Here is a 288,358-nt window from a genome sequence, read left to right as displayed (position 1 = left end):
CAGCCACAGAAAAATCAAACCATTTAGTCTTTAGCTTTTTCCACTGCCATGAGTAAAGTTGTACCAATGTGCATCTCATCATCCATCTAAAATTGCTGTAAAAATGACATTTTATCTCTTTGTGATGAATCTACACACCTACAGGACATCCCTTTAAAGCTTATAGATGCAGAGATTTCAAATTTGATTTTTATCTAGTCCATGAATCATAAATTATAGTTAAACAAATAAGGGAATAATTGTAAAGGGTGAGTTTCTTCTAAAATAATTGATCTTAATATTTAGAGTCATTTATAAAGTATGAAAATACAAATACTCTGCACATACCAGCCCACCCTCACCTTGTTGAGTCATAGGAGAGATTGTTGAGCAGTTTCTGATCAGAGTATTGACATTAGTACAAATTTGAAATGCTTGATTTCACTGAATAGTGTTTTAGCTAAAGCAATTGTACTCAAATGCTCATGGGTATTATGATACACAGTTAAGAATTATTTCACTCCCAAGTAGTAGAGAACTGGATGAATAGGCATACATAGTGAGGACATTTATTATCTCATATAACAAGAGGTCCAGAGGCAGATGCCTCAGAGCAGGCTGGTTCCCTGGCTTCATGCCCTGGAGTCTTCCTCTCTGCTCTGGCCTCAGTGTGTTGGGAGGGGTTGGGCATCTCCCCTCACTGTCTCAAAGCATCATTTCCAGACACAAAATTATCCTGTGGAAGAATATGACTGTTTTCTCTTATTTGTGTTTTTTGAGAGGGTGGAAAATTTTTCCGGAAGTCCCCGGAAGACTTGCCCTCACATCTCATTGGCCAGATCCAGTCCATGTACCCATGCCTAAATGAATCACTGACCAGGGAAGTAATATGACCATTGTGGGTTTAGACTAATCAGGGTTTACACTCTGAATTACATGGGGGATGAACAAGCAGACGAAATTGGGGTTATACCAGCAAGAAGGAAGGAAGAGCCTGTTGACTGGACAACCAGCATTAGAAAGTAATTTCCCATATACCACACATGCAGGATAATCAAGGAATAATGGCATTTTCAATCAGTTTTAAATATTTTAATATTGACTGAAATAAAAAGGGAAAGCTACTAAAATTACACGTTTCTGATGTGCCGTTAAAATTTGTATTTATTTGGGAGCTCACAGAGACCTTACATCTTGAAATTTTAAGTTCCTAATCTAGGTGTATCTTTGAGAAATTATATTTTTTTGCTAAGTAAATTAAGGTAGAGTGTATACAAGTGCATTTTTAACAATACAAAGAACACCCCCAGACCTTAGAAGTGCCATTAGTCCATCGTGGTTGACTGGTTCTCCTTCTAAACACAAATTGGCCCAGTGGGAATGAAACCTCTTACAAACTATTGCTTCCTCAATTGCTAAACTCACTGTGCTCTTTTTCTTGCCATGAAACAATTTTCCACTCATGGTACTGTGGAAACACTCATCTGGAAGAAACCTGCGTTTGTCCCTTTGAGAGGTGCTGGTCTCGAGTTCAAACCAATTCCCATCAACCTAATTGCTCCTGCCCCATGGCCTCAGGAGTAAAGAATTTTCCCTTTGTTTGCAACCTGATGGAGGGGCAGGGCTCCCAAGATGTATTGCTTGCAAGAGAAGAGAGAAATATGACTATACATGACATCCTCCTCTTGGTTTTGTTGCTTTTCTGGCACTGCTTGGTTCTACATTTGGATGTTGCTGCATTTTACAAAACATATTTCTTTTCAAATGGGAGCAGCCCATGCTCACTCCTGAGCCTCAGCTTTTGAGCCATTGACATGATCTCAACCAGACACACGTCAGATTTTCCTGTTGTAAGACTTGGCCTTCAAAGTTAAAAGTCTGCCCGTGCACAGGCCCAGAAGTCTCCTCGATTTGCAGAGGGAGGTGTCATGGGAGAAATGAGCCTGCACAGGCTCAACTGTGGAAGGCTAGGCTGTACTCAGGGTTTCATCTGTGAGTCAGACTGTCCCACCTTTTAGTCCTTTTGCATTTCCACATTTCCTCCCGTTGCAGTTTTCCTATCTTTCATCCTTTTTAAAAAATCCCTTTCATTCTATCCAAATGTAATCTCAGAAAAGGAATCCAATAAACTCAGTAACATACAAAGTAAATGCTACAAGGTTAGGGACACATTTGCATTCATCCTTCCCTTGAATTTTCAATTGAGACAAACCTTTAAGTCAAAGGATACATTTCCAATTGTGACATTTTTGTCTTAAAAAAAAAGGCAGTAAGAAAGCTTTTCTTTCTTTCCTGTTTTCTTGTTTTTCTTATTTGAGGGGTTGGAATTTTTCTTGGGCACCCTGAAATCCTCCCATATACTGAGGTGTCTTCCTAGTATGAGAGAGGGTGCTGTGAGGAAGTGAAAACAGACTGGGAAAGAAATGATTGTTAAGATGATGTAAAGGTTCAGAGTCCAATCCTCAGATCAATGAAACTGCTCTATGGCAACCCAGCTCACCACCCTCCCCACCTGTGAGGCTCTGACAAATGAGGGCCATGAGAGCATTTTACTGCCACGTTGGGACTCATGGGCTTATAACTTTGGGTGATCCTTTGACTTTATTAGCAAACTAGACTATTGGGGATAAAGTTTAGATTAGGAATATCTTAGAATATCCTAAACACTGTATTTATGTCCTACCTACAGCCAAAGTAGAGTGGTGGCAGCTTACATTAAAGAAGATGTGGTACATATATACAATGGAATATTACTCAGCCCTAAAGAAGTATGAAATAATGCCATTTGCAGCAATGTGGATGGACTTAGAGATTATCATACTAAGTGAAGTAAGCCAGACAGAGAAAGGAAAATACCATATGATATCACTTATATGTGGAATCTAAAGTATGACACAAATGAACTTATTTACAAAACAGAAATAAACTCACAGACATAGAAAACAAACTTATGGTTACCAAAGGGGAAGGAGAGGGGAGTGATAAGTTGGAAGTTTGGGATTAAAATATACACACTACTATATATAAAATAGATAACCAACAAGGACCTACTGTATAGCACAGGGAACTATACTCAATATCTTGTAATAACCTATAATGGAAGAGAATGTAAAAAAGAATAAATATATTTGTATATATATGTATAACTGAATCACTTTGCTGTACACCTGAAACTAACACAACATTGTAAATCAACTATATTTCAACAAAAATTTTTTAAAAATCTCAAGCAATAAAATAGCAAAACCATTAAAACAAGGGGAAAAAAAAGATCCAAGAAGAAGAAGTTAGGGCCTCCCTGGTGGCACAGTGGTTGGGAGTCCGCCTGCCGATGCAGGGGATACGGGTTCGTGCCCCGGTCTGGGAGGATCCCACATGCCGCGGAGCGGCTGGGCCCGTGAGCCATGGCCGCTGGGCCTGCGCATCCGGAGCCTGTGCTCCGCAACGGGAGAGGCCACAACAGTGAGAGGCCCGCATACCGCAAAAAGAAAAAAAAAAAAAAAAGAAAAAAAAAAAAGAAGAAGAAGTTAAAGCGTAAGCGTTGTTTTATACCAGAAAATTATTTATATTAAACTATTCTTTGGAGCATAAAACTTACTGCTGACCTTAGAATCAAGAAGCAGGTAAGGGGTATACAGTTCTCATGATCTTCCTTGATAATCCATCAAGAGAAAAAAAGAAAACCTAGCTTTCAACTCAGGAAGGAATCTATCATGTAGGATTTTATAGGGGAACTGAACATACAGAAGAAAAGATGATTTACTCCTGGAGAGTCATGTTTGTCAAATGTGGATAGCTATTTAAAATATTAAGAGATTTGAGAAGTTTGGGGACAAAGAGGTTTATGGTGAGCTGTAATCCGTTTTTCCTGATAGATTTGACTCCTGATTGTTTAGGATTCCTGAGATTAAAGGAGGTAACGGAATCTATTTTAAGAACCTCAAAAAATGTTTTCTGGAATGTTGCCCAGGAACAAGGTTCTGGAGAGATGCCCCGAGCACCCCGGCATCCTCTTTTGGGGAAAGGATTTTACACAATCCCATGGGGCTGTTCGAGTATTCAATTTGCCAGCGACTCAGAAACAAAAATGGAATCAAATACTTTTTTTTTTTTTTTTTTTGCCTCTCCCGTTGCGGAGCACAGGCTCCGGACGCGCAGGCTCAGCAGCCATGGCTCACGGGCCCCAGCCGCTCTCGGCGGCATGTGGGATCTTCCCAGACCGGGGCACGAACCCGTGTTCCCTGCATCGTCAGGCAGACTCTCAACCACTGCGCCACCAGGGAAGCCCTCAAGTACTTTCTTGAAACTTATATAGTCCCTCTCGTATAAGCCTGAAAAGGTGCCCAATAATAGCTATGGTAAACAATTGCACCCTCGGCATGAGAGAACAGACAGCTTGAATTTCTGAATCTTTTTTTTCTGGGCTCTTTAAAGAGAGAGATAACGTCTAGGAAATTGGGTAGAGTAAGTTCAGAGCTGCTTTTGCTGTGTAGTCTTTACTCAGGGAAAAGCAAATTGTAGCCCCAAAGACATCCAAGAGAAACTGAGAGGCACCCAGCTCAACTATCTGAGAACCGGGCAAGGCTTGTGATGGGAAAGCAGTGCAGCACAAAGCCCTTTCACCTGCCACCCTGTGATGCAGATGGTTTGCTATGGACGGAGATAAATTGGATTTATGGGAGGGGTCTCCCCAAAGGGTTTGGCATACAATCCCCTCTCCTGGTCAAACAGGAAAGTCATTCATCCATAAACAACATCCAGGAGAAAATGGCCCTTGAAGATGGTATCTGGGCAAAAGCATTGTGTGCTGGTGAAAGAAACTCCTTGTTTCCATAGAGGTGGAGGAATCATTGAGGCTTCTAATTCTTGTCTGCCTCTTTTCTGAAAGGTCACTGCCTAGATTTTCTCATTTACAGCACCTGACACGGCTACTTCTGCCAGGATTCATTAGTACCATCTCGATGGTTCCCTTTGCCAATTAGAAAGAATTTCACCTTAATGAAGATCTGGGACACTGAAAGACTCAACATCGCCAACTCAAGTGACAACTGGGAGATACATGCACATTGTCAAAGACATAGATGTTTGTTTTTTCCAATCTAATGGAATCATACAGCCTCATTATGCTCATAATGCATTTATCTTGGCAGCCAACCAAGGGAATACTTGTTGATTACATCAGCCATCAACTCAGATGTTCAATACAAGCTCCGAGTTAGGCCAGGTCAGTACAGTTCAAAAGATCTGCACTGGCCAGTAATTACCTTCCTTTTGATCTAATTACTGTTCTGACTTGTCAACTACTAGGATATGGGCATTGCTTTTAAATCAGAGATTCTCAGATTCTTGCTATAGTTCTCATCCTGGGAGGGCATAGCCCCCCCCCCACCGCCACCCCCAGGGTGTCCAGAGATGTGTGTGGGGGGTGCATTTTGGATTGTTCCAATCAGATTTTAGTAGACAGGGATCAAGGATGCTAACAACCCTGAAACATGTAGGACAGACCCATCCAAGGAAGGACTGCATCACCCAAAATGTCTCAGGTGAGAAATATTGCCTGACATCTACCTCTCAGACTTAGGTTGGGTCCTCTTAGGGTCCACTTATGTTCATGTGAAGCAAATCTCCTGAAATACACAACCAACTGGTAATGGCACAGGTGACCAAACTCAAAACATCTCTCACAGTGAACTATGGTACAACAGAAGTCACCTTGTATAAAGCCACAAAGACACATATTTAAGTCTCTAATATTTGCCAGTGGTGTGACTTCTGCCAAATGTCTTAACAGCTGCAAGCCTTGGTTTCTAGTTCAGTAAAATGAAGGTATAAAAACCTACCTCACATGGCTGTGAGCATTAAAATAGATGATGAGTGTGTGATCACATGATATCTATCATGTCTATATGGCCTGAGGCTTCTGCTTTCTGGGACACTGACTTAGAAAAAAGAGACCTCAGCCTGGTCCCCAGAAGGTCAAGGGTCTCACAAAGCACACATTCATTCATTAGTTTGGGGAGACAATCTGTCCCCCCATTCAGGGCTGCACATAACAGGGGTCACCATTCATATCTCATGAAAGGATTCTCCAAGAAGTTACCACCAGGGCTAGTCTCCTCTGGCCTTTGGTCATGCCTGGCCCTGGTAGAGATTCAGGGCAGAGACGTTTCAAAGGAACAGGGAGAGAGGCAGAGCTGTAACAAGCCCTAAGGACTCAAGGGCAATGCAGGGCAGAGGCGTTTCAAAGGAACAGGGAGAGAGGCAGAGCTGTAACAAGCCCTAAGGACTCAAGGGCAATGCAGGGCAGGTGATTTCTGATAGGCACTGATCTGGCATCTTTGTCCAAACATACAGACATCCAGGGTCTTGCATGACCACAAGAGAAGGGCTGGGACTGAGGGGTGGATCCACTCAGATCAAGTCTAAAAGCGGCAATCGAGGGCCGGCCCCCAACGGAAAGAAGAGAAAAGTGTCTCATGGGGGGTGAATAGGAGGAGGAACGGTTCCTTCAAGGAAAGGCCCCCATGGGCTGCAATAGAGTGGACTCCAAACCTGGCCACCATTAAACACAGGGCCGTTGCTACCTTGAATAGATTTAGTAACAATCCCAATGTTTTAAACCATTCAGTTCTTTACAGATCTGTTACTTATGTTGGTCTATTTATACCAAAGGGGAAAGCTGGGGAGGAGGGATAAATTAGGAATTCGGGAGTAACATATACACACTACTGTATATAAAATAATCAACAAGGACCTACTATATAGCACGGGTAACTCTACTCAATATTTTGTAATAACCTATATGGGAAAAGAATCTGAAAAAGAATATATATATATATATATATATATATATATGTATATATGTATGTATAACTGAATCACTTTCCTGTATACCTGAAACTAACACAACATGGCAAGTCAACTACACTTCAGTGAAAAATAAATAAATAAAAATAAGTAAATAATTGTAGAATTCTAAATGGTTAGAACAAAATAACATTATTTTATTTAAAATTACAAAACAGTACTTATTTATTGTAGAAAGTTTAGAAAACAGTGAAGCAAAAGTAAGAACATTTAAAGCACTTAAAGTCCCATGGAGAGAGAACCATGATGAACATTTCAGTGAATTTCCTTCAGGTGTTATTACTGACATAGAAATAATAAAAGAAAAAGAATAACGTCACACTTTAGATGCTTTCTTCTTTTTTCACTTGCAAGACCGAATCTTTCTAGTTGGGCTGGTCATCTGGTGAGTTCAGAGGGTGCTTCTGTGTGGTGTGAGATGGTGGACGGGTCAGGGGGGTGGGGTGGGAGAGGGTTTCCAGGGGAAAGTGCTCATTGTGTGCCATTGACCCGGAGACCTGATTCACATCCGCCTGGTGACCAAGAGGCGGCTGTTCTTGATGGGAGGCCAAATGGCCAGGGAGCCAAATGAAAAGGTTACGTCTGCTTGAAAACAACACTCAGGGCCCTCCTGGATGAACCCTGGCCTCCAGCTTTGCTTCCTGGTTTGGGCTTCAGTAGAGCTGGGACTTTCAGAGGCTTCAAAAAGATATCAGTTTTTCTGTGTGTTTTTTATGTTGGGGCAAAGCACATACCCCCCACCCCCACCCCCGCCCCAAGCAGCTTCTTTTTCTCCCTGTAACAACCTTGTATGAACATTTTCCCCAAACATTGGGAGTTCTACATCATTTTAAATGGATGCCTGGTCGTCCACTGAATGTATTAGAATAAGGGAAAATAATTTCCTATTGTCGAGCATTTAGCTTGTTTCCAACTTTCGACTTGTTTTCAAATAGTGTTTGTCATGTTAAAACACAGTTTAACATGTTTGTCATGTTAAAAATAGAGTTAAGCAAATAATTGTGTAACCTGAGAACAAAATTGTGATTAATAAACACCCTGGTTACTCATGTATGAGACAGAGCACAAACTAGAAGAAACACCAGAGATGGACACGCCCCTGGCTGTGCTTTTGAAGGATGTAGTTTAATCTCTTTTTGTTTACACTGTAGGAAATTGAGAGGTAGCAGAGCTAAACTACTTGTTCCAATTACATGACAAGCGAATGAAAACTACAGGTTTCTGACGTTCTGTCTTGTATCCTTTATCTGGTTAATGTTTAAATTTAATCGTGTTAGATATAAAAATTAAATAAGTAAGAAAAGAAGAAGATGAGAGTTGCTGCTAATAATTCCAGCATTAGGGACTTCCCTGGTGGTGCAGTGGTTAAGAATCCACCTGTCAATGCAGGGGACACGGGTTCGAGCCCTGGTCCGGGGAGATCCCACATGCCACGGAGCAACTAAGCCTGTGCGCCACAACTACTGAGCCTGCACTCTAGAGCCTACGAGCCACAACTACTGAGCCCCCATGCCACAACTACTGAAGCCCTTGCACCTAGAGCCTGTGCTCTGCAACAAGAGAAGCCACTGCAAGGAGAAGCCAGCACACTGCAGTGAAGAGTAGCCCCTGCTCGTGACAACTAGAGAAAGCCCACGTGCAGCAACGAAGACCCAGCACAGCCAAAAAAAAAAAAATTTTTTTTAAAAAGGTTTAAAAAAAATTCCAGCATTCTATCTACCGGAGGCCTATAGAAATATGTTTTTTGTTATTCAAATATATTTCCATTTATTTCCAAGGAATGGTGCCCTGAAAATGTACCATGGGTATTTGTTCTCTTCAACCTACACCATTTTTTAAATTAAATAAATAAATAAATAAATAATTCTAGCAACTTTATTGGAATAAAATTGCTTTACAATGTTGTGTTTGTTCCTGCTGTATAACAAAGTGAATCAGCTATATGTATGCGTATATCCCCATATCCCCTCCCTCTTGCATCTCCCTCCCACCCTCCCTATCCCACCCCTCTAGGTGGTCACACAGCACTGAGCTGATCTCCCTGTGGACCCACACCATTTTAATTTTAAACCTTTTCAATGCCTTTTATATTCATGCAGCCAACTTTTTGCCAAGACAGTTTCACCTGTCCCGTTTCCTGGTCCTGTCTCCTGTGATTTAATTTTGTTTCTGTGAACTCTGGCTGCCAGGTCACTTAGGTTAGTGTTCAGGTTCAGAGCACTTACTGTGTCAGGGATTTCTTTTTTAATTTAATAAAAGGGGCTTTTTCACGTCTTTCATCAGGTTTGCAATAATCTCAGGCACATCCCTAAAGGTACAGCCTCTGTTCTCCCTTACATTGTGGTTTGAATCTCACTGTTGTGACACCAAAGTAGTCCAGGCACATTCCTAAAGTTACAGCCTCTGTTCTCCCTTACATTGTGGCTTGAATCCCACCGTTGTGACACCAGAGTAGTCCAGGCATCTCCCTGTGTGACCCGGAAGGATAATGGGCCCGATGCACGAAGCATTCTCCCCACTCCCTGCCCTCTGTGCCCATCACTGGTGTCTGTGAGGACCTCCAATTCCAGGAGGATGACCTAGAATCCTATCAAAAAATCAGAGCTGCAATACCCCTTCCTGTCATTCTTTAAAGGATTACTGATAGACATTCTTTTATTTGTGATGATTTATTTGCAACAAAAATAAAATAATTATTCAGTGGTGTCTGGGCACATCACATCTCGCTAGTTTTTTGTTGGTCAGTTTGCAGTGATGTTATACTCAGAGAGAACCACGGATTAGATTAAGGAAGAGTTCTGTTTCCCTTGATGTGGGACTCAGATGGGACTTCAGAGGTGCTGGCAGTTCTTTGTCTTGCTTCTCAGACTCACATAATGGAACGTAGATCTTAGAAAGGATCCCTCTGCCCAAATCACCCGGTTTAATTTAATAGCCTGCTTGATTAGGACTGGGAGACTTTATCTTCCATCCTACATTAACACGTCCATTCCAAGCAGTATGGATAAATAGGGCATGACTCAGGAAGAAAAATTTGAGGATGTGCTCAGACATAGCTTTTAGAAAAATCAATGACACATGCTCTAATGCATCATATTTTCAGGGTTTACAGAAAAAACAAACACCCTGATTCCGTGAGCTCAGTTGATGAACCAAGAGCAGAAGTATTATGAGGCTCTTTGCTGCCCTCTGGCGGTTGATCATCTCCATAACACAGACCTGGCTCTGGCTATTTGAACTAGCTTTCAGAAACCTATCAGGGAAATTCTTCTACAGAGTAATTTTGATGTGGAATAAGTTGGTACATTCTATAATAACTTTTGGCAGAAAATTATACTTCGGAATTGATAATCAATTAAACTTCTTATTAAATTCTATGAAAGTTGTAATAAAAATTATTTAGTATATTATAGGTAGAAACAATATTGAAAGACTATAAAATGTGGTTTGCTTTAGGTAAACATCTGTTAAATAGAATTCTTCTGACATTCATAAGGGAAAATACTCCATATTGCACTGTTTGTATAAAATAGAGGCTCCACACATATTTCCATTTGGCCATAACAGGTATTTTCCATTGGCCATAACAGGTATACAATTTAAAATATTATTAATAAAAATCACTTCTTTTCCCAGAATATTTGGAGATATCTTCTTTTCTTCTTTAATTTATATTCTTTGAATATCTTTCCTGACATGGGGCCATGTTTGGGAGAATTTCATACTCTGATGGTGCTCCTTTCTTCCAAAATCCTTTAAATTTCAGTGAGATGATATCAAAAGTGCTAGAATCTTAATGACATACCAGGCTGAGTTATGGGCATGTAAGCCAGTGGGTTAGAGCTGTTTTGCTTTCTAGTTCTCTTGTCTTGCCTCCTAATGCTGTTGGGCTCCCTACGACATAGACCTGATAACCTGGGAGAGAGGGTAAGGAAGGATGTGGTTCAAATCACACTTTGGGGTCATCATTATTCTAGGGTTCAAATTCACAAATGAAATCAATAACTTTAAAAGGACATTGATGTGTAAGTTATAATCTAGCACCATCTGTCCCACACTTGATTTGGGGGATTTTTTACATAATAAATTTACACATGATCTTTGAATGTTGCCTCTTGATTCAACCAGATGTGACAGCCATAAAGTCCTAACAACAACTTCTACAGTTTGTTGAGAACCAACTAAGTTCTGAGGTACTCTCGTGGCCTCCTCTGTACTTTATTCCCTCAAATCAAAAACAAAGATGACATACACCATCATTCTGTGTATCACCAAGGAAGGAAAAAATGTGCAATTAAAGTATTACTAAACACGTTATTATCATATAGAGTTTTTGTTGTGTAAATGTTGAAAGAGTTGTTTTGGACTTAACTAAATGGTGGTTTACTTCATCACATATCGCTCTTGTGCTTATCTAAGAAGGAAAATACAAGCAAATTCAATGGGTTAAAGAATCCTAAAAGTTTTGTTTTCTTTGATTTTTGCGTTCAGAGTTTATTGAATCACTTCTCACTAAGAGCTGTCGAGGTTCTTGCTTCTCTAACCATTATAGTCTTCTGTACCTTTGAGAATGTAGGTGACACAGCATCTCTTCCAAGTTGCTTCCTTATGACCCCTGGGATTTCCTTCCCCAATGCTGACACCTTTTCCGCTAGGTTTGGTTTGGTGTTTTCTTATGTGTCAGCAGAAGGTTTTCCGGCAACAACCAGGACCCACACTCCTTCCTTGAACAATTCTGCAATGGTCTTTTGACTGGAAGTTAAGTTGCCAGTCATGCGAGGAGGGTTAACAGCAAGTTTGTGCGTGGACAGACCATGACATCAGGATTGTGACTGCTCCCTTTCTGATGGTGACCTAAGATGCTGTAGATTGAGATGCATTCCCATTCTGGAGGTGCTCAGATGTGGGGGAAACATGCTTTTCCAAATCAGTGAAGTGTGGTGTGGTACCCTTTAATCCTGATTATAAACCTGTGAGGTAGGGATTGTTTTCTCTGACTTACAGATGATTCTGTGAAGCTATAGCCCTGAAGGAAGATTCCAGAATACAGAGAACAGACTCTATAAGAGGGATGGTTGCCTTGAAGTAACTAGAAGAAACAAAAAGTGGTTGGACCAGTTCATGTCACCTGACATCAGGTACCCTGTTTTCAAAGAAACATGTTTATTATGAATGATGTATTCAGAGGGCCCAGAAAAAATTTTCACATGATACTGCAGAATTTGCAAAAGCTCTGATAAAATGTAAATGGCCTTTGATTATGATTTCTGAAAAGCAAATAAAGAGATGTTCTATAACATTTTTGCATTGTATCCTGAAACAAAATCATTGAAGCTGCAGTGACTGCTTCAGGATCATGAGACTGGGCTGTTGATGTTATATTTGTAAATGGGCAGCAAGGCTGCTCCCTGGAGAAATTTTAATCATCTTCAGCAAAGATACAAAAGCCTTTTCAGAAGTGTACAATAAATGCTGGAGAGGGTGTAGAGAAAAGGGAACCCTCTTATACTGTTGGTGGGAATGTAAATTGGTACTGGCACTGTGGAAAACAGTATGGAGGTTCCTCAAAAAACTAAAAATAAGGTTGCCATATGATCCAGCAATCCCACTCCTGGGCATATATCCAGACAATAATTTGAAAAGATATGTGCGCCCCTATATTCATAGCAGCACTATTCACAATAGCTAAGACATGGAAAAAACCTAAATGTCCATGACAGATGAATGGATAAAGAAGATGTGGTACATATATACAATGGAATAAATACTACTCAGCTATAAAAAAGAATGAAATAGTGCCATTTGCAGCAACATGGATGAACCAAGAGATGATCATACTAAGTGAAGTAAGTCAAAAAGAGAAAGACAAATACCATATGATATCACTCATATGTGGAATCTAAAACATGACACAAATGAACATATCTGTGAAACAGAAACAGACTCACAGACACAGAGAGCAGACGTGTGGTTGCCAAGGGGGAAGGGGGCTGTGGGAGGGGTGGAGTGGGAGTTTGGGATTAGCAGATGCAAATTATTATGTATAGAATGGATAAACAACAAGGTCCTACTGTATAGCACAGGGAACTATATTCAATATCCTGTGATAAATCATAATGGAAAAGAATATGAAAAAGAATATATATATATATATATACATACACATATAAATGAATCACTTTGCTGTACAGCAGAAATGAACACAACATTAAAAACCATCTATACGTCAATAAAATTTTTTAAAAAAGAAAAAGAAAGTGGTTCATAGCAGGACTTGGTGGCTAAGGAAACCATCCTATCGAAACAAGAATGTGTCAGCAAATTTCCCGAGGTGGCTCCAAGGCACTGCTTGAGGAATGTAAGCTGCTAGCAAGCTGTCAACATTTGGCCTCAGAAGATATCTTTTATGAAGAAATCATGTCGTTACTCCACAGGGCAGTCGTTGTTTTAAGTGGGCCACTCTCCATGCAGCTCAGCCCTTTCTCGTTATTGTGAAGACATTGTGTAGAAGTGATATCTTTTTATACCCTGGGGGACATTCGGTAGTGTCTATGGGCAATTTTGACTTTCACATCTGGTGGTGGTGCCGGTGGTGCTATTGACATCTAGTGGGTGGAGAACAGGGAGGCTGCTGACTATCCTACTGTAACCGAGCAGGACCCTATGGGGCCTTCCCAGGATAGACTGCTCTCCCTATGTCCTCTGACTGCCTCTGGTTTGTAGAAAAGCTGTCGTCTCCCAGGCTTCCTCTGAGTCACAAAAGACTGCTCAAGAACTAATGATTGAAAGGATGTGAACAGGTAGCGACAAATTAGCAGTTGGGCCAGGAGAACTGGGAAGAATTTAAATAGTAAGTCAGTCATATGGCAGTCACAGAATCTTTAGTTCCTCCCTGAATTACCTAGTATGGGATGCACATTTCCTGAGTTGCTCTACAGAGGCTAAAACCCCCACCAGATGGAAGCTAACTACTTGATGATCATGAGCACATAGCCCCCAGACCTACTGGAGCTTGAGGATTGATGATGTTAACACCTGTGACATGGTCCTGTGACCTCACCATCAACCAATCAGAGAATTGTGCATGAGCTGATCACACACCCTGTGACTCCCCTCCCTCACCCGGCCTTTAAAAATGTTTATATAAAGCCCATTGGGGCGGGGCTTCCCTGGTGGCACAGTGGTTAAGAATCCACCTGTCAATGCAGGGAACACGGGTTTGAGCTCTGGTCCAGGAAGATACCACATGCCGTGGAGCAACTAAGCCCGTGTGCCACAACTGCTGAGTCCGTGTGCAGCAACTACTGAAGCCCGAATGCCTAGAGCCCGTGCACTGCAACAAGGGAAGCCACCGCAATGAGAAGTCCGCGCATGGCAATGAAGAGTAGCCCCCACTCGCCGCAACTAGAGAAAGCCTGCGGTAGCAATGAAGACCCAACACAGTCAAAAATAAAAATAAATAAAATAAATTTATATATATAAAAAAATAACCATGGGGGAGTTCGGGTCCATAGAGCATGAGTTGCCCCATTATCCTTGACGGGCCCTGAAACAAACCTTCTCTGCTCACTGTGTGTTGGGCACATGAACTTGTGTTGGACAACACTGCAAGTCACAAGACAGCCTCACAACACAGAATTATCAGGCCCCAAATGTCAATGATGCCGAGGCTGAGACTCTCTGGTCAGGCCCCTAATTGTCCGTCAGCTCCCACAATTAGCATCCCTTCTGGAAAGCCCATCTGGGTGTCTCTCCTGTGAGCTGTTAGCACACTGTGCTCAGTATCTTCACACAGCTAACACAGTTCTAAAATCAACTACATTTCTTTACCTCTCTTCACCTTATTCTTTAAGTTCCTTGAGGACAGGACTGTGATTTGGTCACTATTGTGTCCTCAGACACTGGTACTATGCCTGAGTGTATTAAATTGTTACTAATCCATGACAGAAATCCAATTAGAGCTCTCTTAGGCAAAATAAAGAATCTCAGGAAATGAAAAACCCATCCTCAGCCAGGTCAGGGATATAGCTGGAGTACAGGATGTGGACTGAAAAAAAATGCACAACCTCAAAGTTGAGAATTATGTTTTATTTGGGGACCTTACTGAGGACTATAGCCCGGGATATAGCCTCTTGGATATCTGTGAGGGGTTGGTCTAAAGAGGTAAGGGAGGACCCAAGATATATAGGGATTTTTGCTGGAAAAAAACCCCTATATAGTCAAACATCAAAGATTACTGCTAATCACAAAAAAACCCCACAAGAGTCTGGGCTCACTGAAATTATTCCTTAGATATGTATCTTAACTATCCAGGGCAAGTATCTTGTTTTTCTCCAACCCAAATCAAAGGAGCTGTGTCGGCTCATGTGCAGAATGAGAGGGTCCCTCCCTCAGATTTCAGCCACATCCTCGTGTCCCCAGCTCCCCACTGACTGGTTATTCTGTCGAGAAAGATGAGATTTTCTCAGAGTTTTATCCTTCTGTGGGTTATGCAGTTACTAGTGACATGGCCGGCCCTTAGGAGAGGCTGCAAGAGACAAGAGGAAGGGAAAAAATAATGTGAATTTCCCGCACCCTCTTTTCACAATATTTTTTTTTTTTTTTTTTTTTTTGCGGTACGCGGGCCTCTCACTGCTGTGGCCTCTCCCGTTGCGGAGCACAGGCTCTGGACGCACAGGCTCAGCGGCCAAGGCTCACGGGCCCAGCCGCTCTGCGGCACGTGGGATCCTCCCGGACCGGGGCATGAACCCATGTCCCCTGCATCGGCAGGCGGACTCTCAACCACTGCGCCACCAGGGAAGCCCTTTTCACAATATTTTTTCCTGTATCTCTCTTAGCATCAGTCACTCTGCTACAGAGATATTTGTGAAAGTGAATATATTCACTTTCTTTTGCAGTGGCCTCCAGGAGTACAATAAAATCCCCAGGGGAATTTAGCAGAGCTGCCACAGTTGCATAGTGCATTGGCTCTTTACATAGAACTGGGTGGCTGGTTATTTGTGTAGAATCTATGGTTCCTGCTAGGATGTCAGCTTCACTCCTGTGCTGTCACAGCTGTGTCTCTAACAGGTGGCACATGGCTGGGCACAAGGTGGGTATTAGATAAATATTTGTTGTCATCTGTTCCAGTGACAGACTTCAGCACCATAACCATTTAAAGTTGAACTACAGAAAATTATTATCTTTTTTATGTGTTCTGTTTTGATGCAGTCTATTTATTATCAAAGATTGTGTAACATATGTTTCATGGCCAATCTCAGACTGTCATTCTTTTTTTTTTTTTTTTTTTTTTTTTTTTGCGGTATGTGGGCCTCTCACTGTTGTGGCCTCTCCCGTTGCGGAGCACAGGCTCCGGATGCGCAGGCTCAGTGACCATGGCTCACGGGCCCAGCCGCTCCGCGGCATGTGGGATCCTTCCAGACCGGGGCACGAACCCGTGTCCCCTGCATTGGCAGGCGGACTCTCAACCACTGCGCCACCAGGGAAGCCCTGTCATTCTTTTAAAAAATTTTTTTATTTTATATTGGAGTATGGTTGATTTACAATGTTGTGTTAGTTTCAGGTGTATAACACAGTGATTCAGTTATATATATATATATATTCTTTTTCAGAATTTTTTCCCATATAGTTTATTACAGAGTATTGAGTAGAGTTCCCTGTGCTATACAATAGGTCCTTATTAGTTATCTATTTTATACAGAGTAGTGTGTATATGTTAAACCCAATTTCCTCATTTATCCCTCTCTCCCTTCCCCTTTGGTAACCATAAGTTTGTGTTCTATGTCTGTGAGTCTGTTTCTGACTATAGAAAATTACATTTCCAAAGTTTAAAAATTTGGGCTTCCCTGGTGGCGCAGTGGTTGGGAGTCTGCCTGCTGATGCAGGGGACATGGGTTCGTGCCCCGGTCTGGGAGGATCCCACGTGCCGCAGAGCGGCTGGGCCTGTGAGCCATGGCCGCTGAGCCTGCGCGTCCGGAGCCTGTGCTCCACAACGGGAGAGGCCACAACAGTGAGAGGCCCGCGTACCGCAAAAAAAAAAAAAAAAAAAAAAAAAAAAAAAAATTAATGAGCTAATATAGCATTAGGCAAGTGCCTCTGTTATCCAAGACAGAAACGGGGACCTGGGCTGGCTGGCTGGGCACCCCAGATGTGAGGACTCAACGGGAACGTCTTCTCCTTCCCCCCACCTGGCCCCATGCTGGCCTCTCTGGTCCAAAGCCCCGGGTTTGGGGCTTGTAGAAAGTAAACCCAGCTGGCGGGGACTGTTGGAATACAATTCTGGTCTATACACAGCCATGTTTACAACCTCGTCTCCTAGATTGCTAATTGAGTCATCTGGAGGAGAGCAATGAAATCTTAAAGCCCTTTGAGGAAGGTCCAGAAAACAAACTAAAGTGAAACATCAGCAGTATTCTTGTTGGGCAATATTTCCCTGAAATGTATTTAGCTTGCCTTCTGTTTTTTCATTCAGTACACATTGCTTGTGCCTATTTTGTGAGAGGCAACATGTAGTGCACTGTGAGGGATAAAAAGAAGTACTTATTTAAAAAGCTATGGCCACTGCTCCACGGCCAGCTAGTGTTCTGCCAGCTAAGTGCTCTGAGAGGCTGACAGCCCTTTCTCCACCACCGTTTCTGCCCCTTCTCAGGGCCCTTCCACCCGCCCACGTCTCCTTCTCAGGCAGTCTTATCCCTGTTAAGTCGGTGGGCCATGGAACACTGGGCACGCTGTCCCTTGCTCCCCAATTTGGAGTGGATCAGAAGTGTGTCCAGAACCTAGCTGGACAGTTTGATTCCTTCTCCTGATGATTTTGAATTGGGACCAAGTTCTGGATTTGGCAAAGCTTACATGCCGATGTGCGCTCAGATGGGAAACTGCCATTTTGAGCAGACTTTTGGGGCCAGTGGCTAATTAGTAAAGAAAGTGTATCATCTACACAGCAGAAAAAAAGGGAGAAGAAAAGGGAGAGGGGATCTGAGGAAAGAGTCCAAGTCGGCCTCTGAGAGATGGAGAGAGAATTCTGCTTGGTTCCTAATGGCTCCCACAGGCCAGTTATCCTTCTGTCCTTGGATTCCAGAAGATGCCTGATTCCTTATGATTAAAACTCCTGTTAGTGCCAACTTGAGTGGTTTTTCTGGGTTGTTTGTTTTCTTTTAACAATGAAATTCTTCTTGATTAAAATGGAAAAAAAAGAAAAAGAAATACAAGCTAAATAGAAGTATAAACAGTAATGTAAAAGAAGAACCAGCCAATCATTGTGACTGGTTAATTCAGTAGATGGGCATCTTAATTTTACATCTTCTCTAAATTATCACTCTGCTCCCCCTCCCCACATTTCTAAGAATGAAAGTTAAAAAACAGTGTCCTGAAATGTTCAATTATTTTATCTCTGATGGATGACTTAAAAAAATTTAAGCATGTAGGAATATCTTTCACCACTTTGGTGATAGACCTTAGCAGCTCCAATGTCCTTGGTCAAAAACCACTTGCTGGCAAGAATGCAACTTGAGATAATTATGGCTTTGTGCACTGAGTTAATTTTCTGAAGGTTATTTTGATTTATGATGACTCAGCTCCTCAGTCTATGTGGTTAACTTTTGGCAGGGGGCAGGGGTTGGTCTTCATGTATTATCAAGCTCTGTCTTCAAAAAGCATGACATTAAAGGAACCATAGTTCCTTTCCTTACCACAATTTGTTTAACTTTCTCTGGGTGTTTAACATGAAGGTTCTCAACAAGAAAGCTTTTGTCTTACTAAACTGATAATTATCAAGGTAGTGGGTTATTGTCTAGGCTTATTTATTTATTTATTTATTTTAGTGCCCTAGCCAAGGATTAGAAATAGTCCTTTTAATTTGTCTTCTTCAGAACCTATTCTTTGATTCTTTCTCTGCTTTAGGGCATTTTTTCTCTTGAAGGAAACCTGCAAATGAAAAGTCTATTTGCCCTTCCTCTCTTAGTGATAGAGGCATGTGCAGCATCTTTATCTTCTGACCTAACCAGTCTAAATTTTTATGTTGAATATTTATCTCTTACCTTGCTCCATTTTCTGCAAATTCAATGAAAACACTGGTCCCTTTTGCCTTTCTGAAGTTATAGATACATTATGTCATAATACTTGTAGTAAATTCTGGTTCAAACAAGAAAAGTCCCCAAAAGAAGAAATTACAGAGTTGTAAAAGACCACCCCTGTCATCCCAGAGCAGGGAAATTTTCCTGTTATCTAATCCCAGGGTGTTCAGAGGGCGGCTGGCCCAGCCTGTTTTGTCAGGGAGCCCAAACTTTTTTTCCTCCACCTTTCTCACTTTTCCTTTTTCTTTCCTTTTGTTTTTGGTTTTCCTACTTAAAAAAAAAATTTTTTTTTATATTGGAGTATAGTTCATTTACAATGTTGTGTTAGTTTCAGGTACACAGCAAAGTGAATCAGTTATACATATACATATATCTATTCTTTTCCAGAATCTTTTCCCATGTAGGTTATGACACAGTATTGAGTATATGTTAATCCCAACCTTCCTCACCTTTCTGACTGCTCTTCTTGGTCCTCTTCAATAATCAACAATTTCTGTCTCCCAGCGAGTTGTTCTTTCTCACTGGCCTCTCTCACTGCCCTGGAATTCAACCCAGCTCAAACTTCCCATGCTAAAAAATGATCTCTCCATTCTCATTTTACCAGAAATCTTACATTGGTTGGAAAAATTTCAGATGACTGCAATGTTTCCCAGGTGATTCTGATACTGATCAGAGTTCTTGGCCTCCTTAATCAAAAGAAATTGATTACAGGCCAGACAAGAAATTCAGGCAAGGCTTTATTGGGGCCCCTGCTGCCACAGGGGGGAGCGAAAACAAGTAACAGGTTCCCTTGCTCCTTCCCTAAGAGGGGGTGAGCTTGTTCCTTATATGGGGTGAGGGTAGGGGTGTTCCCAGGGGTTGGGCCGGAGGCATGACTTGGGTGGTTTGCCCACCCCCTGGAGGTGTTGTGTGCAGGAGGCATTCACAGTACCCTGCTTTTGCTCCCGATACCTCGCTTTTGCTCCCGGCTCTTCAGAAGTGGCAGTTTGGTTTTTTGGGTCTTTTTGTATCTTGTTGTCCATAATTTGCCCCAACTGCACATGCACGCAGTTATTTTTAGTCCCTTACAGCTTCTTTGTATTTTGTTGCTCAAAGAGACGTTTGTGAGGTACAAGCATTGCAGCAAAGGGTCCCAGGTCCCAGGCTGTCTCACCTATGAGCAGCCCAAGTTGGGAACACTTCTGTAAACTGTAGTGTTTGAAGGCTGGACAATAGGACTTAGGGAGAGACTCTGTCACACAGGAGAGGGAGATGTGGGGGAGCAGGGCAAAGAGGTCAGACAGGGGTGATTTGACTCCCTCCCTAGGGTGCAGCCCTGTCACAGGGTTGGGCAGGGGGCATTGGGAACACGCAGAAAGGCTGGAGGATGCCTGGTGTGGGACTTAGTCATAGCTTCTCAGATGGTTCACAGGAGAATGCCAAGCCTCATAAGGGAGACTTGTACTCAAGGTGATGCTGAGTCTGGGGCCGCCTGGGTGTTATTTTAGAAATGTCCAGGAATGGGACTAAGTGGGTGTGCCAGAAGGAAACCCCGCAGAGCCCCTCACCCTTCAGTTTGGTGCAGCAAAGGCAACTGAGAGTTCCACGGACACAGGGGGTTACAGAGGGGGCAATAAAATAAATTGAGTGGAGAGGCCTGAAGTTGAGATGGGGAAGGGCTCCCTCAACTGAGGTTGAGTGCAAGGACCCCCTGCTGGGAGCTCTGCAGGATCATTGAGCATGACAGTAGGTAGTATCATGGTCCCCAAGGGACCAAGAGGGACAGGGCTCTCTCTGGGCAGCACACCAGCAAAACCTGGAGGGTGGATCTTGTCTGAAACCTTCTGCTACCCGAGGATAGGAATGCCTCCCCTCTATCCAGCCGCAACTCTGAGAAGCCCTCCCTGGGAGTTGGAATTGGAGTTGAATTAATATTAACCCCAAACCCATTTAGACCAGCACACTCTATTTTAAGCCTGGAGATACTGAATTATTTTTCATTGTCATATGTATGTTTGTCTTCTGCTATCAGTGAAAGCAGGAACAAGAGGGCCAGATGAAAACAGTTATAGATAATAAAGAAAATTATGTTTCTTATATGTTTGGGCTGAGTTATGTAAATGTGTAAGATGATATTGGGTTGGCCAAAATGTTCAATCTTACGGAAAAACCTGAACGAACTTGTTGGCCAACCCAATACAAATAATATAATGAACTCAGATATTGACCAAGTAGAGCTAGATCATTTCCCAGTACTATTTCACATAAAGTAGCTTTTAGCACAATGGAATAGTACTCAGTCATAAAAAAGAAACTGCTGATGCATGTAACAACATGAATGAAATTCAAAAACAAGAAACGAAAGAGTCCATGACCCCAAAGTACACGCTGTATCAAGCCCTGAATATGAATTTGAGCCACAGTCAAAACAGTAAGTGGGGACTGAATAAGAACAGTGGTGACCACTGGGGTGGGGGTGGTGATATTGACTGGAAACGCATGAGGGGGCTTTCTGTGGTGGCAGGTGTGTTCCATGTGTTGGTCATGGTGGTGGACATATAGATGGATCATATGTAAATGTCATTGAGTTGTCCATGTAAGAGCTGTGTATTTTATTGTATATAAACTATAATTCAAATAGTACTAAATGAAGTAGGGGTAGATAAAGAAAACAGATCTACTCATTTTTCTCCCAAAGACTTGGGCTAAATTGTTGAAATCTAAAGCCAAGTGTTGAAAAGTAAATGGTGCCGGATAAAAATATATGTGGTGCTTGAATCTGCCCAGGATTGACTTAGTCAGTCAAAGAGAAGACAGGGGTTAGGCATGAGCCATCAGGAAAATGTGTTTTCACCAAAAGCCCCTGTACCTCCTCTGACATCTTCTCTCTCCCTTGGAAATTTTTAGATGCCATTATGTTACCACAGCATTTTCCCAAAACTCTCCTCCTGGAATTGATTTGTCTAAAGACACACTGGCTCCTTTAAAATCAAAACCAAGCTGTCAACACATCCTAATGGCATTTTTTTGAGGGAAGACTGGGGATATAAGTGGTCCTGGAAGATGCAGGGATCATGCCTGTGTATGTTCTGAATCCTTTGGAAATTTGCTCCTTTTCATTGTGGTGCCATGGGGACAGTATTGGATTCAACATCACAGAGATATAAGTTCAGAACCTGAATCCGCTGTTTCCTTTCAGGATGATCTTGGGAAAGTTGCTTGGTCTTTTAGAAACTTTGTTTCTTCATCTGTCAAAACGAGGACAGATTGTGCTATGAAGGTTAAATTGCATCATATATACGTGTTTGGCATATGACAAACTCTCCACAAATGAGTACTCATTATTATTGTTATTATAGGATTGCAAAAGACCACCTACCCAATAGCACCATCAGTCATGGACCTTAGTGCACACAGTTGGGTTCTTTTGCAATTTTCTTCCTTTCTCTACTCCCAGCTCAAATGCTAGTTGCCTGATGTGAGGCCTGCATATAGCATTTTATCTCCCTTGTTACTTTATAAGGTGTTTAAAGGAAAAGTCCCTTTTCTGTTCACCTGTGTACCCCACAGAAGGTCCAGCCCAGTGATTTATATAGGTAAACAACTAATGTTTGTTAACTTGAAAGATTCTTTAAAAATACTCATGTTTTAACAGAAAAAAATATTCTATTAATATATTTGCAATGTTTTACACAGTAACCTCTATTAGTTTATCATATCAACTTCTTAACACAAGAGAGCATCTCCTGAAGTTAGGAAGAAGATAACTCCAACAGAGACTTCATGGGAGGGGATGGTAGTGTCTGGGACTGATACTAACCCTGTGTCTTAGTCATCTATTGCTCTGTAAAAACCTCCCCCAAACTCAGTGGCTTAACACAGCAATAAATCATTTATTATCCTTCATAGACAGTGAGAGCCAAGAATTTGGGAGCAGCTTGGCTGCATGGTTCTGACTTGGGTTCCTCATGAAGTTACAGTTAGGTGTCAGAGGTGGGCTGCAGTCATCTGAAAGTTGGACCGGGGTTGAGGTTCTACTTTCATGGTGCTCATGGCCATCAAGTTGGTCCTGGATGTCAGTGGGAGGTCTTAGTTCCTCTCCATGTGGGCCTCTCCACAGGGCTGCTTGGGCATTCTCACATCATGGCCACTGGATTCCCAGAGGGAGGATTTCAAGAAACCCAGCAGAAGCTGCAATGCTTTTATGATCTAGCCTTGGGAGCCATGCAACATCATTTCTGCCAGATTCTATTGGTCACGGTGTGAAAGCCAGCTACTCAAGGGATTGGATACCAGGAAGTGAGGATCACTGGAGCCAGCTTGGTGGTGGGTGCCAGATTCTGGCACAGGAGTTAGATAATTCCTATTCCATACACTTCCTGCAGGATGGTGGGACCTTCTACGTTTGATACCACTTGTAGGGCTGCTGTGTTGTACAACTACAGGGCCTTGGTTGGTATCTGAGCATGTGTGCCCTCTTGATCTGTGTAACACAGCAGCCCTTGAAAGAGAGAGCACTTGAAAGGCCAACTTTGGAGAGGCTTCTGAACTGGAATAAAGGGGCTAGATATTAAAAAAGAAAAGGGCAATATTAGAACTACCTTCCAGTGGAGTAAGCGTCCTGAGGGAGGATTTTTTTTTGTTCTCAGCTGTATCCCCAGAGTCAGAACCAGTAACTGGCATATGGTCAATTTTCAAAAATATATGTAGGATAAATGAATGAATGAGTTTGGAATTTGCTTAATAATTGATCTCTAGTACAACTTATTATAAAAAAACTATAGGAATATTAGTCTGTTATATAAATATACATACAATAACACATTCTTAATCAGTAATGTTCAGAAAAGCTTGTTTTGTAGTTAGATGAATATTACTTAATTTTTTACTTAAGTATCTGAAGAATTTAGTTTATGAATTTTTTTACATAACATTTTCTTGTGAAACATTTCTTTTCTTTTCCTTATTTGTATAGCACCGTCATGGAAGAAAATAGAAAAAATTGTAATTTTGTTGGAAACATTAATTCTGGAAACAGAATTTTTGTTTTCATTTTAACAGTAAGTTTTAAGAAATTATTACTATTATATGATGGCAGGCATACTGTGGGAAAAGGTGCTTGGTGATATACACAAGAAAGGTAATTAACTCAGTTGATTCATGCCAAAGACTATAGGAAAAATAATTTTTTTATCTCTATAATATTGAGTAATGTATTTTGTTTGAATAACTTGAGCCACAAAATTAAAACGTAGGAGAACTTTGACGGCAAATTTGAACTCTGAAATTGGAGTTACTCTTCACAGTGAAAACTGGCTGAAATCAACAGTCCAATGTGATTGTCTCTCAACTTCTCTTTGCTTTACGATTAGTTATTATTGCGAAGGTGACTTTGCTCCTGAAGTGGACAGAGCCTCTGAGATGGGCCAAAGAAACCCCCACCTCCATCCCAGCAAAGCTGTAAAGAGCCGCAGGCAAAAGCAGGTGAACAACACTCCCCCAATGAGAAAGAATAGAATATGGTTAAAGGTAGAGTTAAGTTTCAGCATTTAAATTGTGATGGAAGTTGACAGTTATTGCTTCCATATGCAAGAAAAATGCATTTTTTAAAAGCTTGGTATTAATTATTATCGGGGGGTTCTGGAGGTTATTATAACAGACTAGGAAGGCAAGGGTAAGTCTCAGGTCTTCCCTGGCACTGGTGACCCACCACTCCTCAAGGCAGAAGGCACAATAGGACTCTCAGAGACCAGATACAGACACTTAGCGACTTAGCCTTGTCTCTCTGTGTGGCCCCGATGGTGATTACTTTAAAAGGAAATCCTTCCTCTCAGCCTTGGGGATTCTTCACAGGTGGGTCCACAGGAGTGCAAATGTCACTTTCCTGGGGCTGTCTTGAGAAGACATCCCAGGCTCTGTCCCTGGACAGTCAAGGGAGTCCCTCCTGTGGCAATTTCCGCTTTAAAACTTCATTTGAATTGCTAGCTCTGGGTTGTCAGCAGTGGGTCCCACAGTCCCGAACTTCAAGAGAACCTCTTTCCTGCTGAGGAACTGATAAGGGTCCCAGGAAGGTTCTAACTAGAAACGTTCTCCAGGATTCCTGGTCCACACGGGTTGAGAGCTAAGAACAGTAACCCCAGGGGTGCAGACCTCTCAGTATGATGTGTTGGCAAAATTATGCCCGTGGAAGAATGGAGATTCAGATGATGGTGCCATAGTCTCATTAAATTGCAGGAGACTTGGCTTTACAAAATTTCTTTTTTGAAATTTAAATTTTTAAATTTACTTATTTATTACTATTCTTTTTAAAAAATTTATTTTATATTGAAGTATAGTTGATTTCCAGTTTGTTGTCTCAGTTTCAGTTGTACAGCAAAGTGATACAATTATACATATACATATATCCATCCTTTTTCAAATCCTTTTCCCATTTAGGTTATTACAGAATACTGAGTAGAATTCCCTATGCTATATAGTAGGTCCTTGTTGATTATCTATTTTATGTATAGTAGTGTGTATGTGCTAATCTGAACTCCTAATTTATCACCGTCACCCTACTATTCCCCTTTGGTAACCATAGTTTGTTTTCTAAGTCTGTGAGTCTGTTTCTGTTTTGTAAATAAGTTCATTTGTATCACTTCTTATGACTCCACATTTAAGTGATATATGATATCTGTCTTTCTCTGTCTGACTTACTTCTACAAAGTTTCTGTGTCTCCATTTCCTTTTCTGCTAAAAGGAGACAATAATGCTAATTCTAAATTTCTGTTTTCTACCCATAGTATTTAGTGGCCAAGCCACATTAGACTGTTTTCCCATCTGTAAAATGGAAGTAGATGCTACGTATGCCGGATGGTAAAATTCTAATACATGTGAAATATTTTATAGAGGGTAATGCAAGGTACATGCACTGATTTTGTCTCATCAGGGCAAGTCAGATTAATCCTCTTCCCCTAGGATTCCTCTGCTTGCTACCATGGAGCAGTTGACTAGAGGGTACATGGCTGAGTTTCATCCTCAGGTCAATGGAATTAATAATACAGATGTTAGGGTGAGCTGAAGTAAAATAACCAACACTGAAGTGGTCTAGATGGAGCCCAATTCTGCAGTAAAAATAATCCAGGGTGTTTAAAGCAGTTTTTCTAACACAAACCAGGTACATACATGTTTGGAATCAAACTTTTATTTTTCCTGAAGTTTGTTTGCTCCTAACTTACCCTCTCCTTCCCCAAGGTAAGGCAGAAAACAAGTTATTCTTTTTTTTAAGTATTTATTTGCAAAAACTAGAACCTCAAATTAGAATACATATACAGAACTTCCAAACCAGAGTCCAACATAACTTTGTTTAACATTAAAAACAGTGGAACTCAATCATATGTTATTTGGAACAGGGGAGGAAGAATGACCATTTTAAAAGTCAGACACTGTTAATGATACTTCAGGGGAAGAGATTAGCATTAGAGTGAATGTGAGACTGTGATTTTAAGTTGGTGAGAAGTAGATGGGACTTCTTAATTTTAATACCTACAAATGATCCCAAACCAGTGGGGTCTCTCCAAAATAAAGTTAGAAGTTGATAAAAGCAGCACATGGAGAAAAAGAAAACTATTTTATGTTTGTAGTTCACTGAATTTAGACACATCAATAAGTTGGTTACACATGTAGCATCTCATTTTATCCTCAAAGACATTATCCTCATGTCCATTTCACAGACATTAAATCTGAGGCATGGAGAGAGGCATGGCAGGGAATGGGATGGTGGTTGAGAACAGGAATTAGGAGTCACAAAGTTGAAGCATTTTGATACTCGTAAGTCTCAGTATGGTGTAATTTTCATAGAAGCCTAAGTGATGTTTATGGGCAGGACTCCTTGAAGAAATCATTTATTTTCAGAGGAATATACTGTTAAAACCAAAATTCAACTGAGTCCATTTTAAAGATCTTATTGGCTTTGTTCAAAGCTTCATGAATCTGTCAGCCTCCAGTCCAGCAGATGGAAAAGAGCTCAGAGGAGCCCTGTACAAAATAAAAGACTTTTATAGGCCGAAGGGAGGGGGAACAAGAAACTTACACCGGACAAAAGAGCAGAGAGGTTTTGGCAAGGTCACTTCCCTTTAGGGGATGGCAGGGTCTATCAGGAGGATTCTGTCACTGGAGCTGATCAAGTGATGTCTGATTGGTTGGTTTAAGATTCCATTTCTGGGAGAGCCAAAATTGTAATGAAGTCTCAGTTTGTTAGCATGAGGCTTAGCATACACGACTCTATTTTGTACCTGTTGTCTTATTTTTAACAGTATCGTTCCATCCTCCAGCCTTGCAGGGTAGAAACGAGGGCTGGAAGATCTTGGAACATCTCAGACCTTCAATCAGTGGTTGTAGCTGTAAATGCAATTGTTATTATTATTATTTTAATTTCAATAAGTTTTACTCAAAAGTATGTGAACTATGACACATTAACTATTATAATATACATACTCGTTTAGGATAAACTCGAAGGAAATACATGCTTAAAGTACATGACATGTGAGACAGTGTTACATGTACTATCAAATTTTCACATAAATGTTAATGCTATGTTATTTTTATTATTAATGTAGTAGAGCCCTCGAGAAACTCATTCTAAATAACAAAGAGGTTCACTGCCCAGGACATTTTGAAAACTGTGGACATCCAGTATTTCCATGCCCACTCATGGTTGTTATCTTGGTAGGTCAAAAAAGAAAATTCAGGAAAAGTGAGTTTGTCCAGCACATTTGAAAGAGAAGGTGAAATAAGACAAATCTCTCGGAAAAGCTAAGATCGAGCTCAGAACAATCCTACCAAACAATTAAGGAAGCAGAGGAGGACGCATGTAGATTTAAATGTGGAAAAAGGCATAGAAAGTATTGATATTTACTTGGTCCAAACAAAGCAACTGAGGCCATCTTGTTTTTGCCAGAATAACTGGATGAATAATGATTCATCCTTTGTTTTGGACTAGACAGAACCAAATAACTGGGTTGACAGGCTTCTTTCTCCCATGTTGACCAAAATACTGACAATGAGCAGACACAACCTCAATCACAGGGCGGGCTACCAAGGAAGATCGCTTTACAGATACTTTTATTGGTTCTAGCTAACGATAATGGTGGTAACTTGAATCTGTAGAACTCCTTACAATGTATCTTCACATGACTGATCTCATTTGGTTGAGACTGATCTCAATTTGTGTTTTTCAGTAATTCACTGTTATGTAGCCTTGAGGGAAAAATGGTCACTGGGAAGAGTCATTAATCTTGGAAATGTAAACAATCCCTGAGACTTCTTCAGGGCTCTGAGGAAAAAAAAAATCTTTAATAGAACATTTTCCTCTCATGTCTATCCTCCTGCCATTTTTTTTTTTTGCGGTACGCGGGCCTCTCACTGTTGTGGCCTCTCCCGTTGCGGAGCACAGGCTCCGGACGTGCAGGCTCAGTGGCCATCGCTCACGGGCCCAGCTGCTCCGTGGCATGTGGGATCTTCCCAGACCGGGGATAGAACCCGTGTCCCCTGCATCGGCAGGCGGACTCTCAACCACTGTGCCACCAGGGAAGCCCCCTCCTGCCATTTTAATTTCTTAAAAAAATTTTCTTTTATGACTTTTGCATATTATTTATTTATTTATTTATTATTTTTTGGCTGTGTGGCATGTGGGATCTTAGTTCTCCGACCACAGATCAAACCTGCGCCCCTTGCAGTAGAAGCGGGGAGTCTTAACCATTGGATCTCCAGGGAATTCCCTGACATTTAAATTTTTTAAAATCTCACAAAGTGAATAGAATCCACACAGATTAATTCAAGAAGACTGGAAACTTTTTGTATCTTTCTGCATAACTAGAGAATCTGACTGCCAGGGTTGGAACCCAGACTTTATCCTTTTCTAGATGTGGGAGTTTGAACGAGTTACTTAGCTGCCTTGAGCCTCAGTGTTCTTATCTTAAAATGATATGAATTAAAATGAATTCATGGGCTTCCCTGGTGGCGCAGTGGTTGAGAGTCTGCCTGCCGATGCAGGGGACACGGGTTCGTGCCCTGGTCTGGGAGGGTCCCACATGCCACGGAGCAGCTGGGCCCGTGAGCCATGGCCACTGAGCCTGCACGTCCGGAGCCTGTGCTCTGCAACGGGAGAGGCCACAGCGGTGAGAGGCCCGCGTACTGCAGAGAAAAAAAAAAAAAAAGAATTCATAGCAGGGAATTCCCTGGAGGTCCAGTGGTTAGGACATGGCACTTTCACTGCCGAGGGCTCGGGTTCATTCCCTGGTTGGGGAAATAAGATGCTGCAAGCCTTGAGGAACAGGCAAAAACAGAAAAAAAAAAAAAAAAAAGAATTCATGGTGTATCCCAGTGGTTCTCAAACTTTGGCAGCATCAGAATCAGCTGGAGGGTGAGTCAGTCAGTAGAGGGGAGAACAGAGAATTTGCATTTCTAACATGTCCTCAGGTGAGACTGATGTACTTTGAGAACTAATTATGTAACTATAGCGACTATCAGAGGACCTGGTACACCGTGAGCATCTGATAGATGTTAGCTGTAATCCTGTTGTCCTCCTCCTCCTTCTCATCATCATTGTCATCACTATCATCAAATAGATAATGAAAGGAATCAATAGCAAGGCTGTCCCCAAACTCTCATGGTTAACATAATACAATTATTATTTTATTATTAGGCCTCCAGAATGGAGGCATCTTCCAGCGTTCCTGAGCAATTACCATGGAACAGACTAGACCAGGTATCCTGGCAGGCCTCCCTTGTGGGCAGCTTGCTTGGCTTATCCGTACAGTTGTAGAAACAAACTAAGACCAACCAAATGAGAAAAACAAAGGCTATTTATTCTGATCCCGTGGAAGCAAAGGAGTCAGCCACCATCACCTGCATTTTGGCAGACAGTCAAAGGCAGACAGAGGAGTGGGAAAGCTTCAGTGTGGAAAAAAAGAAAGGTTTCAGGTGTGCCCTGATTGGAGGCTGGGGCATGGGGAAGCTGTAGGGGGACTCGCTAGAAGCAGGGCATCCTGTGATTGTTTAGGGTGTGTATTTGTTTTTCTCTGGTTGGTCCGATGTTGGCAGCTGTCAGTTCTTAAACAAGTCCTGGCCATTTGGGGCTGATTGTTACAGAAGTTATTGTTTAGCTTCCTGCATTGTCCCTAGCGATAGCAGTCTGGCTTTTCCTGCAGGTCTGACTTAAAGCAGGTTGGCTTCCTGGGCTGTTGATTGTACATAAGGGCTTGGCTTCCTGGGCAGACTGCTGCAGGTTGTGGGTCAAGTTCAATTTTATCTATGGACTGGTTATTATCCCTTTTATCTTCAGTAGAAGATGCAGAGACACTACAGGGGGAGGAAGTCTTGACTGCGCTGGCTAGTGATCCAACCCATGTGGGGCTTGTAATCTTTATCACAACTCACAGAATAGCTCACTTCTGAATCAGTTACTGGCAAGCCTAATTGGCATTACTCTATCCAAGGAAATGACCCATTCTTTGCACACTATGCCAAACCTACCAAAACCAGGGAACAGATTCTATCATTTACTACATTATAAGCTGATGCCACCCAACAAGCTTCTCATTGGCCATGCAGCCATTCTTTCATGGGCAACAACCCAACCCCATTGTAATTTACATTTAACTTATGATTGTCTTGCTCTGTACAGCTCCTTGAAGCCACCACACCAGGGTCTAGAAGTAATAATGCCATTGTAACTCAAAATTATTGTGTTTTCCTTGTGTGCCAGGCTAATGGGTACAAAAGTGCTTTACATATGGCATTTCACTTTATCTCTATAGCAATGACATAAGGTAGTCAATGGTTCTATCACTCATTTCCAATGAGTGTGAAGGTGGGTTTCTCCACACTAACAATTCTAGGAACGACAGCTGGGTGTCCTACAATTTAACTCAATTCTGATGTGTCTGCCACGTTATATCCACAGATTAAGGGCTCAGTCCTGTAAGTGCTTTTCCACACCCACTTCTATCGCCAGTTGAAAGCCCAGGTTGTTACCTGTGCTTCTGACAGACTGACTATAAATCAGAGGTTCCCTGACCTCCTCTCTTGGGGGCAACTATTTTGCTAGAGCAACTCCCAGAACTCAGAGAAACATTTTACTTACTAGATTACTGGTTTATTATAACAGGTTATAACTCAGGGACAGGCAGATGGAAGAGATGCAGAGGGAAAGGTGTGGGGAAAGGGTGCAGATATTCCGTGCCATCTTCACGCATCACTCTCTTCCCAAATCTTCATGTTTTCACCAACGAGAATCTCTCCATATCCTGTCCTTTTGGGTTTTTATGGAGGCTTCATTGCATAGGCATGATTGATTAAATCATTGGCCGTTGGTGATTGACAACCTTCTTCCCTTCTCTCCCCCCTGGAGGTCAGGGGATGGGCTGAAAGTTCCAGCCTTCTAATCACATTGTTGGTTCTTCTGGCAACCAGCCCCCATCCTTAGGTGCCTCCCCAAAGTCATCTCATCCATATAACAAAAGACATTTATATCACTCTCATCACAAGGGTTTAGGAGCTCTGTGCAAGAAACAGGAATGAAGACCAAAGATGTATTTCTTCTTATTAATCACAATGTCACAGGTGGGTAGTATCTTTGTCATGCTAATGAGTTTCTGATTTAGCCAGGCTGAGATTATTTAAATTCTTAAAGTTCACAGGTGATGGCAATGCTGCTAGGGGGAGTGGGGGGGAATGACAACTTTGAGACCCAGAGCAAATGGACAAGTATGTACATAATCAGAAATTGTGATTAATGTTGCAAACAACAGAGAAGATCCAAATTTGACTGGGCATTCAGAGAAAGACCACTCTGAATAAGCAACTTTCTGTCTACTCTCTCTTTCTGCAGCCCTTTGAGATATGATGACTTCGCTGAAACTGGGCTCTCAGAATATAGTGTTGATTCTGTGGCACTTTTATTTATTTATTTATTTATTTTTGCGGTACGTGGGCTTCTCACTGCTGTGGCCTCTCCTGCTGCAGAGCACAGGCTCCGGACGCGCAGGCTCAGCGGCCATGGCTCACGGGTCCAGCCACTCCGCGGCATGTGGGATCTTCCCAGACCGGGGCACGAACCCGTGTCCCCTGCATCGGCAGGTGGACTCTCAACCACTGCGCCACCAGAGAAGCCCGATTCTGTGGCACTTTTAAAAAATATTTCTGAAAGGCTAACTCACAGCAGGGAATCATGACACCAGGGAATTTAAAACTGGAGGCTACATCTGAATGTTCTCAGGACTCAGAGACCCAAGTAGTTTCTCTTCTCCAGAGTTGTCTTTACATCCATTGTCCTAAATCTCTCTGTAGTGTTTGGCCCTGGGGACTTACCATCTGGAAGCTCTCCCCCATTGGATTTCATGACCTTGGCTGGTTGTCTTTTATTTATTTTACTTTTTTCTCTCTCTTCTTTATGCCCTATTCCCTAACAGTGGATGCCCACTATGATATGCTCTAAGTTCTCGGTTCCGGGTTACATGAACTAAACTCCTTTTCCATTTGTATGATTTTAAATAAAGTCTTTCAGATGTCCATTCCCAAATCTACATTTTACATCTCATCTGCCCCACACTCCAAGCACAGGGTGTCTTCATCACCGACACCTACCATGTGGAATCTGGAAGAGGGGAAGAGGCTGGAGACCCAGGAAGCAAATCACATGATTGATAGAGGAAGATCCCTGATGAAGTGAGAAGAGTTGGGATTTAAAACGTGAGTGGAGAGATTATCATTGGACAAGAGGAAGTTCAACTTTTTACCTAGATGAGGATGGAAGAAGAGAAGGCCAGGGAGAATTGAGGCTACGTTTGTAAGTGTGGGGAGGGGGTTGAAGCTGTGAGATCTCATAACTGAAAGCCTCCTTTCTCAGTGAGTTATGACTCAAAGTCTTCTGACACTGAAGATGAAGATGGCAGGGAATAAAGCTTGAAAAGGGAAGGAGAATTAGACCTTAACTGGCAAAGTCTCAAGAATTGCTGAGCACAAATATTTATCTAGTAAGTACCTACTGATTTATTCATACCATGACTATATTTTTATGATGACGTTTTGAGTTAGAATTAATGTTTAGCTTATTACCTAAAGTTGCTCTGGAAAATAGCATTTGATTTAATGTTAGTAAATTTTTTTAAAAAAAGATTCCCCTTTGATTACAGGTTACCATTCAAGGTCTTTTATATTTTTGTTCCAACCTATCTCTCTAACATTAATTTTGACTACTCCTCAACGTGAGTCTTTTCTTTACCATAGGGTTTACTCTATTTTTTCTCCCCGGTGTCTTTCTGTCTACATAATTTATTTATATATTTTCCTGGGTGGAATTCATTAATTTATGGGCTAATTAATTTATATTAATTTCACTCATTCAAAAATGGCAATTTAGTACCTGTGATGTGCCAAACATTTGATAGGTAGGAAGGTTAGAAATAATAATAGATAATTCCTGACCCCAGGGAGTTCGCATTGTATCTGGGAGATGGAAGTAAAACAAATAAATAGCATGCAATAAGTACCCTGAAGCACAGTGGTTGAGAGAGTGAGATTTTAATTGTGCCTTGAAGAATGAGCAGGAACTTTCCTAGCAGGGAGAGAGGGCAGTTGGGGAGGGTTGCTGAGGAAAAGGCATGTTGGTCAAAGGTCAGTAACATGAAAACATCAGCTACGTGGAGAGCACTGTGGGGCTGTGGACGGTGCGGGGAGGGGAGCAAAAGAGGAGTCACCTGATACTGGGCTGGAGAGAGAGGAAGAGACACTGTTGTGGAGGCCCTTGTGAGAAAAGGAGCCAAATAGACACTTTAAAGAAGACAAGATCATGACGTTCAGGCTATGTGCGTCTGGCAGGAGTGTATAGGGTGATTTAGAAGAGGAGAGCCTGAAGGCCTGGCAGTTGAGTGGCTATTGTAATAGTTTATGTTAGGGGCTGGCAAAGCTGCTCTGTGAAGGACCAGGCAGTAAATGTTCTTGACCCAGTGGGCCTCATGTGGGTTCTTTTACTACTCCACTCTGTTGTTGTGGGGTAAAGGCAGCTGTAGACAGTTCATAAATGAATGAGCAGGGCTGTGTTCAATTACAAATGGCAAGGTAGGGGAGAGATGAGGTGTAGGATAGAGTGTCTTAAGTTAATTCTATGAGTTCTAACTTAAGAGACTAGCTGATTATGACACCATTTACTGAAATAGAAAACACCAAGATGCAAACTAGTTTACATAGGATGGATAAACAACAAGGTCCTACTGTATAGGTCAGGGAACTGTATACAGTGTCCTATGATAAACCGTAATGGAAAAGAATATGAATAAGAATATATATGTGTATAACTGAGTCACTTTGCTGTACAGCAGAAATTAACAGAACTCTATAAATCAACTATACCTCAATTTTTTAAAAAAGAAAGAAAACACCGAGGAAAAGGATCAGGTTTTTGTGGGAAACCCATCACTTGTTTTTACCAAGGGAAAAGGGTGGGGTGGGAGGAATTGGGAGATTGGGTTTGACACATATACACTATCGATACTATGTATAAAATAGACAACTGAGGGGAACATAATGTATAGCACAGTGAACTCTACTTAATGCACTGTGGTGTGCTAAATGGGAGGGAAATACATTTAGGATTGAGAAAGTTGAAATAGGAGTATACTATTTTAAGATTAATATTTTAAATTTATTAAGTATAATATTTTAAGATTCTTACATGATTTAAGTGGTATATTATTTGAAAGTAGATGATAATAAGTTAAAAGGGTACACTACAAACACTAGAGCAATGACTAAGGTAATTTTAAAAGCATTTAGCTAATAAACAACAAAAAGGAAAACAGAACCACAAGAAAATAATCAACTTTTTTTTTAAAGGCAGAAAAAGAGTAAGATAGGAAAAAAAAATAGATGGGACAAAGAGGACATAATTATTCTAAAAGTTTATGTACCTGATAACAGAGCTTCAAAATACAACTGATAGAACTACAAGGAGAAACAGACAAATCCACAATTATAATTGGAGAATTTAATACCTACCTATTAATAATTGATAGTACAAATAAACAGAAAGGATAGGAAAGATTTTAATAAGACTATTAACTAACTTGACCAAAATGACATGTAAAGAACCATCTATCCAACAATAGCAGGATATACATTGTTTTCAAGTGCATACAGAACATTTGCCAATATAGATCGTATTCAGGGCCATAAAAGAAGTCTCAACAACTTTAAAAGCATTCAAAGTATGTTATCTAACCACAATGGAATTAAATTATAAATCAATAACATAATATCTCTCAAAAATCCCTAAATCCTTAGAAATGAAACAACACACTTTTAAATAACTCATGGGTCAAAATAAAAATCAAAACTGTAATTAGTAGCATTTTGAACTAAATGAAAATAAAAACATAGCATATCAAAATTCATGGGATGCTGCCAAAGCAGTACTCAGTGGTGAAATTCATAGCACTAAATGCATATACTAGAAAAGAAGGAAAGTCTGAAATCTGTGACCTCAGTTTCTACCTTAAGAAACTAAAAAAGAAGAGCAAAGCAAACCCAGATTAAGTAAAAATAGGGAAATAATAAATGTCAGAGCAGAAATCAGTGAAATAGAAAACTATAAAGCAATGAAGAAAAATGAATGAAAACCAAAACTAGTTCTTTGAGAAGTTTAATAAAATTGATAAAGTTTTAGCCAGACTGATAAAGAAAAAAAGGAAAGGAAACACATATAGTCAATGTTAAGAATAAGAGATGTGACATCACTATAGATGCTACAGAGTACATATATCAAAATGATAATAAAGAAATATTATGACCAATTTTATGCTAATAAATTCAATACCTTGGATGAAACAGACAGCTTCTCTGAAACATACTACTAAAGGTCACTCAAGAAGAAACAGATATCCTGAATAGCCTTATATCTTCTAAAGTATTGAATTTATAGTTAAAAACCTACTTACAATGAAAACTTCAGGTCTAGGTGGTTTCACAAATAAATTATAAAAAACTTTTAAGGAAGAAATAATACCTAATTTTACCCAATTTTTTCGAGAATGCAGAAGAGGGTTAATACATCACAATTCATGCATTCACCCAACTCACCCAGAATTACCCTGATACCAAAACCAGATGAAGATATTACAAGAAAAGAAAACTACAAACTAATATTCTTTATAGACATAGAAGTAAACACTGTATAGAAATTTTTAACAAATTAAATGCAACAATTTATAAAAAGGAAAATGCATCATGGCTATGTGGTTCAACATTAGAAAACCAATGTAATTCACCAAATTAATAAACTAAAAAAGGAAAACCATATTATCATCTCAGATGCAGAAAAAAGTATTTGAAAATATATAACTTCCATTCCTGATAAAAATTTTTGAAAAAATAGGACTGGAATGAAATTCTCTGAACCTAATAAGGTGCATCTATAAAAAACAGTTAACACTTCTCTACTATTTCTCTACTATTAAGTAAAGAAATGTTGAATGATTTACCCCTAAGATCAGTCATAAGCCAAGGGTGTTCACTTTCACTACTTTATTCAAAATTGGACTGTTCTTGCATTGTAAGTCATCTAGATTGGAACCACAAGTCTGTTCTCTATGTCTGTGAGTCTGCTTCTGTTTTGTGGATTAGTTTACTTGGCATACACAAAAAATTTATTAAATATTTTATTAAATATTTTTAAGATAGTCCTTAAAGAAACCTGAAACTTGAAATGGCAGTAGATACACATCATTTAGTCATGGTAGTGATGGGTAATAGCTCTCATTGTTGAGCCTGTACTATGTGCCTGATGCTATTATGAGCAATTTGTAGATGGATGTTGCTTTTCTCATTTTAAATCTGAGATTAGAGAGGTTCCATCACTTGCTCTAGCTCACATGGCTGGGATCTGAACCCAGGCTTATTCTGGCCCTAAACCTAGGCTCTGAACTATACGACCCTTCTTTTTTGAAATTGTCTCCATGAAGCCAGACTCTTGCTGCTTCTGGGGATTTGGATTAGGCCAGCCCAGTAATCAGGGTGGAGCAGCTGTCCCTCCAACAAACACATGCTGTGGGCTCAGTGAGCAGAGTCTGTTGGTTAGTATTTTTCTCCCTACTTTACCATTTGATGGCATGCTTTTCAGTTGTATATTTGAAAATAGTAGGTGGGAAAACGTACTTGAATAGTAGAGATCAATATTTACAAAGTAACTCCTTTCTCTCAAGAATTTGAAAATTTTTTAAGGAAATAATTCTAAACTTTTTAGAGTTGTCATCAATGCTGCAAGATGATTTTGTTAGATAGGATCAAAAGTGTTTCTGCCTTTGGTATGTTTGCAAACGTACAGCTTTCATCACACTGAAGGAAGTTTGGTTGTTCTGAGACACATATTAATGCTTCAATATGACTTGCCATTCATTCAACAATATTTCCTGGGCTGAAAAATTTGTAGAACATGACAAGCAGAGTCTCTATATGATTTTTTTTCAGTGCAAAAGACTAATCTATAATCAGCAAATTGTTGATGAATTGTAGCACCTGTGAGTTGTCTAGAGTAGGTGAAGTACTTTATTATGCTGTACTACTCTTGTGATTGGGAATGTCTTAAAACTAATGGTAAATGAAAAGACAATTACACACCGACTTTGGTCATACAAAGTCTATTCTGTGTTATACCTAGTGTTCAGTATGCATATTGTCATATAAAATTTGAATTGGGTTAGATCAAAAAATACTTGAGTTGGACTTCCCTGGTGGCGCAGTGGTTGAGAGTCTGCCTGCCGATGCAGGGGACATGGGTTCGTGCCCCAGTCCAGGAAGATCCCACATGCCGCAGAGCGGCTGGGCCCATGAGCCATGGCCGCCAAGCCTGCGCATCTGGAACCTGTGCTCTGCAACGGGAGAGGCCACAGCAGTGAGAGGCCTGTGTACCACAAAAAAACAAAAACAAAAAACAAAACAAAACAAAACTTGAATTTTTCATTGAAAAGAACTCAAATTTTAAAGAATAGTTGACCTTAAAAGTATTTGCAGCTGTTACTGTGAAGACAAGTTTATATACTTGGTTTATATAACTATCAATTATTTGGACTCATTTAATGAAAGATCTAGAAATAATTCACGAATTGTTTTGGGGGGAGGTAAATCATGAATCCTTTAAAATATGAACATTAACATGTTTGTTCCTAAAGGCAGAACATGAGCTACACTTTGAATCAGAATGTCAAATGTCTGCAGGTACTCAATTAATTATTTTCCATATTTGATGTTGAAATTGGGGGGTAGGAAAAAAGAGTTTTCACACGTAGTAGATAAAGAGGAACATTTTGCAAAGTTTGATCCCAAGCAGAGCCTAGTCTGTGCTGAGAAAGGCATGAGGCTGTCTTTTTAGATAGTCTCTATTAGCACTAAAACAGACCTCTGTTGCATACCATCACTTCTGATCTGGTCACATAGAAGTGAATATGTGCTTTTAACTGAACAGATGAGTTGAATCAATAGTTACTTTATTAAGGGTTTTTCAGAATTTCTTCTCTAATTTAGTCAAAGTAGTTACTTTGTTGTTAATAAATGTTTTGAAGGATTCTAAGAATTGTTTCAACTGATCATCATGTAAGATTATCAACCAGCAAGAAAAACAGGGCTGTCATTTTGATTTGTGATGCTATAATGTGATAATTGTGATGCAGTATCACTAAATTACAATTAGATTAGCTTTTAGAATCTTTCCTCTGGCAAGATTTGAGAGCCTAATTAAATTAGGAAGAAGGCAATTTTATGCAAGGGAGAAACAATGGGTATCCTAGAACTATTTATACATGGCAGCTGTTGCCGCTATGTTCTGACTTAGAGAATTGCGATTATTCTGTTGCTTCTAACTCAATACATTTTTATAATTTCCCAAGCTGTTTGAATTAGTATATGTGAATTACAAATTATATCTTTAATATAATAAATGTAAACTAATTGAAGATTCCATTATTCAAAGTTACTGTCGTTGGTTACTTCCAGAAAGATCAAAAGGGTTTCAAGACTTAATTATCTTTTCATGTCTTATATATGCACTTAATTAAAATGTGTGAAGAACTTTGATCATAAAAGACAACATATCTAATTAAATATGATATTAAAATAGAACCATGAGTTTCCCCAGATTGCTCTTGCTTTTTGTTACAGTTTTTTTTTTTTTTTTTTTGTGGTATACAGGCCTCTCACTGCTGTGGCCTCTCCTGTTGCGGAGCAGAAGCTCTGGACATGCAGGCTCAGCGGCCATAGCTCATGGGCCGTGCTGCTCCATGGCATGTGGGATTTTCCCAGACCCGGGCACGAACCCGTGTCCCCTGCATCGGCAGGCGGACTCTCAACAACTGTGCCACCAGGGAAGACCTTGTTACAGTTTTTCATCAGTTATCACAACTAATGTTCATTCGATGTCTGTTGGGAGAATGACACAGTCACATAGGGGGTCTAAATTATTGTAGCAATGTGTTAGAGGTGAGTGGGGCACAGTTCCATGGCTGTCCAGATGTGGTGGGGCATTGGTTCTGTCTTGTTTTCCCTTTCCAGGTGTGGGGGTGGCCTCTGTTCCATGCCACTTTTCTGGCCAGGTGTCTAGGACCCACTTGCACCTCCAGTTCAGGGCCAGTGGATGGAGAGATTGCCCTCTTAGAGGGTTGCTAAGCGATGCGTTGTCCTCACTCTGCCCCAGTCTATGGACCAGATGCTGACTGTTTGGGTTAAAGGAGAAAACCCTTAATTCATGATCATTTAATCTCTGAGGGTTTCCTCCTTTAACCCAAACAGTCAGTGTTCAGTCCCTGCTGCTTTGAGGAAAGTGCCAGGCCCTTGGACTAGGGCAGGAAGAAAAGGGATCATGGGCTGAGATGGGGAGCAGAATGAGGACAGGAAGTTTCCAGCCACCATGGCACAAGCCCAAATCATTGTCCAGTTGCCCTTCTCCTGCAGTCGAGCGAGCAGCCCAACGATCAGCTTGGATTGTCCATCAGGAATTACACTCACCTGTGCCTCAATGCATTGCTGAAGGTTCACCTGGCACCTTGGCTTAAATATACACAAAGGGTCAAACCTTTCATCTATAGCTGACTACATGATTGTACAGAGAATCCAATAAGGGGAAACTAAATGGAACACCTGGTAAATTTCAGGTTTCTAAGAAGCAGGGATAGAAACTACTATGAAGCAGTACCTGGGAACAGCAGTATGGTGCTTTTCAAGAACTTTGCTGGGGCTGAGATCTACTTGCAAGCTCACAAGTTAGCCTGCCACAGTTTTGGTGATGGCAGCAGGCACAACTTCCGGGTCAGAGACAAAGGACTCTATTATTCACAGCACAGCAAGCAGCAAGTTCGAATTAGATCCCATTGCCCAAATTTCCATGGAACCAATGTGTTGGGTCCAGATTTTGCCTATACATGTGGTAGGTCTCATTACAGGAGAGAAACCCTGAACTTAGGGAATCCAAACTTTTTCTAATAGACAGCAAGCATGCCTGCCCTTTGTCATGGAGGCAGATACCATCTCTAATTCCTAGGACTGATCAGTATATAAATATCCTTGAAAATAGTCTGGAACAAAGGGCAATCAATGCCTCTGCTCATAACATGCAGGCACATGAGAGAGCCATGGAGAACTGAGTCCTAACTATGTCATGATGATGACCTGTGTTTAACTAGAAGTTTTGCAGTTTCTATCAGTTCTGTACTCCTAGTGGATGAGCCATTTAATGTGCAGTCTATAAAATCTGGTTTTCTCATCTGTAAAATTTAGTCTTCTTTCAGCTAATATTTATTGAATGGTCCCTGCATCAGAGCACTATTCTAGCACTGGGAATAAAGCAATAATTAAAGCAGACAAAAATCCCTGCTCTCATGGAGGTTACATTTCACTGGGTGTATATTGATAATTCTAAAAACTCAAAAATATAGAGTGAGTCATAGATATTCACGTGCTGGAAAAAAAATAAAACAAAGCAGAGAAGATGGAGAGTCCTGGGTAGAGTGTTGGGTGAGAGTGCATTGCCTTTTAGAAAAGTTAACAAACTTTTAAGGGTTTTCTAAGGTGACAATTGAGTAGAAATCTGAAATAAATGAAGGCACAAGCCATGTGGATATTAAAGGAAAGAGATTTCCAGGTAAAGAAAACAGAAAATGTGAAACCCAGAGACAGGTTGGTGATTGGTGAGCTGTAGAAATCATAAGGCAGCAGGGAGGATGTTTGGCTGGAGTGGATGGAGTGAGGGGAAGAGAAGTACAAGAAAATGTTAGAGAGAAAAAGAGAGAGAGAGAGAGAGAGAGAGAGAGAGAGAGAGAGAGGATGAATGGATTGTACAACTGTTTTCATTGAAGTATTTTTGGGGTAGAGGAACTAGAGAGATTGAGCTGGAGTGATAAGAGGGGCTGGTCAGAAAATGCAGTGTTTGGAATTGAGATTATGGAGAGATTCCTATTTGTAATGGCAAACTTGCCACTGGTGTGGCCTTGGGCGTAGAGGGCTGAGAGAGGAGGAAAGACATTGTCCACTGAGGGGAGGCGGGAGGTCAAGGAATGAAGAGTCTGAAGTATTGGAAGAGTCATCTACATGGATTTTGAACTTTCTCCAGGTTATGACAGGAGTAACTGGTGTGTAAGGAACTAAAATCTCCTCAAAATGAAGAGGAATTGCTGAGGGGTCTGTTGCTTACTGGTACAAGAAGGCATTGCTGTGGGACAGGGGGTTACAACAGGAAGCCAGGGTGTTTTGGGAGAATTAAAGATATGGAAGCTTAGGAAACATTTTGCCAGGCACATAGTAAGTGCTCAGTAAATCAGTTTTGAACTTCCAGTTCTTAGATGTAAAGAGCTTGGAACTCATTACTCCATCCTTGCGACAAAAGAAAGCTGAACAATCAGAAATCAATGGCTTTTCTTGATCCATCAGATAATGGAGGTTGTGGGATGAACCACCACCCTGAGATCTGGAGAGATGAATTCAGACAGTCATGACCAGGATCTGCTTACCTGGAGCAGGTGCCACTAGAACCGTGAGGGTAGGAACACTTAAATGATAATTTTGATGAGTTTCTGGAGGTGGAGTGTGGGCTAGCATAAAAGTGAGAAACATCTGGGGGCTGCAGTCTTCATCTCCTAGATGGCATTCTGGAGAAGTAAGTGGCCTCCATGAATAGACTGGGCTTGAAATTTGGACAGTCAGTAACCCAGTCTGCTGCTCAGAACTCTTCATGTTAAATCTCTTGGTATTTTTATAAAACTATAATTCAGAAAAAGAATAACCTGCTTGAAAATGCAAGCATGTAATAAAGGTATCATTTGACTCCATCGTAGTTCAAGGACATGCTCATGCAGTGGCAATAGGGGAACAGGTTGGGGACCATGTGCAAAACAAAAACTGGTTCTAGCGACATGGCGATTCCCATGGGTGAGCTTTTAAGCTCTTTTATCAGAGGGAAGGGAAAATGACTCAATTGACCTAACTCAGATAATTGACAAGATCCCTGTGTAAGAACAGAAGTGAGGAGGATGGGGGGAGGGGGGAGGGGGGAAGAAGAGGGAGGAAGGGGAGAAAGGGATAGAGGGAGGGAGAGAAATCTCAAATGAAGGTAGGGACAGCTCTACGAGGACTAGGAATGGTAGCCTGGAAGTGGGAAAGATTCAAGACTCAACCCAGATCTAAAGATGGACCTTTTAAATGGCCCTTCAGGAGAAGGAATCAGAGATCATCACTCTGCATTTTCTTCTCATATCTATTCCTCCCATCAACTGGATGATTCTCTCCATAATTCTGAATTAAAATTTCAGAATGAGAGCACCTCATTGGTGCAACCATTCAGCCTTGGCCACGTTTGTGTAGAGCTTTTGTATCAAGCTGTCTCCAGGATGGTTGGCCTGGCTGTGGGTTACCTGTTCTCCTGGGATCCAACCAAGAAACGGGGGCAGCGGGGGCAGGTTGAGGAGGGAGAGCTGTCACAGGTGGAGGACATAGCTTCCCTGCACAGGGAATAGCTCAGAGCCCTTTGTGAAACAATAGCCCTTAAAACAGGAACAGAATGGAGCTGTTCTGTATTGTATAATCAGACATCAGGAGGAAAAGAGAAGAAGTCAATTTTTCGAATTTATAATTCAGGCACTTGCCTTATTTATAGGCAGTCAAAATGTCTACAACATTTATCATGCTAGCATTAAATAATTCCCAGCTGCACTGATTTTTTTTTAAGTTATATAGTCTGTGTTTTCAGTGACACCCCATAATACAGCTAGTGCTCAGATATTCCGGTGATTACATCATGTGTACAGGTGAGATGCCAAGTACCAAAAATCTCTATCACTGTACTGCCCTCTAGTGGTTTACTCTTGGGTTTACAGTTACTGCCCTGCCCTGTTGTAGAAAGCAACCTTCTGCCCTAATTCCAAGCTATAAAGGAAACTCTGTTTTGTCCCATTTAAAGACTGCACCAAGAGCCATAATATCACAATATCTATCTAGTTCTTACCCTAAGAAAATCACCAACTAGGCCCATCAAACTCCAGTAGAAGACCCTGCATTGGAGACCATGGAAGCTGTGTGTTTTGAACCTTAAATGCTTGTCAACGTTGTTAGAATAAAATAACGTAAGGAATGGAACAAAGTTTAAGACCACTGAATCCAATCCAATCATTTTACAATGAGAAAGCAAGCTCCAAGATTTAAATATCTTGGTCTACTGCAGATAATTTACAATAGAATTTAGCTTAGAATCCAAGTTTCCTGCCTCCCAGGCAGGGAATCTTTCTTTTACAGAACCCACATCATAAAATCACACTTATTCAATGGGAAGAGAGCCCAAGATGCAGGCTCAAGATGTTATCAAGAAAAAAGGTGTGGACTTCCCTGGTGGCGCCGTGGTTGAGAGTCCGCCTGCCGATGCAGGGGACATGGGTTCGTACCCCGGTCCGGGAAGATCCCATATGCCGTGGAGCGGCTGGGCCCGTGAGCCATGGCTGCTTAGCCTGCGCGTCCGGAGGCTGTGCTCCACAACGGGAGAGGCCACAACAACTGAGAGGCCAGCATACCACAAAAAAAAAAAAAAAAAAAAGGTGTGATACATTAAAAAAGAAAATCCATCCGTTCCTTGTTTTAAGGGAGGGGAGGATATATGCTCTTTCTCTTTAAGGAAAATAATGCAGTTTAAAAACATTACCTTCTTTATTGATTCCAAAGCATTTTCTGGACAAAGCAGGAGAGGAGGAGAAAATAGACTGAATAGGGTAGAGGCAAGAGGGAGAGGGTCTAAAAGAATTCCTCTCTACATGTTTCTGACCTCAGGTGTTCTTTCTTAATTAATGAATAGATTACAAACGTGAGTTGGCTGGGGCAACCATTCCCTTCTATCAGGGATCTGAATGACTATGCTATGGACTGAATTTTATCCCCTTGTCCCAATTCGTATGTTGAAGCTCTAACCCCCAGTTGACTGTATTTGGAGATAGGCCTTTAAGGAACTAATTAAGGTTAAGTGAGGTTATAAAGATGGGTGGTCATAAGGGTGGGTTCTTCAGAGAAGAAGGAGAGAGAGAGAGAGAGATCTATTTCTCTGTCATTCAATGACACAGCTAGAAGGCGCCATATGCAACCCTGGAAGAGTTCTTATTGGAACTTGACCATGTTGGCACCCTGTTATCATTATTTCATTAATTTTCCAAATTTTGGAAACTAAGGCTCAGAAGTTAACTTACCATCTTTGTAAGGGGTGGAACCGCTAATCAAGCCAAGGTTTGTGTGATTCTGAATTCTGAGATCATTCCTTCTGTGCTGTACTTTGGTCATGTTAGCTCTTTAGCAGCTACCTCCAAGCTGCAAACTCCCCCCCACCCCTGCCCCACCTTGAGTAATCCTGAGAAACCAATGGAGATTCACTAAACTTGGTGTAGTAGTCATAACAATTAAAGACATGTGCTGTGGGGCTAGTCTTCCCAGTATTAATGGCTATGGAGTCCACTCACTTACTCATTTCTCTGATGCTTTTGCCAGTGTGGACCAAGCCTCCTTGAAAAGCTCTCTTCCTGTGGTGTCCATGATACCAATTTCTGTTGGCTGCCTTTCTTCCTGACTCTTCCTTCCTTGCCCCTTCAAGGGCGTTCTTTCCTCGACATGCACGTTAACAGCATTGATGTGCCCTAATGGTGTCTATCTATTGTTCTTTTCTTTTAACAATCTCATGTACTATGTGTTGTTGGGTTTTTACTACCACCCATATTCTCCCAAGTAGCTTTCTCTTTCTTTCTTTTCTGTCTTGAAGTCTCTCCTGAGCTTCAGATCCATGTATCACGTATATGCTGGATATTTCTATCTGAATCACTAATGGATACTTCAATATTAATTATACATCTGAACTTAGACGTTTTCATTCATTAAATGTTCTTACTCAAACTCATCCTTCCCTAACCCAGAAATACCAACAACTTCCCAGTCACCCCAGCAAGAAAGCTGGGGACAAGTCCCAGCGTTTTTCTTCTACCCACTCTTCTTTATCCAATCAATCATCAATTTCTGTTTATCACCTAAATAACCACAACCTCCATCCCTTCTCCCCTTCCCTACTGCCATTACTCTAGTTTACAATCTCTGCATTGCTGGCTTGCATTAACCTTCTAACTCATCTCTCTGCTTCCATTACTGATCCACTTAAATCTTTCCTACCACAGACAGACTGAATAATCTAAAATGCAAATATGACCAGTTGGAAAGGCAAATATGACCAGTTGCAAAGGAGAACATTCAGTCTCTAAAACAAAGTGCATAGGGTCCTTATAATATAGTCGTTGCCTTTCTTTCCAGCCTCATTTCCAGTCACCTTTATATCATACACCATATTCCAGGTTTGCTAAATTTTTTATAGTTCTTTGTTTACATAAATTCTGTTAGTTCTTTATGCTCTTTTCTCTGTCCATAACTCGCTACCCCTCCAAACCCTCAGCTCTAACCCTCACTCAGCAAGAATGATGCCTATAATTACTTATTTCTTTCAATACTCTGTTGAGGTGTCATCCCCTCCAAGAAGCCTTCCTGATATCACATTAGGCTGGGTGCCCCTTTTTTTTGTGCTAACAGAATCCTGAACACATTCCTCTGCCCTTGGACCTATCACTTCATCTGTCTTCTCTATTCACTCCTCAGGGGGAGTGGAATCAGAATTCAGCCCAATGCTTAATGGGTCCTAATAAACATTTGTTAAACTGAAGTATTTTAAGGGCAAGGTTTTTTTTTGTCAAAATTTTCAGTTTAAATATCTTCTGGGTCACTGTTTATTTTTACAGATATATGCATATAGGTATTCCCCACATTTTTAAAGTTCTTGTTACACCACTTCACTTTTATGAAAGCCCTATATTAGTACCTGTGTTCACCAGTCAGAGGAAATCTGAAGAGGATTTTTACTTTGCGAAAAAATGTGAAAATCGAAAATAGAATTCAGCGTTTGTTTTGCAGCAGCCATTATAGAGGAAGTGTGCACCCCCAAACAGCCAAAGTGGTACTACCAAGCTCCTTCCTGGGGACCCACATTCAGCATCTCAGCGTCAAGCTGCCAGAGCTTTGAACTGTCTGTGAGCATCTGTGCTTGATCTTGATTTATTTTGTGTATCCTTAGCAAGATGTGTTCCAAGGTATCAAAAACATCCAAGAAAGCCGCTTACTGTAAAACTAGAGACAAATACGAGTTTGGATAGTGGTAAACAAAATCAAGACATTGTACATGCTTGAAATTGCCTGCATTTACCATTCATACTATTTACACAAGAGAAGAACATTGAAAGCTGCCAAGGTTCCTATTGGTTTTGCTAGTATCAAAGTGGCCTCCTTTAATCAGCATCCAGTAATGGAAAAAATGGAAAGTCTATTGCTTGAGTGGGTTGACAGGTATCCAAAGCGTGGTGTCCTGTTATCTTATACTTAAGGAGAAATCAATCAGTCTTTTAATAAACTGAAACAGAAAGCCCTGGACAATGGTGGGGAAAGTGTTGTGAGTGGAAAAGGTAGTTAGGGTGGTTTGATTGGTTTTTGAGGAGAGGGAAGCTTCATGGCTTAAAGCTTTCTGGAGGGGGTGTTTCAGCTGATACAGAAGCTGCCAGGAAGTCCGCAGAAGAACTGAAGAAAATAATTACAGAAGGTAGTTACTCATCTAACCAAGTTTTTTAACTGTGATGGAACTGCAATTTATTGGAAAAAGTTGCCAAACAAGACATTTATTTCGATATAAGAAAAGCAGGCTCTGGACACAGGCATCCAAGAACAGGTGTGAAGCTGAGTCTGGCCTCTGTACCCTGACACCGAATTAAATCTCGGAGACAGAGTTTTGGGTGAAGTAGAAAAGAATAGCTTTATTGCTTTGCCAGGCAAAGGGGGCCACAGCACGTTAATGCCCTCAAAAACTGTGTGTCCCAACCTGGAGCTGGTAGTGAGGAGTTTTATAGTAAGGGTCCAAAGAGGAGGGTGGGCATGGTCAGCTTGTGGACACTCTTCTGACTGGTTGGTGGTGAGGTAATTGGGAGTCAGCATCATGAACCTTCTGGTTCCAACCTGTCTGCAGTCTGTGTACTTGTGGGCAACATACAGTTAACTTCTCCCACCTGGTGGGGATTTCAGTATCTGCAAAACAACTCAAAGATATTGTTATGTGTATCCCTTGAGGGGGAACCAGGACCCTGCCCCAAGGCTGCATTATTGTTTCTTGACTGCTCCTCCCTTGTCTCCACATCCTCTCCCTTCCCTGATTAATAAATGCTTGAACCTGCCCATTGGAACTCAGGGAAGGTCATGGAGGCTGAATGAAGCCTATTTCCTATAATCAAGAAAATGGGGGACACAGAAAGGCTTTTGTGTCCAGGAGCCCCACAGGGTTCTGCTCAGTTTCAGGTTTACCCTGATGTCTCTTATCAATGCCACTTGTGATGCTGCCCTTAGGCATTTATGAGTGTGCCATTCAGAAAATCTGAGGGCATTTAAAGACATTGGTGAGAATACACTTTCTGTTGTGTTTTGTTCACATTCAAGCAATTGGAATATCCAAGTGATTGTTTCTGAGTACAAGTGACCCTTGAACAACATGAGAATGAACTGTGGGGCTCCACTTTTAAGCAGGTTTTTTTCAATAAATACTACAGTACTGTACAATCCATAGTTGTTTGACTCCATGGATGCAGAACCATAGATATGAAGGGCATACTGCAAAGTTATACTTGGATTTTGACTGGGCAGGGTGAGTATCCCCAACCCCATGGTCATTAAAGTGACCACTGTACCTGAGTGAACACACTAGCCCTTTTGTTGAAAAATACCATAGAGAAAATGACCTTGATAATAGATGTCTTCTGATTGTCAAAATTGTGCTGTTCCTCCACTTGGCATGACCAAGGATGGCAATAACATTTGTGTTGTGTTCTTACTGCAGAATATGAGGTTGTTGCTGTAGCCAAGACCTAACAGCCATGATTAAGGCTCACTATTTGCAAACTGAAATGCATTTTTTTGTTAAGTGCCATTGAGAGATAGGGCAACGCTGAAGCATCTTTACAAGAGATCTGAAAAGAAAACAATATAAAATGGGCAATCACCAATCCTGGAGATGCTCTTGGTAGGCTAACAGTCTCCATGAGACATGACTTTTGGAGGAAACTATCCCAAGCAGTGAATGATTTTAAATGCTTCGAACCAGCAACATTAAATAGGACAATAGTGACTTTGGCTACTGAGGCTAGGTTTGTGGACATCAGTGATGATGATGTTGAAGAGGTTTTGGCATCCCATGACCACGGAATGACAGAGGAAGAGTGGATGAAGTTGCAAGAGGAAAGGATACAAACTGAAACCAAAAACAATAGTGGACAGCCCGAAAGTGAAGTCTTCCAGGGGCAGAATGAGAAGCACTGCGTGCAATTTCACCAGGATCGACAGCGATGCACGGATTGAAGGAAACTCTGACTCTAGTTTTGAAAGGGCGTGCACATTCAGGGAGGTTTGCAAGATGTTTTTAGTGCATGCAAAGGATTGCATGCTAGAAAAATGCGTGGCACTAAACAGGGAAGCATTCTGTCTTGTGTCAAGCCTTCCACACCAGCCACTGCAGACAATGAAACTCGACCTTTGACATCAAGTCAAGAGACAAAGAAAGTGCAGATGTGAGTGACCTGCCTGTCCTGAGGGGTTCGGACAACGATGAGATGAGATGTTAATAGATGACCCTCTTCCTGTCTTTCCTACACTCCCATCTCCTGTACCTCCCGCTACCCCAACCTCTGATGAGTAAGCCTCACACTGCCATCAGCACTGCTCAGCCTCCCAGCCTGCTAACTGTGCTCTGGATGCTGGTGAGTGAAACCACACTGCACGTACATTATTTCTACTTTGTACAGGCTGTGTCTTTATCATATCATTTCTGCTTTTACTATAAGGTAGTGTTATTTTATGTTTTATGTACTATTTGATATGATTCGGTAGGTTATTTTGGGGGTCTGGGAATGCTCAAACACTTTTTCATATAAATTAATAGTAGTTGCTTCTTTATTTTATACCATTTCTGCTTACAAAAGTTTTTAGGAACCCTCTACTTTTGGGAAACCAATATATATATATATATACAGATATATATATATCTGTGTATGTATATATTAATTATAATTATTAATTATATAAGACAATTATATTAATTATAATGCAATTATTTTGTTATTATTCTATTATTAATATAATTATAATATATTAATTATATAATTATAACACAATTATTAATTATATTAATATATGTACACATATATGTAGATGTACATGTAATATACATTTATAGTATATAATGTATGTATTGATAGAGCTATAAACACATTAAATAACTGCTGTCTTCAAAAACACAGTAAAACTCTTATAAATATCCAGAGTTATACTACAGATCCAGTTGAAGGAAAATTACTTTGTCAGAGTCCAGTACACTCATGAAAACATGGATTGTAATTTTTCTTTATCCTCATTATAAGGGGTCCCAGCAGCATTCTTCTCAGTGTTCTTTATCCTTTTCATTGTTTATCTGATAAGGAGCCAGAGAAGACATTAAAATAAGGAGGGTGGCACTGCATGGGCCCAAGTGACTCCCTGCCAAGGGGCTCTGATCTGGACCACTCCCATCATTGTATCAGGAACACATGTTTTCAAACAAATGTTCTAATGTAACAACTCATATCCTGGAATGAGTTTCTACTCACTAATCCAAGAATTGTATTCTCTGGTTTATTTTTTTACTTGCGACCTTTGTGCTTTTATCTTGGCCAGGAAAAGAGTCATTGCATTTTGTAGAACTGATGCTTGATGGGTTAGAATTAGGAGTTTTGGAAGTTTTCTTTTTATGGAAATGGTATTTTAAAATAAATTGGCATTTCATTGTTAAACCCATGTCACGTCTTTAAAACACTGATAGCTGTTTATTATTCCTGGCTTTTGTGAGTTAAGTCTATTAATTTGCTACGTCTGTGCCAAGGTTCAAAACCCACGTTTTAAATGTCTACTCCTAAAGTGTGCTCATGGGCCAAACAAACAGTTTTCTGGTGAAAGAAAAAAAATTAATGTCTATACTAATATGAACAGATGTTTATATGGTGTATGGTATATTTTAAATATTCTAAAATAATGTAAATATTAGTAGTAGTCAATCCACAAATATATTAATGAATACATATTTCTTTATTTGTTCTGGACATACCCCTTAGCATTGGATGGTAAGGTTTGTGCCATAAGACTTACTTAACTAGTCAAACACGTTTTTCTGGCTGCAATTACGTATTTGTAAATGGCCTCCAAGTAACTTTTATAAGAGTAAAAAGAAAGACCGTTCCAATACCAGAATACATACATTTAAATAAAATTACTGGTCAGTAATGGTTCGATTAAATAATTATGGGGCACAGTTTGCACTGTGGTGAACTGATTTCTACTCTGTGAGCCTCCCTGCTTGTCAGACCTTCACATGCCTTTCTGCCATCTTGGATCTTGGATGGATATTGGCATTATCTGGGGAGCATTAAAGATATTGATATTCAAACTCTTCTTCTAGAGAGTCTAACCCAGTTGATTTGGATGGGCATTAGTATTTTTAAAAACTCCCCAGTGCATTTTGATGTGCGGACAGAATTGGTAATGAAAGGCTGATTGTGATTAACAAGTAATTGAAGGTTAAATGGAAGCTTCTGTATCTGCCCCACCCCCCTGTCCTCCACCGTGGCTGAGATGGTAAATCAAAAGCATGGCACATCCCAGGAGCATGGTGGAAATTAATGTCACTCTTAGGGATCTAGAGCCAGGCGGTCCAAGATAATTTTCTGTAATGATGGGAATGTTCTATATCTACTGTGAACTAAGAATGCCACCTGCCATATCAGTAACCAGAGACGTTGTGGCCATCAAGCCATCACATTACAGTCAACCCCCTCCCCACGGTGCCCTCCACCCCCCCCACCGGAACTCAGGATGGAAGCAAAGAATACGTGCCATCTAGCAGTCAACTGCTGCAGCCAACACCCGAAGTTGCACCCTGAGGAGACTCAGAATAGGAAAACACAGGATACTGACCCCAGATAGCTGAGATGCATATCACAGGAATGACTTCAGTGAGCCCAGATTCTTGCATTTTAGAAGCTCACTAAATTCCTTAACTTGAGATGTCTGGTTTCTTTAATTAACAGTCATCTTTTTTTTGGTGTTCTGACTACCTGGTCTTTGTTGCAAAAACTCCTGTATATCCTGACTCCTCCCCTACCTCTTTGTAGCTGTCCCTTAGAGCTATCTGAGAGGCTGTTCTCTCAGATTTGTTCACCAAATAAAACATAACTCTCAACTTTTAGGTTGTGCATTTTTTTTCAGTCGACACTATCCTATCCAACAGAGCATCCATTAGCCACTTGTGGTTGTTGAGCTCTTGACATGTGGCTAGTGCAACTGAGAAAGTGAATTTAAAATTTTATTTTTAAAGTTTAAATAGCCTCTTGTGGTTAGCAGCTGCTGTACTGGACAGTACGGTTTCTAATGGATGCAGAAGTGGTAAACTGTCATATTTCCAAAAAGTAGTTCCCGATGTCTCTGGTTAGAAGCAATCTTGTTCCTATCTGTACTTTTCCTATTGCTGCTGTAACAAATTTCCACCAGCATAGTGGCTTAAAATAATGAAAATTTAGGGTTACAAGTTCTTAGGTCTGGAGTTTCTGGAGGTCAGAAGTCCAAAATGGGTCTTACTAGGTTACAAGCAAAGTGTTGTCAGGGCCATGTGCTTTCTGGAGGCCCTAGGAGTGAATCTGCTTCCTTGCCTCTTCCACCTCCTTGAGGTTATCTGCATTCCTCAGCTTGTGGCCCCTTCATCCATCTTCGGAGACAGCAGTGTAGGGTCTTCAGATGTCTCTCTGACTCTGACATTCTCACCTCCCTCTTTCACTTAGCATGACACTTCTGATTACACTGGACCCACTTGGACAATACAGAAAATCTCCTCATCTCAAAATCCTTCATTTAATCACACCTTCACAGTGCCTTTTGCCATGTAAGATAACATATTTGCAGGTTCCAGGGATTAGGCCATGGATATTTTTGCAGAGTCATTGTTTAGCCTATTCCACCAGTGTTTCTTGTCCCACCGTGCCTGGTATATAGTTTCTCGTGCGCTTTCCTATCCACTTCCTTGAAAGCAGCAGGTAAGTCTCAATGATTTCAATCGCTGGGTTAAAGCTGTGGCTTTCATACCATAGGTGCTCAAAATATGTTTGCTGGAATGAATTGATTAAAGAAATAGATATATACATACTACAATATATAAGATAGATAACTAATAAAAACCTACTGTATAGCACAGGAAACTCTTCTCAGTACTCTGCAATGACCTATATGGGAAAAGAGTCCAAAAAAGAGTGGATATATGTATATGTATATGTATAACTGATACACTTTGCTGTACAGTAGAAACTAATGCAATACTGTGAATCAACTATACTCCAACAAAATTTTTAAAAAAAGAAGATGGAATAGGACAAATAAAAAAATAAAGAAAATAAAAGAACAGAGTATTTGATAGATGCTGACTGAGTGAATGAAGCAGCAAGGTGGATCTGATGCAGCAAATTAATTTTGAGAATTTCATGCATTGAAATATTCACCAATCAGTTGATCAATGGACCCACAGAACAGATTTTGGAGCAGTATTCATCACTTCCCAATCAAATACAGACTTAAGAATTCTTCCCTGGTCTGTTCATTTTGGCTAAATATGTATCTTAGGCTAATGCAGGCATGAAAGCCACAGCCTGTTTGCCTGATTCTCTAGGAATAAAGTAAAGAACAAAGAGGGTGGAGGGATGTCTCCTGATGCATTTCATAATATCACCAGAACATTTAAAGATTAATACCTTATTTGACAAAGGAAATTAGTATATGAAAAGCTATATGATTACTTTATTAAGGCTTTATGTCTACGGGAACAATTTAGGTTTTTAAAAAAGACAGTCCAGGATAGAAAATGTCCAGTTTGATTATTATATCCATAAAATTTAAACATATAAAAAAGTAGAAGGATCATATAACAGACCCCATGCTTAGACAACATCACCCCGCTTAGACAACTGTCTCCCCATGGCCCATGTTGTCCTCATCTGTGCTCGTGTCACCTCCTCCACCCCACCCATATTTTCAAGCAAATCCCAAAATCGTATCATTTTATCTATAAGTTTATTCATTTATAAACACATTTGGGCAGATTTGTTAATGAATTTCCCCTTATTCATGCTGGCTTCCTGCACTTTTTGGCCACTCCATCATCTTGCAGACATTTACTGTCTTTTCTTTACCTTATGTGGAATTTTGTACTAAAAGACAAAACAGCAACTAAACATAGAAAAGGCTAAGCTGGCCAGCCTTGTTTAATTTTCCTATTATTTTAATTCATGTTTTAGAAAGTAGCTTACAAAGTGGAAATATATGAGATTGCACATGAGTTAAAACAATATTTGCATTTTTATTTAGGAGAAAGGAAAGGTCTTAACCACAGGGAAAATATGAGTGAAAAGCCAAGCTCTGCTCACTTTCATTTCAGGAACATATTAAATGTTAAGGTAAAACATGTATAATCCAGTTTGAGAAGACACATAGAGAGCTCCCAGGATTAGGGGATATTCTGAGGGAAAACTTCTCATAGGAAGAATTAAGTGAAGGCAAAACTAGAAGTGAGAAAGAAGATTTTGTTGAAGATGAAAGTTTGGTCAGAAAATATAAAGCTGTATAGAATACAGTTTCATAAAATGTGAAAATATGAAATGTTTCTTTTGGGCACTACTTTTCATATATATCTGTATACAGTGATTATAAATGGCCTTCCTCAATACATTAAATATGTCAATAAAAGTGCACATGATCAAGGTTGGCTGGATTGGAGATGATGATAACACCATTGACAGTTGCCTCTGTCTTTCTGCCAATTCTTTCTGTCTTAGTATCTTTAACTATCAACCAGAACTAATTTATCCACTCAATGGATGTGAGTCACAGTACTTTATTCATAAGGATACCAATTAAATATTTGGAGAATGAAGTAAAATCAATTTCTGCTTTTTCAAATCCAAATCTAACATTCTAAAGTTTATCAAGCTGAAATTCCCTGTTATGTCACTGCTCCAAAGCAGAAAGCGTCTATGCACCTGTTCCATTCATAGACTCATAATGATTTTTAGCTGAATAGAATATATGAGGTGATCTGATTCAGCTCCATGTTTGGACCCAGAAGTCTCTGGATTAAGTGAATTGTTAAAGGTCACACAGTTAAAAAGTGTCAGTTCAGAGACAAGAAACCAACTTTCCTGTCTTCCAGTTGGTGTGTCCATCTACAAAAGATGAAGTGACAAATGAAGAAAATTATTTGATTCTGTTAACTATGGTGGTATACGAATCTGTGCTTTAATAAAATGACTTTGAATAAAAGTTGTTTCAGGAAGTTATGTGAGTTTTAAGGTTCCCTTCAAGCTCTAACATGATGAATTTATAAGAAGAGGTCCTAGTTTGCATTTTTTTCAAAACAAACAACTTTTTATTGAAGTATAGTTTGTTTACAATGTTAGTTTCTGGTATATAGCAGAGTGATTCAGTTATATATATATTCTTTTTCAGAATCTTTTCCAAGAAAAGTTATTACGAGATATTGAATATAGTTCCCTGTGCCATACAGTAAGTCCTTGTTATTTATCTCATTTGTATATAGTAGCTTGTATCTGTTAATCCCAAACTCTCAATTTATCCCTTTTTCCCCTTCCCCTTTGGTAACCATAAGTTTGTTTTCTATGTCTGTGAATCTGTTTCTGTTTTGTAAATAAGTTCATTTGTACTGTTTTTTAGATTACACATATAAATGATATCATATGGTATTTGTCTTTCTCTGTCTGACTTACTTCAGTTAGTATGATAACCTGTAGGTCCATCCATGTCGCTGCAAATAGCATTATTTCATTCTTTTTTATGGCTGAGTAATATTCCATTGTGTGTGTGTGTGTGTGTATCACATCTTCTTTATCCATTCATCTCCTAGTTTGCATTTAAAAAAATTGAACACTATATTTTTGCATAAACTAACATAATAAAACTTTGCCAAATATTTCCAAAAGATAAAATACAAATAGAGGAAAGAAGAGGGGGTCAAGAGTCTGCTCTGGTCTCTATTTTTTTTTTTTTGATATTAGTGAAGGTGATGATATGTTTATAGCTGTGCTAAGAACATCAATCTTCCCACATCCTCAGCTTTTGCTCTGAAGATTTCCTCACCTCCTGGGCTTAATTAAAACTTGGTTCTACCTTGACTCTACCACCTGCCCATCCACCACCTTGACTCAGAGCTGAGTGTGGAGGGGGTCTCCCTTACTCTGCATGACTATGTTTAGACAATTTCTCCTCCACCCCAGACCATACATCCAGCTTCCAATTGCACGTGTAGGTTTTTCACAGGCATAGCAAAATCAGCTGTTCCCAATGCCCATCTCTCTCATCTCACTGTGGAATCTATCTTTGTCCTATGTTCACTGTCTCAGAGGACAATGCCCCAAGTTGCAATTGCCCAAGACAAAACCTGGGAACCATACTCGGCCCCTCCCAACTCACCACCTTCAGGCAAATTCAAATTCTGCTGATTTTACCAGATAAATATACCTCCAGTCTGTTTGCTGCTCTCCAAACCGATGACTCATATTGTGTCCAGTCACTGTCATTTCTTTCATGACCTGGGGCCACAGCATCCCTCACCTTTAGACTCGGACCCTCCTAGTCTGTGTATCTGCTTGGTGATAATCACATGCAAGGTATTTTTTCTTTTAGCATCCATACTGCTTTCATAATAGAAACTGAACATCAGGACAACCAAAAGATTTGCTCACAGTAACACAACTCTTGGGTGTTAGAACTAGAGATTCTGACTCCTTACTAGGGTTCCACTAACTTCCGGATAGCCCTTCTGCAGGTCTTGAGATGTGTGCATCTCCTAAGGATAAACAGTGCAAAACCGAGGCCTTACCACAGGATAAAATGATAGGAGGCTCTCAAGTTTTAAACCCTAATATTCAGCTGCTCAAAGGACAAATTCTGAATCATAATAACAACATTTAGATGCCATCAGTCTACAGTGCTGTGACCTTTTGAGAACCATAACTTCATCGTGTATAGCTTGTTTCTACTTTCCAATATTTTATTTTATTATCATTACAAATCATGCTTGTTTTTTTAAGGACTTTAATTTTCAAATTGCTAACAATGAAGAACTGAGTTATTCTTTGGTCAGTTATAATAATCAGTTGCCCATGAAGTCAAATAAAAAGAAATTACAATCAATGAAAGAACATAGTAAATATCTTCATTATTCTTGGCTACACTTTTCCCAGGTCAGAATTATTTCACATATGACAGAACATTAACCAAAGTAAAAATATGTATGTTGCCCCACATACAGGGACCTGCCCATTTTTGCAAGGTCATTGGCTGCTGCTCACATTCTAAGGTCAGTGAAAAGTAATCTCACGTTTCACCTGATTTAAGCTGGAGAGAGTAAACAAAACAATGGTATGAGTAGAGGGGCATTTTGAGATATGCAGGTTTTGGAGGGGACTTATTGAGCCAACTTCAAAGGGCAGAGAATTACAGAAACTAGTTTTACTTATCCAGGGTTTTATTCATTCTGTATAACTCAAGTTCATTGTAACTTGATCTATATTCAGTATTTTTTTAAAATCAAAGTATGTTGTCATTTTGGCCTTCTTCTTTTATTATTTTTGCGGTACGCAGGCCTCTCACTGTTGTGGCCTCTCCCATTGCGGAGCACAGGCTCCGGACGCGCAGGCTCAGCGGCCATGGCTCACGGGCCTAGCTGCTCCGCGGCATGTGGGATTTTCCCGGAACGGGGCATGAACCCATGTCCCCTGCATCGGCAGGCGAACTCTCAACCACTGCGCCACCAGGGAAGCCCTGGCCTATTTTTAATGTCCCCCTCCCTTTAAAATTTAGAAAATAGAAAATATCTGCATCCATATTGGATCTCTGTGCGAGGTTAGCAAATGCAGTGAGAAATCGGGCTTCATTAAAATTAAAAACTTCTGCTTTGTAAAGGACACTTTTAAAAGAATGAAAAGGGGCTTCCCTGGTGGCGCAGTGGTTGAGAGTCCGCCTGCCGATGCCGGGGACACGGGTTCGTGCCCCGGTCTGGGAAGAGCCCACATGCCTCAGAGCGGCTGGACCCCTGAGCCTGCGTGTCCGGAGCCTGTGCTCCGCAACGGGAGAGGCCACAACAGTGTGAGGCCCGCGTACTGCAAAAAAAATAAAAAATAAAAGAATGAAAAGGTAAGTCACTGACTGGGAGAAAATCTTTGCAAAGCACATATATGATAAAGAGCTGGTATCCAAAATGTATAGACATCCCTAAAATCTCAACAGTAAGAAAAACAATTTAATTTTAAAAAATGAGCAGGTCTGAACAGACACTTCACCAAATAAGATAAACATATGAGGAGATGATCAACACCATATGTCATTTAGGGAACTGTAAATTAAAACAACAATGAGTTGCCACTACATAACTATTAGAAATGGCCAAAATCCAAAAAACTGACAGCACCAAATGCTGGTGAGGATATGGAGCAACAGGAACTCTAATTCATTGATGGCGGTAATACAAAATGGTACAGCCTCTTTGGAAGACATTTTGGCAGTTTCTAACAAAACTAAACATACTCTTACTATATGATTCAGAAATCAAGTTCCTTCGTATTTACTCAAAGGAGTTGAAAACTTATGTCCACACAAAAACCTGTATGTAGATATTTATAGCAGCTTTATTCATAATTGCCAAAACTTGGAAGCAACCAAGATGTTCTTCAATAGGTAATTGTATAAATAAACTGTCATCTATCTGGACAATAGAATATCATTCAGTGATAAAAGGAACTATCAAACCACAAAGACATAGAGGGGCCTTAAATGCATATTGCTGTTAAAGAAGCCAATCTAAAAATACTACACGACTACAACTGTATGACATTCTGGAAAAGGACAAACTATGGAAACAGAAGAAGAATCAGTGGTTGCTAGGGATTCAAGGGGAGGGAGGGAGGGATGAATAGACAGAGTACAGAGGATGTTAGGGCAGTGAAACTCATCTGTATGATACTGTAATGGTAGATACATGGTATTCATTATACATTATCAAACCCATAGACTGTACAACACAAACAATGAACCCTATGTAAACTTTGGACTTTAGTTAGTAATGATGTATCAGTAATGTATCAATTGTAAGAAATGTATCACATTAATGTAACATGTTAATAATAGAGGGAACTCTATGAATGTGTGTGTGTGTGTGTGTGTGTATGTGTGTGGGGGGGTAGATGGAAACTCTCTGTACTTTCTATTCGATTTTCTGTAAACCTAAAAAGGAAGAGTGTGAAATTACATTTCTTCAGAAGATACATTATGAAAATTTGAATATTATGTATTGTTTCCTTTGTGAAACAACTTTGCTGAGGTATAACTGGTATACAAAGAATGGCACATATTTAGTATATATAATTTTGTGAGTTTGGACCCATACAAACACCTGCAATACCATCACCATGGTCAAGATAATAGACATCCAACACTTCCCAATTTCCTTGTGTCCCATTTTTTTTCTTTGTGGTTAGAACACTTAACATGAGATCTGTCTAGCGCCTTCATAAATATTGAAGTGCACAGAACTGTATAATTAACAATTATAGGCACACAGTTGTACAGCAGATCTCTAGAACTAATTCATCTAGCATGACTGAAATCTTATATCCATTGAACAAATCCTCATTTAATATCCAAAATATATAAGATGTTTAATATCTCCTTATAGAATGGGAGAGAATATTTGCAAACCATATATCTGATAGGCATTTTTTTCTAGACCCTTTAAAAGTTCTTGTTGTGTAGAGTTGATTGATTGATTGAATAAAAAATTTGACTGAAAGGGCAAAAAAGTTAAGCCCTCACACATTGCTGTAAACTCACAAAGATAGCAGAGACTTGCTACTTATTTCAATCTTGCCCTCTTGTATGATTCAATATCAAAATATGAATTGAACTGATAATTTTATTTAGCTTAGGAAAGTGAAGATAGAAATTTGGAATGATTATGATTGGTAGAGTAACAAAATAATTTGGGGTCCAGCTTTGTTTCAACTAAATTGTCATTTCAAATCAATTTCCTGGTTTCATTTTAATTGAGTTTGATTCACCACATGCAGTTTTCACCATACGCACTTTGCAGTGCACTGGGCAAATTCCAAAAGAAGCCAACGCATTTCAACTGATATAGTTCAAGTTCAGTTGAAACTTAACACAGTAGAAGCCTTTTCTCTTTTCATCAGTTTTTCATGCCTGAATGTACTTTGTGTAATTATCCAACTGTTTGGCAATTGTCATCTAACTTTCACTTATTTTAATGAAATTTAAAAATCCAAATAATCTGCTTTTGTGTGTCTTCTCAGTCTTCTTAAATTTTTCTTAATGCTTCTTAGGTTTCTCTGATAATTTTCCTTTTTAAATCCAGAGCAGGATTTCTATGTTTGTTAGTAACTGAATTGGAGCTGCCTAAGGAAATGAGAATATCAGAAGAGTTTTTATGTATAACCTCGTGTTTTATTTCATTAATTATCAAAAATTAATGATAAATTTATAAGATGGTATAACACTGTTTTTTTTTTCCTTTTAATATAGGACACCTGGTTTCTTCATACTGAATGTATGGTTATTGTGAGTTACACTTTTTTGGTTGTTGTTCTCTGAAGAATGTCATATAATATTTTTATCAGTATATTTACCCATCAATTTACTCAAATAAAAGAATTCCAAAATGTCATATGTAACGTATATGTCATGTAGTTTAAAGAACTTGAAGATCTCACAATCCATGCCCGATAAAACTTGTGTGGAAAAATCACCCCATATACAAACAGAAACGATCTGATAAAATCAAGTTGTTTTCACAAGCCTTTAGCACAAATGTGAACCTTTGAATCAAAATCATTGACACTTTTTACGTTACTCAATTTTTTTTACTTCAAGTGGAAAGAGAATTTCTAATGTTTGGAACTAAAAACTGAACATGTACACATATGTGGAACTGTTAGTGTTTCCTTAAGCTATGAAGAATCTCCCCACATTTGAAAAAGGTCACTTTGTTTTCATTCACACTTTCATTAATGTGTTCCCATTATAAAAACATCCTATGTTTCCACTCATATAAAATTAAATATGTATGCATATATAGTTATATTAACCCAGGTGAGGGTTAATATTCCTTTTTTTTTTTTTTTTTGTGGTACACGGGCCTCTCACTGTTGTGGCCTCTCCCGTTGCAGAGCACAGGCTCCGGACGCGCAGGCTCAGTGGCCATGGCTCACGGGCCCAGCCGCTCCGCAGCATGTGGGATCTTCCTGGACCGGGGCACGAACCTGTGTCCCCTGCATCGGCAGGCGGACGCTCAACCACTGCGCCACCAGGGAAGCCCAATATTCCATTTTAAAGGAAGTTTTAATACACTTATAAGAAGGATTGGCAATTTTCAGGAACAATTACAACATAATGCAAATCAATCAGGGTGATACACCACATCAACAAAAGAAAAGACAAAAACCACATGATCATCTCAATAGATGCAGAAAAAGCATTTGATAAAATTCAAGATTAATTCATGATAAAAAGTCTTACCAAAGTTGATACAGAGGGGACATATCTCAACATGATAAAAGCTGTTTATGACAAACCCACAGCCAACATAATACTCAACAGTGAAAAGCTAAAATGCTTAAGCTTTGAATGAATTCAAAATGCTAGACTTCACAATTCAAGTGTAAACCTAGGAGTCAGCACATCCACTGGGGGGCAGAATCACACCAGGAACGCTCACAAGCAGACCAGCCCTGGAACACAGGGTGGTGCCCCCAGGAGAAGATGTTGATGCTCCTAGGGAGGACATTGCTGGCCTGTGATTGTCTCCAGCTATGCCCTTTGTGGGCTCACCCACCTGCTCTCCCTTGTGGCAACAGGGCACACCTGCAGGGTGCCTGGGAGAGGGACGCCCTCAGCCTCCAGCCAACAGGGCTTTCTCGGAGAGAAACTGAGGTGCCTCAGTATTTGAGTTCTTGTACCGCTAGTGCCCTGGCGAGTTAAAGGACCCTGAGTCTCCTTGAGGGTCCCTCTTTTGTTGATAATAGCTGCACAACTGAAGTGTTTGAATTTTACTCAGTCATTTAAGGAAGGCAAAGAAACAAAGGGATGACAAGTTGCTTTTGCTTGTAATACTTTGAAATAGCAGGGGAAAACCAGACAAGGACATATGTTCCTTTTAAGAGAACACAAAGACTGCATTCATCTCTTTCTCTCATTGAAAATACTCTTTACATGTAAGACAAGAAACCACACTGAAATAATGGTTTGTATTCTTGGCCTTAGGGAGAGAATGGCGATTAAAGTCGGAGTTGCTGCCAAGCTACAGACTAACTTGGGATAACTTGTCTAGAAGTCAGGATACATAAAAAAAGTGACCGTCCCTAAAGCAGGACTCTTACTATGATGTGCATGGGGATCCCCTGGGGATCTTACTGAAATGCAGATTCTGAATGAGTAGATGTGCCCATGATTAAGCTATATTTGAGAGCCAGGTATTCAGACAACCTCAGGAGAGAGAAAATAGTCCCATCATGTGCTTGCTGGGTGAAGAAGCAGGCTTTGTTTTCCTTTTAGGTCCTGGAAGTTAACTGCAGAGTGTAAGGCTTGCTAGTGTATGTACAACCTGCAAGGATTCTTTCAGAACCCTACTTTGTCCCATTGTGTATTGTTGGCAAGCGCTCAGGTGTCACTCTCAAGAGCGACAGTTCAAAAAAAGCAGCAGACTCACAGATCTAGAGAACAAACTAGTGGTCACCCATGGGGAGAGGGAAGGGAGGAGGGGCAATGTAGGGGCAGGGGATGGAGAGGTACAAACTATTAGGTATAAAATAAGCTACAAGGATATATATTGTCCAACATGGGGAAATATAGCCAATATTTTGTGATAACTATAAATGGAGTATAATATTCAAAAATTGTGAATCACTCTATTGTACACTAGTAACTTATACAATATTATACATCGACTATACTTCAATTAAAAAAAAAGAATGACAGTTCAAAGTGGAGAGAAAGCTGATCTTTTTCTCTGAGCCTCCTTTTAGCTGCTAGCATGGTACTCAGTGCATATCCTTAAGAACTGAGGAACTGTTTAACTTCAGGGAGAATGAACGAGGGCATGCCAATTAAGAACAATTTCTATTGGCTGGACTTCTACTATGCGCTGGGTGCTTTGTTAAGTACTCTAGATATATCATTTTTAACCCTTTGAGGGAAAATTTGTTAACTCTGTTGTAAAGTTAGTAGGACCAAGACTTGGAGACCATAAATAACATGCCAATGTTCCATAGTTTATAAGGGTCAGAGTTTGTGTCACTTCAGAAAATGATATCCTTGGATCTCATTAAGAATATTAAGGATTTCCATCCCAGCAATGATCTTGTGTCAATCTCAGTGGCACAGGTGCTGTGATGCCAACATCGGAGCTGTAACAGGATTGCTGACGAGCAACCATGTCTTGCATCCCTGTACTGTATCATTGCCCCTAGTGTTGTGTTTCCCCCAGGGTGTGGGAGCTTCCCCAGGCTCCCGCCGCTCTTGGCTTGCATGGTACACTGAACCCCCATGCAGAGATGGAGTGGCCGTGGCGAGCATTTGCTTCCTCAGCTGTTCTCTTGGCCCTTCCACTGCCTCTTGTCCTCTGCTGGCCCCTGGCAAGTGAGCGTGGTGTGCAGACAGGCAGTGTGTCTTCAAAGGCAGCAAACACCAAGTCGCTTGAAAGTTCATCTATCTCTAGAGCATGGTTGCAGCAACCATTGTGATGATTCCACCAAAATTGTAACAGAGTTTCTTCTTTCCTGTTATTTAAACTCCACCAGATCTACCCTTACTTACACCCTAGGGCAGTGTTTTCCACACCAGAAGTGCTGTGAAAACCCTAGTGGGCCATGAAGTCAAATGACCAGCATTTCCTTTTTTGAAAAAAAAAAAAAAGAAATGCACTGGAATAGAATTTGAGAATATCAGAGAGCATTCTGCCCAGTGTTATTTCATGGAACTTTTGCTCCATGAATATGTTTCTATGTGGGGCCTGCACTCATTTCCTGTTGCTCCTGCAACAAATTGCCAAACTCTTTAAGGCTTAAAGTAACACAGATTTATTACCTTTTAGTTCTGTAGTTTAGAACTCTCATTGTGCTAAAATCAAGGTGTCTGCTGGCTTTTTCCTACTGGGGCTGAAGAGAAAGTCCAGATCCTGGCCTTTCCCAGCTCAGGAGGACGCTTGCTTTCCTTGGCTCATGCCCATCCCCCCATTCAGAGCAGCAAAGGTGGATTGAGTCCCTTTCACAGCACATCACTCTGACTTTCTTGTCTGGTCTGCCTCCTTCTACTTTTAAGGCTTCTGTGACCACAATGGGCTCACGTAGCACACGGATAACCCAGAGTAGCCTCCTTGTCTCAAAGTCAATTGATTAGAGCCTTATTTCCCCTTTTACCTTTTTTTTTTTTTTTTTTTTTTTGGTGGTACGCGGGCCTCTCACTGTTGCGGCCTCTCCCGTTGCAGAGCACAGGCTCCGGACGCGCAGGCTCAGTGGCCATGGCTCACGAGCCCAGCCGCTCCGCAGCATGTGGGATCTTCCCGGACCGGGGCACGAACCCGTGTCCCCTGCATCGGCAGGCGGACTCTCAACCACTGCGTCACCAGGGAAGCCCTCCCCTTTGACCTTTAACTAACATATTCAAGGTCCTGAATATTAAGATGTAGACATTTTTTGGGGGGGCCATTATTCTACCTTCTACAGGGCTACAATGTAAAAGAGTTTGAAAAATACAGCCTGATGATCAATTATTCTGCCTCAAGCATAGCAGGTGGCCTTGAAGTGCTCACCTGTAGTGGTAGATCAGGTTCAGGTTCGTGCCTCCCACGTCTTTGATCCTCAATCTGAGGATTATTTTTGGTTTCTACTCACCTGGCCGTGGCCAATCCACTCAGAAGCCTGACTGTCAGCAGTAACTCTCCACTTTCTAGCTATTCTTTTTCTAAGAACAATTAGGATGATACTGTCACATGGAACACGGAGCAATCAGCATTGTCTTTAAACAAAAAGTCAAGAAGGAAATGAAACAAGGCTACTCTTTTCATAAAAGTAAATCCAAACTCTTGCTCCTGAGACCCTTCCATCTCTCTGTGAATGTTCTTTTCATCTCCAGCCATGAGGTTATGGACTCTTCTCACACTTGCACACCCCTTTACGTCATGCACTCGAGGGTCATCAGCTTTGAGAATCCTTGTCACTCTATGAGATAAGCAGGGGTTATCAGCCATGGATTTCAGTTGGGAAAAAACAAGATATTAAGTTATTTGAATAAGGTAGACATACCAATGTAGAAAAGTGTGTAAACATTTTGAGTTAACTTGTCTTCATTGAGTACTTATTTTGGTCTCAGCTGGGTGCCAAGTGCTATGGGAATATGCAAGTAGATGCCATGGTACCAGCCTCATGGAATTTATAGTCTTGTTTGGCAGGTAAGATGTGCATGTGTGTACTTGTGCCTGTGTGCACGTGTGTGTGTAGGGGTACATGGGCATGTGAAGGTGTGTGTGTGTATGTGTATGGATGAGTGTGTGCATGTGTGCGTTTGCAAGTATGTGTAAGCACATGTGTATGTATTTGTGCGTGTGCACATGTTAATGTGTGCCTGTGTCAGTGTGTGTGCATGCATGTAACTGAACGTCAGTGGTAGAAGCATACACAGGCATGGACATGCAGCTTTGAATCAAACTGACTTCTCCTCAGTTTCTCTTTCAAGGATGTCCTCTTCTCTAACTTGTTTTGAACACGGCCTGTTTAAACTTTGCAGAAAATCATACCACAGCCTAGTTAGAAGCTGAAACACCAGCAGGATTTCTGATTGGCCAGTTAATTAAAACTTATCAAGGGAGACTTGAAGTCCTTTGTTCTTTTTGACTTTTCTGTTTCCTCTTGGAAGTGTCAAAAAGGGAAAAATGTGGACTGCAGGAAGAAAAGAGTAAGCAAACTGTGCTTGGGATGCAAACTGTATTGCAAAGAGTGCCTGCACGATGGTGAGAAGGTGGGATGCTAGAGAGGAGGGTGGGGGGTAATGCGGCCCCGGAGGAGGGGGTGAAGGGCTGGGAAGATCACTTGGATTTGCGGGATAGAGAAACGGGAGCCGCAGGAGGCTGCTGGCCGAGAGCATTTTCATCTAAATATTACATCATATGAGCTCTTTCTCCTCTGTCTTCACGGGAGCGGCTGCCATGGTCCATGCCCTGGAGCTACACAGCCTCCGGATGGTCGGTTGTCCGGATCAAGGCTCAGGTAGCCTGGCTCGAGGGCATTGCTCCAGAAGATCAAGTCGTGCTCGTGGCAGACGGGCCCCTAGAGGATGAGGCTGTCCCAAGCTGGGGTGTGGTGGAGACTCTGACACCCTGGAAGTAGCCGACTGCATGCTTGGAGTTTAGGTCCATGGTTCCCTGGCCTGGGCTGGGAAAGGAAGAGGTCAGACTCCCAGGGTGGTCAAACAGGAGAAAAGAAGAGCGTCCAGGCCAAGAGGCGAATGCAGCACAGCCAGCGCTTTGTCAATGTGGTGCCCACCTTTGGCGAGAAGAAAGGCCCCAATGCCAACTCTTAAGTCCTTTGTAATCCTGGATTTCTCTAATAAAGCCACTTAGTCCCCTCAAAAAAATAAAATATTACATCACATGGATACTGGAGAAGACTTTTCACTAATTTAATAGAATCACTTTTTTAGCATATGTTTTCTTCTTGGTGTCCTAACCAAAAAGGAATGAGAAGATTCTACTTCCTGTTTAATGTATATATATAACAATTCCTTCACAAATGAATATATATATATATAATATATGTACTTACATTTAACCAAGAATAAAACCATTTGGAAACTAAAGTTTTTAAAAATATGAATTCCTTGTGTTGCCTGCAGAACAAACTCAGAGTTCTATCCTGAGGACGTGCTATTTTAAGATCTTTTCCAGATCTAAAATATACTAAGCTTGGATAATGTTAAAAAGAGGCAAGAGCCTGACATCTTTACTGAGTGATACTCTTTAACAAAAGGCTATTTAAGATCATGCCTAAAAGCTGAAGGAAAATCCTCGTGATGATTTCAACGAATTAGAACACATTAAAAAAATTTATTTTAGTCAAGTATAGGTGATTTACAATGTTGTGTTAATTTCTGCTGTACAGCAAAGTTATTCAGTCATACATGTATATATACATTATTTTTCATATTCTTTTCCATTATGGTTTAACCACATGATATTGAATAGAGTTCCCTGTGCTATACAGGAGGATTTGTTGTTTATTTATCCTGTATATAATAGTTTGCATCTGCTAACCCCAAACTCCCACTTCATCCCTCCTCCACACCGCCCTTGGCAACCACAAGTCTGTTCTCTATGTCTGTGTCTGTTTCTGTTTTGTAGATAAGTAGAACACATTTTTAATTGAGCAATGTGCCAGGCTTTATGTTAAGTGCTGGGTGGGCAGGAAGGAGGAGGAGAAATAGGTTAGATGTAAAGATGCAAATGCTTGGCATGTGAAAGGCACATAATTAATATCCACTGGACAAGACCCTGCAGTGGATTGACTCATTTTGTGGGGGAGAGGGAGGGGAGGCGCTAGGGAGACATACACAGAAATAAGTGGAGATGGATAGAGACTAGATCAGTGGTTCTCAACATTTGCCTGCACATTGGAATCACCTGGGAACTTAAAAACAATACTAATGATCAGATGCCACCCTGAGTGAGTCTGATTTAGCTGGTTTGAAGGCAAAGAAAAGAGGAGGAGGGAAAACCATGCCCGAGGTCCCAGGAACTTGGAAGAGCAAGGCACAGTCGGAGAAGTATGAGTGATTTGGAGTAGGTAAAGTGCAGGGTGAGATGATCTTAGCCAGAAGATGGAACTTCTGGACAGAAGACAGACAGGTGAGGGGCTTCCCTGATGGAGCAGTGGTTAAGAATCCGCCTTCCAGTGCAGGGGACACGGGTTCGAGCCCTGGTCTGGGAGGATCCCACATGTCGGGGAGCAACTGAGCCTGTGTGCCACAGCTACTGAGCCTGCTCTCTAGAGCCCGTGCTCCTCAAGAGAGAGGCCACCGCAGTGAGAGGCCCGCGTGCCACAACAAGGGGTAGCTCCGGCTCGCCACAACTAGAGAAAGCCTGCATGCAGCGATGAAGACCCAACTCAGCCAGAAATAAATAAATAAAATAAATAAATTAAAAAAAAAAAAAAAGAAGATAGGTGGATAGAGTTCAGCTCCTGAATGGCCTGGGTTACCATTGTAATGAGATGGATTTTCTTCTGCAGCCATTGGAGAACCAAGGAAGAATTGTAAGGAAGGGACATCAGGAGATTTGTACTTTGGAATGGTAGTGCTGGAATGGGTGGGGTTCATGGTTGGGGAGGGACAGACACCATTGCCAGGAGGCTATTGCCTTAGTCCAGGTGAATAAAAAGCTTTGGCACTGGGAATGGAGATGGAAAGCCACATTCCGTAAACAGTTCTTGGTCAGACTCACACTGTCCTGCTAACCAACTGGCTGTGGTTGACAAGGAAAGAAAGAGGATCCCAAGAAAGCACTAAATTTTCCAGACTATGCTTTCAAATATAAAGATTCCTTTTTAACATCAAGTAAGAAACTTCAGGCATCCACATCCTAGTAATTACAGTTTTAGTATCTGTTGATTGAGAAAATCAGAATAATTGGCAAGCTTGCTTCAGCTGGGGAGGGGTGTGTGTGTGTGTGTGTGTCCTGCTCTGCCTTCCTGAGACTGGATCTTTTTTTATTGGCATTTCTGAGTTACGGCACTCTATTCAGCAAGGTTCCTTAACAACATGGTTCCTCCTACAGAAGGCTACTCACATTTGTGTGTGGTTTTCATATGTTTGTCTCTTAGAGAGCACTTACTCCTTATTTGTGGTCCTCTCACTTATCACCAACCATTATTCCTATTTTTCTGTCACTGGGCACCAAGTGACAGAAAGGATTTGTTTTTGGTCTATGTCTTTCTTTAAAAAAATAGTACATGTTCATTGTAAACACTTATAAAAGGTAGAAGAATTGAAGAAGAATTATTCATATCAGACCTCTCTCATACTGTTAGCATCTTAGTTTCAAGTATGCCTTTGGTTCATGCCTATATTTATTAGTAAAGTTTAGAGATGGCTTCCAAAAGGATTTTTATTCTCCCTCTCTATTTTTTCTCTTAACCTTGGATTATGATAATTTCTCCACATGATTATATTTGTTAATGAGATATTATTCCAATAAATCGATTAATAATTTTTTGACTAATGCACCTTTGTTGGACTTTATTTTTTTTCACTTTTACAAATAATGCTACACTGAGGACCTTGCATGTAAATCTTGCAAAGTCTGATTCCCTTAAGATAGCTACTTAAAAGGGGGATTACTGGGTTAAGGTATATTTCTCTTTGAAGATCTTTTATATAGATTGCTAAATTCCTTTTCAAAGATTTTGAGCACATTTATTGAGTGTTAGAATATATTTTTCTTATCTCCATTATATATTTTTTAAAAATACATCTTTATTGGAGTATAATTGCTTTACAATGTTGTGTTAGTTTCTGTTGTACAACAAAGTGAATAAGCTATATGTATACATATATCCCCATATCCCCTCCCTCTTGCATCTCCCTCCCACACTCCCTGTCCCACCCCTCTAGGTGGTCACAAAGCACTGAGCTGATCTCCCTGTGCTATGCAGCTGCTTCCCACTAGCTATCTATTTTACATTTGGTAGTGTATATATGTCAATGCTACTCTCTCACTTCGTCTCAGCTTACCCTTCCCCCTCCCTGTGTCCTCAAGTACATTTTCTATGTCTGCGTCTTTATTCCTGTCCTGCCCCTAGGTTCATCAGAAACAGTTTTTTTTTTTAGATTCCATATATATTTGTTAGCATATGGTATTTGTTTTTTACTTTCTGGCTTACTTCACTCTGTATGACAGACTCTAGGTCCATCCACCTCACTACAAATAATTCAAATTTGTTTCTTTTTATGGCTGAGTAATATGCCATTGTATATATGTGCCACATCTTCTTTATCCATTCATCTGTCAATGGACACTTAGGTTGCTTCCATGGCCTGGCCTGGTACATGTCTCTTTTTGAATTATGGTTTTCTCAGGGTATATGCCTAGTAGTGGGATTGTTGGGTTATATGGTAGTTCTATTTTTAGTTTTTTGAGGAACCTCCATACTGTTCTCCATAGTGGCTGTATCAATTTATATTCCCACCAACAGTGCAAGAGAGTTCCCTTTTCTCCACACCCTCTCCAGCATTTATTGTTTGTAGATTTTTTGATGATGGCCATTCTGACTGGTGTGAGGTGTGAGGTGATACCTCATTGTAGTTTTGATTTGCATTTCTCTAATGATTAGTCATGTTGAGCATCCTTTCATGTGTTTGTTTACAATCTGTTTATCTTCTTTGGAGAAATGTTTATTTAGATATTCTGCCCATTTTTGGATTGGGTTGTTTGTTTTTTTTGATGTTGAGCTGATGAGCTGCTTGTATATTTTGGAGATTAATCCTTTGTCAGTTGCTTTGTTTGCAAATATTTTCTCCCATTCTGAGGGTTGTCTTTTTGTCTTGTTCATGATTTCCTTCACTGTGCAAAAGCTTTTAAGTTTCATTAGGTCCCATTTATTTATTTTTGTTTTTATTTCCCTTACTCTAGGAGGTGGGTCAAAAATGATCTTGCTGTGATTTATGTCATAGAATGTTCTGCCTATATTTTCCTCTAAGAGTTTTATAGTGTCTGGTCTTACATTTAGGTCTTTAATCTATTTTGAGTTTATTTTTGCATATGGTGTTAGAGAGTGTTCTAATTTCATTCTTTTACATGGAGCGTCCAGTTTTCCCAGTACCACTATTTGAAGAGGGCTGTCTTTTCTCCATTGTATATTCTTGTCTTCCTTATCAATGATAAGGTGACCATATGTGTGTGGGTTTATCTCTGGGCTTTCTATCCTTTTCCATTGATCTATATTTCTGTTTTTGTGCCAGTACCATACTGTCTTGATTACTGTAGCTCTGTAGTATAGTCTGAAGTCAGGGAGCCTGATTCCTCCAGCTCCGTTTTTCTTTCTGAAGATTGCTTTGGCTATTCAGGGTCTTTTTTGTTTCCATACAAATTTTGCATTTTTTTGTTCTAGTTCTATGTAAAATGCCATTGGTCGTTTGATAGGGATTGCATTGAATCTGTAGATTGCTTTGGGTAGTATAGTCATTTTCACAATGTTGATTCTTCCAATCCAAGAACATGGTATATCTCTCCATATGTTTGTATTGTCTAATTTCTTTCATCAGTGTTTATAGTGTTCTGCATAGAGGTCTTTGTTTCCTTACAGGTTATTCCTAGGTATTTTATTCTCTTCGCTGCAATGGTAAATGGGAGTGTTTCCTTAATTTCTCTTTTTGATTTTTTGTTGTTAGTATATAGGAATGCAAGAGATTTCTATGCATTAACTTTGTATCCTGCTACTTTACCAAATTCATTAATTAGCTCTAGTAGTTTTCTGGTGGCATCTTTAGGATTATCTATGTATAGTATCATGTCATCTGTAAACAGTGACAGTTTTACTTCTTCTTTTCCAGTTTGGATTCCTTTTGTGTCTTTTTCTTCTCTGATTGCCGTGGCTAAAACTCCCAAAACTATGTTGAATAATAGTGGTGAGAGTGGGCACCCTTGTGTTGTTCCTGATCTTAGAGGAAATGGTTTCAGTTTTTCACTGTTGAGAATGATGTTGGCTGTGGGTTTGTTATATATAGCCTTTATTATGTTGAAGTAGGTTCCCTCTAAGCCTACTTTCTGGAGAGTTTTTATCATACATGGGTGTAGAATTTTGTCAAAAGCTTTTTCTGCATCTATTGAGGCAATCATATGGTTTTTCACCTTCAATTTGTTAATATGGCGTATCACATTGACTGATTTACATTTACGGAAGAATCCTTGCATTCCTGGAATAAACCCCACTTGATCATGGTGTATGATCCTTTTAATGTGCTCTTGGATTCTGTTTGTTCGTATTTTGTTGAGGATTTTTGCATCTATGTTCCTCAGTGATATTGGCCTGTAGTTTTCTTTCTTTGTGACATCCTTGTCTGGTTTTGGTATCAGGGTGATGGTGGCCTCATAGAATGAGTTTGGGAGTGTTCTTCCCTCTGCTATCTTTTGGAAGAGTTTGAGAAGGATAGGTGTTAGCTCTTCTCTAAATGTTTGATAGAATTCGCTTGTGAAGCCATCTGGTCCTGGGCTTTTGTTTGTTGGAAGATTTTTACTCACAGTTTCAATTTCAGAGTTTGTGATTGGTCTGTTCATATTTTCTATTTCTACCTGGTTCAGTCTTGGAAGGTTGTGCTTTTCTAAGAATTTGTCCATTTCTTCCAGGTTATCCATTTTATTGGCATAGAGTTTCTTGTAGTAATCTCTCATGATCCTTTGTATTTCTGTGGTGCAGTTGTTATTTCTCCTTTTTCATTTCTAATTCTGTTGATTTGAGTCTTCTCGGTTTTTTTCCTGATGAGTCAGGCCAATGGTTTATCAATTTTGTTTATTCTCAAAGAACCAGATTTTAGTTTTATTGATCTTTGCTATTGTTTCCTTTATTTGTTTTTCATTTATTTCTGATCGGATCTTTATGGTTTCTTTACTTCTGCTAACTTTAGAGGATTTTTTGCTCTTCTTTCTGTAATTGCTTCAGGTGTAAGGTTAGGTTGTTTATTTGAGATGTTTCTTGTTTCTTGAGGTAGGATTGTATTGCTATAAAACTCCCTGTTTGAACTGTTTTGCTGCATCCCATAGGTTTTGGGTTGTCGTGTTTTCATTGCCATTTGTTTCTAGGTATTTTTTGATTTCCTCTTTGATTTCTTCAGTGATCTCTTGGTTGTTTAGTAATGTATTGTTTAGCTTTCACTTGTTTGTAAATTTTTTCAGTTTTTTTTCCTGTAATTGATATATAGTCTCATAATTTTGTTGTTGGAAAAGGTGCTTGATATGATTTTAATTTTCTTAAATTTACCAAGGCTTGATTTGTGAGCCAGGTTGTGATCTATCCCAGAGAATATTCTGTGTGCACTTGAGAAGAAAGTGTATTATGCTGTTTTTGGGTGGAATGTCTTTTAAATATCAGTTAAGTCCGTGTGGACGAATGTGTCATTTCATGCTTGTGTGTCCTTATTTATTTTCATTTTGGATGATCTCTTTCCATTGGTGTAAGTGGGATGTTAAATTCCCCTACTATTATTATGTTACTGTCGACTTCCCCTTTTATGGCTGTTAGCATTTGTCTTATGTATTGAGGTGCTCCTATGTTGGGTGCATAAATATTTAAAATTGTTATAGCTTCCTCTTGGACTGATTCCTTAATCATTATGTAGAGTCCTTCCTTGTCTCTTGTAATAGCCTTTATTTTAACGTCTATTTTGTCTGATATGGGTCTTGCTACTCCAGCTTTCTTTCGATTTCCATTGCATGGAATATCTTTTTCTGTCCCCTCACTTTCAGTCTGTATGTGTCCCTAGGTCTGATATCGGTCTTTTGTAGACCACATACGTACAGATCTTGTTTTTGCATTCATTCAGTCAGTTTGTGTCTTTTGTTTTGAGCATATAATCCATTCACATTTAAGGTAATTATCGAAATGTATATTCTTATTGCCATTTTCTTAATTGTTTTGGGTTTGTTTTTATAGGTCATTTTCTTTTCTTGTGTTTCCCACTTAGAGAAGTTCTTTTAGCATTTGTTGTAGAGCTGGTTTGGAGGGGCAGATCCATAATGTTTTATAATGGTAATCAAGGTTTCTTCTGACCTACACTGAAAATGTATTAAGCAAGAAGGATTAATCCAAAAAAATAAATCTATGCTGAGAAAGCCATGGGAAAAAACAACCATGGGAAAAAAACATGAATAGGCTATTATATAGCCTGATAAATGGATACAGAAGATTCTTAATTTTTTTTATATTAATGAAGGGAATCGCTGACAAATATGTTTTAAGAAGTAGAGTTTATTAACTCAATGACCTTTCAGTAGGTTTGCCCCATGATTTTGGGTGGCAAGGAATCTTACTTACTGAGTAAGGAATAATCATTTTTTAAAAAAAATTAATTAATTAATTATTTTTAAAATTAGTTTCTGCTTTATAACAAAGTGAATCAGTCATACATATACATCTGTTCCCACATCCCTTCCCTCCTGCGTCTCCCTCCCTCCCACCCTCCCCATCCCACCCCTCCAGGCGGTCACAAAGCACCGAGCTGATCTCCCTGTGCTATGCGGCTGCTTCCCACAATCTATCTACCTTACATTTGGTACTGTATATATGTCCATGCCTCTCTTTTGCTTTGTCACAGCTTACCCTTCCCCCTCCCTATATCCTCAAGTCCATTCTCAAGTAGGTCTGTGTCTTTATTCCCGTTTTACCCCTAGGTTCTTCATGACATTTTTTTTTTTAAATTCCATATATATGTGTTAGCATACGGTATTTGTCTTTCTCTTTCTGACTTACTTCACTCTGTATGACAGACTCTAGGTCTATCCACCTCATTACAAATAGCTCAGTTTCGTTTCTTTTTATGGCTGAGTAATATTCCATTGTATATATGTGCCACATCTTCTTTATCCATTCATCCGATGATGGACACTTAGGTTGTTTCCAGCTCCGGTCTATTGTGAATAGAGCTGCAATGAACATTTTGGTACATGTCTCTTTTTGAATTATGGTTTTCTCAGGGTATATGCCTAGTAGTGGGATTGCTGGGTCATATGGTAGTTCTATTTTTAGTTTTTTAAGGAACCTCCATACTGTTCTCCATAGTGGCTGTACCAATTCACATTCCCACCAGCAGTGCAAGAGTGTTCCCTTTTCTCCACACCCTCTCCAGCATTTATTGTTTCTAGATTTCTTGATGATGGCCATTCCGACTGGTGTGAGATGATATCTCATTGTAGTTTTGATTTGCATTTCTCTAATGATTAATGATGTTGAGCATTCTTTCATGTGTTTGTTGGCAGGCTGTATATCTTCTTTGGAGAAATGCCTATTTAAGTCTTCTGCCCATTTTTGGATTGGGTTGTTTGTTTTTTTGCTATTGAGCTGCACGAGTTGCTTATAAATTTTGGAGATTCATCCTTTGTCAGTTGCTTCATTTGCAAATATTTTCTCCCATTCTAAGGGTTGTCTTTTGGTCTTGTTTATGGTTTCCTTTGCTGTGCAAAAGCTTTGAAGTTTCATTAGGTCCCATTTGTTTATCTTTGTTTTTATTTCCATTTCTCTAGGAGGTGGGTCCAAAAGGATCTTGCTGTGATTTATGTCATAGAGTGTTCTGCCTCTGTTTTCCTCTAAGAGTTTGATAGTTTCTGGCCTTACATTTAGGTCTTTAATCCATTTTGAGCTTATTTTTGTGTATGGTGTTAGGGAATGATCTAATCTCATACTTTTATATGTCCCTGTCCAGTTTTCCCAGCACCACTTATTGAAGAGGCTGTCCTTTCTCCACTGTACATTCCTGCTTCCTTTATCAAAGATAAGGTGACCATATGTGCGTGGGTTTCTCTCTGGGCTTTCTATCCTGTTCCATTGATCTATCTTTCTGTTTTTGTGCCAGTACCACACTGTCTTGATTACTGTAGCTTTGTAGTATAGTCTGAAGTCAGGGAGCCTGATTCCTCCAGCTCCGTTTTTCGTTCTCAAGATTGCTTTGGCTATTCGGGGTCTTTTGTTTTTCGAAACAAATTTTGAAATTTTTTGTTCTAGTTCTGTGAAAAATGCCAGTGGTAGTTTGATAGGGATTGCATTCAATCTGTAGATTGCTTTGGGTAGTAGAGTCATTTTCACAATATTGATTCTTCCAATCCAGGAGCATGGTATATCTCTCCATCTATTTGTATCATCTTTAATTTCTTTCATCAGTGTCTTATAATTTTCTGCACACAGGTCTTTTGTCTCCTTAGGTAGGTTTATTCCTAGATATTTTATTCTTTTTGTTGCAATGGTAAATGGGAGGGTTTTCTTGAATTCATTTTCAGATTTTTCATCATTAGTGTACAGGAATGCCAGAGATTTCTGTGCATTAATTTTGTATACTGCTACTTTACCAAATTCATTGATTAGCTCTAGTAGTTTTCTGGTAGCATCTTTAGGATTCTCTATGTATAGTATCATGTCCTCTGCAAACAGTGACAGCTTTACTTCTTCTTTTCCAATTTGGATTCCTTTTATTTCCTTTTCTTCTCTGATTGCTGTGGCTAAAACTTCCAAAACTGTGTTTAATAAGAGTGGTGAGAGTGGGCAGCCTTGTCTTGTTCCTGATCTTAGTGGAAATGGTTTCAGTTTTTCACCATTGAGGACAATGTTGGCTGTGGGTTTGTCACATATGGCCTTTATTATGTTGAGGATGGTTCCCTCTATGCCTACTTTCTGCAGGGTTTTTATCATAAATGGGTGTTGAATTTTGTCGAAAGCTTTCTCTGCATCTATTGAGATGATCATATGGTTTTTCTCCTTCAACTTGTTAAGATGGTGTATCACATTGATTGATTTGCATATATTGAAGAATCCTTGCATTCCTGGAATAAACCCCACTTGATCATGGTGTATGATCCTTTTAATGTGCTCTTGGATTCTGTTTGTTCGTATTTTGTTGAGGATTTTTGCATCTATGTTCCTCAGTGATATTGGCCTGTAGTTTTCTTTCTTTGTGACATCCTTGCCTGGTTTTGGTATCAAGGTGATGCTGGCCTCATAGAATGAGTTTGGGAGTGTTCCTTCCTCTGAAATTGTTTGGAAGAGTATGAGAAGGATGGGTGTTAGCTCTTCTCTAAATGTTTGATAGAATTCGCCAGTGAAGCCATCTGGTCCTGGGCTTTTGTTTGTTGGGAGATTTATAATCACAGTTTCAATTTCAGTGCTTGTGATTGGTCTATTCATATTTTCTATTTCTTCCTGATTCAGTCTTGGCAGGTTGTGCATTTCTAAGAATTTGTCCATTTCTTCCAGGTTGTCCATTTTATTGGCATAGAGTTTCTTGTTGTAATCTCTCATGATCTTTTGTATTTCTGCAGTGTCAGTTGTTACTTCTCCTTCTTCATTTCTAATTCTATTGATTTGAGTCTTCTCCCTTTTTTTCTTGATGAGTCTGGCTAATGGTTTGTCAATTTTGTTTATCTTCTCAAAGAACCAGCTTTTAGTTTTATTGATCTTTGCTATCATTTCCTTCATTTCTTTTTCATTTATTTCTGATCTGATCTGTATGATTTCTTTCCTTCTGCTAGCTTTGGGGTTTTTTTGTTCTTCTTTCTCTAATTGCTTTAGGTGCAGGGTCAGGTTGTTTACTGGAGATGTTTCCTGTTTCTTAAGGTGGGATTGTATTGCTATAAACTTCCCCTTTAGAACTGCTTTTGCTGCATCCCATAGGTTTTGGGTCGTCGTGTCTCCATTGTCATTTGTTTGTAAGTATTTTTTAATTTCCTCTTTGATTTCTTCAGTGATCACTTCGTTATTGAGTAGTGTATTGTTTAGCCTCCATGTGTTTGTATTTTTTACAGATCTTTTCCTGTAATTGATGTCTAGTCTCATAGCATTGTTGTCGGAAACGATACTTGATACAATTTCAATTTTCTTAAATTTACCAAGGCTTGATTTGTGACCCAAGATATGATCTATCCTGGAGAATGTTCCATGAGCACTTGAGAAAAATGTGTATTCTGTTGTTTTTGGATGGAATGTCCTATAAATATCAATTAAGTCCATGTTGTTTAATGTATCATTTAAAGCTTGTGTTTCCTTATTTATTTTCATTTTGGATGATCTGTCCATTGGTGACAGTGGGGTGTTAAAGTCCCCTACTATGATTGTGTTACTGTCGATTTCCCCTTTGATGGCTGTTAGTATTTGCCTTATGTATTGAGGTGCTCCTATGTTGGGTGTATAAATATTTACAATTGTTATATCTTCCTCTTGGATCGATCCGTTGATCATTATGTAGTGTCCTTCTTTGTCTCTTCTAGTAGTCTTCATTTTAAAGTCTATTTTGTCTGATATAAGAATTGCTACTCCAGCTTTCTTTTGATTTCCATTTGCATGGAATATCTTTTTCCATCCCCTTACTTTCAATCTGTATGTGTCTCTAGGTCTGAAGTGGGTCTCTTGTAGACAGCATATATATGGGTCTTGTTTTTGTATCCATTCAGCCACTCTGTGTCTTTTGGTGAGAGGATTTAATCCATTTACATTTAAGGTAATTATCGATATGTATGTTCCTATTCCCATTTCCTTAATTGTTTTGGGTTCGTTATTGTAGGTCTATTCCTTCTGTTGTGCTTCTTGCCTAGAGAAGTTCCTTTAGCATTTGTTGTAAAGCTGGTTTGGTGGTGTTGAACTCTCTCAGCTTTTGCTTGTCTGTAAAGGTTTTAATTTCTCCGTGAAATCTGAATGAGATCCTTGCTGGGTAGAGTAATCTTGGTTGCAGGTTTCTCTCCTTCATCACTTTAATTATGTCCTGCCACTCCCTTCTGGCTTGTAGAGTTTCTGCTGAGAGATCAGCTGTTAACCTGATGGGGATTCCCTTGTGTGTTATTTGTTGTTTTTGCCTTGCTGCTTTTTTTTTTTTTTTTTTTTTTTTTTTTTTTTTTTTTGCTGTACGCGGGCCTCTCACTGCTGTGGCCTCTCCCGTTGCGGAGCACAGGCTCCGGACACACAGGCTCCGCAGCCATGGCTCGCGGGCCCAGCCGCTCCGCGGCACGTGGGATCCTCCGGGATCGGGGCACGAACCCGTGTCCCCTGCATCGGCAGGCGGACTCTCAACCACTGCGCCACCAGGGAGGCCCGCCTTGCTGCTTTTAATATGATTTCTTTGTGTTTAATTTTTGACAGTTTGATTAATATGTGTCTTGGCGTATTTCTCCTTGGATTTATTCTGTATGGGACTCTCTGTGCCTCCTGGACTTGATTAACTATTTCCTTTCCCATATTAGGGAAGTTTTCAACTATAATCTCTTCAAATATTTTCTCAGTCCCTTTCTTTTTCTCTTCTTCTTCTGGAGCCCCTATAATTCGAATGTTGGTGCGTTTAATATTGTCCCAGAGGTCTCTGAGACTGTCCTCTGTTCTTTTAATTCTTTTTTCTTTATTTTGCTCTGCATCAGTTATTTCCACTGTTTTATCTTCCACATCACTTATCCGTTCTTCTGCCTCAGTTATTCTGCTATTGATCCCATCAAGAGTATTTTTCATTTCATTTATTGTGTTTTTAATCGATGCTTGATTCATCTTTAGTTCTTCTAGGTCCTTGTTAACTGTTTCTTTCATTTTGTCTATTCTATTTCCAAGATTTTGGATCTTGGAAATAGAATCTTGGATTATCTTTACTATCATTATTCTGAATTCTTTTTCAGGTAGACTGCCTATTACCTCTTCATTTGTTAGGTCTGGTAGGTTTTTATCTTGCTCCTTTACCTTCTGTGTGTTTTTCTGTCTTCTCATTTTGCTTATGTTACTGTGTTTGGGGTCTCCTTTTTGCAGGCTGCAGATTCGTAGTTCCCGTTGTTTTTGGTGTCTGTCCCCAGTGGTTAAGGTTGTTTCAGTAGGTTGTGTAGGCTTCCTGGTGGGGGAGACTAGTGCCTGTGTTCTGGTGGTTGAGGCTCGATCTTGTCTTTCTGGTGGACAGGTCCACGTCTGGTGGTGTGTTTTGGGGTGCCTGTGGCCTTATTGTGTTTTTAGGCGGCCTCTCTGTTAATGGGTGGGGTTGTGTTCCTGCCTTGCTAGTTGCTTGGCATAGGGTGACCAGCACTGTAGTTTGCTGGTCGTTGACTGAAGCTGGGTGCTGGTGTTGAGATGGAGATCTCTGGGAGATTTTCGCTGCTTGATATTATGTGGAGCTGGGAGGTCTCTTGTTGACCTGTGTCCTGAAGTTGGCTCTCCCACTTCAGAGGCACAGCACTGACTCCTGGCTGCAGCACCAACAGCCTTTCATCTACCCAGCTCAGAATAAAAGGGAGAAAACGTAGAAAGAAAGAATTAGTAGAAGAAAGAAAGAGAGAGAGAAAGAAAGGAAGAAGGAAAGAAAGGAAGGAAGGAAGAAAGAAAGAAAGAAAGGAGGGAGTGAGGGAGGAAGGATGGAAAGAAAGAAAGAAAGGAAGGAGGGAGGGAGGAATGAAAGAAAAAGGAAGGGTGAATGGAGGAAGGGAGGGAGGGAGGGAGGAAGGAAAGAAAGAAAGAAAGAATGAAAGACAGGAGGGAGGGAGGGAGGAAGGAAAGAAAAAGGAAGTGAAAGGAAGAAGGGTGGGAGGGAGGAAGGAAAAAGAGACAGGATGGAGGGAGGGAGAGAGGAAGGAAAGAAAGAGAGAAAGAAGGAAAGGAGGGGTGGAGGGAGGAAGGGAGGAAGGAAAGGTAGGAAAAAAAGAAAGAGCAGGTAAAGTAAAATAGAATAAAGTATGAAATATACTAGCGTTATTAAAATTAAAAAGTAATTATTGAAAAAAAAACGGACAGATAGAACCCTGGGACATATGGTAGAAGCAAAGCTATACAGAGAGAATCTTACACAGAAGAATACACATCCACATTCACAAAAAGAGAGCAGGGGGAAAAATCAAAAATCTTGCTCTCCAAGTCTACCTCCTCAATTTGGGATAATTCGTTGTAAAAAGAGGAAAAGGGCGAGAATTCTGAAATCTTGCTCTCTAGGTCCACCTCCTTAATTTGGGATAATTCGTTGTAAAAAGAGGAAAAGGGGGGGGCCTCCCTGGTGGCGCAAGTGGTTGAGAGTCCGCCTGCCGATGCAAGGGATACGGGTTCGTGCCCCGGTCTGGGAGGATCCCATATGCCGCGGAGCGGCTGGGCCCGTGAGCCATGGCCGCTGAGCCTGCGCGTCCGGAGCCTGTGCTCCGCAACGGGGGAGGCCACAACAGTGAGAGGCCCGCATACCGCAAAAAAAAAAAAAAAAAAAAAAAAGAGGAAAAGGGGGGAAAGTCTTAAATCTTGTCCTCAAAGTCCACTTCCTCAATTTGGGATGATTCGCTGTCCATTCATGCACTCCACAGACGCAGGGCACATCAAGTGGACCGTGGAGCTTTAATTCGCTGCCTCCGAGGCTGCACAGAGAGATTTCTCTGTCTCTTCTCTGCTCTCACAGCTCCCGGGTCTCAGCCTTGGACCTGGCCCCGCCTCTGCACATAGGTCGCCGGAGGGCGTCCGTTCTTCGCTCAGACAGGACGGGTTTAAAGGAGCCGCTGATTCGGGGGCTCTGGCTCACTCAGGCAGAGGGAAGGGAGGGGTGCGCAGTGTGGGGCGGGCCTGCGGCGGCAGAGGCCGGCGTGACATTGCACCAGACCGAGGCGCTCCGTGCGCTTTCCCAGGAAAGCCGTCCCCGGGTCCCGGGACCCCGGCAGTGGCGGGGTGCACAGGCCCCCCGGAAGGCGGGGCTGACAGTGACCCGCGCTCGCACACAGGCCCCGCGGCGGTGGCAGCAGCAGCCCCTGTGTCCCACGCCCGTCTCCGGGGTCCGCGCCTTTAGCCGTGGCTCGCGCCCGTCTCCCGCGCTTCCCCAAGCAGCCCTCTTAATGCCCTCTCCTCGCGCACCAGGAAACAAAAGGGAAGAAAAAGTCTCTTGCCTCTTCGGCAGCTCCAGACCCTTTCCCCGGACTCCCTCCAGGCTAGCCATGGTGCACTCCAAAGCACTTTTAAATGTAAGGTGAGGGAGGGGTGTGGTTAGTTGTTGCAAAGTTCTTGGTGCAGGAATCCTTTGTTTTTGCAACTGTCCATGTAGGTCAGGTCAGAGAAGACCAGTGTTATTCTCTGTTCTGCAACTTTTTATCTATATATGAATGGAAAAGTGTTAAACCTTTAAAGGTCATAGCCTTGAGAATGGGCTGGCCTGTATATTTCAGGCTATAGGCAACATTCTTTTACAAAAGGTACAGAGCCAGCATGACTAAGCACAGGCAACAGAGCACAAAGGTTAAAGCAAAAGGAACAGATCTGATATGGAGTCAGATTTGTTCTTCCCTATTACATTTCCATTTAGTCTGTGCTCAATTAGTGCAAGGATTGGGGACTTCCTTAATAATACTGATCTATCCTTTCTTATCTTTTCAACCTTAAACCAAGAGACAGCCACTCAACTCACAGGTCCTGAAGGTGCTGCCCCAGGTTAGCAGCAGGAAGTTACCTGGGATAAAGAGGACATGGATAATTTAGTACAATGATGGCAAAACATTCACTGCTTATGATAAGGAAGAAATCAGAAGAATTGGACATTTTATTTTTACAAAACTCTGAAAGTATTCTTGAAGTCTAGATCCCACATAGCATGAGTGCTTTTTTGGGTTGAAGAACCCATTGGTGGTGGTTGGGGATGAAGTTTCTTCCTTAACTTTTCTCATTACTACACTATTTAAGAAAATCTTTCTTAGTGCCCTCCCATAGTTTTTACCATGTGTGCGTTAAATGTGAAATGTCTTTGTATAAATGTAACTTTATAAGTGTTATTTGATAGTGTTGTTATCCATTTAAAGGTAACTATCTTCAAAGACATATAAAGGCTCCCATTTTCTTTCTTTCTGTCAGAGCCACCATGACAGGCTGTGGTCCTGCGTCTGAAGTCTTCCCAGCTGGGGACACCTGGGCTGTGAAAGCTGCAGAGTATACAGAGGGTAGGGATGCTGAGGTACGAGCATTGTAGGAGAGAGAGTATGGTGTGGCGGAAATATGCCTTAGAGTCAGAGAGACTGGGGTAAGTTATTTCACCCCTTTGAGACTCAGTTTTCTCCCTTGTTGAACGGTGATAACAAAATGTCTCTCATATGCAAGATCATGGGTGTTAAGTCCAGACCTGGTCACATACAATGTGCAAGACACAAGGTTTACCATCCTCCTTCCTTAGATGCCTGTGGCCTTTGGCTGGGTTTCATTCACCCTATTACAGTCACCTCCTAAAATGCTGAGTCCTTCAAGGGTAGGGATTGTCTCTGATCTGCTTTCCATCTCCAGTGACCACTTTAGTTCCTGGCAGAAATTTGGAGGCTCTGTAAGTGGCAGTTACACTGAGATGCATTCAATTGTGTAAAAGAATCCATAATAATATCAGGCATTTGGAGAAGCTTTGGGAAACTTGGAAAGAAGAACAGAACAATAAAAGCCTGGTCCTATGCCACTGATTAAAACTTATCTGGATAGTTTGAGGCTTAGTCAATTCCTGTTGAATGAGTGATATTAAAAAGAACATTTGTGGGCTTCCCTGGTGGCGCAGTGGTTGAGAATCTGTCTGCTAATGCAGGGGACATGGGTTTGAGCCCTGGTCTGGGAAGATCCCACATGCCGTGGAGCAACTAGGCCCGTGAGCCACAACTACTGAGCCTGCGCGTCTGGAGCCTGCGCTCTGCAACAAGAGAGGCCACCATAGTGAGAGGCCCACGCACCGCGATGAAGAGTGGCCCCCACTTGCCCCAACTAGAGAAAGCCCTCGCACAGAAACTAAGACCCAACACAGCAAAATAAATAAATTAATTAATAAACTCCTACCCCCAACATCTTCTTTAAAAAAAAAAAAATTTGTAAGTGAGCCCTAGAAGAAAGGTAAGTGGAATGGAGATTAGGGGACCTAGCTGAGTGCTTGGCATGTGTTGGACACTGAATAAACAGTCACTGAATCCATGAAAAAGTGATTAAGTAAATAGAAGACATACAACTAACTCATGGATGGTAGTTAAGTAAAACATTATTTGGAAGGTAATGAGTGTAGGGCAAGGTGGTAACCATTCGTATGTCACCTGCTTTGTGTGTGTGTGTGTGTGTGTGTGTGTGTGTGTGTGTATAACAGGGAGAGAGAGGTTGGGAGTGGGGAAGGAAGGAAAGAGGAGGGAAGGGACGTCCAGATGAACCATTGAGGCACTGAGTGATTTATCAGGCTGAGTTTCCTTTCATTGCTGTTAAACATGAATTCAGGTTATTGCAGGAGGTTGGTGGCCTCAGATACAAAGGGAGAATTCTCACCTGACTCAGACAGTGAGATACAAAGCTATCTTGGTGGACAGAGGAAGAGACTGCCCCTTGTTCTTGCTAGCATCTCTTTTGAGCCCAGCTGCTTGCAGACAGTATTGTTCACCAGTGTAAACTAAGAGATAGGAGAAAGAACCTTATTTGATTTTTAAAGCAATTAAATGAACAGAGCTTTAATTTTGCACCTGAGATTTGTGAGTCATCTGTAAGTATTTCCAGTGTTTTTCCTGCACAAGCCTGCAGTTACCAAATCTTGCAACAGGCTCTGAATGGTTCTCTTGAGGGCTGCAGCAGAGAGGAGTGGCTGCTGCCTCCTGGTTAAGAGAAAGACACTCCTCGCCCTGCTGCTGCTCTAGGCGATTCCAACAACTGCTGGGGTCTGGGCAGAGTTTCCAGCAGTCAGCACTGCTGCCAACAAGCTCAGGGATGCCCCTCACCCTTCTTCTACTGCCACGAATCCCTGGCTCAGGACTAGGAACTTGATTCTCCTGTCTAAGGACTGGGAGATGAGAGGATTCTATTACTATGTCCAGGGAGGAGGTGGTTAGAGAATCGGAGGTCTTCAGGTGTTTAGGGGGGCTGTGGAGGTTCACTTGGTCCCCAGGCATTGGCATGATGTGGGGAGTCCCTTGCATTCCCCAGCCTCAATTTCTTCATCTGGATTCTTGTAAAATGTACAGTGCTTTTCATTGTTCTTGTGAAATGTACAAAGTGGTGTGCATGCTCAGTGTGTATATTTCATACTGTTCAGATTTGGAGGAAGGGGGCAAGGACATGGGAAGAGGGGAGCCTCCTGGGCTGTGATCAGGAGTTTGGCCTGTTGTGGGGACAATGGGGTGCAGAGTTTATAGGCTCCTCTGCAGGCAGCACATCCTGAAAGGAAGGGAGAAGGAGGGATAAACCTACAAGAATGGACTTCTTTCTTTCTCTCTGCGACACCCACTCCCGTCACATCTCCTGTTCCCTTTTGGCTTCTACACAGGCCCATGTCAACTCAGATGCTCGTTGAGATCATGAAGTGTAACCCCCAGGCAGTTATTTCAGGGTTTTTCAAACATCACACCATTGATTCTAGCCTATTCACATCAACGGAGATATGGACTTAATGCCCCGGGGGACGATGGTGGGGTCAGAATGCTAATGGGAAAGGAAGATGAAAGCTGCTGGGGCTCATTTAATTTTGTGTTTGCCAAATGGAAAACATACAAAAGAAAACTGCAATCTAAGCCACACCAAATATCCATAATTGTGAAATAAAGTCCAGATTGAGGACAGAAATTGCCACTTTGAACAATATTATTCTTTCATGCTCCAACACATAAAAGATGCTCCAGAGGTCTTTCATTTCGACCAGAATTACTTAAAGACATGAGAATACACTTAAAATCACTTAAGTAGGATCCCTGTTGCCTTTGTTTAATTAATACAATATCATTCCCTTGTCAGGTGTATAAATATTAGTCCGTGCCTTGTTCATCACCTTCACATCTTATCTGAATTCACAAACAATTATTGGCGTTGCTGTAGTCCATGTGCTTATCTGGAACTTATTTAGTAGTCTCTAGTTTTTTTTTTTTTTTTTTTTTTTTTTTTGCGGTACGTGGGCCTCTCACTGTTGTGGCCTCTCCCAGTGCAGAGCACAGGCTCCGGACACGCAGGCTCAGCGGCCATGGCTTACGGGCCTAGCCGCTCCGCGGCATGTGGGATCTTCGCGGACCGGGGCACGAACCCGTGTCCCCTGCATCGGCAGGCGGACTCTCAACCACTGCGCCACCAGGGAAGCCCAGTATTCTCTAGTTTTTTTTTTTTTATTATATTATTTATTTTTATTTTTTTTTTTTGCTTTATAAGAAATTTAATCAGTTATACATATACATATGTTTCCATATCCCCTCCCAATTCTCTAGTTTTAACAAGGATATTTAATGTCTGAAATGACTTACCCAAAAGGTGATTAAAAAGTAGTAGGTAGATTTCTAAGATCAAGGAGTTTCAGGACATTTAAAAAATCTGCTACACGGTTGTAAAGTATTTACATGAATTGGCATATTTTTGTAAATTATTGTGCCAATCTTAATAGAAATGACTAGTGCATATGATACACATGACACGTACATAGTGGTGATAATAAAAACCCTCTTGATTAAACAAAATACCTGTTAAAGTTTTGCCAGTTGTGGTAACAAACAAGTCTTCAGATGTATAATGGGCCAGAGATCACAGAGGTTAAATTCTCACTCATGTAAAGTCTGAAACAGGGAATCTTGATTGGAAGGGAGCTCTCTTCCAAATTTTGATTGGGAACCCAGGTTTCTTCCTTTGTGGGGTTCTCCCCTCTTCAGCAGTGATTTCCCAGGTTGCTGGGCTCATCACCATCAAATCAGTGCAAAGGGAAATAGGAAGGATCACACACAAGAGTTTTCTCTGGACCAGGAACAATCCATTGGCTAGAACTCAGGCTGCGTCCTTAGGACGAGGAGGACGCAGGTTTGATGAAGAGCTAGACAGTTTTTGCCACCTTAGCCCATTGTTATCACTCAATCAGTTTTGACTATTATTAGTATTATTATTTTGAATGTCAATGTAGTCTTTCATAACACCTTTATATTTCAGGAGATATGAAGGATAAAACATCTTGTGTGTATGAACGTGTGCCAAATTGAGAACCAAGATTGGTAATCTAGATACCTATTTGTAGGAGAAGTTGAAGAGGACACTCACGATCTGTTCTTTAGACTGAAGTCAAGCTTAAGTTAACTGGATTTTTAAAGTAACTATGTGCCCTCAGGCCTTGACTGTATGTTATGGAAAGTATATAGACATGACTGCATCACTAGGAACTATTAAAATTAACTTCACAAAGGAAAAGAATGGTGAAATTCTTTCCTTTTCTTGGACATAGTTTGATGGAGATAATCTTCATCAAATACATTCTTTAAGGAATAAAAATGATTCTTAAAATGAGTTAAATAAAGCACTGTCCTTTATTATTCATTTCCTTTGGATACTGTAAAAGAAAATGTTACATGTGGGTAGAAATTCCTCATATCTATCTATCTATCTTTCTATCTGTGTATGTATGTATGATCTATGTATGTATCTATGTATCTGTCCTCTATGTATGTATGGATGCATGCATATATCACCTATGCATGCATGAATGTGTGTATGTATGTATATATATGCATGTGTGCATATATGTATCTATCATCTATGTATGTGTGTACTGTGTATCTATCTTCTAGGTAGGTATGTACGTGTCTGTGTATATATGCATGTATTTATGTATCTATCTGTCTAAATGAGCCTTACCCGAAAAGGTTCATGCACTCAGGTACTTTTTCTTTCAAAGGAGAGCAGCCATTTTGGCATAACTGGAGATTCTGCACTGCAGCTGGAGTAGGAGTCAGCAAACATTTTCTGTAAAATGCCAGGTAGTAACTCTTTCAGGCATAGAAGGCCATCCAGTCTCTGTCAGTTGTAACTACTCAATTGCACTATTTTAGTGTGAAAGCATCTGTAGATAATATGTAAATAACTCCTTGGGACCGTGTTCAACAAAGCTTTATTTACAAACACAGGAAGCAGCCTGGATTTGGTCTGTGAGCCAAGTTTACGGACTTCTTGCTCCAGAAGGTCAGTACTTTCTAAAAAGGTTACATTTGCTAATTTCATGTTAGATGTTTATGACATTTTTGAAGTTGATATCTCTCTACAGAGTTTGGAATTTTACTTCGCTTTGATTTTTCGTGGGAAGCATCACCATGATCTAAGATAACATTGACTAATTCACTATGTCTTTTGTCATCAGCATTAATGAAGCTGTAAATCATCATTGTGTTGGATGCTCTGTTAATCCACAGGCCTGGAAAGGCTACTGGTTACCCAGAGTCAAACTGCCCCATTAAAAGCACTGGGAGAAAGTCTTCAGTGACTGCTAGAGAAGATCCCTTTAAGCTTTTCTTATTAAATTTAGTCTTTAATGAAACTTTATTTTTTTAATTATTAAATTTAATTTTATTTAATATTATAGTTGATTTACAATGTTGTGTTAGTTTCAGGTATACAGAAAAGTGATTCAGTTATACATATACATATATCCATTCTTTTTCAGATTCTTTTCTCATTTAGGCTATTACAGAGTATTGAGTAGAGTTCCCTGTGCCATACAGTAGGTCCTTGTTGATTATCCATTTTATATTTAGTAGTGTGTATATGTTAATCCCAAACTCCTAATTTATCCCTCCCTCTTTAATGAAACTTTAGTTGTAATATTTGCTTAATTTTCTTCTCACTGGTAGATGGAATTTAAATTTCTTACTTCAAAAGCCTTTCACTGTAAGACTCCAGGTAGCATCAATCATTTTAGTTCATGTTTTCAGACTATCTATGAGGTGATTGTTTCTTAAAATGTTGTCATCTTCAAGTCGTGTGAAAAAATACAAAACAACCCTGTGCAACTGGCAGAATCCTAGAAAGAGACCTAATTAAATGATACAGGTGAAAGTAGGCCTACTGCCTACTGAATTAAGGTCGTGTTATCTGTCACATATGGGAACCATCAGATATAGAGTCTTCTTTAAGTAAAGAGATTTGGAATTATGATACCTCTAGCATTCATGTATGTATCACATGTTTTGGAACTAGACCTTAGTCTTACCTTGCAGTGGGGTGGGGGCCTCCTTGTCTGTCCTTGGGTCAGCCCCTTCTCTAGGTGGGGGTGGGGAGAAAGGAAGGGAAAGAAAGGTGTCTTTGTTGTATCCCTTGAGATGCTGGTTCCTGCTTTTTCTTGGACTAACACTAACCAGCCTCTGGTGACTCATGTGTGAAAAGCAAGCACACTCTGGCTCCTCAGCAAGAACTTGCATGATTCTACGACCTCTTCCAACTCCCCATGTAGCATCTGCCCAGGGCAGGCCACCCCAGAGCCTCTGGTGCCTGGGGTTCCCATCAGGAGTTGTGGGACATCCACTTGACCCATAGGGAACTACACACTCCTTATTTTTCCAAGCAGCCTGAAGACTGTTTCATTGCCAACCCTATCTTAGCCCTATCTTGCTCCAGCTGTCTTCTCCTCCTGCTCAAATAAGCACAGTGGGGAAATTGATGAGACCTCTGTGGGAAGCAGACACCCACTGTGAAATGAGATGCCAGCCTCCTCTTCATGAGGCATCTCCAAACTCTCTCATAGTCTCTCCCTCCCTGGTTGGTGAGAAATACCTTCCCTTCCCCATGTGTAGATAGATAAAAGAAAAGATCCATCAAGAACCACTGGGCTTCCCTGGTGGCACAGTGGTTGACAGTCTGCCTGCCAATGCAGGTGACACGGGTTTGTGCCCTGGTCTGGGAAGATCCCACATGCCGCGGAGCGGCTGGGCCCGTGAGCCATGGCCACTGAGCCTGCGCGTCCAGAGCCTGTGCTCTGCAACGGGAGAGGAGGCCACAACAGTGAGAGGCCCGCGTACCGCAAAAAAAAAAAAAAATAAAATAAAGAAAAAGAAATATTTGGGACATGATATTGACAGGACTTGGTGAGTAGATTAGTAGAGTAGATTAGGTATAGGGAGTAAAGGAGATGGGGATGAGACAAGGAGAACCCCAGAGTAGGGCAGGTTGGGGTTCATTATCACAAATTCAGTTTTTGGCATGTTGAGTTCTACATGCTACTGCAGGCACTGAGGTAGAAAAGTTACACTGGAAACTAGTTACTTGTGCTTCCAAGGCCAGGTCTTGAAGCAGATATGCATCCATGAGTCTTGTGAATAAGGTCTTCTAGGGAGACAGTCTAGGGTGAAAAGAGATGGTCTAGAATTGACCTCGGAGGAACTCTGACAATTAATAGTTGGTGGAAAGGGATAGCATTCCAAGGAGATGGAGAAGAAGCAGTCAAAAGGGTAGAAGGAAAACCAGGAGATGGTTTCCAAGGTGGTCAAGATGCTTAAGTCAGAGGGAAGTGCTGGGGTTGGGAGTGAGTGGTGGACGGGTGACTTGTGTTTATCCTATTTATGCCGCTTCCACAGATGCAGGAGGACATTAACTAAGTGGAAATGCAAATGCAAATGGAAGCAATATGGAACTTGTGGATTTTTCTGGAATGTTCATGCTTCTAAATAAAAATTTATTTCAGCTGTTTGCTTCCCATGTGTGTTATAATCAATTCCAGAGAGATTTCATTTATCATAAAGACAATGCTTTATGTATCACAAGGGAAACATTATAAACCGTGGGATAGTCCCATTAAGGAATATACTTTTATCCTTTACAGACTTTTAAAAATCTTTGGGTGTGAGTGTGTGTGTGTGTGTGTGTGTGTGTGTGTGTGTGTGTGTGTGTGTGGTTCTCTTTATAAAGCTAATGTTATCACTTGATTTCTTATAGTGTCTCTTATGCTATGTGCTGGGTTAATGATCAGATATCAGGAAATGTTTAAATAACTGGTTGAATTATACAAAGCTTATTATAAAGAGAATGGTAAGCAGCTGTTTTCCATTTCTCCAGATAGAAAACAAGAACAGCTTCATCTCAAGCCTTAGAAACTTGGGTAGCAGAAAAAAAATGGACTTTTGCCTAGAACAGAATGAACAATGACGGGTTCCTGGAGTACAGAATAACACATGGCTTAACGGGACCATGATTTGGGGACTTTCTGGGACATGTTCTTGGTTTCCATGGCTGTGTACATTGCTACAGGTGGGACTTTCTTTTGAAATACGCACAGTTCTTAACTTCTCTCTGCTTTAAGCATCCATCCGCACTGAAGTTGGCAAAGCTTCTACAGTTTGATACCAATGTACTTTTTAAGCCTTATTTCCCATTTCTCCCCTCGGTTCCCTATTTCAGGAAACCGTCAGTCTCCAAATATGGCCTTTGTGCCACTTTCAGACTTTTCTCTAAATCTTTGGAATATCTGACTCGATGTCACTTCTACCATGGAACCTGCCAGAACACCCAAATAAAATGTGATCTCTCCTTCTTATTGATTTTTTTAGGCTTTCTTGAAATACCATTTATTTGAAGCTTATTCATTCTTTCAATAAGTGTTTATTGAGTGTCGATGGCTCTATATTTGTGATGGGTGCTGGGATAAAGCAGTCCTTGCTTTTCTGGAGTTTGCATTCCTGTGGCAGGCCAGCGGTTGACGACTCCATGCTTGGAGACCAGTTTTCCTGGTTTGCGTCCTGTTACTCTCGAGCTGTGTCATCTTGTTGAAAGTTTTATATTTCTAGGCATCAGCGTCTTCATTGGAAAACTGGAAATAAATCACAGCTACCTGAATTAACCAGACACATGTCTTCACCTTGCTTTCTAGCTGGAGCTGTCCTGGTGACATCTTGTCTTCTTCCCCTGGGCATGGAGCCAGGCTGTGGCCACAACGATAGACCTGGGTCCTGCAGAGTGGCCACTTCTGGTCTAATTGGAGCTGGGATGGACTTTTCAGAGATATAGCAATTAGTACTCTTCTGCCTCTCTTGAGTATCTCTTGATTTCCTGAAAGCACCCAGCTTGTTACAAAGACGTGGCCAGCTCTGTATCAACATCCCTCTTATATGTCTCCCTTCTTTCCTGCCACCCTTGCCCTCTTCTTACCCTCCTGCTTCCCTGGCATTGCCCACCTAATACAGGGCTAGCATATATATTTTGGGCTCAAGCTGTTTTCTAAGGGAAGCTTGGATGAGGATACCACTTCAATGGCTTACTGTGAGGATTTGAAGGGAAGTGCCCAGAACAGTACCTGGCATAGAGTAGCTGATAAATGCTAGCTAGTATTCTTGTGGGAAAAGTAAATGAGAAAGGAAGGTCTAGGTTTAGAGAAGGAGGGTTCTCTGAGGATCTTCAGAAGAAAGGCTGTCTAAGCCAAGACTTAAAGATTGAGTGGATGGGACGCATACACCAGGTGGATAGGAGATTGGATATGGAGATTGGGATTGACATATACACACTACTATATATAAAATAGATAACTAATAAGAACCTACTGTATAGCACAGGGAACTCTTCTCAACACCCTGTAATGACCTATATGGGAAAAGAGTCTAAAAAAGAGCGAATATATGTACATGTATATGTATATGTATAACTGACTCACTTTACTGTACAGCAGAAACTAACATTTTAAATCAACTATACTCCAATAAAAATTAAAAAGAAAAGAAAGACTGAGGATAAGAAAGAGGCTAGGTTTGAACTGGATACATTAATAATTAAAATTCATGTCTGCTGTATTCAGTTATGGTTCCTTATATATTTGCATTTTGCAGAATAGTAAAGTTGATCTTTCCCAGTCCTCTTGTAGTTCTGGATAATGACATGTGAGGGTTGACCTGTGTCACTTCTAGCTGAGGCAGGGTCAAGTTCAAACTCTTCCTCTGCTTCAGGGATCAGAGACCACGTGCTCCAGAGGGATGGAATATGAGCAAGAAAGAATCCTTTGTTGAGTTAAGCCCTTCAGAATTTGGGGGCTGATTTGTTATTGCAGCATCACCAAGCTTATCCTGACTAATACAGCCATGAATCTTCCTGGTCAAAATGATAGCTCCTGGATCGGGGCCGTGCCTGGGGTGAGGCAAGAGAGATGTCCATGGTGCAAGATGATAGGAGGCACTTACTCTCAGGTTTATGCAAGTAAGTGACATCATGACCCAGGCAGAGTGAGCAGGCGGGAGGTGAGGTCTGAGAGGTGTGGCTTCAAAGACCGTTGGATCATCTTTGGATTTGTGGTGGAATTATAGTTTACTCCTTATTTTCTATAAAGTAAGGCAAAGAAATTTCAAAAACCAGAAGACTTCATATAGACATTGAAAACTTGCTTTCATTATTTAAAGCATGGTTGTACTCCCAAAAGTGGCTTCTTTGAGAAGAAAGTTATCCTCCACTTCCACTTTCTAAAAAATCCTCACTGGAGATTCCACTTTGTCTGTCATAATATAACAGCACCTCAAACTTCCATTGAGTTATTTTCACCTAAGACTTTCTTATGAGTTAAGTCCATAGTTACAGAAGAACCACTCTACCAGGTATAGAGTCATTTCTTGAGGGAGGATGAAAAATAATTTAGCTTAAGCCTAGATTCCTGAATAATATGCTCCTGTTAAACCCTCTTCTTATTTGTTCTAACTCTCTTTTTCACAGTTGTTGAATTTGAAACAACAAATTTTACTGTGTGTGTGGTGGGGTAGTAGTGGGTCACGCCAACACTCTGGGTTAGAATCCAGATGTTCATGTGAGAAAGTATGTCATGCAAAAGGCCCAGAACGAATCCAGGATATCGGATTGTGGCTTGGAAACCAACAAATGCCAAACTGGCCAAGCATTACTTTAAAGTTATTTATTATGGGCACATATTTGCCATCTGAAATAACTTGTTTTGTGAAAGCTATCCTAAGTGGCAGCAATAGTCTCTTCTGTGTCTTTTGTAGAAACTTGCTTTTGGGGAAAGTACAAGTACATATGTTTCTAAGAAGTTATTAATTGACTTAAGGGTCCATGTATAACTGTCCTCGGTGACTGGATAGTTGAAAAATACTGCCAAAAAAGAAACAATAAGGGGCATTCAGAGAAGACTGCATATTGGATGTGCTCAATTCTTAGAAAAATAAATGCAGGAACATCTAATCTCACCACAGTTGGATACATATGTTTTTGCAGATGGAATGTAATTTTCCAAAAATGTCAGCTGTGTACATCTCATAAATACTAAAAACATATGCTAATTGTTGACAGCAGCCAAGGAAAGCCACGGGGCCTTAAATTTAAATTTAAATACACACTTGGTGAGTGAGCCCTCGGCAATGATGGGAGTGTGCAAGAGAGATGGCGCATGTGGTGCTGAATGGGAGACTGTGGAAGTAAAAGCAGCAGGTGGAGAAGGAGGGAGCAAAGGCACTCGGGGGCCTGGTAGAAATGCAAATGGAAGCAGTGCTCAGGCAGCTGGGTGGATGCAGTGGACCCCAGGCTAGGATGTGTCTGATTCAGAGTCTTAGACCATCACAGTCCAATGCAGAATGACTTGAGGGATGCTAGAGAGTATTATCCCATTCCTTCATTCCAAATCAGCTCTTCTATTGGCCAGGGCAGGATATCCCCAAGAGTGTTCCTTGGGAGTGCAACTTCTGCTAGATGTATTGGATGTTTATGTGTTCCCATCAAAACAAAGGGTGAGGGGTAGGGTGAGGGAAAGGGAGGCTGAAAATAAGTTTGGGATACAATGAGTTGAACAAAGTTATATGGGGATCTTTACTTTTGGACTTTGCAATGCCGTATATATATAAATTGTGAGTCTCTGAAATGGAATATTGTATGCAGCATCTCTCAAAATGATCTAAACACAGATTATTTTTTTCCCATGCAATATCTCATAGGACAAGTGTTTGTGAACTATGCTTGGGGAATGTTGGCTTGGATGCCTGAAATTTGCCTGTCAGCTAATTACTCAATTGAGTTAAGACATTAAGATTCCAAACCTCCTTTTAAAATAAATATAAAGCTATTTCCGGAGGTCCTGAAGAGTGAGCCATTATCTGGTATACACAACACAGTACTGACAGCAAGGGAGTGGTTGCTTGTTAAATGAGTCAGTAACAGGTGAGCTGGTAACAGGGAATGGGGCATGCATATGGGCTTTGCATATGGGCTTTGAATGGCAAGCCTCTGAAGTCAGAGGGGTGCGTCTGAGATGCTGGGCTGGATGCAGGTGAGGTGAAGAAGTTGGAAGTGTTACCATGCCAGGCTGGCGAGTGAGGGCTGCGTGCACTTGCTGGGGAGAGGCGGAAGGGTGTCCGTGGCTGGGAGAGAAATGAAAAAGCGAGGGAGACAGTCTTACTTTGGGGATACGATCTAAGTATTTAAAAGGTATATGCCCCTGAAAATAAATGAATTGTCAGCTTGTGTTGAAAAAAAATTGGTGTTGTTTAAAAGTTATTCCTAAAAAACAGTGTGAGGTTGTCAAGAATTTCAGCATGTCCAGAGTTTCTGAGTAATGTCTAAAGAATGAGAAAAAAAAAAGAATCTTCTTAGCCAAAAAAGTTCTCCTTAAAATATAATTTTTAATCATAAAATAACATGTACTTATTGTAGAAAAATCCAAAAATATAAAAAATAAAATGAAAAGAAAAATCATCTTTATCATCCATAATCTCTCCATCTAGACAAAACTACTATAAATCTTTTAGCATATTATATTCCAGTCTCCCCTCCCTCCCATCTCTTTACCTCTTTACTCTCCCCATTTCTCAAATTGTGTAGTTTTGACTGATATTGAATATTGAACATAACATTTTTATAACTTAATTGAAGGGTTGGCAAATCTGGCCTGCCACCTGTTTTTGTAAAAGCCCTGAGCTAAGAATGGTTTTTACATTTTAAAATTGTTGAAAAAAATCAATAATATTTCCTGATATTTGAAAATTCTATGAATTTACATTTCATTACTAAGTTTTATGGGGACCCAGCCACACTCACTTCTTTGCTGTTTCTGTGCTGTTTTCCTGCCACAAGGACAGAGAAGTAGTTGGGATAGAGACAGCAGGGTCTGCAAAGTCTAAAATATTTACTCTTTGGGCCTTTCAAGAAAAATCTTTGCTGACCTCTGGTTTAACCAGTCCACAATTTGGAGGCTTCTGTTTGTTTCTTTGTTATTCTTTTGCCCATTATAAATAATATTTTAACTGATATCATTGCACATAAATTTTTGCCTACTTTTCTGATTATTCTTTTGGGTATTTTCCTAAAAACCTAATTACTGTGTCAAGAGGTATGAATATTTTAAGGCTGCCGATGTATACATGTCAAATTTCTTTCCAGAAAGCTCAAACTAAGTGTTACTCCCACCAGAAGCATACAAAAGCTGCACAGATTTTCCTTTTGGCAATATAATCTCTGTACTACCCTGCCTTAAGCAATTTTCAATTAATAATGAAACAGTATTAGTCAAGTCCAGCCTTGCTGGTCATGGATTTTCTGGGGAGTAAGTTTCACATGCTTTATAATTTTTCTTTCTCCTTTCAATGCAGCCCTGACTGCTCTTAACACTTCCTGTCGTGAGAACTCATACAACCTTCCTGCTTCTCAGTCACTGTAAACAAGAGTGTTTAATGGAGAAAGGGAAATAGAAGATTCATCAGAATTTGTGTCTGATTCTGTGTAAATCCAGGTTAGGTCTCTTTTGCCTGTCTACATGAATGTACTTGTATTTTGTATGATTGATTTTAGAATCAGCCTTACAAATTCCACTTAAATCTGCTCACACCCATTTCTCCTTCAACTGATAAATATGCTTGCCTCCTTCACAGGGAAACATTGTTAGTTTCACTCCCATGGGGAGCTAAAAAGTGTATAGCTGTGCCCATGCCAAGGGCCTAGTGACCCTCATTTTAATGTTATTTGGTTGGAGAATGGATCTTTAGGCTTCAAAGTCTTAAGTTTAACTTTTACCCATCCTTAATGTGAAACTAATTTATGTTCTAGAGCAGCGGTCCCCAACATTTTTGGCACCCCAACATTTTTGGCACTGGGGACTGGTTTCGTGGAAGACAATTTTTCCATGGATGGGGGTGGGGGATGGTTCAGTTGGTAATGCTAGCAATGGGGAGCGATGGGGAGCGATGGGAAGTGGCAGATGGAGCTTCACTCGCTCGCCCACCCGCTGCTCACCTCCTGCTGTGTGGCCTGGTCCATAACAGGCCACGGGCTGGTACTGGTCCACGACCTGGGGGTTGGGGGCCCCTGTTCTAGGGAGTACAGTTTTTTAAATTTTATTTTTTATTGAAGTAAGGTTGATGTACAATGTTTCAGGAGTACAGCAAAGTGATTCAGATATATATGTTACATTATATATGTAAGTTACATAAATAAAAGACTATATATATTCTTTTTCAGATTCTTTTCCATTATAGGTTATTACAAGATATTGAATATAGTTTCCTGTGCTATACAGTAGGACGTTGTTGCTTATCTATTTTGTATATAGTATTGTATATCTGTTATTCCCAAATTCCTAATTTAACCCTCCCCCTTTTCCCTTTGGTAACTATACGTTTAGATTCCAGGTCCCAACCTGTCTTAGAGGGACTGGGGCTAAAAAGTGTTATAAGACCATTGAATTAATTGTCTCTAATCATTTTATTTTATTATTATTTTTTTACAGCACATCATAGTATATTGCATTATATCATACATAATATGTACTACATAATATAATACATATATTATATTTAAAAATTTTTTTAAATTTTTTATTGCAGTATAGTTCATTTACAATGTTGTGTTAGTTTCAGGTGTACAGCAAAGTGATTTCAGTTATACATACATATATACATATATATACATTATATATATATCTATTCTTTTTCAGATTCTTTTCCCATATAGGTTATTACGAATACTGAGCAGAGTTCCCTGTGTTATACAGTAGGTCCTTGTTGATTATCCATTTTATATACAATAGTGTGTATATGTCAATCCCAAACTCCTAATTTATCCCTTCCCCCCACCACCTTTCCCCTCTGGTAACCATAAGTTTGTTTCCTAAGTCTGTGAGTCTGTTTTTTTTTTTTTTTAAATTTTATTTATTTATTTATTTATGGCTGTGTTGGATCTTCGTGTCTGTGTGAGGGCTTTCTCTAGTTGTGGCAAGTGGGGGCCACTCTTCATTGCAGTGCGCGGGGCCTCTCACTATCACGGCCTCTCTTGTTGCAGAGCACAGGCTCCAGACGCGCAGGCTCAGTAATTGTGGCTCACGGGCCTAGTTGCTCCGCGGCATGTGGGATCTTCCCAGACCAGGACTCGAACCCGTGTCCCCTGCATTGGCAGGCAGATTCTCAACCACTGCGCCACCAGGGAAGCCCTGTTTCTGTTTTATAAATAAGTTCATCTGTATCATTTTTTTCTTTTTTTAGATTCTTCATATAAGTGATATCAGTAATCATTTTAGCCTGGCTTTAAGCTAATTGTCATCTAGAGAATCTCATTCCTTTACTCGCAACTATTTAATGGGTTGGTCTCTACTGAAAATACTTTTGAGCCCCTTAACTTTTCCTTTTCAAAAAAATCAGAAAAAAATCCTAGGGAGACTAGAACTATCACCTTCCATCCATCCTTACATAGACTCCATCAGTGACTAGATGGGGGCCTTGGGTGAGGATCTTTCCCTCAGCTGAGCCACGCAAATCTCCCAGGATCATCACCGTTCAGCTTTGCAGGGAGCCTGTAGAGATGGTCCTATGCAGGCCTCCCATCTCAGGGACCAGCTGAGGTGAGAATGGGGCTGGACCTTTTGTAAACCTTATTCTTGGCAGGGGCATTGTGGCTTTCTCCAATTCAGCCTCCAAGTCATTCTCAAACTTGAACTTTCGGAAGGGCTGAGGGGGAAGCCACATCTCTCCTGTACACAGATTCTAGCAGACAACTGACTCTGCCCCAGCAAAGTAATTTTGAGTAACGGTATCTCTGAAGCTGCATGCAGCCAGCCAAGTCTTCATCCCGCCCTTAGCGCGCTAGGCGGCTTCCCAAGTATGCTTTTAGCCAGGGAAAAACCTGGGCGGCAGAGCATGAGGAAGAGATTTCTCTCCCTGTTCCTTACAAGAGGACGTCATGCAGGCAGATTGCCTAATTTATGATGGCAAGTTCTAGAGAGAGCATCTAATAAAGAAGGCACATACATCCTCAAAAAATGATTAGCTTCCCAGGGCTCTCGGGCAAAATCCGCACAAACACTAAGTACACACACACTCCCTTCGAAGGACAATGATGAATCTAGAAGGTTAGGAAAGAAAGATTTTATACCGAGCACTGAAAAAGGAAGCGATGAATCTAGAAGACAGTCTATTAAATTAGCTATGATTTATAACATACGGGAAGTAGGAAAAAATGCAGGTTATAATATATGGTTGTAACTATGATGTGATTGTCCCCAAAGAGGACACAGAGGCTCAAGCTCTTTAGATCTGGAAAGACAGAGACATCATTTCATCCATCATCCTAATTTTTTCAATGACATATGATGAAATATCTATTAAATATGGTCATAGTGACCTTTATAAAAAACATTTGGGGGACTTCCCTGGTGGTCCAGTTGTTAAGGCTTCACCTTCTAATGTAGTGGTGAGGGTTTGATCCCTGGTTGGGGAGCTAAGGTCCCACCTGCCTCGGGGCCAAAAAACCCAAAACATAAAACAGAAGCAATATTGTAACAAATTCAATAAAAACTTAAAAAAAATGGTCCACATCAAAAAATCTTTAAAACAAAAAGCATTTGGAATGAAACAGAAATAAAATTTAAGAGACTGAGTGCTGAGTCATTTACCTGGGGAAAAACTGCAAGTTGGATAATAAATGACTGATGATGACAGAAAAAAATGTCTAGGGATTATTAGTATGAATTGTGAAGCTAACAGTATAGGATTGCTTTTCTTTTTGAAGGCAAGCAGCATACTGTGGGATGTCTTCTCCAAGTCATCACTGATAATTTCCTGTGTGAATTATTACTCGGGGACTTATGCAGCACTTGAAGAAATCTCAGAGGGGTGCTAAGAAAATGACTGGAGGAATAAAAATGTGACCTTTAAGAAAAGTTAAGGAACTGGGATTGTTAGAGTTTTTAGGAAAATATATTAAATAACTTCAATATTTTCAAACATTTCTCATTCTTTCTGTCTCTCTGTCTCTCTCTCTCCCCACCACACACAGACACACACAGATACACACACACAGACACACACACACACAGACATACCGACACACACACACCCATTGGAACTTGAAACAATTATTTTGTTATATATTGATATATTAATGTCAAAGTTAATGGAAATTGAACTCTTTATTACCTATCCCAGCCTGTTACTAACAATTTCTATTAAGAATTCAGGGACTTGTAGAATCCTATTGATCGGACTCTATTTCCAAGTTTTAATCGTAACTCAAAGGAAAACCAGTCCTGAATATGTACTTTCACTTCAGATACAAAATTTCAGTCATAGGTGAATGAACCAACAAAGCATTTATTTTTCTTCTACCTTTGAAGATCACCATGTATAAATGACTCCAACACAGAGGCCAACCACGTCTCGACCTCCCTCTTCACTGGGAGAACCAGAATGAAGCATCTTTTGAAGAGTTTCTGTGGGAAAAGGCCTCACAAGAAATCATTGGTTAGAAATAGGCTAGTTTCTCACTTCTATGTTATGGTTTAAATCTGAGGAAAGTTGAATTTGCCTGTCAGCCTTAAGATAAAAATATAAGAAATGTGACCCAAACCCTGGGGAACATGAATTCATTCAGTGTTCTCTTGGCCAGGAACACTTGGGACTCTGAAATTGAGGAAGAAAGAAGTTATAAAGTAGAAAGATTATCTCCAAACTCTCTTGGAGTGCACTTTTGTGTATACTTGTAATTTTCATTCTTGCATCTTTACCTGCCAATGTGAGGGTCTTATAGTTGGATCTAAGAACATGCCCTCAGAAATAAAACATGCAGATAATCCAACCCAACTAGAATATAAGTCAAATTTCCTTAGGTTTTTAAGGGGGCTTACAAAAATATCCATTATTGGTGCTTGAGCTTTTAAGGGGACTTATTAAAATATCCATATTGGTGCTAAGCTGTGATATTAAGCTTTGATAGTATTTAAAGTTATAAACATAAGCAGGACTTAGACATTCTGTTTTCTTAAGGGTCTTTCAGCTTCAGAATTGCTTTGGGTGTTCAATTTAGGGCTCTTCCAGTTGACAGCAACAGAAACCCAAGCCAAATGTGCTTAATGAACACAAAAGGGGTTAACCCAGAAGTAAGCCTAGTTTCAGGACCCTTGGTCTTGTTGCATTAGGTTCATTCCTTTGTGCAGTAAATATTTGTTTGTACTTCTCATGGGAATGCACTTTGCTATCCTGGTCTTCATATTGGAAAATTATTAAATATTCATTGATATGACCCATGAAGAAACATATTTACATGACAACGAACTCTAACAGGAATGTCTGAATGAATGGATGAGGGAATGTGGGAAATGGTGAACATTCCGAGACATTCATATCTTACCTGAATTCCGTAGGATTCAGTTATTGAAGGAAGGCATCTATTTTTTTCTGATTCGTATTTTATTTTATTTATTTATTAAAAAAATTTTAAATTGGAGTATAGTTGATTCACAATGTTGTGTTAGTTCCTGCTGTACAGCAAAGTGAATCAGTTATACACATAAATATATCCATTCTTTTTTAGAGTCTTTTCCCATGTAGGCCATTACACAGTACTGACTAGAGTTCCCTGTGCTATACAGTAGGTCCTTATTAGTTATTTATTTTATATATAGTGTGTATATATCAATCCCAATCTCCCAATTTACCCCTACCCCTCTTACCTGCTGGTAACCATAAGTTTGTTTTCTACATCTGTAACTCTATTTCTGTTTTATAGGTAAGTTCATTTTTACCCTTTGTTAGATTCCTCATAGTGATATCGTACAATATTTGTCTTTGTCTGACTTACTTCACTCAGTATGACAATCTCTGTTCCATCCATGTTGCTGCAAATGGCATTATTTCATTCTTTTTTATGGTTGAATAATATACCATTGTATATATGTACCACATCCTCTTTATCCATTCAACTGTCCATGGACATTTAAGTTGCTTCCATGTCCTGCCTATTGTAAATAGTGCTGTAGTGAACATTGGGGGTGCATGTATCTTTTCAAATTATGGTTTTCTCTGGATATATGCCCAGGAGTGGGATTGCTAGATCATATGGTAGCTCTATTTTTAGTTTTTTAAGGAACCTCCATACTGTGCTCCATAGTGGCTGTACCAATTTACATTTCCATCTAACAGCATAGGAGGGTTCCCTTTTCTCGACACCCTCTCTAGCATTTATTTTTGTAGATTTGTTTGTAGATTTTTTGATGATGGCCATTCTGACCTGTGTGAGGTGATACCTACAATGAAGTATTTAATTTGCATTTCTCTAATAATTAGTGATGTTGAGCATATTTTCATGTGCTTACATAGGCAGAACACTCTTTGACATAACTTACAGCAAGATCCTTTTCAATCCACCTCCTAGTGTAATAAAAATAAAAACAAAAATAAACAAATGGGCCCCAATTAAGCTTAAAAGTTTTTGTGCACCAAAGGAAACCATAAAAAAAAGAAAAACGAAAAGACAACCCTCAGAATGGGAGAAAATATTTGCAGATGAAGCAACCAACGAGGGATTAATATCCAAAATATACAAACAGCTCATACAGCTCAATAACAAAAAAACAAACAACCCAATCAAAAAATGGGTGGAAGATCTAAATAGACATTTCTCCAAAGAAGACATAGAGATGGTTAAAAATGAAGGCATTTCTTTGCGAAGGTTCTCCCCTGGGGAGAAATTAATTCACACATTCATTCAGCCCAGATTTATTGAGCACCTACTATATTCCAGGTATGGGTCTAGCTGCAGAGGATAAAGCTGGGAGCAAGATCAATTCCCTGTCCTCTTAGAGCTCACCTTGAGACAGACGCAAGACACAAGAATGACTTGTTAGTAAAATTTCAGATAGCGATCTGTTGAAAATAAAGTGGTGTGAGGGGATGGGAATGGTTGTGAGTGGCTCCGTCTGGAGCGGGGCAGGAAGAACTCTCTGGAAGGGGCATTTGAGACATGAATGAAGAGAAGCAGGCACCTGTAATAAGGTCTGGGACAGAGTTTTGGAGGCAGAAGGAATAGCAAGTGAGGATAGAACTCACTGCTGTGGATAAGAAAGGGCAGAAAGTCCCATGGTGGGTGGGGCGGAGCTGCGTGAGAAGTGGGGCGAGTGACGGGTGAGAGCCAGCTGGGGCCAGAGCACGTTGGCGGGGAGGGGAGGGCGGCGGGTCTAAGCGCATGATTGTTAAAGAACTTTCTGGCTGCTCTGTGAGCGATGGACTGAAAGGGGCAGAGTGCAGAGCATCCCCTTATCGGTCACCTTATTCCAGACCTTCCCTGTCACTCCTGAGTCTTCGAAGGTAACTGCCTACTTGAACATGAACTTCGCCTCAGGTTTTCCGGCAGCTTAGGTCAAAGGCAGGTCCACCAGTCAGCTGCTGGGCGGACCAAGTGACTGACCCTGGAGTCCAGAGGCCGGGCAGGGGGCCTCCTTGGATCCACGCAGGTGCTGCTCTCAGGTCCTGCCTCCCGTCGCCCTCGTTCTTTCCACCTCTGAGTGGCCTTGACCTCTCCTCCTTCCCCGGAGTGCCTCAGCCCGCCTCTCCCCAGTCCTAGCGGGAGGAGAACTGAGCTGACTTCTACCAGCGTTCCCTAGGAGCTTGCACTGAGAATCCAGATCCAAAACCCACCCTCTGGCCGCTGCCCTCGGAAAGGGGGCGGGTGGGGGCGCGAACCTTATCTCGGGCTCCGCCTCCAGGGGCCGGGAGTGTCCCTCGCGCGCTGCACCGGCCGCCGCGGGCAGACAGGCTCCGTGCTCCGGGAGGGCTGCTGATCTGCTCTAGCCCAGGTCGTGTCCGGGCCACGACCGTTCACTCCCGGGACACCCCGGGCCCACGCGGAGCGCGCAGCGGCTGCGACGGCACCCCTGACAAGGGACGCGCGCCAGGTAAGGTAGCACCTCCTCCTCCAGTGTCCTCGCCCGAATGACAAACAGGGGACTTCAGGCTGGCCCTCTCGCGGCTGCAGTTTCCAGTTTGCACTCCCGAGGGTGCAGTTTCTTCCCGCGCACGCGGAGGCGGTGGGTGAACTGCGAGGTAGAATCCGCGCCCAGGCTGGAGGCTGGGACGCAGGATTTGTCTGGCAAGGTTACTGGGTGGTCATATAATCTTGGGAGCCTCTCGGGGTTCTGATTTCTGTTTGGAGTGTTTGGCCTCTGGGAATGAATAATGCGCGGTGATTTACGTCCCTAAGCTCACCCCTCTGGTCCTCGGTCGGTCTTTCTGGAAGGGGCTCTGGTGTCCACACGTGGGGCGCGAGCGCACGGGGCGGTGGGCTGTGCGCGGTGCCCCCGAGGCTCTTTGAGGCTGCTGCCCAGGAAGCTCACTCAGGGGAGCTTTAAAAAGTCTGGTGCTGCGGCAGCACCCAGATCAATTAAATCAGAATCTCCAGGAGTGGGGCTCAAAACTTCCCAGGTGATTGCTAGGTGGAGTAGTTTGGGAACCAGTGAGTGAGAGCCGTGGTTCTCCAAGGAAGGGGTGGGAGGGCTTCTGGACAGCAGCGGCAGCGGCAGCTGGGAACTTTTAGAAATGCAAAATCTGGGGCCCTCCAAGGAGGCCTAGACCTCCTGAATCTGAAACTCTGGAGGTAGGGACCCAGCCCTTTGTGTTTTCGTGGACCATCCAGGTGATGCTAGCACTTGCTCACTTTTGAGAACTCTGGGCTGGATCTCAGCGCAGGGAAGGGCAGACACCTTTGAATTCCCCTGCAGAGGGAGGAGGGAACAGATCCCTTTTCAGAAAATCTTAGGTGTTCATCAGTAGGGTTTTGCCCATATTAAAAAAAAACAAATACCATGGACTTTGGAGGATCCTATAAAGGGCAGAGACTTAGCCATCATCTCGAGCAATTTTTTGTCGTAGAGAACTTTTTCTTTTTTTCTTTTTAGAGTTGAAGCCAAAGAAGAAATGTACCTAAGAATCTCCTGGCTGTAATAACATGAATGTTTGGCCCCTGCTTCGATGCTCCCCATCACCCCTGTCATCAGTGCATGCTACAAAGCTCATATAAAGTATTTTTTAAAAAAGCAATTGGAGGTTTCAGGGATTCATGCCAATTCTCCAGAGTGAAAGGGAATTCAGCATTGCAGGTCTCTGGACTCTCTGAATGGCTCCTTTTTTTTCTTTTAACAGAGATCTGAGATTTCAAAATTTCGGTGAAAAAAAATTCCAGCTGTTCTTAAGTCATTATTACAGAAATAGAATGACTTTGCAAATAGGCTTAAATGGATTCAAAAATCTGACGTTGGATAAAAAAGCTAGAATAGGCATGACTGTGGTCCTAGAACATGTGTGCTGGGTGAACACTGCTCAGTGTACAGAGACTTCCTGTGCAGAGAACATTTATTTTCCATGCCAATTTGTAATGAGGTAGAGAAACCTTTAAGGGACAGGTCCTAAGCTTGTGTTTAGATGCTGGGGGGAAATATAGGTAGTGGTGAGGACTAGGAGCCTGGATCTGAGGCCCAAACTGCAGGTTCAAGACCTACTCTCCTGCCTCTCTGCACTCTGGGGCAGTGGCATAACTCTGTGAGTCTCACTTTCCTCATCTGTAAAATGGGGACTGCAGTAGTACAATGTATACTTCTTAATTCTCATGTTGTCAGAGTTAAAGGAAATAATGCTTCCAGCATAGTCAATGAAATATTTATTAGCTCAAAATGTGCACACACACACACACACACACACACACAAACTAAAAACAAAACAAAAACCTAATCCCCAAACACTTTGGAATGAAAACTGTGTTGATAACATGGTCACATTTTTTATCTACACATATTTACATACCAACCTCACCCTTAGAATTTACAGTTTTTCCTTCTTACTAGAATGTGAACATATGGATGTCCTCCAATTATCTTCCTAATTTTATTACATGTTTTATATAGAACTTTCTAGAAAAAAAAATTTAGTAGATTATCTTCAAGTCAACAGCCCAGTTATGTATCTACTCATTGTCTGTGGTAAAGGATCTTACCATCTGGTGGAATTTATAATCTAATCACATTCAGATTTAAATAGTCTTAAAACCTGGCTCTCCAGATTTTAAGTATCATTCATTATAAAAGAAAATTCAAATGGTAGGCATGGCATGCTGTATCTCCCAAGACAACCAGTTTAGAAGTACTATCTGGTGTTTCCTAGGTACCTGAGAGGGAGAAAGAAATGAAACCTTATTCAGTTACATCAAGGTTTGTTCAAGATAATGTAAAAGAAAGCAAATTGAGGGCACATCAAGGACTAAACTGGCAAAAAGTGTTGGTGAGGTAGTTCAAGTGTCCTTTTCCTCCTTAAATGCAATAATTTCAAAATGCTTCAAAACCACATACAGAAAAAGCAGTTTGATTGGAACTGATCTGGATGATCCTCTTAGGACCAAATAGTTCTAGTAAAAAAAAAAATGTGTGGGTATTAATTCCAAAAAAGATGCCAAATAATTCTGTACTTTGAAATGAGTCTTGATTCACCTTTAATTTCAGTTATAAATTGAATTAGTGTTTCTAACTTAGGGTGCCTTTTCAGGACTCATCTCCCTTCTTTAAATGTAAGAGGTTGTACCATTGCAGTTTCCAATCCTCTGTGACTTCTAGAAGACTAAACATAATGCAAGTTTCAGCATATAAACATCTTAGTAACTCCTCCATTCAGGAAATCAGATCTTCATTAGGACACTTTTAAAATTACAATGTAATATTATTAAATTCAATATAATAAGAATGTAAGGTTATTAAATTAAATGTAATTACAATTTAATGTATGTAGGGTTTTCTCTTAGGCTCACTATGTATGAAATGAGGAGTGCCTCTGGCCATGAAAAGGGAAGATCAGAGGCACCTCTCTTGATGGAAAAAATAAAGGCGTGTGGAAGCCAATTCAAAGGCTTAGTAATCAAATTATGTATCCTGGATAATTTAACTGAAGAGCTGAGCATCTGTGATGTCGCAATTCAGCGACAAGTTGTGGCAGCCCAGTGGGTGGCCAATTAGGAATGATCACTATTGCAATGCCCCACAATAATTTTGTGATTCTCCACTTGCAGCCACAAATCGCGGGGCAGAGATAATCAAAAAGAAGTTAGCTAATTGCATTTGTTTTCCATAATTTGGCTCACTTGGAAAGGTCTTGATGGCCTTCATTTCAGTGCATTTATTTTGAGGGCCCCATTTGTTCCAAAGTTGATGGTTTTACCACTAAGGCCAATCTGGAAAGTCTTGTGAGTAAAAACAAATCACAGGAAAGGGCTATATGTTTTTATTTTGTATTTATTATCTTTGGATTATATTTCTCAGCATGCAGTGGTAATTCTTTAGTTTGATTCATTAACATTCGTGTGGGAAACAAGTTGAAATATTTATTTCTGGCAAGTGATCCAGTCTCACACAAAGAGAATTAGCCATGGAGGCTGAGTTCTTGAACTTTCTCCATCTCATGGTTAAGGACACTCACTCTCAATCCAAAATGCTAAGCCTTGAATCCTGACTCTGTCACTTACTAGTTGTTTGAACCTGGACGAGTTGTGTAACCTTTCTTTACTTCTGTTTCCTCATTAGTAAAATTGGGGTAATGGTACCTACATCAGTGGGATTATCATGAGGAGTCAATGAGTTAATGTCTCTAACGTTCTACCAACAGTGCCTGGCTCACAGCCAAAGCTTAATAGGAATTTGCTCTTCTTTCACCTTGGACGTTAATAAATGGTTTAAGCTGAAGCTCTCTTTTCTCTTTTCACCTCTGAAAATTGGATCCCGAAAAGGCAGTCCTAATTTAGGTTATGTTCATTTGATGCTTTTTCTGTTTTAGCTAGTGGGAGAATTTGATTCTGAATAAGTGAAGTCCTTCAAGTTTCTCAGAAAATAATACAAGCTTTTGAACAACATTCTAAAGCTTCCCAAATGCTGCTGCTGCTGGCTTGAGACCACACTTTGAGAATCACTGCTTCACTCCACGAGTTCCCAAACTGGACTGAACACTGGAATTACCGGAGATCAGTGTTCTAGCATGTTGATCCTCAAACTGATTAAAAAGCTAATTAGTTGGGTCAATTTATTGTGAAAGTAGTAATCATGTGCTTTGAAAAAGAGAGGCTGTGTAACAGTACACATTAACTGTATACCTGGAATTCCCATATACTGATAGAATTTTTAGGGATATTAGAATTTGCTTAATCTAAATGAGGAAACAGGGTCTTGGAGACCTCATTCTTGGCTAAGGGCTCAGGAATAGTCAGTGGTGGCACCAGATGACAACAGGTTTCCTGTGTTCTACTCTGTACATTTTTCATTCAACTACCTTGTCTTCTGAAAACAGGTAATGTGACAGAAACACATAATCCAAGATAGGGTGTCCTGGGAATGCTATGGACCTGCCTGTCTCCCTTGACCCAGTTTGATTTCAGGGTTATTAATTGAAAAGCTTTTCTAAATGAAAAACCACTGACACCAATATGGTCACCTTGTAAGAAAATAAACCTGTAGCTATCAATTGTGAAAAGGATGATTTTTTTTCCACTAGGTTTACCATTTCTAAGGATTCAATTTAGTTTTTCCTCTGCTGTTTCTTTAGCATTTTGGCTTTTACTAATGAAAAACTCGGAGATATCTTTGAGTTTCAGGAAACATTGAGAAGTTTCTCAAGTCCAAGTTTGATGACCTTCTGGGAATCCTGCCAGTTGCTTGTGTTTGATTCACTGTTTAATTTTTGTTTTGACTTGTCTTGTTTTGATCTAGGTCAATATAGCCATGATTGCAGTGTTATGTTACCTGTTAACTGTTTGATTTTACAGTTATTGGTGTCAAGAAGAAAAGATTAAGGACCGACAATATTTTCTTTTTAAATTCAAAGTGAAAAGAAGTTCTAGTGAAGTTTGAGCTTTATAGGAAATTCTTCTAAATATATTTTTCAGAAATTTAGTCATTTAACTTTTTATTAGGTAAATAAAAACGAACACTCAGAATATATGTCTTATATTTTTATGTTAACTTTCAAATCCACATGTGATTCAATGATTGAAACAACTTATTGAATTACATACTTTTAGAAATGCTAAACCTTGCTGTATATATATTTTCCTACTTTATTAGGAAGGGAGAGTTTGATTCCACCTCGAGGGCATGTCTAGGCACGTACCAGTACCCAGAATTAGATAGAATATTAAAGATAAGGCAGGGAGGAACATTCTTTGTAAGTGTTCAGCCAATCATCACATAGCGCTGAAGTGCCTACCCAGTGCTTGGCTATCTCAGGGGGATTCAGAGAAGTTGCTATGTGCGGTTTAGTAAGTCTATTAATAGCCAATTGGCAGTTTTCTTTTTTAAATGGAAAAATCCCTTTAATATATTATATAAAAATAACATTTTGTACATATTTTTAAGTGAAAAAATGTATAAGGCAAAAATGGTTTTGATTTAAATTTAGAAAATTCAGCAAGCATGGCATGATGTGTCACTTTGTTTCTTCTCAAACCATTTTTGATTCCCATTTAACATAATGTCCTGAAGCAATCTTTAGAAAGGATTGAATATGAATTAAAAAAAGAAATCTCTTGAAATACAGTTGATTTATAATGTTGTGTTACTTTCAGTTGTACAACACAGTGATTCAGTTATGTATATGTTCTTTTTTAGGTTCTTTTCCATTATAGGTTATTACAAGATATTGAGTATAGTTCCTGTGCTATACAGTAAATCCTTGTTGTTTATTTTATATATAGTAGTGTGAATCTGTTAATCCCAAACTCCTAATTTATCCCTCCCCCCTCTTCCCCTTTGGTAGTCATAAGCTTGTTTTCTATGTCTGTGGGCCTATTTCTGTTTTGTAAAATAAGTTCATTTGTATCACTTTTTTTTAGATTTCATATATAAGTGATATCGTATGATATTTGTCTTTTGCTGTCTTACCTCACTTAGTATGATAATCTCTAGGGCCGTCCATGTTGCTGCAAATGGCATTATCACATTCTTTTTTTATGGCTGAGTAATACTCCATTGTGTATATATACCACATCTTCTTTATCCATTGATACATGCACCCCAATGTTCATAGCAGCACTATTTACAATAGCCAAGACATGGAATCAACCTAAGTCTCCATCGGCAGATGAGTATGATTTGAATTTGTATCTTATCAAGAAGTGGAGGGGTTATCCCAGAGAGAGGCACTGCAGAGAAGAGAAACACCCACGATCCTGAGAATGCAGGCAACTCCGTTACCTCCCTGTAGAAACTCCCCCTACCCTCGGGCAGTTTGCCTTTCCATCCCTTCACAGTTCCTTCGCTTTTCATTCCCTGTTCAAATCACTTGTTAAACAGCACCTCTGGACTAAGGTTTGAAATGAGAGAGAATGAAAGATGCACTGTGGGGAGCAGTGATGCCACGGTAACTGTCTTAGCTAGAATGGTCTAGGCATTTCGTACTTAGGTCCCTTTGGAATGAGGAGGGAGCAGAGGTGAAAAGTAAAGGTGAGATTCAGAGCTCTTGATGGGATGTGGAGGCACATGGAACGTTATTCAAACTCCTATATATTTAGTGGCAGCAAGCACGTCAGTGTGGAGTGTGAGCAAGGAAGTACCCACAACCTAAGTTATGTGTCATTTCTGTTCTACTGTATGAGTAATGGTATGGTAGAATACTATTTATATATGAAGTACTAAATAAATAGACACCCTCATTATTTCCAAGAAGGCTATGGACCAGGAAATGGGAAACCTGGTTTCCCATTCCAGCCCACCACCAACTCACTAAGTTGGTAGCTTATCAGAAAAACCTGCAGTAAGAGAGAGCTGGGAAGGTGTGATTGTAAAGTCTTAGTCTTATTTCATTTTGCTCTTCACATATTTTTCTTTTTCTTGGTGAAAAGCACCATTTGAGACCATCTTGGAACATGTAAAGAACAACAGATTAGAGCATCTGTGCCCAGAGTTTAAATCAATGTAGAGTAGCATCCTTTAGGGAATTAGTCTCCTGAGAAATATAGCATTCATTCCTAAAATTCCTATAACAATGTTCTTGAATGTTCACTGAAGATGGACGTTACTGTGAATGAGAAATAATGAAATAACAGGTCTTTTTATTTCAAGAAAATTGTATTTTCCTTTTCATGAGGCCTAAACAAATTTTTTTTGGCCTCCATGTGGGAATTATGTAAAAAATATTCATTTGTCTTTTCAACACTTGAAAAAAAATTCTGATTCTTTCTTAATTATGGGTTTTGTAAGGGGAATCATGTTTATATGAGTAATCACATTATATTTTAGAGCTCAAAATTGCATGTTTCCCAAAATGTTAACAATTGCATTTGGGAGGTAGCATGATAGATATTTTCTTTCCTGCTTTTCTTTGTTTTCTCTATTTTTTAATACATATGTATTACATTTATAATGCAAAGATAAATGCATAACTACACGCTTTGTAGAAGGAAACATATGAAATGGTAATTTTAAATTCCCATACAAATGAGAGAGAATGATGTTACAGTGTGATTCATTTATGTTCCTGTAATTCACAAAGTACATGTTGTGCCAGATGTACTTTGAAACACCAGACACACTAATAACAGTAAAATCTGGCTAAAATGACACAAGTAATTTTTCTTAAAATCAGAACATCACTTTATTACTCCTTGTGAAAGCCAGAAGAATATTATGTACTCTAATACCTTAAAGCCATTGAAGATTATAGCTGAGATTGGGGTGGGCGTTATGTAGTCGTGGCCCTGACACTTGGCACCTGTGTGACCTTGTGCGTGGTTTTTAACCTTTTAAAACTTAATTTGCCCATCTGTCAAGAGAGGATCATAGGACCTTCTTCATACTGTGGTCGAGAGGAGTAAATGGAATAATGCACATGAACCCTTTAGTATAGTGCCTGGCAGGTAAAAGTCCTCAAATTTGCTCAAATTAGTTATTATCATAAGTATTCTCCCTACTTATAAGCTTGTTCACACGTGTGATTTGGATATCTACCTTGTGGAAAGTGGGTTGCTTCTTCAGTTGAGGCTATCCTCTGGGCAGCCTGGGTCATGGAGGAGAGGCAAATCCAGGTTTTTACCCTTCTCCACTTGTTCTGGGAGATGCAGGGGATGGTGTCTCCTGAAGCTAGCAGTGTGCTAGGGGCGATGACAGAGGCTTTGGAGAGCAACGCCTATGACTCTAAGTGTTGATTCTGGAGTCTGGGAGTCTGGCACCCTTTGCCATATGGCATGGTCCCCGGTCACTGCGATTGTTGTGGGGGGTTGAGGGTGTCCTCAAGTCTGTCTTGTAGCTGCAGGTGGTTTTTCATGAGCCCCTGGATTTTAGCAGTTGTAGAGGTCTCTTTGGTCAGGACCCTGGATTGTCCGTCTTAGGCTCTGGGAAAATCAGAAGATCTCTTTGTCTCTGGGCAGAGGCAGCCCTGAGTTTCAGTACCCATTTCCCTCCTCAGCCAGGGGCCTTTGTGCAGCTGCAGCCCAGACTCTGGTGCATCTGTATAGGATATACATTAATTCATCTGTCTGGCAAACAGTTTCTCCAGCTCTTTCTATAGATTAATCTAGATCCTAGGGATGCAGAAAAAAATGAGACGTGATCCCTGTCCTCAAGGACTCACATTCTCTTTGTAAATTTCCCCATGACTGCTTGGTATGTCAGGGTTGGTTGTTATACCCCAGAGCTCCTAACCCTAGTCCAATGTTGCTCAGAGTAGAGTGCTTCAAGGGGGGTGAAGTGGTTGACTTCATATGTTAATTGTTCCCACACCCACAAATCTGAAGGTTTATTATTAGGGTCCCTGGTTCGATCTATGTTTTCCTCAAAACTGCGATGAATTTTACATATATAATGTGCATCAGTAAGTTTCTACAAAGTGTTTAGACTAGGCACATAGTCTACTAATCCAAAAACTAAACTAAGCAAAAAACCATGATGAACTGAATTGAATTGACTGAGGTTTGACAGAAGGAAGTTATGGAGATACTGGGAAAATCAGACTCGATTATTTTTAGACTACACATGTCAGAGCCCTGGAAAAAAGTGTAAATATTTTTGAGCTCTGATTCTTCTCAATTAGTTAATTAAATGAATGTCTGGCCAGTTACCAATATAAGATATTGAGAGCCATTTGTGCATCTGTGTTTCCTTAACTGTGCCTCGAAATAATTTTAATTTTTAGCTGGATAGTGTAATGTCACATCGGACGCTTTTTGGCCAGACCTATTACTTCATTAAACGCTAAGCTTGAGTAGGGCAATGAGTTTGTGCATTTTAAATGTTTCTACTTTGTCTCGGATAAGGCTGCCAAGTTGAATTCCACATCTTCCTTCTAGTAACCTGCCATGTTTTAGATCTTTGGCCTAAAGCAGTCTAAGTAAGACTAGTGAAGCAATTATGATTTCATATTTTCAAGCTTGATATGAATGCTAATGACTTTAATTTAAAAACAAATGTGTGCACACTTTCCCCTTTATCCCCTCTTCCAGTTTTTCCCCAAAGATGAGCACATATCATAAAGGTAGCTGCAAGAAGAAACTTTTTCCTTTTCCTTTCTTTCATTGTTCTCATATTGCCAATCCTTAGGCAAGGCCAATCTACTTTACTCAAGACAGTGTCCTCAAGGAATCCGATTGTTACAGGACTGCAATCTTCCCAAAATGCAGTGAAGAGAAGACAAAGCCCTGCTTCTCCAGAGTGTAAGACTTTGCTACTATTACTCTAGACTCTAGAGAATTTCAAATTTTGACTTTTTTTTTCCTTCAATATCTTTCTCCTGGGATTTCCACTTTCTCAGAGCCGTCTATTGATATGTGCTAAGGCAAAAGGGAAGACGGTGTATTTTATTTTCCGCAAAAGCAGCAAGAATGGGTTTCAGTTTCTATAACCATTGTCTTCATTAGGAAGTTGGGAAGTTTTAAATGCAAAATAAGGAACTTTGATATATCAAGAGGGCAGAGGGGAAACAAGAATTCCCAAGGAAGCTGTTACTGTGTCTTTCATTCCATCACAAGGAGTTGTTGATAACTGTAAAAACGTTGATTTTGTGCTATATGGGAAAAAAGTGATGAGTCAACAAGTTAAATTTCAGTGGCTCCCTGGGTACCGAGTAGACTGAGGTTGGCCATGGTCCCAGGTTGCTTATGATACGGTTGGGAAATGGACTATTTCAAATATGATTTTGGGGAGCAAATAAGACTCTGTAACTGAGCTCCAAATGGTCTAATAGTGGAGGTAGGCACCTTGGAAGACATGGTCTGTTTTTGTCATGATTTGCTTCATGGAGGATGTGTGGCTTGAAACTGCTCTTGAAATGTGGTTTAGTTTACCTGCACACCATAGTCAACATAAATCATAGGGTTGGAGATTATCTTACAAGTAATTGTTTATAATACAAATGTTGTTTATACCAATGATGCTTGATACGTTAACCTCTCCCTATAACAAAACTGATGAGCACATGATCTCCAGTCTGGTTGGCCTTCCCTGGACACGCTGAGCTTTGATTCTTTCTGGCCATTGGTTGCTGAGTAGAAAGGGTGTAGCCCTGTTCTTTTCTCACTATAGCTCAAAGTAATTTCTGGCAGACAGCTCACACTAATAACTTGAGTTTATCATTAGCTAAGGACTTTTTATCTCCTCAGCCCTCCTGCTGTTAGGCCAAAGATTCCTTTTAAGCACTCCACAATCCAGATTTTGGATCCCAGGATTTTTATGTGTTTCTTTTGAATTTTGTCTTATTGCCATTGTCCCATTATTTATCCAGGTGAGATCTTATCCACAGGCTTTCATTCAGTCAGTTAGAGATCTTTCTCAGCTTTGCTTTGTCTAGAAATTTGATTTTCAGGTCAACATTTTCCTCGCTTGAATTGTGAATAACCAATAAACTGGACAGGGTGCATGCCAGAATTCTAAAACATCTCACTAAAAACCTCCTGCATCTGCTGTTACTCTCCATGGGGGAGCCATTTGATAAGTTTTATATCCAGATTACATTTATGTGCTTTTACTTTTGAAATACCATTAAGTACAGTATTCTACAGGTCATACTGTACAGCACAGGGAACTCTACTTAGTATTCTGTAATAACCTATATGGGAAAAGTATCTGAAAAGGAATGAATATATGTATATATCTAACTGAATCACTATGCTGTACACCTGAAACTAACAAAACATGGTAAATCAAATATACTCCAGTAAAATTTAAAAAATATTTTTAAAAAATGAAATGAAAAAAAAAGTACAGGTCTGTTTAATGTGATTTATTCTTGGCACTTGACAAACATCGTGTAATGTTTAGGACTCATTCCCTTTGTAATTTTTTGTAAGTGCATTCTCACAAACAGGAGTGAGGCTTAGAATATCTAACAACCAGAAAAACCAGGGCATCAGCCTCCCCGCTTGGGCACAGGGCAGTCAGAAAAGATGGCAGGGCAGCACTGCTTCCTGCCAGCTGACAACTGTTTTAAACCCTCAGCCTTGGGGGTTTACCAGAGGTATATGTGCTCTTGACCTTCAGAGCTATTTCTTTTCTCCTTTCTATAAGTTCCTGATGTTTATTACTCAGACCCTGAGCACTGGTTTATATTTCACAAATTAAGATGTGTTGTGAAAGAGGCTTAGAACTGGGAATGGGTATGGCTTGTTTAAGGAATTGATGGGAAGGGAGGGCTTAGAGTGGGGAGAGTAGGAAATGAGATATTTTGGTACGTGGGGCCTGGAGCCCTTCCATAGAAAGTGGTCACTGAAGCAGTGAGGGTGTCTTTGTTTCTGGGCAAGGGGCAGTGGCCAATTGGCTGAGCACAGATCTATTAATCACAGGCCAAAAAGAAAAAGTCCAAAAGAAGAAGACCAATCAAGAAAAGGGCTATCTTTCAAGAGATAACTGAAAAAAAAAATTGCCAAGGGCACTGTAAAAGCATTGATTATCTCAAAGAAGAATAACTTTTATGGAGGGTATGATCTTAAACAGAGGGAGATAAAGGAGCAGGGTATGGGGCGTGGGTGAGGGAAGCCATTCATTTGGGAGATAAGGAAATCATTGATATTCAGGTGAGCATTTCCGTTGGTGATGAGGATGTAAGCACAATTGTACTGAATTTTAGAAAAAAATGAATGATGAGCTTTTGAAGCTGTAAGACGTGTATAATAATTGCTTGCAATGTATGGTCAATGGAAAACAGTAGGGAAGAATCTAGAAGGGGCAGATTTAAGCAGAGAAACATAACCTTTCTGCCTTTCTGGTTACCATTACAGTTTCATTGTTACAAAATATTCCTTCAGTAAAGAGAATACTTAATATGTCAGTGTGAATGCACATTTCCCCCTTAAGTACCATACCGCACTTGGAAAACCCTTGTGGTTCTATTACTCAAGTGCTAATTAATTTGCGGAATATCCTCCAAGTAAAAGTACAAAGATTTGTGTTCCTCCAATTTTAGAAATATTCAGTCCTGGCCATCTCTGAATCTGTGAAGGGAAAGGGATTTTGAATATAAAGAAGAAGGAAGGTAGGTATGAGGACGCACTGGAGGAGCTGTGGAAAGTTTTCTGTGGGCCATTGTGAATTCCAAATATGACCTTCCAGATGGTTCTAGGCTATCATTGTACCTCACTTTAATACCTGAGCTACAAAGGGGAAAGGGGGGTGGGGAGAGGGGTAAATCAGAGGTTGGGATTAACAGATACACACTCCTATAGAAATAGATAACCAACAAAGACCTACTGTATAGCATGGAGAACTATACTCAATATTTTGTAATAACCTATAATGGAAGTGAATCTGAAGTTATCTATATCTATATCTATATCTATCTATATATCTGAATCTCTGTGTTGTATACCTGAAACTAACATGATATTGTAAATCAACTATACTTTGATAACAAAATTTTAAAAAACCTAAGTTAGAGAGCTCTTCTTCCCTAACATTTGCCTTGTGTTTATTTTATGGAGTTGGTATTCTTATTAAAAGAAATACTGAGAGGGAAGACAAAGGTTTGTAACACATTATTCAGGTTATTGTCAACTCATTCACAGAGATGATACACTTAATAGGGGAGAGCAGAGTCTGGCATCAACTGTGGACTGGTTGGTGTGCATGTTGTGGTTCCAAGCTCCTCAAAAGTGTCTGCGTTGAGCTGGACAATATCAGTCAGTTCCCATGTAACCAGCATCCATTTCTCTTTCTGTCTGATGGCGTGAGAGTCTGAGGTTCAGTTGGTTGGTGGATCTGTCAGTTGGGTTATCAATTTCACTTCCTCTTTATCTTTCTTTCTTCTTCTTCTTTTTTTTTTTTTTAGAAAAAGTATCTCTAGAAGTGTTTATTATTGTACTATTTGTATAAGATATAGAAAATATCCTAAATGTTTAGTACTAGAGAGAAGATTGATATCTGCATTGATTATGCAACAGCATTAAAAATGATGTTTAAGAGTAAACATGTCTTTAGATATAATAGGTAGAAAATAGTAAACAGATTTATATACAGAAATGTTCATGTCAAAATATTCAGAGAAAAATGGATACAGTTTTAGAACTTATTTCTTAGGAAATGGATCTTTTATAAATATGAAATATTCCTTTCTTGGCCCTGTTTAATACTTTTTTGCATTCAAGTCTATTTTATGTTGTGTACCTATTTAGTTTTATTAGCATTTGCCTAGTGATTTATTTTTCTGTCTCTTTATTGTCAACATTTTCTGTCACTGAATTTTAGGTGGGTTTCTTGTAAGAAGTATATAGGTGGACTTAAAGAAAGCCCACAATCTGAAATATTTCTGAATTCTAAAGAGTCGTGTAACTCATTGAATTTTGTTATGATTGCTAATATGTTTGAACTCTTTCTCTGCATCTTACTTTATATTTTCCATGTTAAACATGTTTTCTTATTCTTTATTATGATTGTTACTCTTAGTTTTTCCGTCTTTGTTTGGAATTAATTTTACTTCATTTTCTTCCTCTACCAGTTATTTCTGGAAGTTATATTCTTATTTATATAATAGTGATTACTATTACATTTCTTTATATCAATTAAAACTTGTATTTTCCTACTAATAGCTAGTTGGTATCTATCCCCCTCCCCCAAGATAACTTACTTGTTCTATTTACGTGATTTTTATCACCTTCACTGCCCTCCATCCCCCATTCCACAACCAGCTCCCAGTTTGAGGGCTTGTGTTTTATTTCCAGAATGTTATTAATTTTTTCTGGTAACGATTTTAGACTGAAGTTTATTTTGAAGGAATGGTTAGTGGAGGCCAGCAAATTTTGTTGATTAAAAAAAAGTTTCTATCCCACAATTAGATCTTTGTTTTATCTTCTTGTAATTTTTTGAAGAGAGTGAATAGACAGTAGAGTTTTGAAGAGTTCAAATGTTCAAAATATCCAAAAATGAATGTTTCTTTGGTTAAGTCCAAACCTATTTCCTTCAGGTACAGCAGAAACTAACACAACATTGAAAGTAACTGTATTCCAATAAACAAAACAAAAACCAAATAACAACAACAAAAACTATTTCCTTCAGAACTTTGAAGATTTTGATCCATTATCGTTTAGCTTCACTTTTGTGATAAGAAGGCTCTAGAAATCTGAATTTTATTCCTTTTAGATATCCTCCCCATTCCTGCCCCCTACCACTCAGCCTTACAGAACCTCTTAGGATGTTTTGCTTTATCCTTTGAATTATGATTGTTCACCAGTATTTGTATAAAAGGTCTTTTTCTTCCCCATTCAAGAAATTTGGTTCTTGTGAGACCCTCTCAATCTGAAGATTCAAATTTTATTTAGCTCCAAAAGCTTTTATTTTACCTTTTCTTCCATTATTTCTACTTATGTGTCATTGTATTCTTTTACCTTCTGAAAACTCTTTTTTAATATTTTGTAAGATCTGTGTCCTTTGCATTGTGGTCTGGTAGAATTCTTCAGCTGGGTTTTCCATCTAGCTACTTCCCTCTTCAATTATTTTCACATACATCTCTGAATATATTAATATTCATATTCAAATATTCTTACACATATCTCTAAATATATGAATGACATTTAAGCTAGTCTGTCTTCTTCAGACTGTTATTAACTCTTTCTATGGGTGTTAGTTACTACACCTGCTGAGTTTATGGGCTTCCTCCACAGTGCTGGTTTTTATTGTTCACATCTTTGTGTTTGCAGTTTTGTGTTTACTACCGTACAGGTTTTTTTTTCTGTTTACTGTAGCTTACTGCTAATGATTGTGGGTTGGGCAACATACTGGTGCCATGTCATCTGGACATGGCTATTTCCTGTTCCTCCTGGGTTTGTTCGTGGCACACCTAACTGAGACCGGTTCTGCCCATCAAATCCAAGAGCCCAGACTCATGGCTTCCCAGGGATCCAAAGGAAGAGAGCTGTATAATGTCCAGGAGGCCATGTTCTTCCTCATCTGCACAAATCACTTCCTCAGTCTGAGAGGTATCCATCTCTGTCAGGGTGTTCTTCCTCCTCCTGCTCTGAGAATCCTTTTTCTTCCAGCTCTGAGCAACGCTGTTCCTCTGACCTCCCCAGCAGTATAGGCAATGGGGTTCTGAAAGGGTCACGTCCAGTATTACTCTGACAATATTTTAAAGTACCTGTAATTGTGGAAAGGAACAAAAGTCAGTTTGGCACCTGCTTTATTATTTCCTCTCTGAAGTGAACATTCTGGAGCAAGCAATATCTGGATAGCCATAATTGCTCCTTGGGCTCTTGGGTGATATGGCTTTAAGGATATCATTTGCAATTTCTCGTGAACAGCATTTGGATGCTATAGAAAAAGAAGGACATCTCCTTTTGAACAATGTCTGACATATTGTAATTCGGAGTCCGCGCTTGGCAATTGCTAGAGAAATGTCAGTTTTCCAGCAAGAACAAAGTACAGTGCAGCTGTTTCTGCTTTCACCATGGAATTTGGAAGCCTGTATAAGAGATTGTAACCAACCAGTTTGGGAGTGAACAATGAGGTATGAGATTTTCCCACCTCATGAGTTTCTTACATTGTAGATGGCAAATTTGATAGTAATGATACTCTCTTGAGTTCGGGTATTATGATACCTTTTAGGGTTTCCTTTCTGCAAGAATTTTTTATAAGTATTTAATGACAATGTCACCTCCTATAATTCATCACACATAACGTCACACACACACTCGTCTCCCATAACAGGGATTTAAAGACATCTTTTTAAACATTGCACACTGTTCTCGTTTGCCAAGGTGTGGACCAAAATATTTACAAAGTAGAACGTTTTCTAGTTCTCTTGGGTTGGTTTTTTCCTAGGAAAGTTTCATATTTACTCAGTTTGAGGTATAGTATTGTCACTTTCTAGAATACCAGGCATAGTTTTATTAAACTGTAAGAATAAAACACATTTTGGTGCCCAATTGCACATCCTCCACCCACACACCCCACTCTCTGCCATTTAAGAATATCCGGACTAGTTCTCTCTGCCATCCCAGTTGGCAGAAAATCAAAATTCGACTGTGGTATTTGTTTGCTAACATTTGTGTGTGTGTGTGTGTGTGTGTTGAGGAGAACAATGTAAAATAGTTTAAGAAATGCCACATTTTAGGATTCAAAACCCTACTGCAAGCATTCACTTGGATTTGTGTAGTACTTGTCATTTGTTTAAAAGGATGACCATTTTCAAGAGATTATTTTTTGGTCTGATAACTTAGCAATAACAACAACAAAAAACTTTCATGGAAAGAGAATGATCAGTGACATTGTGCATATCTTCGGAGCTCTTTGAATGTAATAAAAATACGTATGCTAATTTTGGTTACAAAATACTAAGAGAAAATTTAGAGTATATTAGATCTAGTAGATTCAGTTTGGAATAATGGAAAGAAATAACTTTTTGGGGGGATTTGTTTTAAGAAGCTAATTGTTAACCTTGTATTTAATGGAATAAATAATTCGATAAATCATTTAAGAGAACAGTACCGTGTCTAATTTGAAATGGAAGAGATCCTCCAGCTCCCTCCTCTCTTCCCCTCTGGTTTGATAGAGGAGATACTGAAGTCCAGCCAGCTTTGTTTTCTTGCCCAGATTCTTATGGTGTCTTCGTGGCCTTGCTGGGTCTGGGATGCAGACGGTCCAGCTGCCAGAACAATCCCTTTTTCCCCACACCTAGCTGAATAAAGCCAGGAAGGAACTGAATATTGTTGACTCATCACTTTTAAACAAGTTATTGTTATTGAACTTAATATAATGCTTCTTTAATTGGCAAATGCAGATGTTCATCATTTTCCATGCCAGAGCTTCCTTTTATATGGTAAAAAAATTGCACACTAGTGTATTTTTGAGGATGGGCTTTTCGTTTTCCATTCTTTTAATGCAGTTAATCATGTTTTATTTGGTTCTCTTGAATGTCAGGACGGTAGATTGTTCACATTGGCTCTTTTCTTTCTTCAGGAAACATCTCTGGCATACCTAGTGAGGTAGTGGAGCCATCTGGGAGGTAAAAGAAGATTGTACTGCATGAGATATTTATTTGTTATTCTTGGCTGTTTAGCAGTCATTTCCCCCATAGAAACAAAAGGCTGGCTTTTGGACTGGCAGTGCTGTGAAGGGTACATAGGAAAAGAGCATGACAGTGTATTTGGGGAAAAGGGTAAGGAAACACTGAAATTTGTTGAAATTCTTACATTTAAATAAGCACTTACAAACATTTCACATGGAAGATAGAAAGTAAGAATTAAGATGAATTCATTTTGGAAAGGAGAAATTTGAAACTAAATAGGTAAATACTACATTTCCCCCATAAACAATAGAATAGAATAGAAACATAGAATGTGCATATTTCACATTTGTATTTTCTTAGTTGAAGATAAAAAGTAGAATATTGGAAATTGGAAATATTAAGTCTGTGACAAGGACTGAGATGCAGTAGTTATTTTGCAGTTTTGAAATATGTGCTCTGCCCTTAAACATCAAAACATAAGTAAACCTGATAAAAATCATACATGACAATAAGGTAATAGCAATACAAAGTAAAATAATTTTTATTACCATTCATCTTGGTTAAGGGTGCCATTTAAATTAATATAAGAATTGTATATATTCCTCACCAATATAATTAAGCTCTGTAGAATTAAGGAAAATCTTTTGGAGCTTGAAATTTTTTATTTTAGGGGAAATAAAAAGTCATGGAATTCTTAAACCTTGGAAGGTGCTAAAAATATGTCACTTCATGATGGCATTTCTTTTTTTAAAAATTTTATTGAAGTGTAGTTGATTTACAATGTTGTGTTAATTTCTACTATACAGCAAAGTGATTCAGTTATACATATATATATACATTCTTTTTTATATTCTTTTTCATTATGGTTTATCACAGGATATTGAATATAGTTCCCTGTGCTAGAAGGTAGGACCTTGTTGTTTATCCATCCTATATATAATAGTTTGCATCTGCTAATCCCAAACTCCCAATCCTTTCCTCCCCCACCCTTTATGGTATTTCTTTATTGATTTATTATTGAGAGAACATTATATTAAAGAAAGAGTAAAACTTGGACTCAGTTCTTTGAGATTGATACTATGGATGTAATACCATGTTTCCCTCAGTCTTCCATGGTAGTCATAGAACATTGGATTAAAAGAGCCCAGTGTGGATATTATTATGTTTCTATGCATCTGGCTTAGTTGGGGCTCCGTAGAACAACGACTTTAAAACTTCTTTTAACAGGACCCATAGGAAGATATTTTATATTGTGGCACATCTGTATTATTTGATAGATGTATACCAAATGTTTCATGATAAATATCTACCTTTTCTACATGTATGATGTTCTGACATTTCCTCTTCCATTCATTCTATTAAGAAAACACTGGTAATGACCCACTAAATTGTTTTCACAATTGACTGATGGATCATGGTTTGCAGTTTGAATAACTGCTGTAAAAGTCCTCCATAATTTTTTGGGGGGGGATGATGAATTTGTAGTTATATGTGATTATTATTAACTTTGTTTGCCAAATATATTTTGGGTACATGATCGGTTGACATCTCCTGACCCCATGTTAGTTCTGGTCAATGAGTTCAGTGGAAATCAACATATGTTTCTGGACTGGAACATTTAATTGCTGGTTCGAGACCCCCCAGAGCTCTTTACCTCTGTCATGGAAAATGGCCATGCTCCTTAGAATGGGTCTGAAAATGAGTAATATGGCATAGAGCCTGTAGTCAGCCCCCAGTGGACATAAAATATGAGCTAAAAATAAACCTTTGTTGTTAAAAGGCACTACAGTTTTTGGATATATTTGCTATTCAGCGTAGCTTAACCTTTCCTGTTCAGTAGATGATAATTCAATTACGTGTTCTGCTGGTGGGAAAGAACCTCCATTTGAAATATTAACTTTGCGTAAAAACACATAGAAGTTTAAAAATAAGTTAATTATTTCTGATTTTAAAACAATATGTGTTATTTATAGAAAAATTGGGAAAACATAATTAAAAAGTTACATATTCATGATGCTACTACCTAGAAAACAATTTTGACATTTTTATGAAAGATATATATATGTATATATTGACAAAATTAGCTTACTATGTAGTTTTGTATTTTGTTTTTTCTCTTACTTTTTTTAATGTCATTAAATATTCTTGGAATACACAAATATCATGCCTCTGTATATGTGTATATCCAACCTATAGATGAACCAGGGTTTATTAAGTTATTCTTATACTGTTAGACATTTTAGTTTGGTTTAATACAGAGTTTCAATGTAGTAAAATCTCAGCCCTGGGCACCCAACAGCAAATAGTAAGCCAGAGTAGGACCCGCACCCGCTAATGCTGCTTTGTGTCAATTGTATCTTCTCATAATCCCACTCCTGGCACATAGTGGGTCTACATATTAGCTGTCAAGTAAGCAGTTCCATATGTATGTACCTCATATGAAGTTTATACTTAATTTTCTAAAAATTAAGAAGCTTTTTATTTCCTCTGTTCCATCTCCCAGCAAACAATTAATCTGGTTCTGCTTCTGAGTTCTTTTGCTTAGGAAAGGACCAAGAGGTTGGGTCATTCTCATTTCTCCCCTCAACACCGACATGATCCAGCACATGGCCTATCTCAACTCCTGAATTTCTCTCAACTCCAGTCCCACCCCACGTCCTGCCTCAGGCCCTCCTGATGGCAGAGGCCTTTCTGTTTTCTTGTACATCATTCTCTCTTTTGCTGCTACAGTGAACTTTTTAAAATGTGAACCAGACTATGTCTACTGAAAATCTCTCTGTAAATCCCAGAAAGAGCTTTAAAGACAAAATCCATTGCTCTTCACTTGATTTAAAAGGGCTTTCATGGATTTTTTCTTGAGGACCCTCTCCATCACTGTTATTCATTGCCCTCACTGCCTGCTGTGGACTGCACTGTGTCTTCTCCAAATTCACATGTTAAAGCCCTTACCTGTATTTGGAGGTAGGGCCACTAAGGAGAGAGAATTTAGGTTAAATGAGGACATAAGGGTGAGATCATAGGATTTGTGTTCTTAAATGAAGAGACACCAGAGGGCTGGTACCCCACCACCCAACACACACACAGCCAGCAAGATGGCAGCCCACCTACAGAGGGGTCACAACAGAACCCACCATGCTGGCGCCTCATCTTGGACCTCCAGCCTCCAGAACTGTGAGGAAATGTGTCTTTTGTTTAACACCCCTAGTCTCTGGAACTTTGTAATAGCAGCCAGAGCTGATGAAAACACTGCCCCTCATCCCCTACAAGTACTTCACTCCAGAAACCTTACTCTAGGAAAGCTGTTTCACTGAGCGCATCCTGCTCTTTAATTGTTTTCCAGGCATAATCAGGTACTATCTTCCTCTCCTCCTAAGGTTATCTACAAATCCCTGGTTTTTCTTCAAGTCACAGGTCAGACTTTATCACCTCCTGGAAGGCTTTCCCATCCCCCCTCCCAGGTGGAGTTAGGTTTTCATTTCTCTGAGCTCCCCTGGTGCCTTACCTATACCTCCATTAACATCTCTCTTCTTCTATGGCAACTGCATAGTTGACGTCTTTCCACTGAACCCTATGTTTTTTTTTGTTTTTTTATGTTTTTTTTTTTTTTTTTGCCGTACGTGGGCTTCTTACTGTTGTGGCCTCTCCCGTTGCAGAGCACAGGCTCCGGACGCGCAGGCTCAGTGGCCATGGCTTACAGGCCCAGCCGCTCCATGGCATGTGGGATCCTCCCTGACCTGGGCACGAACCCGCGTCCCCTGCATCGGCAGGCGGACTCTCAACCACTGCGCCACCAGGGACGCCCTGAACCCTACGTTTTTAAAAAATTTTATTGAAGTATAGTTGATTTACAATGTGTTAATTTTGGCTGTACAGCAAAGTGATTCAGTTATACCATATATATGTACATTCTTTTTCATATTCTTTTCCATTATGGTTTATCACAGGATATTGAATATATGGCATATATGGTATATTCTTGTGCTATACAGTAGAACCTTGCTGTTTATCCATTCTATGTATGAGAGTTTGCATCTGCTAATCCCAAACCCCCAGTGCATCTCTCCCTCCCCTCCCCTCCTCCCCATTGGCATCCACAAGTCTGCTCTCTATGTCTGTCATCTGTTTCTGTTTCATAGATATGTTCATTTGTGTCGTATTTTAGATTCCACATATAAGTGATAGCATATAGTATTTGTCTTTCTCTTTCTGATTTACTTTTTGCTTAGTATGACAATCTCTAGGTCCATCCATGTTGCTGCAAATGGCATTATTTAATTCTTTTTTATGGCTGAGTAGTATTTTGTTGCATATATGTACCACATCTTCTTTATCCATTCATCTGTTGTTGGACATTTAGGTTGTTTCCATATCTTGGCTATTGTGAATAATGCTGCTATGAACATAGGGGTGCATGTATCTTTTTGAATTATAGTTTTGTCTGGCTATGTGCCCAGGAGTGGGATTGCTGGATCATATGGCAACTCTAGTTTTAGTTTTTTGAGGAAACCTCCATACTGTTTTCTATAGTGGCTGCACCAATACATATTCCCACCAACAATGTAGGAAGTTAACCCTACATTTTTAAAGGCCATTAATTATGCTTTTCCATCTTTGTATCCCCAATGCTTAGGATGAATGCCCCATTGCCTGAAATGGGGTGGCCATAAATATTGTTGAATGAATAGATGAATAATAGTGGTAAAAGAGTTATTCACTTATTAACTTTTATCTTCTGAAGATTTTTTTGGCCTCTCTCTTACAGTCCAAACAACCAGACTTCACGTGTTCTCCTTATCAAAACCAGCTGTCAAGACAGGATTTAAAATTCATTTACACTGAAGTATAAATAACTGATTAACAGTTTATGTCTCCCAAGGGAATTTCCATTTTAACAAGAATAGAATTCTTAATCTACAAAAATAAATCTTTCTTGGTGGAATTTCAAGCTTAACAAGCATATGGGATTGGTTTTAATTGGGGCTGGGGGTGGGGCTTAAGAAGTTCTCTCTACTCAAAATTCAGACCTTAAATGTGAGACCAGACCTATCACCTGCTGGCTCATGGAGGAGCTGGCATGTCAGATTATGCAGCAAATTCACTTTTGTTTCTGTTGCTCAGCATGGATAGGATGAACTGCACATCTGGTAAACGTTTGCACATGAAATGTGTATCTGCCAAGCATTGTGGTTTCCTGGTACATCCCCGTGGCTCTGAGTCAAGGTCACAAAACCAGCGTCGCAGAGTTTTGGTGATCTGGAACTGCATTCTGCTTTTAGTTATCAAGAAATTTGCTCCCTTAGTTTCTTTGGAGACCCTCCATGTCGCCATTATAGGCTTGGAAAAGCCCTTGGGTGATTCAGAGCCCATTCAACTGTTTGAAGCCATCCCACAGGGATGAGAATCTTGTCTCATTAAAAAGAAATCTCCCCAGAAAATGTTTCTCAATTTTTCTCAATGACCCATTTTCATGTCTGATCTCTCATCAAATTTTCATTCTCTAAGAAAGGGTGGATATATGTATATGTATAACTGATTCACTTTGCTGTACAGCAGAAAGTAACATAACATTGTAAATCAACTATACTCCAATAAAAATTTTTAAAAAGTTTCATTCTCAATACTAACTTAAATCTTGCCTAATTTAGCTTTGACACCTTGTTCTATACTTCATGAATGTGAAGAGCATCTGATTTTCATATAAACTGCAATAGTAGAGATACCAAGCAGTAAATTATTCCATAAAAGCAAAGCAAACCAAAGAACACCATCACAAAAACGATTCAAGCTAAATTAAGTTAGGAAAATGGAGTTTTCTGAATACAATGTGACTCAAAGCAGACTTGCTAGTTAGCAAGTCTGCTGGTTAGACTGGAACGCTAACATTTTGGTGTTGTTTATAGTCTCAACATCCCCAATGAATTCTGTCCTGAAAAGCCAAGTAACATCAAAGTAATTGAGGAACTGGTTTATTTTATATTGTTTTAATTCAGAAAGCAGTTAAAATATTTCATAGTAGTTATCTTTTCTCCTCCAGGATTATGAAGGAGAAGGACAAATACTTATCTCTTGAAAAGTGGAATCATTTAGTAGATGCATCCATGTAAATTCAAGGATGAGGGAAATTTGGTAGGAAGTTACCTTTCTCTAGTTTCTAGAAAGAAATAATATGACATTACTATTATTCCAGGTGAGGGAATCAAAGTGACTGATCTTAGTGTAGACTTGACTGAAGCTACCCAGTTGGGTATTCTGTTACGCTTGATTATTTCAGTATTTTCCTATTTGGTGAGTGAATTTAACAGTTGGTAACTTTTTTGATGTTGGGTTTGAAAAGTAGAAGTCAAGACATATGGATTCTTTAAACAATTCGCTTTAGTATCTGTATTATATAAACAGTTCTGTTTAGTATTTGTACTCTGTCTATTCTTGGGAAGAGTATTTAAAATAGGACAGAAAAAAGCACAAAATAGCAAGCATAATACTGATGCTAACTTGTATAAGTATGTACACCTTGAAAAATAAAAGATGTTCTGTTAAATGATTAATGTATTTGAACATTAAAAGCCATGAATATATTTAAAATTTTCAAAATTTTGCCTGTGATTCATATTAGTGATCCCTTCTTACCATCTGAAGTCCTTTTTTTTAAAAAAGGTCTTTTTGTGCTGAGTCTTGACCAGATTCTTGTATAATGTAGTCGATTTTCTTTTCATTAAGCACCTGAAAACAGTACCTCTTTTGGCCAGGAACAAGCTGAAAATTTTCCCAACTGGCATCTTGAGGCAACCAAGTGCCAGGGCTCTGTGGTCAGAGTGGGTTTTGGTTGCCCACATTCTACCAATTACTGTAGGTTCTCTCTGTACTTGAGCAGAGAACTTAGCTACTTAAAGCTTTCCAGTTTCCTTACTTGATGAACCAGTAGCAACCGCTGAAAGTGAAGCTCTGTAAAGGGTTTCAGAAACTTTGAGTCATTGTCTCACTCAACGGCAGGTGTTCTGAACCAATAGTGATCAGTTGATCCAGTGGTGAGATAGTTTCTCATCAGCTCAGGATTTCAAAATGATTTAAAGAAATGGTCATTTAGTACAGAGGAACTTGTTTGCTTGAATAGCAGCCTTATTGTAACTTGCATAATGTTAAAGGAAAGTGGAATCTTTTAAGGGTTTTCTGGGGGGAAAATTTAAATTGTGGCTTTGAAGGAATCAGTGGTGTTTAAACGAATTTAGTGGTTAGAATGATCATTTTTGGAGTTTTGAGGAAAAAAAATCCTGGAGGGTCAGGATTTTGTCTTTTTTTCTCTGTTTATTGACTTCAGTAGTTGTGTTATGTTATAATTTAGGTTGCATGGTGTCTTACTCAAGAGCCTGCTATCCTCTATCATTGTCAGTTCCAAGAGAGTTAGAAAAAGTGGTTGGCGTGATTTGGTTCACTAGTCGTGATGTTTAAAGCAGTACTTTTTGTTAAATACACTTATTTAAATAATGGAGTTACATACAATGGGATACTAACTATAACATTTCAGCATTGTTGTCCAAATGAAATCTATCAATAATATGTCATTATTTTCATCAAATGGCTCATCCTGATGTGTTTTTTCCAGTAAAGGACTTGGTAAAATAGAGCAGTGTTAGGAAAACAATAGCCCATAGTGTCAACTGTTTTTATATTTTGATTCGGTCAAATCTGCTGATTTTTAGAAACAATCCTTTTTTTGAGTATTAAATATGATTTTTTTTGTTTGTCTACCATGTTCCAAAGAGATTGAGACTTGTTAAGTACCAGTCACTTATTGAAATAAAGTGTGTAGATATCAGAATGAAAAATATTAAAATAGTCAGTATATTTTGTTTTAATTGTGCCTAAAAGTATAGACTGTAATGTATACCTTTGCTAAAGAAAATTGTCAATCTACATAATAAATAATGGAGTTCAGCTAGACACAGTAATTTGGCCTCTTTAACCAATAATTATTGTGTGTCTACTCTGCTTACATCAAAAATTGTGAAGAGTCTGAGATTTTACCCTACATGCAGTCTAAGAAGTTAGTCTGCCATAGTTTCAGATTGGCAGACTGGAGACTCTTGGGTCAGAGATAAAGGACTTTATTATTTACAACACAGCAGACAGTATGAGCTTCATATTTGCATTGGTTCCTCTTGGTCCCCTGAGTCCCATGAGAGCAATGTGGAGGGACCCAGGTAGATGCTGCTTACCCAGTGGTTTATGCCACAGCTGAGGAACTCTGAGTTTAAGAAATACTTTTAATAAAAAGATGCTAGAAAACTTGCCCAACATTTGTACTGGAGGAAGAAATCCTCTTTACTAAACCAGTCAGGAAACAAACCCTTCATCTCAGGAGGGAGGTACTATCTATCATCCAAGGCTATTTGGGATATTCCCAGCATCCTTGGAAATAGTCTGGACAAAAGCTGATTCAAAAGGCATAGAAACACCATGCAGAATTGTCTTTCAGTGCTTTACAGTTGAAAATTAAAATTCAAAATTTTAATATATATCAATTAATTTAGTTCTGATCAGGTGGAAATGTTTTTGGTGATTGTCCAGAGGAACCATGGTGCATTTTGTTACTCTGGCATTGGCTAATGATACCATATGCCTGAGTATCTTTGATTTAAAGGTAGTTTACCATGAATACATTATGCAACTGTAGTTTTACACTGATTAAAAATGTTACAGAGTTTTTGAATTAGAATTATTCCTTTACCTGTGAAAACCAATGTAATAACTATACCAGAAACCATTTACTGGTGGCCTCCAGAAAATTTTAATGCACTTTGTTTGCCAACATATACAGAAAATGACATAACCTAGTACTTAAATTCCTAGAAGAATTTCATATAATTTTATATTAAAATTTAATGATTTAGTTTCTTGGAAATGCAAATAAACCAGTATTTCTGCAAAGCATGTTATAGAATAAAGACTACTGTCTATCACATCCAAATAAAGCATGAATAAAAATATAAAATAAGAAATTACAGGCCTTTTCCTTCATATTGCCTTCATGGAGGACACTTACACGCTTCAGTGGAAAGGGAAAGATAAAATCAAGATGAAAATTAAAGAAGCAAAGAGTATAGAAGAAAACATGTTACTGTCCTCCCTTCCACTGTGTTACTGTCACCGTCAGCCTTTCTGCAAATGAACACAACTAATACATGGATTGATTATCATGGAAAGTAATATTGGTAGGACTGCTGTTTATGCCAGAGATGACTGGCCGCACCATAACTTAGCTAGGGATTGCAACAGTTTTTTTATTCTGAATAGACCAAGGATATGTCTTTCCTCAATATGTACCTTTGCAGCATTTAATGAAAGATAAAGGACTTCCCTGGTGGTCCAGTGTTTAAGACTCTGTGCTTCCACTGCAGGGGGCACGGGTTCAATCCCTGGTTGGGGAAGTTCCACATGCTATGCAGTGTGGCAAAAAACAAAACAAAAAAAGTCTCTCAAAAATAAATTGTAAAAAATAAAAAAGTAATCAATAATAAAAATATGAGCCACTCACGTGGGATCTCTTTGGTATGAGAACAAAAATGCAAAGGATGGAAAAAGGAAAGGACATAGAATTACTGTAGTTCATTCACCTACCATTGCCAAAGTCATCAAGTAAGCTTAGTTTTTTGAAATCTGGGAGCTCTAATCTGTGTGATACACTTTGAAATTCCTCCAAAACCTCTGAGAGTCCCTTTTTTTGAAAAAAAAAAAAGGGCTTAAACTGTATGAAAATATATCCAACTGACAATCACACAAAAATCCTCTAGGCTCAAAGCCAGAGAATCTTTTTGTACATGATTTTTTCTGAACCTTAAATGTAATCAGATGAGTTTTTGTTTAGTACTATCCTACTCAACTGATTTAAATGAATAATACGTCTTCCAAGGAGAAATCTGCATTTCATCACAGAGATGGATTACATGCCTTAAACTTTACTCCATAGAGAAGCAGTACCTCTTTTGTATTATATTCTTTAAATATACTAAAGACTCAGATAATATAACAAATTTATTCTAGGCATGATATCTTAAAGCTTTGCAGATGTATGGATTGAGAAACATGAAAAATATAACCACCATTATCATGTGAGTGAAGTATAAAAAAATTCTTATAGGCAACATTATTATAATGTTTTACAATTAGTTGTCTGTGAAACCAGAATAAAATAGAAGGAGAATACTTTCAATTTTAAAAGGACTCTCTTGTTCATGGTCAAAAAATGAAAAGCAAATACAAGCGATGGAACTGTGTGTGGTAGGTTTCTTTATTTCCTTTTAAATTATTATTATTTTTTGAAATATCATATCTACTGTTTTAAGAACATTTGATTCTGAAATATAAGCAAAACCCCAGAAACCCTGATAGTAAAACAATAGAGCTTATGTCAAGTCTGAAATGGAAAGGCTAACCAAGAGATTCTTTTTAATGTCTTAAACAAAGTGTTGTTTTTACCCGATTGCTTTATTCTTTGGGCAAAGGATTATGAACATGGTGGTTGACTCCTAGTATGAAATCTGAGACTTACAAAGTTCAAATGCAGTTTCAATCATCAATGTCTTCTAAGTGCCAATTCTTGAGGCAAGGCTGTATTGACTAAATCAGTGATTTTCAGTGGGGTTGATTTTGTCCCCTAGCCATGTCTGGGTACACCTGTAGTTGTCACATTTGGGAGGGCGTACTACTGGCATCCAGGGATGCTGCAAACATCTTAAATGCATAGGATAGACCCTGTGTTAAAGACTCATCTGGTCCCAAATGTCAGTAGTTGAGAAACCCTGGACTAAATAAATAGTAGTGCATTTACTGCATAAAGAGGAACCACAGCATATCTATTAACAAGAGGCAGACTTTTGCATCAAATGCAGCATTGATGGGTGTGGTAGAAAGCAGGGGCCATATGGCCTCAGAGGGACTGCGCTCAAACTTTTAGTTCTCCCTTTGTGTGACTAGGTTTTTAAAAATCTCTCTGAGGCACGCTGTGCTATTGTAAATGGAACCAATAGTACAGTTGCTACTTCAAGGGCTTATAAGATTAAGTGAAGTAACATATGTAGTTGCTTAGTCCATTGCCTGGTTCTTATAGGATCTCAGTGAAGTTAGCTATTAGTCAGGAACTATCAGGAAGAACCTCGTAGCAATTAGAACTGTCTAAAGATTGATGTTTAGGAGGCAGCAAGTTTTCCTGTTCTTGAATAAGTTCAAGCAGAGTGTGGACAACATCTTGTGTTCCTTCTGACTCTATAAAATGTTCCATTTTTCTTAGTATTATAAGACTATTACTAGCTAAAACATAAAATGATTGATGGTTTTCCTTGAGTGTTTAAGAAATTTTAGGTAAGGTTGAGTAAGCATAGACAGCACTGATATTGTTACTGAAAGCAAGTTTGTGTGCCCGACACACAGGCAGGCCTAACAATATTGAAATATCAGAGTTTGGAGCAGAGAAAAGTTTACTGCAGGGCCATGCAAGGAGACAGGTGGATCGTACTCCCCAAAGCCCCAAACTCCCTGAAGGGTTTCAGCAAAGCACTTTTAAAGGCCAGGTGAGGGAGAGGTGTGGTTGGTTGTTGCAACCTTCCTGGTGTAGGAATCCTTTGTTCTTGCAGCTGTCCATGTAGATCAGGTCACAATGTTCCTGCAAACCTCCAAGGTGACAAAAGTTATTCTCTGTTCTGCAACTTTTTACCTCTATATGAATGGACCCTTGAAAGTCAGAGCCCTGAGAATAGGCTATCCTGTATATTTCAGGCTATTGGAAACATTCTTTTACAAAAGGTGCAGAGCCAGCATGACTAAGCACAAGCAGTAGAACAGATCTAATATGGAGTCAGACTTGTTCTTCCCTATTACAGTATTACTCAGTGATATTAAACTTGCTTTGTATTTTGATACTGAGATGATGACTCTCATTCCTTGCACACATGTTCCCTGAGTTCCCTCTGCTCATTAGTGTTAGTTATTTGCTTGGATTCCCCCAGGCTATTTTCTGTGTTTCCACATCATCACATTTCTTTGTACATCTATTGTGTGCCCCTTGCCTAGTATTGATACAAGTCATGGCTGGCTATTTATCTTACATGACATTTATCTATTTATCTATCTATCTATTTATTTATTTATTTAGCTATTTACCTATTCATCTAACATGACATTAATTGAACTCCCCTGTGTACCAGGTGCCATGTAATGCACTGTACATGTGTTATATCATTAGTCAGACAGGCAATAAATGTTTGTTGAGTGAATAAATTAACAAATATTTTAATAATAAACACAATATTAATTAAGTCTTTACTATGTATTATGTAGTATTATTAAAAAAATGATACATATCAGCCCATACCCTAAAAACTCTTAATTTTATCGGAGAAACAGGATGTATTCATAATAACTTCCTCTACACAGTTAAGTGCTTTGATTAAAATGTGATTACTACATCTTCATAATACCTTAGTGCTTATCAGGCTTTCAGTAAATGTCAGGTATTAAATAAATCAGGTACTCGATAAATGTTTTCTCAAGAAAAAAATAATAAAGTGCCATTCAGTGGATAGATCAGCAAAATATTCATTGCAATAAAGGTCAGCTGCTTGACAAATTATGTGTATCATAATTGTGTAATGAAATGGAATTTATCCTGATGATATAACAAAGGATAGATATGCTTCAATAAAGCAATAGATGTTGTATTGAAATTTTTGCTAATTACATTTTTGTAAACCAAATCAGATTTCTTTATCTTAAATGATTTAAGTTTGTAACAGCTTTCACTACTTTGGCTTGCAAACTCTGCCCATATAAGTTGACTTTTCAAAGCAAAATTATAATGGGGACAACCTTCTTCCTCTAGAATGGTTTTTCTCCAAAAGTAAAGTGTCAGTTTGATGACCCTGTCATTAACCTAATCACTGATTTTCGTCAGTTACTTGGAGTACTTAAATACATACTTAAACCTAAACCAATTTAATTTTTTTCTTCCCGCTTTATGTGGACAGATAGAAATACTAAACTTATGTCTGAGATAAAGACAGAACAAGAAAGAGAATCCCTTTAGTGTTACTTCTGAAAATAATACAATTCCAAGATTTAAAAACATGTATGAAATAGAAAATACCAGTTCAAAAGCCCCAAACAGATGTGTTCAATATTTTATACTATATGCAACATAAAGAAAGGAGACACAATACTCCAAGAATTAAAAGACATTTCAAGAAGTTATGTAACAACCCTCACTTCATACAAGGCAAAACAATTATTTTATTTATTTATTTATAAAATTAATTAATTAATATCCTTGGCTGCACTGGGTCTCCGTTGCTGTGCACGGGCTTTCTTTAGTTGCGGCAAGTTGGGGCTACTCCTCGTTGCTGTATGCGGGCTTCTTATTGTGGTGGCTTCTCTTGTTGTGGAGCATGAGCTCTAGGCGCATGGGCTCAGTAGTGGTGGCTCACGGGCTCTAAAGCGCAGGCTCAGTAGTTGTGATGCACAGCAGGCTTCCCGGACCAGGGCTTGAACCCATGTCCCCAGCCCTGGCAAACGGATTCTTAACCACTGTGCCACCAGGGAAGCCCAAAACAATTATTTTAAAATGGTGATATGTGATAGGAGCTACAGAGTACTATATATCCAGTGTTTTCTCTGTGATTGAAATGGATGAGGGACGCATTTTATTTCCATCTAAGAGGGAGATGTTACCTTGTAGATCTATAGCAATGACAATCCATGTGGTGATTTTATTGCACAGTTAATTTAAGGAAAACTTTTGCTTTTAAAAGGTGTTGGGAAAGGTACTAAGAACAAAATAATGATACGATGAACAACTTTCATGAAGCTATTCTGAAGTTTTACTTATAGTTTCTTTTTTTACAAAGAAACTGCTTTTTTTTTTTTTTTTTTTTTACTTTTATGCCTGGAAATAATATTAGAGAACAGTAAGACATATAAAACTACTGAATATTCATCAAGTATGTTTTCTCTGTACTTTGAAAGCATTGTACCTTAGAAAAGTTTGGGTACCTTTCTTTTTTTTTTTCTTTTTGCGGTATGCGGGCCTCTCACTGTCGCGGCCTCTCCCGTTGCGGAGCACAGGCTCCGGATGCGCAGGCCCAGCGGCCATGGCTCACGGGCCCAGCCGCTCCGCAGCATATGGGATCCTCCCAGATCGGGGCACGAACCCGTATCCCCTGCATCGGCAGGCGGACTCTCAACCACTGCGCCACCAGGGAGGCCCTGGGTACCTTTCTAATATTTTGTACCAAGCTAGTGTTCTATAAATATTTTTAATGTGTTCTTCTTTAAAGAAAAAGGTACTAAATTGTATTCAGATAGTTTTATAGTACAGATCAAGGACTGGGTATCTTCTCATTTGGGGATGCAGAATATTTAAGCCTTTGTATAACATGTCACCGTATGAGAAACTAAGATGATCACCTTTGGTCCTCATGGACTAGGATTGCCTCCTATCTCTGGATGCACCTGTGGCCTCCAGCTCTTAGAGGGGCCCTGTGACCAGGAGGATCAGGGATCTTATGCTTGGCAGAGCCTGGGCTAGAGTGCGATGTTTCTGCTCAGTCTTAAGGAATGGGTGGAGTTTTCTTGAGGTGTCTTGAGATACTACAGGTGTATAAACCATAGTCTGACTCCTACAGTTTGCTTCTAGAACAAGAATATTGAACCTTTTCCCAGTTAAGGGGGGCAGTATGGTAGATGGGGGAGAACCCTATTTGGGAACACATTATCTGATGTTGGCTCTGTCACTGCATTTAATATTGGTTAGAATATTTAACCTCATTGAGTTCCGACTTCTTAAACCAATGAAATTGGGTATGAGGGACTTTCTAGTACCTTTCAGTCCTTTGGTTAATTTTTCTTAAGGGCCATTCCCTTTATTTTTCCCTTCCTAGGGAATTTCTTGTTCATTCAATGTATTTAATGCGTACTCTTCTGAGTGTCTGAGTAAAGTCAATCCTTGGTTTTCACTGCTGTGGTGCCCACAGTTGGACTGGATTTCTATTCTAACCTTGTGATTAAGTTAACTGAGATAAAGTCTGGAATTCACTAGTAATTTGTCTTCAGATGACCCAGCTGTGGGACCCCACCAAATGGAGTCCAGATAGAAGACACCATTCAGTGAAACTTATATAGTGTCCATTCATAGAAATCTCATATTAATTAAAAAACTAACATCATACTTTGATCACTTTTGAGACTATTCTCCAACACTAGTTCTTCTTATTTTGGAACTTAATACATTTTATAACTGACACTCAAACTCTACACCTTAAAAAACGGACTGGCCATATTTTTATAAGAACTCACACATTTGAAGAATATGTGTACCACTGAATATGATATGTTTGATTAATATAGGAAATACTTGTAAGTTGCTTTGGAATATGTAATTAAGGTTCTTCTTCTAAAATACACAAATTTATTTTCTCATATTCTTAATTTTCAGAAAGAAATGACTGTAATTATCTTACAATTTTAAAAATAATATGAAACAGAAACAGAGTCACAGATACAGAAAACAGACTTGTGGTTGCCAAGGGGAGAAGGAGTAGGGGAGGGATGGATTGGGAGTTTGGGATTAGCAGATGCAAACTATTATATATAGGATAGATAAACAACAAGGTCCTACCTTCTAGCACAGGGAACTATATTCAATATCCTGTGATAAACCATAATGGAAAAGAATATGAAAAAGAATATATGTATGTATAACTGAATCAATTTGCTGTATAGTAGAAATTAACACAACATTGTAAATCAACTATACTTCAATAAGATTAAAAAAAATAAAAAATAAAAATATGAAAAATGTTGAGGCAAATGATTTCATAATTTAACAGATTTTTTGTTTACAAATGCAAACATGTGGAAGAATACAGCTTAGCTCTCGTGTGTTAAGAAGTTTTGACAATGTCAAGAAAATATAGCTTCAAGACTCTGCAGGTAGTTAAGGATGGGACTTGAACTGGAATCTTCCTATGGTCAGAGGCAGTGAATAATGCTGACCCAGCATTGGCTACGTCCAACTGTCCACCCTCATATCTGTGTGAGGTTGACTGTAGTCAAGAGGCTCTGTGAGTATTCCAATGGGAATATTGGGATAACAGAGCACAGAGTAGAAGGAGAGAGAATGGGATTCTCAGCATTTCTTTGAGTCATCCTAGTGTGGATTGGGTTTTAAGTCATCCTGGGCCAAAAAGGAAGTTTATGTGTATGTGAATAGGGAATGGATATCTTTTTTCTGTTTTTATATTTTGTTGTATTACCTTTTGGCTCTAGTTGGTTTGCAATTTCAAAGCTAAAATATAAATTTTATAAAAATAAATTATTCTCCAAAAATAATAATGTTGATCTTCTCTGTGGAGTTGGATGGTATCTGGGCTGGCTAGGTTGGTTGGTTGGAACATGGCCACTGGTGTGGGAAAATGTCCCATGTGTCAGTTGACTTTGTAGCCCTCCACAACTGCACTGTGTACACTCTGTCCTAGCCAATCGTTCCATGGATGTGTGACCCCAAAAGATATCATCTCAGAAGGTGCAGGTGGATTAGCATAAATCTATCACCATTTTGAAAACAAATAAAACTCAATACCAGTGGTGGATGAGCCATCAAAATATTAACTGATGGCCTCTAACATGTAAAGCATAGTGTGGTTTAGGGAATTAGTGGTTTTAAACCTTGCCTTCTAGGAACTCATGTTACCAAATGCAAGTTCATGTGCCCAGTGCACAGTGAGGCCAAAACGTCTGAGTTTGGAGCAGAGAAAGGTTTACTGCAGGGCCATGCAAGGAGACAGGTGGATCATGCCCCCCAATCCCCAAACTCCTCAAAGAGTTTCAAGAAAGCATTTTTAAAGGCAAGGTGAGGGTGGGGTGTGGTTGTTTGTTGCAGACTTCCTGGTGTAGGAATCCTTTGTTCTTGCAGCTGTCCATGTAGGTCAGGTCACAATGTTCCTGCAAACCTCCAAGGAGACAAATATTATTCTCTGTTCTGAAACTTTTTATCTCTGTATGAATGGACCCTCATAGGTCAGAGCCCTGAGAATAGGCTATCCTGTATATTTCAGGCTACTGGCAACATTCTTTTACAAAAGGTGCAGAGCCAGCATGACTAAGCACAAGCAACAGAACAGATCTAATGTGGAGTCAGATTTGTTCTTCCCTATTACAATCTTGAGAATTGCATTGAACTTATAGATTAATTTGAGGGAAAATCTGTCACCTTTATATTAAGTCTTGCCATATGAATGCACTTATTTTTCCATATATTTAGAACATTTTGTCCTTCAATTATAATTTTGTCTTATTTGGCTAGATGTGCCATTATTTTTACTGCTACTGTGAACAAAGTCTTCAAAAATACATTTTTGAATTTCTTGCTGCTAGAATAGATTTTAAAAAGCTCAGTTTTGTATGCAACAACTTGCTGAACTCTGTTGTTATTTTAAATTATTTTTATGAGATTTTTAAATTTAGGTAATTTCCCCTAATAATGTTGATAATTTTATTTCTTTCTCAAACTTTACACCTTATTTTTATATTATCTTCTTAGATAGAATGTCTAAGTGCTAAACAGAGATGATTGCTGGCCTCCTTGTATTACTTCTGACTTTTTTTAAAGAGAATTCTTCTAACATTTTACTATTAATTATTATGGTTTCTAATGGTTTTTGTCTTTGTCATATTTAAAAAAACTTGTCTTTTTATTTTAAAATAAGGAATGGTTATTGTATATTTCAATATAATGAATGTATTGAAATTCCCAAATGTTTCTTCTGCATCTATTTCAGTAGTATGGTGGATATGAAATGATAAACCCCAAGCCTACAACAGTAACAGTGGATGTAGAGTATAGAGTCTTGAGGTTTTTTTTGTTTGTTGTGAGAGAGAATGGACAGAAAATAGCTTTGGGAAGATACTCATGGTTCTGATTTAGGATAGCTGGGTAAATAGTAGAGTCATTACTTGAATAGAGAATAGAAAGACAATAGCCATTTTTCAGGAATAGATTTTGAGCTCATTTCAGGATTTGTTGAAACTTTGAAACTGAGATGCATGTCGCTGTATAAAAGTTGATGTTCACTAGACTTTTGGATATAATTATTTAAAAATGGACTCTTGAATGAAAGAGTGAAGTGTGCTCTGGAGATAAACATTTGTGATCCAGTGGTATCAAACTGGATGTTAAAGCTGTAGGGGAGGATACATTTCTCCAGTGAGAGTTTGCAGAATAAGCAATGTAGAGATTCTGGCTAAACTCCAGGAACCTAAACACACAGTGGATAGTAGGAGGGACTCTCAGAGGAGTCTGGAAATAAGTCACTCCCAGGGTGAATGATGTCAGGAAGACTTTTAGGGAGAAAGTTAAAAAACAAAACAAAACAAAACACCTGTATGAGCCTAACACAGAGAGGTTAAGAAAGATGGCCAGAGAGAGTTGATTTACTTTGGCAATTAGGAAATCACTGGTGCCCTTGACAGGAGCAGTGTAGCAGTAGCACACTGGAGTCAGACTTTGGATTGTAGTGGGTGAAGCTTAAGCAGGAGGTAGGGAAATGGAGGAAAACAGATGAAGACCTTGCTCATGACACTTGGCCATGAAGGGAAGGAGAGAAAGGAGCAAGCACGCAAGACAGTCAAGGGAAAAGTGATCCTTTGAGAATTAATTGTTAGTTTCCCAGCTTTGAAATTGTTGAGTGGATAAAGCCTAGAAGGCTCAATTTTAGTTACGTATGATTGTGAGCTAGTTACTGGATGTGGTGAAGAGCTGAGCTAGGTTGTGTGACTGGACAGGTTCCTTTCCCTTTCTTTCCTTTCTTTCTTTCTTTCATTCTTTCTTTAATATTTTTTTATAGTTGATTAGCAATATTGTGTTCATTTCAGATGTGCAACAAAGTGGTTCAGTTATACATATACATGTATCTATTCTTTTTCAAATCCTTTTCCCATTTAGGTTATTAGAGAGTATTGAGCAGAGTTCACTGTGCTATACAGTAGGTCCTTGTTGGTTACCTATTTTATATATAGCAGTGTGTACATTCAGAGTTGATTGTTTGGGTACATATTTGCCTGGGCTTTGGCTCTTCTGACTTATGTCTGAAAGCATAGAGTCATGCAAAAGAAATTCATAAGAAGCAAATTCAAAGGCTGAGGCCAATCCCTGTCTGACAGTGAAGTCCTTAAATAAGAGTAAAGCCTTTAATGAAAGTAAAAAATAGGACAAAAATATTTTTAAAATCATTACTATAAAACATAAACATCTTGGTGACTTATTTGTGGCCGAATGTGCCTGTGATCAATGGATCTCTAATTTGAAGAAAATAATCTAAATGAAAAAAGTAGCCTTGCTGTTTGGGATAGGATTGTGAGTCTAGTTTAGTTATCATGATTCAGTGAAAGCTGTTAAACCCACAGACTCTGCTAGTCTGTAATAGAGGAAGTCTTTGTTCTTGTTCTTGGTCTAACATTAGAATCAGAGGAGAACCATATTGTAGATTCTGTTTATTCTGGTACAAGTTAGTTCATTGGATTTGTTTCCAATTTAAACGATATCTTTGCCAGGTGAAGTTGGTAATGATTAAAGAAATTTAAAGATATGTCTTTAATCCAGTGAGGTGATTTCTATGTATTTAAATATTATTTGAAAATGATATTCATGATAAAATGGGGTAAATTTTTTTAAGTTGCCACATTTATTTTTATAGTTGAAATTAGCCAAAATTGCCAACTTAAGTTGGACTGTAACAAACCATTTTAGGGTTTCTATGGAAACATGATTTCATCCTGTCTATGAAAACCCATTTTGTTTTTTCTCCTTTATCACAGAACTTGAATCGCTGCAATGTTTTTTCTGTGAGTCCCGCTCCAAGAAAAAGAAAACAGGTTTCCAATTAGGCAAAAATTCACTTTTTGCTCATTAGAGTTTAATTCTAAGGGACTTTCATCTAGGGTTATAAACAATAGCTATAACTTCAAATCTTTCCTATTTAGATATTAATATGCATTTTTGTTATTTCTGTATTGTATTTTTAAATACTCTGGTCAACCTCTAGTTAAAATTGTTCCAAGTTATGTGAAAATTACTTCATACTTCTAATATCCTTATGTGGTATCTAGCTGATTTATAAATCTCCAGTGAAAGAGCTGTAACATTCTTGTTCATTTTTACTTTCTCCCCATGCCTACCCCAAAGCCTGACCCAAGTTTATTCTCAATAAATTCTTATTGAGTCAATGATGCTACAAATATTTCAGTGCCTTCTGAGAACTTAGTGCTGTTGAGGGCTCTGCAGGATACAAAAGACATACGTAAAATACTTCCTTGTTTGTAATTAGGAATCTAGGGAGGGTAAAGAGTGAAATGTAAAGTGCTTGTGACTCGCTATTTAACCTCACATGAGTGAGAGTTTTACTATCTCATTTAATCTTTACAATAGTCCTAGAAGGGGTGTTTCTTGTTTCAGATGAAGAAACTGACTAAGCAGGGTTTGAGAATATGCCCAAGCTAGTGATTGGTGGACCAGGGTTTGAATACCAGCCCTGTATTAAGTACACGTACTAGTTGGAGAGATGATTCTTCTACACAGAAAACCATTAGTGAAGTTGGAGATGTTACTGGTTGGGAGGAGCTCAGACAAGGAACAATGAGGTGGATGAGGGTAATCATGAATAATTGTAAATGAAAACACTATTTACTACATGGTGAACTTTAAACTGTATCTAATCAATACTGCATATTTGTATTTTATGCACTGGAATATAGTATCTTGGCTCTGATACTTGTTTCTTAAATGTCTATGATTTGTTTTTTTGTAAAGCAGCAATGCAATGGTATAATTATACTTTTGTTTAACTGTATGCTGCAACTAAGGAATCCACATGCTGCAACTTAAAGATCCTGCATGCTGCAACAAAGATCCCGCATGCTGCAACTAAGACCCAGTGCAGCCAAAATTATATATATATATATATATATATAAAACACAAAAGAATACATGTAAATTGATTTTGCTGATTATCACAGATTCATAGAATTTCAGACTGGTCAATCCTTTTCTTTTTATAGAAAAGAAACCAAGTCCCAGGGAGCAGTTCCAGCTGATTTTTTCTTTCTCTCTTGCTTAAATTCTTATGATGGCAGAATCAGACTAAATATTGTCTTCCAACACCCAGTCTAATACTTTTAAGCCACATAATGCTTTCACTCATTGATTTGTAGCAGATAGGTATACATCATTAATGGATAAAGATAATTCTAATAATGTTTGAGTATATATCCTTTGTTTTCTCATGCTTTGATAAGCTACTGTAGAAATATCTAACTATGGAAACCATGCATGTAACATCTTTATACAACATATTCTTAGAGATCACTAAGAACTTTAAGTACTGTATTAAATTAGATGACAATGATGCTTTATGTTTATCCTTTGCCTATTTTTTTTTGTGTGTGTGCCTCTTCCTTGGTGATATTTTGTTTCTTTGTCAATGACTTTAAATTTTAGTTTTTCCCTGTGTCTTCTCTTGGGTTCCATGCTAAGTGTCACGCATTTTTATTTCCTGTGACTAGTTGTTTTCCTTGAAAGGGAAAAATTGTAAGTTCAGAGAGGTAATTATAATCATATTCTACTTAACTGCTGTCTTTATCAACGTGTGTCTAACAAAACTAGAATTTCTTCTGTAAACCTAGAATACCTCAGAGTAAGATCAGTTATTGTATTTGTAGCAAAACTATAGTATAAAATCACCTAAGTGGTTCATAATCATTATAGAAATATTATTTTGTGAGGGGCTCTGTTTCTGACTAGCAATTAATATTAAATAATATATCAGTGGTTAACTCTCAATAGCAGTCATAGAGCCATGATAATTCAAAATAGAAGAATAATGATCTAAACCTTTAAAAATGAACCTAAGTACACAGTACATATCAATTATATGAGACCCCAAGTTACTATAAAGCATTTCCAGGAAACCCTTTAGTGTATCATAACTACAGTTTGAGTATAAGGAATGTTAATGAAATGCTTAGCACTAATTATTTTAGAATTAAGAATGATTTAGGAGTAAATTATTCAGGTTAAACCAAGTCTCTTAAACACTCCAGGAAACTTGAATTGGTGCCGTCCTATGCTCCAGTGTTCACTTGACCATTTCACAATCTTTGAAACTCATCAAACTGGGTTAGAAAAATCAGTAAAATAACTACTCATATAGCATCAGGCTTAGAATTGCTGGTGTGGGCATAGACAGTCACTGAGTTTTGATAAAAGTATAGAGGTATTTTATTAATTAGGCAGCTTTAAATTAGTTTAATTTGAAACGAGTAACTGTGAGAGGGGAGCAACTTAATGAAGAAAAATAAATTTGAATTTTTAGAGAATGACCCACTGAAATAACATTTGTTTTAAAAAAGGGAGGATAATTACACTAATTACTATGTATATCACATATGCATTTAAGCTACAGCCCTCCCAATCCCTACCCCCAATTTGGTTAATTAGTTTAGAGTAGAAACACTACTACAACCCTCATCTAGCAAACTAGATGAGGGTTTTTTTTTTCTGTCTTTGAATGGAGGTAAATACTTCAATATATTGCTTTCTTCCATGCCATGGCTGGTGTTTACAGTACTATCACACATGCTCTGTTAGTACAATGCTGCTATTAGCCTCACCTAGGAATTTCATGACATATTTTTTAGTAAACTCTGGCCATTAGAAAGATTTAAAGTAAGAATAAGACAAAACAAATTGGGTTTACTATTCATCTTAGAAAACATTTAGAATAGACAATTTGTGTTCTGGATACAATTTTGTGTTGATTATATCTGTTACAAATATTCTCCCCACTGGGTGGTTTATATTGATACTTTTATTATATCTTTTTTTCTTCAAACACCTAAGAAGCTAAAGCAAAAAAACCCACCATGCTACTATCACACCCAATTAATTTTAAAAAACGGTGCATATCATCTAATACCCAGTCCATGTTCAATTTTCTCTGTCTCAAAAATATCTACAGTTTGTTGTTTAAATCAGGATTCCAACAGAGTCCACAACTGCATTTAATTTAAGTCCCCTTACTTTTATTTTCTTGCCACTTATATATTAATTGCACAAGTTTTCACTTTCGCTGATTTCATCCTCTTGGTGTCATTTAATAGATGCCTGAATTTCTTATAACTGGGCGGATACAGAGAATTGAGTAGATTCAGGTGTTACGTTTTATTGACCAAAAATTATTCACAGGGCTTCCCTGGTGGCGCAGTGGTTGAGAGTCCACCTGCCGATGCAGGGAACATGGGTTTGTGCCCCGGTCCGGGAAGATCCCACATGCCGCGAAGCAGCTGGGCCAGTGAGCCATGGCCGCTGAGCCTGCGCGTCTGGAGCCTGTGCTCCGCAATGCAAGAGGCCACAACAGTGAGAGGCCCGCGTACCAAAAAAAAAAAAAAAAAAAAAAAAAAAAATTATTCACAGATGGACATGTGCTCTTATTAGGTCATGTCTGGAGGAACATACGTCTTATTCTACCTTAATAATGCTAAGGAAGGTTAGTGGGTTCAGGTGTAGTCAAGCAATGCATCTGTCCTATTTCCTCTCTAACTTTTCACCCAGTCATATCGGCACACTGGTGATCCTTGCCTACATCCATATTTCATTAGTGGTTGCAAAATATGATTTTCTAATTCTAATTATATTCTTCTGGCATTTATCATTAACTGTTTTATTACCCTGAAGTATTATCCATGTAAGAAAAGTAAGACAAATGCTTGATTCTTTTTCTTTATTTGTACCCTAGCAACCTCCAAAGGTGACCAATGGTTGTTTTTTGTTTTTTTGTATTTATCATCATGAATTCATAGGTTTATTAAATTGTTGTACATCAATCCATTGTAGTAACTATTATTTTTAATGATCAGATGGTTTTCTCTTTAGCTCATGGGAGCCCCTCAACTTAGCTCTTGGGTCCTTTTGATATAATCCCAGTCACTTTTGAGACATTCCTTGTTTTTAGAGTGACAAGATTTCTCTGTCTCATGTCTCATGTCCCCCAGATCTGGAACCTGCTATTCTCCCTAAAGAGCCTCGTTTCTTTTGATGAGAAATGGTATTTAGAAATCATAATTGGGGTGCTGGAGTTGCTTATTGATGATTTTCTTCATATCACTTGAACATTAATTGCTTATTTCCACCCATTTTATTTCACCCTGGCTCCTCTTTTGTCTATCCATTTATTATCCTGTATTGCTATTTAGCTTTGCAAATGCTTACATTTTATTTTCTAAGCAGGTAAACAAGGCAAAACTAGGACCGGAACTCACACTGCATGACTTGTTATCCAGCATTCTTTTTTGTGTATCATAGAAGAATTGGAAGATTAGGAAGTTGGAGAACAATTTGACCTGAGTTCCAAGATCAAAATGTTATTAGCTTTCCCTTTCTGAATGATGTCTTTGCTTTCCTGATACTTTATTGTAAAAATTAGAGCTGAGTTAAGAAAAAAAAATTAGGTTAATATATGTTAATATAAAAGGAATTTAGGGATAGGAAAAAGAGCTATATTTATAAGCACAGCATAAAATTACTAACAGAATCCAATGGCCTGATTTTAGTGGATTTGCTGGCATAGGCAAATAAAGTACACTGTACTCCATGTTCCTTGACTATTTTTTACTGGTGTCATTTCAAATGATTACACAGACATGTATATTTTTTCATTGCTTGAATATTTAGAAGCTGCTATGGCTTCTAAAGAAGAGATGTGATTTTAAACCTCTCCACCAAACTACAGTAACTCTACCAAGTTACTGCCATTCATTTTTTCCTGTGCAGCTTTAATGGATGCTATGTGATATACTCTATAAACAGGTCAAGAAAGCAGTCATCCACTCTGCAGAGTGAGAGCAAACTGTGCAAAATGTAAAATAATAGCTTCTTGGAATCCCTTAGCCTCCTGTCTATAAAATGGGTATTTATATTTACCTGTCTGGCTACCATATTAGATTTTTGTTTAGAGAAGTATGATAACAAATGTCAGTTGTTTAGTTGACCATGAACTGTTTACACAATCAAGGTGGCATTGATTAATTACATATTTTGGGGGGCATATTTTGACCTATGAAATTCCAAAAATTACGTTTAGTTCTGTTGTTTTAATGATCACTCAAACGAACCAAACTTTACATACATACATATGTACATGAACCTATTCTTAATTCTTTCACTGGTTTGCCAGCATTTTGCCTTTCTCAATTCTACCTGTCCCAGTTGATGCTTCCTCCTACCACCTTAATGTTAAAAATATAGAACACAATAGGTGTGTGTGTGTGTGTGTGTGTGTGTGTGTGTAAAAATGTGAGGACCAGAATTTCAGTTTCCCCACCTTTTCTTATTTTACAATTTAGTTCAAAGACAGAGCATATAAAGAAGCATGAGTATTAGTGTCTCAAGAGGGGACTATTTTTAGTCTTCTAATTTATTTGAAGGTTTTACAACCAAGCTCAGCAACCACATTTTGAGATGGCACTTTTCCTGACAGTCCTTTGTTTTCAAAGCTTTTATGCGTTCCTGGTGGCTCCTCACGCGAATTCCCATGCCTTTACAACCAAGCTCAGCAACCACATTTTGAGATGGCATTTTTCGTGACAGTCCCTTGTTTTCAAAGCTTTTATGTGTTCCTGGTGGCTCCTCATGCGAATTCCCATGCCTTTCCAGCCAGTGGACCCAATGAAAGATGCATTCATTGCAAGGAGACAAGGAAGTTGCTTTCATTTGTACCCACTGTTCTCAGAAATTGACTTACAAGTATTTATTTTGATTTTCATAAAATATTAGTGACAGTGGCAGTGGAATATATGACAGATAAATTTAAGAAATGGAAGAGAGATGAAAATTAAAAGAGGATAATTATCAATTGATCTCGTTTCTCTGAGAATCCACTAATTCTTAAATTTTAGAGAGCTCTTTGATTTTGAAAGTGGGATGCTCTACTCAATGTGAAAACCTCATCATGATGCACAACTGCTTCACACCCTCCATGGATTCACTTTGCATTTAAGGGAAACAGTTCAAAATGTAACATACCTTGTGGAGTCCTGCTACCTCCCTGTAGCTTCTGCCTTTCCTCCTCTTCCTCCCTCACTCCTTCACTGACCTTCCTTCTGTTCCTAGAACAAGCAAACTTGCTCCATCCACAGAGGAAAGTTTGGTTCCCAGTTCCTGGCAAGGATGGCTCCTTCACATTCCTTCAAGTATCAGCTCACAGGTCATCCTTTCAGATGCCTTCTCTGAGCTCCAAATTGAAAGCAGCTCTTCCTCTGCTCCTGGCCCAAGTTTACATTATTGTTTTCATTACTTTATAGCACCCACCACTATCTGAAATGATCTCACTCAATCATATATTTAAAATCTGGCACATAAACTCCACGAAAGCAGATTCCTTATCTAGTTTATCTGGGTCACTTCTGAATTCCCAGCACCTAAAAGAGTATCTGTCACATAATAGGTACTTGATAAATGTTTGTCATTGAATGAATAGTGGAAAGAATTCTGGAGTGAGAGAACCTGAGTGTAAGTTGCGAGTCTGTTTCTGAGAGTCAAGCCGTGTTCTCTAAGTCAGCCTTATTTCCCTCAAACACTTGCCGAGATTAAATGACATAGTGTTGTCTCACACACTGTACATCGTAAATTTTCCTTCTCACAATAATCCTATGAGGCTGTAGAATATGGATTATTGTCTTTGTAGTTGAAAGGAAGATTACAGATCACCAGTTTCATTTCCTTTTTTTTTTTTTTGAACACTAGAACACTATAAGAAAGATATGAAATTATAATGGGTTGGGGGCAGTGTTAAATCTATAATCTGGATTGCCTGGTGGATGAATAGTTAGCCTAGTATATATTCCACATTAGCAGGTGAGCTCAGTTTAGATTCCTACATTCCTACATTTTGTTAAAAGTAATTTCCTTTTTCATTATCTATGAAGAGCTCTTTATTTAGCATTAAAAAGTTAAATTTTTCCAAAACAGAATTTTCTATGTTGAAAGATGGCATATGTTCCTATAGTCCTTAGAGGCCTTCATTCAAATGAACGATCTTAGGTGGTAAACCAAACCTACTGAATGTGCATTTTAATGAATTTCTAACAGATTTGTATGCATATTAACCTTTGAAAATTGGGGATGCTAAGTTTGCCTGACTACTCTCTGAGTAGCCAATCTTTAGAAAGTTTTGATTGTAGAGATTCTCTGTGATATGCTTTCCTATTTGGGGTTGCTAACTTACTTCTCTACTGGGGGAATAGGAGTTTTTTTTTTTTTTTTTTTTTTTTTTTCTTTTCTTATCATTTCTGCATTGTCTTATACCAGAATTTCTAGAACTTTGGTGGACATTAGCCTATGGGAAGCTTTTTACTTTATTTTATTTTAAATGCTTGGCCCTTTCCTTGCCCTGCAATCTGAAGCTAATGGGTAGGGCTAAGGCATCCATATATTTAACAAGCTCCCCAGGTGATTAAAGTAAATGGTAAAACTTGATATGCCTCAGTTTATATGCATCGTGCATAAGCATATGTACAATTAAATAGCCATAAAGTATATTTATGAAGTATATGAGTTATGTTTCATTGGTGAGGTAACATGGTGGCAGTATTTATTTAATGCCCTTTTCATATGGTCTACATTAATGATTGTCAATCTAGAATATAATACAAGTAAACAATTCATTTTAGCCCAAGGATTCTGAAGGAATTAGATACCATATAGAAATAATGAGGATATTTTTGGTAGAGGAGCAGAATAACTTAATTTTGAGGCTTTTGGGGAGGAAATTAGTCAGTATTTATTAGTACACATTGTTGCCATAAAACAGTACATCCTGGTGATGACTCACCAAAAATTCTTCTCACTGTCATCTTTTTTTTTTTTTTTTTTTTTTTGCGGTATGCGGGCCTCTCACTGATGTGGCCTCTCCCGTTGCGGAGCACAGACTCCGGACGCACAGGCTCAGCAGCCATGGCTCACGGGCCCAGCCGCTCCGCGGCATATGGGATCTTCCCGGACCGGGGCACAAACCCGTGTCTCCTGCATCGGCAGGCGGACTCTCAACCACTGCGCCACCAGGGAAGCCCCTCGCTGACATCTTTTGACCTTTATAGCTCTTTGTCCAGAGGGCCAGCCTAATTTAAAAACTGACAGTGATGATTTTGGACTTACTGCTTTTCACTGAGATATAAATTATATACAACAATTTATATAGTTTTTAAGCCTTCAATCTAATGGCCTTAGAAAAATTTATGTGCACAAATATCATCACTGCAAATGTAGACTATTTCTAACACCCAGTAAGTTTATTTGTGCCACGTTCCAGTTAACTTCTCCCATCAAAGGCAAATGTTTCCTGATTTCTAACACTGCAGGTTAGTTTTCTATCTTGGGACTCTCTTTACCTGAAATCATGCTCTGTGTATTCTTTTGTGTTTGGCTCCTTTCATTAAATAGAATGTATTTAAAGTTATTCATGTTGTTGGATATAAAGAAAGTTTATTATTTTTTTTGTTGCTCTCTTCCATTATGTGAATATAACCACACAACTTGTTTATCCAATATTTTTCTGTGGATAGCATTTGAGTTATTTTCAGTTTGGAGTTATTATGAATAAAACTACTATAAACACTGTTAAAGTCTTTTTTGTTGGAACATGTTTTCATTTCTCTAGGTTATATACTTAGCAGAAGGATTGCTGGTCATAGTTTAATTTTGTAAGAAACTGAACCTAACACTTCTCTGAAGGGGTAACATCATTTTTCACTCTGACCAAAAATGTATGAGTTCCAATTTCTCCACATAGCCTCATAAACATTTGATACTGTGTCTTTTAATTTTAGCCATTTTAGTTGGTGTGAAATGATATCCTATTGTGGTTTTAGCATACACTTCTCTGATGACTAATGATGAGAACCATTTAATATGCTTATTGTCCATTTCTGTATTTTCTTAAGTAATAATTTAAAAAGTCTGTTGAAGACTTTTACTCATTTAAAAAATTGGATTGTTTTCTTTTTTATTGTTGATTTGTAGGAGTATTAAAAAATATATAATCTTTATGAGAGTCATTTTTGTAAGTATTTTATTCTGAATATTGACTTGCTTTCTTAATGGTATCTTTTAATTTTGGTGAAATCTAATGTGTATCTATTTTTTAAATTGATAGTGTTTTTTGTGTCCTAAGAAATTTTGCCTAATCCCAAGGTTGTGAAAAGAGTCTCCTGTTTTCTTCTAGAAGCCTTATAGTTTTATCTTTTACACTTAGATATATGCTTGATCTAATTTTTGCATATGGAATGAGATGGGGTCAAGGTTAATTTTATTGTTTATTCTGTTGATCCAGCACCATTTATTGAATTTCCATTTCTATTCAATTACCTTGACACTTTTATTGCAAATCAACTGACCATGTAAGTGTGGGTCTATTTCTGAACTCTATTGTGTTCCATTTAATATATTTATCCCCACACCAATACACACTTTCTTGATTCCTGTAGCTAGATGACTGTAAGTCAAAATCAGATAGTATAAAGTCTCTCACTTAGTTCTTCTCAATCATGATTGTTTTTTATGCAGATTGTTCTTCTTCATTGAAGATTGTTCTTCTAATTCAAAATCATTTGCATTTTGTAAGAATTTTAGAATGAGTTTGTCAGTTTCTTTTAGAAATCTGCTGTGATTTTGATTGGGATTGTGTTGAATCCTTAGATCAATTTGAGGATAAAGATGGAACCAATATTGAGTCTTTTAACCCATGAATATAGATTACTCCACTTATTTGCTTTCTTTAATTTCTCTCAACAATGTATTATATATTTTAGTGTGGAGGTCTTTCACATTTTTCATTCACTTTATTTCTAAGTTTATGATGCCTTGATACTATTGAATATATTATATCCCCCCACCATTTTGTTGCTATTATATAGAAACACTTAAAAAAATTATTAACCTTGTGTCCTGTGACCTTGCTAAATTCACTTATTAGTTCTAATAGTGTTTTGGTAGATTTCAAATTTCTATGTAGATAATCATGTTGTCTGTAACTAATTACAGTTTTATTTCTTCCTTTATAGTCTTTATTTCTTATTTTGAATATGGCACTGGCTAGGACTTCCTGTACGTTTTTGAATAGAAGTGATGTGAGAATATATCCTTAACTTTTTACTAATTTTGGGGAAAAAGCATTCAGTCTTTTACCACTCAGTGTGATCTAAGCTGTAGACTTTTCATATCATTTTATTTTGGCCTCATACTAAAAGTTGAGAAGAGTTCCCTCTTCTTCTATTTTCATTTAATGTTATTTCATAAAAATGATTATTATTTTTTTCCTTAAATGTTTGTAGAAATTACTGGTGAAACTATCTGGCACTGGAATTTTCTTTGTGGGAAAAGTTTTGGTTAAAAATTCTATTTCTTTAATAATTTCAGTTTAGACCAGTTTCAATAAATAGTGTATCTTAAGACTTTGTCCATTTCATCTGTCTACTTATTATCCTTTTAAGATCTGTAAGCTCTATAGTGGCATCTCCTGTTTCAATATTGACTTAGGTAATTTATGTTTTTTGTCTTATTTCTTGATTATTCTTGCTAGGATTTATAAGCATATTTATTTGTTCAAAGAATTAACTCTTTAATTTTATTGTTTTTCAATTTTCTATCTCATTGATTATAATTTTCTTTCTTTCTTTTTTCTTCCTTTTTTTTTACTCTTTAGTTTTAATTTGTTGTTCTTTCTCTATTTTCTTAAGATGGAAGCCTAGATATTGATTTTTAATTTTTCTTCTTTTCTAGTATATGCTTTTAAAGCCAAAATTTCTCTCTTAGTAGTGCTTTAGCTGTATCATAAAATTTTGATTTTTTAAACAATTATTGATCAGTTGAAATACTCTAAAATTTCCCCTCTGATATTTTTTTAAATCATGGATTATTTAGAAATATATTGGTTAATTCCAAGTATTTTGGGATTTTCTTCCTTTTCTAATTAATACCGTTTAGGTCAAAGAACATAATCTGCATGATTTCATTTCTTTGGAATTTGAGTCTTGTTTTTTCTCCAGCATATGGTCTATTTTGATGACTTTCATATGCATTACAAAAGAATGTATATTCTGCTGTTGTTAGGTGGAGCATTCTATGAATGTCAACTAGGTGAAGTTGGTTGATAAAGTTTTTCAAACCTCTGTACTGTTACTAAATTTTTTTTATCTACTTCAAAAATCATTGAAAAGTGGATGTTTAAAATCTCACATTATGATTTGAATTTGTCTATTTCTTTAGTTTTTTAAAAAAATCTTTTCTTCAGGAATTCTGAAGCTTTATTATTAGATATCTACATATTTAGGATTTTTATATCTTTCTGATCCATTGTCCATTTTATTACCATGAAATTTCCATCTAAAATTCTTATTGTTGTTCCTCTGTATGTCATGTGTCTTTTTTTCTCTGGTTTGTTTTAAGAATTTACTCTTTTATTTTGACTTTCAACTGATTATGATATACCTAGGTATGACTTACTTTGTACTTTCCTTGGGGTGTGTTTGATCTGATTGTTGGTAGCTTTTGTCAATTTGGAAAATTCTTGGCCATTGTATTTAAAAATATTTCTTCATTCAGTTTCTCCTTTCCATCTGAGAAGCTAAATCAAGACCACTTGATACTGTCCCACAGATTTCAGATGCTCTGTTCCTTTTATTTCTCACCCCTCTTCCCCTGACTTTGGGTTTCATTCTGGATACTTTCTATTGACTTATCTTCAAGTTTACTGATCTTTCCCTCTGATGTATGCATGCTCACTGCATGATTTCTTTTTTGATATATATTTTCATTGCAAGCATTTCACTTGTATCTTTTTTTAATAGTTTGCATCCCTCTTTTGAAATTTCACATATTTTCGCAATTGTTGTCCATCTTATTCATTAGATCCTTTAACATGTTCATCATAGCCTTTTTATAAACCCTGCTTGATACTTCTGACATTTAGATAATTTCTGGATCTGCTTATATTGAGTGTTTTTCTCCAGATCAGACATAAAACTTTGTTTCTTCTCATATTTTGGGAGACCCTTGGGAGATTTGTCTCAGCTTGTTGGTATGGTTTCCAGCTTTTTGTATTTGAGTTCTGTTTTTCTCTCTTGTCCTTTCTGCTTTTTGAGATATGTCTCTCCACAGTAGTGAAGGACTGGAGTACCTTGGAGGGACTTTTCTCAGTTCTGTGGCTTCTCCCCTAACCTTCAGCAAGACAAGGATTTATATTTGAGGAATTCCCTGGGGACTTGAACAGGGAGAGGGAAGGAGAGGATCTCTCTGGACTGTTTTATACTGCTTTCAATATTCTCTGTATTACTTGTCTATTCCGTGTACCCAGTTAAGGCTCCTGGGGAAGAATTGCTGGCTAGGGGCATCCTTGCTCTGTGGCTGGGACCCCTTGGGATTCTAATATGTCACTCCAGCTTTGACTGGTTGCTTCTGTACTGTAGCAAATTCTTCCTCCTCCTGAGCAGGTTTCCCTTTCTACTAGGGACAAAAGCAGCCTTGAATCTTTTCTGTCCTATAAAGTATTAATAACTTTTGGAATTTAGCTCTTTTAGGTTTCTTTAAACCCTGTCTTTTCTGCTGGGTTTTAAAAACCTATAGTTTTATAGTTTATCTGACATGTTCTCATTGTTGAGAGTGACAGTCTTTGGCTATGTTCCACATTCTAACCAGGAGTGAAGTCCTTGGACTAACTTAGAAAACATATTAGTCTCATAACCGAGTCTTGATGAATTAAACAAAATAGATCTTAATGTTTATAAATACAGCCCATTAAAAAATTAAATCCTATTATTCAGCTTTATCCTATAGATATTTTTTACCAGATACCCTTTGAATGTTTCTTAAATGCAAATACACATTTAAAAGAAGGATATGTGTTACCACTGAGATAATAAAAAGAATGTGATAGGGCTCTGCAGGCTATGCTAAAAGGGGGATTCTAGTAAATATTTTGAGCAAAGCTTAAAGTTTTAGAAAAGTTTTTGCTTGTCCAAGATGATTATGAATTAAAAACTTATCACATTCATCCTCAGCTCCCATTCATTGTTGTCTTGTATTATATATTTGAAATGTGGCTATTGTGGGCCCATAAGTTAATTTTAAAGTTAGCAAAAATTAACTGTGCTTTGACTGGGTATTGCAATTTAAAAATTCAAACTTATGATTGTAAGGTATTTGTCTTATTTTTCTAATATATTTAACTTTCTTTTTTTTTTCTCTTTCTTTTTAGGAATCCTAAAACCAAAACATTAGAACAAAAACAGAAACATGGCTCACCATATTACATTCCTTTGGATAATTTTGGTCCTGCTTCTTCAGAATTCTGTATTAGCTGAAGATGGGGAAATAAGATCAAGTAAGAACTATCAGCATTGTTTTTTTGTTATCAACACATTGATTGTGGAAATCAAATTAGAGGAGCTCTAACAATGGCTTTAAGGATCTTATTCTTATTGTCTTTGATGCTGTGATTCCCTAAAATAAATGAATTGCTATGTTACACATTAACTGGGAGGAAAAGCTATCAGAAGTCATTTTGAGAAAATTCTATGGTAATAGTACATTTTATTGACCCAGGCTTTGGAATAAACACTCTGGTATTGAGTCCATGTTCAGCCATTTATATAAGCTTCATAATATGGAGATAAAGAAAGTACCTCCTTCCCAGGATGTCTATCAGGACCATCCTATGAGTTTATCTCATAGAGATAATAAGATAATGCATAGAAATGACTTAGCATGGTGACATTCAGTAAGTGGTGACTGTTATTATGATGGCCTGTAGGAAAGCTTGCATGAGAGAAGTAGGCCATCCTACTTTTAAAAAGACACTTTTAAAAAGACAGTTTACTTCTTTTTAAAAGTGTGTTTAGGCCATTGTGGCAACGGTTCCCAAGAGGATGTAACCCTGAGTAAAAGCATCTCTGTCATCTTAATAATTTATAAAAACTGATTATAATCGTTATTTTTCCAATTAAACATGTGAGATATATTTTGTTGAAAGTATTTTATAACTGCAAAATGGCAAAAAATCTGAAAATGACAACTTCTGCAATTGGATTAGACCAAGATTTAAAAAATAAAACACTGAGTTTAAACCCAATATTGGTTACCACCTGTTTCTGGGAATTCTTTCAAAATTAAACCTCTATATTTAGAGAGGTAATACTTGAACTGTTTTAAGATAACTGGGTTCAACAATTTAGTTATGCTTATTTTTAGGTGATTGCTCCCATGTTTTGCACCAGACTTAGAAATTTTTAAATGTCATAGTGGGGCTCTTGAAAGGAATTGCAGTAATTGCAAAGCATTAGCTACTTAACCATAAACAAAGATGAAGCTTGTTTTTCAGTTACAAAAAGAAACAATCTTTCAAAAACTACTTTTGGGTATAACTCACATGATTTGTATCCCCAAGTTTGCATCCAGCCTGAAGAATTACATTAGGTATCCTATATTCTCATTCTTTGCAGCTGTTGTTTTAAGCAGCTGTCTAGTATCCCTTGTCTTCTTTTAAGACCAGTGGTCTATAGATAGAATAATCCCTAGAGTTTGAAATAACTTAATTCCCTTGTTGGAGGAAAAAGTGTATACTGTATTATCCACCTTTTAATCTCCCACTGATAGTATTGCATTTCTTGTGTTCTTAATTAGGGGTCTTATGCCTAATGTGGGGTACACAAACATCTTAATGCAAATTCATTGAGAATGTTGGGTTTGTATTGTATCTGTTACTAATGGTGCAGTGGGTTCGGTGACTTTTTTAAAAAGTGATCATTATTAGTGGTTGCCTAGGGCTGGATGGGTTGGGGGTTTAGTATGTAAATATATTAGAAGCCATCGAATTCACTTTAAATGGGTGAATTCTATGGTATGTGAACTATATCTCAATAAAGTTGTTATATATATATATTTTTTAATTATTATTATTAATTTATTTATTTATTTTGCGGTACGCGGGCCTCTCACTGTTGTGGCCTCTCCCGTTGTGGAGCACAGGCTCCGGACAAGAAAAAAAAAAAAAAAAAAAAAGTGTGTTTATATGCATATTTTAAAACTCATAAACATAAACCCCTTAACTATAAATGAATTATGGTTTCTCTAACAGTTAAATCAGATGATTTGATAATTTGATTCAATTTGGCTTAAAATATTTTAAAAAATAATATTTAATGTTTGCCTAACCCTTTTATAGTTTAATCCACCCAAGCACTTTATGGGGTAGATACTCTTTGTTTTTTGAGTGGGAAAAAAGATGCATAAAATGTATGGGCCTTGCATAGTGCCATACATCTGGTCGGAGCTGTAACTAGTATTTGAACACTTCTTTTCATCCTCAGTGCATTCCTTTCCTATGACACTGGTGATTCACCTCTCTGAGGAGGAGGTTTCTTGGAGTGGTATTTTGTCTGGGGTTTATAAATGGCAGTACTTGCTTTTGTGTCCATGCAGTTATGAAATAAATGCCCCATGGCTCTAGAAAGGGGTAGAAAGGGCCAAGAATAACCCTGTAAGAATTTGTAACCACTGAATCGAGTGATATACAAACACTCGCAGGTCCAGGCAATAATGAGCCTCATAGCATCGAGGAAGGGCAACCTCGAAGAGTCCTGCAAACACAACCTTCCAGTCCTTTTGTCTCTCCCACAAAACCCCAATAAAAGCATAACTCTGTCATCCCTGTTCAGCTTCCAAAAATAACAGGAAAACTTCATTCCCTTGGATTAAAAAATATGCCTTTTGGGCTTCCCTGGTGGCGCAGTGGTTGAGAGTCTGCCTGCCGATGCAGGGGACATGGGTTCGTGCCCTGGTCCTGGAGGATCCCACATGCTGCGGAGCGGCTGGGCCCGTGAGCCATGGCCGCTGAGCCTGCGCATCCGGAGCCTGTGCTCGGCAGTGGGAGAGGCCACAACAGGGAGAGGCCCGCGTACTGAAAAAAAAAAAAAAGCCTTTGGGCAGAATCCCAGTTTTGCCATCCCTACCCTGATGTCTGGCAGTGGTCACCATGACAGAGGTTGTTGGAATAGTGTCCCTCACACCCCCTGCCCTGAGACATCATCTGCCATATAGCATCTTACGATGGTGTCATAATCACAGTTATATTTGTGAGACAAACCCATGTTTTGACAATTTTTTTTTGGTGGGGTGGGGAACTTCTTGACTGTGATACGTGTTCACCTGACAATAGTGTTTACTTCTGCTAGTTACTGTGATAGGTGAGGTGAGATAATGGTGAAATTGGGGCCTCTTCATGGGAGCTTTGTCATCATCCCAAATATGTAAGTGGACAAAGATAAGGAAAAGAATGGAAAGGAAGGAGAGGAAAGGAGGAAGTGAGGAAGGTGAAGAGAGGGAGAGATGGGTTGATTGATTGATTTACTCCAAGGAGTTGCAAAAATACTAATTGTCACCAAACATTTTTTTCTCCGATACCTATCTTTGCAATTATAATATCTTATTTGCAATATATACAGAAAATAAACCATCCTTATTATAACTTTAAATTGGGCATCCAGACACTACTTAAGGGAGACCATTAACCTGAGTAACACCACAGGATGTAAAATTTGGTATCTCATTACCGTGACTCACCTCATCCTCTTCTAACTCATCATGTCCAAGGACATGGGATCCTTGTCCCATGTAGTATTTCAGCTGCGTTGAGTGCAGAGGTTAGAGAAAAAGGCAGCAAGTACAGCTGTTCCTTCCTGTTGGTCACTTCAAACTGATAGAGATAGAGTAGGATAATTAAATAGTCAGATTAGAAATCCCACCAAGGGATTAAAGACAGAAAGGGAATTTTAAGGGAGTTTGGGAGACCGTTGTAAGCTAATGACCACTCAAGAAAAGAATCCAGTAACCTAGCAACAATCTACCCAACCTTGAAGGAAGACCAGGTGCATCCAAATGCCAGGCACACTCAAGCCACAAACCCTGATAGTTAAAATACAAGACAATAGATATTGGCTCTGAATCTTATTACATGAAGTCAGGGAGTTGATAGCCCTTGCAGAGTAACGTTTCTGCATGTAACCAAGACAGAAATAGAGGTGAAAAGGGAAAGAAACCAGGTGAAAGGGGATATTATACCCAAACCTGAGATGAATTACCATATTTTAGTGTACGTCACCACCCTTTTGCTGATATACATATGATTTAAACAGTGCTATGGCAGTTAGACCTGGTTAGACCGTATAGGGCCAAAGGAGGAACTAGTGATATGAGTCTTGATGTCTGCCCAAGAACGAGGAAGAAGGTCGTCTTCTCCCCTCCCCACTTTTTCTTTGATTATAAAAATGTAGCCCTCTTTGTTCCTGGGGCTCTTTGTTCCTGGGGTTGCACTCCCTTGCCTGCCCGCTTATCTGTCCCAAGCGTCCTATGCCAATAAACTCACTCTTTGCTTTCCACTTTGCCTCACGCTGAATTTCTTCTGTGAGGAGACAGAAGAACCTGAGCTTCAGTAAGTCCTGACCCCAGGTGAGTGGTTTTAATCCAAAGACAGTGGTTTCGAGTCCCCTCCTAGTCAGGGATCACGGGTTCAAGCCCCACTCTGAGGTGTGAGTGAGTTCAAGTCCTACCCGAGAAGGAGTGCAGTTTCAAAACCATTGGAATTACTCAAACAAACCAGTTTGTCTTTGGGGCTGTGTCTGTCTCTCACCTCTGGACCTTTGCACTTGCTGCTCCCTCTGATTAGAATGTCATCCTCTTGACCTGGTTAAAACTTTGCTTTCTGATCTCAGCCTTCCAACAAAACTGCCCCTGGATTGACATAGTTAGGTTGCCACCTTCTCTTCAATGTTCTCATAATTCTTTGTACTTTCTCTAACCAGCCAGGTGTCCATCTTAACTAGGCTGGGAGCTTTTTGAGATATCTCAAGTATGTTTGAAGCCAGTACCTAGCATGATATCAAGGACAGAACAGGTATTCAATATATACATACTGAAAGAATGAGATAGGGTTAGAAGCATGTTGTGTACTGTGGAAAAGAGAGTTAAGGAAATCTTTTTTTATTGAAGTATAGTTGATTTACAATGTTGTGATAGTTTCTGCTGTACAGCAAAGTGATTCAGCTATAAATATGTATACATTCTTTTTTATATTCTTTTCCATTATACTTTATCATAGGATATTGAATATAGTTCTCTGTGCAATACAGTAGGACCTTGTTGTTTATCCATTCTATACATAATAGTTTGTATTTACTAATCACAAACTCCCAGCCCATCCCTTCCCCACCCCCCTTTCCCCTTGGCAACCACAGGTCTGTTCTCTATGTCTGTGAGTCTGTTTCTGTTTCGTAGATAAGCTCATTTGTGCCATATTTTAGATTCCACATATAACTGATATCATATGGTATTTGTCTTTCTCCTTCAGACTTACTTCACTTAGTATGATAATCTCTAGGTCCATCCATGTTGCTGCAAATGGCATTACTTTATTCTTTTTAATGGCTGAGTAATATTCCATTGAATGTATGAACCACGTCTTCTTTATCCATTCATCTTTTGATAGACATTTAGGTTTTTTCCATTTCTTGGCTATTGTGAATAGTGCTGCTATGAACATAGGGGTGCATGTATCTTTTTGAATTATAGTTTTGTCCAGATATATGCTCAGTGGGATTGGCAACTCTATTTTTAGTTTTTTGAGGAACCTCCTTACTGTTTTCCATAGTGGCTGCAAAGAAGATTATTTTTTCTTTTCACAAGTGCTTAGAACTTGTCTGGGTATAACTTACACCACAGATAGTCTTTTTTTTTTTCCTGGTAGAACTCTAAGATGTGCTGATCACATGTTTCCTGGTATCTTGAAACAAGAATCTTTACAGAGAAAGGAATAGCTTTATGCCCTTGAACATAGATTCACTTCACATGAGCTATTGTTTTGGCTACATTTGTGACTGAAGATGAGCAATCAGACCTTTAAACATTCATCTTGCATGCAGTGCAAGAGTGACTGCTTTTGTAACCTGGGTTCATTTACATTTTCTCAACTATATCAAGAATGTGGATCTTTGCTGGCTACTTTAGTCCTGAAGATGACAGAAAATTTGTTTTTAATTTCTTCCCCCCATTCATTGGTTTATATAAATTTTTATAAATATTTCAGGTTAGCATTAAACTAAACATATTTCACTGATAACTTAAAACAATGATGTTAGTCTATAGCTGAAAATCATTCATTTATTAAAATTTTTTGTGTTTTCATTTATTCAGTGGAGAAATACAATAAAATGTTGCTTTATAGTAATACCTGCCCCTACAAAGAGATATCTAGATATCATATTCATATACAGCATCCATTTTTTATTCCTTATTTTTATTTTTTTTTATTTGGCCACAAGGCGCAGCATGTGGGACCTTAGTTCCCGGACCAGGGATCAAACCCATGCCCCCTGCAGTGGAAGTGCCGAGTCTTAACCACTGGACCACCAGGGAAGTCACTATTCCTTATTTTTTTTAAATTTAAAAATTTTTATTTTTAAATATTTATTTATCAAACAACCCATACATTGTTAGTATAGACATCATGCAAGGTTAAAACATATTCAAACATCAAGATCCACATTCAGGGCTTCCCTGGTGGCGCAGTGGTTGATAGTCCGCCTGCCGATGCAGGGGACACGGGTTCATGCCCCGATATGGGAGGTTCCCACGTGCCGTGGAGCGGCTGGGCCCGTGAGCCATGGCCGCTGGGCCTGCGCGTCCGGAGCTTGCACTCTGCAGTGGGAGAGGCCATGACAGTGAGAGGCCTGCATAAGTTCTAGAAGCTAGAAGTCTGGGGTCAAGGTGCCAGCGTGGTTGGGCTCTGGTGAGAGCTCTCTTCTTGGCTTACAGGTGGTTGCTTTCTTGTTGTGTCCTCACATAGCAGAGAAAGAGGAAGAGGAAGAGGAGTAATAGAGAAAAAGAGAGAGAGAGAGAGAGAGAGAGAGAGAGGGAGAGACCCTATTCCCTATTTTTAAAGCTGAATCATTAATACTTAAATTAAGACAAGCTAATTAAAAAATAACAAAAATCATAGCCTTCATTTATAAAAAATTTTCATAAGCTAAGCAGTGTATCAATAGTTAATCAAAGCTCTTATGAACTACTGGTTACTATTGTCTTTTTAAAAAAAATTCAACATTATTGAGGTATAATTGACATATAAAATTATAAGCTAGTTAAACTATACATTGTGGCGACTTTATGTATATACATGTGAAAGGATTCCCCCTGTCTGGTTAATTAAACATTCATGCATTTAAAACCTCTAATTTTTGTTTTTTATGTAACACATATACTCTGATGGTTTTCTTTTTCACTTAGGTTGTCGTACTGCTCCAACAGATTTAGTTTTCATCTTGGATGGCTCTTACAGTGTTGGCCCAGAAAACTTTGAAATAGTGAAAAAGTGGCTTGTCAATATCACAAAAAACTTTGACATAGGACCAAAGTTTATTCAGGTTGGAGTGGTTCAGTATAGTGACTACCCCGTCCTGGAGATTCCCCTTGGGAGCCATGAATCAGGAGAGAATTTGATGGCAGCCATGGAGTCCATACACTACTTAGGAGGAAACACAAAGACCGGAAAGGCCATCCAGTTTGCCCTTGATTACCTTTTTGCCAAGTCTTCACGATTGCTGACTAAGATAGCAGTAGTCCTTACGGATGGTAAATCCCAAGATGAAGTCAAGGATGTGGCAGAAGCAGCAAGAGACAGTAAAATAACATTATTTGCCATTGGTGTTGGTTCAGAAACAGAAGAGGCAGAACTTAGAGCTATTGCCAACAAGCCTTCATCTACTTATGTGTTTTATGTGGAAGACTATATTGCAATATCCAAAATAAGGGAGGTGATGAAGCAGAAACTTTGTGAAGGTAAGCCTTAATATAATGTGGAAACAAGTAATAATGATGCTTTCTTACATTTTGCTATAACCTGTTCATTTGGGAACTGGGGAAGATGGTTATATTTAATGTCAAATTATTTAAGTTAGAAATGAGGTGAGCACGTATTTTTGTGCTATATTTTTCTGGATAAATTTTGTTTTTAGAAACAATTGCTTTCTTATAAAATCTACAGTTGGAAAATATAATATTTTGTGTTTTCCTTTCAATTACAATATGTTTATTGTGGAGATGGTAGAAAATAAAACACCTAAATAATTAAAATATATGTAAACCACACATGATCATATCACTCCTGCTAACAAGTTTTTGTCTTTTTCATCCTAATCTTTTCTTTTTTTGATTTCAGTGTGTCTGAGAGTTTATTCATGTGCCTAAATAAGGATAATATTGTATAAATAATTTCATACTCTATTTTCATATTATTTATACTCATTGTGTATATAATTTTAATACTCTATTAATATGATAGTGGACAGTCTTTTAAGATAATCTATTTAATAATTTCTCCATTTTTGTATGTTTGGTTTATTTCTAAGTTTTTCTAATACAAATAACAGTGAATATTCCTCTACCTAATTCTGAATGGGAATCTCTCATAATTTCTTCAGAAAACAAAGATCAAATTACTAACATTTTTAAAGCTTTGGAAGGATGTTAAAAATTCCACATGAGAAAAACTTAAACTCCCACCAGCAATGAGGGAACATTTGAAAATATAGTACTTACCAGTCTGTTAATTATGTTTATATCATTTCATAAAATCTGACTTCATGTGTATGATAGGTCCCCATGGGAAAGTTCCAGTTTTTGGTAAACATTAATCCTGTTAGTGTATAGACATACTTGTGTTCACATTATTTTGGGGGAAGAATAAGTTATTCATATCTTTTATAATATTATAGGCACTTAATATACTGTATACCTAAAAATAATGTTCATGTAGATGGAAATACTTTTTTCCCAGTTTACCTACAAAATAATACACAAATAGGTTGGTTCACATTTGATAGAAAAATTTCTAAATGATTGTGGCTTAGAAAACAAATTAATTCCTTCATTTTCTTCATATTTGGGAGGTATGGTAGAGAAAAACATTTTAAAGCTTTTTGGATTATTTCTTTTAAAAAGCATGGAAATATTAAACAACTACTTCAAAACAAAGAGAAAAAAGCATAGCAGATTAAGCATTTTCTTTAATAAAACTTTAAAAGAGGTACTAACAAGTAAGTACAAATGATCATTACAGTTATTTTTTTAATGAATCTCTAACAGTAAGACTGTGTTGACTTTTGTTGTGTTGTTGTGTTGAACAGGTCAAAGGGATTTAAATTTTTAATATGTTGTTAGAATTCTTTGGTTTTGAAGCTAGGTATATTTCATTATTAAAATAGACTTTTCATGGTGAAATTTCACTTACCATTTGTCTTTTTTTCTTTTTTTATAAATTTATTTATGTATTTATTTATGGCTGCATTGAGTCTTCATTGCTACGCACGGGCTTTCTCAAATTGCAGTGAGCAGGGGCTACTCTTCGTTGCGGTGTGGTAGCTTCTCTTGTTGAGGAGCACAAGCTCTAGGCACGCAGGCTTCAGTAGTTGTGGCTCATGGGCTCAGTAGTTGTGGCTTGCAGGCTCTAGAGTGCAGGCTCAGTAGTGTGGCGCATGGGCTTAGTTGCTCCGTGGCATGTGGGATCTTCCAGGACCAGGGCTCGAACCTGTGTCTCCTGCATTGGCAGGTGGATTCTTAACCACTGAGTCACCAGGGAAGTCCCACTTACCATTCATCTTAATCCTAAAATATAAATTTGATTAAATATGTCTGTTTAGTATTTGCTTCAGAGACTTTTCCTGTAGATCTGTATTTTGGTAAATGCATTCTCTCTATATAAAAATTTTAAAATACACATGAAAGAGTTGCTGTGTGAAAACGGGTAAAATTTCTTTCAGTTAAAATGTATGATCTGTAAAAAAAAATCAAATTCGAAATCTTGCCAAATATTTCTTCATCTACACTCAGAAAAAGAATGTAAGTAATGTCTGTGTCTATTCAGTTCGCATGTTCACTGTACAATAGACATCTTTTAAAATGTACTTTTTGAAATTGTACTTGTGGAAGATATGGGCTTTTTTGCACTTGACTTTTTGTACTGTATTAGATTATGATTAATGCACTAAATTAATGCATTGCTGTATTGCAGCTTCTTCAAATCATGTAATTTGTGTTTGATTATTTAACAAATTCACTTTTTGTTTTGGACAAGTAGTTAACTTCTACTTTGAGGTGTTTAGCATATAGGATTACTATTTCTTAATATCGTTCCCTTTTATACTGTACTGTGGTTGATCCATGATGTACAAAATATTATCCACCTCTTTGTTCCCACATGGATTATTTCATCTTCATGGGCCTACTGTTTCCTTGGAGGTGTATTCTGCAATACACTCCTTATTTCAGGACCGCCTAAAAGTGATGCACAATAATTTCTTTCTTTATCTGAGAGTCTTTCTTCTAATTTGGCCTTAGTTTGTTCTTTCTTAGTTCTTTGACTTGTAAAGTTAGACTGTTTATTTGAGATCTTTATTATTCTTTAATGTAGATTTTTATTGCTATGAATTTCCTTCTTAGTGTTGCTTTTGCAGCATCCCATAAGTTTTGGTATGTTGTGTTTTAGTTTTTGTTTATCTCAAGATAATTTCTAATATCCCTTTTGACATAATGATTGTTGAAGAGCATATTGTTTAATTTCCACATATTTGTGAATTTTCCAGTTTTCTTCCTGGCATTAATTTCTAGTTTCATTCCATTTTGGTTGGAACATATACCTGATATGATTTCAATCTTCTTAAATTTGTTAAGACTTGTTTTTTTTTGACCTAACATGTTACCTGTCCTAGAGAAGTTTCATTTGTGCTTGAGAATAATGTGTATTCTGCTGCTGTGGTGGTGGGGGGTGGCAGTGGGTCGCTGTTCTATATATGACTTTTAGATCTATTTGGTCTATAGTGTTGTTCAAATTCTCTGTTTCCAGATCTGTTTCCAGACAGATCTTCTGTCTGGATGTTCTATCCATTATTAAAAGTGGAGCATTCAAGCCCCTTGCTATTATTATGTTGCTGTCTATTTATCCCTTCAGTTTTGTCAATGTTTGCCTCATATATTTGGTGCTGTAATGTTGAGTGCATATGTATTTATAATTGTTACGTTTTGCTGGTGAATTGACCATTTTTCATTGTATAATGTCCTTCTTTGTCTCTTTTGACAGTTTTTGACTAATATAAGTGTCACCACCTTTGCTCTCTTTTGGTTAGCATTTGTATGGAGTATCTTATTCCATCCCTTTGCTTTTATCCTGTGTGTGTCCTTAATTCTAACGTAAATTTCTTGCAGATAGTATAGATATTGCTGTTTTTTTTAAGTCCATTTAGCTACTCTATGCCTTTTATTGGGGATTTTAATCGATTCACATCTGAAGTAATTACTGATAAGGAAGGATTTAATACTGTCATTTATTGTTTTCTGACTCAGCTTTTTTTTGTCACTCTTTTCTCTCTTGCTGTCTTCTGTGTTTCATTGATTTTTTTTGTAGTGACATGCTTTGTTTCCTTTTAAATATACTTTTGCATATCTTCTATAGGTATTTTCTTTGTGGTTACCTTGGGGGTTACATAAAACATCATATAGTTATATCAATCTATTTTAAGTTGATAACTTCAAATGCTCTGTATTTTTGCTTATTCCTGCCCTCTTTACACTTTTTTATTGATGCCACAAATTACATCATCTTATATTGTGTATTCATTAATACAATTTCACAGTTATAGTTTATACTTTAGTCTTTTAACTTCTGTATCAGAATTAAAAGTGATTTAAATACCACTGTTACAGAATTACAGTATTCTGAGTTTGTCTATATATTTGCTTTTATCAGCAAGTTTTATACTTTCCAGTGCTTCTGTGTTGCTGTTTAATATTCTTTTATTTCAATCTGAAGGACTTCCTTAGTATTTCTTATAAGGCAGGTCTAGTGGTAATAAATTTCCTCAGCTTTTTTTAATCTGGGAAAGTGTTTATTTCTCTTTCTATTTTGAAGGACAGTTTGGCCAGATATAGTACTTTTGGTTGGCAGTTTTTTTCCTTGAGCACTTTGAATATATTATCCTGTTCCCTTGTGACCTGTGAGATTTCTACTCAGAAATCTGGTGATTGTGTCATGGGGTGCCCTGTACATAGTGAGTTGCTTTTGTCTTGCTGCTTTCAAAGTTCTCTCTTTGTCTTTGGTTTTTGACAATTTGATTATAATGTGTCTTAATGTGGATATCTTTGCGTTCTTTAATCTGGATGTCCATTTCCTTTCCTAGATTTGTAAAGTTTTTGGTTATTATTTCTTTAAACAAGCTTGCTTCTTTCTTTCTTCTTCTTCTGCAGCTCCCATAATCTATATATTGGTCTCCTTGATGGTGGGCATAAGACATTTAGGCTTTCTTCAATCTTTGTCATTCTTTAAAATTTTGCCTGGATAATTTCAAAGGACCTGTCTTCAAGTCTGCTGATTCTTTCTTCTACTTGATCAAGGATGATTTTGAACCCCTCTAGTCAATTTTCCAGTTCAATTATTATTTTCTGCTCCAAAAATTTCTGTTTGGTTCTCCTTTACATTTTCTGTCTTTTTTCTCACTTTGTTGATGCATCATTTTCTTGAGCTCATAGAACATCCTATGATGTCTATTTTGAATTCTTTGTCAGATTATATACCTCCCTTTCTTTACGGTTAGTATCTGGAGGGTTATTTTGTTCCTTTGATTGGGTCATGTATCTCATAGTTTGTTTCAAGATTCACACATTTGAAAAAACTGTTACCTCTCCCAGTCTTTACCAACTGGCTTTGCACAGGGGAAATACCTCAGCAATCACTCTGGATAGAGATTCTGAAACCTTTTTTTTGGAGGGATGTGATGTCTCTGGAATTGTGTGAGCAATTCATTAATTAGAGAGACTGGTTCTTTTTCAGGAGCTCATAATCTTTCACTCCCTTTGGTGTCTGTCCCTTTGGTGTCTGTCTGTAATACTTCAAGTTCTCTAGTTCTCTAACCACAAGTTTCCCACTCCTTTGTTCTCAGTGGCCACCAGGTGTCCAGGTGTGCTGGTTCCCTGTCAGCACCCTTAGTCAGGCAAGACCAGTATCATTCCTTCAGGCAGCCCTTTGAAAATCTAGAATGCTGAATACATGTTCCACTCTTTTCTCTTTCTGAGAGAGAAGTCTCAGGTTGTGTGTCTCCTCCTGATCATGCTGAGCCATGCCAGCCACAACAAGTCACCCTCCCACTTTTATTTGTTCTCAGCAGTCCACAGGTATCCAAATGATTCTGGTTCCTTCAGTGCTGCAAATGAGGCAAGACAAGCTGAAAGCTGGAGCATTGGATGCATGCTCCACTTTTCTTTTTCCCTCCTGAGGGAGTCATTATAAGCTAGGGCATCTCTCCTGGCACTTATTTTTGTCAGCTTGGAGAGGGACTGATGTGGGTAAGGTGAAATTATTCTTAATTACCTGTTTCATTGAGGCTGTTCTTGGCTTTGTGCTCACCTGGGGAACTTCAGCTTCCTAACTGGAATCTCACAAAGGTATTTTGGTCCAATCTGTGTTTCAGTGGGGGAATGTGGGTTGGGACTTTCTATTCTGCCATCTTGCTGACTTCACTCCTCTGTTCTTTTTATGAGTCAACCAGGCATGGGCTTGGTGCAACAGAATGAGGAGGGAAAAGAAAGTAATTTCCCCTTGTTCTCTGGAAGATACCTTCCTTAGGTGTCTTCAAGGGCTTCCAACAGCTTGTGGCTTGAATGATGGGGTTTCAAGGCCCATATTTTGATTCAGGTGAGCTGAACTTGCCTGTGCACAGGTGTGGGTAGTTAAAAGACCAGGCCCTAGAAAACTGCCTGTGTATTCTTACTGTTCCATTTTCCACTATCTTGACTTTTGGATGAAGCAGCAAACTTATCTATTTCTTAAAAGAGTATATGTTTTTGACCCAAGAGAGACCAGAGGTCAGAATTAGCAATTAGCTGTGCAAATGTAGCCATATCTTGAGAGACAGAGAGATAGAAAGATAAAGAGATAGAGATAGAGATAGAGATAGAGATAGAGAGAGAGAGAGAGAGAGGGAGGGAGGGAGGGAGAGTGAGAGGGATACCACTTGCCCAAGTGGAACTTTGGTGTCTTTCATCCCAAAAACTTAGGCACTTTTTTCCCTCCAGTGCTTTCCACCATGATGCACTTTAACTTGGAATGATGTTCAAGACTTCTGAATTTCTTTTTCTCTCACTGAAAATTACTCATATTTTCTATGACTCTTTGCTTGGTGATTGCTGGATAATTTGATTATCTAATTTAAGTCGTATAATACTTTATAATACTTCATAATAATGGCCTGGTATATTACTCTATCCTACTCAGTTTAACTTCCATTTCAGTAGAAGACATAAAGGTAAAGGCACACATATCAGGTGCCATGGCCAGGACAACAGAGTTGTTTTTGGAGGTAGTGAGTATTTTAGCTTACATGATTTCATAACATGTATGTGATTAATTTTTCTGCCCTCACATGAAACTCATATCCTTCCCTTCTGTCTCTCCACTATTGGTACACACGTGCTTGAATTCACAACCACAGAGATGGGGCATGGAAAAATGAGAGGTGGAAGGTGGGGTGAAGTTGGGCAGATGGGATATGATAGAGTATAATATTTCATTAAACCTCATAGAATATTCAGGGGAATACCTTTGTATTCTATCTGTAGATTAAAAGAATTTAAATCTAATCTGAATTGGTGACAACCTGCATTGTCAAGGGCTTGTAGTATATCCCAAAATATGAATTTTCCATTCATTTAATTAGAGAGGCTAGAGCTATGTTTCAAATAAAGTAATATGATGTGTTTATATTTTATGTGCAAAACGATGTTTGGGTATTAAATTGGAAAAAGTAGGATGACTATGGCATGATTCAGAGAATATACAAGTTATAGCATACAGACTTTTCTCTCAGTGTTTATGATTGGATCTAGATGCAGCTGTATAAGTTAATTATTTCTAGGAAAGGAATAAACAAGAAAATATTCACAATAATTTTCTTAGGAATATTTAAAGCTTGTATAAAATGCTTATTCTCCCATCCTTTCTCTCTCTCTAAAATATGATGTATAATAACTATCACCTAATTACCTATTTTATGCTCATAACAGCTTCATCCTTTTAAAGTGACAGTTGGCAAGCCAGTAGGAGTGAAAATTGGTACAACCACTTTGGGAAAGTCTTTGACATTATCTATTAGGGCAAATGTACTGCTATCTTATGAAACAGTAATTCTATCCTAGATATTTAACTACAAGGAATAAGTTCATATGTTCACCAAAAGACTATTCAAGAATGTTCATAGCAGCTTTATTTAAAATAATTCCAAACTGGAAACAACTCAAATGATTGCCCACAGAAAAATGGATATAAGTACATCATAGTATAATTCATATAGTAGAATACTACACAGCAATACCATAACAAAAACCACATCACTCTTATGTGCAAAACCATGGATAAATCCACAGACATTATGTTGAGCAAGAGAAGTCAAATTTTAAAAAAAGATACTGCATTGTTCATTTATATTAAGTTCAAGAACAGACAAAACTAAATTAATCAATGGGGACAGAAATCATAACAGTGTTGGCTTCTGATGGTGGTGGTTATCCTCTGTGAAGGATCATGAGGTTGCTTTCAAGGTGTTAGACAGATTCTCTGTCTTGTCTGGGGCTAGCTATGTGAGTGTAGGCATGTGTAGTAATTGAACTATTGTATACTTGAGATTAAGTCATTTTACTGAATATAGGTTGTATCTTAATAAAAAAGTTTTTAAAAATTCAGTAAGCACAATATCTATTAAAGTAAAGCACTTGAATGTTTTTTCTTTAAACCTGAGGCCATATGAAAATGGTGGTCCAGACCAATCTCTGGAGTCAGCATGAGATCCAGGTTTGTTTCCTGACTTTGTCAACATCACTTTCTTTTTTTTCTTTTTTTTTTCTTTTCTTTTCTTTTTTTTTTTGCGGTACGCGGGCCTCTCACTGTTGTGGCCTCTCCCGTTGCGGAGCACAGGCTCCGGATGTGCAGGCTCAGCAGCCATGGCTCACGGGCCCAGCCGCTCTGCGGCATGTGGGATCCTCCTGGACCGGGGCATGAACCCGTGTCCCCTGCACCGGCAGGCGGACTCCTAACCACTGCACCACCAGGGAAGCCCCAACATCACTTTCTTGAAGTGAAATCTTAGGCTAAGTGGCTGACTCCAACCTTGGTGATAGAGACCTTATTTTATCTCATTTTATTTTTTTGCAGTTTAAATAGTAGTAACATTTATTATCTCATACAGTTCCTGTAGGTCAGGGACATGGATGAAGCTGGGCTGAATGGTCCTGATTCAGATTCTCCCAAGGAATTGCAGTCAAGATGTCAGTTGAGGCAGCAGTCCGCTGAAGGCATGACTGGGGCTAGAGGGTCTGCTTTTAAGGTGACTCACTCACAAGATTGTCGAGTCAGTGCTGGCTATTGGCAGGAGGCTTCAGTTCCTGGTCACATGGACATCTCCAAGGAGCTGCTGGAGCATCCTTGCAACATGGGAGCTGGCTTCCCCCAAAGTGAGTGGTCCAAGAGAGCAAGGGGGGGCTGCAACGTCTTTCATGGTCTAGACTTGGAAGCCACACCCCTTCATTTCTACAATATCCTATTGGTTATGAAGGCCAGCCCTGTCCGTGAGAGAGACCACATCTAATGAACGTTAATATCAGTATGCTAGATACTAGAGCAGCGGAGGGACATGTTAAGATGCATGGGTGTTTGTTTAAAAAAATAGAGTTTGTATGTTAAAATGATGCATAAATGTAATATCTGACAAAAATCTTCCTATTCAAATTAAAAATGGAAAAGAAAAGGAGTAAAGAATGAGTTACAGGAATTGGACACAGACTATTGTCTGGATACGTGTAAAGGAAAGACACACTACCTTTCTTCATCTGTAGTATTTGGTCACAGGAAAAAATAACTTAGAAACATTTCAGACTTCCCTGGTGGCACAGTGGTTAAGAATCCGCCTGCCAGTGCATGGACATGGGTTTGGGCCCTAGTCTGTGAAGATCCCACACGCCACAGAGCAACTAAGCCCGTGCTCCACAACTACTGAGCCCGCGTGCTGCAACTACCGAAGCCCGTGTGCCTAAAGCCCGTGCTCCACAATAAGAGAAGTCACTGCAATGAGAAGCCCGCACACCACAATGAAGAGTAGCCCTCACTCACCATAACTAGAGAAAGCCCACGCTCAGCAACGAAGACCCAATGCAGCCAAAAAATAAAAAATAAAATAAAAAGCATTTCATTACATAATCAATGGTTTTACAGTGAAAAAGGGCAAAAGAAGATGAGTTATTCTGTAATTTTGTAAGCCTTTAAAATTGTATTCTCCTTCGCTATTTTTTAAGGCAAGGATGGGTTTCCATTTCTTATATTTTTTTCTTAGTGTTGAAAAATAATATATTCTATGTTGGTGAGGCTACTTACTGGTGAAAAAGATTTTGACTTTTCTGGTTTGTGCATAAGTTGTACTTAAGTCTAATTGGAGTTTATTGATCCTATTGACTCACCACTGAAAGGAGTGTTATAAAAATCTACACTTACTATGTCCCACTGTCAGCCATGCGTTTGGCAGACATCTTCCTCTGATGAAGGATTCTAAATCAACCTATATTTCAAGACAGTGGGATTACTTGCTGGTAAAAGAGAATGAGATCATTCAGTCATGTGATGAGAAAAGAAACTTTGTGAAGTTGGGCTTTAGTAAGAGAATTTCTGCTTGGATAATTTATTTCAGATTTGCTATTGTTATTTTAGTGTATTTCCAATATGATGGGATGGAGTCTAAGTTCTTAATCACAATCTTGGTGAATGTGCCTCCTTTTTTATGAATTTGTACATGATGTTAAAGTCCATGGTGATATAATAGACCTTCAGGAAGGCAAATGTTTTAAATTGCCACTGCACGCCATTGAGGGTTGTGCACCTTTGGCACCTATACTCATGTTTGCCTTACCAGTAAAACCAAGTTCAATCCAGGAAAGTTTAAAGAAGCTGGCTTTCACAGACCTGAACTGTACCAGGGGCACCGTAGACAACTATGTTTTATTGGATTATCGGGTCTGGATCACTAAAATTACTTTTGGTCTCTGACCACAAATCTCCTTATAAAATTCTCAGTTGTCAGTTAAAATATGTGACTTCTGCAGAGGGCGGAGTTACAAACAATCTTGCAATTGGATTAAGTAAGCACTTATAAACTAGGCTAGGTGTGATCTGGAATAATGTGTTCATTATTAATTAATATGATAGTCCCCCTAGCATATTAACTTACAAGTAGAAAGCTGTAGCTAGACACATATGATTTCCCTGGTTAGACTCAAGAGATACACAGTTTTTGTGTTCTTGTCCATGGCAGGATTTTAAATAAAACACATTTTTATGATCCTAATAAGACTGAATTACTTATACTACTAAGCCCTGGGATTTAACAGAAAATCAATTATTACTGGACCCCAGTGTTTAAAATAAGTGGACTAATATGTGCTCCACCCCAGAAAGTGTTCCTTTTCTGAATACTCTCTGAATATACTAGAGTCAAATAAAATGATAACTGTGTGGTCTGTGTAGGAAACCATTTGTGAACTTAGGGCTTTGAGGTGGTTTTTTTGGTTCTTGCTCCTGAATGTACTCTTTTAAACTAACTTGCTTTATCTAGACTGTTCTACTTACCTGTTGTATGTGTTATAGCAAGTCCCAACTGACTCTCTCTTAACATTTGATTTTCCTGGTACTTAAAATGACAGCTTCCAAGTTCCAGTTTTTAATTCCAGTATCCATTCCCCTATGTGTTTGTATAGTTATACATAGATTTCTTTTTTTCTACACAATAGGGAAGTTAATTATTGACCTCTGTTTCCCTAGAAGTTTGTGGAAGAATTGTTGGTTGGCAATCAAAGTAGCTTTTTATATATAGAAATTTTCTTCTATCTGTTTCCTATAGCTAGGTATATGCAAACATATAAACTGTATTTGAGCATTTTAACTACATTTTACTTTCCAGTTTCCATGTGTAAGGCTATTTTATTATTCTTGTAGGTGAGCAAATTTGGAAAAAGAATGATTTCTTCAAAAAAATATGGGTGTACCAGGGGCTGAGAGGAAAGAGGAATGGGGAGTTATGGTCTAATGGGTACAAAGTTTCTGTTTCTGAATAATAAAACTTTTCTGGAAATAGTGGTGATGGTTATACAACATTTGAATGTAGTTAATGGCAATGAATTGTACACTTAAAAATAGTCAAAATGGTAAATTTTATGTTACGTATATTTTACAATTAAAAAAAAAATTGAAAGCCAAAAAAGAAAATATAATTATCTAAATACATTTCTCCTAATGAGATGTGCTAGGTGGTAATGAAAATGTGGCTGTATCGTGATTGTTAATTTACATTCCTAATTTCACGAACCATGCCACACTGTTTCCTATACAATTCTGGGGATTAGAATACAGTGCACAAATTAGATTAAAGAAAAAGGATGAACACAATACTTGCTTTATCCCCCACACTTGCATGCTCTTTTGAAGTTACAAAGCATTTTTACATACATCATCACATTTGATCCCCAAAAAATCCCTGTGAAGGAGATCATTATTCTCACTTCACAGATGAGAAGCCAGAGGTTCATGAGAGGTTAAGAGAGTGGCTGAGGTCTAAACCTCAGATTCTGGTCTTCAGTTGGAGCTCTTTGTTTACCATCTTATAACTTCTCTTTTGTAAAGCAAATCAGAGGAGCAATTCAAATCTGAATATTTGTATGATGTAATGTTTAACACATTTTCTTTTCAGCTGAACTTTCTTTTGCAGTTTTAAATCAAGTGCATTTGAAGTGAGGCCTCCTATTGTTCTATATTACCTTGCCCCCAGCTAGAAACAAATCCTGCATCATAATGACAGGAAAAATTTAATTTAGTTTATTGATTTATGATTTCAACTCAGTCATACAGTATTATTGGGAAACTTATTCCCTGCTTCTTATGTTTTCATATGGAGGGACTTCAGCCAGACTTTTTTTTTAATAAGTCATCTTGATTTTATATTAAAAAGTTTTAAAATTATAACAAATCTCAGTTTTAAGTAGAGGTGAAAAGGTTTGCTAAATAAAACAGTAGTCCAGTAATGTAGTAAAGGAATACTATTTGTCAGAATAGGTATTATTTCAAAGTGCAAAGATGGTTTAATAGTGAAGTCTGATTTGTCACTCTTCTGCTCAAAATTCACCTGAATTGGCTTTTTTCTTGACTCAGGCAATTTCTTTTTGGTTCTTATTCTTCAAAATTAAAACCAATGCTGCAATGAGTATATAGATTGACTTTTCTGATCTCTCCCCACCTTCTTTCACTCTTTACCACTGATGAGAAGATGCATTTTTGGATAAGGGAGTTTGATAAAAGAAGCTGGTCCTAGCTGGCGAAGTACCTTAGATGTTCTTCCCTTTGGATCAGCAGGTGTGTGGAGCTGGTGTTCCGTTTCCTCTTTAGATCATATGTGAATTTAACAGGCAGTCCTGCTCCTGAGGTGGGTGGGGATTGAAGCAGCCCTGCTGGGCTGCCAGGTGGGGGTGGTTAATTACAGTGTACAGTCTCATCAGACTCACTGGATCACACCTCTAACCAGCATCTTCTGTTTTCCTGGTTCCTGTATCTTCCCATCAGTTAGCTCTACGCTTCCCAGAGGAAGAAGAATGTGACTGAATAGGTCCCTTCAAACTTCAGCATCCTCAGACCTGAAGATGAAAATACCCCTCCTTTCCCAGGAACACATCTATTTTTATTTATATCAAACCTTTATTTTATTTCCAATATTAATGTTCCAAATGTCCATCAATAAGTATACAGATAAATTGTGATATATCCATACAATGGACTTCTAATCAGCAGCAAAAAAGAATGAACTACTGAAACACACAACCAGAGTGGATCTAAAATAATCATGCTGAATGAAAGAAGCCAGACAAGAAGGAGTACATACAATATGCGTCCATTTTTATAGAACTGTATGAAATTCAAACTTATTTGTAATGACAGAAGGCATGTCAGTGGTGCCTGAGAATGGGGATGGGAGTGGGGTGATGGTGACAGACAGAGATTGCAATGAACGTGAGGAAACTTTTGGGGGTGATGCATATGTTCGTTATCTTGTCAGTGGTGATGGTTTTACAGGTGTATACATATGTCAAAACTAATCAGATGGTAAACTTTATGTTTAGTTTACTGAGTATCAATTTACCTCAGTAAAGCTACTTAAAAACAAACAAACAAACAAACAAACAAGAACTCAGCATCCTCAGACCTGAAGAGGAAAATGCCCCTCTCTTCCCAGGAATACAGCTAATTTTATTTATATCAAACCTTTATTTAATTTCTAATACTCTATGGTACAAGTTATGACAGTATTATTAGGCTAATAAAATTCATCTCCTTACTTTTTACTGTTTTATAAATATGATACTTTTCCCTTTTCTTAATGTTTTGTTAGAGAGTGATTATCTTAAAGTACATTTAGTGGAGTTTGTTCTTTTATTCTCTTAGTTGCTCTATACAATATAAGCAGTCAGGCTCAATGTGTATGTTATACGATGGCCTTGGAAGAATCTGAAAATATTGCAATATTCCTACAATATAACAGTTTAATAGCATTACAACCAAACAGAATTTTCCACATAATTTGAGACACTGGTTTCCCAGAGAATTGAAAAGCATATCACATTTTTATAATTTATATAAATGACTGTATAACTAATAAGAACCTGCTGTTTAAAAAAAATAAAATTAAATTTAAAAAAATGACTGTATAATGCAAACCTTAATGATTCTTCTTAAGGAAAAAGTCTTTATTCATTTATAAGTGTGATTAATATAATATATAATCTGATTAATCATAGATGAGATAATAGTCCAATTTGAAGAATTTCCATGAACAGAAAAGATGTACAGTTAAGTTTTTTCCAGAGTGAGAGAACCAAGATATTTGAACTGTAGGATTATAAACTGCTAGAACTGGAAAGAATATTGGGAACAACACACATTTTTTACCCCTCAAATACTGGGAATGCAAGAAAGCAATCAGAATTCATCTCCTAGATCCAAGAAATTTAAGAGCATTATCCAAGGGTGCGTGACTACCAGAAAATCTTGGATGAGAATCACAAATCCTGCTCCAGCCCTCTCCTACTGGCCAGGTGTTAGGTTGCCTCATATGCAAAATAGTGAAGTTTAAATTTCAGCATAGTGTTGCCCTTAAAACAATCCATGAATAAATGTGCCTTTTACATTTCTCTTTACTTTCATCCCTTTTTAGGGAGAAAGAAGGTAATTGAGACTTCATTCTCAAATACCAAATACACTCCCGCATGTTTTCTCAGAAATGCATTTACATACATTTGTGTGCATATAGAAATTTTATAATTCTATGTTCTTTAATATTCTTCCCTTGATTTTCTTTTTGTTGAAGTAACCCATGATTAATCAACTTCTACCCCTTTTACTTTTGCTTTACAGAATCTGTCTGTCCAACACGAATTCCAGTGGCAGCTCGTGATGAGAAGGGGTTTGATATTCTTTTAGGCTTGGGTGTAAAGAAAAAGGCTAAGAAAAGAATTCAGCTGTCACCAACAAAGATAAAAGGATATGAAGTGACATCAAAAGTTGATTTATCAGAACTCACAAGGTAAATGTTATGTGTTGATACAGTGTTTTCTTGATGTTTCTGTAGACATGTTGAGAATTCTTTAAGCTCATACATGTTCTTCTTTTTCCAGCAACGTTTTCCCAGAAGGTCTTCCTCCATCATATGTATTTGTCTCCACTCAGAGATTTAAGGTCAAGAAAGTGTGGGATTTATGGAGAATTTTATCCATTGACGGAAGGCCACAAATAGCAGTTACCTTAAATGGAGTGGATAAAACTTTATTATTTACAACAACCAGCATCATTAATGGCTCACAACTGGTCAACTTTGCTGACCCTCGAGTTAAGGTAAAGACGCTTGGGTATGATTATGCTATTCATGGGGAATGACCATCAGGTTTGTGTGTTTTGGGGGAGGAGAGCCATAATTTGAACCTGACTGAAAAAAATATTGATTTCATATTTTAATTTTGCTTTATTGACTAAAAGGAACAAAGGAAGAATATTTGTTTCTTTTTTAATTGAAGTAGAGTTGATTTACAATGTGGCATTAATTTCTGTTGTACAGAAAACTGATTCAGTTATACATATATATATATATATATGTATTCTTTTTCATATTCTTTTCCATTGTGGTTTATCACAGGATATTGAATACAGTTCCCTGTGCTATACAGTAGGATCTTGTTGTTTATCCGTTCTATACATAATAGTTTGTATTTACTAATCCCAAACTCCCAGCCCACCCCTTTCCCACCCCCCTTTCCCCTTGGCAAGCACAGTTCTGTTCTCTGTGTCTGTGAGTCTGTTTCTGTTTTGTAGATAATTTCATTTGTGTCATATTTTAGCTTCCACATATGAGTGATATCGTATGACATTTGTCCTTCTCTGTCTTATTTAGTTCACTTAGTATGATAATCTCTAGGTCCATCCATGTTGCTGCAAATGGCATTATTTTGTTCTTTTTTATGGCTGAGTAATATTCTATTGTATATATGTACCACATCTTCTTTATCTGTTCATCTGTTGATGGATATTTAGGTTGCATCCATGTCTTGGCTATTGTAAATAGTGCTGCTAGGAACATAGGGGTGCATGTATCTTTTTGAATTATAGTTTTGTCTAGATATATGTCCGGGAGTGGGATTGCTTGATCATATATGGCAACTCTATTTTAAGTGAAAATTTGTTTTTTAATTCATATGAGATTAAGGGGTGCATGAACTAACTTTTTTTTTTTTTTTTTTTTTGCGGTATGCGGGCCTCTCACTGTTGTGGCCTCCCCCGTTGTGGAGCACAGGCTCCGGACGCGCAGGCTCAGCGGCCATGGCTCACGGGCCCAGCCGCTCCGCGGCATATGGGATCCTCCCAGACCGGGGCACGAACCCGTATCCCCTGCATCGGCAGGCGGACTCTCAACCACTTGCGCCACCAGGGAGGCCCTGAACTAACATTTTTGAGTGCCTGCTTCTAGGTGCCAGGAACATTTAATTATAATAATCACCCAAGGAAGAAGCTACTGCTCTCATTTTAAAGACAAAAAAACCAAAGTTCAAGGATATTAAATTCTCTTTCCAAGTAACATGGCTAGTAAGTGGTGACATCAGGAATTTAATTTAGGTCTGGTCACTTTCAAAGTCTGTGTTTGTCTATTTTGTACTGCCATGTCCTACAGGATATTGAGATAAATTCATATTTTTCAGAACATTAAATACAGGTAGGAAATATGTACAGAATTCACATTTATTTTGAGGACAGTTTATATTCCCAAAAGGAGCATATATTTAATAAAATTCATAAACTAAAAGTGTATTTTTCAAGTCAAATGTGTTCAGAATATAGATGCCATGTTAAAATCAATTACATTTTGATTATTACTGTAATTATGATAGTCAAATCATACATTATATAATTTAGGAAATATACAAGCCTGTACATGAAATTATGCATTTATCCAATTTCTTCATTTGGTAAGCAGAATAAATTAAAAAAATTGTTGTCTACCATTTTCATTAAAGGCAATGTGCTAAGTTATGTAAGAAATGACAAATGAATAAGGCATGTTTTTAATCTTCAAGGAATTTATTTATAATGGGATATTCAGTGCTTCTGGTATTTAATAGAAGTATGAAAAGTTAGTGGACTGTGGAAGGAAAAGTGGATTCTAATACAGAATATGGGACAGTCTTCATAAATGAGATGGTTTTTGGAATGTAGGATGAAGGATGTACAGGATTTTGTTGGAGAGAGAGAAGGACATGGAAGTCAATGGTTCATTATTGAGTAGTCATGTGTGGTGAAATACAGGGTTTTTATTTATAGAATAGAATGTGGTGTCCCCTGTGTTTGGAGTACAAGATACATGAAAGCAAAAGCTAGAAAGGTATAAGCTCGGTTTGCATGGACGTGGGAACCTTACAAAGGGTTTTGCATTTCAATCAGTGGATGACTGGATTCCATCAAAAGGTCTTGATCACAAGCGTGTCATGGTCAAAGTAGCTCTCTCCTCTCCTTCTTTCCCTTCTTCTTTCGTAAAGAATACTTTTGACTCTTTCCTGGAATTGGGCTAGGTCCTAGGAATACAGAAATTAATAATATTAATTCTAGTAGAGGTAAGAGGGTTGTCTTGGAGAGGGAAGGGATAGGGATTGAGATGTGTTTGAAAATTATTCAAATAAAGCAAGACATCTATGAGTCTAAATTATGGTAATGAGAATGGCAATGGAGAAGTGAATTTGAGTCGTGTTTAAGACACATCCTTGGTAGAATTTTGCATCTATTTGTTATGGCAACTGAGGGAAGGGGAAAGAGGTAAAGGCACTTGTATGGTTTAGAATCTGAGGATACTATTATCCCAGGGAAATCGGGAGAGGAAGAAAGTTTGGGGGATTGTTCAAGTTCATTTTGTTACATACTCTGTCAGACTGATTGTGAAACTCCTGGCAAAATTATTCTAGCCAATGTTAGAATTATAGCTACCATATGTGAGAAAGAGGTCCAGGCTGTCAATGTGGATATGGGAGATATTCCATAAAAGTTATAACTGAACTGTCGGAATGAATGAGATCATCAGGGGGAGAATGGAAAAGGTCAAGGACAGACCTGTGGGGAATGCCCTCATTAAAAGTCAGGTAGAGGAAGATGAGCCCTCAAAGAGAGAATGGACAGTTGTAGAAGAGGGAATGAAGGTGATCAAGATGGTTTGAATCACAGAAGCTGAGTGAGACCATCAATGCGGATGGACTAGTTACAGGGTCCACAGTTGCCATAAAGTAAATAAAATGAGGGAATGAAAACAGCCACTTGGATTGGGACATTAGGTACTTATCTGTGACCTTGAGGGAGTTGTTTCAGTAAATACTTTGGTACAGCCACTTTGGGATGTGAAATGGAAATGAAGCTAGGGATTAAAATAATTGCTGGGTGGCCTTTGAGACCCAGCTTGGATCAGGGTGAGTTAGAATATGATATGATCAATCTGGGTGGTGTGGAGTTACACTTGATGACAACAGAATAGAAACAAAGAAATGAAAAGATTGTTTGGAACTCTATTTATGAATCTGCTGTATTTTCTTCCTACAGACATTATTTGATGAAGGCTGGCATCAAATTCGTCTCTTAGTAACTGAACAAGATGTAACTCTGTATATTGATGATCAACAAATTGAAAACAAGCCCTTACATCCAGTTTTAGGGATGTTCATCAGTGGGCAAACCCAAATTGGAAAATACACTGGGAAACAAGAAACCGTTCAGGTGGGTAAAAATGATCTGCTTTTCGTATTATATAAAATGGAGCTTTGGTGATAGTATTTATTCCATTTAACTGTATTTAACTTAATTCCTTTAAGAGACTTAATGAAAATGTGGTCAGTTCATTAGTGAAATTGTGTATTTGTGTGTGTGTATGAAAATGAAAAATCAAACTTAATATAATAATTCTTAGAAATTTGTTCCCCTAGGTGCAGGGTAGAATTCTATGTTCTTATGAACCATCAATTTCATATTACCAGGAGAAGTATAGAATATATCATGAATTTGGGAAAGGATTACAGCTGTGATTGGGGGTTGTAAAAATTTCTTTGCAGCTGTGAGGATAAAATTAGATTAATGCATGTCAGTGTTCTTCATAAACAAAACGGTGACTTTTTTGGTATCTCTTTAAACTAGAGTATCTGTGTGCGGGTTGAGAAGTGTGTATGTAAAAGATAGCCATTCCTTGAAAAATCCTTTATTTGAAAAGGTATGTCTTTCCTACTCTGTTTCTATTAAGGGAAGACTGTGTCATATTCAAATGTAGGATTACACATATGGTCTCTATGTATTAATGTCACACGTCAAATTGTAGTAAATATTTAAACAGTGACAGGTGCTGGGCTTACTCATCATACAGTACTCCATGCCAAGAACTAAATCTCTGAAACTAAAGATGGTTTCATGACCCAACTCTATGCAATCAGGGATGTGAAGAGATGTAGGGTAAACACAGAAAGCCTGGGAAAGCTTTTAAATTGTCTAGGAAATGCTGTCTAGATGAGCTCTTAATAGAAGGATACTACAAAAGCGCCACTGGGTTTCCCAAAGAAGTCAGAGGTTTGTTTTTGGTGCTAGGGAAGTTTTTCTTAGGAGTTTTGTTGTGTCGCATCTTTATACTATATGTTAAGTATTTAAATTTTGTATGTTTATTGCTTATTGTATTTTTATTGTTAACGAAGCTAAGTGTTTCGATCTATATCTTACATGATTGCTAACTACACTGGCTGCTTCTGTGTATGTGAGTTGCTTTTATAAACCAATTCGCTTGGGCCTCAACTTTAACTTGATTGGTTTTATGTTTCTAGTTTGATGTCCAAAAGTTACGAATCTACTGTGACCCAGAGCAGAACAACCGGGAGACAGCATGTGAGATTCCTGGATTTGTGAGTAGGATGGATTATATTTTCCTAAGTGTTGCTTCAGTACTTTCAAAGCAAGAAATAAAACGCAGATAATATACGAACTTTAATTTAACATATAGAGTTAATTTGTTTCTTCATTGTCAATGCAAATAAAATGACACTGATTAAAACATATTTTGAGGTTCATAACTGAAAAAAAATTATAATGTGTACAACTGTAAATGGAAGACCATGGGAAATATTTTCTAATCTCAGATTGATTGTTCCACTACTAAAGTGAAGCAGGGATAGACCTGCTCTAGAAAAACATAGAATTCGTAGTCTGAATGTCCAGTAAGTAAAACACATTTCTATACTTTATTAAATGTGTGTGAAATACCTCACGTGGCACAATTCTGAAGAGTGGAAAATTATTCATTTTCCTGTTTACTAGCACGTTTTCTCAAACCATAATGAGTAAAAAACTTTTTTTGTTGTTGTTGCCACCCAAGTAGGATTTTCTTATAATTCTAGGATATAAGCAACTTTCTATTTATTTAGCTATTTTCATTAATGCATTAGGAAGAAAAAGATTATAAGCTAAAATGTTATAGAGTTTGCATATACGTGTGTGTGTGTGTGTGTGTGTGTGTGTGTGTGTGTGTGTGAGATCAAGCCCTTTTCCCCTGGGCAAGAAACAGTATATTGTTGCTAGTGAAAATAAGATAAAATGTTGTAAAACTTTTTGACAATGTGGATTTCCAGTCATATTTGAGCCCTACCTAGTTCTTTTCATTTGTATAGTCATGCTGTCATCATTTTCTTATTTCCTATCAAACTGAATAAATTATGGATCCATATTCTGAAAATTTGAGGACGTAGAGCAGCACATTTGAAGGATCTGTAATAAAATCAAAGATGGAAGCTTCTAGAAATGATTCATTCTGGATTTTCTACTTAAGTAGTTGTTTAAACACTGTAACTTTTATTTTATATACTTATAATTTGGAATATAAATCTCTTTTGTTTAAACACTATGATGTTTATTTTAGATACTTATAACTTAGAATATAAATCTCTCCTAAAAGCATTAAAAAGTTATTTCATTTTGAGAGTCCATCGTACATACTTGATTTATTGCTATTTCTCCATTGATGTTATGCCATGACTATGACCCCCCATATAATAGAAGGACAGAGTGAAATTGTAGATTCTGTGTTCTCACATCCACTTTTCTGTGTTTTTATGGCTCCTTCCTCACTCTCAGGTATGACTTCTTCAGGCTTGTTTACCCTTTTCATCTTCATTCCCACCTTCTCATTTTCTGATCTAATCTGTTATTGTTTGGAAAGATTATTAACCTATTTTAAAATTGTGTGTCATTCAGTAAGAAATAGATTGCTTAGTAAGAAGCTTTTCTAAAGTAAATTGCATAAAATTGAATGCATGCAGGGCCTTCCCTGGTGGCGCAGTGGTTGAAAGTCCGCCTGCCAATGCAGGGGACATGGGTTCGTGCCCCAGTCCGGGAAGATCTCACATGCCGCAAAGCGGCTAGACCTGTGAGCCATGGCCTGTGAGCCTGCGCGTCCGGAGCCTGTGCTCCGCAACGGGAGAGGCCACAACAGTGAGAAGCCCGCATACTGCCAAAAAAATTGAATGCATGCAGTTTGTGACTTTCTTAGATGTGTTTTGGCTTTTTCTCTGGTTCTTAAGTGATTCCCAGAAAGTTCAAGAGAGCGTATAAACCCCACCTTGAGGTATTTTTGTTCCTGTGTGGCCGTTATACCAAGCACACTCTCCATCATTGCTAATTTCCTTCCTTTATCCTATTATAAATATAGGAATAACATAAATAGGTAATTTTTTAGGATCGTTGCAAGCAAATGTTTTAGCTCTTGCTGGTTTTGATACTTCATTTATCTCTACCCTGGACAAGGAAATATCTGTAAATTAGGAAGATAATTTAGAAATTTAATTAGAAACATGTCTTAAAACACATTTGTTGTTGTTTTTCTTTCAGAACGGTGAGGTAGGCCTGGATACTATTATTCTCCTTAAGGTAATATTTGCATTGTGGGACTGTTTAGCTTCCTTCCAACAATTGTAAGTATGTTAGATAAATAGAACCCATTTTTATGCAGTTTGAATGTATCTAGTATTCATAGCTTTTTTGTGATTCTGAATTTCTTATTGGATTGGGCTAAATAAAATTGGACAGTAAATATAAGATCTCTTTACCATTTCACACACACATACAGACATACACAGGCATATGTGCACATATGTATGTGTCTTGCCATGTGCCTTTATCTCCATTTTTGTCTTTTAGTGCTTCAATGGTCCCAGTGATGTTGGTTCAACGGCAGCTCCCTGTATTTGTCCTCCAGGAAAACCAGGACTACAAGGTCCCAAAGTGAGTAATACCTAACATGCTACTTTTGATAAAACACACAAATAAGAGCTGAGTAGACACCAAATTCCTAATCACCATTGACTCTGTTATGAAATTTCTGCCTAATACCTTAGAATAGTTTAAAATGTGAATTTTAGTGATTTTTTAAAAAAGTGATTCTAATCTGTAATTGCCTTTGAACCTAAAACTGATACCACATAAAGAGGGAGTGTTATTAGTTTGTTTGCTTGTTTATTTGTCTGTTTTTTCCCCTAATACCACTACTGTATCCCAAGAATGATACCTCCTTACAACCTGGTAAAAAATGAAGAAAGGTCATTTGTTAAAATATGTTCTAAATTCTTAAATATCTAAATGCTTATTCTGTCAAAATGCTATTCAGATAGAAAAATGAAGTAAAAAATTTCAAATTGGTTTGAATGTTGTGTTTGATGTCCAATTCTAAAAAGAAAGGCCAGTGTGTATATGTGTGTGCATGTGTATTGATTTATTTATTTTACTTAATCATGTAATAATTACTTTTAGTTATATTCATACATGCATATCTCTCAGTTACATTTATATATTTATTTGTGTGTATATCTGTATATATATTATTTGTGTGTATATGTGTTATTTGTGTGTGTATATATATGAAAACTTACATATTCATCTGTGTACACATTTGTATATGATTGGAACCATGATGCGCATACTATTTTATAACTAGTCACTTTTTAACATAACAAATACTCTGAATATGTTTCTGTGTTGTTAAATATGAATGACTAAATTTTTTAAAGTAAGTTGATACTAATCGTGGCATCACTTAGACACAGCCTAAGATATTGAGATGTTAAGTGGTTTGTCCACTATAGATAAATCTTGTTTATTTAATATTATTTAAAAATATCATCTAGATAAAAATAATGTCTAACTTGAAAGCAAGTATGACTTCCTAGCCAGAAAGAATGGTTCGTGTATTGCTCACCTATTACTTGAAGTGGCCATAATAAGTTCTGTTAAATATGAGTTGTAATGTTCATTTAGATGGAATTTTCTGAGAGTTTTAAGTTTTTAAGAGTTTTAGTTTTCATCACAACTAAAAGTTTTCTGTTTTTAGATGGGTAATCTGAGAGTCGGATTCTTCCTAACATTTGTGCATGTTTCCCCATCTATTTTCAGATGATAGTTCATGACCTACTTCAAACTTAGCTGTTAAAATCAAGAAAGAAATGCAATTTAAGAATTAAAAGAATGGGATTTCCCTGGTGGTCTAGTGATTGAGACTTCACCTTCCAATACGGGGGTGTAGGTTTGATCCCTGGTTGGGGAGCTAAGATCCTACATGCCTTGGGGCCAAATAACCAAAAACATAAAACAGAAACAATATTGTAACAAATTCAATAAAGACTTAAAAAAAAAAAAGGTCCACATCAAAAAACAAATCTTAAAAAAAAAAGAAATAAAAGAATACATTCAATACTTCATTCAAAGTAAATCTGTTTGGCTTGGAACTTGACTTCATTCCATTATAATCAATTTACTATTGTGAACAATTTTTAGATTGCCTTTAGGAAAGTTAACCCAAGTGTTCTCTATTAAAGTAACCATGTTATTTAGGATGCCTGATACAAAGGAAAAATACCTATAAGATGTTTCTGGGAGAATTTACCTTGCAAGCCAGCATAGCGTGACCTACAACCAGACTATCTTTTGAAACATAGTCATACAGCTTATTCAACTTGGGTTGTTATACATAGAAATGATTTGATCTGTAAGAGATCAGAGTCCCATGACATCTGACTTCTCTAAGCCCAGAGGACCTTCCAGCCCCTCAGGCCACCCCCAGGGGCTCTAAGGGGCTGTCCACTTCCGGGTGTGGGGCACCTGATGCCTCTCATGTTTCCTGATTCATCATTAGTGGTCCATTAGGCATCTTGAAGTGACACCAATTTTTATGCCTGTATGTTTCTATAGCAAATTTTTAGCACACCCTTTGTCTTATCTGGGAAAGCCTCTGATCTTCAGTATTTCCAAGTTTCATGTGTTCCTCATTTTCATCCTCTTTTCTTAGTCATCATCTAGCCCCACTGCCACCTACTTTAAGTGAAATTGCAGTTTTCCACAGATCTTCAAGTTGGCGTGCCTTCTTAATCTGCTTTCCATTTTCTTCAGAAAATCTGGCAGGAGGACAGGACACACACACACTCTTCCATCCTTTTAAGGCTCTTTCCCCTGGAGGTGGTTCCTTACCCACATTGGAGACCTGCATGTGAAAAACAGAATCCCTAGCAACACCCTGAGTTGTTCTTCCTTTAGAGAATTTCTGGCCCGGGAAATTGATAGAGTTTTAATTAGTTCAACAGAATCAGAACTAAAACAGGTGAATCGATTTTACTATAGATCCAACTGAGGCGTATTGGCTGTTTTTGTGAGATGCTCTCTGGAAAGTTTTACAGATTTCCATCAAGCAGACTTACCTGTGCAGGAGAATGTAGTCTTCCTATTAGCCAGAAATCGGGTTCTCAGAGCTGAGAGTTTGGTCATGAAACTGAAACAGAGGAGAAATTTGTGTGTGGATAGGTGGGTAAGTGCTTATTCTAAGATAAAGTCAGTCATCTGTTTCAAGTTCTCTCAATTTCCAACAAATATGACATGCCTATTGCAAAACCAGGTTAAATTAACTATGGTATCCCATACTTGGACTTTTCATGACATTATAACTCTTCAATATGCATAGAAAAATATATTTGTCACGGAGCTGTGAACCCCTGTATGAGGCTGGCTTATTTATTCTGTGTCCTTAATGTCAAAGGGAGTGAGTAAATTAATGACTCTCTGGGAATGACTTTTATATGCAAACACAATAAAGGTTAATACAAACTAAATTCTCCTTTGGAATTCCACTGTCTAGCACAATACTTAATAATAATATATTTTTTATTTAAAAAATTATGAAATCATTGAAAAAATAAGGTTCACCCCTCCTCCTGATTAATCTATGTGGAATGCCTTTGTTCTATGTGAAAGATCCAGGCAATCCCCAATTTACAAACAGCTCCCTTCCAAAAGACCTATCCATTCAAATGGCAGCTTCTTCTCCCACTTCATAGCTGGAGGAACATTTATGGGGACAAACTCCCCACATTTGATCTAATCTTAAATCTATGAGTGCAGAAGTGGAAAGAAAGCATTTTTTCCCCTTTTTTAGCAAGGAGCAATTTCTTAATAACTTATTTTCTCTGAAATACCATTCTTTCTACAACTATATTGATGCCCTTTGTTTCACCCTGATAATTCTTCTGATTAGAGACTCCTTTGGATTATCAAAGTAGCCTCTGTCTAAAATACAAAAGCCTTTGGAAAATTTCAGGAGCCATTGGGCATTCACATTTTTATGTTAATTTTCCTAAACTAAGTGGATTCCTTTTAGCTGAAGAGAATGTTTGAGTTTTGAGGGAGGGGAGAGGTTAGTCTTGGAGAAAGGAATAGGTCTTAGGTCAGATACTTTTGTGGAGGCCAGCAGTTAGTCTGAAGGCACAAGTGTTTTGAGAAGAGAGCTTGAAAACATGGGATTTGGACCTAGGAGACATTTGTTTTAGATGAGCAACTTAAAATATTAGCTTACTTTTGCAAGCATTACTGTTTCTCACTTTAATTATTCACATTTGCACATTTGCAAGGCCATGAGCAGGGATGTTTTAACTTAGTCCATGATGTTTCCATTCCTGTCAGCAACTCAGAAATCCTGTGGCACAAAATCAGTTCATCATAAGTAAGAATTGCTTTTCAGCTGAATACTTATTTTTTAGAATTGCAAATGTTTCAACTAAATTAGAAGAAAGCAGATTGAGAATTTAGTCACACTTATATAAATATAGGTCAAATGTCTAATTTGATGTATTTGGAAAATTTTTTCCATGTTAAATTTTCTAGCTCTCCCTGGGTTGGGTTCTGATCAGTGTATGCATTTTGATGTGGGCAAAGAGAGCAGTGTTTAGGAGCATGGAGTCTGGAGCTGAATTGGCTGAGTTCCCATCTCTCTGCTGCTTTGTGACCTTGGGCAAGTTACCTAACCTTCCTGGGTCTCAGTTTTCTTATATGTAAAATGGGAACAGTAAAATTACCTGCTTCGTGGGGTTATTGTGAGGATTAAGTAATTTAATACATGTAAATCTCTTAGAGCAGTGCTTAGCATATAATAAACAGTCAGTAAAGGTTAGGTGTCAGATTTTATTACAGTAATAAAATTGAATTTTTATTCTAATTGGCCTTTTCTTCGAAAATCAGTTTGGGTTTTACTTTATTCTTCCAATTTTATGGAAACAACGGCAAACCTACCCGAGTTTTTGCAAATAAACCAGTAGGACAACAGTCAAAATAACCAGTAAAACCTACTAGAAATAATAGAACCTGCAAAAGAGATTATTTTCCCTCTTGGGGCTGTTGACCTGTGCCTTAAGAAGTCACATTGGATTTATCTTGTGGGTGATTTTTTTCCCTTGGTAACTTAGTTTTGATTCATTTAAAATATTATTGTTAAGTATATTTTGTACTTTTATGCAACATAAAAACACAAATCCCTTTTCTTCTCATGCCAAAGTTTTATTTCAGCCTCATCATTGTAGAAGTTAAAGCCTCTCAGATCCTTTTGATGTCCTAGATTTTGCTGATAATTAATATTCTGCAAGTAAAGAGGTCATTAACAGGAGATTGGATCTGATTGGAAATAGTCAGCAAATAGTTATTGAACTTCTACTTGGTACCCAGCATTGTCCAAAAAAGGAGAAAATATTGACCATGTTTTCAAGGAGTCTCAATCCAAATGATAAATGAAGACCCATCAAGGGAAAACTTTGAGAAAACTCTTGTTATGAATAAATGATCAGTGATATGGGAGCTGCTGTAGCATTTCAGTAGAAAAAGACATCAGGAGAAAATGCAGTAACAAGGAAGGTGCAGTGATTGGAAATTTTGTTATATTAACTCAAATGGAAAAGGAAGAGTCTTCCCAGGAGATAAAAAAAAGATCGAATCTGTTGAAAGGCAGTGAGACCAATCTGAACATGGTTAAAGAAACATGGCAGGGAAGCCAGAGATTATTGTGGAACCTCTCAAAATAAGAAGAAAGACATCTAACACCCTAGAGAACAGGAATGCTGCTCCCTTAATGTCCAGCTGACACTGGATTAGAATTACAAATTGTACCTCTTCAGCAAGAAATTACATGTTCCTGTGTTATTTTTCTCCCTGGATTTACAGCTACTCTTTTTCGATCTCTTTTAAAAATGGCATTTCCCTTCTTAGCCTTTCCACAAGCTAAACTTCTTGGGCAATCGTAGGTGAAAAACCCATCCTTTCTTCATTGGTTCCTTGGTAGAGTTCACACAGTTCTTTCCATTTTTCCTGTTATGTTTCAGGAACAAACGTCCCTCGCCAGTAGCCTGAAGTAGAATTTCAGATCAGCATATTTGGCTCTGTGCAAGTACCCTTAGCACTGGTGTTTAGTTAATGTATAATCACTGTGGTATGTGTGAATGATTTCTTGATGTAGATATGAAGCACTGTTGAATTGAAATCAGTTGTCTGTCTGTAGTAGTTTACCAATACTGACGACCGAGACGTGATGATTTTAGGGGTGATACCGCATGTGGACCTCATGGACTCCATAATATGTGGATATGATATTATTATTATTACTACTACTACCATTATTATTATTTTTGCTACACCTCACAGCTTGTGGGATCTTAGTTCCCCGACCAGGGATTGAACCTGTACCCTCGGCAGTGAAAGCACAGAATCCTAACCACTGGGCCACCAGGGAATTCCCTCATATTATTTTTTTGAAGTATTTCTTAGAATTAAATTATAAAACACCCTCACTTCACCAAAAATGTTGCTTTCATTGCCTTTTTTCATGGTGGTGACCATCTGACTGGTCAGTACTGACCACTGGGCCTGGGCTCGTTGCCAGGCTGTATGGAATAATGTTCCTTGAAGGTCTCTGGTTTGTGAGGACAAAGATCCTTTTTTAGGTGTGAAATGTACTCAGGGACTCTGGGGGTTGTACAGAGTTCTTTGGCTTGGGCCTCACTTTCACGAAAATATTCAAATCTAGAAGTTTATCATTATGTTAAAATGAGATTATAAATATAGGCAGAGACACACTGACTGGAATGAAAGAAATAACTGTTGTGCAGCTGTAAACTTGAGTCCCACATGGAAGATCACATAGCCTATGGGCTGTTTTTTTTAAAAATACTTTTTTTTAAGGTAGAAATTATTCTTGTTTTTTATTGAAGTATAGCTGATTTATAATTTTGTGTTAATTACTGCTGTACAGCAAACTGATTCAATGAAAAAAAAAAAATATATATATAAACACACACACACACACACACTCATACATATATATACACATTCTTATTCATAATCTTTTCCATTATGGTTTATCACAGGATATTGAATATAGTTCCCTGTGCTATATAGTAGGACCTTGTCATTTATCCATTCTATATCTAATAGTTTGCATCTGCTAATTCCAAACTCCCAATCCATCCCTCCCCCACCCCCCTTCCCCTTGGCAACCACAAGTCTGTCCTATATCTATATCTGTGAGTCTGTTCCTGTTTCATAGATAAGTTCATTGGTGTCATATTTTAGATTCCACCTGAAAGCAATATCATATTAAAAAATAATTATCAATTGAATTATTATATCATAGGTCATGGATATCTGTAGTGTAACATCTAGAATAGAATTAAATCTATAGATTTCTGAGTGAAATACTACTGTCGTTGAAACCATAGTTGTTCTGACATTGCACAGTTTGTTCAGAATTCTAAAAATGTCTCTTGTTATAAATACTGATGTTTTACATCAGTGAAAAGTACTTTCCTTGTTATACCTGTTGTGCTCACAGAATTAAATCCCTGAAAGTTTTACATAATAAAATGCCTTTAATTTTTAAGGTAGATATGATATCATTTTTCTAACCCTATTTTGGAATTTCCATATTTGTTTGTTTATTTTTTGTTTGTTTGTTTTTCAATATACAAAAAGCTGCAAATAATGGAATTGGCTTTGAACCTTGATGGCCTCTGGCTGAATCAGTGTGGTTGGTTGTGTTGGACTGAGAACTTTGTTTTCCTCTCTAGGGTGACCCTGGACAGCCTGGGAACCCTGGATACCCTGGACAACCTGGTCAAGATGGTAAGCCTGTGAGTACTGAAAGCTTAGTCATCTCCAGTACTGGGATTATAGGGTCAATGTAACATTGCACTGGGCGAAATTAAACAGGCAGGGAAGACTTTAGTCAAGACTATTGTAATAGGGGAGAGAGGCTCAACTCCACGCAGCTGAAACAGGGGGAGGGAGGACTCCCGAGGGCTGGGTGAGCTGGGAGAAAAGTACTGGAGGACTTTGAGGGGAGATTGATCAATGGGATGAGCAAGTGGAATTATTCCTGAGCATGGCAAAGGTCTTCCTCAAGGTTAGGCCATCTGTGTTTGCTACTTGGCACCTGTCCAATTTAGGGTCATCTCCTCTGTTTCCTTAATGGGTGTTGGGGTGCTGTTTCCTTAATGGTTCCATTTCAATGGGATGGCTCTCAGGTCCTGGAGAGAGACCTGGGTTGTAAAACTGGCAAGAAGCTTTTTAAAAGATTTACATCTCAAAGGGGCAGATAAAGAATTTATGGTTGATTTTCAGTTTTCTAAAGTAAATTCTGTAGGAAAAGGGAGATCAGGGGTGTAGACTTGGGAGGAAGGCAGCTAAAGTTTAGTCAAGCTGAGGGCCACGTTAGGCTAGCTTGGTCAATAGAATTAGTGTTCTAGTCTCCTTTTAGGTATCTTCACAACTGCATACATCTTTGCTACATTAAAATATTGCCCAGTGAGTTCTCAATATCAATGAATATACGGGCTCAGAAATCCTTTTACTTTTTTCCCTTCATGTCTTAAAGTTTTCAAGTTAAAAATCTTTCTAAAGGTGATGTTATTTTCCTCAGAATATATGCACTGGAGTATACTTATAATCTGACTTACACAAATATCCTCTAAGGTTCAAGAGAATTTTAGGGATATTTATGAATTAAGGAAACAAAGCAAAACCACTTTAAAGCAACTTAGGCAGATTTTTACTGGTAAGTCAGCATGTTTATCACAGTAAATAAACATGAGGTAATAGCTTTTGAATGTTAAACAGTTGTCGCCAAAAAAAGGTATCTCCTGGGAGACTTTATCACAAGATGTTAACTCTTTCCATGAAGCATGGGAAGGTTTATACTATGTGTCAATAATTTTCAAGGCATGAAAGAACCACAGGCCTCATGTTAAACCACCAACACCCCAACCATCAGGATAGAGGGAGCTTGTTCAGTCCCTGAGAGAAGTGTGCTGACAAATTTAATACAAAAAAATGCAGCCAACTTTCGAAGTGGCAGTGTGCTGGCACCTTTCACACCCGTGTTGCATGAGAAAGGGGTTAAATATACAGGTGAGCCTCTCTGAGAGAGATGTCAAAGAAAGGAGTCTGAAGGGGTGACAAAGTGTTGGCCAGCTTGGAGCTGAAGTGCTGCCAGGAGATGGGGGTGGTGCTGTTGAGCCGACTCAGTGGATTCTCTCCAAGTGTGATGGATCCATAAGGGGGCCTGCAGAAAGGAAGTGATGTGGTCTGACTTACTATTTAGAAAGATAAATATGAATATTCTGTGAACAGCAGATTATATGCGTCAACTGAAAAAATGCACAACCTAAAAGTTGAGAATTATGTTTTATTTGGCGGACTTTCTGAGGACTTCAAGCCTGGAAGGCAGCCTCTCAGAGAGCTCTAAGGGACTGCTCAGGAGAGGTGAGGGAGGGGCCAGGATATAGAGAGGTTTTTGCAACAAAGGTCAGGGAGTCCAAACATCAAAAGATTACGGTTCATTAAAGAAAACCAGACATCTCAAGTTAAGGGATTTAGTGCTTTTCTATGTATGGGAAGATGTAAGAGTCCAGGCTCATTGAAATCATTCCTTTGATATGCACCTCAGCTATCTGGGGCCAGTGTCCTGTGTTTTCTCATCCTGAGCCCCCCTCAGGGTACATCATTGGGGGCGGCTGCAGTGGCTGAGGGCTTGATGGTCGGCATCCTGTTTCCATCCTGAGTTGCTTCAGGGATTACAGTCTGGGTGGCTGTAATGTGACGGCTTGATGGCTGCAATATCCTTTGTTTACTGACATGGCAGGTGGCATTTTTCATTCACATGGGGCAAGAGTGGGGACAGGAGGCCATGCAGGAGGTTATTTCAACATTCTGAGTGAGAAGTAAGAGTGGCCTGGATTAGGGCGATGTGCTGGAAGAGGGAAGAAGTGGTCAGAGTCTGGAGTATTTTTTAACGTGAAGCCGAGAAGAATCACTGCCAAGTTAGATGTGAGGGCATGAGAGAAAGTGCCAAGGAAGCCCCAGAGAACCTTAGCTTGGGCAGCTGGGTGAATTGTGGTGCCATTTCCTGAGCTGGGTGACAGTGGCAGAGATGTAAGTTTTTGGGGAAGACATCGAGAATGCATTTGTAGACCTGCTGAAGGTGTCTCCTAGGATATTAGAAACAGGAATCTTGAGTCAGGAATGTATTGGAGAATGAAAACACACAGTTAGGACTCTGTAGCATGTGGATGTATCTAAGCCTGCCAGAGCCGATGAGATCATTCAGGGAGTAAGTACAGACAACGGGAGAAGAGAAGGGGGCAGGGAGCTGAGCTTAGGGCTCTGTTACAGAGAAAAATAGGAGGAGGATCCAGCTGAGGAAATTGGGAAAGAATAGTCAGTGAAGTAGGAGGACCACAGGAAGGGTGTGGAATCCCAGAAGCCAAGTGCAGAACGCATTTGAAGAAGGGAGCCATTCATGTGTCACTGCTGCCATGAGGTTGATAAAAATGAGCTCTGTGTCTAGACCATTGGATTTGCTTGATAGAGGTCTGTAGGGACCTTGATAAATGGGGTTTCAGGGAAAAGCAGGTTTAAACAATGGGTTCAGGAGAGACAGTGGGAGATAAAATGGTAACAGTGAACATCGATACTTCTGAGGGGTGTAATGGGGAACAGAGAACTGGAGCAGTAGCATGGGGGGGATATGGGATAAAGGGGTTTTTGAAACAATAGGAGATGTTAGAACATGTTTTTATGATGATGAACATGAGGAAGAAGGGGAAAATTGGGAGATTTGGGAGATAAGGGATAGTTACAGGAAGAAAATCCTTGGGTAGGTAAGAGGGCATTGGTTCCAGTCACAAGAGGAAAAGTGTGGCCTGGTTAAGAGTCTAGGCAGTTAAAGCTTCAAATGGGAGTTAGAGGGCCAAGCCAAAAAGTACAGAAATTGCTAGGTGCAAGGATAAGAAGTTTATCATCAGACTGATACTATTTGAGTTGAATGAAATGAAGAGATTCCAAACCTAGCATCTCCCCCTTTTGCCTTTATCCTCAACTCCCATTATGTGCCAACCCTTGCCTTGTCGTTTCTCTTATAACCCATCCCTTTCTTGCGATAACTGCAGGTGTCATGTGACCTTGGTGAATTCCCTCACTGCAACCCCTTCATCCCGCTGAAGATACTGCCCGAGGGCCTGGGGGAGTTCTACCCTGATCATACTGAGGGGGATGGGTTTTATGAAGATGAGCCCTCTGCCTGGAGACCCCTTCCATGGGACATGCTCTCTCTGTTGCTGGCAGCTGCAGTGCTGTCTCAACTCCAAAGCAGAGACACTTCACATGTCGACTTGTCACCTGCTGGCCTTTTGTGATGACACGGAGCTCCCCTGACAGCACTGCCAAATTATTTAGGCTTTTGTCTTTCTAGTGGTGCAAAGTCCTAGGCAATATTGAGAGGTGAGTGCCTTCCACAGGCTATCAGCTCTAGTTCGCCCTTTTTGCCACGAGTGAAGTACTGGAAATTAGTTATAATTAGCTTGATACAATAATCATGGATATTATCCTCTGTGACTCTCATTTAAGCTATAGTAGGCTTATTGGCTCATCTCATTCAGTACCTGTATATTTGTGTTTTTGTGTGTGTGTATGTATAGATATAGCTCTGTAGTATCTGACATTAGATGTTAGATGCTATTAGGTAATATCTGATGTTAGAGAAAGAAGAAATCTACTGTAGTAGACAGAATCATGTCCACATCCTAACTCCAAGCCCTGTGAATATGTATGGTACCTTACATGGCAAAAGGGACTTTGAGATGAAGACATTTTCTTGGTTAATCTGAGTGGCCCAGTGTCATCACAAGGGTTCTTATAAGAGGGAGGCAGGAGTATCAGTCAGAGAAGGAGATGTAGTGGGTGATGGAAGCAGAAATCAGAAGGAAGCAGCTGTGAACCAAGGAATGCAGGCAGCTTCTAGAAGCTGGGAAAGGGAAGGGACAGATTCTCCCCTGGAGCCTCTGGAAGGAATTCAACCTCCCAGTGACACCAAGAATTTAGCTCCCTAAGACCCATTATGAACTTCTGACCTCCGGAAACATAAGTATGGGCTGTGTTAAGCCACTCTGTTTAGGGTAATTTGTTACATCAGCAGTGGGAAACTGATACACTACCCTGATCCTGTTTACCTAAAGGGATGACTTTTTTCTTAAATATCTCCTTTTTCCCTTGTCTTTGGAGATAAGAGGTTAGGTGACCAGGCAGGAAGAGAAAGTGAGCCTGGGAGCCAGAACAGCTGAGGGTCATTAGTGTGTGTCCAGGGCCAGCGCAGCGGGAGTGGGGCAGTGTGGGTGGGGCCTCTGGCTGGTGATTGAAGCCATCTGGCCAAGGAAACTTGGATGGAACAATTCTAAGGGAATTCTGCTTTGTTTGGATTTGGCTCTGTGCAACCCCCCTCAATCAGTAATTTGAATCTTTTTCACATAACCAAGCCAAGTCAACTGAAGCTTTAAATAGGAAATTATTCCACTCTGGAGAAATAGTAATTTTCATAAGGAAAATGCCTTCAACCAAAATTAAAGAACTATTTTCAAATCCTTCCACTGCTTTCTAATTTCTCTATCAGTTAAATAACTTCTCTCATCACAGTGTCTGAGCATATTACTATTTTACTATTTTATCATTATCAAAACAGAGGCAGAGGAAATGTTTATATATCCTGTTAGGTACTTCAGAGTAGTACAGCTATGAAAGACACTGCACTGCTATAGCACTGATTTTTTTTTTAAAGAAGGCCATTTATGGAAACATAATAGGACTATTTTATGATTTTGTAGAAGTTTGTATTTTTATGGTGCTCATTTCCATCTCTTTTCTGTCGTCATTAATTACTCTTCATGAAGGAAAGTACTTCCCTGAACCCAAAGCCCCAGCTAGTTGTTGGAGAGATCTGGGGCTGTTTTGCCTTCTTCTTTGCTTTTGAAAGTTGGTTTGCTTTTATGGGCCTCAGTTTTTTCATCTGGAAAATAAGAAGGTTCTCTTCAATGCTGATTTTCTAAGATTTCATTAAAGTCATATTTGCTAAGAGAGAAAGGTGAACTAGACCAGGCTTTAGCATTTTGGAGATGATTTTCCATATTGGCCTTAAGAACTGACCCAGGAAGACTGACCATACACTACTTCCAATAGACAAGAGTGCATTGGTCAACAGGTCAACCTCAGTGATGCAGTGCCCCTGGATGGTCCAGAGATGCCAGAAGGGGCCCACTTTCTCTGGGGGATTAAACCTTGTAGAAGTGGTAGTCAGCACAGGTGGGGAATTTCAAAGTTACAGGGCTTCTTACACCGCACATAGAGGGGTGGGGCAGCTACTCGAGATGAAGGTGTAAGGTAGGTGGGAGGAAGGAGGGGCCTCCTAGAGCCTTCAGGCCCTTGTGACCACTTGACTTTGGTTTCAATTGGAGTGAACTCAGGAGCCATGGGAGGGTCTTGAATAAAGCTGTGATGTGACATAACTTATTTGTAAAAGAAATGACTCTGACTTCTGAGTTGAAAATAGATGTTAGGGCGATGAGGGCAAAAACAGGGAGATGAGGACAGGAGGCTCTTGAAATAATCCAGGAATGAGATGAGGGCGACTGGCGTCAGGATGGTAGGAGCGAGGGGAAGGGAATTGCCTACACTCTGGGGATATTTTGAAGTTAGAGCCCCCAGGATTTACTGATGTATCAGATGTGAGTTTGCAAGAGAGCAGTCAAGGGTGACTCCAATGAGATGTGGTAGAGAAAATCGGGGAAGGGGAGTCAGGAGTTTGCCTTTGGATAGATCAGATTTTTATGTTAGACGTTCAAGTAGAAATTGTAAGTGGGTGATTGAGGATAGAAGTCTGGCATTCAGAGGGAGTTCTCTTTGTGAACTGTCCTTTCTTGTATTTTGCATCTCAATTAATGCACTTCTTATACATTAAGATAATGAATCCTTTGCTATAGATGTTGTCAATAGTTCTTCTCTTTATTTGGTTTACAAATTTGGTTTTAATTTTTAGAAAAGTAAAATTTCCCCACAATTAAATATTTTCTCTTGCTGTTTCTTCCAGTGTTCTTCTTTTGAGCATTCGATACTCTTTGTTCATTGATTTAATATGATTTTCAAGAATTTTTGATTCTTGATTTCATTTTGGGAATTTATTTTGGCATTTGGGATGACATGACGATCCAGAAAGCTCTGGTCAACTTGGAGAATGGCCATTCTAACAAACTGAAATTCAACCAGAATATGTGCCTGTGAGACGGTATTTAAATTTAACCTTGTCGAAAGAGGAATTAACATATGTAATGTGTGGCCTCAAAGGCTAATGCAATTTTTGGTCTTATTAGTAATATGTGATGTATGTATTATGGAAGACTACAATCCTGCTTTTGGAGTGTTGGATTTGGTTTGGGATATTACACTTTAGAAGTACGTAGGATCTGGAATTCATTCAGAAGAAGAGAGTAAACTCAGAAGACAGCCGGCGGGGGGGTGGGGGGGCAGTTACTGAGCTTCAGGTGTTATCCCAGCAAAGATGCTCTTCTCAAATTCTAAAATCCTCCAGAATGGTGGTAGAGAGAAGGAGGAAGGTGAGGAGAACTAGGCTTGCAGAGTAAGTTTGACGGGGGGTGGATAATTTGTAATAGAACAATAGGACCCAGCAGACAAGATTTTTTATGCTTTCCTCTTTTCCGACTCTGAACTGAATATGGTACCAACTGTGGACTCAGTCTTTTAAGAGCTGTGGGGGTTTGGGGTCCAAGGGCCATGAAGATGAAGGACCTGGAAAACGGGATACATTAGGATACAGGCCAAAGAAATGGCTATGATGTAGCTTGGAAAAAAGAATAACAGGAAGCGGCCTCATTATGAAGTATATGAAATATCCTTCTAGAGAGAACAGTTTCCACCTGAACTCACTTCCCTTCAGTCTTGGTTCCTTACCAAAAATGCTTATGGTCTCCTTGTCTCCCGCTGCCATTAAACAACCCCCCACCCCACACCTTTTGAACGTCTCACTGATAGATTAAAATGTGGACCATTGGGCTTCCCTGGTGGCGCAGTGGTTGTGAGTCCGCCTGCCGATGCACGAGACACGGGTTCATGCCCCGGTCCGGGGAGATCACACATGCCACGGAGCAGCTGGGCCCATGAGCCATGGCCGCTGAGCCTGCGCGTCTGGAGCCTGTGCTCCGCAACGGGAGAGGCCGCAACAGTGAGAGGCCCGTGTACCACAAAAAAAAAAAAAAAAAAAAAATTGTGGACCATTTGTGTCAAATGAAGTATCCACTGCTTGGGCAGTTTATCTTCCTTTTCTCTAATAAAATGTTATTTAAAACTCATCTCTTCTATAAAGTTTTCCTAGACAAAGCTTAGTGGATTAGCTACTTCATTTTTCTTCAACACACCCCTTATGTAAATCTCATACATGGATCATCTCATACATGGATCTTTCCATGTTTATGTCATGCGTCTCTTAAATAGATTACATTATACTTTATATAGGTAGTATATACAATAATAATAATATGTGCATAATCAATACATGTATATGAATGCTATCTGTATATTTAATTAAATTAGTCAAGGAATTGTTTGGTGTCACATCTAGCACTTGTGATTTTAAAGGTCAATTCATGCCGACATTGTGTCTTCTTTTGATTGTAATCTATATGAATGCAGGGCTGTTTCTACTATTATTTTTAGAGCCCTAGGTACCGGTGACTGGTTGGACTCAATATTTATATATTTGCTTATTTATTTATTCTTTTATTCATCCACTCACATACTAGATATTTGGTGGGTGTTCTTCTAGGCTAAGGGAATATAGCAGTGAAGAAAACAGAAAAAATATCCTGCTGTTTTGAATATCACATTCTACTGGGGAGAGAGAGGTAATAAATTCATAATTATAAAATAATAAATATGTAAATAATATCAGATGGTGGAAAGTACTATGAAAAAAGATAGGACAGCAAGAGAGGGAATGAGGTTTAGCTATTGGTCATCGTCCTTTGAACGTAAAGCATAACTATAGAGATTTAGGGTGGGAAATAAGAATTACTAAGAAGGTATCAGTTACGTTACAAATCTGTGCATTCTCCTTTTGAAATAAGCTTAGTATAACTTTAAGTGTAACCTCACTCAGGGAATGAGGCAGTTTAGCTAAGTTTAATTGCATCTGTGAATCTGAGAACAGAACCGTATCTTCAGAGATTATTTGTCAAAGGCAGGCAGTGTTTTCCTTTCATGTGCAAAGCTCAAGTCTGACTGTGTGAGCCCCTGATTGAGTGGCTTGGATAGAGATCAAAGTCCTTCATCAGACCCACAATGCTGTGTGCATAGCCTCCGTCCTCCCATTTTGGTCCTGTTTTGCAGGCTGCTTCTTCATGCTCTCTCTCTTCTTTCTTCTCCGTGGATGTGTCTCATCCTGTCACACCGCAGGACACGTTGAAGGGCTCCCTCTGCTGCACTGTGCTTCCTTGACTGTTCCTTTGAGCCTGTGTCTTCCGGAAGCTTCCCCTGACTGCTACCCTTTGACCCTTATGACATCACAGTTCTTTCTTAGATCTCAGCGCAGGTGAAATTTTACAGATATTCATGTGATCTATTACGCAAGTAATTTGAGCAATCAGTTAAAGCCTATAAACTCCTTGACTCATAGTTGGGTTAGGTGACAAACAAACTAGTTTCTATAGTAGATATACCTAGAAAGACAGGTTTATGAATATTCTTAGAATTTAGTTGTGTAGAGTTATAAACTCTGCCAGTGCCTAGAGGAATCCACAGTGCACATTAAAAGTATACACTTAATTTTGGTTACCTAATTACCCTGGCTGGGTACATAAGAGACTCTGTTGGAACTCTGGGAAACATTGAAGAAAATTATGTAATAGTATAAAATTTAAATCACCTTCTTATATTTTAAAAAGGAGAGTGACATCCAGAGAGATTTCTCTAGATTTCATTCTCGTTTTTAAATTTAGAATATTTAAAGGAAACCAATGACTCTATCCTCACTACTGAAACAAATCTGTACATTTAGATTGGCAGAATATTTTATGGTATGGTTAGAACTGGGTTCAGAAGAGATTGTGACCCTTGCACGTTTGATGATTTTATTTTCTTAATTTCCTTTTCAAAGCTATACATCTTTCCTAGAGCATCAGAACTCCGAATCATGGAAGAAAGTAAATTGATTCTGTATTCTTCAACCCTACAATTTGGCAGCGAGAATATTTTTTTTCCTAAAAATGACTCATTTACAAAGAGCCTTTGTGTAAACATGGAAAAGACTTACATACTCTCAGAAATCTTGCAATTGGGGGTAGGGTGGGTATCTGGGCCTGCTAATAATTTCGAAATGGCAAAATTAATGTTGAACAATTAGTTATTGACCAATTAGTTAGTCAATGATCATGTGAAAGTTACAGTTCTACAAGAAAAGACAGACACTTATATATTCAGAAAAAGGAAAACTCAGTTAAGCTATATAAAAAGCTTATCATTTTTCCTGTTTCAGGGCATTTTTCTTGTTTTAATGTACCCTGCTATGAGTCAACCAATGTTTTATTTTTTGCTCCTCTTGGAAAGTGTTCTGTGTTGTAATATTCCTCCCCATTAACCTTTATTTTCCTGATTTTTAGTCCAAAATTTGTTGTTCTGAATTTCATCCAGTTTCTTCTGGTGATTTGCCCTGGGATCTCCCAGCTTGAATGTGGTTTTGGTTTTTCTTTATTGTTGCTAATCACGCTTCCTCTAGCTTCTAAAATAATCATTGAATATCTTGGTACAGCTAAGTTTTCAAGAATGCATCTCATTGTACATTAAGAAAACAACAACAAGCTGGTTCTTATAGTGTGGGAAGCATTGAGCATTCCTGTATTGCAGTTCTTCTAAAGACAAAGCAAACAGGGCCATTAAAAAATACACAGAGACCTTGTTCACATGTTCAGCATTAGATGTGTATGCATTCTGAAGAAAGGTTGTCATGATGTGATGCTCAGCCATGCCATTCTTCATACTCTAATGGTGGCCATTAAGACTACGAAATAACATTCTGCAGAAGTGTTCTCATGGCTTTGCACAATAGTCACTGAGTCTGAAGACAAGGAAGAAGCTCAGGAATAAAGACACAGACCTACTAGAGAATGGACTTGAGGATATGGGGAGGGGAAAGAGTAAGCTGTGACAAAGTGAGAGAGTGGCATGGACTTATATACACTACCAAACATAAAATAGATAGCTAGTGGGAAGCAGCTTCATAGCACAGGGAGATCAGCTCAGTGCTTTGTGACCACCTAGAGGGGTGGGATAGGGAGGGAGGGAGGGAGGGAGGGAGGGAGATGCAAGAGGGAAGAGATATGGGAACATATGTATATGTATAACTGATTCACTTTGTTATAAAGCAGAAACTAACACACCATTGTAAAGCAATTATACTCCAATAAAGATGTAAAAAAAAACACAAAACCTCACCTTTACTGAGTTCCTTATGCCAGAGTTCTTCACCTGTGAGTCCATTTGTTTCTTTTCAGAAGCAAAGTGGGTATTATTATCCTAGTTTATGGTGAGAAACTGAGGCTTAGCTAGGCAAAATGACTTAGCCCAAGTCCCACAGAAAGTCAACGGAGGAGGAAAAATTCAGCCCCAGGTCTTTTCCAATTTCAAAATTCATTGCCTTTCCACTTCACTGTGTTGCCTCCCAGCATTTGGGAATGTGATGAGTCTGCCTGAGGTCATATTTTAAGTCAGAGGTGAGCTGGGAACATTGTTTGGGGCATCTCTGCATTGCTTTACTCCATCAAAATATGATGTGTCCTCTCTAATAAATGCAACACGTTCATTGATTTCTTCTTAGAAGGGGAGAGATGGCATGGCAACTTTTGATCTTCTACAAAAGATTAACTTTCTGAAAAAAAGTAATAAAGCAGATATGACATTTGGCTTAACTTTTGAAAAAAATGTGAAAGAAAATAATTGATTTAATGTGAACTTTGCTGATAACCAACCATTTTGATACATAGTAACTTTCTTTTGAGGAATTTTATGAACATTCCTTTCCTCTGGGTCTTCAGAATTCTAACCAATTTAAAACCAGTCTGGCAAATGGACTCCCTTGAATCCGATGAATTGTTCTAGAGTCCTAAGATTGGATGTGCCATGATGCATTTTCTGATAAGAATGTATTTCCACCTGCTCTATCAACTTACTAGTTATGCAACTTTTGGCAAGTTCTCAGTTTCCTCATCTGCAAATGGGGATAATGTAGAAACTACGTTAAAGGGTGGCTATGAGGATTAAGTGAATTAACATATGTGAAGTGCATAGTCTGGAACATGATAAATACTATATAAGTCATTGTTACTATTATTTATTCCAGTTACAATAGCATGTTTCAAGTATGACAGACTATCCAGAGGGTGCACATGGGGTTTGAAGGATCTAAAGAACATCCTAGGAGGTGGCATTTATAAGTAACCTGGTTCTGTGTAGGCATCTGCTAGCAGTGACAGCTGAAATACAATTCTAGACCCATCTAATTCCAGAGTGAAGGAGATTCAGTGATAACTAGACTGGCAGAGATACCAGGCTGAACAAACTGTGTAGCTTGACTTTCTTCTTTCTCCTCACTGATCTTGAGAATGTGAGCCACGCAGTATTACTAACAGTTTCAATTTGCCACTGGAAGCAGCTCAAGCAAACGTGGTTCCTTGGGGAGAGTTTTTTCACACTTGCGTGCAGCATGGATAACTTGGAAGTGAATTCTTCCAACGTTTGATTAACAAAATATGTAGCAGATGCTCTGTTCAATGCTAGAGATATAGAAATAAATGATACCTGGTCCCTAATCTCAAGGGAGCATAATCCAGTGACACAGAGACAGTGCCAGCCCAGAGAGCAGATGATGAGTTTGAAAATTGCAGGTTGTTTTGTATGGAGTATGAAGAGGTTCGTTATGAGACTCGTTCACAGTGAAGTAAAATGTTTAAGGATGGGGCCAATGGACTCGAGAAATATTTGAGTTTGAGGAATACAGGAGAAAACATAATTCTGTGAACAACTGAATGGGGAAAGGCTGATGGTTGGTTATGGAAATTATATAGTCATCCTCATTCTGGGAGTAGCTGAGAGCATTTTATAAAATGAGAGCTTCAAATGCATATAAAAGGAGAAAAACAATAATCTAAGACTGATCTTTCTGGGACAACCATTAGTATTGCTATTATTGTTACTACAGCTAGCAAAGAATAGTAAGAGGAATATTTGAAAATGGGACTGGAAAAGCAGGGAATTCTGATGTTTCTGAAATTACAGCTAAAAATGTACTGACAATTGAGTAGGTGAATACAAAGATCCATGCAGACACCCATGAATAGCCACATGGAAATGAAGGTTTTAGATTCAAGAATGAAGATGTTATTGGAAACATTAATGAGATTTGTGTAAATAACTCTTGACAACAGAATACTGTACCCAAACAGTAAGATCCGAGGAAGATGGGATGTGAATAAGAGAGGTAAATGTTTGCAGGTGCCAAGTGGTCCAAGTCAACCCAACATTGACCCTGGTAAGCCTAGATAAATTTTGAGGGACTGCAAGTTTATTTTGGAGTTTAGTTGCCGTGTTCTGAGTGAAGATTGAATACTTTGCCTCTGTCTGAAAAAGTTGTGCTGTTTTACCAAAGCTCCAGATTCTGGAGGGATGTGTAGGAAGAAGTGGAGATGAAAGTGACCTCAGCAGATGGCTCAGCCTTGGAAGGTGTGGGGACATGTCACAGCCATGTTCGGGGGGTAAACTTTCTAAAGTGGGCAAACCAAAGGCTGTTATAGACTTACCTTGAAGAATAATATTCATCCAGGTGTAGTTTATTCCAGAGGTTAACTCGGATGGCCATAATCAGGTAATTTAAAAATGTATTACATTTGTTTAATCCTCCAATCCTAGATGTTTTTCTTTTGAATACATTGAATATGTTTCTAATGTGCAGAACATTTCTCCAGGAACTCTGAACATTGGCTCTCTATTTCCCTCCCAGAGCCTTCCTTTTAATCAAAGCATTTCTGGATAATTTTATTGAGCTAGAGATATTTCAGATCTTTTTTCCTAAAGACTGAAGGATGTGAATTCCTTATTAAGCATTTTGCCACTTTGTTATTTTGGTTTCTTAAACAATCACGAAGTGAAATCATAAGGTGTGAGAAATGTGAGAAGGAATGAATTCTGAAATGGAGGGCTGCTCTGTGTAAATATGATGAAATATTAATGAGTTCTTATTTCATCTTCTTCAGGGATATCAGGGAATGTCAGGATCACCAGGTGTTCCAGGATCCCCAGGAATACAAGTATGTGATCTGTATATACATATTTTAGAAATACCATTTCTAGTGAACCAAAACACATAACTAACAGAATTTTATTTTGTGGTTAATTTAGGGAGCACGAGGACTACCAGGTTATAAAGGAGAATTGGGGAGAGATGGAGAAAAGGTAAATACATACAAGCAAATGTGTGTTCAGTTGTTTTAGTCACTCAAAGACAAAGGATGCAATCTGTGATGACTCCCATTCAATAGTGTTCGTCTTGGTGAATTCCAAGATGTCAGCTCAGAAATGTGTCAGTGGCCGTTGGCTGATCAATCTCACAGGAGGCTTTTATCACTAGATCAAAGTGGTTATCATTAGATGACCACTGTCAGATGGCACAGGTATTGGCATTGTCCTGGTACCATATTCCTTCTCTGTGATTAAGATCTGTAGGGACCTACCTTCTTAGAGGGAAGAGCATTATGTGAATAGAGTGTGTTCCCGTGTTAGCCACAGACAGCCATTTGTTCATCTCCACAGCAGAAATCTATCTCAGCCTTTCTGGACTTCTTTCTTTTGTAAGGATTCAGTGGGTACACAATATTTGTCTGATTTCCTTTTTTACAGCTTTGAGATTTGCTATGTTCTTTAAATATGTTCAATATTTTAGTACCTCCCCAGGGATCTAGTCCTGCATCCAGGTAGCTGGTCCACATCCAAGATGCCCATTGGAATTTGCTCGAATCCCCATGATGATTTGTTAGCTTAATTCCTAAAGCACAGTCATATTTCTACGTTCTTTGAAGGCCTTCTGTTTGCTCTTGATAAAAACCTGTACTAATTTTCTAGCTCCAATACTTGCAAAATGATTGCCTTTTAAAAATAGTGTGCACAGCATTCACACTTGAGAAACACTGATCTGGACTCCGTCTATTTTATGTTTTTATGGTTGCTTATGCTGGTTACAGAAAATTGTAGCTGCTCTAGTATGATCTCTGGATGGACCCCTGGCAGATCTCATGATGGGTCTGCTGCTTTCAAACTGTTTGATCTTGGCACGTGACTTGATGTCTTTGAATCTTATTTTCTACATTGACTCAGTGGGGATTTCTTTTTAGATTTGTTGTAAGGATTAAATGCAATAATATATGAAAAATACTTAGTGTGGTCTCTGGTACAGGGTTTTCCTTAAATAAATGCCTGTTGTTTTGTTGTTCTGTTTTTCTTATCAAGGAGTGAGGTTGTGGTTGGAATGTCACATGGGGTGGGTTGGCATGTGTCATGGGCAAGAAATGTTAGAGCAAACAGAGGGTTAGTGTCTGGAAAAGAAACAGAGAAGGTGGAATAGGTCAGGACAGCTCTATAATGTGGGGAGAGCCAGGGAAGTCAGAACAACAGCAATAATAGATAGAACTCTGGAAGAAGTGGTACAAAATCCTCTTGTCTCCTCAGTGGCCCTGGGCCTCTATGAATCTTTTTAGCCACTGGCAATCTCTGCCTATTTAAAATGATGGAGGTGCATCTTAAGAGGTGCTGGAGAGCAGGCCAGGCCCACAGGAATGGAGATGTCTTATATTTGTATGCTCTGGGGGTATCATGAGAGACCTCTGATCTCCTCTAGGGGAATGGGGGATTCCACTATGAAAGTGTGGATACCTGTTCCTAGGAGACCACATGCCAGGCACCTCACCCACATTCTAGTTTACAAGATTGTTGCTGTTTCTTTAACATTCTCACAAGTAGCCTGATTTGGGGATGTGGGGAATATATAAAAATATGCATGTATGAATAAGTGTATTTAGGAATGGATGGATGAATACATTTATTTGTTTTTGTGTTGACTTGGGTTTTAGAGACCCAAAATAAAAAGGAGGCTTTTTATTCATTTATCTTAAAAGAATTGGAGTAAAATACCTTATTTAAAAGTAAAGAGCAATAATCTATGAAATAGAAGCAGGCTCATAAACATAGAGAACAGACTTGTGGTTGCCAAGGGAGAGAGGGATGGATTGGGAGTTTGGGATTAGCAGATGCAAACTATTACATATAAGATGGATAAACAACAAGGTCCTACTGAATAGCACAGGGAGCTATATTCAATATCCTGTGATAAACCAAACTGAAAAGAATATGAAAAAGAATTATATATATATATATAAAATCACTTTGACATACACCAGAAACTAACACAACATTGTAAATCAACTATACTTCAATAAAACAAAAAAATTTTAAAAGAACAACACTTCTATTAGTCACATCTTAAGGTAACTGCTCTATTGTTTTGGGTCATTGCACTGTGTTTAAAATAGAAGTGGGTAACTTTTACAAAGTCACACATTCTATTAAAGAAGATAAGATGAATAAGATGTATGTTTATGTAAAGTTCTTTATTTTCAGACCAGTAGTGATTTCATTCAGTGTTGTTTTCTGAAGTTCGTTGTTTGGTGTCAGCTCTGATTGGCACGGTCATTGTGGGCCTAAAATCACCATGTGCTGCCTCTAAATTCCCTCCTTACATTCCTTCTGGCTGCAGGGATTTCTTTATTTAGAGCTACAATAATTTAGTGAGTTAGTTAAAGGCGTTTCCTTGGGTGTTCCTCTGGAATACAATTTGTTAACTTTCAGAAATGGGAAGGTTGAAAACATACCCTGGAGATGGCCTTGACTTGTGATCACTCAGGGCATTTTTTCCAGACATCACCCATGGTCTTTAGGGGATTGTTCCACATGGTAATGTTCTCTATTAGGATATTTTCCCAGAATAATTTCCATTTTGTGGATTTCCACTGAAATTCCCATAGGAGTTTCCACTTAAGATAATTAAAATTATATGCACTTTCTTGCTGACTATAACCTTTGTTCCTCACATATCAGAAAATAGAATGTGTATAGATTTTGCATGGGTTTTTTCCCCTGAATTTACAAAATTGAAAGGACCCTTTATCCACCAAATTGTCTTCAATTGGTAACTCATTTTATAACAAGCTGTAAAGATATTCCTTGGACTCTAAGAAATACTTTAAGTACTTCAAAGAACTTCCTCAGCTTTAAGGAAACCTAATATATTTAAATCATTTTGTTAAAACTTATGTTAAGCTGGGTTGGTTTTTATGGGTTTTATGGGTTTTCTAATTGAGTATTTCTAATTGGTTATATGGGTTTTGTAACTGAGTATGAAACTTTCTATGGCAATGCAATTCTGGAGACACAGGAAGTATTAATAATTTTTTTAATCTAGCCAGATTTGTACCAACTCATCACTTGGCTTCTCTGGGTTTAAGAAATAAAATATATTAATTCTATCTAAGGTATCCTTATGGAACCAATTATACATTTTGTTTAGTTTCTTCATTAGAGTGTTAAACATTTGAATTGTCCTTTCAAGATCTCACTGTCCCGTTGCTCTCAGCATCCAGAACAGAGTATCATGTAATGAGCGAGCCTTTCTTACATGAATAAACCCCATTATCTGCACTTTGAAAGGCAAAAGCTGAAGTGATGTTATAGCAATATCTATTACATAGTTGGTCATAATCAAGGAACTCCAATATATACGTTGAGAGAACAGTAATAAAGGACCAAGCTGAAAAGTGTTATTAGGGAATAATATGTAAAAAATTTAACATGCTAGTGGCTTTATTTCTTGCAGAGTTCCTGAAGACAAAAAAAAGTTTAAAAAATTAAAACAAAGCCAGTAATGACAAAGAGGGAGAAATAGAACTAACTTAGGAAAGTGGCCATCTTTCTCTTATTTCTCAAATAGGGAGAGTAATCTACCCATGTAGCTTTCTGATAGCACCATGACCCAAACACAGGGTTATGTGTGTGTGTTTTGCAGGATGGGGAGGCTTAATGCAGTGACAGGTTCCAGGCTGTTCCCCAATTTCAGACTGCTTAACCTTCCTAGTCATACTTCTTAATCTCTTTAAACCTGGTTTCCCAAATCTAGAAAGTGGGACTATAAGTATTTCTTCATAGCCTTTCTGTAAAGACTAAATAAAATCATGCATGTACCTGGCCAAAATTAAACACGGTAAGTTAGTGATGATGATGATGGCGATTTGTAAATGTTTCCAAAAATATCTTTAGTTTATCCCTTATTGTTTCTCACAGTGTTGAAGTGTCCCTTATGAAGCAATCAGACAGGAATTCCCTAAACCTCTTCCCAACCCACTTAACCTCTTTGCTGTGTGTGTACCTATATTCTACCCTCTCTTCTGTTAATATGGATGAACTGTCCATGTATAATGTCCAGCCCTCCTCTGTGCTCTGGGTCTCATCCTTCTCCATTACTTTGTGTTATTCATTAGCCCCTCTCTACTGTGTTAGTAGTTTTTTCTTTCTTTTTTAAAAAATTTATTTTATTCCTGTGCTAAAGACGCAGACGTAGAGAATAGACTTGAGGACACGGGGAGGGGGAAGGGTAAGCTGGGATGAAGTGAGAGAGTGGCATGGACATATATACCCTACCAATGTAAAATAGATAGCTAGTGGGAAGCAGCCGCATAGCACAGGGAGATCAGCTCGGTGCTTTGTGAGCACCTAGAGGGGTGGGATAGGGAGGGTGGGAGGGAGACACAAGAGGGAGGAGATATGGTGATATATGTATATGTATAGCTGATTCACTTTGTTATACAGAAGAAACTAACACACAATTGTAAAGCAATTATACTCCAATAAACATGTTAAAAAATTTATTTTATTGAAATATAGTTGATTTACAATGTTGTGTTAATTTTTGCTGTACAGCAAAGTGACTCAGTTATACACACACACATACATATGTATATATATACATACATACAGTCTTTCTCATATTCTTTTCCATTATGATTTATCACAATGTATTCAATATAGTTCCCTATGCTCTACAGTAGGACCTTGTTGTTTATCCATTCTCTGCATAACAGTTTGCATCTGCTAATCCCAAACTCCCAACGCTTTCCTGCCCCACCCACTTTGGCAACCACAAGTCTGCTCTCTATGTCTGTGAGTCTGTTTCTGTTTCATAGATAAGTTCATTTGTGTCATATTTTAGATTCCACATATAAGTTATATCATATGATATCTGTCTTTCTCTTTCTTACTTCACTTAGTATGATCATCTTTAGTGCTGCTGCAAATGGCATTATTTCATTCTTTTTTATGGCTAAGTAGTATTCCATTGTATATGTACCATATCTTCCTCTCCTCCCTTGAGATTTTTATGGTAATATTATTAAATATAAATGTATATGAGTTTAAATGTATGTGTCAAATGTATATAGATATTTGTGATAAGCATAGGAATAATTGATATATTGGTATAATTAATGGTATAATTCACATAATAAATAATAAAATATTATTAAATACATATCTACACACTCTTTTTTTCTAATAAAAATTTTGTTTCATCTGAATCTGGAGAAATTGTGAAATTGTTACAAGCAGGGATTTTTCAGAAAACTTTCCCTCCTTCTTATGCAAGGAGTGGTACCATATTTTCCTTCTTTCCTACCTCCTTTCCTCAGAGGCTTTTCTTCCAAAGCAGCAGGGCCTCCCAAAATGTTCTCTAAAGTCAGGCTTGGTTGAGCATCCCTCTGTCTGTCCATGTGGTGCTGACCTGTGTATGCTCAGGTTTTCACTACTTCTGTGAATGTTTTTGCAAAGTTTTGATTGTTTTCTGATCTTTCAGCCTCTTTTCTTTTAGGGCCCTATAATGGATTCAGCATCTCAGTTTATGGTGATGAACCATTCCTTCTATATCCTGCCTCATTTCTTGGCTGCTCGGCTGCTTTCTGTCCTGTTTCCTTTTTCTCTACTGGCATCATTAGGAAACTTACAACTTTTATTGACTTTTTACAGGATGCTTCATCTTGGTTCTAAACTCTTATTTCTCATCTTCATTTTGGGTGTGCTCTGTTTTATGGTAATGGATAAACTGTGGCAGGGACCGTATATTAGGAGCTTAGGAATCTACTTTATTCCTAGACCTGAGTAGTCCAAAGGTGATGCCCAAACCCAAGGGGAAGGCCCATCACACGTTAGAGAGGGAACATTTTAGTAGATTTAAACACTTCCCAGGAAATCATTATTTGTTCTGGTCCTGTGTGACACTTAGTGGTTTTTAACTGAGAAGAGAAGGAACAGGAAGATGTGTAAGGCTTTTGACATGTTGGGTGCTGAAGGTGTTTCCTGTTGTGTGTACGTTTTTCTGTTTTATTTTTAGACATGTCTTGTGTGGATATTATCCACATACACTGCCTATCACATGCCATCCTCACTAAAAGTCCTATGAGGTTAGTAGAGTAAGTCATGCTCTGCCCGTTTTACACTAATTGTAAAGTAAATGAACCCTATTGTACAGTTTCAAAACTGAGAAATGAGGAACTTCAATCATCTGCCTGAAGTTACTCAAGGATCAGGAGTTGAAATAAAATGTCTGGATCTCAGTCTGGCTTTCTTTTCTTTTCTTTTCACCATATTTTTCTGCTTTGGCCAAAATTGTTTTTAACAGTGTGATTTCTTCCTCTTTTGCTCTATGCCTGCATCATGAGAAGGCCCAATGCCTGTGAGCAGCTGAGGAGGGGGATGAGGAGGAGGGGGAGGGAAGAGGGAGAGGAGGGGGAGGAGAGGGGGGAAGAAGGTGGAGGAGGAGGGGAGGAAGGAGGAGGTTGGCTAGATGAGTGATGGTTTGCACTGATTGTGCCATGATAGTGGATTAATGGTCTTACTTTTGCATGTGTACCTGTGAGATGTTTCCTCCATGTCTCAAAAATAAAGGCTTTAAGAAAGAAAGAAAAAACTCTCTCAAGGGAGGAGGGATAGTTCCCTGTAGATTGTAGATCATCAAACTTTTAAACTGCAAAATCTTTGCAGTGCAAGTCTTTGGGGCATGTAGTCCCATACATATGTATGAATTATATGCAGTGCTACTGAATAAAGGATCATGTGCATTCAAAACACAGACACACTGAGAAATTTTGAAAGAATGAGATTTTTAAAATATTAGTTTTCATATTCTCTTGCTACTCAAATAAATAATCTTGATGTAACTTTGGAGACTGAGACTCTAGATCAACCTGTGAGATTGGCAGGCTCATCAAAGGCTTGTTATCAGTCAGGAAGCTTCGAGGCAACCTGGGGAAAATGGAACCAACTTACTGCAATCCTTGGATTCTCTTTGATTCTAATCTCTTGTAAACTCAGTGGGAATCAAGAGTGTGACTCCTCAAAATAATTTTTTCATTGGAATTTTCTTGGAGGACTCAAGAGTGTTTACTATATTTTAGAAAATGAAAGTATTTGCATATTCAGTAAATTATCATTGATCACAAGCGAGACATCAGCTAGGATAGAGTAGGTTATGTTGCAATAACACACAAATGCCAAATGCCAATGCCTTAAAACAAAAAAGCTTTATTGCTCATCAAACTGAACACTTATTAGCAGACTTAGGCTAACAAAAGTATCACCATCTAGATTATAGCTAATTACAGTAGCAGGTCCCTAGAGAATCAAAGAGTGGCTCATAAACCACTTCCATTCATCTTTAATTAGCTAGAGCAAATTTTGTAAACCACACCAACTTCAAGAGTCAGGAAAGCGTGATTCCCTCCCCCTCCTCATATGCTTAGAAGTAGAGAGAATCTGAATATTGATAAATAATAATCATGTCTGCTAAGATGAAATAAGAATGCATCAAGAACAGATTTTTGGGCTTGGGGCTTCCCTGGTGGCGCAGTGGTTGAGAGTCCGCCTGCCGATGCAGGGGACACGGGTTCGTGCCCCGGTCTGGGAAGATCCCACATGCCGCGGAGCGGCTAGGCCTGTGAGCCATGGCTGCTGGGCCTGCATGTCCAGAGCCTGTGCTCCGCAACGGGAGAGGCCACAGCAGTGAGAAGCCCACGTAATGCAAAAAAAAAGAACAGATTTTTGGGCTTACCTGGTGGCGCAGTGGTTGAGAGTCCACCTGCCAATGCTGGGGACACGGGTTTGTGCCCCGGTCCGGGAAGATCCCACATGCAGCGGAGCGGCTGGGCCCGTGAGCCATGGCCACTGAACCTGCACATCTGGAGCCTGTGCTCCACAACAGGAGAGGCCACAACAGTGAGAGGCCCGCATACTGAAAAAAAAAAAAAAAAAGAACAGATTTTTTTCAAAGAGATTGGTGTCTAATAAAGCACACAATACATACAAAGTAACTATTTTAAGAGTGTAAATGTTAAGTGCCAAAGATTAGAGTTGAATAAAACTCTAGGAGTTGAGAGGAAAGTTGAAAATTCAAAAAGCCTTCATGAAAGAAACTGTAAACCGAAGGTTAATCATAGATACAGACTTATAGGGGCTGTTCTTACCCAATTTAAGAAACCTCTATAACTTAGGGACGCTGTGGTTCCTTACTGTACTTTGTGTGTGTGTGTGTGTGTGTGTGTGAACATGTGCGTGTGTGTGTGTGTATTATCAACAAGACTGTATGAACATCTTTGTATATATTTCTCAGTAACTTTTTCTGAGTATATCCATAGGAAAATTTCCCAGAAGTGGAACTGATTAGAGAATCAAAGAGTTAAGTTCATAATTAAATTTTGAGGCAAATTGCTTATTTACCTTACAGAAAGTGTGTACTCCCCTAACAAGTGTATGAAATATCTTTCTTCACACACTTATCAGCACTGAATTTCATTAAATTTCTGATTTTCATCAATATATGTTAAAAATGGTACTGGTTTGATTTGCAATCCTTTATTAGTGAATAAGATAAAGTACCTGTCATATGATTTTTGGAAATATTGTTACTTCTCTGTAATTTGCCTTTTATTTATATCCTTTATTTTTTCCTACTGGGCTGTTCATCTTTTTAAAAATTGATTTTTATATGCATGTCATAAATTGTGTGAAAATATTTTTTCTGGCTTATGTGTTTTGATTTGGGTTTTGGAATTTTAGACATACAGAAATTTTAACTATTTATATATATATATAAAGTTTTATTTCTTTTCTCCTATGTTTGTATCTGTATAGAAAGGTTCAGCATTCTAACATTTTGAATATAATTACTCCTGCTTTGATTTTTGGAATTTGTATATTTTAATCTTAAATTTTTTGATATTTGGAGTAAAGTTAGATGAGTATTCATATTTTCCCCTTTCTTCTCCTAAAAGGATAGCCAGTTGCTAAACAGTATTTTTGAAATTTCACTTTTTTTCTCATTTATTTGAAAACCATCATTATCACTAAATTTCCATTCTCATTTGGGTCTGCTGTTTTTGGCTTTCCCTTCTGTTGCATTTACCTGTCTACATCTTCTCCACTGCCAAACAGTTTTAATTATTGTCACTTCATAATATGATTTAATACTGGCAGGCCTAGTCCTTCCTCACTATTCTTTATGATCAAAAATTTCCTGGCTATTCTTACATGTTTATTTTTGCAGATAAAGCTCAGTATCATTTCTTCAATTTTTTTTAGAAATTCCTATTTATGATTTAATTAGGATTCCTTTGAATTTATGGATTAGCTTTAGAAGCACTGACATAATTTCAATACTGAATTTTCCTATTCAAGATTGTGATTTATCTTTCTTTTTATTTCAAACTTAAAACTCAATGGAATAATCTTAAAAATTTATTTTTTATTGGTTCTCAACATTACCTAAGTTTATATGTAGGAATTTTTATCTCTTTTGGTCCTATTATAAGTGGAACTTTTTCTTTAATATATTTTTATATTGGTTATTGTTTATACATATAAAAACTATTTTGTATATTAATTTTTAAGACAGCAATTAACTGATTTCTCATACTAATTATTTCAGGGTATTAAGTATGTCAGCATATTAGACATGTAATCATAAATAAAGACAATTTGTTTTCTTCCTTCTAGGCTTTACCTCTCTTATTTTTATATTTTGTCTAAACTCATGGGCTAGTCAAAACTGGCTAGAAAAACATTAAAAATAGTGGTAATACTGGGCAACATTGTTTTTAAACTTCAAACAGTCACAATCTCTTTTAGTGCAGGTTTGTGGCTCTTTTGGAAGAATAATTCTCTCAACAGCAAAATACATATTTGTAATTTTGTATCTTTGACTTTTGATTCCAGCCAGTAACATCATCCACAGTCCTGTTTTAGTCATGGCCTTTCTACATTAATTAATTAGTTATTAATAATTAATAATTTCTTTTTCTTGAGCCACTATGTCCATCTTGAGAGAATGTTTTGGACCCACCTGAACTGATTTAGAGAATTTGAGAATGCTGTTTATGGCCACACTCTTGATTGGTCCTTCCCAGAGGCTGAGTTTCGACTGAACTTCTTTTAAAGGCCTTCTCCAGTTTCATTATTTGCCTGTCAGAGATGAGAAGAAAAAGGTGTATCCTCCCAATACCAGTATTTTGGGACTTGTTGTATGCCTTCTAACTATGACTTGCAAACTGGCCGATTCTTTTCTGAACTCATCTCTTTTATAGTTACCTTGTCAAATACAGCCAATGCTAATTGATTCACGATACCAACATTCTTTTTTCTCAGTTCTTTAGTTATGTTTATTGGATGCATTATTTGCCTTTGCAATTTATTAAAAGCAAAGTTTTAAAAAATCAATTGTTCACCACTGCATTCCATGAATCACTGTATTTCCAACCTCCAAAAATTATTTTTCACTGCCCACTACCTAGCCCCAAAGCCATTGCCAAATGTATTTTTATTTATTTATTTTTTTGCGGTACGCAGGCCTCTCACTGCTGTGGCCTCTCCCGTTGCGGAGCACAGGCTCCAGACGCGCAGGCTCAGCAGCCATGGCTCACAGGCCCAGCCGCTCCGCAGCATGTGGGATCCTCCCGGACCGGGGCATGAACCCGTGTCCCTTGCATTGGCAGGCGGACTCTCAACCACTGCACCACCAGGGAAGCCCCATATTCTTTTTAATGTCTTAAACAAAGTGTTGTTTTTACCCGATTATTTTATTCTTTGGGCAAAGTATTATGAACATGGTGGTTGACTCCTAGTATGAAGTCTGAGACTTACAAAGTCTCAGGGAAGCCCCCAAATGTATTTTTTAATGTTTTTGTTTGGCAGCCTCTTCTTTCCTAGTATACCAATTTTTATATTAATTAACTTAGGCTAAGTTTTACTGCAGTAACTGATGATCCAATGGCTCAATGGCCATCACAAGAGCATTTTTTTGTCTTTCATGTTATGTGCCTATTGTAGATAGATGTTGGCTAAAATTTACCACTTATTTGCTACCCATTACTTTTAAACCTTGGACACAACTTGACTGAGTATATTTTATTTGGGTCACACTTTCTTGTGTTTTGTATTTTGTAGGTATTGTCTTAGTATTCCCCAAGCATTTTGTTAAATTTCTCTGCCCCTCCCCCATTTCATTGCTGTATGTTAACATGGATGCTGTGCCTTTTATTTTACTTTAAAATCTTGCTTATGACTATGTGGGTAGCTTTGTCCAGATTATATATTTTTTTGGTTCCAATGTGGGTTAATGCTCCTGGTCTTTTCAGTTCATCTGAGATGAGTTTGTCTTATCTTCAGGAAAATAAAGTTTGAAGATGGTGTCTTCTATAAACTGTAGCCAGAGAAGGGAAGTCTTAGCTGGGACTTGGTTCATCCTTAAAGGGAATCCTGCTTTGCCCCTTTCTTTTGTACTTTTATTAAATACTCATTGCCCAGCTAAGTTCCATCTTATCAAGAGTGTATCTTAGTCTACCTGGCCTTCAACTGCTCATCTCAATTCAGCCTGAGTTAGCGCAGGTGGTTCTCTCACCATTAATTTATTAGATAGTGCTGGAAACTGAAAATGGAGTAGTAATGTTGCCTTTGAAGTGTTCTATGCCTTGAATAACTGTATCACTCTTTAACACATGTGGATAAATAACCCTCATTAAATTAAGATTTCTAAGAATTACATCCATCATAGATAACTGGTCACATCCTCTTCTCTCCCTACCAGACAAGCTAAAAAGATCATGAATTGTTTGTAGGTAATGTCTTAATTTGCCTAAATAAAAGTGAATTGACCCAAATCTTGCTGTGCCAGCCATTGGGCTTCTCTTAACTATGTCTTGACAATTAAGATTTTTGAAGCTAAGGCAATAGCACCCAGTATGTCCCACAGAAATAAGTCTTAAAACGATGTCCATTAAATATCAAGCTGTTGTGATTTTCTCCATCTCTCCTCCTTTTGAGAGATGGCCTTTCCTCTTCATAAACTCATCTGGATAGATACCTACTATGAACAATTTCCTAAGATCAGCAATTGGAAGAAAATTCCACAGAATCCTAGAGTGTTTTGAGACCTTCAGCTCAGGGTTTGTCCTCACTGAGCTGGGACCTCAGAGGATGGCTCTCTCCACAGAGTCTTGGCACTTGATCATTTCTATTAACTCCTAGGCCTTGCCACTGTAAGAGCCTAAATATTTTTAGAATAGGTGGCTACTCTCTAAGGGTGGAGTCAGCATTGCTGATAAGATTCCCCTGGCCCCAAATACTTTTCTTCTCTGATTATAAATGAAACCCTGATAAATGAGGATTGGTCTTTCATAATGATAGGGTTTTAATGTAGATATGCACTGAACAGTTTGCAGATTTATTTCCAATGAATTTTGACAAGAATGAGGTGGAAGAATATATGTTGTTTTTTTTAGACTGAAATGTGTTTTCTTTAATTAATTTGTTTCATTTTCAGGGTGACCGTGGACTTCCTGGTTTTCCTGGGCTTCATGGAATGCCAGGATCAAAGGTTGAAGAAATCTGTTCTTAAACTTAAGCAATGCCATATTTTATTTCAAATTGAAAGTACTTTATGTTATAAATGGGTTATAAATAAGTGTTGATATATAAATTAAAGTATATTAAAGTAAATGACTGGGTTAAGATTAATAATCATAGTTTACATAAAGCTTTTATAAATTTCCTTTAAAATTTTCAGGCATAAATCTTACAGTATTTAAAAATTGATGAGTAGTTTTCATTACATAGAAATTCTCTTAACTATAAACCTTTTAGTATAAGGCCCTGTTATAGTAACAAATGCCCTGATTTTTCCTTGCTTTTGGTTATAAAGCCTGGGAAATAGGACTTTTGTAAACAAACTTTAAATAATTTATTTCTATTTTATTTTGATGTGGGCATATTAAACTCTGTTGTTTATAATTGGAATTGTTTTTTCTTTAATATATAAGCAAAATATTAGTTTTAGAGAAATTAAAATATTAATTTCTCTAAAATTCAGGATTTATATTTTTATCTTGTAGGGTGAAATGGGTCCCAAAGGAGATAAAGGATCACCTGGATTTTATGGCAAAAAGGGAAGTATAGATCCCAAAAGAAAGTATCCATATTGAACTTTCAATACAATGGAAATAGAAAATTTGAATTTCAGTCCCAGCCCACTGTTGTAGCAATTAGCTTTGTTCACCTTTCTCAGGGAATTTATTCAGAACAATGGAAAAATAACTGTTGACTGTTATGCATGGTATTCTATAAGAATACTTTGTGTTATTGAGCCTTCTGAACTTTAAAAATATTTACAGAGAGATTCCTTGGAAGTGATAGCTGTTTAACAGTGTCCATTGAGAATCCTATTTTTTCACATTGAAGGAAATGTTAGTCTCTTTATATTTAAGATGCTCATTGCTTTTTACTTTTGCCAAGTAGTGGTTTCTGTGTTTAGATGCTTGTAATTCTGCATCCATCTTATCCTCAATGTCATGTTGTGTCCTGGTAAAATAATGCTTTGCTGAAAGCTGCAGGGCTAACGTAAGCTGTGGTTCTATGAATTCTGTCACTCCATAAGGAAGTTAGCTTACTTTCCTATTTAAGTTCGAGTTGGAATTTTAAAGCCTTATTGTAAGGATTGTTTTTAAGTGTTTATTTTTAATACAGGGTGCAAAAGGTGAAAAGGGGAATGCTGGTTTTCCTGGCCTTCCTGGACGTGCTGTGAGTTTGACAGAAAAAGTTCTTAAATATTTTACTTTAAATAAAATGTAACCTCTACCATCTTCTTTTAAAAAAAATTAGTGCAAAAAAATATATTAAAATACTTGTATTTATTTTTTCAGGGAGAACCAGGAAGACATGGAAAGGATGGATTAATGGGTAGCCCTGGTTACAAGGTATTTACAAAAAAGAAAAAAGATTTCTGTAACTTGTGAGTGAATATGAGAAAAATGTACAGATATTAGACTTTTTTTATGTATGACATTGGTATAAAATGAATGAACTAAAAGTTGTTTTAGTGTAATTTTAAAATGATTATACATTTATTTTGAGTCTATCATGAATTCTTCTGTGTTGGAAATAAAATCCCAGGATATTAGAAGGTTGAGCTTCTTTGATGAGCCATTCAGATGGGTTTGTTTGGTGGATTAGAGGCAGAAGTACTTAGCTGTGTCTCCCAAGGGATTACATTTTTTTTTCAGAGAGTAGGGACGGAACCCTTAACCCTAACAATTTCAACCTTAACCCTGACAACTTGTGTGGTGTGAATATGGGAGAATTAGAGCAAGAACAGCAAAAGTGCCAATCACTCACCAGTCCTGAAAAAACTCAAAGGCACATGCCCTTACGATGGTGGGTTAACATCATCTTATTCTTACATAAAGAAACTTTTTTTGGGTCAATTATCAAATAGAAACAGGCTTTCTATAGTGTGGCTTATTAAAGCAAAAGACATCAGGTAGGTATATGTATTCAAGTCAGTGTATCTAGAATGAGCCAACAATCCACATCATTGTCCTACTGTACGTTGTTTTGTTTTTGTTTTTTTTGATCCCTAAGGAGAGAATTTGTGTAAATCCATCAACCACCGAGACCACTTGATCAAGCATTGGATTTAGAGATGTCATCATTTTTCCTAATGGTCAGCACTTTGAAGGCCAAACTTTCTCAGAAATTCAGTCCAAATTTTCTTGGTCTATAGATGTTTTCCTTTCCTTTGGAAACATTGTCCATTTTTTCACTTAAAAGTTATGAAAGTTCTCCAAATATCAATGATTCCTTAAAGATTATAGATAGTACTTCTTGAATGTAAAATATGGGGGCCCATTTTCAAGAGCTTAGTCATGTGTTGTTAACTATATTTGACTGGTTTTGTATTTTATTTCCCATTTGTTTGTTGATTAAACAGATATTTATTGATATTTATTAGGTGCTGGACATATAGAAGAAAACAAAACTCTCATGGAGCTAATCTAGTTTCTCTATGTTAGAGAACACAGATTCTTCTCCTTACCTGCAGATTAGGGATTCATCTAATTTAATTTTTCTTTGTCTTCTGTTGTCAAAAGGTCCTGTGCCCCAAGAAATTAGATTATACTTTTTCTGGGGTGGTAGAGTTTAGAGAATAGAAGCGAGTTGGAGTTCCACCTCTCAATAACTTTTTCTAACTAGCTGTATGTCGTATGTCAAATTCTTTGACCTTCAGTTTTCTCCATTTCAAAAATGGAGTAAATGTTACCTACTTAGAATGGTATGGTAGAGACAGAGTAAGATAAAGGAACAAGTGTTCAATAAGGAATTCGTTTACTGCCTATTTTTTTAATTTGAACATAGCCTTAAGGTGCCTTTTTGAGCTTTTTTTAAAAAAACACTTTATTGAGGTATGATTGACATACAAAAACCTGTACATATTTAATGTAGGCAATTTGGTGAGTTTGTATGTAAGTATATGCAGTGAGCCATCACTGCAATCAATGCCATAAACATATCTGTCACCTCCAAAAATTTCCTTCCTCCCTATTATTATTATTATAATATTAAAAAAATTTTATTTATTTATTTATTTATGGCTGCACTGGGTCTTTGTTGCTGTGTGTGGGTTCTCTCTAGTTGCGTTGAGTGGGGGTTACTCTTTGTTGCGGTGCACTGGCTTCTCAATGCGGTAGCTTCTCTTGTTGTGGAGCATGGGCTCTAGGTGTGCAGGCTTCAGTAGTTGTGGCACATGGGCTCAGTAGTTGTGGCTCACAGGCTCTAGAGTGCAGGCTCAGTAGTTGTGGTACACAGGCTTAGTCGCTCTGCTGCATGTGGGATCTTCCCAGATCAGGGCTCGAACCCATGTCCCCTGTGTTGGCAGGCGGATTCTTAACCACTGTGCCACCAGGGAAGCCTTCTCCATGTCTTTTCATGACTTGATAGCTCATTTCTTCTTAGTACTGAATAATATTCTTGTCTGGATAGTCCACAGTTTATATTTCCTTTTTGGAATCTTTGGATAATGAATCATCCCTAATTTTCTCTGACCGTATTAAAATCTATTTTCTTCCTCCCACCCAGATTTTTGTTTTGGAATTTTTCAGTCCTACAGAAAATTGAACCTCATAAATATATGAACATTTATTTCTATAATTTTTTTTGTTGAGCCACTGGAAAGTAAATGAGACACCGTGCATTTCTCTCCTAAAAACTTTAGCTTATATCTCCTAAGAATACTTTAATTCCATTATGATGTCCAAGAGATTTAATATCAATACAATACTATTTTCTAATATGAGCCCATATTCAAATTTTTCTAATTGTTTAAAAATTGTTCTAAATAGCTATTTTTTCACCTGATACAATCAAGATTTGTGCACTGCATTTGGTTGTGTATTAGTCAGAGTTGTTCCAGAGAAACAAAACAAATATGATGTGTGTGTGTATTTACATTATTTATAATGTATTTGTCAATATATAATTGTATATTTATATACCATATATATCAAAATAAATATTTATATTTTCATGTGTATATATATATATATATATATATATATATTATATATATAGATTACCCCCTAAAACTTTAAAAAGTTTTCTGTTTCAATGATTATTCTGTTGTTTCTTAGAATATTTATACTTTCCCTTTCTACTCTTTTTTGTGTGATTATGTAAGCTTTTGGTTTCTCTACTATGTTGGTTTTTATTTAAATATCTAACATTGTAATGTAATTATTAACTTCATTGATATTTCCAGTTTTTTAAACTTATTAATCTATATTCTTTCTATCTTTTTTCTTATATTTTTTCTATATTTCATAATTGGGAATTAAATTTATTTATTATCATTCTTTCACTATTTTTTGCTCTTAGTATATAAATTATAATTTTTTTTCTGATCATTACTCCAATTATACCCCCTTGATTTTAATGTGTAATGTTGCCATTAATATTATTTTTTAGAATTTTTGCAATTTTGGTTTTATTTTTGTTTTTCCAAGAGTTATTTAAAAGTTAAAAAAGTTTTTTTTAGGTTGAGAGGCATTTAATTTTGATTCTGTTATCAGTTTCTGGTCTTCTTACACTGCAGCAGAGAATATTATTTGTATAATTTCTTCTTTATGGGATTTATTGAATTTTAGTCTTTGAACTATTATATGTTCAGTTTTCAGGAGTATTCCCTGTGCATATGAGAAGGTGAATCTCTATTTTGAGATGTGAAACTCAGTATCCATTCATTAGATCTATTTCACTGACTATCTTTTTGAGATCATCTATATACTTAATTTCTGGTTTGTTTGACATGCTTTGGACAGAGTGTGATTTGTTAGTTTCCCTCTTAATGCATTTCCATCTACTTCTCCTTCCATCTTCTGTTTCATGAAGGTGGTTTTTATGTTGTTTGTTGCATAGTTATTTACAACTGTTATAATTTCATTTTGAATTGTGGCTTTAGTATTATAAAATGTCATTTTTGTCTCTTTTAATAATTTTTAGCTTGAATTCTGCCTTGTCTTTACCAGGATTACATTTCTCCTTTCTGATTATTTGTATTGTTTGCAGAAACAATGCCCGTCCTGCTGTTGTGTAGCTTTATTAAGCTTTTTGAATCACTCTGTCTAGTTTCTCTTCTATCAAGCATAGAATTGGTCTTTCCTTTCTAAAGCAGTCTGAAGTATTTTTACTATTGACTGATAGGATTGGTCTTATCTCTGTCATAATGATTATGTTATAATTTTATTATACTTACTATGTGCATTATGCTGTATTTACTATACTTCTTTCTTAATGTGATCTGTTATTTTTTCCTTTTTGCTTTTATTTGGGATTTAGGAAAATTTGTATATTTTTCTCAGTGGTCTTTTTTTTTCTTGCAGTTTCATTGAGATAATTGACATACAGCACTGTCTAAGTTACATATTGTGAGATGTTTACCACAATGTTTGGTGAATGTGCATCAACTCTATATAAAAATATAGAAAAAATTTTTTTTCTTGTGATGAGAACTCTTAAGATCTACTCTCAACAGCTTTCAAATATACTATATAGCAGAGTTAACTACTAATGGTCTTTATACTAATACCTTTAATAGTCTATAAAAATACATTTTAGAGTTCCTTTATGCCCCTTTGCCTTACTTAGGCATATATTATTCATTTTATTAACTTTAAATGATACCCTATCATCTATGTGGCAATTAATTTATTCTATTTTCTTCTTTCCCTTTTCCTTTTCTTCTTAATTGTTTAATCATACTTTTACTTTGTCAGATCATATAATATTTATAAACTATTTTTCCACTCTTTCCCCACCTTTGTTTCAAATTTGCAATTAATATATTCAATGTTCATCACCAGCCCCTTCACCAATATCCCATAATCATCATTTGGGCTGGATGAAACTTCTCCTCTGGCATATTCCTTAGGAAGGGCTTGTGAACACAGTATTCTCTGAATTCTTATATTTTAACATGTTTTTCTATATTCTTGTTACTTTAATAACAGCCTGACTGTCACTGTTTTGCCATTGCCATTATCCCTTTAAACCCTTATCTGCTGCTTTTCACTGCTTTTCTCTGAATTTCTTTGAAATGTTGCTTCATTGCTGTCCTGTATGTTGCTGAGACCAAGGTAATTGTCTTTCCCTTGTAAGTGGCTTTGTCTTTTTGCATGAAAGCCCACAGTGTTAAAAAAATACCTTATGTTGGGCTTCCCTGGTGGCACAGTGGTTGAGAGTCTGCCTGCCGATGCAGGGGACACGGGTTCGTGCCCTGGTCCGGGAGGATCCCACATGCTGTGGAGCGGCTGGGCCCATGAGCCATGGCCACTGAGCCTGCGCGTCCAGAGCCTGTGCTCCGCAGCGGGAGAGACCACAACAGTGAGAGGCCCGTGTACCACAAAAACCAACCAACCAAACAAACAAAACAAAAAAACTCTTTATGTTTAAAGTTTAATAGTATAAGTTGTGTCCCAGAATTAAGAATTTCAATTATCCCAAATCCTGTCAATAAGTAGATTCAGGACTGTTAATTCTGGACTGTTCTCTTGGATTATAGTTTTAAATAGACATTCTATTACATTGTTTTTGTTTATATCTAAGGACTCCAATTATAGACATGTTAAGACTTCTTTGAATGTCTTCTACCACTATCACTTTCTGAATCTTTATATCCTTCTTAGATGGAAATATTAAGAGAGATAAAGGGAGAAAGTGACAATAATACAATAATATTAGGGGACTTTAACACACCAATTGTATCAATGTAAGATCATTCAGACAGAAAATCAGTAAGACAACACTGGTCTTAAATGACACCATAAACCACTTATATTTAATAGATATCTATAGGACATTCCATCTAAAAACATCAGAATACACACTGTTTTCAAGTGCACATGGAATGTTCTCTAGGGTAGATCACATGCTAGGCCACAAAACAAATCTCAACAAATTTAAGAGGATAGAAATTCCATCAAGCAATTTTTCTGTCCACAATAGTATGAAATGAGAAATCAATTACAGAAAGAAAATGGGAAAAACACAAACACAGAGACTAAACTTTCTACTAAAAAACCAATGGATCAATGAATAAATCAAAGAGAAAATCAGAAAATATTTACCTTGAGACAAATGAAAATGGAAACACAACTTTCCAAAAGATATGGGATGCAGCAAAAGCAGCTGAGAGAGAAGTTCATAACTATATAGGCCTTCCTCAATAAGCAAGAAAAGTCTCAAATAAGCAACCTAATCTACCACCTAGAAGGATAAGAAAAAGAAGGACAAATAAAGCCCAAAGTCAGCAAAAAGCAGGAAATAAAAAAGATCAAGAGGAAACAAATAAAATAGAGACAAAAAAAGGAAGAAGAAGAAAGAAAGAGAAAATCCCAGAAAATATCAATGGAAACAAGATAAAGAAAATTGATAAATCTTTAGCCAGGCTCACCAACAAGGAGAGGATCCAAATAAACAAAATAAGAAAGGAAAGGAGAAATAACAACTGATACCACAAAGAGAGAAAAACTCATAAGACAATACTATGAACAATTATACACCAATAAGTGGGACAACATAGAAGAAATGGATAAATTTCTAAAATGTACAGTCTCTCAAGACTGAGTCAGAAGAAGCAGATGATTTGAACAGACTGATCACTAGAAGTGAAATTGAATCTGTAATAAAATAAAAAGAAACTTCCAGTAAACAAAAGCCTAGGACTGGATGACTTCCCTATGGAAATTTAGCAAACATATACAGAAGAATTTATACCTATCCTTCTCAAACTATTCCAGAAAACTGAAGAGGAAGTAACACTCCCAAATTCATTCTATGAGGCCACCATTACCCTGATGCTAAAATCAGACAAAGTCACTACAAAAAAAAAATTACAGGCAATATCTTTGATGAATGTAGATGCATATATCCTCAACAAAATATTAGTAACCTGTATTCAACAATACATAAAAATGATCATACACTATGATCAAGTTGGATGTATTCCAGGGTCACAGGAAGCTTCAACGTATACATATCAATCAATATGATACACCACCTTAACCAAAGGAAAGACACAAAAATCATATGATCATCTCAAGAGATGCAGAAAAAACATTTGACAAAATTCAACATCCATTCATAATAAAAAACCCTCTCATCAACATGAATATAGAGGGAATATATCTCAACATAATAAAGGACATTTATGACAAACCCACAGCCAAAATAATACTAACAGTGAAAAGCTGAAAGCCTTCCCGCTAAAATCAGGACCCAGACAAGGATACACACTCACACCACTTTTATTCAACATAGTAATGGAAGTCCTAGCCACAGCAATCAGAAAAAAAAAGAGGCATCCAAATTGGAAAGGAAAAAGTAAAACTGTCATTACTTCCAGATGACATGATACTCTATAGAGAAAACCCACAAGTCTCCACCAAGAAAGCTATTAGAACTAATAAATAAATTCAGTAAAGTTGCAGGATTCAGGATTGATGCATAAAATGTCTGTTGCTTTTCTATGTACTAATAATGAACTAGCATAAAGAGAAACCAAAGAAAAATCTCATTTAAAGTTATACCAAAAAGAATAAAATACCTAGGAGTAAAGTTATCCAAGGAGGTGAAAGAACTATACTCCAAAAACTATAAAACACTGATGAAAGAAATGGAAGATGACACAAAGAAATGGAAAGATATTCCATGTTCTTGGATTGGAAGTGAGAGATTTCTGCCTATGCCCTTTTCTAGAAGTTTTATGGTTTCAGGTCTTACATTTAGGTCTTTAATTCATTCTGAATTAATTTTGTATATGGTGTTAGAGAGTGGTCTAATTATATTCTTTTACTTGTAGCTGTCTGGTTATCCCAGCACCATTTATTCAAGAGACTTTTTCTCCATTGTAAATTCTTGATTCCTTTGACCATAGGAGTGTGGGTTTATTTATGGGCTCTCAGTTCTGCTCCATTGATCTGCATGTCTGTTTTTGTGGCAGTGCCATGCAGTTTTGATTACTGTAACTTTGTAGTGTAGTCTGAAGTCAGGGAGTGTGATACCTCCAGCTTTGTTCTTTTTTCTCAAGGTAACCTTGGCAATTCAAGGAACTTTGTGGTTCCATATAAATTTTAGGATTATTTGTTCTGCTTCTGTGAAAAATCTCATGGGTATTTTGATAGGGATTGCATTAAATTTGTAGATTGCTTTGGGTAGCATGGGTATTTTAACAATATTCACCTTTGACATAAATCATAGCAATATTTTTTGGATCTGTCTTCTAAGGCAAAAAAAACGAAAGCAAAAATAAACAAATGGGAACTAATTAAACTTAAAAGCTATTGCACAGCACAGGAAACCCTCAACAAAACGAAAAGACAACTTATTGAGTGAGAGAAAATATTTACAGATGATATGATGTACAAGGGATTAATATCTCAAATATATAAACAGCTCATACAACTCAATATTAAAAAAAACCAGTTAAAAAATGGACAGAAGATCTGAATAGACATTTTTCCAAAGAAGACATACAGATGGACAGCAGGCACATGAAAAATGCTCAACATCACTGTTAGACAAATGCAGATCAAAATCACAATGAGATATCACCTCATATCTGTCAGAGCGGCTATCATCAAAAAGAACACAAATAACAAATGTTGGAGAGGATGTGGAGAGAAAGGAACACTTGTACACTGTTGGTGGGAATGTAAATTGATGCAGCCACTTTTGAAAACAGTATGGAGGCTTCTCAAAAAACTAAAAATAAAAGTACCGTGTGACCCAGCAGTTCCACTCCTGGGTATATATCTGAATAAATTAAAACACTAATTCAAAAAGATACATGCACCCCGGTGTTCATAGAAGCACTATGTACAATAGCTAAGATATAGAAGCAACCCAAGTGTCCATCAACAGATGAATGGATAAAGATGTGGTGTATATACACAATGGAATATTACTCAGTCATAAAAAAGAATGAAATTCTGCCATTTGCAACAATGTAGATGGACCTAGAGTGTATTATGCTTAGTGAAATAAGTCAGACAGAGGAAGACAAACACTATATGTTACCACTTTTATGTGGAATCTAAAAAAATAAAATAAAAGAATTTATATAACAAAACAGAAACAGACTCACAGACATAGAGAACAAACTAGTGGTTACCAGTGGGAAGAAGGAAGAGAGGAGGGGCAAGATAGGGATAAGGGATTAATAGATGCAAAGTACTCTGTGTAAAGTAGACAAGCAACAAGGATATATTGTACAGCACAGGAAAATATAGCTGTTATTTTGTAATAACTTTAAAGAGAGTATAAACTATAAAAATATTGAATCACTATGCTGTACACTTGAAACTAATATAATATTGTAAATCAACTATATTTCAATAAAAATAAATACATAGATGAGAGGGAAAAAGACATGAATATATAATTCTCAAAACCAAAAAGATGTAAAATGGCTCTTGAATGTATGAAGATGTTCAGCTTCACTCATAATAAGAGAAATACAAATTGAAACCATGCCAAGATATAATTACCCACCCATTAGGTTGGCAGAAGTTCAAAAGCTTGATAGTACAGTCTGCTTGGCAAGGCTGTGAGAAAACAAGCATTTTCATACATTGCTGGAAGCAAAGCAAAATAGTACAACCCTTACAGGGATATGTGACAATAATTGTGCCAGGCAGAATTGAAAGTGGCCACCACCTCCTGGTGCTCCAGCCTTTTCATAAACCTCTACATTTGAGTGTGCCCAGGACCTATGACTTGCTTCTAATCAACAGATGTCACTCCTGTAATGATGTTACATTATGAAAAGCTCCACTTAGAGCCTGCTTGCTCTGGGGAATTTCCTTGCTGGCTTGATGAAGTAAGTAGCCATTGGTGGCAATGAAACAAATTCTACCAACAAAGTGAGTGAATGTGGACGAAGATACTTCTGCAGTCAAGCCTCTAGATGAGAAAACAGCCCAGTAGACCTCCCAATTAGCACCTTATAAGACCCTACACAGAGAACTCAGTAAAGCCATGCCCAGACTTCTGGCCCCAGAAATTATGAAATAATCAATATGTGTTGTTTCAAGCAGTTAAAAAATAATTCACTCTGCCTAAATTATAATGCCAAACCATAGTGGTACAAATTAAAAAATAACGTTATTTGAAAATAGTGTATCCTGAAGCAAATCCTAAGAGTAAAGAACCGTTAAAACTCCCATTCTTTGGTGGCAGCAGACTAGCTAACTTTTCTGGATCTCTCCTTCTGTTTCTAGAGCTGTGCAAGGCACTTTCACAAAGGCTCTTATTTTATTTTCCTAAAAAATCTATGAAGTTGGGAATATCAATGTCATTTTGACATTAAGATCAGATTAAGAGCAATTAAAGAATTTACCCCAAAGTGCACAGTCAGTTACATGGCAGAGGCAGAATTCCTGGCCTGGTTTGTGTGATTCCCTTTATGCATGATGCTTTCCAAACTTCTTGTCTGTTTATTTGGTCAGCCAGGAGAAGCTTCCCCAGTCTTACATCTTCAATATATTCTCTGGCATGCTAGAGATGTGTTTACATACTAAGAATAAACCATGAAGTAAGAGCAAAGTCAAATTAAAGTATTTAATAACAAAGTAAGGATCTTCTTCCAAATGAAATTATATTTTAATGGTCACACACCTTCCACCAGATTTTGAGGATTGAAATGGCCACAAACTAAATTAATCCCCATCTTTTTATTTTTTTGTGGGTGAGTACCAAAGACCACCACATGAAAGGAAATACACAAGCAATGTAAGTTTCACATCTCTGTTTCAGGTTAAATTTACTTGTTAAAAATAACTGGTTTCTTGTGGAATAAATCATCTTTGACATTAGCTGCAGATACTGGATTGAAGAATAATGTTAGCATGACATTTTCTCAATTATCTTACATCAGGAAAGAATTAATAATAGAATAGCAAAATGATAAATTAGAGGTAAGGACATGCTATATGCCTTTTTCTCCACGAGCCAAACATATTGGTTTATACCAGAATCTCCAGGTCATAAAAGCAATCAAGTGATCAGATTAAGTTCTGGTTACAGTATTGAATTTCATATACTAGTTGTGTATCACACTGGATAATTTTATAGAAAATGACTAAGCAGAAATCATCCCAATGAAACATTATTAAAAGAATGAAGAGAACTTTCCTACGTAAGGATTACTGGCCATCATCTTGTCATAATTACACTGCATAATCATCCAACAGCATATGCAATAGGCCTATCTGCAAATGTTTTTCCCATTTCCTTTATCTTCTGAAAATCGAGTACTTAAGAATAAATCATCCATTCCTCCTTCCTTAATGTGCTCCAATGTTTGCAAAGCAGGAACATATAGTCTTACATATATTCGTATATTGTGTTCAGCACTATTCTAAGTATTCTGGGTGATTAAAACAAACAAAAACAAAAAAACCTCACATAGGATATGTTTCTTACCTTTAAAGAATGTGCAAGCCAGGAAAACAGTTCCTACATAGAGACACCTGCTGAACAATCTGGCCATTGTAAAACTCAGTGCCAAGTGAAAAGCCATACAAAGCCACTGTGGTTCCACAGAAAGGGGTGGGGGAGGGCAGAAAGGGTGTGGAGTCTCTTTCTTAAGATCTGGGCTAGATCAGTGGTTCTCAAAGTGTCATTGCAAGACCAGCAGTATCAGCACCTCTTGGAAACTTGTTAGAAATGAAGATTCTTGGAATTCACCCCAGAACTACTGAATTAGAAACTCTGAAATGGGATCTGCCATCTGCAGTTTACCAAACACTCCAGGTGATTCTGATGCAGCTAGAGTTGGAGAATCACTGCCGTATATTATAAAGAGTAGATGCTGTTTTATTCATATGATTCTGTATCATTCTGATTATCTGTCCTAACAAGAAGCAGAAAGAATAAGAAGAAATTAAATTCTCAAATAATTGTGGAACTCCATTATTGATATATGTTGCTGATGGTTACTTTTTTTAAAAAAAATCTCCTAATTAGAATAAAATATTAAGACTCTGTTAATGGTCACCAAAGTAAAAGGAGAGATCTTTACCAACCAAAGTAGCCATGTAATCCCAAATTAGTTGTTTCTGCTGTTGGACAAGTCTCCTCCCGCCTTTAATTTATATACAGATGATCTAAACTACAGATTTGCTTAAGTACGACAATCACATATGACAGTACCTGGATGTGAGAGAAGTTAAGCGACCTAATGACTTACAACTCTGCCATACGTTCTCAAATCATCAGAATTAGCTTTCACATACATTTCTGGGTCCCGCCATCCAGAGTTTCTGACTCAGTAGTTCTGCAGCAAGGCCTGAAAGTTTGCGTTTTGAAGTTCCCAAGTGAGGCGAAGCTGATCTGGCTGGGGTGGGGACCATCCTTGAGAACCACTAACACAGGTGATTCCACCTGATGTTATCAAATTGGTCCCGCTGTTCACCACTTACAAAATCAATACTCATAAAATGTTGGTAGAGAGGAAAGTTGCCTTTAATCAGAATGCCAGCAATCTGGGGAGATGATGGACTCAGTGTCCTCCCCAAAACCACCTCCGAAGATTCTGCTCAGCCATGAAAGCTTTTAAAGGGAAACAGGAAGTTATCTCAGTTAATCATTGGGCTAGGGGGTCAGAGTGGTTGCCCCCCCCCTCCCCCCGTATGCCAGCTTGAGTGCAGACTTGTCAACTCCTCGTGATCTTTCTTTAGATCCTATCTTGTTTACACAGTTTGCGAGATTACTGAATGGGAAACTAGGGAAAAATTCTGGTCATCTGGTAATTACTTATTCTTCATTTCTACTTCTTTGATCTACAGAAAGAAGCAACAAATTAGGCAAAGTATTATGTGATCAAAATATTTGAAAGGTGTGCTAGGGCCTGAGATGAGTAGAGCACAGGGGTGCCTGGTGTAAGGTTAGTGTCAAGACAAAGGGGTGCCCCCTGCAAAAAGCTCTTTCCTGCAAAGAGATTTTTCCTGCCCAAAGCTGCTTACACTGACTACTGCTGTGAGTGTCGAGTTCAGGATTGTTATTGTATAATTTCCCTCTGGCATTAGGCCCTGCCACAGCCCTTTTCTCTAATCGTTTAGGCTTTTTAACTTGTGGCTTTTGTGAATCTAACATCCATCTCTGTTTCTCTGATATTTTCATAAGATTTTCTGTAGAACCGTTGGGTAAGCAGGACCTCCCTGCCCTCTAGTTTGGTTAATTTACAGGAAAACATTATCCTTTTCCCTTCTATCCTCAACTGTCATCTAGTGTTTGTAAATAAAATTGGAACAGATGAAACATTTGGCTTTAGCTGGTATTTCACTGTGCTAATGAATTGCAAGAATTCATAAAAGTGGGGGAAACAGTGTTTATATAATGTGATAAGGCTGGATATTTTTTCCTAGGAGCTGATTGTGTTAGCCAAGTATTATTGGTTCTTCCCTCTGTGGTTCATTTTGTGCAATTTGGGGAGTTCATTAGAATATGAAACTATGGAAAATGGTGTTGGCATATACTTCAGCACATGTATTCTGAGACTTTTTCCCCCTTAAACTTATTTTGACTCAGGTATTTGAGTTATTTACAAGAAAAATATTTTCATTTTTGTTTTACTTTCTCTCTTGCTCTCATGTAGGATGAAATGTTCTCTCTGGCACAATGCCAAGTGTGGCACAATTGTTTGCAGAGAACTTTGCTTGTTAAGATGTAATACTTTGCTGAGCAGACACACAGCATCAAGGCTCTTGATGACTGATAGGTTTCAAAAAGTCTAAATGTTTGAGAGTGTGTGTGTGGTGTGTGTCTGTGTCTATTTCAAGGGACTCTCCCCAACCGCTCTTTATTTTCGTCCAGGCATTTTAATACCTGTATTAATCTGTGGATATTATACATTTTAGGATTAAATTCAACTAATACTTATTGTTTTAGTAGGCATAGTGTCAGATACGTTTTTACATGCTAGCAATTGATTCATTTGGGAAAAACTTATAGCGTTCCAGCAAGTGGGTGTAAAATAAGGTGCATAAATAATTTGAGCAGAGTAATTTAAAGATATATAACTGAAAACTATTATAATTTGAACAGTTACTTAAAATACACATTTTAGATATTTATTTTAAATAGATACTGGATTAAAGTGTTAAATAATTTCAAGTAATAACCTATAAATAGCTGCATTCTTAATGAAAGTTTTCTTTTGATTTTAAAATGCAACTCTTGAGAGGCAAGGTCACATTATGTCCGACAGGTGAAAAATTTTAAAGTAAAAATACAAATAGATATGAAAAAGACTCATATAAATGTGATATAAGTCACATTTACTTTGAAGAGAAGAATAATCCTATTCTCATAAGAAGTATACAAGTACCCCAGTTATTTTATAACAACTCAATTATCTGCTGTCATGTATAGATTTGATATTTATATAGTCACCTTATGAATTTCAGAATGAGTTATCTGATGTCAGGAAAAGTTGATATCAATAATCCATACAACAAGGACCTACTGTATAGCACAGGGAACTATATTCAATATCTTGTAATAAACTATAATGGAAAAGAATCTGAAAAAAATATACATAAAACTGAATATATATGTATAACTGAATCACTTTGCTGTACACCTGAAACTAACACAACATTGTAAATCAACTATACTTCAATTTTTAAAAAAAGAAAGGAAAGGGAAAAAATACAGAAGTAATTTTTGTTTTTGTTTATATTTAACATGCTTTAGTATGTAATGCCACATATTATTATTTTAGTGAGCATATGTACAAGCGGAATTCTCTATTTCTTTTTATCATTAAAAGGGAGAAGCAGGACCTCCAGGTGCTCCAGGGCAGGATGGATCACGGGGTGAGCCTGTGAGTACCTTGTCGATTCAGTTCTAAAGAATGACGTCCTTCTCTTGTCATGAAATCCTTTGACTATTTAAGTTCTCCTCCCAGATGCCCTATGCTTGTTCAGTGACTTCCAGACTAGGATTGTAGAAGCTCTTTGTGGAATACTGTAAAATATTAAAATATTCAATCCTCTTTTACAAACTGGGAAGAATTTTGCTAACAGGAAATTTATGTGATGAGTCTAAATCACAAAGTTCTAAAAAAAGACAAGTGTGGTGATGAGACAAGGAATCATGGCAGTGGGATAGTGGAGGTTATTTAGATACAATCTCTCCTCCTAAACCAGCAGATAGAAAACTGGGAGTTACTAAGTGAGACTTTATCCCCTCTCCCACCCCACCCCATCAGCTCAGAGAAGGCAAGAAAGGATCCCTTATTCCTTTTTCTCTGACTCCTCTGTCTTTCTTGCTGAATGGTGGAGAGGAAGCCATGTTGCTGTGCCAGGAGATGTACTCTGTTAGGAAAGTAATCAGTAGATTATGTATCTAAAGTTTGCCCATGTTATCCATATATAATAATTCTGGGCTGTACTCTCTTCCAACTAAGAACATATAGCATTATATTATTCTGTTATTTTGACAATTAATGAAAACTTCGTTGTTAGTAATATATCTCATGAAGATTGATCTTTACCATTTGTGGAAAAGCTTTGAAAACAGGAAAAAAAGAAAGTTTATATATTTGGTGATGCAAAGAAATGAAGACTCGTGGGTTGTGTGTGGATGCTGGTGTTAAGTATTTGTAATGAATGTTTTGGCCCCACTAAAAAGGATATGTTTACTTTATTTGTTCTATAATGTGGCAGCCAAGAAAATTAGTGGTGCTTAAGTTGGAAGGACGGACACTCTTAGAAAAATGCTTTAAAGCTAATTAAACACAGCTTATAGTAGCCAGATGGTGATTCATTCCTGCATGCAGATTGATAAATATGAACACTAACTCTTAGAATTCAAATTGAGGACAAAGGATGTATTTCATTGGGAAATGATTACATTGCTTTAAAGTACAATTACATGTACATGACTGTGCCTTGGAATTTAAAGGCTGGTATTGGTCAATCCTAAGAGTAATTTAGTCCTTAGGGTAATTTACATTCTAAGTGACAAATGATACCCAGTTGACTTCAATCCAGGTGATAAACTCAGTTCTAACACTTGCTAGATTTATTAGAATTTGTTTCAACTGTGTATCACTGTGTTTAAGGATTATAATCCTTTAGTCATTCATTCAACAAGCATTTACTGTCTGCTTTGTGCCAGACATTATATTAATTGAGGAGAAAATGAAGATGAATTTGTCAGGGTCCTGCCCTCCGGAGTCAGATGAGCCAATAGATGCAAACATCATATAAATGTTATAGAGGGAGGTGCGGGAGGCTTGCAAAGTTGTAGGAGATGTATATGATGCTAAATGAGTTTTGGTACATCATTGAAAAGGATGCATTCTTCTTGTTTAATAACCATTTATTGAGATATGATTCACATACTACTGTATAAAATTTACCTATTTAAAAAGTATAAGGATACATTCTTAAACAAGATGTTCTCTTAGCCAAATTGTGGAGTATAAATAGGAGTTGTCTTCTTGTTTGTCCCCTAAGGCAGAAACCTGTAACATATTCCAAAATATAGAAATGAAAGAAATCGTGATACTTTGGGAAAACTGAAATTATGTCAAATTGCTTAGGATAGATGGAGGGGATGGGATAGAAATACTAGATGAGGTTGCAGGGGTAGGGAGAGGCCAAATCAAGAAAGGCCTTGTATGTCTGTGCTATTTGGACTTAAATCTGAGAGTAATCGGAGGCATTCAAAGGTTCTAAGTAGGGAAGCAAGGTGTTCAGATTTAGAAAGTTTTAGAGAGGTCACTTGACAGCAGAAAAGAGAATGGGTAAAGGGGGGCAGAGGTGGAGGGCAGAGCCCAGCAGCAGGCCAGCTGAGCCCTGCCACCTCCACCTCCAGCTAAGGCAAGAATATTCAGAGTTGGGAGAGGGAGAGTGGGACTGATCTGAAATGAACTAACAAAGCATCAGCAGAGCTCGGGGATTGACTGGATGTGGGTAACATGAAAAAGGATGACTCTCAAAGTCTTGCTGTGTGGATCGAGGCACAGGAAGACCAAGCAATAAACAAGAAATAGAGCAAGAAGAATTAATTTCATCTGGGGAGGTGATCCTATGATATTTTCACATCAGACAATAGCAAAGGCATTCAAATAAGAGGCGTATACTTTGCATCCTTAGAGTAGACGTGGAAACATGGGGACTAATATAGTTCCAATAAGAAATAGTGGGTCAGATTCAAGACAGTTTTAGAAGAATTTCTGTGAATACTAGGTGTAGTAAGTTGAAAAGTGTTCCCCCCACCAGGATATCAGATCCTAATAACTAAAACTGATAAATGTTATCATATTTGAACAAAGGGTATTTGCAGGTGTGATTAAATTAAGGGTCTTGAGGAGATTATCCTGGCTTGTCTGAAGGGAGGATAATCTAATCAGTTGAAAGTCCTTAAGAGCAGAACTGAGATTTCTCAGAGGAGGCAGTAAAATTGGAGTGATGTGGCTGCAAGTCAAGGAATGCTGGCAGAAGGCAGAAAAGGTAAGGGATGGATTCTCCCCTAGAGCCTCTGGGGGAGTACAGATTTCCATCCTCCAGAACTGTGAGAGAATAACATTCTGTTGCTTTAAGCTAGCAAGTTTCTGGAAACTTTTTACAGCAGCCATGGTAGACGAGTACACTGGGCTTCTCATCTAGTCTAATCTTTAACAATCATTTATGTAATGAATCTATGTAAAAAGCCTGTGAGTCCTACTGATACATATCAAACTCTTTGTAGCACATGTGTTGATCAAAAATATTTGGGCTTAAAGCAAGTAGATAAGCAGGTTTAAATGACAATTTGGTTAAAAGTGAGACTCCTCAATCACTAATATTTTCTGATTCATCAGTTTGTTAAACTGTCATATGTTTTGCAAAACTTCTTTTGTCCACTTCATATTTTTCTACATCTTTGCATTATTCTATTTAGTAACTTTTAGCCCATATGTCTTCTCTGTACTATTATTCATCATATTGCACAATTGGAACAACTTAAATGTCTGATACTTAATGTGTTATGTATGTAAACTGTCATGTAAAAATATAATACTCTATGAATATGTATGCATAAGGAAGGATCTACATGGCAAACATGTGGTTTAGTCATGTTTTGGTTACTTTGCTTATTTCCAGCCATGTTGCTTTTTGATGTCTGTTATGTTCCAGTTTTTGCTTGTCTGTGCTTTATTTTCTCCTGTGAGCATGTTATTGTTTTTGTAATACATTATTTAAAAATTAAGGCATGGCTTTTGCGTGTTGTGCAGTGTTTCTTTGTTTTTCAAACATATTAAGCTTGTCAGACTGCATTTCCATTTTTTGTGCCAAGGAATGGAGAACCATCAGATTGCTTCAAGGAATGCTCAGTTGTTGGAAATGTGTCTTCCTAACTTGCAAAATCATTCTGATTTTACCTTGTGCAGTTAGGTGGACGGGGAGACAGGGCAGTACAGGAGCAGCAGCACACCAAATTTACTCGTAGTTGAAAAACAATAACTGCACACATTCATTTTTGATCAAATCAGCTTATCGACCAAATTATCACATTGAACAGCTACTTGGCTTTGGCCAGTTGTTGTTGACCAAGTTACCTGAACTGTCATCATTTCCCCTGATGTTCATCATAGCTGTTCTATGCTGGTCCCAGCCTGATGACGTCCTGTGTTTAGTGTAGCATTTCTTCTCAGGCGTCTGATCCATCAGATCCCTAGTTTTCTGATCACCAGCCTGCCCACTGTGCACAGGGCATGATGACTCATGGTGAAGACTTGTAGGCAGGACTTGGGTTCTACTCTTGGAGCTGAGACCCCTGGAGCCCCATGAAGAGAGAAAGGATGCCACATTTCCTGGACCTACAGAGGTGAGCACATCTTTCTTAGTTAAGGATGCCTTAAGACAAGTAGATCTTTTGTTTAATCACCTTTTCTATGGTGCGATTATGTGATATGCCATGTTATGCATAGAGGTCAAAGGCATAAAATCCTCGGGGGAAGTTAATGTTGACTTGCTGTGGTCGTTTCCCACGTGGAATAATCTACTTTGTTATACTAGCTTTGTGGAGGTGTCTTTATTTACCCACTTCACTGTATTTTTTTATTTCGATTTAGGAGAAAGGTAGGAGGAAAAAGCCCCACTAGTTGAGATGCTGTTCTTATTTGATTTGCAATTGTATGGCAAGCTTTTTAAAGTCGGTACATGTTTGTAAGATTTTTTTTTCCCACTCCTCTTTCAGGAACCAGGAGGGGCACATCCTCCGTATGTGTTGAGTGAAAGAACCTTAACCTGATATCTGCCATTAGGAATTTCATATGGCACTTAGTGTGAAGGCAGCCCACATTTAACAACTAAGAAAATTTGGAAAATTCAATTGTATTTATTATTGTAATAATGCTAGTTCCAGGGTTATGTTTTAAAACCTGATTGAGAATAACTCTTAGAATGCATTTTGAATTAAATAATGTAAATGTCCAGTTTATCTACAGGAGTGACTACATTTGTAAGCAATATCTACAACTTTTTGGTCTCCCAAAGCATGGCATTTGGCATTGTCATGACTGCAAAAATATTATATCTTTTTCTTTAACCTTACTAAGCAACTGTTGGCCCATTATCTGTACAAATTAATCAAGGCCCACTAGGTTTACTTATGGATCTGTTTCTTTTCTACCATGAATGATTTTATTGATATAGTAAAACCAGACCACCATCAAATGACTTTAAAAAGCAACATCATGGATTTTAAATTTAGAAGCTTTGTGCCTATGGTACTGATCATTTTTTTACTGTTGTTCTGAAGAAATCTTTTTAACTGTGATCATTGTAAGACCATTAATAAGCATTAAAATAATACTTATATGAATCTTCTTTATTCATTTCTTTGTAATTTGAAAGAGGCTTTACTGAACCTTGAAATGACAAGAATAATTAAATCAATTGAACGTATGAAATAATGCATGATTAATTCTCAGAATGGGTGACATATCCTCCAAGTCAATAGCATGTCATTGCTGTTTCCAGGGCCTCTGTGTTCCCGTTGGTGTGGGGATTGATGATGCCCATCTCTGTTTTGAAGAGAGTGGGTGAGAGGAAAATTGGTACAAGATATTGAGTCTAGGTTTCAAGCTTTTAGAACTTTGACTTTAAAATTATGTTCTGTAGTCATATGGGGGCCAGGGGTGGTTTTGCACACTTTCATTAAAAACCTTTGGTATAAGGTCCTTATACAATATTCTTGAATTAGTCTGAATACGTTCTCCATTTTCAAAACATGAAAATACAGAATTAATAAAACAGTGTTGTTCAAGACAAGGCATAATTTATTTTAATACTCGGTTCATGATCCATATAGATGGCTATGTTAGCAGATGAAATGAGAAAGTTTTGCACTCAATCTACTTTCATGAGTGTGGAAATTATGTTTTTTTATATGATTTGATTAATGTACCCTTTGGTAACTAGATTGTTTCATTCTAAAGATCTCTTTCTTGGTTTTTATGTTTAAAAAATATTTTCAAAATGCTTCAGTGTGTACCACACTGAGCATTACACAAATGTTTGATGCCTTTGAAAGTTGACACCAGAAAATCACTGATGTTCTAGGTTTGTTTAAGTGATGTAAAAACACAGATGGGGAATTTCTGGGAAATAGCACTTGAAAATTTTTGCTTATATCAAAATACATTTTTATTTCTGAGAATCAGGGAAGCATCTAATAATTAGGTAACTGATTTCCAATAGTTCTAGATACTTAGATATCTATAAAATGAATTTTGTAATGTTGAATACTGAACTGAAGTGTTCCATTGTTTGAAGTAGAAATAGTTAAGTCATAGTTAGGTGTGCTACTCGGTTTTAATTTTGTTTCTTTAAAAGATTATGGCTTTGAAATGCTTTTGGCAAAGGTACACACTTTGGGGGTTGTAGAAAAAAAACATGCTATGTTTTAACAAAAGATTATATTAATCATGAGTAGACTCGTATTTATGAATACATTCCACAAGTCCTGTAGTACTCTAATGGTTCACAATGAATTTAATCCAACGGAAATTATCAACACGAGATATTAGAATATAAATTTCTTTTAGTAACTAATTAGAACATAGGCACTAGACTTTTTCATTTCCTTGCAAATGAAGTATAAAGAGTAATTTGATGAACTAAAATTAAAATTAAACCAGGGGAAAGGAGTTGAATGATGATTTATTTGTTCTAAGAACTACAAATAATTTCTTTGTTGTGATATAATTTTATTCCTTTCTGCTGTCTACATAAAAAGAAGGCACTTACTTGGTGGATTTAGGTGAAATGTGAAGAACTTCTGAACAATGTATCTCAAAAATGGATTGAAACCGCCAGTAGAGAGCTTTAAAATTGTTGCAGATTCTTATTGAGATGTGTAGTCAGGTGCTAATATTTGCTGAACAATCACAGAATGTACAACATTGTACCAGGTGGTTTTGGATGGGACATTTATTCTCCAGTTAGGGAGGTAGAAAATTCACTCAAGAAACGTACTGTACAGAGGTGTATATCAATATCCTACAGTGGATTAAGACTCTTGAAAGCCATTAAAGACAAGTGAAGTTAAGGCCTTCCCTGGTGGCGCAGTGGTTGAGTCCACATGCCGATGCAGGGGACATGGGTTCGTGTCCTGGTCCGCAAAGATCCCACATGCTGCGGAGTGGCTAGGCCCGTGAGCCATGGCCACTGAGCCTGCGCGTCCGGAGCCTGTGCTCCGCAACAGGTAAGGGGAGAGGCCACAAGAGTTAGAGGCCCACGTACCGCAAAAAAAAAAAAAAAAAAGACAAGTGAAGTTAATCATGAAAGGCAGATTATTAAGATTTTTGATGAAGGTTTAAAGACTGGTAGGAAAATGAACTGTAGTAGTTTTTAACCAGAGGCATATGTAAATTATATGAAAATTCAATTGGTAGAAAATTATAAATCAAACAAGAAAACCCCTTAATAACTATCCTAACTTAACCCTCAAGGCAAATAATTTTCAAGAGAGTCTTAAAAAAAATAGCACTGTGATCCAGAGAACTTTAGCCAGAATCACCAGAGATGGCTATTAAAATTCAATTTCCTGGGCCGAACCCCATCTTAATGAGTCAGAATCAGGGACTGAATCACAGGAAACTGCATTGTTTTTTGGGTTTGTTTTTTTTTAACATCTTTATTGCACTATAATTGCTTTACAATGGTGTGTTAGTTTCTGCTTTATAACAAAGTGAATCAGTTATACATATACATATGTTCCCATATCTCTTCCCTCTTGCATCTCCCTCCCTCCCACCCTCCCTATCCCACCCCTCTAGGTGGTCACAAAGCACCGAGCTGATCTCCCTGTGCTATGCGGCTGCTTCCCACTTGCTATCTACTTTATGTTTGGTAGTGTATATATGTCCACACCACTCTCTCACTTTGTCACAGCTTACCCTTCCCCCTCCCCATATCCTCAAGTCCATTCTCTAGTAGGTCTATGTCTTTATTCCCGTCTTGCTCCTGGGTTCTTCATGACAATTTCCCCCCCCCTTAGATTCCATATATATGTGTTAGCATACGGTATTTATTTTTCTCTTTCTGACTTACTTCAGTCTTTATGACAGATTATAGGTCCATCCACCTCACTACAAAAAACTCAATTTCGTTTCTTTTTATGGCTGAGTAATATTCCATTGTATATATGTGCAACATCTTCTTTATCCATTCATCTGTTGATGGACACTTAGGTGGCTTCCATGTCCTGGCTATTGTAAATAGAGCTGCAATGAACATTTTGGTACATGACTCTTTTTTTTTTTTTTTTTACAACTTTATTGGAGTATAATTGCTTCACAATGGTGTGTTAGTTTCTGCTTTATAACAAAGTGAATCAGTTATACATATACATCTGTTCCCATATCCCTTCCCTCTTGCGTCTCCCTCCCTATCACCCTCCCTATCCCACCCCTCCAGGCAGTCACAAAGCACCGATATGATCTCCCTGTGCTATGCGGCTGATTCCAACTAGCTATCTACCTTATGTTTGGTAGTGTATATATGTCCATGCCTCTCTCTCGCTTTGTCACAGCTTACCCTTCCCCCTTCCCATATCCTCAAGTCCATTCTCAAGTAGGTCTGTGTCTTTATTCCTGTTTTACCCCTAGGTTCTTCATGATATATATATACTTTTTTCTTAAATTCCATATATATGTGTTAGCATACGGTATTTGTCTTTCTCTTTCTGACTTACTTCACTCTGTATGACAGAATCTAGGTCCATCCACCTCATTACAAATAGCTCAATTTCTTTTTTTTATGGCTGAGTAATATTCCATTGTACATATGTGCCACATCTTCTTTATCCATTCATCTGTCGATGGACACTTAGGTTGTTTCCATCTCTGGGCTATTGTAAATAGAACTGCAAGGAACATTTTAGTACGTGCCTCTTTTGGAATTATGGTATTCTCAAGGTATATGCCCAGTAGTGGGATTGCTAGGTCATATGGTAGTTCTATTTTTAGTTTTTTTAAGGAACCTCCATACTGTTCTCCATCATGGCTGTATCAATTCACATTTCCACCAGCAGTGCAAGAGTGTTCCCTTTTCTCCACGCCCTCTTCAGCATTTATTGTTTGTAGACTTTTTGATGATGGCCATTCTGACCGGTGTGAGATGATATCTCATTGTAGTTTTGATTTGTATTTCTCTAATGATTAATGATGTAGGGCATTCTTTCATATGTTTGTTGGCAATCTGTATATCTTCTTTGGAGAAATGTCTATTTAGGTCTTCTGCCTATTTTCGGATTGGTTGTTTTTTTTGTTGCTATTGAGCTGCATGAGCTGTTTATAAATTTTGGAGATTTATCCTTTGTCAGTTGCTTCATTTGCAAATATTTTCTCCCATTCTGAGGGTTGTCTTTTGGTCTTGTTTATGGTTTCCTTTGCTGTGCAAAAGCTTTGAAGTTTCATTAGGTCCCATTTGTTTATTTTTGTTTTTATTTCCATTCCTTTAGGAGATGGGTCAAAAAGGATCTTACTGTGATTTATATCATAGAGTGTTCTGCCTATGTTTTCCTCTAAGAGTTTGATAGTTTCTGGCCTTACATTTAGGTCTTTAATCCATTTTGAGTTTATTTTTGTGTATGGTGTTATGGAGTGTTATAATTTCATTCTTTTACATGTAGCTGTCCACTTATCCCACCATCACTTATTGAAGAGGCTCTCTTTTCTCCAGTGTATATTCTTGCCTCCTTTATCAAAGATAAGGTGACCATATGTGTGTGGGTTTATCTCTGGGCATTCTATCCTGTTCCATTGATCTATATTTCTGTTTCAGTGCCAGTACCATATTGTCTTGATTACTGTAGCTTTGTAGTATTGTCTGAAGTCCAGGAGCCTGATTCCTACAGCTCCGTTTTTCTTTCTCAAGACTGCTTTGGCTTTTTGGGGTCTTTTGTGTTTCCATACAAATTGTGAAATTTTTGTTCTAGTTCTGTGAAAAATGCTAGAGGTAGTTTGATAGAGATTACATTGAACCTGTAGATTGCTTTGGGCAGTATAGTCATTTTCACAATGTTGATTCTTCCAATCCAAGAACATGGTATATCTCTCCAACTATTTGTATCATCCTTAATTTCTTTCATTAGTGTCTTATAATTTTCTGCCTGCAGGTCTTTTGTCTCCTTAGGTAGCTCTATTCCTAGATATTTTATTCTTTTTGTTGCAATGATAAATGGGAGTGTTTCCTTAATTTCACATTCAGATTTTTCATCATTAGTGTATAGGAATGCTAGAGATTTCTGTGCATTCATTTTGTATCCTGCTACTTTATCAAATTCACTGATTAGCTCTAGTAGTTTTCTGGTAGCATCTTTAGGATTCTCTATGTATAGTATCATGTCATCTGCAAACAGTGAGAGGTTTACTTCTTCTTTTCTGATTTGGATTCCTTTTATGTCCTTTTCTTTTCTGATTGTTGTGGCTGAAACTTCCAAAACTATGTTGAATAAGAGTGGTGAGAGTGGGTAACGTTTTCTTGTTCCTATTCTTAGTGGAAATGGTTTCACTTTTTCACCATTGAGGATGATGTTGGCTGTGGGTATGTCATATATGGCCTTTATTATGTTGAAGAAAGTTCCCTCTATGCCTACTTTCTGGAGAGTTTTTATCATAAATGGGTGTTGAATTTTGTCGAAAGCTTTCTCTGCATCTATTGAGATGATCATATGGATTTTCTCCTTCAATTTGTTAAGATGGTGTATCACAGTGATTGATTTGTGTATATTGAATAATCCTTGCATTCCTGGGATAATATACAACCACTTGATCATGGTGTATGATCCTTTTAATGTGCTTTTGGATTCTGTTTGCTAGTATTTTGTTGAGGATTTTTGCATCTATGTTCATGAGTGATATTGGCCTGTAGTTTTCTTTCTTTGTGACATCTTTGTCTGGTTTTGGTATCAGGGTGATGGTGGTCTCATAGAATGAGTTTGGGAGTGTTCCTCCCTCTGCTATATTTTGGAAGAGTTTGAGAAGGATAGGTGTTAGCTCTTCTCTAAATGTTTCATAGAATTCACCTGTGAATCCATCTGGTCCTGGGCTTTTGTTTGTTGGAAGATTTTTAATCACAATTTCAATTTCAGTGCTTCTGATTGGACTGTTCATATTTTCTATTTCTTCGTGGTTCAGCCTCAGAAGGTTGTGCATTTATAAGAATTTGTCCATTTCTTCCAGGTTGTCCATTTTATTAGCATAGAGTTGCTTGTAATAATCTCTCATGATCTTTTGTATTTCTGCAGTGTCAGTTGTTACTTCTCCTTTTTCATTTCTAATTCTATTGATTTGAGTCTTCTCCCTTTTTCTCTTGATGAGTCTGACTAATGGTTTATCAATTTTATCTTCTGAAAGAACCAGATTTTAGTTTTATTGATCTTTGCTATCATTTCCTTCATTTCTTTTTCATTTATTTCTGATCTGATCTTTATGATTTCTTTCCTTCTGCTAACTTTGGGTTTTTTTTATTCTTTCTCTAATTGCTTTAGGTGTAAGGTTAGGTTGTTTATTTGAGATGTTTCTTGTTTCTTAAGGTAGGACTGTATTGCTATAAACTTCTTTCTTAGAACTGCTTTTGCTGCATCCTATAGGTTTGGGGTTGTCATGTGTTCATTGTCATTTGTTTGTAGGGTTTTTTTTTTAAGATGATGTTGGGGGTAGGAGTTTGTTAATTAATTAATTTATTTTTGCTGTTTGGGTCTTCGTTTCTGTGTGAGTGCTTTCTCTAGTTGTGGTAAGCAGGGGCCATTCTTCATCACGGTGCACGGGCCTCTCACTATCGCGGTTTCTCTTGTTGCAGAGCACAGGCTCTAGACACGCAGGCTTAGTAGTTGTGGCTCACAGGCACAGCTGCTCCGTGGCATGTGGGATCCTCCCAGACAAGGGCTCGAACCCATGTCCCCTACATTAGCAGGCAGATTCTCAACCACTGCGCCACCAGGGAAACCCTGTTTCTAGGTATTTTTTGATTTCCTCTTTGATTTCTTCAGTGATCTCTTGGTTATTAAGTAGTGTATTGTTTAGCCTCCTTTTGTTTGTATTTTTTACAGATTTTTTCCTGTAATTGATATCTAGTGTCATAGCGTTGTGGCCGGAAAAGATACTTGATATGATTTCAGTTTTCTTAAATATACCAAGGCTTGATTTGTGACCCAAGATATGATCTATCCTGGAGAATGTTCCATGTGCACTTGAGAAGAATATGTATTCTGTTGTTTTTGGATGGAATGTCCTATAAATATCAATTAAGTTCATCTTGTTTAATGTATCATTTAAAGCTTGTGTTTCCTTATTTATTTTCATTTTGGATGATCTGTCCATTGGTGAAAGTGGGGTGTTAAAGTCCCCTACTATGATTGTGTTACTGTCGATTTCTCCTTTTATGGCTGTTAGTATTTGCCTTATGTATTGAGGTGCTCCTATGTTTGGTGCATAAATATTTACAATTGTTATAGCTTCTTCTTGTATTGATCCCTTGATCATTTTGTAGTGTCCTTCTTTGTCTCTTGTAATAGTCTTTATTTTAAAGTCTATTTTGTTTGATATGAGAATTGCTACCCCAGCTTTCTTTTGGTTTCCATTTGCATGGAATATCTTTTTCAATCCCCTCACTTTCAGTCTGTATGTGTCCCTAGGTCTGAAGTGGGTCTCTTGTAGACAGCATATATATGGGTCTTGTTTTTGTATCCATTCAGCCACTTGATGTCTTTTGGTTGGAGCATTTAATCCATTTACACTTAAGGTAATTAGTGAGATGTATGTTCCTATGACCATTTTCTCAGTTGTTTTGGGTTTGTTATTGTAGGTCTTTTCCTTCTCTTGTGTTTCCTGCCTAGAGAAGTTCTTTTAGAATTTGTTGTAAAGCTGGTTTGGTGTTGCTGAATTCTCTTACTTTTGCTTGTCTGTAAAGATTTTAATTTCTCCATGAAATCTGAATGAGATCCTTGCTGGTTAGAGTAATCTTGGTTGTAGGTTTTTCTCCTTTGTCACTTTAAATATGTCCTCCCACTGCCTTCTGGCTTGCAGAATTTCTGCTGGAATATCAGCTCTTAACCTTATGGAGATTCCCTTGTGTGTTATTTGTTGTTTTTCCCTTGCTGCTTTTAATATTTTTTCTTTGTATTTAATTTTTGATAGGTTGATTAATATATGTCTTGGCATGTTTCTCCTTGGATTTATCCTGTATGGGACTCTTTGTGCTTCCTGGACTTGACTAACTATTTCCTTTCCCATATTAGGGAAATTTTCAACTATAATCTCTTCAAATATTTTCTCAGTCCCTTTCTTTTTCTCTTCTTCTTCTGGGACCCATGTAATTCGAATGTTGGTGCATTTAATGTTGTCCCAAATGTCTCTGAGTCTGTCCTCATTTCTTTCATTGTTTTTTCCTTTATTCTGCTCTGCAGTAGTTATTTCCACTATTTTATCTTCCAGGTCACTTATTCTTTCTTCTGCCTCAGTTATTCTGCTATTGATCCCTTCTAGAGAATTTTAAATTTTATTTATTGTGTTGTTCATCACTGTTTGCTCTTTAGTTCTTCTATGTCCTTGTTAAACTTTTCTTGTATTTATTTTATTTCCAAGATTTTGGATCCTCTTTACTATCATTATTCTGAATTCTTTTTCAGGTAGACTGCCTATTATCTCTTCATTTGTTAGGTCTGGTGGGTTTTTGCCTTGCTCCTTCATCTGCTGTGTGTTTCTGTGTCTTCTCATTTTGCTTAACTTTCTGTGTTTGGGGTCTCATTTTCTCAGGCTGCTGGCTCGTATTTCCCATTGTTTTTGGTGTGTGTCCTCAGTGGCTAAGGTTTGCTCAGTGGGTTGTGTAAGCTTCCTGGTGGAGGGGGCTAGTGCCTGTCTTCTGGTGGATGAGGCTGGATCTTGTCTTTCTGGTGGGCAGGTCCACATCTGGTGGTGTGTTTTGGGGTGTCTCTGGCCTTTTTATGATTTTAGGCAGCCTTTCTGCTAATGGATGGGGTTGTGTTCCTATCTTGATAGTTGTTTGCCATAGGGTGTCTAGCACTGTAGCTTGCTGGTCCTTGAGTGAAGCTGGGTCTTGGTGTTGAGATGGAGATATCTGGGAGATTTTTGACGTTTGATATTACATGGAGGTGGGAGGTCTCTTGTGGACCAGTGTACGAACTTGGTTCTCCCACCTCAGAGGCAGAGCCCTGACGCCTGGCTGGAGCACCAAGATCCTTTCATCCACATGGTTCAGAATAAAAGGGAGAAAAAAGAAAGAAAGCAAGAAAGAAAGCAAGAAAGAAAGAAAGAAAGAAAGAAAGAAAATGATAAATAAAATAAAGTAAAATAACATAAAATAAAATTATTAAAATAAAAATAATTATTAAGAAGAAAATTTTAAAAAGTAATTTAAAAAAAAAAACACAGAGAGAACCCTAGGACAAATGGTAAAAGCAAAGCTATAAAGACAAAATCACCCACAGAAGCATACACATACACACTCACAAAAAGAGAAAAGGGGGGGAAATATATATATATATTTGTTCCCAAAGTCCACCTCCTCAATTTGGGATGATTCATTGTCTATTCAGGTATTCCACAGATGCAGGGTACACCAAGTTGATTGTGGAGATTTAATCCTCTGCTCCTGAGGCTGCTGGGAGAGATTTCCCTTTCTCTTCTTTGTTTGCACAGCTCCCAGGGTTCAGCTTTGGATTTGGACCCGCCTCTGCTTGTAGGTCGCCTGCGGGCGTCTGTTCTCAGCTCAGACAGGACTGGGTTAAAGGAGCAGCTCATTCAGTGGCTCCGCCTCACTCAGGACCGGGGAATGGAGGGGTAAGCCTGCAGTGGCAGAGGCCAGCTTGACATTGCAGCAGCCTGAGGCGCACCGCGCATTCTCCCGGGGAAGTTGTCCCTGGATCACTGGACCCTGACAGTGGCGGGCTGCACAGCCTCCTGTGAGGGCAGGTGTGGATAATGAGCTGTGCTTGCACACAGGCTTCTTGGTGCCTGCAGCAGCAGCCATAGCATCCCATGTCCATCTCTGGGATCTGAGCTGATAGCCGCAGCTGGCACCCGTCTCTGGAGCTCCGTTAAGCGGCACTCTGAAACCCCTCTCCTCGCACACCAGGAAACCAAGAGGCAAGAAAAAATCTCTTGCCTCTTTGGCAGGTCCAGACTTTTTCCTGGACTCCCTCCTGTCTAGCCGTGGTGCACTAATCCCTTCAGGCTGTGTTCACGCCTCCAGTCCTCTCCCTGCATCCGACCGAAGCCCAAGCCTCAGCTCTCAGCCCCGCCCATCCCGGCGGCTGAGCAGACAAGCCTCTCGTGCTGGTGAGTGCCGGTCAGCACCGATCCTCTGTGTGGGAATCTCTCAGCTTTGCCCTCCGCAGCCCTGTGGCTGCGCTCTCCTCCGTGGCTCCAAAGCTTCCCCCCTCCGCCACCCGCAGTCTCCGCCCATGAAGGGGCTTCCTAGTGTGTGGAAACCTTTCCTCCTTCACAGCTCCCTCCCACCGGTGTGGGTCCTGTCTCTATTCTTTTGTCTCTGTTTTTTCTTTTTCTTTTTGCCCTACCCAGGTATGTGGGGAGTTTCTTGCCTTTTGGGAGGTCTGGGGTCTTCTGCCAGCGTTCAGTAGGTGTTTTATAGGAGCAGTTCCACGTGTAGATGTATTTCTGATGTATTTGTGGAGAGGAAGGTGATCTCTGTGTCTTACTCTTCCGCCATCTTGAAGCTCCTTCTCGGAAACTGCATTGTTAATGGCTTCCCTGTGTGGGTCTGATGTAAAGTTTAATAACTAGTGAAATAGAGGCTATGTTACAGAATGATCAAAAAGAGGAATATGAAGGTAGTAGAAAGACAAAAGTCACCTACTCAAGTAGGTTAACTAATGTCACTAAATTTAATTTTAGTGACATTGGTAGACGAAAATGGAATTATGACATCTTTTTATCCTTTTAGGCCATATGTGCTTTAATATCTTTCCCTGGCTAAATAAACTTTAATATTGCCATAAAGAGACTATGAAATTATATTTCCAAATAGATTCAGTTCTCATGGTATGTTTAAAGTACCTTATTAATTTTTGACAAAAGCACAATTCTGTCTTGTACAACAAAGATGCATCTATATACAATTGAACAAGACTAAATTTGTTTATATGATGATAGATAAAGATAGGAATTCGGTCATTTAAATTTGTTGTATTATATCTTCAATTTTATATAAATGTTTAGGCTATCAATTTTCCTGGAAATTTACTTTATCGGTTATGTAGTATTTAAAGATATAACAATCTTTAGATCTGATGTATTAACATTTTTATTTTGGGAAAGTTAACCACTCTTACTGTAGGGAAATAGATACATGCTCCCTGGTAAGGCTAATCTTGTCAAATGCCACATTCCTAGCCTTTTTTTTTTTAATGAAAGAAATTGCTTCTTAAACACAGTGTTGTCCTTTCCTAAGAAATATTGATGCCTTTGTCTAACAGTGTATCCTTAGCAATGTGTGAAAAATTGTCCATGGAAATAACCTCCCAAGGCATGGAAACTAAGCAAATGTGTTACTAGTCTCTGAGGTCACAAGTGTGAGTCATGTTAAGAGGCTTCCAGCATTGATCTTCCAGCTTGCTTCTTACTTGTTGTTTTAGATTTTTTTGTTATTTTTCTTTTAAGCAAATGATAGCCACAACCATGAAAAAACTTGAAAGACTGATGTTTAACAATAGTTTCTTGGATGACTTAAGTGTGAAGAAAAAAAATCTTAGAATTTTTTCTGAGAATTTTTTGAAAGATAAAAATTTTACAGGTTAACTATTATTTATTGTACATTTTAATTATATTTTATTTTATAGTTATATTTATTCTTTTTATTTATTATTTATTATACATTCTTATTTATTTAATTGCTATTAAATGGACAAAAAATAAAGAAGTTTGAAAATCTGCCTACATTTACCCAAATCCTATTCCCATAACCAAAGACAATAACTGTTACTCATTCAAAGAGATTCTTTCTAAACTTTTTCTTTGCATATGCAATGAAAGAAGATTAGAAGTAAATTTGAAAATATTTTTTAAAAATACATAAACAAAGCACACGTTTTTAAAATAAAAAATTGTGTCCATTGAAACTTTAACTTCACAATATTATGGACATTCTACCCTATCTGGTTATAAAAGAGAACATAAAATCAATCTCATCTCATTTTGTTTAAGCATGGATGCATTTCATTCAACTTCTATTGATGTCACATATGTTTTCCTTGCCTGAGGCCACAGTCAGCCCCCCAATTTTTCTTCTTTTAGGGTTAGGGTTAAGGTTTTATTGCATAAAAAGTTTATGCAATATTTTGGGGAAGGAAGTATTCCTGTAAGTCGAATTTATGACTTTAAAATATAGCCTATGCTTTATTCCTGATTTTAAGCAGGAATGTCTAGTGTTTCATCAAGTATGATGTTTACAATTGGTTTCTGATTGATTCAGATTCAGGTTTACAAAGTTCTAATGTTAGATTAGTAAGAGTTTTCACTAAATAATGAATGATAAATTTTGCAAAATGCATTTTTAGTATCTTTTGAGAAGATTGTGTATTGTTCTTCCTCTAAAATTATTAATATAGTAACTTGCATGAACATAACATATTAATTGGATATATTTCTTGATGTTCAACACTCATTGCATTCTGAATCAAGCCCTATTTAATCATGCTTTACTTTTGTTCATGTGCTGCTATATTTGATTTACTCACATTATAGTAAATCTATTTGCATTTGTATTAACAAATTAGTTTAGCTTGTAGATTTCTTTTTTAGGTATTATTCTTGACTGGTTTTGTTATTAGGGTTAAGATGGCCTCATAATTTGGATTTCAGTGAGCTCCATCTTTTTTAATGCCCTGGGTAAGTTTAAATAACATGGAAACTATCTGGTCCTAGGATATCAATCTGATATTGATACATTATTTCTGTGGTAGGGAAAATAATGACTCCCCCTCCCCCCAAAAATATCCATATCATAATCCCTGGAACCCTGGAGCATGTGAATATGTTACCCTCTATGGTAAATGAACATTGCAGATATAATTAAGGTTAATGACTTTGAGAGGAGGGTATTATCTTGGATTACCTATGGGCCCAAACTATTCATGACTAATTAAACGTGGAAGAAGCTGAATGAGGAATGGGTCAAAAACATTCAACTTGAGAAGGACCTGACCGGCCATTGCTGGTGTTGAAGATGGAGGAAGGGGCCATGAACCAAGGAATGTGGATGCCTCCAGAAGCTGGGAATGGCACTCTGCTTCCAGCCTTCAAGAAAACGGAGACTTTGGTCCCTTCAACTGCAAGGAATTAAATTCTTCCAGTAACCTGAATGGACAGGAAATAGATTCTTCCCTAGAGATTTCAGAAAGTTGTGCAGCCTTGCCAACTCCTTGAATTTAGCTCCGTGCTGGACTTGTGACCTACAGAACTGTAAGATAATAAATGTGTGTTGTGGTAACTTGTCATGGGTTAATAGAAAAGTAATAAGAGTTCCTTAAATTTTTTTCCTTTAGTGAATCTATCATCTCATTATTTTTCAATAGGAAAAATGGTGATATGTATTACATAAACATAAAAAGATTCACAATGGACTGAGTTACACAATGAAAAATACAGTGATTTAGATGTAACAGTATAGATAGACAAAATATTTCAAAAATGTGAGGTTATAGAAGATAGCAAATTAGTTACAATTTTCAAATAATTAGTTATTTACTTTTTACCATATAAATTAACTAAGGTTAAAAATTCATCTGTTTGTTTTCTTCATCAAACTAGCTTCACCTTTGATTTGGTGTTTTAAAATATTTTTGTTTGGTGACTTCTATCATATGTGAAATTGCAAAAAACTTAAAACAATTTGCAGATTTCTCTGAAAAATGGTGTACAACTTCTACTTAGTCACTGAGTCAGCTAGAAAGGTCTTTGAAACATCCATTTTCAGTTTTCTCCTTAAGGAGAAATTCACCATGATTTGTTTTGAGTTATACAGTAACATTCCATGGACCCCAAAGTATAGTCTGCACTTTTCAGGTTTTCAGAGGGTCAAAGCTCACTTTAGAACAACTCTGGTATGATTTTGGAGTTTTTTTTCAAGTGGAATTGTTTTTCAGTTTTACATACATCTACATGCATATGTTCCTTTAACTCACTAAAGTACTTTACGTGCTTGATCTCGGTTGACCGATGTAAAGGGGTAAGTTACTTTCCCAGATTTGGGGGTTCAGAGCAGTTATGTGACTTTCCCACTATGTGGCAGTGCAGATTCTGTCCCTGGCACTCTCAGTCCTCTTCCCCGCATCCTCTGGGTTTTCAGATATGTTATTTTAATTTGCTAAACATTTTTCTTTTTTTTCTTGTGTTGAAAAATGATATTTTTACAACAGCAAAATTGGTTAGAATATCTTCTTGGCTTTAAAAAAAATAGGAGATTGGGATTAACATGTACACACTACTATAAATAAAATAGATAACTAACAAGGACCTACTGTATAGCACAGGGAACTCTACTCAATATTCTGTAATAACCTGTATGGGAAAATAATCTGAAAAAGAATATATACACACACACACACACACACACACACACACACACACACACACACACACGTGTATCTTCACTTTGCTGTACACGTGAAATTAACACAACATTGTAAATGAACTACATTCCAATAAAAATTTAAAAAGAAAAAAATGTAGAGATGACTTTAAGTGAAAAAGAGAAATGCAAGTAACATGAAGCAACTTTGCATGGGCTACCAGGTAGTCTTCCTTCCTATGATAGCCCTGGTCTCATTCTGTAACTTACTATGTCAAACTGGTGACATTTCTGTTGTCTATAAACTCAAGTAGATCAAAAATATTTACCAAAGCATTTTCTATTAAAATTATTTATCTTTGGGTAATTTGGTCCCAGTCCCATGTGAGTCCTGGTCTGTAGGCTGGGGAGAATAAATTCACCCATTATTACTTAGGTTACTTTTTTCCCCTTAAAGATGAAAGGGAGTAGTAAAACTGTATTAAAGTATTAAAGGGAGTAGTAAAGCTGGTAATTTCCTTATTAAGGGTTTATTGCAAGTACTTGTATATTGGTTTCTTTTTGGTCTGGCAGCTATGATTTTGAATTACTTCTCTTTAGAGTTATCTTACCACAAAATAATCTTTTGTACATCATTCATGATGATCTGTCAGTTAGTGTGGAATTTTAAAAAATTGGAAAACATTGTGGACTTACATGTTTGAAGCTTTTAGCCATATTTCTTTCTGAAAAAATAGTAATGAAATATACTTATGATGTTTAAAAAGCAAAAGTTATTATAGTATTTTTTCCCTTTAAAAAAATGTAGTATAGTTGACATGGAATATTACATTCGTTTCAGGTATACAATATCACTATACTATATTACTATTAGGCATTTATGTACAGTATGAGTTGATAACCACAATAAGTCTAATAACCATTCATCACCATGCCAAGTTATTACAACATTATTGACTATATTCCCTGTGCTGTACAATACATCCCCACATCCCTGTGGTTTATTTATTTTATAACTCAAAGTTTGGGACCCTTAATCCCCTTCACCTATTTTACTCAGCACCCCACCTCTCCCCTCTGCTGACCACCACTTTGTTCTTTGTATCTATGAGACTTTTAATGTTTTGTTTAGTTTGTTCATTTGTTTTGTTTTAAGATTCCTTGTATAAGAGAAATCATATGATATTTGTCTTTCTCTGTCTGACTTATTTCACTTTAGCATAATACTCTCCAGGTCCATCCATATTTTTGCAAATGGCAAGATTCCATTCTTTGCTTGTAGCTGAGTAATATTCCATTGTGTACACATACCACAACTTCTTTATCCATTCATCTATTTATGGGCACTTAGGTTGCTTCCACATCTTGGCTGTTGTAAATAATGCTGCTGTGAACATAGGGATGCATATATCTTTCTAAATTAGTGTTTTTGTTTTCTTTGGATAAATACCCAGAAGTGGAAGTGCTGTATCATATCGTAATCTATTTTTAATTTTTTGAGGACCCTCCATACTATTCTCCATGGTGGGTGCACCAATTTACGTTCCCACCAACAGTGCACAAGGGTTCCCTTTTCTCCACATCCTTACAAACAGTTGTTATTTTTTGTCTTTTTTGTTATAGCCATTCTGACAGGTGTGAAGTGATATCTCATTATGATTTTGATTTGCATTTCCCTGATGTTTAGCGATGTTGAGCATCTTTTTATGTGTCTGTTGGTCTTTCTTGGAAAAATGTCTATTCAGGTCCTCTTCCAATTTTTTTTAATGCATTATTTACTTTTTTGGTGTTGAGTTGTATGAGTCCTTTGTATATTTTGGATATTAACCCCTTATCACATATATAATTTGCAAATATCTTCTCCCATTCAGTAGGTGACATTGTCATTTTGTTGATGGTTTCCTTCTGTGCAAAAGCTTTTCAGTTTGATATAGTCTCATTTGTTTATTTTTGCTTTTGTTGCCCTTACTTGAGGAGACAGGTCCAAAAAAATATTGCCAGGACCAGTGTCAAAGAGCTTACTGCCTTTGTTTTCTTCTAGGAGTTTATGGTTTCAGGTCTTACATTTAAGTCTTTAATCCATTTCAAATTCATGGTGTAAGAAAGTGGTCCACTTTGATTATTTTTCATGTAGCTGTACAGTTTTCCCAATATCAATTATTGAAGAGGCTTTCTTTTCCCCACTATATTCTTGACTCCTTAGTTGTAAATTAATTGACCATGTAAGTGTAGGTTTCTTTCTGGGCTCTTTTGTGCCAGTACCACAATGTTATGATTACCACAGCTTTCCAGTACAGTTTGAAATCAGGGAGCATGATACCTCCAGCTTCGTTCTTCTTTCTTAAGATTGCTTCAGCTATTCGGGTTCTTTTGTGGTTCCATGTAAATTTTAGGTTTATTTGTTCAAGTTCTGTGAGAGAGGCCTTTTGATATTTTCTTAGAGATTGCATTGAATCTGTAGATTTCTCTGGATAGTATGGACATTTTAACAATATTAATTCTTCCAACCGTGAGCATGGTATATCTTTCCACTTATTTGTATCATCTTCAATTTCTTTCCCTAATGCCTTACAGTTTTCAGAGTACAGGTCTTTCACTTCCTTGGTTAAAATTATTCCTAGGTATTTTATTCTTTTTGATGCAATTGTAAATGGGATTGTTTTCTTAATTTCTGTTTCTGCTAGTTCTTTATTAGTATAAAGAAATTCAACAGATTTCTGTACAGTTGACTCTTAAATGATGAGGGAATTAGGAGCACCAACACCCCACTCAGTCAAAAATCTGCATATAACTTTTAGTTGGCCCTCTATATACTCAGTTCCTTCGTATCCGTATCCGAGTTCCACATCCTTGGATTTGGCCAACTGCAAATCATGTAGTATTTACTATTGAAAAAAATCTTCATATAAGTGTACCTGTGCAGTTCAATCCAGTGTTCCTCAAGGTAACCTAATATAGTAATTTTGTATCCTGCAACTTTACTGAATTCATTGATGAGTTCTAATTGTTTTTCAGTGGAGATTTAGGGTTTTCCATATATAGTATGTCATCTGCAAATAGTGACAGTTTTACTTCTCTTCCAATTTGTATACTTTTTTCTCTTTTTCTTATCTAACTGAACTTCCAGTACTATATTGAAAAAAAGTGGAGATACTGGGTATCCTTGCCTTATTCCTCATCTTACAGGAAAAGCTTTCAGCTTTTCACTTTGAGTATGATGTTAGCTGTTGGTTTGTCATATATGGCCTTTCTTACATTAAGATATGTTCCCTCTATAACCACTTTGTAGAGATAGGAACATTTGTTCATTTACATTTAAAGTAATTATTGATAGGTATACTTATTGCCATTTGGTTAATTGTTTTCTGGTTGTTTTTATAGTTCTTCTCTGTTTCTTCCTCTCTTGTCTCTTCCCTTTTGATTTGATGGCTTTCTTTAGTGTTATGTTTGCATTTCTCTTTATTTTCTGTGTATCTCTTACAGGTTTTTGGTTTGTATTTACCATGAAGTTCATATATAACAACCTATGTATATAGCAGTCTCTTTTAAGTTGATGGCTGCTTAAGTTGGAGCACATTCAAAAAGCACTACATTTTTACTCCCCCAACCATGTTTTATGTTTTTGATGTCATATTTTACATCTTTTTATTTTGTGTATCACTTAACTATTTTAGATATTATGATTTCACTGCTTTTGTCTTTAAAATTCATACTAGCTTTATAGTCGGTTGATCTACTACCTTTACTATGTTTGCCTTTAACAGTGAGATTTTTTTTCTTTCATAATTTTCTTGTTTCTAGTGATGACCTTTTTTTTCTATTTAAAGAAGTCCCTTTAGCATTTCTTGTAAGGTTGATTTAGTGGTGATGAACTCCGTTAGCTTTCACTTATCTGGAAACTCTTTATCTCGCCTTTATTTCTGAACGATAACCTGGCAGGGTAGAGTATTCTTAGTAGTAAGTTTTTTTCCTTCCAGTACTTTGAATATATTGTGCCAGTACTTTCTGACCTGTAAAGTTTCTGTTGTAAAAGGTGATAGTATTATGGAGATCCCCTTGTGTGTAACTATTTGCTTTTCTCTTGCTGCTTTTAAGAAGCTCTCTTTAATTTTTGATATCTTAATTATAATGTGTCTTTGGATTCATCTTATTTGTCACTCTCTGTGCTTCCTGGACTTGGTGTCTCTTTCCTTTGCCAGATTAGGGAAAATTTCATCCATTATTTTTTTGAATATATTCTCTATCCATTTCTCTCTCTCTTCTCCTTCTGGAACCCCTATAATGCAAATGCTAGTATGCTTGATGTTGTCCCAGAAATCCCTTCAACTATCCTCATTTGTGTGTGTGTGTGTGTGTGTGTGTGTGTGTGTGTGTGTGTGTGTGACTTTTTTGCTCTTCCTATTGGGTGATTTCCACTACCTTGTCTTCCAGATCACTGATTCTTCTGCATCCTCTAATCTGCTGTTGATTCCCTCTAGTATATTTTTCACTTCAGTTATTGTATTCTTCTGTTCTGATTGGTTCTTTTTTATATTTTCTGTCTCTTTATTGAAGGTGTCACTGAGTTCAACCATTCTTCTCCAGAGTTCAATGAGCAGCTTTAAGACTATTACTTTGAACACTTTATCTGGTAAATTGCTTATCTCCATTTCATTTAGTTCTTTTTCTGAGGTTATGTCTTCTTCTTTCACGTGGAAGGTATTCCTTCATCTCTTCATTTTGCCTAAATCTCTATGTCTGTTTCTATGTATTAGGTATAACAGCTACATCTCCTGGTCTTGAAAGAGTGGTCTTATGTACAAGATGTCCCATGGGGTCCCAGTGGTGCAGTCCCCTCTGTTCACCAGAGCCAGGTGCTCCTAGAGTATCCCCTGTGTGGGCCAGATGTGCCCTCTTGTTGTGACTGGGCTGTGATTGCTGCAGGCACCCTGGTGTGCAGGGCTGGCCCCCTGGAGTAGGAGCTGCTTTGGAGGGGAGCTGGGACAGTCTGCTGGGTATGATGGTGTGGGAGCTGCTTTAAAGGAGCTAGCCTGGGCAGGTCCTCTGGAGAATGCTGGGCTGGGACGCATGGTGTTAGCTAGGTTGATGGAGAATGACAGAAGTGGTGCCCATCCCCCCCAGGCCAGCTAGGTAGAAGGAGAGTAAAAAAGAATGATGCCTGTCAGTGCTTCTGTCCCCAGAGCAAGTTCGACCAGATCCCTGTCCTCCCAGCACCTGCCATAAAATTAGTCAGTGAATCTCCTTCTATGACCCAGATACTTTTTAAGCTGCTGTGTCTGTGCTGGGATTTGGAGTGAGTGTAACCCCACTGGTTTTCAAAGCCAGACATTATGGGGTTCATCTTCCCAGCACAGGGCCTCAGGCTGGGAAGCCTGACATGGGGCTCACACCCCTCACTCCCCGGGGGCACCTGTCCAGCTGTGTTACCCCTCCTGTTTGTGGGTCTTCACAATGGGGATGAGGGTTCTAATTAGACTGCTTCTCTGCCTCTCAATGTGTGGCCTTTTCTTTTTGTTCTTAGTTGTAGAAGGTCTGTCCAGCTAGTCTTCAGGTTGTTCTCAGAGATGCTTGTTCCATATGTAGTTGTGGTTTTGGTGTGTCCATGAGAGGAGGTGAGCTCAGGATGTTTCTAATTTTCCATCTTGATCCTGGAACCCCATAGTAGTATTTTTCTATAATCAAAGTCAGCCAAACATGAAGAGGCAAGGATAATGAATGAGGGGCAATGAAAACCTGTTGGGGCCTCCCAGTGAGAAGCCTTAGATTGCCAAAGTCATCTTGAATACAGTGTAAACTTTGGGGAATGAGGTAGACAAAGGCAAGGTGGAAAGACATGGTAAAAAAAAAAAAAAAAAAAGATATCCTCATAATGGAGGAGGACAAATTTTGAGACATGGAAAAGAATTGACTTCATCTATTTTGTGACTTTCAAAGTTCAGGGAGGAGCTGTGAAAAGTCATGAAAATTTGTTCATTTTAGTCCCAGCACTGAGCTAAGTGCTTGTGAGAGCTAATTCATATAATGTAACAACCCTAGAGCTAAGTTCTAGTATTTTTTGCTCATGTATAAGATGGGAACACTGAGATTCCAATTTAAATAAATGGCCTGGAGTCAATCAGCACGAGATAATTGGCTAGCTGACTCCAGCATCTAAACTTTTAACTGCTTCTTCTATGCTCTTTATTAATAATGATTGTAATCTTTGTAGCTAATAAGAATGATACTTTCAACATATGGGTTTTGTATTCATTGCATCTTTAATAATGAACAAATCACTTCTTTTTTTTTTTTTTGCGGTACACGGGCCTCTCACTATTGTGGCCTTCTCCCATTGCGGAGCACAGGCTCCGGACGCGCAGGCTCAGCGGCCATGGCTCACGGGCCTAGCCACTCCACGGCATGTGGGATCCTCCCAGACCAGGGCACGAACCCATGTCCCCTGCATCGGCAGGCAGACTCTCAACCACTGCACCACCAGGGAAGCCCACAAATCACTTCTTGATATAATAGAAGAAAACATAATATGCTTCTAATATTTTGACAACTGTATAATACTAAATATCTCTACAACTGTGTAGGAAGGTTAAAATTTTTGATTTAAAAATACCATTAGTTGATTAGATTTGTTTTAAGCACATTGAAATTATTACATTACTTAACAGCAGATTTGATCCAAGATGCTCTAATTTCAGGAGTAAAGTATTCCATTGCATGTGGAAAAGTATAAAGTGATATCCTGTCTTTTCTAAGTAATGCATCATAGACACATTTCCTTCATTATAAAGTGGTCTCTAGGAAATAGGGGCCAAACCCTTTATTCTAAATTATGCATTTCTACTTTTAATGGCTTTTTTGTTATACAACAATGGTTTAATGGTTACAGAGAAGCTTCTAGAACATTTTTTCATGCCAGCATTCTTTCACCACAACATTACACAGGATTTTCCATTTGACTTTCTGCTCTTCCTCAAACCCAAACTGAAATCACAGAAGTGGAGGAAATATGTCCCTTTATTCTCACCAGATGAAATTCTTGCTTCTGTCTTTACTTACACATGTTCACAGTTGCCTGAACCCAAAACCACACAGGCCGAAAATGAAATATAAAATAGTTTGCTTGGAAAAACATTTACCCTATGAAGTAATTGTTGCTAAATACTTTTGGATCAACAAACTGGTAACTTTCAAATGGTTTTGAATAATATTTCTACTCATGTAAAATTGGCAAAGTTTAGTCAATTTCAATGAATGTATTGGGAACCCAGGAAAATATTGTCTAGGAGAATTTTATTAACTAATATAGCTCTGAGTGATTTCAGTTCTTCTGGTGAACCTCCCTCTCAACAGTTTTTTATTCCATGCATGCTCATGGCATTATATTAGTTTTGCCAAGAATTGCTTTTATAAATCAGTTTTACATTTTGTTTTTTAATATTATATAGTTTGATGTATTTTTTGCTTGGTATTTATAAAGTAAGTATTTAGTAGTTCTTGGTATAGTTGGACCTAGAAAACATTATGACTTTTTTTCATATCTATGACATGTATTCATGTTTTACTAACTTATGAACACAGGCAGTAGGAAAAGGAATCTATTTTTTTCCTAATCTGAGATCCCCCCAAACACTCTAATTATCAGATATGTTGAAATAATATAAGATTTGTGGCTATGTCCTAATGCAGACCATGCTCAGAATTAGAATTATTCAGATAAAAGGTGTTAAATCAAATTCAGGGAGTGACCTGGGTGGGGGGGTGCTCTCAAGATCTCCTGGGAAGTGAGGCCAGGGCACTGCTTGGGCATAATTTTATTTTTCCCCAGAGTGAGAATATAGCCTTGCTGACAGTGGGATTGGCTGCAAAAAGAGGAGTAACTAATTCCTATAATATAGATTGTGTAAGAGCATAGAAACTTGAATAGGGTTGAAAACTTAAGTAACAAAGAGTTCTGTACAGCACGAAATTCAGCTTCTCAGGTCTGAGAAGTATCTGGGCAATTGCAGGATCAATTTAGAGATTCTTGGGGCCAAGCAACACGGCACTGACAAGCTGCAGAACCATGTATGGCCACCTTACATCTGATAAGATTCTACAGACAGATTTTATTTAAATTTTATTTATATTCAGAACTTAATCATTATGGCGAGTTTGTATGAGTGTGTATTTGAATGGGAGTTGGTTCTGGGTGGTTTCATGCCAAGTCATGGTCTATTGAAACGGAAGCCTTTATTTTGAACAATATTGACTTTGATTGTGTTGAGAGTATGCATTTTCTGCCTTAGAAAGGACACAATTCGTTTCACTCTGTTTTCTTTATACTCGTAACTCAATTATTTACTATCGCTTTATGTTTAGAGTGCTGATAGGGTATATTGTGCTCATGTTTTATAATGTTACTTTAAATTTTTATATCGTTTTATGTTATTCTCTAGTTAGTATGTTTATAAAGCAACCAGTATGTTAGTCCCTTGTTGATGGGCGTTGCTCTCATACAACTTTTCTCTGCAAAGGAGGTAGTGCCATGGCGAACTGATTGAGCCAAATAGGATCAAACGGAATTCCAATTTATCATTTAAGTTTGGATCTTAAAACTAGAACTGTGTGCCATATCTTGCACCATAATTGTGGCTACCACATGGACCAGTATTGTATTAATAGTCAAGATTTGAAAATCAAAACAATGGCAGACTTTCCCTGTTGTTGAAAATACTTGATCTAGTTGCCCTGATTTACTGAGTACAACTGCTGTTCTTTGAAAGCCCTGAAGATGCAGAGGGCTTTCAAAGAAATACTGATGGTGCCCAATTTCCCTGTCCTTTGAATTCCCTTTTCTGCCAAAGTCAATATATATATATATATACATCTATCTATCTATCTATACATATATATATATATATACATATATATACACAAATGTTATTCATTATTTCAATTGAAGTATCATCAAGAAAAGGAGCTAAGAAAAATGAATAAGAAATAAAAATTAATTGGTACCATCACTGTTTGTTTGGAGTGATAAATGATCATTTTGGAAAATGCAGTGAATGACAATAGAACTGCTTTCCCATTATTAAATGTGCTCACGTTATTCTCAAATTCAGACAATTAGCATTAATTTTCTCTGAATCTTGTTAGAGAACTCATACATTTGGGCTCAGCTATGTGAAAGAGTTCTCTATTTTTTTCTTTCTGTCTCTCTACAAACTGGTCTGCATATGCTCCACAATTTTATCAGCAAGGGAATCATTAGGAGAAAGATTGCCATATCTTATACAAGGAGTTAGGTTCCTTGATGTTTCAAGGCTCAATTTGGAGGAAATTATTTAGTTTCATTAGTTTTCAGTTATGGTTGTGAGACTATGAGGGCCTTTGGAACTGTTGTACTGAATCTGAACTCCTATGATTTGACAGTCTTTTTGCATTAATCATTATAAGTAACATAAGAAAGTGTTCAAATGAAATATTCTTCTTATTTTATCACTTATGTTGGTCTGAAAGAAAAGCCAAGATTAATATCTTCATAGCTTCCTTTTTTTAAAAGCCTGTATTTAAAACTTTAAATATCAGTAGATGTTCATATAATATTAAATCTCAAATTTTTTCTTTTCCAAAATTTGATTAATATAAGTAGTGGTTTCATGTAGTCAAGAGATATGTTTGATGATTTGCATTATTTACAAGGTAAAACTCCAATTATGGCCTAATCTTCTTTAATGATACAGTCTAAATTTTTTTTGATTAAAAATCTACTTTATTTCTTTTTAGGGAATCCCAGGATTTCCTGGAAACCAAGGATTAATGGGACAAAAAGTAAGTACTAATGAAAGTTGAAAGATTGGGGAATGGAATCTGATTATGAAAAGGGCAAAGTGGTGATGTCTCTTCACATAGAATACATTTTATCACATTCACGGCAACAGTTAATTGTTCAAACATGATATAATTTCAAAAGCTATTATTTTGACCTTACAATTAGTTTTTGTTGTTGTTTTATACAGATGTATATTTGGATTTACATACATGCTTTCTATTTTACTTAGTTATTTTCTATCTTGTGCTCTTAGACCATACTTTTGGGATAATTGTACTACTTCCTGAACTGTATTTTTAGAAATTCTTTTAGTACAACTACTTTGGTTATAAACTTTCAGTTTTTATTCAATTATCAATATGTTTTTGAGAGAGGATTTTGTAGAGTATACAGTTCAAGATTGATGATTATTTCCTCTTAATACACTGAAATTTTTCTACTGTCATCTCCTGGCTTCCATGGTTAACTATGAAAAATCTGCTCTTGTTCTAATCATCATTCTTTTGTAAGTGATCTATCCCTTCTTTGGGGATTCTTTTAAGGTATTTTATTTGTTTTTAGTGTTCTTAAAACTCACTGCAATGTATCTAGATATGGATTTCTCTTTATTCATCCAGGTGGGAATTTAGTTTGCTTCCTGGCTCTGTAGAATTATTTCCATTATCTCTGGAAGACATGAGCTGTTAATCCCCATGCTACTTCTCTTCATCTTCTGCTCTTCCCTCTTTCTGGAATTCTAGTTAGACATAATTTTATTCCTTCTAATTTTGTCCTCTACATCTCTAAATTGCTTACTTCCATATCCTTGATTCTTAAATTCTGGTTAATTTTTTGGGATATATTTTCCAGTCTATTTATTCTCCCTTTACAGTGTCTAATCTGCTGTTTAAGCCATCAATAGATTTTTAAAAAAATCTAAACAATCATATTTTTCATTTCTAGAATTTCAAATTTTAATAACATCTTTTTATTCTTTTTTTATAGAAGTATAGTTGATTTACACCATTGTGTTAGTTTCAAGGGACAGCAAAGTGATTCAGTTATATATATATATATATATATGTATGTATATATATATACATATATATATATATATATATATATATATATATACATACATCCCTGTGTTATAACATCTTTTTATTCTTGATAGTCTAGTCTCTTGCTCTATCTTCAGTCCTAGTAGTCTTTCATGATTCCATTCTTTCATTTGTAAAGATTTCACATATAGTTCTAAATTCTCTTTCTAGCCATTCTGACAGCTGCGGTTCATTGTTATTCCTCTTGATTCTCAGTCTTGTGGTTTTCTACCTCTCCTGTCTTAATTGTTGATGCTGAGCTCATTGCTTCATCCTAGTTAGCGGGTTTCCTGTCAGCCTAACTGGGGCATGGAGAGCCTCCTGCTGGTAGCCACGGGTACCATTTCAGTGTCCTTTGAGGGTCCTGAGCCATTGTAGGTACTAAAGATTCCTGCCCTCTGCCCATGGCTGGCCCAGTGTTCAGTTTCCTAAAAGCTGAGCATGTCTCCTCAGACACCTCCAGCCCTCTTGTTTCCTGCAGCTCAACTTCTAGCGAGGTTTCTGCACACTTCCAAATCCTCATAATCACAATATTAACCGAGAGTATATTTTATTAAAGTGAGGCATCTTTGAAGACTTCTCCTGCTTCTCAAAGAGAATATTCTTTTCAGGGTTGTTGTTCTGGAATCAGAAAATCCCTTGGAGCATCAGGTCAGCCACAATCCCAAAATCTGAAGTCTAAATGCTATTAAACTGTGTCCTAATTTTTCTTAATCTGTACTTACTATCATAGCTCTTAAATTATGGTAAATAAGAAATATTTTCACTTGATTTTTTTCCCTCTGTTGTCTGACCTCACCAACTGGGTGTGAACTGCTAGGTCTTCCTTTGAAAGAATAACAGTGCCACTCCTGATTTCCTAATGAAAATATTTTCCTTAGTAATTCCACAGACCCTAAGCCTACGTCTTTAAGGTGTTAGATTCCTGAATTTTTACCTTGCATTGCTTCGTCTTACAGTAGAGGAAGGAAAGGCAGACACATTGGGTTGATTGATATTGAGTTTTCATTTCATAATGCTTTGGTAGGAAATTTCTAAAGATGAATTGATACTCTGCAATTTTAAACTTGATCTGTATTTGATTTTTAGGGAGAAATTGGGCCTCTAGGACCAGTAGGAAAAAAAGGATCTCCGGGGATACCTGTATGTTAATGTCATTATTATTACTGGGGTGTTTGAAATATTGTCATTATGTACCAGGGGTTCTTATTCTGAAATTCACAAAACTGGTGGGAGGATTCAGCAATGAGATTTTTGGGATCCACAAATTCCATGCATTTGTATGAAAAAGATTATATTCATTTTTCTAGAGGAGTCTAGATTTCTTCAGATTCTCAAAAAGTTGGCTACCCAAGTAAGGATTAAGAACGTTTACTGTAGATAAACCAGAAAACAAATATCCTAGATAAAAAAAAATACTGAGTACCATGAGAAGATCTAAAACTCAATAAATATTCTTTGTTATTTTTTAGAAAATTTACAAATTTATTACACTAATGAAGGAGAATATATTCAGAACAGGTAGTATAGGAAGATCCTAAATTAGTGAACAAGTAATTTTGGAAGTTTTGGGAGTAAAGGGACATATGAGTATGATATTAGAAATTATGATAATCCTATGGTGTATAGGACTCCATAAAAAATTTCTAAAAGTAAATTGTTAGAAGCAAGGTGTATTTTAATCTATGAATCAAATTGCCCGTAATAGCTTATTTTTAAGTAAAAAAAAAAATGGACAGTTTATGACCTTTCATTTAATTATGTAAGTTAAAAAAGCAGATATTTTACGCAGTGAAAAGATTTGATAAGATCTTGGTGAAAGATTTAAATGGAATATTCTTCCTCTACCTCCATCATCAAGACCAAATTATTTTTTTCATTGAAATATTAAATGAAACTTGATTATTTACCAGTATTTAAGTTAGCCTCCAGGAAATGAAGACATTGACTAGAACTTCATTGAACTTCAAGAATATCTATATTTAATATTTCTAATATTTAAAACACTATGCTAAGACTAGTATATTTTACATCTTATAGTTGTAATAAACCCTGAATTGATAGCAAACCATAGTAGTGATGACATGCTGTTTTCAATGTGACTATACTGAGATTCTATTTTCTGATAATACCAATTGAATATTTTTTTGCTCATCACATTTCCTTTGCTGTGATTAAGAGAAAGCAAATTTTTTTATATATGTAATAATATTTAAATGGAATCTAAATTAAATTAGTTCCTTGTTGCTAGAGTAGTTATCAGTGTCTTATTTTGAATTATATGGTTACTAAAAATATGGCCATTTGTAACTTGAATAGACATTCTTACATTCAGAGAAATTATAGATTTTAATTCTTTAAAATCATTATTCAATAAAATAGAAAACATAAGTAAAATTGACCAAAATAACATCTATGAAGAAATCTAATTCTTGGCCATCATGAGAAAGGAAGAAAGTAGAGTGTAGAAAAAAAATACTTTTCTTTACATTTGTCTCTTACTAGCTCTCCAGTCATTTTTGCTATTTGTAGGTGATTTAAGCAACCAATTTACAAGGGCTTTGCCAGCCTTCATGTTATGTTGCATAGTTTGATTCTTTATTATCCTTTATTTGGATGTCTGTAGGGATGTTTCCCATATCATGCATTATATTTTAGTGGATTGATTATTATGATAATGTATAACTTGAAAACTGATTGAATATTTTAAAAATATTATTCTCTAAATTGCTCTTGCAATTTCCACTTAAAATGTAGGGTTTGATGGGAAGCGACGGCTCACCAGGTCAGCCTGGAACCCCAGGATCTAAGGTAAAGAAAACTAACTTAATAAGATTGAGGACTTTGTGCAAAATGACCATTTAGGTACTTCAGTCAAAGTTTTAACTACATTGATTTTATTTTGAATGTGGTTTGAATTCTATGAACAAGCACTTGTAGGAATGAAGTCTTAGGCAAAAACTAAGCATATAAAACATGCTAACGTAAAGCAGGTCTGGTTTAAGCTGGAAAAGGTCCAAGATCCTGCATGACTCAGCCCTCTTCCCTGACTGGCAGCTCAGGGGACTGAGGAATACCCAGAGCTCTATGGGGCTCTGTACCCAGCCCACCATCTAGAGTATCTGTAGTGACCACTGAGGGTAACTGTACCAACTTCCAAGTCATCTTCTTGGTTTTTTATTTAGTGGAATGTATGTGGAATTTTTATTTGTAAAATGCCTTGTAGTGAGTTTTATCCTCCCTCGGGACGGTGGATAAGATGGCACATTATCTTAACTTTCACATTTAAAAAGTAAGGCACGCTTGACAACATATTTAGGTGTCAGGTGAGGTTATTCTTAAGGTAGAACTGTAAACCTGAGTACCATGATTCGACCATTTTCTAGGTGTACAGAGTCATGTGTAAGAGAATTTCTTTTTATTAGAGGATCAGATTTTTATTAGAGGATCAGACCGGGTACCTTCTGGCTCAACTCAAGAAACTATTCTCGACTACTTAATAAGTAGATTCTAGGATAGCCTTCTAAAAGGAAGTGATGGAATTGCTGTTTTGGAAGCATTCAACCTTTAACTAGACCAGGGAAATAGATCCTGGCATACAAAATGAGTAGATGGCCTAATCTACTCTACTTTTAGTTCTAAAGTACCTAGAGAAAGAGATAGGATAAAATGTCATTGAGAGCCCAGTGATTAGGGAAAAGTAGCTGCCCTCTCACCAGAGGTGGACCCTGTGGGTGCTTGGAACACTGTGAGTCCTAGCAGTAGTAAGTGTGCACTTGCCAAGTGGAGGTTCTCCATCATGTTGCAAGGTCATGTTGTAAGAAAAAATAGAGTAGTTTTATAATCCTTAAATAACTGGGATACGATGGAGTAGTTGTATATTCCTTAAATAACTGGGGTACAATGGACTCTCCCATGATGTTCTGGATCCCCTAATTCTTAAGAACTCAGCCTAAGATTTTGTTAGCATTTTTAATTAGCCACTTAGCATCGCTGGCTCACACTGAGCTGGAGGTCAACTAAACCTGCTAGATTTTCCATAAAAGACGTTAGAACAATGTATTTGTGGCATCCACCACTTGGGTAGGTCTGCTGCTGTAGCTAGGGAGTCAAATGGCTGATCCTAACATCACAGTTTGTTTTTACATAAATTACTATAAAGTTTGATTTCCCTCATCTTGTCCTTCTACGATTATTTTGTTAAAAATAGATTCAAGATGTTAAAATTATACCTCTTAAATGTAATCTTTTCAGTGAAACATTTCAACTTGTTTTCATGCAGTATATTACCTCAGGTCTTAGAAAGTTTTTCTGCCAAGGGCCAGATAGGACGTGTTTTAGTCTTTGAGGGCCATATAATTTCTGTTGCAGCCACTCAACTCTGCTATTGAAATGTAAAAGCAGCCACGGTGTGGATGTGCCCGTGTTTCGTACAAGTTTATTTACAGAAGGAGGCATTGGGCTGACTTAGCCCACAGGCCATAGTTTATTTGCCTCTATGTTACCTTATCCCTCTGGTTTTGTCAACTAATATATTTGTGAACTAATGCCTTCAATAACAATTGATATAAGTTCAAGAGTAATACAAAAAAAGCTGTGTTAAGCAAGGCAGGGATGAGGCTGAAATTCTGTGGTAGATCTTTAGAAAACTTCCAATTTAGATTATAATACCTCTTTTTAAAATAGCCATTGAACCATTTATAAGTCTATTTTACCCTATCATATTCCAGTTTTATAAAATATTATCTAAATGACATCAGGATATATTAACATAATCAAGTCATGTAGCTTTTGGCAAGTCCTGTCACCTCTGAGTTTCAGCTTAATCATTTGTAAAATTAGACAATTTAAGGAACCATTGTTCTATGGTATAATCATGCTGTTATGTGCTAAATGCTTTAATTAAGTCCAAATAGTATGCTCACGTGGTTCTCAACGTGAGTTGAGAATGAAAGTGCTTCCCTTTACTGCTTAGTGAGACTGACCTGGCTCTGGGTGATCATCGCCCCCCACTTCTAGGTGTCACACCAACCTCAATATTGGGTTGTGATTTCAGGTGTCCAAGTATATTTGAAAGCCAGAACCACTACTGACAATCTCTCCTGATGATCCAGGAGGCAGGTTGTCTTTTATAACCAATCCTCTTTTCCTATCTTACATTCTTTGCTCTGACAACTTGGTCTTGCTTTCCAAATGTCTGTTAGCAAGGACTGCACTGGAATCCTGAAAAAGAACGCAAACTAAAAGTTTTCTGATTCATGCTTCTTCCAAAAGCCACTCAAAAGTGCATTTGAGGCTAATTTTCTTTTTTCAGTTGCATACTGAAAATGAGTCATACAGAGAAAGCAAAACAGAGAAAGATGAAGATTTCCAGCCTAGAGGATGCTATTAAGATACATGGGTCTGGCTTGTGCAGCACAAAGACCAAGCTAATTAGTGCCAGTCCCTAAAGATTGGAATCTCTCTTTTTACTTGGAGCTGCCAGCATCAAACAGGCTGGTAGAAAGCTTTATAAGTATGCGAACTCACTTCCCTGCTTAAGAGAGTTTTTCTTAATGAGTAGGCTTAACATATAGATTCTATATTTCAAACAGTTGGAAAGTTGTAAATGTAAAAGTTGTTTAAAAGGTATTCCCTTAAGTGTCTGTATCAGATATATGGTGACTAAATTCAAAAAATTTCAAATGGTTTTGATGCATTGACAGGGAAATAAAGGTGAACCTGGACTTCAAGGGCTGCCTGGGGCTTCTGGGCTCAAGGTAATTAATTTGTTTTGAAGCATTTGGAAATTTTTTCAAAGAAGTATGAGTTCCTCTCATTATTTGATGAGATTAACATTTGTATCCCTTAAGAAAAGATAGATGAAATGAAGGATTACCTTTTATCATAAAATTAGGGTACCTGAAAGCCAGTGGTGAATGTGGGCCAATTTCATTTCTGTTTTTTGGATATGTTATCATAGTTTAGGTAATAACGGCATGAAATATACTTTAGTTTGGTTTTTCTAGAATTAGTAAAATTTGGATGCTGATATGAACATCTTCTCTGGTCCAAAGAACATTACGCTCTTATGTGGCTGAATGAGTGTGTGTCTCCCCTGGTGGTGCCGTTTCTTTGCTGATTGATGGGACTTTATTTTCAGTCTGGGAGTCACACTTGCCTTTACCAGTTTCCTCCAAACCAAATAGTTGATGTTTATTTCAATCAGATTTTTAATTCTGTTCTAGCCTTTAAAAATCTAGAGTAATATTCAACAACTCACAGTGAGCAAAGAGAACAGAACTTAGTTTCCACAGAAGAGAGTTGTTTTTAGTTAATATGACAGAGTTTGGGACTAATGGTAAAGCAAACAAAGCAAAACCAAAACTCCATGAAACATATTCAGGAGCATGTCCTATCTCTTACAATTTTAACCTAAATATTGTTGATATGTCATCATTATATACTTTCACATTGTAAGTTTTTTTTAAAAAAGGAAATAATCTCTATGACATTATAGGGAGAGTAGAAAAACTGAGTTAAGATAACTTATGGACTATTCCTTGTTCTGAAAACAGTTCAAGAATTTATGTCTAAGAAAATAATATTCCACATATATAAAGTAAAAATCATAAATTTGCATATCTAACTACAAGGGTGTTCACCCCAATATTGTTTATAAAAATAAAAACTGTGAAAGTGAATGTTTAACAATAGAAATTTTATTAACTATGGTAAATCAATATAGTTGAATACTATTCTGTAATTTAAAAATTTAAAAAACATAATGGCATATAAAGAACTCACAATATTAATATATTTCACAGTAAATGATATAAAGTTATGCATACACAGCACATTTTAGTATCTAAGTTGTGTATGTGTTTGTGAGAGGTAGAGGGAAAAACATATAACCAAGTAAAAATAGTGGGTAATGAGATTTTCAATAATTTTATTACTTCTATTTATTTACCAGTTTTGTAACAATAAAATAAGTTTTTTAAAGGAGGATTATGAGAAAAAGCAATTTCAAGGAGGATGGGAAAGTATTAGTAAATACAAAGAGACATAACCTGTGTTTATTATTTTCACTGCTTTATTTTTTATTGTTGACATTATAAATATAATAAAAATACCAAATGTTTATAAAATTTTAAAATATGAAATGATCTCAGAATTTCTTAACTAGCAAAGATAGGAAAAGATATAAGAAGTTTTATTGGGACTTCAGTGAACTTTACTATTCTTTACTATTTCTATAGTAATAACTCTAACAAAATTTTTAACTATCAGTTTTAAATTTGAGACATATATAGAGATAAAAACAGTGGGGTTTTTCACAAGCAGTAAGCCTGTGATCTTCATGTGAATTCTGTATTACTTAGGGAGAACCAGGAGCAGTGGGTCCACCAGGAGAACCAGGATACCTGGGTTTACCTGGAATTCAAGGGAAAAAGGTATGATATTTAGGACATATAATTCAATGTTAATCAGCTATTACCATGTAAGTCTTCTTTTTGTGCACGTAACATAGAAGGGCCAATTATGCATTCAATGATGAGCTGACCTATGTATTTGGTATACATATAAAATGTTCGACCTTATGCTAAGAGCTGTGGCACCTTTCATGTCCCCGATTAGGTACTGTCTCCTAGATGAGGATCTTCAGAGACAGATCAAAAAATATAAACATACAATTAAATAATATCTTGTAAATTCAGATTGTTCTGTGGTCAATCCAGATGTGTCAAGAACTTTTTAGGGAAAGTATTCCATGTGCGGCAGTCTCACCAAAATATGAATATCACTCTTACCAAAACTGGGGCAAAAGTCTGAAACAATAAAAATTACAGCCAGAATGCTTGACCATGGTTTTCTTATCTGTGAAACAATTATATTACATAATAGTTCACTTAAAATTAATTTAAGGAGTTTAAAATACAAAGCATATATATTCATTAAAATGTTTTGGTGAGATAAAACAGCATCACTTTGGGTTCTCTCTCTCTCCTGTTAAGTAAAGGAACTCTGAGCTGTATCTGTACAAATATTATTGGTGGCTTGAAGGCTTTGAGCAAGAACTGACTGCCCACCTGTCAGAGAAGTCCATGCCCCAGCAGATATATTCAGTTCAGGTTAAAAGTGGATGTGTCAGCTTTTGTTCTGCAAAGGATACAAACTGTTATTTCTCTGTCTTTGTATCCCTTGCTCTTTCAGTTTTTCTACCATTTCATTTTTTCTATCCCTCATGTATTACCTGCTCAGCCCCTAGATTACTGTGCCTAGTGTGGTCCCTTTTGCTCTGATGAGCGGCAGGCAGTACTTGCTGACACAGGAATGACCCTCACAGCGCAATTAATTAAGTGTAAGACCATCAGTGAATATTAAGTAAATCTACTATGAATATGTTTGGATTTAGAGAATTTCCTTGTTCAGAAACCTGCCAGTTAAAAGAAAATCTGTATTTTATTTGCCATAAACACAAAACTCTACTCTTTATGTTTGGATAGCATGGTAGAAGGGAAATTTGGAAAGAGCGTCCAAGTTCAACCCTGGGCAAATGCTTACCTTTCCTGATCTGTGGGTACATTATAAGAACAAAGACACGGAACTAGTTGGTTTCAAACATCTCTTCTAGCTGAGAAATTCCAGGAAACAATATTAAGGAATATGAATTTCCCCCCAAAAGTTAATTTTTGAAGCATATGTTTTCTAAAATCTTATTTCAACATTGTTTTATTTCATTTTTTCCTATAAATTTGTGGTCATTATTAGCTTAATAGTAGAAGACTTTTCAGTTTGATTTCATAAAACAAGATTTGTCAAAATAAGTTCTCTCTTTAACTTCAGATTGTGATCAATATAGAAAAGTTTTCTTCTTCCTTATAAAATAGAAATTGTAGTAAATTTTCTTTTGAATGTAAGAGCACAAGAAAGTATTCATTTAGAACATCATCTTGACATAATGTGTTTTTACTCTCTTCTCAAGTATCATGTTGTAGTCAACTTCTGTTTATAAGGCACTTGTCGAATTTGCATGAGACCATATATTTTTCTTGGCTGAAGAAAAGCATGTTTATTTGAAAGGATACAGAATATATGACATTATGATACATATTAAACGGCCTTTTTGCAGGGGGACAAAGGAAATCAAGGTGAAAAGGGCATTAAGGTATGTTACTGGCTTTTTTTTTTTTTGGCTTGGCAAAAAACTCAAGGCTTCATTCTTTTTAATTCTTACATGGCTTTTCCAGCGCCTTCCTGTTTTACCATCAATATCTGTTCAATCCCAGCTTTCTCATTTTACTAAACTTCTCAAAACACATCAAATCTAACTTTAACATTCTTCACTACACCACTATTGTAGGAAACTTGGGAACCAAGCGATTCAACAAAATAATATACGGATTTTATCACATGCTTGTAATATCTATTTATTTATATATTTTATGGTGTATTGGTTTCCACAAATGATTTGACGTGGCTTATGGCATAAATAAATTTGATAAGAAACTGTTAACACCATATATAAAACATATGCAAACTAATAAACAGAGGAGACTTATACCAGAAAATTAGATCAGGCTGAGGAAATCTAGGGTGATTTAGAAGGACGTTTGGTTTCGGGTGTCTTAGCAACAAAGGCAAAGAGGAGAAACATGATACAGCTTTGGGAGATGAGGACAGTTTCACCTCAGTCCGAGTGGCCCTCAGACGGTTTTTTCATTAACTGAACCCTGACCCGTGAGTAGGATGCCGCTGGCTGAATCAGTGACACACTCATCAGGAATAAACTATATCTGTTGGTCTTTCAGTCTTTTAAGTTCTAGAAATGTAAGACTTTTCCAACCATCAATTACAAATCAAGTGTCCAGACAGTACTTTAATGATGTTTTTAAGATTACAAAGCTAAGCTATAGGGGCTTCCCTGATGGTCTAATGGTTAAGAATCTGTGCTCCCAATGCAGGGAGCACAGGTTTCATCCCTGGTCGGGAAATAAGATCCCCACATGCTGTGCGGTGTAGCCAAAAAAAAAAAGTTCAGCTATAGTGGCTGAGTCTTGCTACGTAAAACACTTTGCAAAATTCACAGAACTTTGAAAACTCTAAAATATCTGGTGGCATAAAAGGAAATTTCAAATTTAGGTAATAATAACATCAAAATCTGCTAAGGTCACCGTCTGAACAGTGTTTCAGACAATGAAACATGAACTAAGCCCCTTCCCCCCATCCCACTGTCCTGACCATTTCTTGTCATGGGTCCTGGGTGACTGTAATATCCTTCTAACTGGTCTCCTTGAGTCCGGTCCACCCCTTCCCCCCACACTTTTACCAGCATCAATAACTAAGTTACACAACTGCTTAGGAGTCCTTCAGTGATGCTCCACACACATTTCAAGATAAAGTCCGGCCCATAAAGTGCCTCCTTGTTGGACTGAATCTTCTTTAGTCTTATCTCTTTGCCAGTATACCCACTATTATCTGCTCCTGCCCTGCTGCTTTAGCTGGAAGAAATTATACACCTCTGTCCTGTGTCTGCTCTCCCTGCCACATCCCCCCTGTCTTCTCCAGTTGGGTACCACCTACACATCCCTGAGGGCTGCACTCAAGGTGGAGTCATTTTTCCTACCTTCTTTATCAGATGCCCCACCCTATGTCCCAATATTATACGTTCCAGATATATAATTATATACTGCATCCTTATCAGACAGTATTTTCATTATTCTTTTTTTTCAATAGAATTCCAATAGAATTTAGCTGTATATATTTTTATTGATATAATTAACATATAACATTGTATAAGTTAAAGGTATACAGGGCACAATGTTAATATATAATAATGTATAAGTTTAAGGTGTACAAGGTGTAAGTTTAAGGTGTACAAGTTTAAGGTGTACAAGTTTAAGGTGTACAAGTTTAAGGTGATATAATTAACATATACCATTGTGTAAGTTTAAGGTGTACAAGGTGCAATTTATATATTGCAATATGATTACTACTGTACAGTTAGCTAACACCTTTATCATGTCACGTTAGTTTGTTTTTGTGTTGAGAACAGTTAAGGTTTAGTATCTTAGCCACTTTGAAATTTAGAATTTAACTGCTTATTAAAGAGATTAATTGCTTAGCTTTTGCACCACACAGTAAACAACTTAAAGGCAACATGGGGACACTGCAACAGTGTCCCTACAGCATATAGGGCCCCTGGGGATTCATTGATGTAAGTAAGTAAGTGAACAAACCTCTATGCAGGAGTGATTTACAATTTCAGTCACTAGATCTTTGATTGTATATCTAGGTGTATGTTTTGCTAGAAACTGCTAATTATCCTGTTCAACATAGGGATGAAATAGTAGAGTTTCAGGGTCTGGCCCAATGTCTTATACAAGGAGGATGTCCCAAAATATTAATTGAATGGACAAATGTGTTTATATCTTTATTATTTTTTTCTCTATTTGTCCTAATTTAAAGATCTTCATTCAAAATGTATTTTACAGTATATTTTTAATTTAAAAATGTCCTTCAAGTGATCTTCTTGCCCTCACGTGTATAATCAACACCAAACATAAATAATGTCATTGAAATTAAGAAAATGACCACAGACACTGGATTTTTAAATTATTTTCATGCTGTGAACATGGACTCAGCAGAACATCCTCAACTGTCTAACATTATTTACACGTTCCCCAAATTCAGTAGTTCATTCCTTGTCTTTATCCATTTTAGCTGTAAGGTTAGGTTGACGTTCCTCTCACTTCTTTTTTTCTTCTCTTACATCATTTTACATATTTTCATCACTGCTCTTGTGACCTTTCTTCTAGACAACAGCACAGTACATAGTGTGTGTTGTATATATGATTGCATCATATGTGTGCAAACTAATGAATAACATTTATTCAATTTTAAAGGGTCAAAAGGGAGAGAATGGAAGACCAGGGATTCCAGGGCCACAGGTATTCTTTTTTTTATGGAAAATGAAATAATGAATCACATAATGAACAATACTGAGAGAGGGTTACTTGCAAATGAAAATGGGTGGGGAGAAGGGGAGATGTAACCTGCATTCTAAGTGCCCAAGGATGAGAATTCTAGTGGTGATGGTGATCACAACTTTAATCTTTTGATTTATATTTTCATTTTCCCATGCTGATATTCTCAGTGGCTGTGAAAATTGATTTTCAATTCTTTTCTTCTGACCAAATAAATGACTAAAAGTGGACAGTTCCACCCATTTCTTGGAGTAGTGTTGGCCCAAGGCAGCCATACATGGCATCATCTCTGTACCTACTGTTGAGTTTTGATTTTCTTCTTGAAATGTGAGTAGTTGAGGCCATACATAGTGAAGGAATGTCCTTGTTTCCCTCTAGTTTGTTCAAAGATATAATTTACTACACTAGAGATGAATTAAAATGCCATCTTGAGGAACTGTGTTGTGCAATAGATACATAATAAGATTGCCTTGTTTCTTCCTTGACTAAGCTCTCCTCATGAAGCCATGTTTTGGTGAGATTGCCAAGTGGCATGTAGGTTCAGTCAGAGCCAAATTGGACAAATAAAAGCATCCAACTGATTAGGGAGTGTGGGTGGGAGAAAGATTCAGTGATTACACTGACTCTGGAGGTAGCGGGATAAAACTGTGAGGTGATGTCTCCAAGGACAGGGTCCTCTGGGTCCCTCACTTGGAGGAATGGGGGAGACCATTGGTGTGGGGGGGAGTCTTTGAAAGCACATGGCCCCAAGGTTGTCTAAGATGGAGGGTGAGTGTTATATGTCAAGAAGTTGAGAACTTAGAAGCGAACTTCAGAGCAAGAGTCACTGAAAGGAGAAATGGACAGAGTTTGCCTGCATACAGTTATGTGCAATACAAAAGGTCTTCATTTTCCTGTCTCTTCACTCCACTCACACCACTGGATGACAACAAGCTCTGTCCCTATTCCCCTCTGACCTGCTCTGTTTCCTTGAGTTAATCACACAGCATCTTTAAACAGCTCTACTCGTAGGAGGACCCTCAGCCCTTCATCCATCACCCTCCGCAACCCAGGCTTTTTACCCCAAATTGTTATTCACAGTAACTCTCTGATAGAGGGATATTTTCTTTGGATTTTGAGTTCACAACTTGGTTAGCTCACTGGTTGACAGATGACACTCTCTGCAAGTTTCCCCTAACTTTTTTTTTTTTTTTTTTAATCTCACTTCTCAAGTAAAAGAGGAAGTTTCCTCTCCCAAGGCAGGATTTGGGTTCCCTAGAAAGCTTCTGTCCTGGGTGTGTTGGAAGCTGTGTTTTCCACCACCAGGAACTGAGTCTACAGGGAGAATGGCAGGGGGCGGGGTGGGGGGAGCAGGACAGCCATTGCCTCTCAGCAGCTGAATAGTTGTCCCAATCTCTCAAAGTAAACAAAGTCCTAGTTAACTGTCATCCTACCAAGGGCTGCACGTGTGTGATTTTTCTGGCGTTCATGTTGTGAATGGGGTCCAAGCGAATGTTTCCCTCATGAAATCATCTTAGTGGATTCTCAGATGACAGCTGTTTTCAGTTTTAGCTCTCATTTGGTTCTAGTCCAGAGAGCTTACTATTTTATCTTTCCTCTTACTCTGGCTCCATTTATAATATTCTGTCTGGTAGAAACCCCTGCATTTCTTCAGAAACTTCCATATTTAAAGAATGGCCTTACAGAGAGTGTTTTACTTGCTGATCGATTTTTTTTATATACATCTTTATTGGAGTATAATTGCTTTACAATAGTGTGTTAGTTTCTGCTTTATAACAAAGTGAATCAGCTGTACATATAAATACATCCCCATATCTCCTCCCTCTTGTGTCTCCCTCCCACCGTCCCTATCCCACCACTCCAGGTGGTCACAAAGCACTGAGCTGACCTTCCTGTGCTATGTGGCTGCTTCCCACTAGCTATCTATTTTACATTTGGTAGTGTATATATGTCCATGACACTCTCTCACTTCACCCCAGCTTACCCTTCCCCCTCCCTGTGTCCTCAAGTCCATTCTTTATGTCTGCATCTTTATTCCTGTCCTGTTCCTAGGTTCTTCAGAGCCATTTTTTTTTTTTTTTAGATTCCATATATATGTGTTAGCATACGGTATTTGTTTTTCTCTTTCTGACTTACTTCACCCTGTATGACAGACTCTAGGTCCATCCACCTCACTAAAAATATAGCAGAGGGAGGAACACTCCCAAACTCACTCTACGAGGCCACCATCACCCTGATACCAAAACCAGATAAAGATGTTACAAATAAAGAAAACTACAGACCAATATCACCGATGAACATAGATCCAAACTGAAAATTAATGTTTGATTAAATGTGTGGTAAAGGGTGCATGCCACATTGCTAGTACTGTAGCTTACACATTTATTTATTTATTTATTTATTTTTTCCCTATTAATTTTCAAAGGGAATTCAAGGCCATCATGGTACAAAAGGAGAGGTATGTTTCTTCATGTATTATGCTGTCTGTTCAGTCCTCATGGCTTGATTTTTAATACTGTATAAATCTAGCTATTGACATCACAAACAGAAAATATCTTTCATGTTCTTTAGTAGTTCCTAAATAGAGATTTTCAGAATATGTAGTTTCACCGAATTAGGTATGAAATGTTACATATTTGCCAGTAATATTGATTCTTCTTCTAAATTAGGAGCTAAGTTTTTCTGCATGTTTTTCAATGAAGAATATTGTGTATTTCTACATCTGTCTCTCTAGGATTTAAACTCCTTGGGGACAGGACTGTGTCACGTTCATCATTGTATCTCTGGCACTATGCATATTGCTTAATCAATATATGTACTAGGTAGTGGTTATTTGTAGGGTTGGATGGATGGATAAATGACAGTTTAATATAATATGAAATTTTCTTCCTGATCAATTACAGTGTTTCCCAACAGTTCCCTATATAACTTAGATATATGTTTGTATATTTTCATATCCGTATCCTTAAGACTTTTATGATGCATTTATACCTCCTGAAATATTTAAATAGAACTTTTAAAGATTTCTTTTGTTTTTAGAGAGGTGAAAAGGGAGAACCTGGTGCCAGAGGTGCCACTGGACCCAAAGGAGAATCTGGAGTGGATGGTCTGATGGGGCCTACGGGTCCCCAGGGGCAACCCGGGGAAGCAGGTCCTCAGGGACCCCCAGGACTGGATGGGAAGCCCGTATGTATTCTGCTTCTTTCACAGTTTTCATATTTCTGTTGCTTTTTACTTGGTATGTCAATGTTATAACCCTTAATAATTTGATGCAGGGGAGAGAATTTTCAGAACAGTTTATTCGACAAGTTTGCACTGATGTATTAAGAGGTAAGTCTCTAACATAGAGATTTTAATAACTTTCAAATTTCAAAAGTAATACAAATTCTTTGTAGAAATTATAAAACATAAGTAAGATGAGGAAAAAAAAGGACATTTATCAACCTCTGTTTTTTTTTCTAGATAAGTATTTTTATAAAGGTAAAATATTATATGTACCCTTTGTAATCTTTTTAATAAAGCAATTTATCATTATTTCACCATTAATTAAATTTTCTTCCCTGACATAATTCTGGTAATTTTATTCATAATATGATGTCTATAATTTAATTTACCAGTTTCTTTTAGAGGGGCACTTCCTTTTTTCCCTTACTTGAAGCAATTGCCACAATAAAATTATTGCACAGAGCAATGGATATTTCCATAGTTAAATTTCTAGAAGTGAAATTATTGGCCAAGAGATATGCATCTGTAAATTTAGAAAAAATATGAGTGATATTATTAATGCTCACTCACCTTTTAAACATAAGGGATGGGGTTTCTTTGCTTTTAAGCCCAGCTACCTGTCTTACTTCAAAGTGGAAGAATTCAGAGTTGTGATCACTGCCAGTCCCAGCATGGCTCCCCTGGTATTCCTGGGCCACCTGGTCCCATGGGCCCAGAAGGTCCCCGAGGATTCCCTGGTTTGCCAGGAAGAGATGGTGTTCCTGGATTAATGGGAGCTCCGGGACGCCCAGGTGCCAAAGGATTAAAAGGTACTTAGTTTGTATGTGTAAGCAAATAAACAACAGAAAAGGATATTTTTTTATATTCACATCCTAATCTTATTTAACAGGCAAGAGTTCCTGTTTGTTTTCTTGAAGACAAAAAAATTTTTCTATCCCTAAGTCTTTAAATAATTTGTCAGCTGAGTTAAAGAACAGTCATTCTATTTCATGAAAGAATATACTAAAGTCAAGAGAGAGGTCAATGTCATGAAGCATGTGAAACCATAAATCAGAAAATGTTGACAATGCACTTAGAAATTTTGCTTGAGTCTAATTAGGTCTTTAACTAGAACATCACAGACACCATTTCCTCTATTTTGACTTTGGTAACTTCTGTAACCATATTCAAAGTTGTTTTCTATAAATTTCTATAAGAAAAATGATGTTTTGCGACCAGACTCCCTAATAGCCCACAACTTACTGCTCTTTGTTTTTGAATATTTATGTGAAATGTTGGTTGATGATGCTTTCCTTTTAATTTAATATTATAGGAACAATTTAGATGTTTCATCAAAGTAATCAAAGAACAACTATGAGTAACAAAAAGAGCTAATAATTCCAAACCATTTTCCTTTCTTAATATTTAATCTTCATTAAGTTTTTCTAGACCACTGATCATTTTATAAATTTTTGCCTCAAAAATTCTGTGTCCTGTTAATAATAATGAATAGGTGGCTGGCTAATTTTTAAAGATTTATTTTTCTTTTAATGTGTGTATTAACAGCTTTGAAAGAAACAATCTAGGAGGAAGTGATTTTATGGGAAAAGTAAACTTACTCCCCTCTCTGACACTCTGCAGGCCTACCAGGACGAAATGGGGCAAAGGGGAGCCAAGGGCTTGGGTACCCTGGAATACAAGGTCCTCCTGGTCCCCCAGGTATGAACTGATGATGCTCATAAGTGTTGCTGCACATTTTGCTTTAAGAAAATCATAAATCTCTGTCCAAAGATTTGAAACCAAGACTTTCGTTTCCTTTTTTGAGTGATTCACATTCAACACATTGAGCTCTAACTACTAGAAGTTTTATCCTATATTATATCCATTAATCATTCAGGATTCTCTATCACTTATCATTTAGACTCCTTAGAATACCACTCCTTAGAATAGTTCTCAGATGGTTCCAAGTCGCCCAGGTTTACCTAGTGTATATCACTGTTTAATCTTTATGATTCTCAGGGAAGCAGAATAATGCTGAGATGGACTTGTAAGCCAACCTCTGCTAGCTGCATTATTTAACTTCTCCATGTGTCAGTTTCCTCATTTGTAAAATAGTGATGGGATGTCTTTTGCATCATGACATTGGTGGAAGATTAAATGAATTAATACATGTCGTGCTTTCAGAACAGTGCATGAAAAAGTTATGTTTTCAAAAAATGTGTACTATCATTATTATTGTAGATGTTATTACTGCTCAAGGCTTTTGGGTGGATCAAGTGATTTAATTCTTTGTATGTAAAGCATTTTGAACAATACCTACATTTGTAGTTTAGTGCTGAATAAATGTTTATTATTAGTAGTAGCAGGAAGCATTAGTGGTAGAAAGTGCCCCAGTCCACTCTGCTCCATCCCCAAACCTAAATATTTTGTTTTTGTTATTTTGGGTCAGCAACTTTAAAAGGCCAATATCTTGAGTTAATTTTTCTTTTTTTGAACATGCTAATTGAACTAAGTTATGGTTCACAAATTAGTGTTATAATACTTCTGTGTATTGATTACTAGTATACTATGGTAATGACAATGTATTTCATTGTGGAAACTAAAAAAAAAATATATATATATGTATATAATGGAAATAGTCATTTTGACTACAAATATGGCACAAAAGTGGCTTTATTAGAGTTTTAGCTTACTGATATATTACCTACTAATTTATAATAATATTGGCAAAAGATAAGCTGAGAGGAAGAAATAGTTTGGACAATCCACAAATTAAAATATTAGAATGTTAGCTCTGTGTCTTCAGCAGCAGCATGATTGCATATTAACATAGCTTGGCCTAGTTTTACAAAAATTACTTTTGGATAGTTCTTTTCAAAATGGAAGGTGTATAAAATTAGCAAGAGGATACCTCCTCTTTTCATATTAGTGCAAATACGTAAAAGTTTCAAGGGAGTCTTTTCACCAGTTTACATGTTTTGCAGATTCAGCTGTGTCAGCAACAAAACCAAACTCCTCTGTTCATGTATTGCTAATGTCCCATCCTAGGTCCAGAGGGCCCCCCTGGAATAAGCAAAGAAGGTCCTTCAGGAGACCCAGGTCTCCCCGGCAAAGACGGAGACCACGGAAAACCTGGAATCCAAGGGCAGCCAGGACCCCCGGGCATCTGTGATCCATCGCTGTGTTTTAGTGTCATTGTCAGAAGAGATCCCTTTAGAAAAGGACCAAACTATTAGTGTCTGATGCCTCATTCAGCAGCCTAGGCATGGTGCTCTTCTTTTGTGGTCTTTGCATCTCAGGAAGATAACAACAGTAATCCCTTGAAAAGAAACTCATGTACCTCGGTGTTTTTATTATTGTTTCTTTCCTTAAGGAAAAATACAGAAAAGGTCACATATACTGATTTTAAAGGCTCCTCAGTTCTTCAGAGCCTTTAGATTAGTAGCATTAACTAAATCTCAAGGGTTTCTTTTAAGTCCATTCATTTTAATCAAAGTCAAATATAAAAAAAACACCATTGCCTGTCAGCCAGTCAATTTCAGTCACTGTGAAAAATTTCACATTCAGCCTCCATGCAGCAGAATATTTGAGTTCAACTTCCTGTCTGTGTGAATTTCATGTTTCATAGCTCATAGCTCACACTTCTACATTAGTCCAAACATGCATCTGGACATGGGAGATGAGATCAGGGTTGATATTCAGTTTGGGAACAGACCGTATTGCCATATCAGCACTTACTCCAGTGTCTGTGCTTACCAGACAGTGGTGATGGACTGTTGGTTGTTCAGTGTTTTGAATATCACCTCTGAACATTCTGGAAAAAAAGTTTCACTGGACCTGGTCGATATGTTCAAAGGAATTGTAAGTTCAGAAATACGAAAAAGACTTTCTTCTTCATACTTGCTTAGTAATTGGAATGTTTGTTGCATGCCTTCATTTTCCATTTCAGTTATTACATGTGTACATTCATATATGTTAACTTTTATTGTAGCAAAGCTAGTGGGAATCAATGCTCTAGTTGACAGGAAAGGTAACTCCACAAATCCTAGGATGTCTTGAGATTTTTAGCAGACTTTAAAATATTATAAACAGTCTTTGTGTACTGTACTTAATGCTTTTGTAAGGAACATAATTTGAGATATTCCATCCTTTATCATGCTCTAAATTTTGTTACTTTGCTTATTATTCAAAGTACAATAAAGTTTTGTACAGGCCTGAATGCAGTGTCTTTTTTTATACTTAATTTTAACTGATTCTTGAGTATATTATCCATTTGACATGGTCATTTATTCAATGGGTATAATTTAGTAAATTATTTACCTTATTTTTAAATCACTGATTCATACAAAATAAAAACTTAGAAATTGGGTTGTGTGCTACTCACCTGGATGGGTACAATGTCTGCTTCCTGGCCCAGGAATGGCTGATAATCAGAGTTTAGCTTAACTGATGACGTGTCCTTCTGTGACTTTGTTGAGAACCTTGGAGGTGACTGAAGCCCATACATTCAGCAGCTGAATTAGTTTAAGGCTTGTTTTGATGTTCTGTCTCCAGCAAAGCCCCAGATATCTGTTAGACCTGACCAACCTACTCCTGGTAATTGTAGCATTTCCTGGTAGACCTGGTGAAGGGGCAGAATAGGAACTTCCTCCTGCCCCTTGTTCATTCGACCAGCTTTGAGCACACGTGATGCCGAAAACTTGGTCTCTATACACCGGTGCCAAATTGAATATCAGAGACAGAGTTTGGGGTGAAGTAGAAAAAAATAGCTTTATTGCTTTGCCAGGCAAAGGGGGACACAACAGGCTCATGCCCTGAAAAACTATGTGTCCCAACTTGGGAGGATTTAGTGAGGAGTTTTATAGCAATGATTCAAAGGTGGGGTTGCTGAGAAGATTAGGGTGTGTGCAGGGCCTACACTCCTTTAATCTGGCCTCTTGATGAGTTTCTCTGGTTCCTTTAATCTGGCCTTAGGGGGTCTTCTCTGGAATTAAGAATGCTGACGTATCCCATTTATTGGGAGTTTTAGTTCTGTAAGGAGCTCAAAGACATTGTTATGTGTATCTCTTAAGGCGGCCCTGCCCCAAGGCTGCACTATTGTTTCTTGACTGCTCCTCCTTTGTCTCTGCATCCCCCTCCCTTCCCTGATTAGCAACTGTTTGAACCTACCCTTTGGAACTCAGGGAAGGTCATGGAGGCTGGAGTCTATTCTCTACAAACAAGAGATGGGGGACAGAAAGGCTTCCATGCCCAGGAGCCCCACAGGGTCCTGCTCTGTTTCACATGGCCATGTAATGCCTGGGACTGGGCCAGGGATACATTGGTGACATAGTCATGTGGTCTGGCCTGAGGACACTCATGTCTAATGGGGCACAGGTAGGAAAACAGGTGATTGCTATACATTCTAAGAAAGGAGAAAGTGCTATAGAAATGTATAGGGTGATGCTATGGACTAAATTGTGTTTCTCCCAAATTCATATATTGAAGCCTTAACCCTCATGGGACCCTGTTTGGAGGTAGGGCTTTTAGACTGTGATTAAGGTTAAATAAGGTTGTAAGGATGGCATACTAATCCTATATGATTGGTGGCTTTATAAAAGGAAGAAGAGGGAAATCCCTCTTTCTCCACATGCACACATATGACAAAAGTCCACGTGAGCACACAGTGCTAAGGTGATGATTTAAGAGCCAGGAATTATCATACTAAGTGAAGTAAGCCAGACAGAGAAAGACAAAAATGATACAAATGAACTTATTTCAAAAGAGAAATAGATTCACAGACATAGAAAACAAACTTATAGTTACCAAAGTGGAAAGGTGGGGGGAGGGATAAATTAGGAGTTTGGGAGTAACATATGCACATACAACTGTATATAAAATAGATAACAAACAAGGCTGTCCTGTATCGTACAGGGAACTATATTCAATATCCTGTAATAACCTATAATGGAAAAGAATCCAAAAAAGAATAGACTCATATGTATAGCTGAATCACTTTGCTGTACACCTGAAACTAACACAACATTGCAGATCAACTATACTTCAATTTTAAAAAATTGCATTAAAAAAAAAAAAAGAGCCAGGAAGATCACCCACCCTGATCTTGCACTTTTGGCCTCTAGAACTAAAAGCAAATCCATTTCTCTTGTGTAGGCCACCCCATGTGTGGTGTTTTGTGTGGGAGCCCAAGTCATAAAACAGATGAGCGTGGGGAAAGCTTCCCTAAAGCAATAGTTATAAACTGAGATTTGAAAGGCCAGGAGGCATTAGCAGCCCACCAAGTCATGTCAAGTGAATAAAAATGAGCAAAGTCTAGGGGATTAGGAAAGGCCTGGAGAACTGAGAACAAAAACTAGTGAAAACGAGTGGGACCCTGTGGGGCTTCTGGACACAGAAGGCTTTCCGTGTTCTTTGTTTCTTGTTTTTAGGGAACAGCTTCCAGCCTCCTCAACTTTCCCTGAGTCCCAAAGGGCAGATTCGAGCAGTTGCTTATCAGGGAAGGGAGAGGGATACAGAGACAAGGGAAGAGCAGCCAAGAAACCACCTGAAGCCAGATTAGAGGAACCAGAGAACTTCATCAAGATTAGGAGATCACCTGGCCAGATTAAAGGAGTGCAGGGCCTGCACACACCCTAATCTTCTCAGCAACCCCACCTTTGAATCATTGCTATAAAACTACTCACCAAATCCTCTCAGGTTGGGACACATAGTTTTTCAGGACGTGAGCCTGTTGTGTCCCCCTTTGCCTGGCAAAGCAATAAACCGATTCTTTTCTACTTCACCCAAAACTCTGTCTCCGAGATTCGATTCACTAGGGATCACTAGGGAATATAAATCTTATTCACTTTCAGTATCTGCTTTTAAAATTGGTACCTCAAGATGAAATATTTCTGTAATTTATCATGGTATATATGTCCTAACATATTTTTGCCTTGTACAAATTCGAGACTAACTCATAAAACACTGATGTTTCAGAATGGAAAGGTGAATGGTTTTGTCCTGCAACTACATTTTGACCATAATGGTGTACCAGCATCTTACATGCAAGGCCTTTTAGCGTAGTTACAAGGGCATGGCTTCCTTAGTGAGGTTGCCTGTGTTCAAATCCCCACTGTTTTTTTCCAGTAGGAACCTTCAGAAAATGTATTTATCTTTTTGTGCCTAAGTCTCTTCATATGTTAAATAAGGAATATTAATAGTACTTACCTAATAGTAAGGATTAGCATTATGAGGATTCAATGAGATAAAACAAAAATATTAATCCATAGAATAAAGTCTGATCATCTACCAGAGCCACACAGAAAATGTGAGATTAGCAAATTTTGAGATGAAATATTTAAAAAACGTATTCAAAACATTTTATATTTGTGCAACTAACACTGATAAAGTTAATTTGATTCATTGCCATTAAGAATGAAACTCTCAGTCTTAAGTGTAACAACGATTCTCAGTAAAGGCTCTCTTGACCAGATTTTGATTCATCCTGGTCTAAAACATAAAGTGGGAACAATTTAGGTGGGAAAACAATCAGCAAACCCCTGGGGTTTATAGTCTTTAGTTATTTTATCTGTATTTTATCTATTAGCTGTATTTATATCAACTGTATTTTATCCTTGGTTCTTAGAACTTTACCAGGTAATTATTTCATTTCCATCATGAAGAGATTTTCAGTTGAGATGCAGCTGCAGCTCCATCTCTAGATCATTATTTTTATCCCCAGTAGAGGGCAGCAAAATACATATATACCCACATACACAGAAATAAGCTATGATAATTTCCTCTCATTATATTAATCATATAAACTATCACTGTGTATATTTAGCCTGAACATTTTCTCGGTTTTGTATGCATAGTTAGATTTATATCCTTAAAACCTTAATTATTCCAAAGGAGAAAAATAATCACAAGGTTTTTATAAATTGAACACCTAAGCCAGAGTTCATGAAGCCGTTTATATTTTGATATCTTGCCTATCTGCTTTACCTTGGTATAATTTAGTTTATTGACTTAAAGTGCCCTGGCTAGGACCTTCGATTATAGCTTCAGAGTGGTAACTTTATTGTCAGGGAGCTGTTCTGAAGCTCGCTCCTGGGATTCCTCAGTTGTAGATCTGGCCCCTTAGCTACAATTCAGCTGTGTTGTGTCTGAGGCAGGCAGAAAACTGTCCTTATCGTTATATAGAGATTACAGTGAAGAGTCAAACCACACATCATATGGTCTGGTACAGTACATGGTGTAAGCTGTCAACACAGCGAAGTACTAACTCTGTGGCTGAGACACTGTGAGCCTAATCTTCGAAAGCTCTGAGGCGTGATGGGGAGACAGAGGGAAATTCAAATGAACAGTCTGTCTGTAGTTTACAAAGACCAGGAATAAACCTGTACTTTAGTAAAATGGGGCTGCAAATGTTTTAACAAAATTTTATCTTAAAACTACATAGAGAATCTTATTTTGCCCCGCATAACACATTTGAAATAAGGAACGTTACTGTTCCTACACATTAAATTATGTCTGGGTTCTGCCTTCCCCAAGGTAGGTTTCACAGAGAAATTTTGAGTAAATAGATTTCAAAAGGACAACTTGAAGTAGCTGACTGGAGTGTCATTCTGAATAAGCGAGAATGACAAGCAGCAACAAGGTTTTTCTGTCACATCCCCAGTTCAGTTGCCATTTCAAAATAATATTAAATCGAATTTGAAAAGTATCTATAGATCTTAAACAGTGAAATTTAAAGTGAAATTTTGAAATAAATCATTTTGACAAAAGAAAAAAAAAAGGAGTTGTCTGTGATATGTGACCTTGGATAAATCTGATAACTTCCCTGAATTTGTTTTTTTAATCTTTAAAACAAAGGGTTTAAGTTATTGTGTTTTTTTAACCCTGGCTGTACATTAGAATCACCAGGAGAGCTTTAAAAAATTCCCTTGCTGGGGTTCCACCAGACATTCTGGGATCACTGCCTTGCCTTCGAGGCTTCCAACCAGAGAACACAGCTCCATGGGAGTGATAGTCATTCTATATTTTTAGGTTTTGGAAAGCTGGTGTTGAGGGTGACAAAAGATAAGAGTAGAGATATAGGGAATGGGAAAAGGGCTGGAGAAGGAGAAAGCAGATACCAAAGAATCTTTCAAGATTGTAATGAGGAAATAGCAGGAAGAGGTGTGCATTGCAGATAAATCACTCTGGCTGCAGTGAGAATAGATAAAACCAGACAAGATTGGAAGTGGAAAAGCTAATTAAATGTCATTCCAGTGGCCCTGGGGATAAAAGGATAAGACAGGGGCAGAGGGGATAGGGGAAAAGAACATCAACATATTGATGCCCAAAACTTGGCCTCTGTGCGCCAGTGCTGAATTGAAATCAAAGAGTTTTGGGTGAAGTAGGAAAAAATAGCTTTATTGATTTGCCAGGCAAAGGGGGACACAACGGTCTGGTGCCCTCAGAAACTGTGTGTCCCAACCTGAGGGTGATTTGGTGAGGAGTTTAATAGCAATGGTTCAAGGGCAGGGTTGCTGATAAGGATCAGGGTGTGTGCAAGGCTTGTATTCCTTAAATCTGGCCTCAGGTGGTCTCCTGATGAGCTGTGGTCCTTGAGGTTATCAAACTGTGACTTTCTTTCTGGAATCAAGTAGTTAACATCTTCCATTTGGTGGGGGCTTTGGTTCTGCAGAAGAGCTCAAAGATATTATTATGTGTATCCCTTAAGGTGGAACCAGAACCCTGCTCCAAGGCTGCACTATTGTTTCTTGACTGTTCCTCCCTGTTTCTGCATCCCCTCCCTTCCCTGATTAGCAACTGTTTGAATCTGCTCTTTGGAACTCAGGGAAGGTCATGGAGGCTGAAACCTATTCTCTGCAAACACGAAACGGGAGACACAGAAAGACTTCAGTGCCCA

At 38.0% G+C, this 288,358-nt stretch overlaps 2 protein-coding genes across 3 annotated transcripts; both read left to right on the top strand.

The window, feature by feature from the left end:
- The first annotated feature begins 65,866 nt into the window (after positions 1–65,866).
- Positions 65,867–66,233, top strand: LOC132497918 (ubiquitin-like FUBI-ribosomal protein eS30 fusion protein). Its single transcript, XM_060111460.1, has 2 exons — positions 65,867–66,008; positions 66,064–66,233. The coding sequence occupies exons 1-2, from the start codon at positions 65,867–65,869 to the stop codon at positions 66,231–66,233; spliced, it is 312 nt and encodes a 103-aa protein (XP_059967443.1).
- An 87,923-nt stretch (positions 66,234–154,156) lies between these two features.
- Positions 154,157–281,699, top strand: COL21A1 (collagen type XXI alpha 1 chain). 2 transcript variants are annotated; one of them, XM_060110242.1, is made up of 29 exons: positions 154,157–154,244; positions 161,198–161,749; positions 176,451–176,619; positions 176,711–176,927; positions 180,162–180,335; positions 181,421–181,498; positions 183,477–183,485; positions 183,786–183,869; positions 191,012–191,074; positions 204,581–204,634; positions 204,726–204,779; positions 217,288–217,341; positions 217,856–217,907; positions 218,485–218,540; positions 218,663–218,716; positions 233,122–233,175; positions 262,166–262,210; positions 264,380–264,433; positions 266,048–266,101; positions 268,996–269,049; positions 270,655–270,726; positions 272,406–272,441; positions 275,179–275,223; positions 277,685–277,717; positions 278,299–278,445; positions 278,535–278,589; positions 279,093–279,293; positions 280,105–280,182; positions 281,512–281,699. In XM_060110242.1, the coding sequence occupies exons 1-29, from the start codon at positions 154,157–154,159 to the stop codon at positions 281,697–281,699; spliced, it is 2,874 nt and encodes a 957-aa protein (XP_059966225.1). The 2 variants fall into 2 exon arrangements, with proteins under 2 accessions (XP_059966225.1, XP_059966224.1); XM_060110241.1 differs by lacking the exon at positions 183,477–183,485.
- Positions 281,700–288,358: the final 6,659 nt, after the last annotated feature.

Source organism: Mesoplodon densirostris, chromosome 10 (assembly GCF_025265405.1).
Source record: "Mesoplodon densirostris isolate mMesDen1 chromosome 10, mMesDen1 primary haplotype, whole genome shotgun sequence".
In the NCBI taxonomy this organism is placed as follows: Eukaryota; Metazoa; Chordata; class Mammalia; order Artiodactyla; family Ziphiidae; genus Mesoplodon; species Mesoplodon densirostris.
This window is presented reverse-complemented; position numbering and strand designations above follow the sequence as displayed.

Bases quoted from the DNA above. Each gene is read 5' to 3' on its own strand.
- LOC132497918 (XM_060111460.1), top strand. From the start codon at position 65,867: ATGCCCTGGAGCTACACAGCCTCCGGATGGTCGGTTGTCCGGATCAAG. The intron at 66,009-66,063 runs GTGTGGTGGAGA...CTTGGAGTTTAG, and splicing joins TGAGGCTGTCCCAAGCTGGG to GTCCATGGTTCCCTGGCCTG.
- COL21A1 (XM_060110242.1), top strand. From the start codon at position 154,157: ATGGCTCACCATATTACATTCCTTTGGATAATTTTGGTCCTGCTTCTT. The intron at 154,245-161,197 runs GTAAGAACTATC...TTTTTCACTTAG, and splicing joins AGATGGGGAAATAAGATCAA to GTTGTCGTACTGCTCCAACA. The intron at 233,176-262,165 runs GTGAGTACCTTG...ATTTCTTTTTAG, and splicing joins ATGGATCACGGGGTGAGCCT to GGAATCCCAGGATTTCCTGG.